Source organism: Patella vulgata, chromosome 5 (assembly GCF_932274485.2).
Source record: "Patella vulgata chromosome 5, xgPatVulg1.2, whole genome shotgun sequence".
Lineage (NCBI taxonomy): Eukaryota > Metazoa > Mollusca > Gastropoda > Patellidae > Patella > Patella vulgata.
In genome coordinates, this window is record NC_065883.2 from 47,581,090 (window position 1) to 47,869,447 (window position 288,358).

The window sequence follows — 288,358 nt, forward strand, 5'->3', positions numbered from 1 at the left end:
AGATGAATCATTACTTGGAGAGACCTAGGAAACCTATATACTACATGTAATTGGGGATCCGATTTATAGGAAGTTATAAGTTGTTTAATTGTTGCTGTTATGTAGGCACTATTTGCTCCTGAAATAAAGTGTTGAAGATCCAGTCCAAGAATCTGTATTCATTTCTGATCCTAACAGAACACACGTCGAAGAGCTACATTCCCTGCTAGTCAAATTGTACATAATATATTGAAGAAGAAGGCATGGATATCAACTTTATTCTTCCTTCAGCAGCAGTAGCAGCAATAAGAAATCTTGATCAACTATCAGTGTCTTGGAGTCTCAAACAGGGGTTTAAATGGGCTTTAAAAGGGACTTCTCAGAAAATTAATTACCCAGTCCGGAAAAGAAATATCTTTCTTTTGTCCAAATACAAAGGGATAGACAGCGACAGCTGGAATTTTTTGCAAAGGGTGCCCAAAAAGTACAGGTTTCTGTGACCTCCAGTAAAAAGGATGCGGGTGTTCAAAATGTTCTGGATACTAACGATGTATCTTTTTTTAATAACCTTGTGTTAATGGTGTCATCCTGCCAATTGCCATGATAAAGGTTGCAGCCATGCGAGATGTTTCAAGTTTTAGTGCCAAATGCACCAGCCGTCAAGACTCAAGATCACAGATTTAGACATGTTAGGCCTTACAGCAGGAATCCTTTGTACAGGAATAGAAATTATTATCGTGAAAATAGTTATAGATTATGTTATTTTGAATAATGGAAAAATAAGGATTTTGATTGTATTAATGATTAAAACATGGGGTCATGTTTTTGTTTGAAATAATTTTAAGGTGGATACACATGACTAATGTATAGGTCATATGTTATTTAATTATTGTTTAATTCTATTTTTAATTTCAAATCTATATTTTAACATTCATTAATGCTTGGTTAGTCATTAGAAGCAGACAACAATTAATTTGTCACTCCATATAAATTATGACAGGCTGGCAACTAGAGTGTTTGATCTCTTCAGTTTCTTTAACTATTGTTTTAAATGGCTTAAGACTTAATTCTTCAATAATTATATGCTTATTTCAACACTTTCATAGTAACTAATTTATATAAAAAGACAAGTGTATGTAGGATGAATTATACAGTAGTTGGAGAGACCAACTTAGTTGCAGGACTGATTTATAGGAAGTTATAAGTTGTTTACTTGTTGCTGTTATTTATTTGCTCCTGAAATAAAGTGTTGAAGATCTATTCAAAGAATCTGTAGTCATTTCCAATACTTAGAGAACACACTCCACGCGATACATTCCCTGAAAGTCGAACTATGTTATGAGCATGAAAGGGCTACTTAATAATATGAAATGAAATGGGAGTTTAACGTCCTACTGTTGGGCTAATGAAGACGGGCATACGCCATACAGTGTGCCATGAGGGAAATTTTGTCTGGACAGTGCACTACAGCCTACTCTTATATCGAATTCCACCTGTCAAGGAATCTTTTACGTTTATTCCAATGTGTACACAGGACCTCGTTTTGTCATCCCATCCGAATGACTACACAGCTAACCTTGTCAGGCCCTCTGTCCTGCATCACTGACAAAGGGGAATCACACCGGACAATCTGGATGAACTCTTTCGGGCAATGCAGGGATCGAACACCTACATGTAACCTCCAGACTAGCGAGCCGGCGTCTTACCCACTTAATCACTCCCGCTACATAATGAAGTGAAATGGGGTTTAACATCCTTCTGTTGTGCACCGACTAGGCTAATGAAGATGGGCATATGCCATACAGTGTGCTACAAGGGAAATTTTGCCCCGACAGTAGCGCTACAGCCTACTCTTATATATTGAATTCCAACTGCCAAGGGATCTTTTACATGCACGCCAATGTGTACATGGGACCTTGGTTTTTCATGCCACCCGAAAGACTAGACAGCTGTAGTTTTTGTCACACCCTCCGTCCTGCCCTACGGACAAGGGGAAACCACCTGGATAAAATCCTGAGGAACTGTCTCCGCCAATACCGAGAACGAACCCGCGACCTCCAGGCTAGCGAACCAGCACCTTACTCACTTAGCCACTGTTGTTCCAGGCTACTTATTGATCTTGGTTCACTTGGTTAGTCATTAGAAGCAGACAGCAATTAATTTGTCAGTCGATTTAAATAACTAAAGTGGGTGGTCTGTTAAGTTTCTTTTACTATTGTTTAAATGACTTAATCCTTCAATAATTATATGTTTTTGTCAATACTTTCATAGTAACTAATTTATATAAAAAGAAAAATGTATGTAAGATGAATTATAGTTGGAGAGACCAGCTGAGGGAACCTATGTACCAGTTGGAGGACCAATTTATAGGAAGATATAAGTTGTTTACTTGTTGCTGTTATTTATTTGCTCTTGAAATAAAGTGTTGAAGATCTATTCGAAAAATCTGTATTCATTTCCGATACTTAGAGAACACACTCGACCAGATACATTCCCTGAAAGTGGAACCGTGTTATGAGCATGAAAGGGCTACTCAATGAAATAAAATGGGCTTTAACGTCCTACTGTTGTGCACCGACTGAGCTAATTAAGTCAGGCATATGCCATACAGGGGATCTTTTACATGCATGCCAATGTGTACATGGGACCTTGGTTTTTCATCCCATCCAAACGACTGCCCCACTGACCGGGGGAAACCACCCGGAAAATCCTGAGGAACTTTTTCGGCCAATACCAGGAACAAACCTCCAGGCTAGCGAGCCAGTGTCTTACTCACTTAGCCACCGTGGCTCCAGGCTACTTATTGTTATCTTAGTTCACTCCAATTAGTGATTCATAAAGTATGGTCCTCCACCATCAAGTCAAGCGACTGCTTTTTTTCGACTGAAATATACACTGAAATATTCGACTTGACAAGGTCACAAAAAAAACCCTGACTCGTCCAATACCCCCAGCCCCTGACTACAGGCCTATGTAGGATTCTATTCACTTAGATGACGGACCAAAAACATTACTCTCCGTTTAGTACATGTATCAACTAAATACCTAGATCATAAGACTTTTGCCCGAAAAATCTGACTTTAAAGTAGTTGGGAGGGGCGGGGGGTGAAGCCCCTGGCTACGACCATGATTGGGCTATTCTATATTACCTTAGCTCACTGCCACCGGTACTTAATATTGACCGACTGGTTTTATCGACTGGGATATTTGACTGTTTTTTCGCCAGGATTATTCAACTGGTTTTGTTGAATAGATTATTTGACTGTTTTTTTTCAACTGGATTATTTGACTGGTTTTGTTGACTGAATTATTCGACTGGTTCTGTCAACTGAATTATTTGACTGATTTTATTGTCGAAAAAAGTCAAATATCCCAGTCAATAAAACTATTTTATTGTGGCCTCATCCAGACGATAAAGCCAGTCAAATATCTCAGTCAATAAAACGAGTCAAATAATTCAGTCGATAAAACCAGTCCGATAAAATAAGTCGAATATCTCAGTCGATAAAATAAGTCAAATACCTCAGTCGATAAAACCATGGACCTTATAATACCATGATAAAACCAGTCGAATATCACAGTCAATAAAACAAGTCGAATATCTCAGTCAATAAAACTAGACGAATATCACTGTCGATAAATCCACATCCCAGATCAAGTTGGGTCTTCATACCAGATCAAGTTGACAAAATGTGCTTTTGACAGTTATATGATGAGAAGTTAAAAACAGCCCTTCAATAATAAGCAGGAATTGCAGTGAACTAAGATAATACCGAGTAATTCAGTCATACCCATAGCCATAGCTGTAAAAGAGCCGGGGGCTTGCACCTCCCTCCCCTGCCAAATAGTTTCAAGTTCAATTTATGGGGCAAAAGTAGTCTGATAAATACGTATTTGGGCCGGGGATAGCCGAAAAAACAGTCAAATAATCCGGTCGAAAAAAAAATCAAGCAGATAATTCAGTCGAATAATCCAGTCGAATAATCCAGTCGCTCAATATGACGAGGAAAAACGTAAAGCTTGACTTTATTAAGCAGTGGTGGCAGTAACTAAGATAACAACATGTAGCCTACTCCTCTATAAATCCCTCCACACGGTTGTTTTTATTCCGAAGCGACTAGATACTATGCTGTCATCAGTTTTATGCATCGGACACAGATTTAATTCAAGTTGTTTATATTAGTACGGCCATTGTTTTCAGTTGATGACGTCAGTCGTTGACCCTTAACCCTAGATGACGACCTTACTCGCAAAGAGAGGTCAACACGTTGTTTAGGGGATTGCTATTGGAAGGAAAATCTCAATAAAGTTGTGACTTCAACTGTCAGATTTGAACTTGGGGGAAAATAATCAAAATAGACAAAAAACGATGTAATCATATTTGAGTTAGTGCGTTTTTTATTTCAGTCAAACAAACTATTCCCAAATTTTAGCCCAACCATCGACCGAGTTTGTTGACTGGAAATTCTAGTGGTACTTAGGGGTAATTGTACCGTCTAATGAATTGTGTCTGGGTAGTTCGAGAAAAAAATGTCACACGGAGAATTCAGTTTTGTTTATAAAATTTTATTCAATATTTTACACACGTTGAAAGTGTTCAGAAAGCTTTCTAGTCTTCAAATGTGGATTATCCTTCTGTCAATATCTAGAAGTGAAAACGACCCACGTGTGAGTGGACTTGGATATCAGAGTAGATCAATAACGTAACGAAAAATAACAATTAAAATGATTGGGGCCTTGGAAGACACTGTTAAGAATTGGATTCAGACATAAGACCTAACTAAATGTCTACATCACATTCACAAACTGTCACAAGTACTTGTGGCAGTGCTAAAAAAATCTAAGAATAGTAAGAATGGAATCTAATCATATTTGTTATGAACTAAAGTAATATCTTGTTTTATGTTGAAACTGAAAAACTGCTAATCAATTTTTAAATTTGCTAATCAAATTTGGCAAAATTGGAATTTTTGATTAGCAGTGCTGCTAATCAACTGTGAAAAATTACCGACAGCCCTGCACACCCTACAGTTTTGCATGACTCTAGTAGGGACCGTGTGAATCGTGAAACTGATAATCGAGATAGTCGTCGTGACACTCAACAAAGTTATCGTGGTAGGACTGAAAAATCAAAATGTGAAAGTAGCCAGCAAGTAACTTCTGGTTGTGTGAAATATACCTTTAATGACTGTGCAGACGTTATTGGTACTAATAATCCTTTAATGGCGATCGTGGCTGTTCGTGTGAAACCAAAATGCAGTGACTAGAGTATTTCCACTTATGCATTTGTAGACAATGGAAGTGGAGCAGTGTTCATTGATGAAGACTTAGTGCATTCCTTAAAGTTGCGCTATAGAGAAACTCTTATTAATTTGAAAACCTTGAATTCTGACGAATTATGGGACACTAAATTTCTTACAGATATCATACAAATTAGTGGTGTTGACAGTGAAAACTTTCTAGACTTGCCTCCTGCGTATGTAAAAGACTCGATGCCAGTCTCATTATGTGATACCCCAGAGCAAGAAGATTTAAATAAATGGTATCATCTAAAGGACATTACAATCCCAACATTCACTGGCCATTGAATTCCAAAGGTAACCATGATGATTGGAATTAATGTTCCAGCTGCTACTACGCCCCTTGAAATCATAACAGGAAACATTGGTGAACCTTAGGCAATTAAGTCACCTATAGGATGGTTGTGTTATGGATTACCTGGAAAATTAAATAAACCTTCTAAAGTAGGTGTTAATTTCTGTGCAGTAGATAATAATTTAGAAGACCAAGTTCATAGATATTTCAATTTAGAATTTGGAGAAAGACTTAGTGATGAAAAACAGCACTTGTCATTAGAAGACAAGAGATTTCTTAGAATAATGAACGATTCAATAACTCTAAAAGATGAACGATTCAATAACTCTAAAAGATAACCATTATGAAACAGAATTGCCTTTCAGAGATCGAACAGTGAATATGCCAAATAATAAATTGCAGGCCGAATTGTTTGCATATAAGCTAAGAAAACGTTTGCTTAGTAATCCTGTGCTGAATAATAATTATTCAGGTTTTATGAACTATTTAGTTGAGAAAAACTATGCTGAAAAAATCCAAGATCATGAAATTGGTAGGAATGATGGACGTGTTTGGTTTATTCCCCATCACAGCGTTATTCATCCGAAAAAACCTGAATAAATTAGGATTGTTTTCAATTGTCCTCTTGAGTTTAATAACCATTCATTAAATGAACAATTATTACCAGGTCCTGATCTGACTAATAGACTTCTAGGTGTTTTGTTAAGGTGGAGACAGCATCAGATATGTTTCATGGCAAACATCCAAGAGATGTTTTATCAGTGTCGAGTTGTAAAATATGATTGCGATATGATGAGATTTTTGTGGTGGCCAGAAGGACAACTAGACAAACCACTGTGTGAATACAGAATGTTAGTACATTTATTTGGTGCTAGTAGTTTACCTAGTTGCTCAAACTTTGCCTTAAAACAAGTAGCCTGTGATAATAAGAACAAGTGTAGCCCAGAAGTTATAAATGCAATTAATAATAACTTTTACGTAGACGATTTTCTAAAATCTATGCCTAATGAAAATGATGCTATTAAGTTAGTCAAAGAAATATGTGTAATTCTTAAATTAGGTGGTTTTAATCTCACCAAATGGTTAAGTAATAGCAGACAATTACTTAGTACTATTCCAGAGAAAGATAGAGTAGAGGAAGTGAAAAAATTAGACTTTGAAACAGATAATTTACCAATTAAAAGGGCACCCAGTGTTCAGTGGTCTGTAGTTAAAGACCGTTTGGAATTTGATATAAACATTGTTAATCCTAAGGCTACCCGTCGCAATATACTCTCTGCGATGAGTTCCGTGTATGACCCTTGTGGTTTTGTTGCTCCATACGTGTTAAAAGCAAAAATGATTTTGCAAGAACTATGTCGTGCCAAATTGTCGTGGGATGAGACTATTCCCGAGACACATAAACTTGAGTGGGAAAAATGGTTAATAGATTTACCTAATTTATCCAAGGTCAAAGTAAACCGTTGTTTGGTGCCAAATAATTTTGGTAAGGTCGTGAATACCGATCTCCATCATTTTGGGGACGCGTGCCAAACAGGGTATGGAACAGTTACATATGTAGGCCTACGATTTGTGAACAGTGAAGGTGACATTCATGTGGCATTTGTTCTTGGAAGGTCAAGAGTTGCTCCTATTAGACCACATACTATAGTAAAGTTAGAACTTTCAGCTGCAACATGTTTAGTTAGAATAAACACTATGTTACTAAGAGAACTTTCAATTCCAGTGAATTCCATTTATTTTTGGACAGATAGCCAAACAATCATTAAGTATATTAGAAATGACAAAATGAGACATCAGATTTTTGTGTCGAACAGGTTAGCTATTATTCATGATGGCTCTGATGTTAGTCAGTGGCATTATGTACCTTCGAAACTTAATTGTGAAGATTATGCATCTCGTGGTTTGTCTGCAAGTGACTTGATGAACTCTGAGTGGTTGTTTGGTCCAGAATTCCTACGGCAACCCAGCAGTGAGTGGCCCAGTTATCCAGTAGCGTAATCAGACTCTGTTAATGTTTCAAATGTGAATGTTATTAAAGTGGAAACAGATGGTGATAAGTCAGTGATGACTCTCTTTGAACATTATTCAGACTGGGTTCGTCTTAAACGTGCGATTGCCTGGTGGTTAAGACTTCGTAAAGTATTAATACTGAAATCTAAAAATCGTGATGAAGACAGACTTGATAATCTAGTTAATAATAAACCCCTTTCCTTTGAAGAAGTTGATAATGCAGAATGTGAAATTATAAGGTTTGTCCAGCAACAAAACTTTTCTGCTGAGATAAAAACTTTTAAGTGATTAGAACCCTGAATTCATGAAGTCTGTAAACTCTAACAGTGTAATTTCAAATCTTGATCCTGTGCTTCAAGATGGTTTACTTCGAGTTGGTGGTAGACTTTGTCATGCCAATATACAATATAACGCGAAACATTAGTTAATACTTCCCAGAGTGAACCATGTATCAAACTTAATAGTGAAATATTGTCATCAAAGGTAGGGTGACCCATGCACTCTACAGAAATACAGTCCACCGCTGATAGTTCGAGACTACCACTGAAGCGTGCACATTCGCCGTGTCGAGACCAACTTTCTGACAGTATGATACTATAAATAGCCATGGCACGTGCAATTCTCTACAAATCTATCAACTATTACAGCCGTAAAAAATTTATTGTTGACGATTTTGAATAGCAGTAAAATTAAGCTTCTTGGTTATTACAGCAGATATAGAAATTACGTTCGTTTCATTTTTTAAATTGCTTTATCATTAATTAGACCGTTAGGAGTGGCATCTTTTGGTTTAGTACAAATAATATCTCTGAATAACGCGGGTTGGGCAGGAAAATGATACTAGCAGTAGTTTCATTTTACTTTTACATGGTTCTTAAAACAATTGTCGTGTCGCCCACCAGGCGTTATTTGTAAATTCAATTTCTTGTTCTAGCTTTCTGTCATGTTTCGTAAAAAAGTAGTCTTGATTATCCCGGCCTGTCAATCAGACGGAGAATGGTCGGTAGACTGGTTAAGTGGGACTAATTTCAAAACAAGGGCACGTAACCTATTTTTTGCTAAAAAGTGTCTGGATGTCATGGACGACACTCCGAACCATTTTTCAGTGTATTATTTATAGATGGTTAAATGGTCATATCTTATTAAGTACAACATGACCGTTTATTTAGTGACTATAATTGTGCGAAACTGATTTTAAGCTTAGTATATATATAAGTATTATGGTGTAATTGTCGAGATATTTGGAGATATTTATTTATGGTGGGGCAGCCTATCAAAGGGTATGTCACCAGGGCAGAAATCATACCTTGGCGGAATTGAGACAGAATTATTGGATCATAGGAGCAAGTGTTTTAATTAAAAGTCATGTGAAAAAATGTTTCATATGTAGAAAACTACAATCTCGTGTAGGTGAACAAAAAATGGCTGATTTACCATATTCAAGATTAAAAGCTGATGAACCAGCATTTACTACTGTTGATATTGACTATTTTGGCCCATTTGAATTGAAAGTAGGGCGAGTGACGCGAAAGAGATATGGAGTTGTGTTTACAAGTTTCTCCTCGCGTGCTATTCACATTGAAGTGACAGACTCTATGGATACAAGTGCATGTATTAGTGCTCTTCGTCATTTCATAGCGAGACACGGATCGTGTAAAGAAATATACTCAGACAATGGAACAAATTTGGTAGGAGCCAATACAGAACTTAAAACTTCATTGCAGGAATTAAATCAAGAAGAAATGCAGAAATTTTCTGTAAAGTATAGCTTTAAGTGGCATTTTAATCCCCCAGCTGCCTCACACCATGGTGGTGTTTGGGAAAGACAAATTCGCATTATACGAAAGATATTGAATGCTATTTTGAACGAACAGTTTATTAAAACTTGCAAAAGTGATGATCAGTTGAGAACTCTTCTTTGTGAAGTTGAATCAATTGTCAACAGTCGACCTTTGACTCGAGTATCAGAGGACCAAAGTGATTATGATGTGATTACTCCTAATAGTTTGCTATTGTTAAAACCAACTGCTAGTTTTCCTCCAGGTGTGTTTTGTGAAAGGACATATATTCTAAACGTAGATGGTGTCAAGTCCAATATTTAGCAGAACTGTTTTGGAAGAGATGGGCTCCTGAGTACCTGCCAATGCTTCAAACAAAACAGAAGTGGCTGAGACCCAAGCGAAACTTCAAAATTGGTGATATGGTGCTTATTGTAGACAATAATGCTCGTGGATCGTGGCTTATGGGTTTGATAATTGAAATCTATCAAAATAAACTAGGGCATGTGAGAAGTGTCAAACTGAAGACCAAAACCTCAACTTTGGTTCGTCCAATAGACAAACTCTGTATTATTAGAGCACGATGAATAAATTCGTATTGTGTAAAATGTTGAATTCTTTATGACCAAATTCTTTATGACCAAATGTATTTGTAAACTGTAATATGAGAATGATTTAATTACCGGAAGTAGTCGAAGTAGTCGAAATAATGCTCGATATTTTGAAAAAAGGCAAAAGATAGGTTGCCAGGCAACAAAACATACGCCCACAGCAGCTAAATCGTCCGAGCAGTCGACAAGGGTTGTCACATATTTATTCTTTTGTAGGTAATTAGGGGAATTTAATAGACAATTTCATACAGATGACATTATAATTTTGAAGGTTCACAAGGTTTTAAAATCTAAAACAAGGGCCGTAACTCTGGAAGCAATCTACAGAAATTGTTCAAATTCGACAGGCTTTTTTTGTTTTAATAATTCAAATAATGCATATGAATTTCATACAGATCGGATGATAACTTTTGTTGTTCGAAAGTTCACAAAGTTCAACAAAGTAAATCAAGGGCCATAACTCTAGACGTAATTGATGGAAATTGCTGACATTCAATAGGCTTGTTCGTCTTCATTTCACTAATTTAGGTGATAACTGAAACTCAATAGGCTTGTTCGTTTTACTAATTTAAATGATACATATAAATTTCATACAGATCGGATAATAACTTTTGTCTTAAGAGCATTTACAAGGTACAACAAAGTGAAACAAGGGCCATAACTCACGGCATAATTAACGGAAATTGCTGAAATTCAATAGGCTACTTCATTTCACTAATTTAAATGATGCATATCAATTTCATACAGATCGGTTGATAACTTTTGTCGTAAGGTGCAACAAAGGGAAACAAGGGCCATAACTCCAGAAGAAATTAACGAAAGTTATTGAAATTAAATAGGCTTCTTCATCTCACTAATGCAAACAACATATACCAATTTCAAAACAATCGGTTGATAAATGTAGTCTGTAGAGTGTTCACAAGAAATTGTGGACGATGGACCGACAGACAGACGGTGGCAACGGCAATATACGACCACATTTCCATGTGGGCGTATAAAAATGGGTGCTTTTGGGAAAAACGGGATTTCTCCGTCCAATTTCAACGGATTAAACAAATTAATGCATCGTTGGGTAGCATGATGATTGGACTGTCGTATGATACCAAATTTATAAGGATACTATGACCAGGCAACAAACTATGGCACGCTGAAAATCAAGTATTTTCTGATTTGGAGTGTTTTTGGACGCCTTTATCTCGAAAACTGCTCCAAGGATTTTTCTTAAACTTTCTCTATCGAGAGTCCTTTCGGTAGTCTTGTGCATGAAATCATCCATTAAGAATTTGAGACGTCTGGAATAGGATAAAAAATGAACTGAAAATTGAAAAAAGTCGAAAAATCGTGAAATTTTGGAAAATTCTCTATTATTTGTTTATTTTAACAGATTTTCAAAAAAAAGTAATAAATTGAAAAACCTGACCTAATAGCGATTCTAACCATGTATAATATGTAGTCAGTTATTGAAATTTAATTTTCGATATTTTGACATTTTTGCAGTTTTGGCACTTTTGAACATAGGATTTCTCAGAGGGATTTTATCTGATCGGTTAATTTAGTATATCATTATAAAGCCCTGTGCCCATTCAAGTTCCAAAACCAGATGTTAAAACTACCCGACTATGATTCGTATACAGGAAGTAGTTTAAAAAACGAAAAAAAAGGTAAAAAAATGAAAAAAAAAAATGGCGCTCTTGTTAAAACCTCGAATTCTCCGTCAGATATTAGCGGACCAAAACAATTAAAGTGTCGTCGGATAGTCCCATGAATAGACTATCTTATGACATCTAAATGATAAGAATTCGATGGTTAGGAAATAAATTATGGTACGCGGAAAATCTAGTATTTTCCGTTTTGGTGCATTCTGAGACGACCTTTTCTTGAAAACGACGCCAACGATTTTTCTTAAACTTTTCTTAATCAGAGTCCTATCGGTGGTTTAGGGTGTGAATCCAAAAATAAAAGCATTGAAATAATATAGGTGGTCCAAAAATGGCCTCAATCTTTGAAAAAAGTTGAAAAATAGTGAAATTAATAAAAATGCTCTTTTATTTATCTTTTTCTCGAAAACTACTAAATGGATGTTTCTAACACTTCTGGCACAGGAAGTTAATTATCTATACAACTTGTTAAAGCTATCCCGACAATGATCCAAAAACCGGAAGTAGTCGAAAAAATATCCGATATTTTGAGAAAAAAATGCAAAAAAGTGAAGATTTTTTGCCAAAAACGTGATTTCACCTTTGAATTTCACCGAATCTAAACAAATAAAGTCTCATTGGATAGCCCGAATAATGGACGTTCTTATGACACCCAAGGGATACAAATTCGATGCGTAAGGCAATAGATTATGGGACGCTGAAAATCTAGAATTTTCCTTTTTAGGGCCTATTCAGACGCTTTTATCACGAAAACTACTCTAAATTTGTTTCTTAAAGGTTCAATACCACTCTTATTGTAACTGAATAATATGTCCCAATCTTTATTCTGGTCAACAAATTGTACTATTTTAGAATATTTCAATTAATTGATGATACAAATTTTATCTTAACACACCTTATTTAAAAATTTTGAAAAATTCAACATAATGGTTTGAAACGTCTAACGTAAACCTTTTCAAATGAAACTTCAATTTAAAAATATTTTCGAACCCTCTGGACAAGTAAAATTGGATGTAATGGATAATTTACACAACAGGTAGGACACTTAAACATCTGGTACTTAGATAGAGATATTATTTATTTTCTGGAGCTTTCAAGCCAGCAAGAGTGTTATTGTCCCTTTAAACTTCGGTTACTTAGGGTCCTAACGGTGGTTTAGGGTGTGAATGCAAATCTAAGAGGGTCAATATAGCATAAACGGTCCAAAAAGGGCCTCACTCTTTGAAAAAAAAGTCGATTGATATTAATGATAACGCTTGTAACGGTATAAGGGAGGTAACCACTCCTAACAAATTGGACCCAGACTAGCAATTATTTGCTCAATATCGTTACATATCCGATATTTTGAGAAAAAAACCCAGTAAAAGATTGGTACTCGGGCGAAAATCGAGATTTCTCCATCGGGTGTCATTGAAACAAAACAAGTAAATTATCGTTTGGTAGCTGATGTGGCTAGATGGATGCAGAACACTATTAATTTTGCATATCTCGTTTCTTTTTTGCCATTTTGATTGCCTATCTGTATTGACATTTGGGTGTAGAATTGATGAAGAGGTATTGAATTTCGTACAATCAGGGGCCATAATCCATGAAGTTACAGTCCGATACATGCCAATATCGAAAGGAACCGAGATCTTTGGGTGATAAACCTATATTTCAAGTTTCATTGAAATCGGATAAAAATTGTGACCTGTAGACTGTTCAGAAACAATTGTGGACGGACGGACAGGGGCGACGACAATATACGTCCACATGAAAATGTGGGCGTATAAAAAGCAACAAATTAAATAGTGACCCCAAAATGGCTAAGTGTCAAGTAAATTCAACCTTTTCTTCTCATTCAATATTCAAATAAATAACAAAACTAAATAATTGTTCTTCTTTTATTTCATTTTGTTTTTGTAAATATTGTTTTAGTGTTTGTGACCAACTGATAAAACCACCGGTATTACCGATCCTGTAACCAGAGCCAATAATTCAATTTTTTTAAAGCCTTTGTGTTCTCTAACAATAATTGTCCCATCTACACTGGTATGAAGTGATTTTCCTGTAGAGATTTCTGGTAAAACATGAACTGTTGCAACATATAAGAAAGTACCAGCACTAAATAACATGGCTATTCCAGTTGTGTGCATGTCGTACAGTGTCTCTTTACTTTGCTGAAAAAAAAAAAAAAAATTATAGCCTACTAATATGGAAAATGTATGTTGATAAAAGTTATTCTTTCCGAAAACTACACTTAACTCTTGTTTTCGGGAAAATCAACAACAGCTTGTTCATCTAAATTGTCTTTGAAATTAGTTACATTCAAAATATTAGTCTTATCAAAATAGATCTCTGGAACATAATGTCCTAGATTGCTAAAAATCAACAGGGTTATCATTTCAAATCCCAATGCTTCACACCCAATTTGAAAATCAAGAGAGTGCATCTCCTCACAGCCCTAACACGTCACAGCAAATTTTTAAACAATCTGTTAAAACTGTAGTCTCTATCACGTTTTCTGAATGGAAGCCTGCAGAATGCTGAATATCTGTCCGATATGCGCGAATATCAAAAAGAACCGATATCACCGTGATATAAACACATGCTTTAAGTTTTATGAAAATCGTATCAAAATTGTGACCGCTAGAGGATCCGCAACATTGGTATTACACAATTGTACAATTTTGTTTGACAACTTTATTATATCGTGATTGTAATTATTATATTCAGTTGTGATTTTGTTAATATTCTTTTGTAAATATTTCTCTTCTATATTCAAACTTTATGGTTAACTTCTATGATAAAGGGCAAAATGTAAGACAAGTCTCCAGGACAAATTTTCAACCCTTTGAAAATAAAATTATCATTAGGCTTTCAGACTTTGTCTGCAAGACTATTGTTTTTACTAAAATTATTATTATTATTAAGCTTTCATATTTCATATGAAAGCTTATTGCTTTTATTAAGATTAATATTATTAAAAATGAAATGAAATGAAATGGAGTTTAACGTCCTACTGTTCTGCTCCTAACCTGGGCTAATGAAGACGGGCATACGCCATACAGTGTGCTATGAGGGAAATTTTGCCCGGGCAGCGGCACTACGGCCTACTCTTATATCGAATTCCAACTGCCAAGGGATCTTTTACGTGCACGCCAATGTGTACACGGGACCTCGGTTTTCCGTCCCATCCGAACGACTAGACAGCTTTCCTTGTCAGCCCCTCCGTCCTGCATCACTGACAAGGGAGAACCACGCCGGAAAATCTGGATGAACTTTCTCGGCCAATGCAGGGATCGAACACCAGACCTCCAGGCTAGCGAGCTAGCGTCTTACCCACTTAGCCACGTGATCCCCTAATGAAAGCTTATTGTTTCTGTTAAGCTTTCATATTTCATATGAAAGCTTATTGTTTCTGTTAAGATTATTAACTTTTCATATTTCATATGAGAGCTTATTGTTTCTGTTGAGATTATTATTATTTTTGTGTGTGTGTATTTTCTGCAAATCGGATTTCTCAGAATCTAACCATAGGTAGGGTGACCCATGTACTCACAGAAATACAGTCCACCGCTGATAGTTCGAGACTACCACTGAAGCGTGCACATTCGCCGTGCCGAGACCAACTTTCTGACAGTATGATACTATAAATAGCAATGGCACGTGTAATTCTCTACAAAACTATCAACTATTACAGCCGTAAAAAATTTATTGTTGACGATTTTGAATAGCAGTAAAATTAAGCTTCTTGGTTATTACAGCAGATTTAGAAATTACATTCGTTTCATTTTTTAAATCGCTTTATCATTAACTGTACCGTTAAGATCGGCATCTTTTGGTTTAGTACAAATAATATCTCTGAAGCACTCGGGTTAGACAGGAACATGATACTAGCAGTAGTTTCATTTTACTTTTACAAGCTTCTTAAAACGATTGTTGAGCTACCTAACGTGCTTATTTCTAAATTCAATTTCTTGTTCTAGCTTTCTGTTATGTTTCGTAAAAAAGTAGTCTTGATTATCCCGACCTGTCAATCAGACGTAGAATGGTCGATAGACTGGTTAAGTGAGACTAATTTCAAAACAAGGGCACGTAACCTATCTTTTACTCAAAAGTGTCTGGATGTTATGGACGACTCTTGGAACCAGTTTTCAGTCTATTATTTATGTATTGTTTAATGGTCGAGAGCGAGACATTAAGTAATATATTGTAACAACATGAGGGCCGTAGGCCCGAATGTTTTTACAATATATTACGCAATGTCGTAAGCTCGAGACCATTAAACATCTTAAAATACTGACACTCCGCACGAGCTTTTACGTCACACTAGTCCAATATCTCACTGGTATGAATAAAGTACTATTGGCAAGTTGCCCGTACGATTATTTGAAATAATGGTACACCAACATCAAAGGGTGACGTCACATCTGTATTTTAAACATGATTAATGGTCATAGCTTATTAAGTACAACATGATCGTTTATTTAGTGACTATAATTGTGTGAAACTGATTTGAGGCTTGGCATATATATAAATATTGTGGCGTAATTGTCGAGATATATGGAGATATTTATTTATGGTGGGTCACCTTACCATAGGATCTTTCTGAAACTTTGACACCCCCCCCCCCCAAAAAAAAAATGGGGTGCGAACGTTGATTAAATATATTTTCAAAACGTTTTACGAACCAAAATTTACGAACCAAAATTTACGAACGCAAAAATTGACAATGCATAGTCGTAACTTTGTGGATTATTTGCACGATTTTGTTGAATTTTGGAATGTAAGTGGATCTTACTGATGCGACGTGAAAGATGTCATTAGAAATTTTCTAACTTATCTTCCCTTGGAGAAATAAAGGATCAAATTTTTCAAAAAATTGACAAAATATAGGTCAGATTACCTTGATTTATTTTTTCTCTACTAGCTATGACACTGCTGATTCTTACACAAAAAATGGAGTTTGTAGGTCAATCCGGAAGTGCCACCATCTTGAAATGTGAAATGTCCTTAAGACTTTTTTGATATTTTACTTACAGACAAGGGAATTATATTTTCTGAATCCTAGAAGGAAAGCCGATAAAATGTAGAGCTTAGAATTTTGATTTCTGGCAAATGATGGAAGCCATTTTGAATTGAAAATGAAAAATAGTGAAAAATACACATTAATGGGCTTGAAAACATACACAATAGGTCGTGCCTTAGAGAATCCGTCTCCTATTACCGAAATTATTACATTTCTGGATAGCCCGGATCAGGCACAAATTTTTGGTATTTCAAAATTTCGACTTTGACGTTTTTCGTGCCGACAAAGTTGTTGACAGAGCAATTTCTTTCTTAAGATTATGTCAAGCTTATATCCAAGAATTTAATCTTTGGATCTTTCTAAATCTTAAACCTGTCTCCCAGAATGGATGCTGACTTTCGAATACATATTTCGAAACGCTTTACAAATCCGAAATCACCAAATGTTAATGACGAAAGAATTAACCTACATAGCTGTAACTTTGGAAATATTTGACCTATTTTACATATTCATATTTCTTTGGGTACTTTGAAACATTTACTTTAAATCTGCTATTTTCGAACTTAAAAAATTACGTCATTGACATATTATTTCGGAAGTAAAAACGAATATGAAAACTTCTTTAATATTAGCACGATTTTCATGAAATTTGGAATAAAAGTAGACCTGATTATTTAACTTAAACAATGTTTTTAGAAAAATCTGCATTAACGGCTTGGAAATACTCGGAATAAGCCGCCGTTTCCTGAATTGGTTTCCTGTTTTCGAAGGTTGATTGCACGACATTTTTTTTTATGTTAATTTTTAAAACTTACAAACTTGATCTAAATATTCGAATAGCTGAGATCAATCCGATTCCAAAAATATAAGATTCATTACAAGTTATCTCAGTTTATTGTTCGATATTTTCAACTATTTTCTAATCATTTTCTGATGCTTCTGGGTTTTAAACGTAGACAGATATCCAGATCATAAAGCGATCGCCGTTAATTATATTGATAATTCACCTTTTAACCTAATTCAAGTGGTCTGGGGATATTAGACTGAACCTTGTAAATGTCGTAACCTGGTAGGGGAAAAGTAAATCTCCGATATAAAGACCAATTCAATATGTTATATTCGAACAGTTTCTGACATTTTGGGGGTTTCATGTTTGCGCAATTTTGTCCATAGCATGGTTTTGATTTTGTCTGATATATGGAAACACCTGATGTCCCAGCCAGGTGACTTTGTTCTAGCTCTTTGAACTACAGAAATATCTTTCAAGTTTTAAAATAAAGTAATAAAATGATCCGTATTTTAAACCTCTGGCACTCCCTGGGGAGTCAATTTGATTACAGCAATATAAGTCTCAGTTATTTCCCTTTATTTTCCTTTTTTTTTTGCCCGGGTGCAATGTTACTCACAATAAATACGCATAAATGTCAGCATTTTCCAGCGTTGTTTCACCTTATAGTGGTATTGAACGGAGACCCTGACAAGAATAGCTGTCTAATCGTTCGGATAGGCCGATCAACTGAGGACCCATCTATAAATTGGTGTCCACATTAAAGATCACTCTTCAGTTGGAATTCGATATAAGAATAAAGGTTGCCAGCGCCAGGCAACGAAACATACGCCCACAGCAGCTAAATCGTCCGGGCAGTCAACAAGTTTTTTCAAAGTGATCAAGGGCCATAACTTTGGCAGTAATTATCGGAAATTGCTGAAAATCAATAGGATTCTTTGTCTCATGACCTCAAATACTGTGTATAAATTTGAAGTCAATCGGATATTAACTTTAGCCTCTAGAGCATCCACAAGATTTTTTGAAGTGATCAAGGGCCATAACATCTGGCAGTAATTATCGGAAATCAAACGCTTCTTCATCTTCTGACTGTAAACACTGTGTATAAATTTAAAGTCAATCGGATATTAACTTTGGCCTTTAGAGCGGCCACAAGATTTTTTGAGGTGATCAAGGGCCATAACTCTGGCAGGATTATCGAAAATCGCTGAAAATGAATAGACTTCTTCGTCTCACTGTGTATAAATTTAAAGTCAATCGGATATTAACTTTAGCCTATAGAGCATCCACAAGATTTTTCAAAGTGATCAAGGGCCATAACTCTGGCAGTAATTATCGGAAATCGATGAAAATCAATAGGATTCTTCGCCTCATGACCTTAAACACTGTGTATAAATTTAAAGTTAATCGGATATTAACTTTGAACTCTAGAGCGTCCACAAGATTTTTTGAAGTGATCAAGAGCCATAACTCAGGCAGTAATTATCGGAAATTGCTGAAAAATCAATAGGCTTCTTTATCTCGTGACCTTAAACACTGTGTATAAATTTAAAGTCAATCGGATATTAAGTTTGACCTCTAGAGCGTCCACAAGATTGTTTGTAGTGATCAAGGGCCATAACTCTGTCAGTAATTATCTTCGTCTCATAAATATTAAGTCAATCGGATATTAACTTTAGCCTCTAGAGCGTCCACAAGCAATTGTGTACGCCGGCCGGCCGGACAGACGGGGGCGACGACAATATACGACCACAATTCAATTTGGGTGTATAAAAAGGCCTTAGTGCCGCTGCCCGGGCAAAACTTCCCTCATAGCATTCTGTATAGCGTATGCCTGTCTTAATTAGTCCAGTAGAAGCAGAACAGCAGGATGTTAAAGCCTATTTCATTTCATATTAATAACCGTGCAATTTAGGGTTGTATAATTTTCCAAACGATCATTCCACGACACAAGGGGATCACGTTGGCTAAGTGATTAAGATGCTGGCTTGCTAGCCTGGAGGTTGGGTGTTCGATCCATATTTTAAACTTCAGGAACGGGGAGTCAATTCGATTACAGCAATACAAGTCTCAATTATTTACCTTTATTTTCCAGATTTTTTTGCCCGGGTGCACTGTTACTCAATATATATACCTATATAACTTCGAGTTTTGATCGATTTTAATAATTCCTTTTCCTTGAGACTCTTTATATAACCCATGACATGTGACAGGGGGGGGGGGGGCGAACGTTTATTAAATATATTTTCAAAACGTTTTACGAATTCGAAATTTACGAACGAAAAAATTGACAATGCATAGTCGTAATTTTGTGCATTATTGACCTATTTTAATAATTCTTTTTTATTTGAGTACCTTGAAAAAAATCATTTTCATCTGCATTTTCATATTTTAGAATTTCGAAAATTCTTCACTGTGATTTCGACCCAGAAGTTGCGATCAACTTGACAACTCCTTTAACATTTGCACTATTTTGTTGAATTTTGGAATGAAAGTAGATCTTACGGATGCGACGTGAAAGATGTCATTAGAAATTTTCAAAACTTATCTCCCCTTGGAGAAATAATGGATCAAAATTTTCCAAAAAAATCGACGAAATATAGGTTAGATTATCTTGAATTATTTTTCCTGTACTAGCTACGACACTACAGATTTGTACACAAAAATGAAGTTTGTAGCTCAACCCGGAAGTGCCACCATCTTGAAATGTGAAATATCCTTAAGGCTTTTTTCATTTTTTACTTACAGACAAGGGAATTATATTTTCCGAATCCTTGAAGGAATACCCATCAAATGTAGGGCTTAGAATTTTTATTTCTGGCAAATGATGGACGCCATTTTGAATTGAAAATGAAAAATAGTGAAAAATACACATTAATGGGCTTGAAAACATACACAATAGGTCGTGGTTTAAAGACTCCGTCTCCTATTACCGAAATTATTACATTTCTGGATAGCCCGGCTAAGGCATGAATTTTTGGTATTTCTTCAAAATTTCGAATTTTCAATTTGAAGTTTTTCGTGCCGACAAAGTTGTTTACAGGACAATTTCGTTCTTAAGATTCTGACAGGCTTATATCCAAGAATCTAATCTTTGGATCTTTCTAAATCTTTAACCTGTCTCCCAGAATGGATGTTGATTTTGGAATACATATTTTTTCGAAACGCTTTACAAATCCAAAATTCCCAAATGTTAATGACAAAACAACAATTAACCTACATAGCTGAATATTTGACCTATTTTACATATATGTATTTCTTTGGGTACTTTTAAACATTTACTTTAAATCTGCTATTTTCGAACCTCAAGAATTACGTCATTGACATATTATTTTGGAAGTAAAGATAGGTTGCCAGGCAACGAAACATACGCCCACAGCAGCTATATCGTCCGGGCAGTCAACAAGAGTTGTCGCATATTTCACTTTTTTGGTAATGAAAAATTTATAATACATTAAAATCATTAAGTCATGAAAATCAATAGGATTCTTCGCCTCATGACCTTAAACACTGTGTATAAATTTAAAGTTAATCGGATATTAACTTTGAACTCTAGAGCGTCCACAAGATTTTTTGAAGTGATCAAGAGCCATAACTTTGGCAGTAATTATCCGAAATCGTTGAAAATCAATAGGCTTCTTTGTCTCATGACCTTAAACACTGTGCATAAATTTAAAGTCAATCGGATATTAACTTTGACCTCTAGAGCGTCCACAAGATTTTTTTAAAGTGATCAAGGACCATAACTCTGGCAGTAATTATCGAAAATCGCTGAAAATCAAAAGACTTCTTCGTCTCATGAGTCAATCGGATATTAACTTTAGCCTATAGAGGGTCCACAAGCAATTTTCAAAATTTTCTAAAAAATTTATTTCTAGGAATTTTTTAAATTCTGCAGTTTGGTTTTCTCTCGGGAAAATGGTTGGTGGCTAGTGCTTAAATGTAAAACCAAATTTGTACGCGTAGCGGATATGCGTCAAATCTTTAACGTGGACGCAAATTGAAAATCGGCCATAATTCTGCTAATTCTCAACAGATGTTTCTCTTATTTACATTTTTGGATAGCTGAAGACATTTCTGAACAGATAGCAGTTCAAAAACGTCGAATTTAGAAACTTTGTCGCTTTCATTTTTTTTTCGGTGTAAATTGGAAAATTTTCAAAATTTTCTAAAATTTTTATTTTTAGAAATTTTGTTTAAAATTCTGATTACATTTCAGGAAGTTACGGTCCGTTATGCGCGAATGTCGAAAGGAACAGAGATCTTTGGGTTATAAACTTACATTTCAAGTTTCAACAAAATCGGATAGAAATTGTGACCTCTATAGGGTCCACAACCTTGATATACCATATTTTTACGCTATTTGAGAACGAACGGAATGAAAAATATTGTTTAAGAGACAATTTTTGTTATTTTTCAAAATTTTCAAATTTGACCTACATTTTTGGATACCTGAAGACCATCCGATTCCAGAAATATAAGTTTCATTCCGAGTTATCGCCCTTTATTTTTTGAATTTTCTGCCCATTTCCCAACCCTTATATTTTTTGGAAAGGATATATCGATATTTCTGAAAGCCCTGGAACATAAAGCCATATAGTCAGACCGCTTGATAAAGCCATTTCAACAACGGTCCGGAAACCGGAAGTAGTCGAAATAATGCTCGATATTTTAAAAAAAGGGCAAAAAATGGGGGCTTTTGGGAAAAACGGGATTTCTCCGTCCAATTTCAACTGATTAAACAAATTAATGTATCGTTGGGTAGCACGATGATTGGACTGTCGTATGATACCAAATTTATAAGGATACTATGACAAGGCAGAAAACTATGGCACGCTGAAAATCAAGTATTTTCTGATTTGGTGCGTTTTTGGACGTCTTTATCTCGAAAACTGCTCCAAGGATTTTTCTTAAACTTTCTCTATCGAGAGTTCTTTCGGTAGTCTTGTGCATGAAACCATCCAATAAGAATTTGATACGTCTGGAATAGGATAAAAAAAGGGACTGAAAATTGAAAAAAGTCGAAAAATCGTGAAATTTTGGAAAATTCTCTATCATTTGTTTATTTTAAAAAATTTTCAAAAAAAAGTTATAAATTGAAAAACCTGACCAAATAGCGATTCTAACCATGTATAATATGTAGTCAGTTATTGAAATTTTATTTTCGATATTTTGACATTTTTGCAACTTCTGAACATAAGATTTCTCAGGGGGATTTTATCTGATCGGTTAATTTAGTATATCATTATAAAGCCCTGTGCCCATTCAAGTTCCAAAACCGGATGTTAAAACTACCCGACAACTATTCGCATACCGGAAGTAGTTTAAAAAACAAAAAAAAAAGGTAAATTTTTTTTTTTAAAAATGGCGCTCTTGTTAAAACTCAAAATCTCCGTCAGATATTAGCGGACCAAAACAATTAAAGTGTCGTCGGATAGTCCCATGAATAGACTATCTTATGACATCTAAATGATACGAATTCGATGGTTAGGAAATAAATTATGGTACGCGGAAAATCTAGTATTTTCCGTTTTGGTGCATTCTGGGACGCCTTTTTCTCGAAAACAACGCCAACGATTTTTCTTAAACTTTTCTAGGGTGTGAATCCAAAAATAAAATATAAGTGGTCAAAAATGGCCTCAATCTTTGAAAAAAGTTGAAAAATAGTGAAATTATTGAAAATGCTCTTTTATTTATCTTTTTTTCGAAAACTACTCAATGGATGTTTCTGAAACTTCTGGCACAGGTAGTTAAGTATCTATACAACTTGTTAAAGCTATCCCGACAATGATCCAAAAACCGGAAGTAGTCGAAAAAATATCCGATATTTTGAAAGAAAATGAAGATTTTTGCCAAAAACGTGATTTCACCTTTGGATTTCACCGAATCTAAACAAATAAAGTCTCATTGGATAGCCCGAATAATGAAAGTTCTTATGACATCCAAATGATACAAATTCGATGCGAAAGGCAATAGATTGTGGGACGCTGAAAATCTAGAATTTTCCTTTTTAGAGCCTATTCAGACGCTTTTATCACGAAAACTACTCTAAATTTGTTTCTTAAACTTCGGTTACTTAGTGTCCTAACGGTGGTTTAGGGTGTGAATGCAAATCTAAAAGGGTCAATATAGCATAAACGGTCCAAAAAGGGCCCAAATCTTTGAAAAAAAGTCGAAAAATCGCTATATGATTCATATTAATGATTACGCTTGTAACGGTATAACAGAGGTAACCACTCCTAACAAATTGGACTCAGACTAGCAATTATTTGCTAAATATCGTTACATATCCGATATTTTGAGAGAAAAAACAGTAAAAGATTGGTACTCGGGCGAAAATCGAGATTTCTCCGTCGGGTGTCATTGAATCAAAACAAGTAAATTATCGTTTGGTAACTGATGTGGCTAGATGGATGCAGAACACTATTAATTTTGCATATCTCGATAGTGCCGGTTATTTTTAGATATTTCTCCCTCCTTTTATGGCATATTGTTTGCCTATCTGTATTGACATTTTGGTGTAGAATTGATGAAGAGGTATTGAACATCTATGTTCTGTCTGATTTGGTGTACGTCTCGTTTCTTTTTTGCCATTTTGATTGCCTATCTGTATTGACATTTGGTTGTAGAATTGATGAAGAGGTATTGAATTTCTATTTTCTGCCTGGTTTGAGACTTTTATGGCCTAATAATACACCAAGTCGAGAAGCATTGTTTTGTTTTTGCACTAACACGGTCATGATATTCTGTCCCCAGTCTGCTATGAATATCAGTGAATTGAAATTTTGGTGGTCAACCCTTATACAAATTCAGTACTCTGATGATCCCATAATGTCATACTAGCTGTGCTGTAAAGGGTAGTTCTCGACAAAATTTAGGGAATGGGCTACTGCATGTAGAACACCAGTGATTCAACATCGGAGAAATTAATAGTGGTCTGCCTCTAAATATATTGGATAATCAACCATCTAAAAAAAACAACTCCCGGTTAGGCATGGGCAAGGGAACTTTTCGTGAAATATTGACAACCGTCCAAAACCCCTCCTGTACGTTGAAGATTTGGGGGTTGTGGATGTCGGAGACTACGCGACTTGATGCAATGACAGACCATTGTTATTTCACGTGTTTAACATCTATCGACACAAAATAGGTCATTTTGGGCATAACTTATGGTTAAACTTCATTTCAATAATATGCTTGTGCATTGGGGTCTTTACCAGTGGGGGGGGGGGGGGAACCAGATGACCCTATGCCCTGGTCACGTACAGCAGGGTTTTGGATTTCGCAGCAGTTTGACTTCGTGACAGAAACTTTCGCAGTGGGAGGAAACCCAGGAGATTGGACAGGCACTAGTCCTTGTCATGTATAATCTATGACACATCCACACCAATCGATTCAATGATAAACCTGATGATGGAATACGGACGAGTTAACCATTTGGTCACCCCACCCCTCCTTAAAATATGTGACTGGCACCCCCACAACTGCTTAGGTAGAAAATGACATCAAAGTGGTGCACATTACCAGAAATAGATAATCAATTTAGAAAATTGTGGTATGAACGATTTTTGCCCGGACAGCAGCGCTATAGGGAACTTATTTAGTATTCCAATTGTTTTGGGTTGTGTTTTACGTGCAACAAATGCGTACATAGGACCTAGGTTTCTCATCCCCTCTGACTATATGTTGTCCTTTGTCAGGCCATCCATCATCCTTACACTTTTCACAAGGGAAGAACCAAGCTGGGAAATCTGATAATTTCTCGACTAATATGGGGATTGACTATTGGATCTAGAGGTTAGCGAGTTGTGGTCTAGGGTGTGCATCCAAATGTAAAAGACTTGAAATGATATAAATGGTCCAAAAAGAGCCTCAAACTTTGAAAAAAATTGAAAAATCGTTAAATTACTGAAAATGCTCTTCTATTTTTCTTTTTATTCAAAATTGCTCAATGGATGTTTCTGAATCTTCTGGTACAGGAATTTAAAGGCCAACGCCACGTTTTAAAACTATCCTGAAATTGATACGTAAACCGGAAGTAGTTGATACGATATCCGATATTTTGAAAAAATGCGTAAAAATAAAGATTTATGCCAAAAACGCAATTTCTCCGTTTGATATTACCAGATCAAAAGAGCTAAAGTATCGTTCGATAGCTCAGTGAATGGACTTTCGTATGCTTTCTTCGGGTCTGTTACCTGAAAGCCGATTCAGTACTGCCATGCAGGTCTAGTTCGAAAAATTGTCCGATATTTTGAAGAAAACGCAAAAAATGGGTGCTTTTGGGAAAAACGTGATTTCTCCACCCGATATCAACGGATTAAAGAAATTAAGGTATCGGTGGGTAGCCCGGGGAATTGACTATCATATGATACCAATTTCACATGAATCCTATGAGAGGGTAGCAAAATATGACATGCCGAAAATCAAGTATTTTCTGATTTGGAGCGTTTTTGGACGCCTATATTTTTGATTTTCGATTAATCTTCGAAGATATTAGGCGCTAAATTTTGAAAATTTAAATTTTGACAAAAAACTTTTTTATTTATTAATATTTTTTTATGGCGCTCTACCTATAATTAAAGGGTCATGTAATTTGAGCAAAAACATGAAAAATTTTTGTATCGATAATTCACCTTGGCCGCTATTGGCTAATTCAGTTTATGGGTTCTAGGTTAATTATTTATTGCTCAATTTGTATAAAACAAAGTTCATATGCTCAATGGTGCAAAGTCTCAACTTTTTTATTACCGATAAAGCTTTCTGTCAGCAGCGGAAATGACGTAATTTTGACCAAAACTACAATTTTGGCGGTTAGGTACGTCTTTTCGAAAGCAAATATTATTTTTTTAAAATAAGTAAAAAGTAAGAAGTTGCGCCATGTAAAGGCGCAAAAAAAGTCGGAAGCCGTTTTTTAAATTTTTATTTCATTTTTGCGCCATTTCGGTTTAAAGGTGAAAAACGGTGTAAAATTGAGCTATTTACAACCCATTCAGGCGTTTCATATTTTAAATATTTCTTTTTGACTTTTATAAACTTGTAGCATTAATTCATACGAAGAGAATCTATCTCAAAATTAGTTTGTAATATGAGCAGTTGCCGAGAAATGGTCAATTTTGCAAGTGTCACTTTTTACGCTATTTTGCCTGTAAAAGAGTCAATTATTATTGGATTATCATAAAAGTGATACCATTTGATGCGTAATGTCAATTGTAACTAGGTCAAACCAATTTAATATTTTCAATATCATCGGAAATGACGTAATTTGGGCAAAAACTATATTTATAGCTTTCGAAACAAATAATTTATTCAGGTGAGTCGTATTTGTTATTTGTTTAAAATTTGGATATTTGATTCCAATCAACTAATCGCGGAGAAATAGGCGATTTTCAACAGGTCACTTTTCAAGGTTTTTGGTCCATAAAAGTGTCAATTATTATTCGATTTTCATAAAATTTTCACTGTGTGATACCTAATGCCATTTATGATTTCATACAAGTAATTTAAGATTTTCATTATCACCGGAAGTAACGTCATTTTGGCGAAAACTGTATTTTTAGCCTCCAAAGCAGATATTTTATTCAAATGCGTCTGATTTGTAAAGTATTTAAAATTATGATATTTGATTCCAGTCAATGCATAGATTGATCCCAAACGATCATACAGATACCAAAATATGGTTTCTAACTTGTACGGTTGCAGAGAAATAGACGATTTTCTACAAGTCACTTTTTAAGGTTTTTGGTCTATAAAAGTGGCAATTATTATTCGATTTACATAAAATTTTCACCATGTGATGCCTTATGCCATTTCTGATTTCATAAAACTAATTGAACATTTTCATTATCACCGGAAGTACTGTACACTTACATGTAACTAATTTATAAAACTAATTTAGAATTTTCATTATCACCGCAAGTAATGTAATTTTGTCAGGATCACTTACATGTAACAAATGTATACAATGAATTGACATTGCTGGATTTGGCTGATTCTGCTTCCATTTTATTTGATGCGTGCAAAGTTTGTGCATATCTATTTATCGGTTCAATTGGTACTGGAAGCGATGAGTTCAAGGGTAACATGGCACCAAAAGTGACATAAGTTCAATGGTAACATGGCACCAGTGAAACCCGTCATTACTGCTTCGCAGTTCTAGTTATTATTATTATTATTTATCCCGGGAGCCTATTTCTCCATGATCGAAAACAGATATCGATCTGGAACCAAATATTCTATTGGGAAACCAGGTGGTGGCTACTCCTTAAAACAATTTTGAAACTTCTGCGCATACCGGAAGTGACCGAACTTTGTACTTTTTCGCGATATTGAAAATTGGCCGTGGTTTCGTCAATTCTTTATCTATTTTCAAACAAATGACATTTTCGGAAACCCGGAATCTTTTCCGAGATAATGGCTATCTCACATTTTTCAATTTCGAACATTCATCTATGCCTTTTGTCGTTCGAATTTTGAAAATACGTTGTTTACGAGACAATTTTTGTTATTTTTCAAAATTTTCAAATTTGACCTACATTTTTGGATACCTGAAGACCATCCGATTCCAGAAATATAAGTTTCATTCCGAGTTATCGCACTTTATTTTTCGATTTTTTTCGAATTTTGGGCCCATTCCCGAACTCTTATATTTTTTTGAAAGGATTAATCGATGTTTCTGAAAGTCCTGAAACATAAAGCCATATGGTCATTCTGATTTGTAAAGCAATTTCAAAAACGATCCGTAAACCGGAAGTAGTTGAAATAATGTCGGGAATTTTGAAAAAAATGTTAAAAATGAGTGCTTTTCAGAAAAACGCGATTTCTCCGCCCGATATCAACGGATATAACAAATTAAGGTATCGGTGAGTGGCTCGGGGAATGGACTGTCGTATGATGCCCGATTTATATGGATACTATGAAAAGGCAGCAAAATATGGTATGCTGAAAATCAAGTATTTTCTGATTGGGAGCGTTTTTGAACGCCTGTATCTCGAAAACTTAACCGCACCTTTTTTTTTTAACTTTCTCTATCGAGAGTCCATTCGATAGTCTTGTGAATTATGCCATCCAATAAGACTTTGATATGTCTGGAATACGATAAAAAAGGGACTGAAAATCGAAAAAAGTCGAAAAATCGTGAAATTTTGCAAAATGCTCTATTTACTTTATTATTTAAGCAAATTTTTACAAAAAGATTACAGATTCAGATAGCTGACCTAATTACGATTCTAACGATGTATAATATGTATTGAGTTATTGAAATTTAATTTTCGATATTTTGACATTTTTGCATTTTTGTCACCTTTGAACATAGGATTTCTCAGGGTCATTTTATCTGATCAGATAACGTAATATATCATTACAGAGCCCTGTCGCTATTTAATTGCCCAAACTGGTTATTAAAACTATTCCGACAATAATCTCCATACCGGAAGTATTCAAATAATGAAAAAAAAGGTTAAAAAATTGTCGCTCTTGCGAAAAGCTGGATTTCTCGGTCAGATATTACCGGACCAAAAGAAGTAAAGTGTTTTTGTATAGCCCCATTAATGGACTATTATATGGCATCTCAATGGTACAATTTCGATGGTTAGAAAATAAATTGTGGTACGCCGAAAATCTAGTATTTTCCGTTTTTGGAACCTTTTTAGACGTCTTTTTCTCGAAAACGACAACTCCGATTTTCCTGAAACTTTTTTAACGCAGAGTCCTATGGGTGGGTTATGGCGTGAATCCAACAATAAAAGCATTGAAATAACATAAGTTGTCCAAAAAGAGCCTCAATCTTGGAAAAAAGTTGAAAAATCCTTAGATTACTGAAAATGATCTTCTAATTTTGTTTCTTTGGAAAACAGCTGAATGGATTATTCTGAAACTTCTTGTACAGAAGGTAAGGTAACCAAACAACTTGTTACAGCTATCCCGACAATGATCCAAAAAACGGAAGTAGTCGAAAAAATTTCGGATATTTAGAGAAAAAAAAACGTAAAAAATAAAAAAATGGAGATCTTGCGAAAAAAGTTATTACTACGCCAGATTTCACTGAATCAAAACAACTAAAGTGTCATTGGATAGTTCGAACAATGGACAATCTTATGAGATCTAAATGGAAAAAATTCGCGGGTTAGGCAATATATAATGGAACGCTGAAAATCTATTATTTTCCTTTTTGAAGCCTATTCAGACGCTTTTATTTCGAAAACTGCTCATATTTCCTTTCTTAAACTTCTGTTACTTGCAGTCCTAACGGTGGTCTATGGTGTGAATCCAAATTTAAAAGCCTCAATTTAGTATAAATGGTCCAAAAGGGCCACCATCTTTGAAAAGAAGTCGAAAAATCGTTATATCTGTAAATCTGCTTCTAATGGTACAAGGGAGGTAAAACTGTCCAATGGATCTTTCTGAAACTTCTAGTACAGGAAATTAAGTTCCCATACCACTTGTTAAATCTATCCCGATAATGATCCGTAAACAGGAAGTAGTCAAATAAATATTCGATATTTAAAAAAAAAAAAGACAGTAAAACAAATTGGTGCTCTTGCAACAATCGGGATTTCACCGTCGGGTGAGACCGGATCAAAACATCTAAAGTATCGTTTGGTAGCTCGATAAATGGGCGATTGTATGACACACTTCCTGTCTGATTCCTGAAAGCCGGTTCAGTGCTGCTTGCAGGTCTAGTTATTATTAGGCTTTCAGACTTTTGTCTGAAAGCCTATTGTGATTACTAAAATTATTATTATTTATTAGGCTTTAAGCCTATTGAGATTACTAAAATTATTATTTATATTTTTTTTTTTTCGCGGGAGCCTATTTCTCAGTGCCTGTAACAGATACCGATATGGGACCTAATTTTCTATCGGGAAACCATGTGGTGGCTACTTGATAAACTATTTTTGAAACTTCTGCGCAGACCGGAAGTGGCCGAATTTCGTGCGGTGCATAAAAATTAAAAAACGGCCGTAGCTTCGTCAATTCTGTACCTATTTTCATACAAATGACATTTTCAGAAACCCTGAGTCTTTTCCCGAACGATAGCAGTTAAAAATTTCGAAATTTCGAAACTTCGTCGCTGACTTCTAGCGTTCGAAAAATGAAAAATATTGTTTAAGAGACAATTTTTGTTATTTTTCAAAATTTTCAAATTTGACCTACATTTTTGGATACCTGAAGACCATCCGATTCTAGAAATATAAGTTTCATTCCGAGTTATCACCCTTTATTTTTCGATTTTTTTCGAATTTTCTGCCCATTTCCCAATCCTTATATTTTTTGGAAAGGATAAATCGATATTTCTGGAAGTCCTGGAACATAAAGCTATATAGTCAGACCGCTTGATAAAGCAATTTCAAAAACGGTCCGGAAACTGGAAGTAGTCGAAATAATGTCCGATATTTCGAAAAAACACAAAAAATTGATGTTTTGGGGAAAAACTCGATTTCTGTGTCCAATATCAACGGATTAAACAAAGTAAGCTTTCGTTGAGTGGCCCGGGAAATGGACTGTCGTATGATGCCCAATTTATACAGATAGTATGACCAAGCAGCAAAATATGACATGCTGAAAATCAAGTATTTTCTGATTTGGAGCGTTTTTGGGCGCCTGTTTCTCGAAAACTGTTTCAAGGATTTTTCTTAAACTTTCCCTATTGAGAGTCCCTCCGGTAGTCTTGTGCATGAATCCATCCAATAAGACATTGAAACATCTGGAATAGGTAAAATAACGTACTGAAAATCGAAAAAAGTTGAAAAATCGTGAAAATTCTCTATTACTTTATTATTTAAACAAATTTTTACAAAAAAGTTACACATTCAGATAGCTGACCTAGTTACGATTCTAACGATGTATAATATGTATTGAAATATTTAAATTTAATTTTCGATATATTGACATTTTTGCATTTTTGGCACTATTGAACATAGGATTTCCAAGGGGCATTTTATCTGATCAGACAATGTAATATATCATTACATAGCCCTGTGGCTATTTGATAAGCCAATCCAGTTATCAAAACTATCCCGACAACAATCTCCATACCGGACGTAATCAAAAAATGAAGAAAAAGGTTAAAGAAAATTAGCGCTCTTGCGAAAAACTTGATTTCTCCATCAGATCTTAGCGGACCAAAAGAACTAAAGTGTCGCTGGATAGCCCCATCAATGGCCTTTTTCTCAAACACAACAACTACGGATTTTCTTAAACTTTTTTTACTCAGAGTCCTATGGGTGGACTATGGCGTGAGTCCAAAAATAAAAGCATTGAAATAATATAAGTTGTCGAAAAAGAGCCTAAATCTTGTAAAAAAGTTGAAAAATCCTTAAATTACTGAAAATACTCTACCATTTTTCTTTCTTTGGAAAACAGCTGAATGGATTTTTCTGAAACTTCTTGTACAGAAGGTAAGGTAATCAAACAACTTGTTAAAATTATCCCGACAATGATCCAAAAACCAGAAGTAGTCAAAAAAATATCCGATATCTTGAGAAAAAAAACATAAAAAGTAAAAAAAATGTGATCTTGCGAAAAAAGTGATTACTACGTAAGATTTCAAAACAACTAAAGTGTCATTGGATAGCCCGAACAATGGACGATCGTATGAAATCTAAATGGTAAAAATTCGCTGATTAGGCAATATATACTATTCAAAAAAAGTAGGGGATATTTGATTTTGGGGGCATAATACTAAAATATGCAAATGACTACGAAAAAAGTCACTATAGAACCTAACAGAAGAAACATTTCCAGTTACATGTGACGCCCAAACGCACCAATAGCTACCGCATGGAATGCAGGTGATGCTTGGGATCATCATGGGGGTCCAACCCAAGATTTGCACGACTCTGACTTTGAATGTTACAGTCATTGTGGCATTGAATTCCAGGGTGGAAACATCAGTTTAATTGTTTTAGTGACCAGAAAACAAATTTTGATATGCGTCGGCTTACCCAAAATGAAAGGTTACGTGCCCTTGGCATGCTACAGATCGGCACAACACAGGCGGTTGTGGCGCGGACGATGAATGTTTCTCAGTCTGTCATAAGCAGGCTATGGTCCAGATACCGTGATACACAATCTGTACAGGACAGACCACGCTCAGGTCGACCAAGGGCGACAACTCAAGCCCAGGATCGATTTATCCGTACCTTGGCCTTGAGAAATCGTGTCATCACAGCAAATCAGATCAGCGCTCGTCTTCAAACAGACACTGGTGTGAGAGTGAGTGGCCAGACGATTCGGAATCGACTGCATAGGGGTCACCTTCGCGCCCGACGTTCTCGCGTGATCCCTTGTTTGAGAGATCATCACATTCAGGCAAGACGTCGTTGGTGTAGGGATCGTCAACACTGGGATAATCGATGCTGGAGCAATGTGATGTTTTCAGATGAGTCAAGGTTCACTGTTGATTTTTTGGACAGACGTAGGAGGGTGTGGCGTCGTCGAAACGAGCGCTTCCAAGACGTTAACGTCATCAGACATGATCGATTTGGGGGTGGTTCTGTTATGGTGTGGGGAGGCATCACTGTTGCTGGAAGAACGGCTTTACATGTTGTTGCAGGGCGTGTTACAGGCCAGTACTACCGGGACAACATCTTGGCAGTCCATGTTGTGCCGTTCGCACGACGTCATGGCCGCCGTTTCATCTTCCAGGATGACAACGCAAGATGTCACAGGGCCAGGATCGTTACAGGTTACCTCCAACAACAGAACATCACCACATTACCTTGGCCAGCACTGAGTCCCGACCTCTCCCCCATCGAGCATGTCTGGGACATGCTTGGACAGAGGTTACGTCAACGTCAACAACTTCCTGCCAATGTCCAAGAACTTGCTGCTGCGTTGCAACAGGAATGGGACAATCTGGACCAAAATGACCTTAGACGTCTCATTAGGAGTATGCCACGTCGGATCAATGCTTGTTTGGCAAACAGAGGAGGATTTACCCGTTACTGACTTGGTTGTGATGCTGTGGTAACTTTGCTGTTTGACCCCGGGTATCATTTTACCCTTATAATGGTCAGTCTGTGCCTTACTTAGTCTAACGATCATTTGGAATAAATCGATGAATGTGAACTTCATTTCATTTTGTCATTTGTTTCTTCGTCAGTTTCATTAGGTGACTTTAATAACACTTAAAAATCAAATATCCCCTACTTTTTTTGAATAGTATATATATAATGGGACGCTGAAAATCTAGTATTTTCATTTTTGGGGGCTATTCAGATGTTTTCATCTGAAAACTTCTCTTTTTTCCTTTACCTAGTTTCTGTCGAGTGGACGGTAAACCCCATTTCTATCTCAATATCTCGGTAGTGCCGGTTAATTTGAGATATATTTTGTCTCCCTCCTTTTCAGCCATTTTGCTTGCCTATCTGAATTGTCATTTTGGTGTAGAATTGATGACTAGGTATTGAATTTCTATTTTCTGCCTGGTTAATTTTGGTGGTGAACCCTAATACAGATTGCTGGGAGTTGTTGGTGTTACTTAAGAGTCATAATGGTGGTCTAGGGTGTGAATCCAAATTTAAAAGCCTCAATATAGTATAAATGTTCCAAAAAGGGCCCCAATCTTTGAAAAAAAATTGAAAAATCGTTATATATATTTGTAACTCTACTATAAGAGTATAAGGGAGGTAACTATCTCTAAGAATGGTGGAATCAGGCTACCAATTATTGGCTAAAAATCGTTAAATATCTGGTAATTGATGTTTCTGAAACTTCTTGAACAGGAAGTTAGGTGCCATCGCCATGTGTTAAAACTATCCCGAAAATGATGCTTAAACCGGAAATAGTTGATAAAACATCGGATATTTTGAAAAAAATATAAAAAAAAAGATTTTTGTCAAAAGCGCGATTTCTCCGTTGGATATTACCAGATCAAAAGAGCTAAAGTATCGTTCGATAGCTCAGTGAATGGACTTTCGTATTCGAATGCTTCCTTCGATTCTTTCATATCTCAGTCCAACCTCGTGGGTTTTCTCGAGGTCCTCGGGTTTCCTCCCACTATTAAAGACCCCTACGCGCAAGCGAATTATTGAAATAAAATTAAACCATATGTTAGTCCCGAAATGACCTAGTTTGTGTCGAGTGGACGTTAAATCCCATCTCTCTCTCTCTCTCTGAATATCTCGGTAGTGCCGGTTATTTTGAGATATATTTTGTCTCCCTCCTTTTCAGGCATTTTGCTTGCCTATCTGAATTGTGATTTTGGTGTAGAATTGATGACGAGGTATTGATTTCTATTTTTTGCCTGGTTTGGTGTCCGATTGAGATTGAGACTTTTATGGCTGAAGAATACGAGTAAAGAGGTTTTGTTTTTGCAATAACACTGTCATGATATTCTGATCCCAGTCTGCTATGAATTTCAGTTAATTGAACTTTGGTGGTCAACCCTCATACAGATTGCTGGAGGTTGTGGGTGTCGGAGACAACGCGACTTTATGCAATTACAGACCCTTGTTATATCAGGTGCTTAATAGTACATTGTGAAAATCAATTTCTTATTCTGACTTTGCTGATGAAGAAATGTGGTTTAACATCCTTTGGCATTATGGTTAAATTTTATTTCAATAATATACTTGTGTGTTTGGGTATGTAGCAGTGGGAGGAAACCAGGAAAAAATTACAAGGTCTTTAGCAGTGGGAGGAAACCAGAGGACCTGTAGAAAAACTACAAGGTGGACAGGCAACCCTACGCCCTGAACACTAAAACAGGGGTGTAAACCATAGCAGTTTCACTGTATGACAGAACCTTTTGCAGTGGGAGGAAATCCACAAGGTAGGACAGGCCCTAGTCCTTGTCATTTACAATCAATGACTCGCATCCACAGCGTTAATCATTTGGTCAAACATCATCCTTAAACCTTTCAGAAGAACCAAGCTGGAAAATTTGAATATTTCTTGACTAAGTGGGGATTGAATATTGGACCTACAGGTTAGCAAGTTACAAGAAGGGCTACCAAAAGGAATGCCTACTAAGAATATTTTAATTTTTGGAGCCTATTCAGACGCTTTTATCTCGAAAACCTCTCTTCTTTCCTTTCTTAAACTTCTGTTACTTAGAGTCCTAACGGTGGTCTATGGTGTGAATCCAAATTTAAAAGCCTCAATATATTATAAATGGTCCAAAAGGGCCACAATCTTTGAAAAAAGTCGAAAAATCGTTATATCTGCAGTAAATCTGCTTCTAGTGGTATAAGGGAGGTAAAACTGTCCAATGGATCTTTCTGAAACTTCTGGTACAGGAAGTTAAGTTCCCATACCACTTGTTAAATCTATCCCGATAATGATCCGTAAACAGGAAGTAGTCAAAAAAACATTCGATATTTAAAAAAAAAGACAGTAAAAAAAATCGGTGCTCTTGCAACAATCGGGATTTCACCGTCGGATGTGACCGGATCAAAACATCTAAAGTATCGTTTGGTAGCTCGATAAATGGGCTATTGTATGACACACTTCCTGTCTGATTCCTGACATCTAACGATGTATAATATGTATTGAGTTATTGACATTTAATTTTCGATATTTTGACATTTTTGGCACCTTTGAACATATCTGATCAGATAATGTAATATATCATTACAGAGCCCTGCCGTTATTTAATTGCCCAAACTGGTTATTAAAACTATTCCGACAATAATCTCCATACCGGAAGTATTCAAAAAATGAAAAAAAAAGGTTAAAAAATTGTCGCTCTTGCGAAAAGCTGGATTTCTCGGTCAGATATTACCAGATCAAAAGAGGTAAAGTGTCTTTGGATAGCCCCATTAATGGACTATTATATGGCATCTCAATGGTACGATTTCGATGGTTAGAAAATAAATTGTGGTACGCCGAAAATCTAGTATTTTCCGTTTTTGGAGCCTTTTTAGACGTCTTTTTCTCGAAAACGACAACTCTGATTTTTCTGAAACTTTTTTAACGCAGAGTCCTATGGGTGGGCTATGGCGTGAGTCCAACAATAAAAGCATTGAAATAAGATAAGTTGTCCAAAAAGAGCCTCAATCTTGGAAAAAAGTTGAAAAATCATTAGATTACTGAAAATGATCTTCTAATTTTCTTTCAGACGCTTTTATCTCGAAAACTTCTCTTATTTCCTTTCTTATAGTATAAATGGTCCAAAAGGGCCACAGTAAAAAAATCGGTGCTCTTGCAACAATCGGTATTTAACGGTCGGGAGTGACCGGATCAAAACATCTAAAGTATCGTTTGGTTACTCGATAAATGGGCTATTGTATGACACACTTCCTGTCTGATTCCCATGTACTCACAGAAATACAGTCCACCGCTGACAGTTCGAGACTACCACTGAAGCGTGCACATTCGCCGTGCCGAGACCAACTTTCTGACAGTATGATACTATAAATAGCCATGGCACGTGCAATTCTCTACAAATCTATCAACTATTACAGCCGTAAAAAATTTATTGTTGACGATTTTGAATAGCAGTAAAATTAAGCTTCTTGGTTATTACAGCAGATTTAGAAATTACGTTCGTTTCATTTTTTAAATCGCTTTATCATTAACTGTACCGTTAAGAGCGGCATCTTTTGGTTTAGTACAAATAATATCTCTGAATCACTCGGGTTAGACAGGAACATGATACTAGCAATAGTTTCATTTTACTTTTACAAGCTTCTTAAAACAATTGTTGAGCTACCTTAACGTGCTTATTTCTAAATTCAATTTCTTGTTCTAGCTTTCTGTTATGTTTCGTAAAAAAGTAGTCTTGATTATCCCGACCTGTCAATCAGACGTAGAATGGTCGATAGACTGGTTAAGCGAGACTAATTTCAAAACACGGGCACGTAACCTATCTTTTACTCAAAAGTGTCTGGATGTTATGGACGACTCTTGGAACCAGTTTTCAGTCTATTATTTATAGATAATTAATGGTCATAGCTTATTAAGTACAACATGATCGTTTATTTAGTGACTATAATTGTGTGAAACTGATTTGAGGCTTGGCATATATATAAATATTGTGGCGTAATTGTCGAGATATATGGAGATATTTATTTATGGTGGGTCACCCTACTTTGAGTACCTTGAGACAATTACTTCAAATCTGAAGATTCAGATTTTCGAATTTCGAAAATTCGTCGCTGTGATTTCGAACCCGTATTTATGACCAATTTGACAACTTCTTTAATAGTTGTATGATTTTCATGAAATTTAGCATATAAGTAGATCTTACCGATCCGACTTCAAAAATATGATTAGAAATTTGCTAAATTATCTCCCCTTAATGAAATTAAGGATCAAAATTTTCAAAAAAATCATCGAAATATAGGTCAGAATGACCTAATTTTTTTTTTCGATACTAGACAAGTAATTACTGATTCATATACAAAATATGGAGTTTGTCGATCGAACCGGAAATGCCACCATCTTGAAACGCGAAAAGTCTTAATAACTTTTGCGATATTGCACTTACAGACATGGGAGTTATATTTTCTGAATCCCTGAAGGAATGCCTAAAAAATCGACATTTACGGTCTTCTAAACAAACACAATAAGGCATAGTATGTTCAATACGTCTCCTATTTCTAAAATTAATACATTTGAGGATAGCCGGGATACGGGTCGAATGTTTGGTATTTGAATATTTCAAAAATTCGAATTTCGCCTTTGATGTTTTCCGTGCCGACAAGGTTGTTTTCGAGTCTAGACCCGCGCATGCGCGTCACAACCCTACTATCGTGCACACCAACTTGAAACTCACCGAGTATCTGGCTTATGGTCCCAAGCATAATTCCAAACTAGAAATTTAAGGGCCCGACCCATGGGGAGCGAGCGGTGGCCATTTTCCCGGGGGTACATATGATAAAACAAGATGGAACTAGGTGTTCGATTTCAATCTGGAGACAATTTTTGGATGCGCCGAGGTAGGAAATGGGAGGTTAGCCAAAATTTCAAAGAGATAGGTCCATTTTGTAAAAAAATCCCTTCATAACAAACATATTTAGCTGCTTTTGACTTCGTGCATGCACAACGCTGTAACCAAAGGTACCATGTCTACCAAATTCCGGCGAGAGAACTTTTCACGTTGGTACCTAGGTGCCCTGAAAATTTTAAGGCGTTACCTGCATTCCTTCAAGTCGTTTGTTATTGGCACGGCTCCAGGTCGTTTTTTTTTCTAAGTCAATTTACGGCTTCCGTAAGGGGAAAAAGGGGGAATTTCGCCGCGACACCGGAACGGATTGTCCGAGAATCATGAAATTTGGACACAATACGCCCATTACCACCCCGGACTCTGTGCTTTACCCCCATTTTGATCCCATTAAAAAAAAGAGTTTTAGCAAAAAACGATTTTCGGAATTTAATATTGGTTTTAATTAATTTTGAAATTGCAAATGCAAAGAGATTTTATCACCCCTTCCGTATGTGATAGGTATTAGTACTATACACATTATCCTTAAAAGACAATTTTTTAAAATGACCGCAACGATGTATCGACACTAGAAACCGAAATCGCCTATTTTGACCTTTTTTGACTGCTGAGGCATCCTTCCGGTGGTCCAAATCTCTGGAATTTCTAGCGGTTGGCTGCGCGGCGATGATATTTATCACATATTAAAAGGAGAAAATGCTCAGATATCAAGAACAATAAAAAATCGATAAAATACGGCAATTTTTTAAGCAAAAAAAACATTGATGGGTGGGAGGTGGGCTTCGAATTTATTTTGAACGTTCTCGGAATTCCACACTCTTCTATTTTTAATATGTGATAGCTAGTATCCCAAGGTACATTCCGTGCAAATTTGAAGGCAATCGGACAAACGGAACGTTGCCTAGGCAGAGCAAATCAACCCCGGTCGCGAAAATTTGCTGATTCTTCAACGTTATTATAATATTGTATTATGACCGCCATCTTAGATCCATCTGGGTCCCCGATCCACCGTCACTTATAAAACCACTCCGAAATAGACCCAAAATCCCAAAATCGACCTTAATTTCTTTTGACTTCGCATATGCGCCACGCTGGAACCAAAGGTACCATGACTACCAAATTACGGCGAGGAACTTTTCACGTTGGGACCTAGGTACCCTCAAAAATTCAAGGCGATAACTGCATTCATTCAGGTCGTTTGTTCTTCACACGGTTCCTGTCGTTCGGCTTTTTCCGCCATTTACGGCTTCAGTAAGTGCGAAAAAAGTGGAATTTCGCCACGACACCGATTGTCCGAAAACCATGAAATTTGGACACAATACGCCCATTACCACCCCGGCCTTTGTGCGTTACTCCCATTTTGATCCGATTAAAAAAATTTCGGTCAACTGATGGTCTCCATTTGGAATTGAATATGAAGAACAGTGAAAAATCCACTTGAACAGACGTGAAAATAAACACAATAGACCGTAATATGTTCAATGCGTCTCTTATTTCTGAAATTAATGCATTTCAGGATAACTCGGGATCAAGATCGATTTTTGGGTGTTTGAAAATTTTCAAAATTTCGTATTTCGCCTTTGACCTTTTACGTGCGACAAAGTTGTTTACAGGACAATTTATGCCTTTAATTTTCAAAATTTACAAATTTAACCTAAATATTCGAACAGCTAAGGTCAATCTCATTCAAAAAATATTAGTTCCGTTCAAAGTTATTTCATTTATTTTTTTGATATTTTCCTGACCCTTTTTAGTTCTTTCCCGCCATTTTCGTTTCATGTTCTCATCCGTCCCGTTTTTAAACGGCTTGATCCATTTTTCTGAAACTTTTGGAACGGAAAGTCATTCAGATTACAGCAATCCAAGTCTCAGTTATTTCCCTTTAGTTTTCAGATTATTTTGTTGCCCGGGTGCAATGTTTCTCACTATATTTAGACTTGTAACTTCGCGACTTTTTCACCGATATTGATAATTATTTTTTGTTCTTTTTTCTTTTAAGATACTTGATATAATTCATGTCACGTGACGATGAATATGAAAGCTTTCATATCTGCATGGGACAGTAGCAGATCTAGTTAGCCTTCCAGACTTTCGTCTGAAAGCCTATTGAGATTACTAAAATTACTATTATTATTATTAGGGTTTCACACTGCGTAGCTTGTGTGAAACACTATTGTTTTTGTTAAGATTATTATTCTTCTTATTATTATTCCAAATTATTTTTGATTAGATCTCAGCAACTGCTTGGCGGATCGTTACGATTTCTTCGGTTTTACTGGAAAAGTGGGTGTGACTTAGAGGATAAAGCTATTTTGAACGTTCTGCGACAATGCGAAATGTCCGAAATCACCGAAGCTATCGTTTTTAGAAATATTGCAGTATTTTTAACAATAATCATTGGATTTTAACTTTCGATACATTTTGGCATAGCCGGAGACAGGGCACATAGCTACGCTACTTTTGATTTTTGATTTTCGGCAAATCTTCGCAGATATTAGGCGCCATATTTCGAAAATTTAAATTTTTACAAAAAACTTTTTTATTTATGAATATTTTTTAGTCGTGTTTTACACAAAATTAAAGAGTCATCTGACTTGAGGAAAAATCTGATTTTTTTTTGTCTCAGTAATTTTCCTTGGCCGCCATTGGCTAATTCAGTTTTTTAGTCCTAGATTAATTATTTATTGTTCGATTTGTATAAAACGAAGTTCATATGCTCCGTTGCCTCAATTGCAATTTTTCTTTTGTTACTGATAGCGTTATCTGTCGGCACTGGAAGTGGCGTAATTTTACCAAAAACTACAATTTTGACAGTTAGGTACCACTTTTCGAAAGCAAATATTATTTTTTTTCAAATCTGGTATAACTGAAAGGGTGCGCCCTTTAAAGGCGCACAAAATGTTGTGCCCAGTTTTTTTAATTTCGATTCAGTTTTCGGGCTATTTCGATTAAAAGGTGAAAAAAGGTGTAAAATTAGGCTATTTACAACCCATCCAGCGTTTTTATATTTTAAAATATTACTTCGTAACTTTCATAAACTCGTAGCAATAATCTATACAGAGAGAATGTATGTGAAAATTAATTTGTAATATGTGCAGTTGCCGAGAAATGGTCAATTTTGCATGAGTCACTCTTTACGCTATTGTGCCTGTAAAAGAGTCAATTATTATTGGATTTTCATAAAAGTGACACCATTTGATGCATAATGTCAATTGTGACTAGTTCAACTCAATTTAAAATTTTCAATGTCACCGGAAATGACGAAATTTGAGCAAAAACTGTATTTATAGCCCTCGAAACAAATAATTTATTCAAATGAGTCGTATTAGGTGTTTGTTTAAGATTTTGATATTTGATTCTAATCAACTAAAAGAATGAACCCATACGATCATATAGATATCACAAAATGATTTCTAACTTGTTCAGTTGCGGAGAAATAGGCAATTTTCAACAGATCACTTTTCAAGGTTTTTTGTCCACAAAATCAACGGATTAAAGAAATTAAGGTATCGTTGGGTAGCCCGGGGATTCGACTGTCATATGATACCCATTTCACACGGATCCTATGAGAGGGCAGCAAAATATGACATGCTGAAAATCAGGTATTTTCTGATTTGGAGCGTTTTTGAACGCCTGTATCTCGAAAACTGCTCCAAGGATTTTTTTTAAACTTTCCCTATCGAGACTCCCTCCAGGAGTCTTGTGCATGAATCCATCCAATAAGACATTGAAATTTCTGGAATAGGTAAAATAACGTACTGAAAATCGAAAAAAAGTTGAAAAATCGTGAAATTTTGGAAAACGTTCTATTTCTTTATTATTTAAAAAAAAAATTACAAAAAAGTTACACATTCAGATAGCTGACCTAATTATGATTCTAACGATGTATAATATGTATTGAAATATTTAAATTTGATTTTCGATATATTGACATTTTTGCATTTTTGGCACTATTGAACATAGGATTTCCAAGGGACATTTTATCTGATCAGACAATGTAATATATAATTACATAGCCCTGTGGCTATTTGATAAGCCAATCCGGTTATTAAAACTATCCCGACAATAATCTCCATACCGGAAGTAATCAAAAAATGAAGAAAAAAGGTGTAAGAAAATAGAGCTCTTGCGAAAAACTTGATTTCTCCATCAGATGTTAGCGGACCAAAAGAACTAAAGTATCACTGGATAGCCTCATTAATGGACTATCATATGATATCTGAATGATACGATTTAGATGGCTAGAAAATAAATTATGGTACGCCGAAAATCTTGTATTTTCCGTTTTGGAGCATTTTGAGACGCCATTTTCTCGAAAACGAAAACTACGATTTTTCTTAAGCATAGAAATAATATAAGTGGTCCAAAAAGAGCCTCAATCTTGGAAAAAAATTGAGAAATCCTTAAATTACTGAAAATGCTCTTCTATTTTTCTTCCTTTGGAAAACAGCTGAATGGATTTTTCTGAAACTTCTTGTACAGAAGGTTAGGTAACCAAACAACTTGTTAAAACTATCCCAACAATGATCCAAAAACCGGAAGTAGTCGAAAAAATATCCGATATGACATCTAAATGGTAAAAATTAGCGGGTTAGGCAATATATAAAGAAACGCTGAAAATCTATTATTTTCCTTTTTCGAGCCCATTCCGACGCTTTTATCTGGAAAACTTCTCTTATTTCCTTTCTTATACTTCTTTTACTTAAGAGTCCTAACGGTGGTCTATGGTGTGAATCCAAATTTAAAAGCCTCAATATATTATTATTTTTTTTCCGCGGGAGCCTATTTCTCCATGATCGAAAACAGATATCGATCTGGAACCAAATTTTCTATTGGGAAACCATGTGGTGGCTACTTGATAAAACGATTTTGAAACTTCTGCGCATACGGGAAGTAACCGAATTTTGTACTTTTTTCCGGAATTGAAAATCGGCCGTGGTTTCGTCAATTCTTTACCTATTTTCAAACAAATGACATTTTCGGAAACCCAAATCTTTTCCGAGATAATGGCTATCTCACATTTTTCAATTTCGAACATTCATCTATGGCTTTTGTCGTTCGAATTTTGAAAATACGTTGTTTACGAGACAATTTTTGTCATTTTTCAAAATTGTCAAATTTCACCTACATTTTTGGATACCTGAAGACCATCCGATTCCAGAAATATAAGATTCATTCCGAGTTATCGCCCCTTTTTTCGATTTTTTTCGAATTTTCTGCCCATTTCCCAACCCTTATATTTTTGGGAAAGGATAAATCGATAGTTCTGAAAGTCCTGGAACATAAAGCTATATAGTCAGACCGCTGCATAAAGCAATTTCAAAAACGATCCGGAAAGCGGAATTAGTCAAAATAATGATAGATATTTCGAAAAAAAAGCAAAAAATGGGTGTTTTGGAGGAAAAATCAATGGATTAAACGAATTAAGCTTTCGTTGAGTGGCCTGAGGAATTCACTGTCGAATGATGCCCAATTTATACGGATACTATGACCAAGCAGCAAAATATGACAAGTTGAAAATCAAGTACCGGTATTTTCTGATTTGGAGCGTTTTTGGACGCCTTTATCTCAAAAACTTAACCTACAATTTTTTTAAACTTTCTCTATCGAGAGTCCTTTCGGTAGTCTTGTGCATGAAAACATCAAAAAAAGTCTTTGAAATGTCTGGAATAGGATAAAAAAGGGACTGAAAATCAAAAAAAGTCGAAAAATCGTTAAATTTTGGAAAATGCTATATTATTTTATTATTTTTAAATAATAAAATATTATAGCATTTTCCAAAATCAGATTTTTACGAAAAGGTTACACATTCAGATAGCTGACCTAATTACGATTCTAACGATGTATAATATGTATTGAGTTTTTGAAATTTAATTTTCGATATTTTAACATTTTTGAATTTTTGGCACTTTTGAACATAAGATTTCTCAGGGCCATTTTATCTGATCAGATAATGTAATATATCATTACAGAGCCCCGTGGCTATATAATTGCCCAAATTGGTTATTAAAACTATCCCGACAATAATCTCCATACCGGACGTATTCAAAAAATGAAGAAAAAGGTTTAAAAAAATTAGCGCTCGTGCGAAAAACTTCATTTCTCCACCAGATCTTAGCGGACGAAAAGAACTAAAGTGTCGCTGGATAGCCCCATTAATGGACTATCATATGACATCTGAATGATACGATTTAGATGGCTAGAAAATAAATTATGTCACGCTGAAAATCTAGTATTTTCCGTTTTGGAGCATTTTGAGAGGCCTTTTTCTCAAACACAACCACTACGTTTTTTCTTAAACTTTTTTTACTCAGAGTCCTATGGGTGGACTATGGCGTGAGTCCAAAAATAAAAGCATTGAAATAACATAAATTGTCCAAAAAAAGCCTCAATCTTGGAAAAAAGTTGAAAAATCCTCAAATTACTGAAAATGCTCTTCTATTATTCTTTGTTTTGAAAACAGCTCAATGGGTATTTCTGAAACATCTGGTACAGAAAGTTAACTATCCAAACAACATGTTAAAACTATCGCGACAATGATCCAAAAACCGGAAGTAGTCGAAAAAATATCCGATATTATGAAAAAAAAAACTTAAAAAGTAAAAAATGGCGATCTTGCTAAAAAAGTGATTACAACGCCATATTTCAACGAATCAAAAGAACTAAAGTGTCATTGGATAGCCCGAACAATGGACGATCTTATGACATCTTAATGGTAAAAAAATCGCTTGTTCGGTAATATATTATGAGATGCTGAAAATCTAGTATTTTCCTCTTTGGAGCCTATTCACACGCTTTTATCTCGAAAATTACTCTTATTTCCCTTCTTAAACTTCTGTTACTTAGAGTCCTAACGCTGATCTGGGGTGTGAATCCAAATTTAAAAGCCTCAGTATAGTATAAATGGTCCAAAAGGGCCACAATCTTTGAAACAAGTCGAAAAATCGTTATATCTGTAAATCTGCTTCTAGTGGTATAAGGGAGGTAAAACTGTCCAATGGATCTTTCTGAAACTTTTGGTACAGGAAGTTAAGTTCCCATACCACTTGTTAAATCTATCCCGATAAAGACCCGTAAACAGGAAGTAGTCAAAAAAATATTCGATAGCGGACCTAATTACGATTCTAACGATGTATAATATGTATTGAGTTATTGAAATTTAATTTTCGATATTTTGACATTTTTGGCACTTTTGAACATAGGATTTCTCAGGGCCATTTTATCTGATCAGATAATGTAATATATCATTACAGAGCCCTGTGGCTATCTAATTGCCCAAATTGGTTATTAAAACTATCCCGACAATAATCTCCATACCTGACGTATTCAAAAAATGAAGAAAAAGGTTTAAAAAAATTAGCGCTCGTGCGAAAAACTTGATTTCTCCATCAGATCTTAGCGGACCAAAAGAACTAAAGTGTCGCTGGATAGCCCCATTAATGGATTATCATATGACATCTGAATGATACGATTTAGATGGCTAGAAAATAAATTATGGTACATCGAAAATCTAGTATTTTCCGTTTTGGAGCATTTTGAGACGCCATTTTCTCGAAAACGAAAACCAGGATTTTTCTTAAACTTTTTTTACTTAGAGTCCTATCGATGGACTATGGCATGAGTCCAAAAATAAAAGCATTGAAATAATATAAGTGGTCCAAAAAGAACCTCAATCTTTGAAAAAGTTTAAAAATCCTTAAATTACTGAAAATGATCTTCTAATTTTCTTTCTTTGGAAAACAGCTGAATGGATTATTCTGAAACTTCTTGTACAGAAGGTAAGGTAACCAAACAACTTGTTAAAGCTATCCCGACAATGATCCAAAAACCGGAAGTAGTAAAAATTTTTCCGATATTTTGAGAAAAAAACCCGTAAAAAGTTAAAAAAATGGCGATCTTGCGAAAAAAGTGATTACTACGCCAGATTCCACCGAATCAAAAGAACTAAAGTGTCATTGGATAGTTCGAACAATGGACGATCTTATGACATCTAAATGGTAAAAATTCGCGGGTTAGGCAATATATAATGAAAAGCTGAAAATCTATTATTTTCTTTTTTTGAGCCTATTCAGACGCTTTTATTTCGAAAACCTCTCTTATTTCCTTTCTTAAACCTATGTTACTTAGAGTCCTAACGGTGGTCTATGGCGTGAATCCAAATTTGAAAGCCTCAATATAGAATAAATGGTCCAAAAGGGCCACAATCTTTGAGAAAAGTCGAAAAATCGTTATATCTGTAAATCTGCTTCTAATGGTATAATGTCCAATGGATCTTTCTGAAGTTAAGTTCCCATACCACTTGTTAAATCTATCCCGATAATGATCCGTAAACAGGAAGTAATCAAATAAATATTCGATATTTAAAAAAAAAAAGACAGTGAAAAAAATCGGTGCTCTTGCAACAATCGGGATTTCACCGTCGGGTGTGACCGGATCAAAACGTCTAAAGTATCGTTTGGTAGCTCGATAAATGGGCTATTGTATGACACACTTCCTGTCTGATTCCTGAAAGCCGGTTCAGTGTTGCTTGCAGGTCTAGTTATTATTATTATTATTATTTACCGCGGGAGCCTTTTTCTCCATGATCGAAAACAGATATCGATCTGGGGTTCAATTTTCTCTCGGGAAACCATGTGCTGGTTACTCGAAAAAGTATTTTAGGAACTTCTGCGCAGACTGGAAGTGGCCGAATTTTGAACGGTAGCAATATATCAAAAATCGGCCGTGGTTTCGCCAATTCTTTACCTATTTTAAAACAAATCACATTTTTGGAAACCCTGAATCTTTTCCGAGACAATGGCTATCTCACATTTTTTTATTTCGAACATTCATCTATGGCTTTTGTCGTTCGAAATTTGAAAATACGTTGTTTAGGAGACAATTTTTGTAATTTTTCAAAATTTTCAAATTTGACCTACATTTTTGGATACCTGAAGGCAATCCGATTCCAGGAATATAACTTTCATTCAGAGTTATCACCCTTTATTTTTCTAATTTTTTCGAATTTTCTGCCCATTTTGTGTGCCCGAGTTTCGTTTTACGGCCGAATTGACGTTTCTGAAACTTATGGAACATGAAGTTATAGTCCAAAACCAACTGATAAAACTATTTCGACAAGAATCCTTAAACCGGAAGTGGTCGAGAAAATGTCCGATATTTTGAAGAAAACGCAAAAAATGGGTGCTTTTGGGAAAAACATGATTTCTTCACCCGATATCAACAGATTAAAGAAATTAAGGTATCGTTGGGTGGCCCGGGTATTCGACTGTCATATGATACCCATTTCACGCGGATCCTATGAGAGGGCAGCAAAATATGACATTCTGAAAATCAGGTATTTTCTGATTTGGATCGTTTTTGGACGCCTGTATCTCGAAAACTGCTCCAAGGATTTTTTTTAAACTTTCCCTATCGAGAGTCCCTTTGGTAGTGTTGTGCATGAATCCTTCCAATAAGACATTAAAATTTCTGGAATAGGTAACATAACGTACTGAAAATCGAAAAAAGTTGAAAAATCGTGAAATTTTGGAAAATGCTCTATTACTTTATTATTTAAAAAATTTTTACAAAAAGGTTACATATTCAGATAGCTGACGTAATTACGATTCTAACAGTGTATAATATGTATTAAAATATTTAATTTTAATTTTCGATATATTGACATTTTTGGCACTATTTAACATAGGATTTCCCAGGGGCATTTTATCTGATCAGACAGTGTAATATATCATTACATAGCCCTGTGGCTATTTGATAAGCCAATCCGGTTATTAAAACTATCCCGACAATAATCTCCATACCGGAAGTATGCAAAAAATGAAGAAAAAAGGTTTAAAAAAATAGCGCACTTGCGAAAAACTTGATTTCTCCATCAGATGTTAGCAGACCAAAAGAACTAAAGTATCGCTGGATAGCCCCATTAATCGACTATCATATGACATCTGAATGATACGATTTAGATGGCTAGAAAATAAATTATGGTACACCAAAAATCTAGTGTTTTCCGTTTTGGAGCATTTTGAGACGCCATTTTCTCGAAAACGAAAACTACGATTTTTCTTAAACTTCTTTTACTTAGAGTCCTATCGGTGGACTATGGCGTGAGTCCAAAAATAAAAGCATTGAAATAATATAAGTGGTCCAAAAAGAGCCTCAATCTTGGAAAAAAGTTTAAAAATCCTTAAATTACTGAAAATGCTTTTCTATTTTTCTTTCTTTCTTTGTACAGAAGGTTAGGTAAACAAACAACTTGTTAAAACTATCCCGACAATGATCCAAAAACCGGAAGTAGTCGAAAAAATATCCGATATTTTGAGAAAAAAAAACCCATAAAAAGTGAAAAAAATGGTGATCTTGCGAAAAAAGTTATTACTACGTAAGATTTCACCGAATCAAAACAACTAAAGTGTCACTGGAGAGCCCTAACAATGGACAATCGTATGACATCTAAATGGTAAAAATTCGCAGGTTAGGCAATATATAATGAAACGCTGAAAATCTATTATTTTCCTTTTTGGACCCTATTCAGACGCTTTTATCTCGAAAACTTCTCTTATTTCCTTTCTTATACTTCTGTTACTTAGTCCTAACGGTGGTCTATGGTGTGATTCCAAATATAAAAGCCTCAATATAGTATAAATGGCCCAAAAGGGCCACAGTCTTTGAAAAAGCCGAAAATTCGTTATATCTGTAAATCTGCTTCTAATGGTATAATGTCCAATGGATCTTTCTGAAACTTCTGGTACAGGAAGTTAAGTTCCCCCCATACCACTTGTTAAATCTATCCCGATAATGATCCGTAAACAGGAAGTACCCTAGTACAGGAAATTAAGTTCCCATACCACTTGTTAAATCTATCCCGATAATGATCCGTAAACAGGAAGTAGTCAAATAAATATTCGATATTTTAAAAAAAAAAAAGACAGTAAAAAAATCGGTGCTATTGCAAAAATCGGGATTTCACCGTCGGGTGTGACCGGATCAAAACATCTAAAGTATTGTTTGGTAGCTCGATAAATGGGCTATTGTATGACACACTTCCTGTCTGATTCCTGAAAGCCCGTTCAGTGCTGTTTGCAGGTCTAGTTATTATTTTTTTTTTTTCGCCGGAGCCTATTTCTCAGTGCCTGTAACAGATACCGATATGGGACCTAATTTTCTATCGGGAAACCATGTGGTGGCTACTTGATAAACTATTTTTGAAACTTCTGCGCAGACCGGAAGTGGCCGAATTTCGTGCGGTGCATAAAAATTAAACAAGCGGTTGCCATGCAAGATACGCCCACATTTTGCAAGAGATGGACAGAGAACAAGCTCAAAAAAAGAAGTGATTTTTTCGTACAATCAAGGGCCATAATTCAGGAAGTTATGATCCAATATGTACGAATATCGAAAGGAACCAAGATCTTTGGGTTATAAATATGTATTTCAAGTCTCATCAAAATCGGATCAAAAGTGTGACCTCTATAGGGTCCACAACCTTGATATACAATATTTTTACGCTATTTGAGATCGAACGGCGTCCATTTTGTCTGTCAATTTTGGGCCAATTTTCATGAAATTCGAACTCCGTCGTCCTTAGGGTGTAACGGTGACATAATAATACGTTTTTTTAAATCTGATAAAAATTATGACCTATATAGGGTCCACAAGCTAAAAACGCGATTTTTCCTACAATAAGGGACCATAATTCAGGAAGTTAAGATCCGATATGCGCGAATATCGAAAGGAACCGAGATCTTTGGGTTATAAAATTACATTTCAAGTTTCAACAAAATCGGATAAAAATTATGACCTCTATAGGGTCCACAACCTTGATATACCATATTTTTACGCTATTTGAAAACGAACAGCCGGCATTTTGTCTGTCAATTTTGGGACGATTTTCATGAAATTCGACCTCAGCTGTTTTTGGGGTGTTACGGTGATATAATAATATCACAAAAAATTGTGACCTCTATAGGGTCCACAACCTTGATATACCATATTCTTACGCTATTTGAGAACGAACGGCAGCCATTTTGTCTGTCAATTTTGGGCCGATTTTCACAAAATTCGAACTCAGTCGACCCTAGAGTGTAACGGTGATATAATAATACGTTTTTTTATATCGGATAAAAATTATGACCTCTATAGGGTCCACAAGCTAAAAACGCGATTTTTCGTACAATCAGGGGCCATAATTCAGGAAGTTACGGGCCGATATGCGCGAATATCGAAAGGATCCAAGATCTTTGGGTTATAAACTTACATTTCAAGTTTCAACAAAATCGGATAAAAATTGTGACCTCTTTAGGGTCCACAACCTTGATATACCATATTGTTACGCTATTTGAGAACGAGTGGCGGCCATTTTGTCTGTCAATTTTGGGCCGATTGTCACAAAATTCGAACTCAGTCGACCCTAGGGTGTAATGGTGATATAATAATACGTTTTTTTATATCGTATAAAAATTATGACCTCTATAGGGTCCACAAGCTAAAAACGCGATTTTTCGTACAATCAGGGGCCATAATTCAGGAAATTACGGGCCGATATGCGCGAATATCGAAAGGATCCAAGATCTTTGGGTTATAAACTTACATTTCAAGTTTCAACAAAATCGGATAAAAATTGTGACCTCTTTAGGGTCCACAACCTTGATATACCATATTGTTACACTATTTGAGAACGAACGGCGGCCATTTTGTCTGTCAATTTTGGGCCGATTTTCACGAAATTCGAACTTAGTCGTCCATAGGGTCGTCCTTAGGGTGTAACGGTGATATAATAATACGTATTTTTAAATCAGATAAAAATTATGATCTCTATCGGGTCCACAAGCTAAAAATGCAATTTTTCATACAATCAGGGACCATAATTCGGGAGGTTACGGTCCGATATGCGCGAATATCGAAAGGAACCAAGATCTTTGGGTTATAAACTTACATTTCAAGTTTCAACAAAATCGGATAAAAATTGTGACCTCTATAGGGTCCACAACCTTGATATACCATATTTTTACGCTATTTGAGAACAAACGGCGGCCATTTTGTCTGTCAATTTTGGGCCGATTTTCACGAAATTCGAACTCAGTTGTCCTTAGAGTGTAACGGTGATATAATAATATGTTTTTTTTAAATCGGATAAAAATTATGACGTCTATAGGGTCCACAAGCTAAAAACGCGATTTTTCGTACAAACAGGGGCCATAATTCAGGAAGTTACAGTCCGATATGCGCGAATATCGAAAGGAACTGCGATTTTTGGGTTATAAACTTACATTTCAAGTTTCAACAAAATCGGATAAAAATTGTGACCTCTATAGGGTCCACAAGCTAAAAACGTGATTTTTCGTACAAACAGGGGCCATAATCCATGAAGTTTCGATCCGATACATGCCAATATCGAAAGCAGCCGAGATTTTTTTTGGATAAAGCTATATTTCAAGTTTCGTCAAAATCGGACAAGAATTGTGACCTGTAGAGAGTCCACAAACAAATTGTGGACGGACGTCCGGACGGACAGGGGCGACGACAATATACGTCCACATGAAAATGTGGGCGTATAAAAACGGCCGTAGATTCGCCAATTCTGTACCTATTATCATACAAATGACATTTTCGGAAACCCTGAGTCTTTTCTCGGACGATAGCAGTTGAAAATGTCGAAATTTCGTCGCTGACTTCTAGCGTTCGAAAATTGAAAAATGTTGTTTAAGAGACAATTTTTGTTATTTTTCAAAATTTTCAAATTTGACCTACATTTTTAGATACCTGAAGACAATCCGATTCCAGAAATATATATTTCATTCCGAGTTATCGCCCTTTATTTTTCGATTTTTTTTCGAATTTTCTGCCCATTTCCCAACCCTTATATTTTTGGGAAAGGATACATCAATATTTCTGAAAGTCCTGGAACATAAAGCTATATAGTCAGACCGCTTGATAAAGCAATATCAACAACGGTCCGGAAACCGGAAGTAGTTGAAATAATGTCCGATATTTCGAAAATAACGCAAAAAATGGGTGTTTTGGGGAAAAACTCGATTTCTGTGTCCAATATCAATGGATTAAACAAATTAAGCTTTCGGTGGGTGGCCCGGGGATTAGACTGTCGTATGATGCCCAATTTATACGGAAAGTATGACCAAGCAGCAAAATATGACATGCTGAAAATCAAGTTTTTTCTGATTTGGAGCGTTTTTAGACGCCTGTTTCTCGAAAACTGCTCCAAGGATTTTTCTTAAACTTTCCCTATCTAGAGTCCCTCCGGTAGTCTTGTGCATAAATCCATCCAATATAAGACATTGAAATGTCTGGAATAGGTAAAATAACGTACTGAAAATCGAAAAAAAGTCGAAAAATCGTGAAATTTTGGAAAATGCTCTATTACTTTATTATTTAAACAAATTTTTACAAAAAAGTTACACATTCAGATAGCTGACCTAATTACGATTCTAACGATGTATAATATGTATTGAAATATTTAAATTTGATTTTCGATATATTGACATTTTTGCATTTTTGGCACTATTGAACATAGGATTTCCAAGGGACATTTTATCTGATCAGACAATGTAATATATCATTACATAGCCCTGTGGCTATTTGATAAGCCAATCCGGTTATTAAAACTATCCCGACAATAATCTCCATACCGGAAGTAATCAAAAAATGAAGAAAAAAGGTGTAAGAAAATAGAGCTCTTGCGAAAAACTTGATTTCTCCATCAGATGTTAGCAGACCAAAAGAACTAAAGTATAGCTGGATAGCCTCATTAATGGACTATCATATGACATCTGAATGATACGACTTAGATGGCTAGAAAATAAATTATGGTGCGCCGAAAATCTAGTATTTTCCGTTTTTAGCATTTTGAGACGCCATTTTCTCGAAAAGGAAAACTAAGTTTTTTTCTTAAACTTCTTTTACTCAGAGTCCTAACAGTGGACTATGGCGTGAGTCCAAAAATAAAAGCATTGAAATCAATCTGGTTTAAACACAGATCCTATTTCGGGATAGCCCGAACAATGGACGATCGTATGACATCTAAATGGTAAAAATTCGCTGGTTTGGCAATATATAATGGAACGCTGAAAATCTAGTTTTTCATTTTTGGTGGCTATTCAGATGCTTTTATCCCGAAAACTTCTCTTTTTTCCTTTCTTAAACTTCTGTTACTTAGAGTCCTAACGGTGGTCTAGGGTGTGAATCCAAATTTAAAAGCCTCAATATAGTATAAATGGTCCAAAAAGGGCCACAATCTTTGAAAAAAGTTAAAAATCGTTATATCCCTAATGGTATAAGGGAGATAACTCATTGGTATCAGACTACCAATTATTTGCTAAATATTGTTAAATATCTTCTAATTTTCCTTTCTTTTAATAGGGTGCCCCGAGTTTAAAAAAAAATCTCGAAAACTATTTACAGTTATGACACTATATCTATATAAACAACAACCCTAGATAATCATTTATTATAAACTGCCAAGAAACTATACCTGCATGCTATATTTCACAAGATAATATCTTGTGAAATATAGCACGCAGGTATTATATCCATTCGATTGTAATTTAAAATACACCGTTTTTGTGTACTACGGGCGGAAATATTTATTTTGAGGTTTCAATGTTAACAGAGTTATGTTTTCTTGGTCATTTAAAATTATTGATTTCTTTTCCGAAATGAATGAACCACCACTACCATTCGGGTCTATTAGTTTAAATCGTAATTTGCTATCTGAGGAAATCTACTTCATGATTCAATAGAATTTCAGATCTCAGAGCATGCGCAACGCAGCTCAGTTTTTGGATCGGTCATTCCCGTGTACTTAATGTGTGCAGTCCAATTTAAATGTATTTACGTTTTTGTAGATATATTAGAACAATCTATTTATATTTTCTGTATACCCATAGACACATAGGTCTATTTATATTGGTATTTATATGTTAATATGCCTTTGTAAATTTATATTTGATGTCCCATTTACGAAAGAATGTTCGGAAGTATGTTTATTGAAGAAATGTTTCATGGAATAATAACATGTAGAGTATAAAATAAATAATGACAAAGATAAATAGGTTAAAAATCAAGGTAATCAGTGCAGGTGTATTCACTTTATCAAACAAAGCCTAACTCAAATCTTTCCCAAAAACACGATCTGTTACAACATTTCACAAATTGATTATTTACCAAACACAGATATGTAATTTAGAACTAATCTGTAATAAACATATATTCTCAATTGTTCCCCTTGGGACATTATTAGAGTATGTCAAAGGCAACTTTTCAAACACGATATCAAAGTAGATCTACAGTAGTAGGCATATTTTGTAAAATAAATTGCTACCCGATTTGTTAAAATACTCTGCAAAGTGTTGGAATGACAGTCTGCTGGGATGTCTGGATTGACAAATAAATTAGAAGCGGAGAATGAAGAAATTGTATGTTTTTATAACCGCTAAAAAAGGGCATTGAAAGTTTGGTAGGATCAACCAGGTCAATTAATTTTTGTAAATTTTCTTTTAAAACTGGAATCGAGTGATCCTTACCGGCGACAGAAAAATAAAATATAGACTTATTGGAAAGTTGCTGATTTAAAACATGCCTATGAAACCGGAGCTGTGCCTTCAGTGCCTCTTTCATTTCCCTATCTGTTAGTTGTAAAAGCCCATTTTCCATACCCTCTTTACTTTTCCAAAGACTCACCCCGATAATTTCTGTTGTTAGGCGCTCTTTTTTCCTAATCCCACGTTTCCCCTTTTCTATTAATTTATTCTTTTTTGCAAAAAGAACCGCTAGCTTTTTTCTTACGATTTCTTCCCGTCTTTGCCGAAATTTAGAAAGTTGGTTTTTAGTTATCGTTTCAGCATCCATTAAGACCAAATTACGTTGATCAGGTGAAAGATTTTTTAGCCATTCATCAGATTTATTCATTTCATATAAAATGGACGCTTCCTTGCCAAAAATATTAGACGAGTGCGCGATCGAGATGACTGAACACGGTTTCTGGTAATTTGTTGGCAGAACTCGAACACGAAAGATTAAAGTCATCTCGATTCTCAAGTAAACTTTTTGCAATGTACTTTCTGACCAAATTATGGCATTCTGAAGTGTATCTTTGATTTTCGACAACATACAAAATTACTTCTTCCCCACGAAGTTGGGGCTTACAACCAGTTTTTTTTATTTGTCAAAACTTTATTATTATTAGCCTTCGCACGAATCAATTCTTTTGAGGTCTTCCTTAGTCGATTTTTTAAACGCAAAATTGTTTATGTATACCTATTGATCCTTCTTAATAAATTCTTATTTTTCCTATTTAACTTGGTCAAAGTCACCGCATCGACAGATGTCTGCGTCCCTCTATTTATTAAATGTATCGTGCTGGTATCTGCCGATGGTGTCTTATCCACTATCACCACTATCCCGGGGAAAAAGAGGCTGTCGAGATAATCGTCATATAATTTTAAAGATTTATTACAACTTTTCTTCAGTCTGACCAGCTACTTCGAATACCGATGTCATCAAACGGCACGCTGTCGTCATGTAAAGCAGTAATTATAGACTGGTGCTCTGTATTTGTCGGAAATTTATTAATGATGCCTACCTAGTACCAGCCTATTTTTAATTTTTGCAAAGGAAAGTTTAGTTATTGTACCAAGATCATAGTGATCGCCCAAACCAATGCCGGATAGTAATTCATCTTTGGATGTCATGCCTGCTAATTGAATTAATTGACAACAAATTAAAAAGAGTCCGTCAGTCAATTCCTGAACAAAATAAAAAGAATTGTTTACCCTAAACCCTAAAAGCCAATAGGGGCATTCCATGTCAAGTGTACACACCTCATTGACACCATGGTAACAGATTCTCTTCAATTTTTCTCCAAAAGTTAGCCCCACCGAGAGAACAATTTATGTGAAGTTTCAGGTTTGAAAACCTAATGGGTCAGTTTTTTGGGCCGACCAAATTTTGAGCCAATCTGGTGGATCAAAAACCTTGCAACAGCTATAATTTTCCTCCTAATTGTCTGATTTTCATAAAGTTGAACAGAAGGTGTCGTGACCCTGTGTAGGTTCTGCAGCTCCTTCACGCACACTTAGTGTCCTCTTGCTCATCAATGGCACAGTATCCTCACTGTTCGCCTGTTCGTCGTCCGATGCCGACACTACACTCGCCTCAGGCGGCAGTTGCGACATTCTTTTCCTACATGCGGAACATACACGGTCACCTTCTTTTACCATCGACAGGTATTTCTCAATCATTACTTTAGACACATCCCTCAAGTCCTTCAGCTTCAGTTTGTCATGGCATTTGAAAGGATTTATACAAAACTTACGAAACTCCCCCTTTTTACAAGTAAAATCCATTATTTCATTCAAAATTTTACTTTTTTTGAAATAACAGAAAATATTCACTTTCGTTTCTCAGAAAATGCTGGATACCAGTCAAACATACACTGGACCCCAGGCTCAACCATGCAGACTCAACCCAGGTGGCATTTTCAAAAGCATTTTTGGGCATGATCCCATTTTCATATTTGGCATACAGGTGGATGATATATAGAACATGATTTTGAGAAAAAATTGGGGTCATCGGATTTTCTGCCCGTACAGGGTCAAAAGTCAAGGTCAAAGAAATAAAAAGAAAATTTGAAAACATTATCTGATAACATCGTGTAATACATCAAATAAAAGGTCTTGATTTTCTGATCATTTTGGTACCAACTTTATGAAAATCGGACGATTAGGAGGAAAATTATACATTATAGCTGTTGCAAGGTTTTTGGCCCACCGGATTGACCCAAAATTTGGTCGGCCCAAAAAACGTCATTTTTGGGTCGGTTAGCCTGAAGTTTGGTTTTTACACTTTTTTCATCCCACCTCACCATTAGACATCAAATGAACGAAATCTGAGATGACTTGTCATTTTTCGGTCGGAAAGTGTGTACACTTGATGTGGAATGCCCCAATAGTCTCGAACAGTATATCTGGTCAATCGAGGCTACCCTTCGTTTCGATTAATTCCTGGTAGCAAATTTAAAATACGAAACAATTTGTTAAATTTCTTAACTTGGCAAAACTCGTCTTGGGCAATTTAACGACTATTTCACGAACCTCTGTAAAAAAATACCGAATTGAAAAATAAAGATAGGTTGCTAGGCAACGAAACATACGCCCACAACAGCTAAATCGTCCGGGCAGACAACAAGAGTTGTTGCATATTTTTACTTTTTTCAGTAATGAAACATTTATAATACACTAAAATCTGATTAAGAGCAAAAACTCATGAAGTAATTATCAGAAAACCATTAGAATTTGTTTTTTTTATAAAGTTCTGCCCCATGCTAACGTTTTGTATACAAAACTTTTAATATCATGGATTTAGTGTTCAAGACATAAAAATTCATTGAAAATCAATATACTTGTTGGTCTCAAGATCTTAAACTCTGTGTATCAATCTGAAGTCAATCGGATGATAACTTTAGCCTTTAGAGCGTCACAAAGTGATCAAGGACCATAACTTTGGCAGTAATTATCGGAAATCATTGAAAATCAATAGGATTCTTTGTCTCATGACCTTAAACACTGTGTATAAATTTAAAGTCAATCGGATATTAACTTAGGCCTCTAGAGCGTCGACAAGATTTTTCAAAGTGATCAAGGGCCATAACTCTGGCAGTAATAATCGGAAATCATTGAAAATCAATAGGATTCTTTGTCTCATGACCTTAAACACTGTGTATAAATTTAATGTCAATCGGATATTAACTTTGGCCTCTAGAGCGTCCACAAGATTTTTCAAAGTGATCAAGGGCCATAACTCTGGCAATAATTATCGGAAATCGCTGAAAATCGATAGGCTTCTTCGTCTCATGACCTTAAACACTGTGTATAAATTTAAAGTCAATCGGATATTAACTTAGGCCTCTAGAGCGTCCACAAGATTTTTCAAAGTGATCAAGGGCCATAACTCTGGCAGTAATAATCGGAAATCGCTGAAAATCAATAGGCTTCTTCGTCTCAAGATCTTAAACACTGTGTATAAATCTAAACTCAATCGGATATTAACTTTGGCCTTTAGAGTGTCCACAAGAATTTTTGAAGTGATCAAGGGCCATAACTCTGGCAGTAATTATCGGAAATCGCTGAAAATCAATAGGCTTCTTCGTCTCATGTCTTTAAACACTGTGTATAAATTTAATGTCAATCGGATATTAACTTTGGCCTCTAGAGCGTCCACAAGATTTTTCAAAGAGATCAAGGGCCATAACTCTGGCAATAATTATCGGAAATCGTTGAAAATCGATAAGCTTCTTCGTCTCATGACCTTAAACACTGTGTATAAATTTAAAGTCAATCGGATATTAACTTAGGCCTCTAGAGCGTCCACAAGATTTTTCAAAGTGATCAAGGGCCATAACTCTGGCAGTAATAATCGGAAATCGCTGAAAATCAATAGGCTTCTTCGTCTCAAGATCTTAAACACTGTGTATAAATCTAAACTCAATCGGATATTAACTTTGGCCTTTAGAGTGTCCACAAGATTTTTTGAAGTGATCAAGGGCCATAACTCTGGCAGTAATTATCGGAAATCGCTGAAAATGAATAGGCTTCTTCGTCTCAAGACCTTAAACACTGTGTATAAATTTAAAGTCAATCAGTTATTAACTTTAGCTTCTAGAGCGTCCACAAGCAATTGTGGATGCCGGACGGACGGACGGGGGCGACGACAATATACAACATTTCAATGTGGGCGTATAAAAATAGATAATGCAAAATGAACTATTGAAATTTTCATTAAATTACTTTATTCTGAGCGACGATATCAGCCTTTGAAGGTTTGACAGAATGTCATCACCGTACTGGTTGTTCGAGGCTGAACCTCGCTTTACCATTTTTCAATTAAAACATTAAATGACCGAACTGTTCTAACCTACTTAAATATGTTAATAAATGTCTAATGAATAGTTTATATAACATATAAGGCCTAAAGAAAGACCTGCAATAGTTCCTTCTACTGACGGTAACACTAGAAATAGAAAAGAACTTAGGTATCAAATGACATTATCTTTACTTAAAACACCTGTTAGGATCACAATTTATGCATGTCCCTTCCACGCTTCTGTACAATCGAAATCTTAATTTGTTCAAATGAGATAATTAATTCGTTTCAATGAGATAATTAATTCGTTTCAATGAGATAATTAATTCGTTTCAACGAGATACTAACTCGTTTCAACGAGATACTAACCTTTTAAACGAGATAATTAATTTGTTCAAACAAGATACTAATTCCTTCAAACAAGATACTAATTCCTTCAAACGAGATACTAATTCCTTCAAACGAGATTATTAATTCGTTCAAACGAGATAATTAATTCGTTCAAACGAGATACCAATTCGTTCAAACGAGATACTAATTCGTTCAAACGAGATACTAACTCGTTCAATTGGATTAATATTATTTTTTTTTCTTTGGCACTAATGGGCCTTCGTACTCTTGGGAATGATATTGTAATCAACATGTAAGATAATCTCAACTATATTCATTAATGATACTGCATATAGATACAGTGTATTCATGATTGGATAAGAGGCGTGACCCAATTTTATTACTTCGTGTTTGATTCCTGAGGTAAAATAGTACCATGTATTTCCGGACTAACAATGACATATATCTACATAGATTATCATGCCATTTGAGGCATTTTAATGTATCTGTATCAACCGATATATACTCTTCAAAAAAATTAGGGGATATTCAGAAACAATACAAAACTGCGGAAATGCACTGCTGTTTTTATTAGAGGTAACCAGTGTATGTTAATAACAGGCCTTTACGTCAGATTTCTACAAGCATATATTAAGTACATTTATATCTTAAATGATAAAATACATTATTCTATATAAATGGTGAGTCGCAGGGTTCCTACTATACACAGATCTAAGTACATAAATCCATCAATGGGGAATCGTTATGGAGGCAATCTGTTAATTCTTAAAAAGATATTTCCATTTATTTGTGTATAATTCTGGAGATATCTCAATCTCCATTTTAGCATGCTCTACTAAAAAGCTTTCATACTTATTAATGTTGAGCATTTCGTTTCGTAGTTTAGCCCGATATATATAGAATTTAGTTAAAATAATTACATGATTAATGAAAATCCATTCAGTATTACTTATATAATTTGATTTGTTAGTTAGACCAAGGTGTATTATATGTGTTTTTATATTTATCTTTATATTACCACGATCTAGGATAGTATGAAGATGATTCCATATTATTTGTGAAAATGGGCAAAGGACAAAGAGATGTTCTACATTTTCTATATTAGATTCACAGAAAGTGCAGAGTGTGTTATCAACTTTTCTAATTTTGAATAATTTATCATTTGTGAATATAATCCTATGGAGATATTTGTATTCAAAACTCCTCAGTTTTGTTCTAAGACATACAGTGTTTATTATTTTGAATATATTTTCTACGTCTAAATCACTTAACAGGCCTATTGCCTACACATGAACATAAACAGTTCATATGGGCGGCTTATCTGACGGCCCCATTTCACTGGCAAAGAGATACACCGTCAAAAGTGAAAATGGACGTTTTTGATTTTTGTCTTAATAATGAGTAATATTGCTCCACCAATCCTCAGACATTCAGCAATTATCGTGGCATGCTCCTAATCAACCGTCCAATCACGATTTGTGCAATCTAACCCACTCCTCTTGCAGTGCCACGGCCAATTCTTGCAGTGTTGTCGGTTGACGTCGATGAACACATCTCCCAATCAAATTAAACGTAACACACTAAAGCAAAGATACACTAAACAGTAAATCTTATGCAAGAACCGATAGTTCTTCATCTGTGAACATATTCTCAAAGCATGTCAAGTGTCCATGACTATTTATCATATCAAAACCTGCATAGGTGTTTGGATTTCAATATCCCATACTTTTTTTGACGAGTATATTTCACTGTGGATATCTGATATCGGTAAAACTGATAGGTGCCATATTGGACCATCACTATTTTTTTTTTAATACTTACCTTACTGAGACAGAGATATGTGACAAATGAAAGAAGAGGGGCAGCTAAAGAAAAGATCAATAAATGCTTTCTTATTCTAGATCTCTCAAATCCTGCATGAAGCAAAAATGACACTAAACCAAATGCTGCAGGTGACTGAAAAAAAAAAAAAAAAAAAAAGAAAGGGAAAAAAAGATCTGTTTCCAGGCAACAAAACATACACCAACAGCAGATACCTCGTCTGGGCAAAATCTTTTCACGGTATAATATCGTTAATGAAATTCTGTAGACTTATGGGCGGTACAACATTGCTTTTTATGATTTATCTCCAATATTTCACCCTGTGGTATTATTTGAACCAATAGCTGTCTGGACATACAATGTCTGACGTAAATAACTGTTTAATCAGCTTCTCACACTGTAACTGAAGCCGCTATCTTGCTAATAACACGATTTTATAACAAATGGAAATAATTCATTTTTGTAAGCTTGACAACCATAGCAGGATTAAGAGGCGTGTACAGGTACATTAATAGTTGTGTCTTTACTGCACGCTAAAGCAATTCTATGTAAAGTCAACTTCAATGTTCAACTGTACCAAATTGTTCAGTCCCTCCTACGTCATATAGTTGATTTTGTCATATAGTTGAATTTATTCAGAAAGTTATAATTCGATATGTACGAAAATAGAAAGGAACCAAGATATTTGGGTTATAAACATGCATTTCAAGTTTCATCAAAATCAGATAAAAATTGTGACCTCCAGAGGGTCCACAACCCTGATACATTTGCGAACGAGGGGCGGCCATTTTGTCCGTCAGTTTCAGTCTCATTTTTACAAAATTCGAACTCAACCATCCTTAGAGTGAAACGGTGCTATGTTCAAACGGTTTTTTAAATCGGATAAAAATTGTGACCTCTATGGGGTCCACAAGCTAACCAGCAGCTGCCAGGCAGGATACGCCCACATTTTCGAGAGATGGATAGAGAACAAGCTAACAAGAAAGTGATTTTTCCTACAATCATGGGCCATAATTCAGGAAATTACAATTCGATATGCGTGAATATTGAAAGGAACCGAGATCTTTGGGTTATAAACTTACATTTCAAGTTTCAACAAAATCAGATAAAAATTGTGACCTCTATAGTGTCCACAACCTTGATATACCATACTTTTACACTATTTGAAAACGAACGGCGGCCATTTTGTCTGTCAATTTTGGGCCGATTTTCACGAAATTCGAACTCAGTCGTCTTTAGGGTGTAATGGTGATATAATAATACGTTTTTTTAAATCGGATAAAAATTATAACCTCTGTAGGGTCCACAAGCTAAAAACGCGATTTTTCGTACAATCAGGGGCCATAATTCAGGAAGTTACGGTCCGGTATGCGCGAATATCGAAAGGAACCGAAATCTTTGGGTTATAAACTTACATTTCAAGTTTCAACAAAATCGGATAAAAATTGTGACCTCTATAGTGTCCACAACCTTGATATACCATATTTTTACGCTATTTGAGAACAAACGGCGGCCATTTTGTCTGTCAATTTTGGGCCGATTTTCACGAAATTCAAACTCAGTCGTCCTTAGGGTGTAACGGTGATATAATAATACGTTTTTTTTAAATCGGATAAAAATTATGACCTCTATAGGGTCCACAAGCTAAAAACGTGATTTTTCGTACAATCAGGGGCCATAATTCAGGAAGTTAAAGTCCGATATGCACGAATATCGAAAGGAACCAAGATCTTTGGGTTATAAACTTACATTTCAAGTTTAAACAAAATCGGACAAAAATTGTGACCTCTATAGTGTCCACAACCTTGATATACCATACTTTTACACTATTTGAGAGCTAACGGCGGCCATTTTGTCTGTCAATTTTGGGCCGATTTTCACGAAATTCGAACTCAGCCATCCTTAGGGTGTAACGGTGATATAATAATACGTTTTTTTAAATCGGATAAAAATCATGACCTCTATAGGGTCCACAAGCTAAAAACGCGATTTTTGGTACAATCAGGGGCCATAAATCAAGGAGTTACGGTCCAATATGCTCGAATATCGAAAGGAACCAAGATCTTTGGGTTATAAATTTACATTTCAAGTTTCAACAAAATCGGATAAAAATTGTGACCTCTATAGTGTCCACAACCTTGATATACCATACTTTTACGCTATTTGAGAACGAATGGCGGCCAGTTTGTCTGTCAATTTGGGCCGATTTTCACGAAATTCGAATTCAGCCATCCTTAGGGTGTAACGGTGATATAATAATACGTTTTTTTAAATTGGATAAAAATTATGACCTCTATAGGGTCCACAAGCTAAAAATGTGATTTTTGGTACAATCAGGGGCCATAATTCAGGAAGTTACGGTCCGATATGCGCGAATATCGAAAGGAACCGAGATCTTTGTATTATCAACTTAGATTTCAAGTTTCAACAAAATCGGATAAAAATTGTGACCTCTATAGTGTTCACAAGCTAAAAACGTGATTTTTCGTACAGACAGGGGCCATAATCCATGAAGTTTCGATCCGATACATGCCAATATCGAAAGGAACCAAGATCTTTTGGAGATAAACCTATATTTCAAGTTTCGTCAAAATCGGATAAGAATTGTGACCTGTAGAGTGTCCACAAACAAATTGTGGACAGACGGACAGGGGCGACGACAATATACGTCCACATGAAAATGTGGGCGTATAAAAACGCGATTTTTCATACAATCAGGGGCCGTAATTCAGGAAGTTAGGGTCCGATATGCGCGAATATCGAAATGAACCGAGATCTGTGGGTTATAAATATGCATTTCAAGTTTCTTCAAAATCAGATGAAAATTGTGACCTCCAGAGAGTCCACAACCCTGATACACAATATTTTGACACTATTTGCGAACGAGGGGCGGCCATGAAAATGTAGGCGTATAAAAATAATTCATTTCATTTCTTCACAAAATGGGATGGGTTATATGTAACAGGCATTGCCTGAGAAGAGCGAAGCTGATGTGATTATTGTCAAATATAAAACCTTCATAAATAAGTTTCTCAAGTGATACAAAGAATTTTAAATAATAGATTTTAAGTTAGACCTAAATTGTATGATTAATTTAGTTTGAACAAAAAAGTGTGAGAATTATTTTTATTGACGTCAAAAAAATATGACGTCATTGATTAGACGTGTAAAAGAAATATTTCTATGAGACGCGTAATCTCGCCTGGGCGATATTTCGGAGATTGGCCTGCGCATTGCCAACTTTCTTCGAACATTGACAAATTGGAGAATCCGTTTCCGGTCTGAATTTTTTTATTAATCAACAGTCTGTGGGTGACAGTTTTAGTTACCCTCCTGTCTTATGGGAAAAGAGCTTTGCTCAAGCACCACGCTTCACGTGATGCTGGAGAGCTTCGCTTTATATTATGGAATATATAACAAAGGTATTTATGCAGGTACTAAATGACGTGTTTACAGAATTTTTTAGGCAGTGGATATTTAACCGTATACAGCAAAGTATCTACTTCCGCTATTTTACCGTACATCGTTTCTGATTGGCTAATTTGTATGATGATGTCATACCTTATTCAAAATGGCGGAAAGTACAGATGTTCTGAAAATAGGAGATAAATTTGAACCCTAACCCTAACCCATTTTTCTAATCCATCAAAATGGGAAATTAAATTAAAATAATTACAATAGTGTGTTCTTAATTTATTTTCAAATTTTGGGATTAATACTGATTTTTAAGATAGCCGTATACGGTTAAATTCATCTCATGTACAGTCAAATAATCCAGGAACTGACACTTGATGACATCACTATATTCCAGCCAATCAGAAACAATGTACGGTAAAATAGCGGAAGTAGAAACTTTGCCGGATACGGTTAAATATCCACTCCGAATTTATTACAGAGATTTGCAGCATGGAATTATCGATCGACAACAGCGATGTTCTTTTGTTCGATCCCTGCATTGGCCGAGAAAGTTCATCTGGATTTTGCGACGTGGTTTCTCCTTGTCAGTGGTGCAGAACTGAGGGCCTAACAAGGACAGCTGTCTAGTCCTTCGGATGAGACGAAAAACTGGTCCTGTGTATACATTGGAATGCACGTAAAAGATCCCTTGGCAGTTGGAATTCGATATAAGAGTAGGCGATAGTGCCGCTGCCCATGCAAAATTTCCCTCATAGCACCCTGTATGGTGTATGCCCGTCTTCATTAGACCAGTATAGGAGCAGAACAGAAGGACGTTAAACCCCATTTCATTTCATTTCATTTTCTTTTTAGGCTAATATGAGTAATATGTCTGTCAAATTTACTGATGGTCCGACGTATCATCGATGCATTGTAAGTATCTATGTTAGCTCCCCATGCATCAACGAGTAAAATATTATTTGATTGATATTAGCACAGACGAGTGAATGGCTGTTTCGTCAACAAATGACATGGTTGTGATTATTGAATGTTCAAAAGACGAAATGAAATGAAATGGGGTTTAACGTCCTACTGTTCTGCTCCGAACTGGGCTAATGAGGGAATTTTGCCTGAACAGCGGCACTACAGCCTACACTTATATCAAATTCCAACTGTCAAGGGATCTTTTATATGCACGCCAATGTGTACACGGGACCTCGGTTTTTAGTTCCATCCGAACGACTAGACATCTATCTGTCCTTCTCGGGCCCTCCGTCCTGCATCACTGACAAGTGAGAACCACGCCGGAAAATCTGGGTGAACTTTCTCGGCCAATGCAGGTATCGAACACCCGACCTCCAGGCTAGCGAGCCAACATCTTACCCACTTAGCCACTGTGATCCCTTTCAAAAGACGAATCAACACAGAAATGTCATTGAAATTATTCCAATAGGTCTATTACATTTCTTACAGATAACCATATGTCATGAGAGAGTATAAAGAGCAATATTTATAACAATAATTTTGAACTAGATCTGCTACTGTCCCATGCAGATATGAAAGCTTTCATATTCATCGTCACGTGTCATGGATTATATCTTAAAAGAAAAAAGAACAAGAAAAAATAATTATCAAAATCGGTCAAAAACTTGCAGAGTTACAAGTCTAAATATAATGAGAAACATTGCTCCTGGGCAAAATATAATCTGAAAACTAAAGGGAAATTACTGAAACTTGTATTGCTGTAATCAAATAACTTCCCATTCCAGAAGTTTCAGAAAGATAGGTTGCCAGCTAAATCGTCCGAGCAGTCGACAAGGGTTGTCACATATTTATTCTTTTGTAGGTAATTAGGGGAATTTAATAGACGATTTCATACAGATGACATTATAATTTTCGTTGTTTGAAGGTTCACAAGGTTCTAAAAACTAAAACAAGGGCATAACTCTGAAAGTAATTTACAGAAATTGTTCAAATTCGACAGGCTTTTTTTGTTTTACTAATTCAAATAATGCATATAAATTTCATACAGATCGGATGATAACTTTTGTTGTTCCAAAGTTTAACAAAGTAAATCAAGGGTCATAACTCTAGACGTAATTGACGTAAATTGCTGACATTCAATAGGCTTGTTCGTCTTCATTTCACTAATTTAGGTGATAACTGAAACTCAATAGGCGTGTTCTTTTTACTAATTTAAATGATACATATAAATTTCATACAGATCGGATAGTAACTTTTGTCGTTAGAGCATTTACAAAGTGAAACAAGGGCCATAACTCACAGCGTAATAAACGGAAATTGCTGAAATTCAATAGGCTTCTTCATTTCACTACTTTAAATGATGCATATCAATTTCATACAGATCGGTTGATAACTTTTGTCATTAGAGCGTTCACAAGATTCAACAAAGTGAAGCAAGGGCCATAACTCTAGATGTAATTAACGGAAATTGCTGAAATTCAATAGGATTCTTTGTTTTCCTAATTTAAATGATGCATATAAATTTCATACAGATCGGTTGATAACTTTTGTCGCTAGTGCGTTCACAAGGTGCAAAAAAGTGAAACAAGGGCCATAACTCCAGAAGAAATTAACAAAAGTTATTGAAATTAAATAGGCTTCTTCATCTCACTAATGCAAACAACATATATCAATTTCAAAACAATCGGTTGATAAATGTAGTCTGTGGAGTGTTCACAAGAAATTGTGGACGATGGACCGGCGAACGGGGGCGAGGGCAATATACGACCACATTTCCATGTGGGCGTATAAAAATGAATCAAGCCGTTTAAAAACGGAACCGGGCAGAAAATAAAATGAAAATGCCAGAAAAGAACTCAAAATTAAGGAAATAAATTGTCCTGTAACAACTTTGTCAAAGGCGAAATTCAAAATTTTGAAATTTTCAAACACCCAAAATTCGACCCTGATCCTGGCTATCCTGAAATGTATTAATTTCAGAAATAGGAGACACATTGAACATACTACAGCCTGTTGTGTTTATTTTCACGTCCGTTGAAGTGGATTTTTCCCTGTTTTTCATATTCAATTCAAAATGGTGACCATCAGTTGACCGAAATCAAAAATCTGCTCTGAACGTTTTTTAGGCATTCCTTCAAGGATTCAGAAAATGTAACTCCCATGTCTGTAAGTAAAATATCGAAAAAGCCTTAGGGATTTTTCACATTTCAAGATGGTGGCACTTCCGGTTCAATCGATAGGCTTCAGATTTTGTGTACAGATCAGTAATGTCTTAGCTAGTACAGAAAAAAAATTTTCAAGGCAATCAAACTTATATTTTGTCGATTTTTTTGAAAACTTTGATCCTTATTTTCTCCAAGGGGAGATAACTTAGAAAATTTCAAATTACATCGATGAAGTTGGATCAACCAGATCTACCAACATTCCTAATTTCATGAAAAACGTACTAATATTCAAGAAGTTGTCATGTTCGTTTTATTTGAATTTCGAAAATCGGAAATAGCAGATTTGAAGTAAATGTTTTAAGGTACTCAAAGCAAAAAGAATAAGTAAAATAAATCAAAAGGCCAACATCTGTTTGTGTGCACTAACTTGCAAAGGTTATTGTAAGTGGATGGGAAATCTTCCTTTGTTCTTTTTGTTGAATAAGCAGATTGTTTGTTGATGTGACCTCATGACCTGTGACGTTTAGATAACGTCATATGGATATCATGGCTATTCACTGTGTCAGAGTTACTTCTCTGCAGGCAGGGTGAGTCTGTCGTTCAGATTGTAACTAGACATGTTCAATGTTATTGCACACTTTTGCTGGTTTACACTAGTTTTAGTAGAAATCATATAGAGAAGTGGGGTGGGTTTTCTGTGCAATAACAATAAGCATGTTGAGCAGTTGTCAATGTTACAAGTCATTTATAGCACGCTTCATTCGTTAACAGGTTTAATCTCTCAGCCTTCGGCCTCTGCTTAAACCTGTTAACTCATGAAAGCCATGCTATAAATATAACTTATTTATTTATATTTTTACAGACTTTTTTTTTGCCACAGGCACTTGAAGGGATTAAAATAAAACTTCTTACTACTGTTTGACTAGTATTACTAATATCAGTAATACTAGTCAAACAGTAGTAAGAAGTTTTATTTTAATCCCTTCAAGTGCCTGTGTTTTTTTGCCTTCTGTTATTTTTCTTTTTTTCAAACAAAATACAAGACCTGCACTCGACCATTTGCATCATAATTTTTCTTATGTACCGGTAGGCCTCATCTTATAGGCTAATAACTGTGCCTGTTTTATAATGTGACATTAAAATGTCAGTATTTTCTCTCAAACATTATATAAATTTATACCGTTATTGCACCAGGGCAGAAGTAACAGCCAGTGGAAACAATCTTTTTCATAATATAATTAATATAGTTGATCTTATTTTACTGTAACTCGTATACGTACAGAACAGGTCTGCAGGCTAAATAGTTCAGACATGGGCCTTAATTCCTTAATTTCAAGTTTGAATAAGAAGTTAACAAAAAAAAAAAGAGAAGGCAGAAGGCAGACAAAGTAAATCAAGTTGCCAATTAAAAACTTGATAGTAATTATCTACGAGAATAAAATTGTCATGTAACCTTACTTATATTATGTATCATAATAATAATATTAATATTCATATTATTTTTTTTCATTTTTCAGAACTTTGTAAATGGTCAGCCAGATCCCATCGCTGCACTGCATTATGAATATGATCATATTGCTCAACCAAGACCACCTCCCAAACCTAGTTCAATTAATTTTTTTGAGAAACCTGCAGTAGTTGAATCAAAGGTTTTAAGGTAACAATGGGTTTACCAGCTTTAGAATGATTATTTCCTGTCACATGTGCTCACAGTATTAGTCATATAGAGGCTTAGAATCACTGTCTTGTAGATGGTGTCTTCTGACCTATACTGGGGGTTTGGGTTGTTGAATGGTTAACACATGCATTTTAGATCATAAGGGCTGTCAGTGAGTCAAGTGAGGTGGTTTTGAACTATTGAACCAATACTTGTATGTGGCAAGGCTCGTCTGTCCAACCTCATGGGGTTTCTCTGGGTCCTACTACGCGGTAGGGAATTATTGAAATAAAATAGGACAATTTGTCAGTCCAAAAATGACATATCTAGTTTGTGTCGACTGGAGTTAAACTCCATTTCTCTCTCTCTGACACTACAAACTGTTCTATATCATGTTAGATATATTTCATTTAGATCCTGGTATAAAGTACACACATTCTTTATGCGTCTGTAACTGTAAGTTATGGTAATAGCATGAAATGAAAATTGTGTTAATACTGTATTTTTTGTTATTAATGGCTAGTCTAATTATTATATTTATTAAAATTAGACACCAGGTTTTAGCAGCAAACAATTAAAATATTTTACTGTCTCTGGTATAAAAATTTTGAATATAATTATTTATGTACACATTTTATATAATTATGAATTTCTTACAGAGTTTCTATAAAGTCAAATCAGATTGAGTATGAAAACTGTGAAGAAAATGCTTTGATTAATAAAATGGTACAAGTTGATGCTACCGTAGGTTAGTTAAACTCATTTTATAGATATGTAGAATTTTTAATAAGATATGGCTTTAAATGTTTAACATAAAAACATGATAATTTTGAAACAAGTTTCTGCATGGTTTCTTTTTCAGGATATATTCTCTCATTGCAGAAATCCTGTCTTGTAAAAGTGACAAAGTCGCAAAATTGTGCCCCAGTTATGAGAAGTTGTCCTGAATCTGAAACCAGTGAATATGGTTTCTAGACAATTTTTTGTTCATCATCATTTTGGATTAAAAAGAAATCTTTCAATTTATTACATGGTTCTGTAAGTGTCATATCTCAAGCTAAAAAAGGACATTTAATTTCAATGAACCCAGTCTTGCCTTTATCACAAACAATTGCATCTGGTGTAGCACCTAAAAATGGAAAAGTTGGATTTATTACAAGTCCAATGTCATGAAAATGATTCCCGGTCTGTTTGATATACATTTGTTTAGCAGTGGTTTCATTTGCTTGCTCATAAGAAGTGGGAACAGAATAAAATTTACTTTTGTCAAATGTGTTTTTTAAAGATAGGTTGCCAGACAACTAAACATACGCCCACAGCAGCTAAATCGTCTGAGCGGTCGACAAGAGTTGTCGTATATTTGTTCTTTTGTAGGTAATTAGGGGGCATTTAATAGACAATTTCATACAGATGATATTATAATTTTCGTCGTTTGAGGGTTCACAAGGTTCTAAAAACTAAAACAAGGGCTGTAACTCGAAGTAATCTACAGAAATTGTTGAAATTCGACAGACTTTTTCGTTTTACTAATTCAAATAATACATATCAATTTCATACAGATCAGATGATAACTTTTGTCGTTCGAAAGTTCACAAGGTTCAACAAAGTAAAACAAGGGTCATAACTCTAGAAGTAATTGACAGAAATTGCTGACATTCAATAGGCTTCTTCATTTCACTAATTTAAATGATGCATATGAATTTCATACAGATTGTCGTTCAAGCATTCACAAGATTCAACAATGTGAAACAAGGGCCATAACTCTAGATGTAATTAACGGAAATTTGCTGAAACTCGATAGGCTTGTTCGTTTTTCTAATTTAAATGATACCTATAAATTTCATACAGATAGGATAATAACTTTTGTCGTTAGAGCATTCACAAGGTACACAAAAGTGAAAAAAGGGCCATTACTCACGGTGTAATGAACGGAAATTGTTGAAATTCAATAGGCATCTTCGTTGCATTAATTTAAATGATGCATATCAATTTCAAACAGATCGGATGATAACTGTTGTCATAAGAGCGTTCAAAAGATTCAACAAAGTGAAACAAGGGCTATAACTCTAGATGTAATTAACGGAAATTGCTGAAATTCAATAAGCTTCTGTTTTACTAATGTAAATGATGCATATAAATTTCATACAGATCAGATAATAACTTTTGTCTTTAGAGCATAAACAAGGTACAACAAAGTGAAACAAGGGCCATAACTCAAGGCGTTATTAAAGGAAATTGCTGAAATTCAATAGGGTTCTTCGTTTCACTAATTTAAATGATGCATGTCAATTTCAAACAGATCGGATGATAACTGTTGTCATTAGAGCGTTCACAAGATTCAACAAAGTGAAACAAGGGCCATAACTCTAGATGTAATTAACGGAAAGTGCTGAAATTCAATAGGCTTCTTTTTTTAACTAATCTAAATGATGCATATAAATTTCATACAGATCGGTTGATAACTTTTGTTGTTAGAGTGTTCACAAGAAGCAACAAAGTGAAACAAGGGCCATAACTCTAGATGTAATTAACGGAAATTGCTGAAATTCAATAAGCTTCTTTGTTTTACTAATCTAAATGATGCATATAAATTTCATACAGATTGGATAATAACTTTTGTCGTTAGAGCATTCACAAGGTACAAAAAAAGTGAAACAAGGGCCATAACCCCCGGCGTAATCAACGTAAATTGCTCAAATTCAATAGGCTTCTTCATTTCACTAATTTAAATGATGCATATCAATTTCAAACAGATCGGATGATAACGGTTGTCATTAGAGCGTTAACAAGATTCAACAAAGTGAAACAAGGGCCATAACTCTAGATGTAATTAACGAAAATTGCTGAAATTCAATAGGCTTCTTTGTTTTACTAATTTAAATGATGCATATAAATTTCATACAGATCGGTTGATAACTTTTGTCCTTAGAGCGTTCACAAGGTGTAACAAAGTGAAACAAGGGCCATAACTCCAGACGAAATTAACGGAAGTTATTGAAATTAAATAGGCTTCTCGATCTCACTAATGCAAACAACATATATCAATTTCAAAACAATCAGATGATAAATGTAGTCTGTAGAGTATTCACAAGAAATTGTGGACGGCGGATGGACGGACAGACGGGGGCGACGGCAATATACGACCACATTTCCATGTGGGCGTATAAAAATGAATAGCTCATTTCTTTCTTTCTTTTCATAACAGCTCCAAAATTTGAGGCAGTAACACCACACTATCTTTTTTTCATCCAGGTGTTATTATTATTTCTTGTGGATCTCACTATTTTTATGGCTTCATTTTGCTTTTTTACATCTATTTATTTCCACTCAACTTTCATCTTTTCTATCTGATTTAAATCTAAATGTACATCAACTGGTTTTGGAAAAACTATTTCACCACATTTATCAGAGTTCTCTGTTGTCAGTTGAGTTGTCACTTGCATAAGGGGTGCCTGAAATACATATTATAATCTATTTACTGTATATATTTTTCAGGATTTAAACCGATGGACATCTTGGCCCTTGTTGCAGAAAATATGAATTACATCACCTTTGTATTACATACTTGTACATAATTTGCATACAAAGAGCGGCCATTTTGTCTTACAGTTTCATTTCGATTTTCCCAAAATTCGAATTCAACCTTCTTTATGGTGGAATGGTGATATATCTAAACGGTTTTAAAAATCGGAAAAAAAAAATTGTGACTTAGAGAATCCACAAGCTAAATATGCAATTTTTCGACCAAAGTTACGTTAGAATATGTGTGATTATCAAAAGGAACCAAAAGCTTTATGATAAAAACATACATACATGTAAGATAGGTTGCCTGGCAACGAAACATTCGCCCACAGTGGCTAAATCGTCCGAGCGGTCAACAAGGCTTGTCGCATATTTATTCCTTTGTAGGTAATTGGGGGCCTTTACAAGATAGTTCCATACAGATCAGATTATAATTTTTGCCGTTTGAGGGTTCACAAGGTTCTACAAATTGAAACAAGGGTCTCAACTCTGGAAGTAATCTACAGAAATTGTTGAAATTTGACAGGCTTTTTCATTTCACAAATTTAAATGATGCATAGAAATTTCATACATATCGGATGATAACTTTCATCAATCGAGCATTAACAAGGTTGAACAAAGTTAAACAAGGGCAATAACTCTAGAAGTAATAAACAGAAATTGCTGAAATTCAATAGGATTCTTCTCTTTACTAATTTAAATGACACATGTAAATTTCATACAGATCGGCAGATAACCTTTGATGTTAGAGCATTCACAAAGTTCAATAAAGTGAAACAAGGGCCATAACTCTAGACATAATAAACAGAAATTGCTGAAATTCAAAAAGCTTCTTCGTTTCACTAATTTAAATAATGCATATCAATTTCAAAAAGATAGGATGATAATTTTTGGGGTTAGAGAGTTCACAAGTTTAAACAAAGTGAAACAAGGGCCATAACTCTAAAAGTAATAAACATAAATTGCTGAAATTCAATAGGCTTCTTCGTTTCCCCAATTTAAATATTGCACATAAATTTCACAAAGATCGGATGTTAACATTTGGCATAAGAGCATTCACAAGGTTCAACAAAGTGAAACAAGGGCCATAACACTAGACGTTGTAAACGGGAATTATTGAAATTCAATAGGATTCTTCGTTTCACTAATTTAAATAATGCATATAAATTTCAAAAAGATAGGATGATAATTTTGGGGGTTAGAGCGTTCACAAGTTTAAACAAAGTGAAACAAGGGCCATAACTCTAAAAGTAATAAACAGAAATTGCTGAAATTCACTAGGCTTCTTTGTTTCCCCAATTTAAATATTGCACATAAATTTCACAAAGATCAGATGTTAACTTTTGGCATAAGAGCGTTCACAAGGTTCAACAAAGTGAAACAAGGGCCATAACTCTAGACGTTATAAACGGAAATTGTTGAAATTAAATAGGCTTCTTCGTTTCACTAATTTAAATAATGCATATAAATTTCAGAAAGATAGGATAATAACTTTTTGGGGTTAGAGCGTTCAAAAGGTTAAACAAAGTGAAACAAGGGCCATAACTCTAGAAGTAATAAACGGAAATTGCTGAAATTCAATAGGCTTCTTCGTTTCCCTAATTTAAATATTGCATATAAATTTCATAAAGATTGGATGTTAACTTTTGGGGTTAGAGCGTTCAAAAGGTTAAACAAAGTGAAACAAGGGCCATAACTCTAGAAGTAATAAACGGAAATTGCTGAAATTCAATAGGCTTCTTCGTTTCCCTAATTTAAATATTGCATATAAATTTCACAAAGATTGGATGTTAACTTTTGGCATTCGAGCATTCACAAGGTTCAACAAAGTGAAACAAGGGCCATAACTCTAGACATTACAAATGGAAATTATTGAAATTAAATAGGCTTCTTCATCTCACTAATGTAAACAACATATATCAATTTTAAAACAATTGAATTATAACTTTTGGCGTATAAAAAACATACCTGTGACCTGTAGAGTGTCCACAAACAAAATGTGGACAGAGGGACAGGGGCGACGACAATATACGTCCACATGAAAATGTGGCCGTATAAAAATGGAATATAAAATACTGCATTATGTCTTTTTTATTGAAAATACAGGGGGATAACTAATGATATTGTTTTTATTTCGGTTTTATATCTGCAGTTTTGCTGAAAAACCTATACAGGCCCAAATCAATTACATTATTACGTACATGATATGCAAATAAACTGAGGGCCAATGGATGTTGTTAAGAAGTCTGCTGTGCTGCTCACCAAGTATGAGATTGGACAGTCCTCCAAGGTTTGATACTTGATTTTTTCTGAAAAAGAAAATATTACGCTACAAAGCAGGCATACCGGTATTTAAAGAAATTGCATGTGACACTCCTTGTGTATTATCATACTTTTTGGATCATCACAATATATTACATCACAATAAGAACATTTTCTTATGTGGTGGTTGCCCGTGTCATCTGAACACTTACATTCCCAGGTCTTGAAATTATAATCTGTGAAACAGGGTCTGGTTAAATTTTCGCCACCCTTGGCTTATCTCACTGCTGTGGTAAACTTGTCGATGATGGTTGAGAAGGGACATTTTTCTATCCTGCTATCTTCCATTTCAATCACTATTATTATTGCCAACACATGAGCACACTATCCTCTCATTCTAAAAAAACAATGATTTTGCAAGGTTAAAGATAGGTTGCCAGGCAACGCAACATACACCCACAGCAGCTAAATCGTCCGATCGGTCGACAAGGGTTGCCGCATATTTATTCTTTTGTAGGTAAATGGGGGCATTTACAAGACAATTTCATACAGATCAGATTATAATTTTTGTTGTTTGAGGGTTCACAAGGTTCTACAAACTGAAACAAGGGCCTTAACTCTGGAAGTAATTTACAGAAAATTTTGAAATTTGACAGATTTTTTGTTTAATTTATATTTTTTGTTTAATGCATATAAATTTCATACAGATCGAATGATTAACTTTTGTCATTTGAACGTTCACAAGGTTCACAAAGTAAAACAAGGGCCATTTTAACTCTAGAAATAATTGATGGAAACTGTTGAAATTCAATAGAACTCTGTTGCACAAATTTAAATGATGCATATAAATTTCATACATATTGGATGATAACTTTCATCAATCGAGCATTAACAAGGTTGAACAAAGTGAAACAAGGGCCATAACTCTAGAAGTAATTATTGTAAATTGTTGAAATTCAATATGCTTTGTGGTTTCACTAATCTAAATGATGCATATAAATTTCATACAGATCAGATGATAACTTTTGGAGTTAGAGCATTCACAATGTTTAACAAAGTGAAACAAGGGCCATAACTCTAGACATAATAAATGGAAATTGCTGAAATTCAATAGGATTCTTCTTTTTACTAATTTGAATGACGCATATCAATTTCATACAGATCTACAGATAACTTTAGATGTTAGAGCGTTCACAAGGCGCAACAAAGTGAAACAAGGGCCATAACTCTAGAAGTAATTAAGGGAAATTGCTGAAATTCAACAGGCTTCTTCATTTCAGTAATTCAAATAATGCATATAAATTTCACAAAGATCAAATGATAACTTTTGGCGTTAGAGCGTTCACAAGGTCCAACAAAGTGAAACAAGGGCCATAACTCTAGACATAATAAACAGAAATTATTGAAATTAAATAAGATTCTTCATCACTAATGTCAACAACATATATCAATTTTAAAACAATTGTAGCATAACATTTGGATAAATCTGAATGTGAGGATAAAAAATAGGGCCTAATAGTCTATTCGTTGTCACTAATATCAGACATATTTTAGCCAGGTGATTTAAAAGTTAATCTTTTGATCTTTCAATCTGATTGGTTTCATTCAGGTAATTTAACGTGCCAAAAATAACATAAGCAAGCACTAATCTGCTATTATGAGTATGAGATTAAAATGCAATTTTTGGCTATTCCTTCTGAGTTTATTACTAATAAGTAATATTACTATTATTAGTGCAAGAAATAATGGATTACGGTACTAATACTATAGTCTAGACTAGTTAGATGATACAAGATCTCTGTCCTATTATTGTATCAAAATGATTAAAAATCTGTTGCAAGACACGATAGCTCACCTAATATTAAGGGCAGAAATTGTCTATGGAAAAATCACAAATTTCAAAAGCCCACTTGTACTAGGTAGAATAAAACTGAGTTCCAGAAATTAATGCCATATCAGTAATCAGTTTCCCTGGAGTGAATGAATGAAAATACTGGAATATCTACTATTCAATAATTCAGTCGATTCCAGGCATTTTAATTTACCTTCTTCTTTCACGTCAGAAACGAACAGTGAAAAGATAAAATAGATTCGTAACTTGGTAATCTTACCTTTTCTTTGGTACTTGTAGGTTCACAGAGTATGTCATGTAGACCTATCGACGGAAACTGCTTTATAACTCAAAGCCCTTCTCTTTCACCCACCAAATAAACCATTTAAGAGTTCTCGCTACCACTTCTTCTTCTCAGGTAGTCAACTATGCGGTCATACTTTTCTTTCCGTGTAACAAAATTCAATAAAATGACTAATACTAACGAAGTGCTCCATGGTGAATACCTAGTAACATTAGGCGTACTATCATTGTGGTAATCCATTAAATAGCCCGGACAAAGTTTACTTCGCGCGAGCATCTTTCAGTCTGATTGGTTTCATTCGGGTAATTTAACATGCCAATAATAACATAAGCAAGCCCTAATCTGCCATTATGAATATGAGATTAAAATGCAATTTTTGGCTATTCCTTATGAGTTTATTACTAATAAGTAATATTACTATTATTATTAGTGCAAGACTAAATGGATTACGGTACTAATACTTTAGCCTAGACTAGTTAGATGACACAAGACCTGGGCCCTATTATTGTATCAAAATGAATAAAAATCTGTTGCAAGACACGATAGCTCACCCAATATTAATGGCAGAAATTGTCTACGGAAAAATCACAAATTCAATAGACCTCTGTATCACAAATTTAAATGATGCATATAAATTTCATACTTATCGGATATTAACTTTCATCAATCGAGCATTAACAAGGTTGAACAAAGTGAAACAAGGGACATAACTCTAGAAGTAATTATTGTAAATTTCTGAAATTCAATAGATTTCGTGGTTTCAGCAATCTAAATGATGTAGAGATGGGCGATTTCACCAGTTATCCCTTATAGCAGTGACTAGTTTCATTCTAATTGAACTCTTCAGACTGATTTATCTCACATAGTGAGTGAGGTTCTATATATACTGTATGGAAACCCCGGTGAGATTTCACCGGGGTTTCGGATTTTTACCGGGGTTTTAGTTTTGGCAGGGTTTACCGGGGTTTCTAATACCGGGGTTAGGTATTTTACTGGGGTTTCAGGTTTTACCGGGGTTTTGAAAAGTTACCGGGGTTTTAGGATATGACCGGGGTCTGCAAAATTGCTGAAATTCAATAGGCTTTTTTGTTTTACTAATTTAAAAAATGCTAATAAATTTCACAAAGACAAGATAATAACTTTTGGCATTAGAACGTTCACAAGTGCCAATAAAGTGAAACAAGGGTCATAACTCTAGACGAAATTCAACAGGATTCTTCGTTTCACTAATTTAAATAAAGCATATAAATTTCACAAAGATCGGATGATAACTTTCAGCGTTAAAGAGTTCACAAGGTTCAACAAAGTGACACAAGGGCCATAACTCTAGACATAATAAATGGAAATTGCTGAAATTCAATAGGCTTCTTTGTTTCACTAATTTAAATACTGCATGTAAATTTCACAAAGATCGGATAATAACTTTTGGCATTAGAGCGTTCACAAGGTTCAACAAAGTGAAACAAGTGATATAACTCTTAAGTAATTAACATAAATTATTGAAATTAAATAGGCTTCTTCATCTCACTAATGTAAACAACATATATCAATTTTAAAACAAGCAGATGATAACTTTTTGCATTAGAGCGTTTACAAGAAATTGTGGACGACGGACGGACAGACAGGAGCAACGGCAATATACGTCCACATTTCCATGTGGGCGTATAAAAACTGTTAGGTCTGGATTTATCCCCTCTGATACCTCTTTTAAGTAAAAATATTGACCCTGAGGTCAAGTCCCCTACTGTAGATTCTATCATAACCTAAGGCAATGCCCATTTAGCATTGCCTCTGAAGCATAGATTATTTCTTAGGAAATATCTCAACAAAAGATACCACCCAATATATTCAACGACAAGGCCTGTTGGTGATACTTTGTTTGGCCCTGATGTAGCTAACCGGATCAAAGAGATCCATCAATCAAATAGAATTTATAACTCCTTTTCTAATGGCATAGTTTTTAAAGATCTTATTTAGTTCAAAGCTTCAAGCGCTAGCTACAATCTCTGTATCGTTCCGGCAGGCCCTCCTTTCTCCAACCGGGTCAGGTTCCCTCACTAAAACTATCACTAGACGTTGAAAGTAATAATACATTATTTTACGCTTGACAAATTTCTGTATTACTGGGCCACTATTACCTCAGATCAGTGAGTGTTGAATATCGTTAGTGGTTATAAAATTGACTTTATTTTAACTCCTATGTTCAGAAGGCTATTCCAAATAGCCCGCCTTTTAATCTTGAACAGATATCTTTAATAGATCAGGAAGTAGATAAAATTTTAAATTTTACCAAAATCTTTTTTATTTATGAATACTTTTATATGGTATTTTACCCAGGATTAAAGAGTCATCTGATTTGAGTAAAAATGTCAACATTTTTTGTCTCCGTAACTTTCCATGGCTAATTCAGCTTTTCAGTCCTAGATTAATTATTTATTATTCGATTTGCATAAGACAAAGTTCATATGCTGCGTGGTCCAAAATGTCACTTTTTTAGTCACCAGTCAAGTTCCCTGTTGACGTAAATTTTCAAAAAAAAATATCAATGTTTACAAATCTAAAAGATCAAGATGAATGCTCCTACTAAATACACAAAATGTTTCGGGCTTATTTTTGTTTATTTCGGTTTTGTATTTGCCCTATTTTAATTAAAATGTGAAGAAAAGGTGTGAAAATGAGCTATTTACATTGCATTCAGACTTTTTATATTTCAAAATATTTCTTGACAACTTTCATAAACCTGTAGCAATAATCCTAACAAAGACCATGTATGTCAAAATTAATTTGTAATATATGAGCAGTTGTCGAGAAATAGACAATTTTTCATGGGTCATTTTTCACGTTATTTTGCATGTAAAGGAGTTAATTATAGTCAGATTTTCGATCTGTTTTCATCAAATGATGCCTAATGACACTTTTGACTGAGCGGAACCAATTTCACATTTTCAATATCACCGAAAATGGCCTAATTACCACATAAACTCTATTTTTAGCCTTCAAAACAAATATTTTATTCTTCTAAGTCACATTAGTAATTTTTTTAAAATTAAGATATTTGCTTACAATGAACAAATAGAATGAACTGATGTGAACATACAGATATCACAAAATGGTTTCTAACTTGTACGGTTGCAGAGAAATAGACGATTTACTACAAGTCACTTTTCAAGGTTTTTAGTCTATAAAATTTTCACCATGTGATGCCTTATGCCATTTCTGATTTCATATAACTTATTTAACATTTTGATTATCACCGAAAGTAATGTCCTTTTGGCAAAAACTGTATTTTTATCCTTCAAAACAAATGTGCGTTATATTTATTATTCGTTTAAAATTATGATATTTAATTCCAATGGAAATGAAATGAAATGAAATGGGGTTTAACGTCCTACTGTTCTGCTCCTATACTGGGCTAATGAAGACGGGCATATGCCATACAGTGTGCTATGAGGGAAATTTTGCCCAGGCAGCAGCACTATCGCCTACTCTTATATCGAATTCCAACTGCCAAGGGATCTTTTACTTGCATTCAAATGGACATATAGATTGGATCAATACAATCATATAGATGTTCACAAATTGTTTCTAGCATCTAACTTAGTAGTAAGTTAGTAACAAATTTTGTCAGGATCACTTTTTTGACATATGTAACGCAGGGTAATCAAATGTATAAATGGAACTGATATTGCTGGATTTGGTTCATTCTGCATCCAATTTATAACATGTGCGCAATGCTTATGTGGAAATCTGTTTAACGGTTACATTTGTACCAGATGTGACTTAAGTTCAAGTGTAACGTGGTACCGGAAGTAACATAAGTTCAAGGGTAACGTGGCACCAGTGGAATCCCTCATTACTACATTGCAGTTCTAGTGATGATTGTTTTTACCAAAACAAAGATAGGTTGCCAGGCAACGAAACATACACCCACAGCAGCTAAGTCGTCCGAGCTGTCAACAAGAGCTGTCGCATATTTATTCTATTGTCGGTAATGAAACATTTATAATACACTAAAATCTGATTACGAGTAACAACTCGTTAAGTAATTATCCGAAAATCATTAGAAATTGTTTGGCTTTTAGTTCTGTGCCATGCTAATGTTTATTATACAAAACATTTAATATCACTGATTTAGCTGTTCAAGTAACCAAAATTCATTGAAAATCAATATACTTGTTCGTCTCAAGACATCAAACTCTGTTTATCAATCTAAAGTCAATCGGATGATAACTTTGGTCTTTGGTCTCTAGAGCGCCCACAAGATATTTCAAAGTGATCAAGGGTCATAACTCTAGCAGTAATTATCGGAAATCGTTGAAAATCTATAGACATCTCAAGAGCGCCCACAAGATATTTCAAAGTGATCAAGGGTCATAACTCTAGCAGTAATTATCGGAAATCGTTGAAAATCTATAGACATCTCAAGAGCGTCCACTAGATATTTCAAAGTGATCAAGGGTCATAACTCTAGCAGTAATTATCGGAAATCGTTGAAAATCTATAGACATCTCTAGAGCGTCCACTAGATATTTCAAAGTGATCAAGGGTCATAACTCTAGCAGTAATTATCGGAAATTGATGAAAATCTATAGACGTCTTCGTCTCATGACCTTAAACACTGTATAAATTTCAAATCAATCGGATATTTACTTTAGCCTCTAGAGTGTCCACAAGATTTTTCAAAGTGATCAAGGGCAATAACGCTGGCAGTCATCATCGCAAATCATTGAAAATCAATAGACTTCTTCGTCTCATGACCTTAAACACTGTGTATAAATTTAAAGTCAATCAGATATTAACTTTAGCCTCTAGAGCGTCCACAAGATTTTTCAAAGTGATCAAGGGCCATAACTCTGGCAGTAATTATCGCAAATCGTTGAAAATCAATAAGCTTCTTCGTCTCATGACCTTAAACACTGTGTATAAATCTAAAGTCAATCGGATATTAACTTTAGCCTCTAGAGCGTCCACAAAATTTTCAAAGTGATCAAGGGCCATAACTCTGGCAATAATTATCCCAAATCATTGAAAATTAATAGGCTTCTTCGTCTCATGACCTTAAATGCTGTGTATAAATCTAAAGTCAATCGGATATTAACTTTAGCCTCTAGAGTGACCACAAGCAATTGTGGATGCCGGAGTACGGAAGGAGGGGGCGACGAAAATATATGCCCACATTGATATCATCAAACACTTTGACTGTTTTATTTTCTACTTAAGCATATCTCAGAAACTACTTGACACATCGATCCGATATCTTTGGTTTTACTGGGAAAGTTGGCATGACTTATAGATTAATTCTATTTATAACATTCTGCTACAATGCAAAATGTCCGAAATTACTGAAGTTGTCTTTTTTCTAAATATTGCCATAATAATACTGAAAATAATAGATGGAGTTTAACATTTGATACATTTTGACATAGCAGGAGACAGGGTAAATAGCTATGGTACTTTAGATTTTTCATTTTCAACGAATCTTCGCTGATATTAGGCGTGAAATTTTGAAAATTAAAATTTTTACAAAAAACTTTTTTTTAATTAATGAATATTTTTTGATGTTTTTTTTACACAGGAATAAAGGGTCATATGACTTGAGCAAAAATGTGAACAATTTTTGTCTCAATAATTTGCGTTAGCAGCCACTGTCTAATTCGGTCCTAGATTAATTATTTATTGTTCGCTTTTGTATAAAACTAAACTCTTGTGCTCCGTTTTCCGAAATGTCTTTTTGTTTGTTACCGTTAATGTTTCCTATCGACACCGAAAGTGACATAATATTACTAAAAACTACAATTTTGACAGTTCGATACCACTATTTGAAAGCAAATATTATTTTTTTCAAATCTGGAACAACTGAAAGGGCGTGCCCTTTAAAGGCACACAAAACATTGGGCTCAGTTTTTTTTAATTTCGAATTCGTTTTCAGGTTATTTCGTTTAAAAGGTGAAAGATAGGTTGCCACGCAACAAAACATACGCCCACAGCAGCTAAATCGTCCGGTCGACAAGGGTTGTCGCAAATTTATTCCTTTGTAGGTAATTGGGGGCCTTTACAAGACAGTTCCATACAGATCAGATTATAAATTTTGTCGTTTGAGGGTTTACAAGGTTCTACAAACTGAAACAAGGGTCTCATATATATCCCTTATGAAAAAGTCCTATAGAAAAAGTACAGGTTTCTATAGAAGTTTGTGGGATTCTATAGAATGCTGCAGGAAAACGAATTCATTCTGTATTTTTTTTTACATGACTATAGATTCAAAAACATGTACTATAGTTTTGTGTAGGATTGGTAGATGAATATTTTCCAAGTGTAATTTCCTATAGAATTCTATAGAATACTGTAAGAAACTATTTGAAAAAAAATAAACCTACAGATTCATTGGTGCTGCTATAGTTTTCTATAGAACTAACTTGTATCTTCGAGTCAGTTGAGTAATCCTTCAGTTTTCAACAGCCTTTGTGCTAAAAACTATAGTTTGCTATAGAACTAACTTGTATTCTCATGTCAGCTGTGATTCCTATAGATTTGGTGGTAAAAACTACAGTTTTCTATAGAACTAACTTATTGTCTCAAGTCAGTAGTATTTTCCTATAGTTGTCTATGGCATTCTGTTGAAAACTAAGAATTTATATGTATACTGTACTTAAACCATTTTAACAAATAGCCTACTATAGTTTCCTACATAATATTGTAGAAACAATGTTCTATACTACAGATTTCATAAATTGGCGATGTCATTTATTCATACTATAGTTTACAATAGAATTTAGTGATGCACTTGTGTGAATTATGTAAACTTTTCCAACATAATTTTCCTGGATGCAGTATTCCTTAATTTATTGTGATAACAAATGACAAACTAAAACTGCGATGCAGTAATGACGGGTTTCACCTGTGCCACTTTACCCTAAACATATGTCACTTCCGGTTCCAATGAAACCATTAAACAGGTTTCCACATAAGCATTGCACACATCAAATAAAATGGACGCCGAATCAACCAAATCCAACAATATCAATTCATTTTATACATTTGTTACATGTAAGCGTACAATACTTCCGGTGATAATGAAAATGTTCAATTAGTTTTATGAAATCAGAAATGGCATAAGGCATCACATGGTGAAAATTTTCTGTAAATCGAATAATAATTGCCACTTTTATAGACCAAAAACCTTGAAAATTGACTTGTAAAAGTTGTCTATTTCTCTGCAACCGTACAAGTTAGAAACCATTTGTTGGTATCTGTATGATCGTATGGGTTCAATCTATTTGCTGATTGGAATCAAATATCATAATTTTAAAAACATTACAAATCAGACTCATTTGAATAAAATATCTGTTTTCAAGGCTAAAAATACAGTTTTTGCCAAAATGACGTTACTTCCGGTGATAATGAAAATCTTAAATTACTAGTATGAAATCGTAAATGGCATTAGGTATCACACAGTGAAAATTTCATGAAAATCGAATAATAATTGACACTTTTATGGACAAAAAACCTTGAAAAGTGACCTGTTGAAAATTGCCTATTTCTCCGCAACTGAACAAGTTAGAAACCATTTTGTGATATCTATATGATCGTATGGGTTCATTCTTTTAGTTGATTAGAATCAAATATCAAAATCTTAAACAAACAACAAATACGACTCATTTGAATACATTATTTGTTTCGAAGGCTATAAATACAGTTTTTGCCCAAATTACGTCATTTCCGGTGACATTGAAAATGTTAAATTGAGTTGAACTAGTCACAATTGACATTATGCATCAAATGGTGTCACTTTTATGAAAATCCAATAATAATTGACTCTTTTACAGGCACAATAGCGTAAAGAGTGACCCATGCAAAATTGCCCATTTCTCGGCAACTGCGCATATTACAAATTAATTTTCACATACATTCTCTTTGTATAGATTATTGCTACGAGTTTATGAAAGTTACGAAGTAATATTTTAAAATATGAAAACGCTGGATGGGTTGTAAATAGCTTAATTTTATACCTTTTTATCGAAATGGCCCGAAAACGGAATCGAAATTAAAAAAACTGGTCACAACATTTTGTGCGCCTTTAAAGGGCGCACAATTTCAGTTATACCAGATTTGAAAAAAATAATATTTGTTTTCGAAAAATGGTACCTAACTGTCAAAATTGTAGTTTTTTGTAAAATTACGCCACTTCCGGTGCCGACAGATAACACTATTGGTAACAAAAAAAATGACAATTGAGACAACGGAGCATATGAACTTTGTTTTATACAAATCGAACAATGAATAATTAATCTAGGACTGAAAAACTGAATTAGCCAAGGAAAATTACCGAGTCAAAAACTTTTCACATATTTGCCCAAGTAAGAGGACTCGTTATATTTGTGTAACACAGCTCCATTGCCCGCGTTGGAAGAAAGTCATTTTTTCCCGATTTGTAACCCTTTTTCAACTTAATGTCATACGGTGGCTATTTAATATTTTGTAATAATTTTAAAATATTTTGGAAGCCGATATCTTGTTCTTTTGTTTGATATAATTTTTATATATGTGTTCATTTTATTAATTTCATAAACGTAAGTTGAAAAACGTTAATTTCCCGTGTTTTGACGTTACGCTGAAAAATTTTGTCACGTTTTTAAACGAGGGTACCCCACTTCAAGTGCTCGGCGGGCGCACTTATTATTAATATTATTTTTTCATTCTAATATCATTAGAAAGATAAATGAACGATCTTTCAATTGGTCGGGGGTGCTTTGTTGGCATTTCGAAATACCATGCATTTTTTGCAAGTTGAACGCTTCAATTCACGCAATCTTTTTTTTAGGCGATTTGTCAATATAGCACCCCCGACCGATTGAAAGTTTGTTTTATTGTCGTTTTGATGCTATTAAAATCAACAAAATCGGAGCATGGTAAGTGCGCCCGCCAAGCAATTGAAAATGGTATACAATGAGAAATTTTGTCAAAAATAAATCGCGTAGTTTTGCCTTGTTATGACGTCATTTCAACACCAAAACTAAAATGTATTCCATGTTCCTTAGACTCATATTCGCGGTAAATTACGTCGAAAGGCAACTCCGATGTTTTTTTATGAAGTAAGCGTTACGTTATATGAATAAAGGACTTGCCTGAAAATAAATAAGGATAGTTAATTCCATTTTTTTTCACGCCTTTTGGCTTTGCTGGGTTGACTGTGTTTACATCACGTGACTCATATTCGCGCGCTTTTATAACCATGTGACAGGATATAAAAATAAAATCGAATGGAAATTTCCTCTCGGCGACCACACGTCTTTACTTTTAACACCAAACATTTTTCAAGAATTGAAAAATTACATAAAATTGACGAATGTTTCAATGCTCTGAAATCATAAATTCATAGATTATGAATTAGGTCAGTCATGTCAATAAATACTAATTAAGGTACTAAATAGTAAATACTATCATCACTCATAGCATAGTATTGATACGGATACTCAATTTTAGCAAAACGTTTTACTAAATAATTTAGCATTATATAACAGTTGTCATACTAATTATTATAATTTTAATTCTTTTTTTTTAGGAAACTATATTTAACACCTCGAGTATCACATATTTGTTGCCTTAATTGGGCCTTGATGATTCGATATTTATTTACATTGATTAAAATATACAAAAAAGGAAGCTGCTCAATGGGCTACATACCAATTTGAAGGAATAATAGAAATATTCAAAAGTGAAGTAAAAACATAACAATTCTTTGAGTTAAATTGTAGCTTTTAGGCCTAGGCCTTTATAACAATGACTAGGCCTACCATAGCCTATCAATAACTGAGTAACCTACTTTTACTCTTTAGTCTTTAGAGAATAATTTTTTATTGGTCAATGTTATCTTCTGAGTAGAAAATAATATGTAAAAGCAGAATTCTAACAATAATGTAAGCAAGGAATGCTGAGAACAATGATAATGAAACAAGAGTTGTCCGTTTTTTAAAATTATGTGGTTGCTATGACAACCATCCAAAATCCTTAATAATTTACTAAAAATATACAATTCTTAATATTTTATATTACATGGGCTATAAATATATGCTAAAATGCTTTCTGCTACTGTACTTAAAATGTGGCGATCAATTGGTTTGTCATGGTAAACATCATTGAAAATGGAATAACATTGCCTTTTTTGGGGTGTTTGTTTTCGTTTTGATTGCTATAAAAACCAAATATTAAGTAATATAGAAGAGTAAAGATAAGTAATTTTAAAAATTCACAAACATATTTACTTGTAAACAAAATTTCTCTTCAAGATCTTAATTCCTTTTATATTTTATTTATGTCTTAATAATGGCCAAAATGGACAACTAGCTACTGCAGAATGTTCTTCAAAAGGGAACCCCTTTCCAGCTCTTGGGAGAAGACATATAAATATTTTCATTTTATTTATTTTTTAAAATCTTGTCCAATAGCTTCTGTTTTTAAAATAATACAATTATCAATATTGATGTCATGATTATTGGAAAATAATGCTTTTCGGAAAAAAATAAATGTGGTTGCTATGGTAACAGCCCAAACTCCTCCATATTTTTCTCAAACTTACACAATCCATATCATTTGATATTACATGGGTTACAAATATTTTAAACTGCTTACTTTAAAATGTGGTGATGACCTTTTGGGTTATGGTAAATAGCGTTGAAAATGGTCAAAAATTGCATTTTTTCCATTTTGGTTGCCATGACAACCAAAATCGATAATATATGGCGGATTGGAAATAAGTGATTTTTAAAATTCACAAACTTTTTGACATATTCCCATAATTTCACATGTGTATCTCCATTCCTTCTTATTTTATTAACGTCCCAAAAACGCCCCAAAATTAGGCAATTGTGTGCCGTGGAAAATTGTTCAAAAATGAACATATATTCAGCTCTTGAGAGAAGGCATATATATATTTTTACTCTTTTTTTTTTTGTTAATCATACTTAATGGCTACTGATTTTAAAATGCATAACAAGCAGGTTCAATATTTCAGATATAACATGCACAAGACCATTTTTGATGAAAAAATTGACCAAAATCGCTCCGACAAAATGGAATTTTTGAGAAAACCTATGTATTTTGCAGTTACTGTGGAAATCGGTGTAATTATTACAAAAATGTGAAAATTGAAGCAAAATTTCATGAATTTACATCTTCATTTTTAATAGGTTTGATATGAAATGAAATATGGCATCACAAAAAAAACACCAAAAATGGCTTTTTCAAAGTGTTGAAAAACCTTTCTTCCGCGAAAAGTCAAAAATCGCAACTTTGAGCCTCAATAAAAAAAAAAGTTTTCATCCGATTTTGAATCTATAAAAAGTTTTGTGAGAAGAATTATGAGATCTACTTGAAAAGCTAATAAAATCAAATGTATAATCATAATCTCAAAATCACCTTTTCCACCTAGAAAACACGACTAAAAAATATTCATAAATAAAAAAGTTTTTTGTAAAAATTTAAATTTTCTAAATTTGGCACCTAATATTTGCGAAGATTTGCCGAAAATCAAAAATCAAAAGTAGCGTAGCTATGTGCCCTGTCTCCGACTATGCCAAAATGGATCGAAAGTTAAAATCCAACGATTATTTTTAAAATTACTGCAATATTTTTAAAATCGATAGCTTCGGTGATTTCCGACATTTCGCATTGTCGCAGAACGTTCAAAATAGCTTTATCCTGTAAGTCACACCCACTTTCCCAGTAAAACCGAAGAAATCGAAACGATGCGACAAGCAGTTGCTGAGATCTAATCAAAATGGAATTTGAATAATAATAATAAGAATAATAATTTTAACAAAAACAATAGTGTTTCACACAAGCTACGCAGTGTGAAACCCTAATAAGCTTACCACAAAAAATAAAATATAAAGTATAAAATAGTGTATATAATATGAATGAAATAGTGATACATGTTGACACTCAAAGGAATTCCCCACCCTCCAAAAAATGCCAGTATATGTAATGTTCACAACAAAAATATCAGATAATAAATTATTCTTCAGATATATAAGTCAATGAAATAAAGATAAAGTTTATTTGAACACAGTCCAGATTCTGTACTCAAATTATATAATTTGTTAAAGCCACTACGTCAACCAAACTATAATTAACAGCCAATGTACTCTCTTGAAATCTGTTTGGCCATTGGCTGAATTTAAAATTTAAAAATTCAGTGTATAATAACAACTTAATATGTTAGTATTAACAAGAAACTAAAGAGAATGGTGGTGTTTTTTCACAGATTCGATTAAAGATAGAAAGATAAGTATACTTTATTACTTTCTTAACAATAATATTAAATTACTTTAATTAGCTAAGATTTATGTGATTTTGTTATTTATTTAACTTTGTTACCTATTCTTTTCCCTATATTTCAGTTTTACCAAGAGAGAGAGAGAGAGAGAAATGGGTATTTTTAGCCTTCAAAACAGATATTTTATTCAAATGAGTCTGATTTGTAATGTTTTTAAATTGAGGATATTTTAATCAATTTAAATCTGCACTAAAGACTTTCCTGTTTCGACAGTTTTACCAGTAGAGCCATTACTAAAAGCGTTTTCAGCATGTGTCAACATGGAGAAGACGCTATATAAAACCTCATTCTTCTTCTTTTTATTATTTGATTCCAATCAACAAATAGAATGAACCCATAGGATCATACAGATATCACAAAATAGTTTCTAACTTGTACGGTTGCAGAGAAATAGACGATTTTCTACAGGTCACTTTTCAAGGTTTTTGGTCCACAAAAGTGTCAATTATTATATTATTCGATAGAAATAGGCAATTTTGCATAAGTCACTGTTTTTGTTAATTAGCCTGTAAAATAGTCAATTATTATTGGATTTTCATAAAAGTGACACCATTTGATTCAAAAAGCAAATATGCGTCATATCAAATTGATTACAACTTAAAATTAAAACCGGAAGTGACGCCATTTTGTCAAAAACTGCATTTTTAACTTTTAAAATCAATATTTTTTTTCAACCAAGAATTATTTAATTTGTATTAATAATTTTAACTTTTGGTTTAAAATTCACATATTAATAAAATTCATCCGGTCATATAGATATCACAAAATTGTTTCTAACTTGTTTGGTTGCTGAGAAATAGACGTTTTTTCTACAAGTCACTTTTCTAGGTTTTTGGTCCCTAAAAGTGTCAATTTCGATTTCCATAAAAATTTCACCATGTGATGCCTAATGTCATTGATGATGTCATAAAACTAATTTAACATTTTTATTATCACTGGGAGTAATTCAATTTTGGCAAAATTATATCAAATAATTGTTTCTAACATCTTCCCTTGCCGAGAAATAACCAATTTTGTTAGCATCACTTATTACGATTTTTTGCATTTTAATTTCAGTACATGGGCTCTGGGTTAATTAATCATTGCCTGATTTGTATAAAACAAACGCTCATATGCGTTGTAGTGCAAATTCTCAACTTTTTTCTACAGATAAACTTTTCTGTCGGCACCCGGAAGTGATATAATTTTGCCCAAAACTTCAATTTTGACATGTCGAAAGTTCTTCTCAAAGGAAAATATTAATTTTTACAATTTTGAAAGATCAAAATGAATGCTCCTACTAAAGACGCAAAATATGTCGGGCTTATTTTATTTTTTTTTTGGTTTTGTACTTGCGCCATTTTGATTTAAGGATGATAAAATAGGTGTAAAAATGAGCTATTTACAATGCATTCAGGCTTTTCATATTTTAAAATATTTCTTGACAACTTTCATAAACCTGTAGCATTAATCCATACAAAGATAATGTATGTCAAAATAAGTTTGTTATATATAAGCAGTTGCCGAGAAATAGGCCATTTTGCATCAGCCACTTTTCACATTATTTTGCCTGTAAACGAGTTAATTATAGTCCGATTATCGATTTTTCTTTACCATGTGATACCTCATGCCACTTTTGATTGGGCGGAACTAATTTCACATTTTCAATGTCACCAGACATGGTGCCATGTACTTTTAGGCTTCAAAACAGATATTTCATTCACATGAGTCAGATTTTAATGTTTTTAAAATTATGATATTTGATTCCAATTAACAAATAGAATGAACCCATACGATCATACAGATTTGTAATGTTTTTAAAATTATGATATTTGATTCCAATTAACCAATTGAATGAACCAATACGATCATACTGATATCACGAATGGTTTCTAACTTGTACGGTTGCAGAGAAATAGACAATTTTCTACAAGTCACTTTTCAAGGTTTTTGGTCTATAAAAGTGTTAATTATTATTCGATTTTCAACATGTGATGCCTTACGCCATTTATGATTTCATTATCACCCGAAGTAATGTCATTTTGGCAAAAACTGTATTTTTATCCTTTAAAACAAATGTTTTTTTTAAGTGAGTTTGAAGTGACTCCAATTGACACATAGACTGGATCAATACGATCATATAGATGTCCAAAAATTGCTTCTAGCATCATCCCTTGCCGACAAATTCCCATTCGAAAGTCAGCTAACTTAGCGTAAAGTTAGTAACACATGGTAACAGAGGTATCAATGGAATTGATATTGCTGGATTTGGTTGATTCTGCGTCTATTTTATAACACATGTGCAATGCTTATGTGGAAATCTGATTCATTGGTACCGGATGTGACATGTTCAAGGGTGACGTGGCACCGGAAGTGACATATGTTGAAGGGTAACGTGGCACCAGTGAAATCCGTCATTTTTCCCCACTAAAAAAACAATTATCAAACACGTTGGCCGTTTTTTTTTCCACTTGAGCATATCTAAGAAACTACTTGTCAGATCAATCCGATATCTTTGGTTTTACTGGGAAAGTTGGCGTGACTTAAGAGACTAAATCTATTTCGAACATTCTGCGACAATGCGAAATATCCAAAATGACCGAAGTTGTCGTTGTTTACAATATTGTAGTAATATTTATAATAATCGATGGATTTCAACATTTGATACATTTTGACATAGCTGGAGACAGGGGATATAGCTACAGTACTTTAGATTTTTCATTTTCGACAAAACATCGGAGACATTAGGTGCCAAATTTTGAACATTTAAATTTTTACAAAACACTTTTTTATTTATGCATATTTTTATGTGGTATTTTACCCAGGGTTAAGAAGTCATCTGATTTGACAGAAAATGGCAACTTTTTTTTGTCATCGTAACTTTCCTTGGCCGCCATTGGCTAATTTAGTTTTTCAGTCCTGGATTAATTATTTGTGACCGCATATATCGGAATACGCAAAATCTAATTTTGGACTAGAGACAAAATAAGTGAAAATATTGATTTTCATCGAAATTGAGATTTTCACAAAAATGAGTCTATAAATATACTATCTATCGAGACAAGAGATCAAAATAGCAATAAAAGATTTTAGAACACCTTTATTTGAACGTTTTGTAAGAGTACCGTATTCTTAAATCTGTCCTATTTCTTAAAATTCTTGGCAAAATTAGTTAGTTTTCTTCGCTCCCTGCGTGACGACCGGTCATTCCTCTTGCATAATAATTGGCATCCTTGTAAAGCAGAGAATCTCTAGTTTACAAATATGATCAAATTAATGTTGATGAATTGATTTTGAACGGATACAATCAGTTTTAAAACCCCTTAAAAAATATAAACCACCTCTACTTGTTGCTATACTGTCTACACAACTCGTTTACATTATGGCTATGTGGCTGACTCGAGCGGGCGATAAATATTTGGTTTTGGCGATAATGTTTTTGGGTACCTACATGCGATTCACTCTGATAGGTGGCAGAAAAAAATTAATTCTGATCGTATATAGATTGCCGTTGAGTGTTAATCCAAACCACGTAGCTGATTATGTAAATTAATCGTCATGCGGGTGGGTGTCATTGAGTAATACTAATGAACTGTCACGGGTCAATGATAAAGCTGTCGACAACTCCTTATTTACTCCGAAAAATTAATCCAAGCGGTGATTATTTGATATTTCATATCATCTTTAAAAAAACGGGGGATGTAGTAGTAATGTATAATACCGTCCTTCACCTTGCCATGTCTGTAACCTTGACATTAATAAAGTGGTCTTGAACATGCATCCTTCGTCATATCACAGACTCTTGACACCCACAGAAAATAATGTCTCACAGTACAATGTGTATCCATAAATTTGACAAGATTTGGATGATTCTTGAGATAACACTTCTGTAATTTTGTTACATCCACATTTGTATCCAAGTCAATTATTGTTTTAATAGTTTTCTTAATGCTGTCCTCAGTAGCAGCTTTGGTTACCTGAACAGGCTGTGAATTATAACTCAGTCTCTGAAATACAGAATTTAACAAATAAATGGGTGCTAGTACACTTTTCTCCATTTTTTCCTTTATAACTCCTGACTGTTCAGCTACCTGTCGGAGAGCTTTCAATGAATTGGCTTTTGCAATTTGCTTTTCACCTTCCTCTTCCATTTTTTCACGGCAAATGCTTACAGCCTTAAAGATCACATAAGACGAAAAATCTAAACTTCATGTCGTATAGCCAATGGTTACTATATCCACTTTACGCCAAGTTCACAACAATCTGATTAAAATTAATTCGGCTGTTAAAGTTTAAGCATCCGACCAGGGGTCTCGATAACTTTTCGAACTTGATTAGCAGAACTGCTAATCAAGTTAGATAAATTCAGGCAAATTGATTAGCAATGTCCAGTTTTGATTAGCAGTGTGTGAATATCCATTGACTACAATTTCGGAAAACTGTGAAGTAAAATCTATCTGTTGAATTTTGCAATATTATGCAAAGGTTTATTCAGTCCCACTATTTCAAAATTATTGTTGTAAATATTTTAATGTCTGCTCATTGCTGTGTATCCTCTCTCATGACACGTAGTAGGCCTATCGGAATAATTTCGATGACATTTCTGGGTTGATTCGTCTTTTGAACATTTGTTGTATTTTTGCTGATGACCGTGACACATATGGTGTCTATTGAACGGGGCCCGTTCAATAACTGAGACTATAACAGACCAAACCTTACCAAGTAGTACAATATAGTTCCCGTATTACTACGCTGGGCTATAAATAGATTGACCGTCTGCTCAGCGGGTCTGCTTGAAGTTAGCTTTTTAGTAGTCACACAGAGTGAACGACAGATTATCACAGTTAATTAAAGTTAATTGGATTACTTCTAATTACGGACATTACTCGGCAGTCAAGTTGACTGGAAATTCAATACATTCAATATTCATAACCATGTCATTTGTTGACGTAACAGCCATTCACTCGTCAGTGCTGATATCAATCAAATAATATTTTACGTGTCGATGCATCAGGATCTAACATCGATACTTGCGATGCATCGGTCATACATCGAAAAAATTGACAGACATTTACATTAGCCTACAACTACGAAGATCGCTGTTGTCGATCGAAAATTCCCTGCTGCAAATATCCATTACAAATTCGTCATTTAGTATCTGCAGTAATACTGGTGCCTATCTTTGTTATATATTCCATAATATCTATCCCATTTTGTGAAGAAAATCAATGGATCATTTTTATTTTATCCAAAAAAAAAACGCCTGTCATTAAAAAAAAAACAACGCATAACTCCGCGCATATAGGGGGCGCTAAAACTTTGCTTTTACCAGTAATAGATATTAGATTCTAGATGATCGTGACTAAACTTGCGAAGAAATGTTGAAAAATCGTTATAGAAACTGTCCACAACTCTTTACAGTTAAAAAGGGGACATAAAATTGTCCATGTGAGAAATAAAAGAATCAATATTTATGATTAGCATTTGTGCGAATCAAGTTAGCTATTTTGTGGCAAATTGATTAGCAATGGGCAAGAATTGATTCGCAAAGTGCGATGCGAACCCGGTTATCGAGACCCCTGCATCCAACACGCAAAAACGCTTTTCAATTGTTCAATTACGACCTTAATCATGTTGATTGGCTGGTGACGTCACAGCACTACACATAGGATATACATTATCTATATAATATCTCAATGTGTGTACAATATAGCACTATCAATACACACCACCAGTTGACAAGTGTCTATTGACGGTCCAATTATCACGTGATTGGAATATTTTAGAGTGAATTTAAAATGCTGTATCATGCCGCAGACCCATTTAAGCTGCCTTTGTTTAAATAGGCCACGTGTCAAATGAAGACGCCTCAAGCAATTAGCGAATTTACCAGTAATTTGGATAAGTACAGAAATACAAAAGGTGCCAGTCATTTGTCGATATATTCATTATTAGCTATATATAATTATAATAACCATTTCTATACATAAAGAACAACTTTTATCGTAACTCTATTTGAAATTTACAGTGAATATGTTATTTATTGATGACTTTGCAAAACAATAGATTACCCTCATTTCTCAGCCATGCACTACGGGCATAGTAAATCAAGTTAAACTTTGGCGTGAAAATTGAACGGGATTCATGGACATGAATATCAAATACACTTAATCATACGTGGAGTGCCTGATGCCGTTTGGTGAGAGATTAAACTGTCAATGTAATTGTAAAATACCTTTATTATAAAAATGTTAAACGTTATTAGACATTATTACCTTAACTTATCACAATTGTTTATCCATCGAATAATTTATATTCAGATTTCATATCAAGTCAATTAAATGTTGTTTAAACGCCAATCAATAAATAATACAAGGCTACTTTATTACAGAAACATCGGCAAGCAAAACTTATTGATTAATGAGTAAAAAATATTTATAAACAACTGATGAGTAAACTTAATTATTTTATACAATTAACCTGTGTACGATTCTACGATTAGTTGGTTCGTGGGGTATTACGCACACGTTCCACCTAGAGTGATGTCTTTGATCTGGCCGGCGTAAAAAAAGATAATTACCTAATCACCATTCTTGATTAATTTATGACCCCATCTCCATGGAACTTTAGTCGGATTGATTAAACATACATTATGCAAGAGCTAAATCTGTCTATTGCAGGTCTTTCTTTAGGCCTGAAATGTTATCTAAATTATTAATTAGACATTAATTAACCTATCCAGGCCATAATCAACTCTAGATGGCAGCGCTAGCCTGCGATCTTTAGTGGATTGTAAGCTGATTTACTGCATAACTTTCCTTCTCGATTAAATGTATAATCGAGAATATGCTGTTTATCGTACTGACTTTAGTAATGATGACCGAGGCTTATGGGAATTTCAGTCGCTTAGTTCTCGGTTCATCGTGGATCAATTTGAATGAAATTTTCACCAAATTGCCTTTACATTATCTAGTTTTTAACTATTATAGTGAGAACTGCCAACTTGTTACCGAATCTCTCATAATGTATCTTTAATGACAGATATAAACGACACTTACCATATTATTATCAATACACAAAGATAGATGACCCTTCTCAATCTGTTAATCCATTTACCAACAAAATTTATTTGTACTGTTAATTCTAACGTATATTGAGATATTTTTTCGTATTTCATTTTTACGGTCTATTTCAGAGTAATGAAGTCAAATTCACATGCAGAAAGAAAGGCCCCGTACGATGGCTACAGGTAAATGAGATACAGTTGGCTACTCTGATAACGGATCGTCATTTACAAATCGCGTTTCACTCATGTTTGACGTTTATGATACATTTTGCATGACCACATCTTTTTACTCAGGAAATTAGAGCCACAATACTCTTTTTGACGAAATTATATCTCGAATCGTTTGGACTGCACATGATGGAAGAGGGACTCCATCAAAAAGTCACATTAAAACACAGTATTAATATCGCTGTCATGAGAAGAGAGGGCGTGACATTATAAAACATTCTAAATTATAAAACAAATTATTTGGTAGTCAATTGTTTGATTTAATTAGGGGATTAAGGAATCAGTCAGGCGTTAACAAAAAAACACACGCCGGCTGTATATAGGTAATTAAGGAATAAACATTCCGAATATGCATTTGGTCACTGTAACGTCACTGGCGTCTGAGGTGATTAAGAGTGTTTTCGATAATTGGCAAAGTCGTTTTTACGGGAGGTCTATTTTTGCGACTTTGAGTGAAGATAGCTGCATTAATTTCGATGAGATTGGTGTGAACTTGCCGTAAAGTGGATATAGTAACCATTGGCTACACGTACCGAAAAATTTCCATGTCCATCTTATGTGCACTTTAAGACCCAAATTTAATGTTGCCATACATCTTTCAACTGGATTCCGGAATGACTGAAGAGGGCTGTCCTGGCTGCCACAAGCATATCTAAATTAAGTGAAATAAATAATGCAATGAGTGAAACTTGTACGGATAAATAAGTGATTCTATGATCTGGTCCACCATCAGAATATATTCCGAGTATTGGTTTAACATTTCCAGTAGTTTGAAGTAGGTGTAGGCCTATCAATTCAGTTGAGTGACGGAAAGGAGTACTTGTTTGAAAAACTTGATCCTTAACACCAACAAACAATGTTCCATTATAAAAGGAGCCACCAATATCTTTGGGTATATCTGTTAGCAGAACAGTGGACGGAATCAATTTAAACTTGGTAAAATCGTGATCCGATACACTGAATGTTTGACCATCTCCTTCAACAATATTTGGTCGCCCTCTCTGGGAACATATGACTGGTAAACCTGGTTCTCCTACTTTTACGTGGCACTTGTCATCAATAGAAATGAAAGAACTAAAATCACGAAATTTAATTAAAAATTCGCATAAATGTCTAAATACCATATTAGAATAATGAGCATCCTCATGTTCCCCTCGGAGTTGACAAGTTTGGTTCCTATATCTTAAATTAAATCTACCCGTATAGTGAATTGATGAATGGAAGTGTTTGTTCTTCCAACAAAATTGAAGTCTCAAATATGATTTAGATGGTATAGGAATATTTGGATAAAGATCTTTTGACACTGGTTTATTAAATCTCTGACGGAAATCGCAACAGCAAGTCTTCCAATAGCTTTGTGTTATTTATGTAACTGTCAAGAGCTTCAAAAAAAGGGTCATACTTCCTGATTTGTCCAGAATTAAGTTCATGAAGATCAACAGCCATATCTGGATTTTCGCAATCAAGATATAATTTTAGTCTATTCTTGACTTCGCTAGTGATTTTGGTTTGGTTTTCAAATGCTTTTCTTCAATTGTTTTGCAAAGAGCAACAGATTTAGACGTATCACTGTTAGCGGCAGTGTTAGGCATATGAACCAATTTTTTTGATTCCCTTGTGTACACAAGAGTATTTCATTTGTTAAAGTTGCAATTTCATATTTTTAAGTTATATTTTTAAAATTTATTAAAATAAAGCCTTAAAATAGATGGTATCTATAAACAGTCCTACCTTGTTAAAGAATAATCCTATTAATCCTATAATTCAGTATTGCCAGTTGAGAAATTGGCAAAAATATAATTTTCATCTTCAAATTCCAACGTTTGAAGATAATTACTCCATGGTGGAGAAAAGAAAACAAGGGAGGTAATTGTGTTGTTATTTCCGGTGTAAATGAGTTTTAAGTGTGAGAATGACACCTATGATCGTATAATAGTTAGTTGACAACCTATTGAGCAAAATACATAGAAATAACTATGTTTTGACTTTCTTAGAAAATATGAAATTGTAACTTTAACGGTAATGTTAAATCACTTAAATATTTAAGTACCAGCAGCCAAAATTCATTTCTTATTATTTCTGATATTTGATAGTTTATCATGAAAGTAGCCACCAATAGAAGCCCAGCAAAAAAAAATTAACAAAATATCTTGATAAGTTCCGGAGATATTCATGTTTAAAGGTCTCATTTTTAACTAATTGCATAAATTAGCTAAAATGGGCCATTTTGATATGCAATTAACAGTTGCATAAATATGCAAATAGGTATTGTTTTCAACTTAATGAAATATAGGTATTATTTTCAACTTAATGAAATACATTGAGTACATTCTATACAAAAATTAAATGTATTAAGACTATTTCAAGCAACTTTTCTTGAAATATGCTTTTAAAAATTAAAATAATGACAAAATTACATAGTACGAATAAGTCTGAAGTCCAACTTCGGTATGCAATAAGTTTTTATGCAAATATAAATTTATGGGTTTTTCAGCATTTTTCTATATACAAAGTTCTATATTTTAACGCTAATTTTTTCAAGCTTTCTTGCTATGCAAATTAAGATGTTATTCACAATTAAAAATGATCAGAAGTGCAATTTTGACCACGGAAAAATGCCACATTTGTGAATAATTGAGTCACAACTTCAAAATGTCATAACTTCAAGACTAATTAAGCGATTTGATTGAAATTTGGACCATAGCTTCATAACGTCTTATTGTACCATATGCCACTGTGAGTAAAGTTATATTTACAACACTACAATTGTTTTTGGAACCTTTATTTTGCATATAAATTAGTTGAATTATACACTTGAAACAGTGTATTTTAAACAAAAATCATCACCGACATCAGATGTATATTTACTCTGGATAGCAGAGCTTTATGGACACTTTCAATACCACCAAAAACTTTAGAAGACATGAAAAAGTCTCATAACCAACAGGATCTCTACTACAGTTCCGACTTTTCTTCTTTGCTATAGCCATAATAATTCTTTAAAAATGTTTTTGACAAAGCTGATTTGAATAATCACCAGATATATATATATATATACACAACACAGCCTGGGTTATCCATGATAATAGCAAGTCTGTCTTCCTTCTTTTGAAACTGAATTGAATGAAGAATAATACGTTTGTTACAGCTACTGGCACTATTTTTTTTATTTGATATGTCACCCAAAAGTTCACGCCTGGTTATATTTAACCTCAACAAATGTTACTTCATTTGTAAGATATGAGATATGATCTTCTTTCACTGTTAGGCCTACTAAGTTAGAATTTCTTTGTACCGGTACACTTTCAGCAAAAGACCCCTTAATCGAGATTTCTGAATATCTATATAATATACCGCGAATATCTATATAATATACCGCAAAATCTACAACTACGTTCCACGACCTTTCAGAAAATACAACTGCAGTAGTTCATTATTCAAGCATAAGTTCGGCATGGATCAGGATGGTCTTCGGCCTCTTCCACTTGCAGTGAATATAGATTTTAAAATCTTGAAATCAACATGATCTGAAATAATATAACATAATAATTTATTTCCATAAATTTTATTTCGAGCTTGTTTAATGCCTAAAATATCACCAAATAAATTGATAATATAAAAATGTGAACTTCTTTTAGGCCTAAACTCTAAACCTAAAAAAAAAATCCATGGCACAAGACTCACAAGTGATTCACATTTTGTAAGGAGAAAACCCTAACATAAAAACAATATTATAATTTATATAAAAGTCTACTTCAAACAACATATCAATAGAGGATGTGAAAATGTAACATAAATTTGAACAAACAATGAGGTATCATCAAAAGAAAATCGTCATTATTTTGTGAAATGAGCGACATCGAATCGATGTCCGCCATATTGGATTTTACCGATTCATTGTCAACATCTTCGGTGGATTAAAACGAAGAAATATCATATAAATACCCAATAAACATTCTTGATAATAAATTACATGATAGATTAATATATAATAATTCAATATTGAGATTCATTTTCATTAAAATACTTTTAGTTAATTTTCATTTTCACGACAACTAAGTGTGCTAGCTATCGGAATGCCGATCAAGCACTTGACCTGCATACCGGGAGAAAAAACAAAAAATAATTTAACCCATCGGTTGATAAAAAAATAAAACGTATAAAGATTAATATCTCAGTAACATTCTATATTGAAAAAATATAAACAAAATTACCTATTTTGCTGAATATCGACGCTGATAAACACTCTATGGGGTCAGGAATTACCGTCATGGTGCATGTGTAGTAGGACTGGTTTGTTTACGTTATTGTATTTTACCACTGTATTTCGCGCGCTTTGCGGACTGTTACCAGCAATGATAGCCACAGTTTCGTGTTATTTTTAGAAAGAAAATTGAATGAGGATTAATTTGGTATAAGGTTTGCCATATCTATATGTCGTACTAAGACACTAAAATTAGCTTTGAAATCGGAACAAATTTTTAAATAATAATTAAAGTGATTTAATACAAGAAAATTAACACGTATTTAATATCATACGAAAGGTCATTCTTTGCTGCTTTTGTTACTATTTATAGAAAATATATTTCGTTTTTGGCAAGCGAACGCAAGAGATTTGAATACACCTACTGAGATGAGGTCGGGACTGAAAGTCGGCATGATGCCGACCCGCGGCCCTAATTAACAAGATAAATTCGTGTTATACTAATTACTCTGTTTCATAAAATATTGTTTGGAAGTCAATAAAATTAACACCATTTGAAAGCCAGAAATTTCACCATATTTCCAGTATAATTTTTAACAATATATACAAATAAATAAAAAAACTATAAGCTGTTGAAAAGATGCTACATTTGGGCAATTTTGAGATTTTCCACTCAGATAACTGGGTGGCTGCTGGTACCTATAATTTGATTTGAGTTTTATATCATAAGGAGCAAATTCATCAATGCACACTGGTTCATAGTCTGTTTTACTAGAAGTTTATTTTCAAGTTCTCTGTATCTTTGAATTAAAGAATTGGGCCTAAGAAAGTTCACTTTACCACATATTAATGTGTTTTTTCCGGACACAGTTTCTCGTGAATGTTGGTGTTGAGTTGTTGTAATAAAACTTCAAAATCTTTTATGTTGGAAAGCAGTGCGGCCGAAAATAGACCTCCTGATCCTAAGCGCGCGGGTGACAAGAAACATAGTTCCAATTCAACACCGCCTAACGAAGACGGGCATACGCCATACAATATGCTATGAGGGAAACTTTGCCTGGACAGCGGCTCTATGGCCTACTCTTATATTGAATTCCAACTGTCAAGGGATCTTTTACGTGCAAGCCAATGTCAGGCCTCGATATAGTAGGTGATCGATCGGTCGATCGCCTGGACGAGATTTCAGGAGAACGATAATTTGATCTCCCCGGTTATGTCGGGTAATCGGTAAAAAGTTTATGGGGAACACCAATTTAAATCCACGTTTTAGTTGGCTCAGCAAAACTGTGGCCAACTCACGGAGAATAGTGTTGACTAGTTTGATGGTTTCTATAGCCAAATAAAAGACGTCCTGATGTCTGAATCTGTGTATTCCAATTCTTCAAAGCGTCATGCGCAGAGTTGGTGGTTTCTGGGGAATTCCATAGTTTGTGACGTTGAACACAATGGTCAAATTGACAAGCTTGTGTCCAAATAAGGAAATCGGCGACTTCGTCTGTTTACGATCTTTCACGAAGTGACATCTCATAGCATACGATTGGACTTTGTGATTTCGTAAATTGCATATTCAGCGGTGACGTGGGACAGGACCAATAGACTGACTCTTTCGCTGACAGCTATGCAAATTAATCTGGGAGTCCCTGTTGTTATGCAAGAATGCCCCAACTGTCACAATTTTCTCAACACGTGGTTGTGTGGATTTGACAAGATTTTGGTCGAGTTGCCAAAATGGCCACGCAAGTGAAGAAAAAAGAGACAGTCAATATAAGAACATTCAAAAAATGGGAATTCAAGGACGAATTTGAGATTTTGAGAAAGGACGACGACGGAAACCTAACAAAATTGCGTTGTAAAATTTGTGCAGATCATTTGTCTGACGTGCTGAACGAAGCAAGGAGACGAAATATGAAAGGAGTGGTCGTGAACAGTATCATGCACCTCGCAGATGGCGTGGAGTGCGTGCACAAAGGAAATTTGTTCAGGCACACCAGGTCTGGTGGATTACACGACTGGGCAAAACGAAAGTACGGCACACCGGACGGCATCACCTCCCCTAGCCCGTCAACATCTTCAGGTAGGTACCCGTTCGTACCGCGTCGTGGTTAGGTTTAACTTTCTGCTGTATGCTAATTTGTGTTCTTGTAGTTCCTATCCTCGACGTTTTGGTCAGAATATACTTTTCGTGGACCAGTGAAACTCATTGGTGCATCAAAATGACCAATTTTGCATAACTTGTCACCTTGTCAGTCACAGTTTCGAATTCACCCAGAAATAAAGACACAGATCTGTCAATACCGCCCAGGTTTTTTTTTTACCCCTGTCGTTAGGCGGCCACGTTGTTGTTGTTGTTGCTGATCGGGATGTTCCTCCTTCCAGACTAGGACAGGAGCACCCTCAGAGAGGTAAAAGTTTTGAGATGTAAAAGTTCAGCGATGTTAATGTTAAAATATACTATGTATATGCAATGCGACTTGCTCTCTCTCCCGCCCTCCCCCCCCCCACTCTCCCTCCCCCACTCTCCCTCCCTCTCTCTGGTTGATGGTTATATTTTTTATATTTTATACCTCCATGGTTAGGAGAAGCGAGGCCCTTTCTGCAGATTTCTTTTTAAGTTTCCGTAGATTCTGTTGAAAAATTGGCAGAGAAATATATAAAAGAGCTCAAGATGATTTCAATCAATATTTTGACCAAACCATTGCAGATAGGAATTACGTTACACATAATAATCATCTGCAGTGCAGGTATACAAATATAACATATTCAGTAGATCTGAATATCTATGTACACCGCTATGTTATTTTGTTATTTGGCTTTGGCGCGGTTAAACCATCATTGAAAGCCTGAATAAAAGGAAACGGAATAGAAACGGGCCCACAGAAAAATCTCGTGAACTTGTACTTATGCACATGCCTCTTATTATAAAATGGTATATTAGGCTTGCTTACAGTTCGGCGAATCAAGGGAATTTGAATATTACGCAAAAAAGTGAGCCAACTCATTGAACCAATGTATAAAACATTCTGTTCTATATTTTCTTAAACAAGTTTGAAGTGTTTCTGACAATAATTGTTTTTAAATTAATTAATATTTCAGGAGCTAGTGGATCCTCCAAGACTCTTGATAGTGGAGGGTTACCCACCCAGCCGAGAATTGATTTACTGATCAACTCAACAACTTGTAGCGGATACAAAAACCTCTTCAACACAGCACTGTTCATTGCAAGAGAAGAGAAGCCTTTTTTTGAATTTCCAGCACTGATTGATCTTCAGAGAAGAAATGGGGTGCACTTTTTAGCTGGGAAAGACAGTGATAAGTGTTGTCGAGAGTTTGTCTCTTGCCTTGCGACTGTTTTACGTAATGATATTTTGATGATGATGCAGAGAGCAAATTTCTTCTCGGGTTTGATGGATGGCTCACAGGCACGCACGCAAAACTGGTTCGGAAAAAGAACTTGTTTATGGCAAAATAGTTGTGAATGGATGTCCAACTGAACTGCTCTTGAAATGCCAGGACATGTGTGAAATCGGAGGGGAAGATGCTCAGTCTGTTAAGAGTGCTTACGATAAAACGTTTGTAGATGTGTGTAAGATGCCAGAAGACAGATACGCAAAGTTAATGGTCAGCGTCTGTACCGATGGCGCGAGCGTGAACATGGGGGTGTATAACGGTGCCTGCACACAGTTGAAGGCAGACCATGATCGCAACTGGCTGTTAATTATCCATTGCTCAAACCATCGCCTGGAATTGGCGATCAAGGACGCCTTCATGGCCGATGCAGCTTTCCGGGATATTGATGATATCATGATGCAAATGTATTACCATTTTCGGAATAGCGGAAAGGCGAAGAGAATTTTCTTTCAAGTTGCTCTTGCTCTTGGAGTAACCTGTGTGAGTTTGGCCAAGGCCCATGGTACTCGCTTCCAGAATCACAAGTATCGCGCCTGCAAATCCATGGTTGTGAACTATCTGCCCCTCTGTCTGTATTGCGAAAATATGATTGAAACACCTGGGGCATGCAAGGCTGACACAGCAGCAAAACTGAAAGGATTCCTAAACAGATTCCTGGCATATACTTACCTGTCTGCCTTGCACTTCTACCGCCAAGTACTGCAGATCACAGCTCACTTGGCGTATGTAATGCAGAGGAGCTCTGTACTGCTGACAGACATCATAGATGCCATTGCAGAAGCCAAGCAAAACCTGAATGAACTTGCTGAATCAGATGTTGACTTACCATTTGAAGCAAGTGAATGAAGATGATTCGGTCTCAATAGATGCAACAGCAACAAACTTACCAGTAACTCTGTCATTCAGAGAAAAGCACCAGCTCACAGACAAACAGAAGAGAAGAGTTGAAAAACTAACAAAAGTTACAAAATAAGAATACACTCTCAAAAATGTAAAACAGGGACAAGCTTCTGTGAAACGGATCAAAGAAAAATTGCTTCCAGCAATCACTGATGCCATTGATCGACGTTTTGCTCCTTTTTTGTCCAAAGAAGAGATCTACAGTTCAATCCAACTTGCAGACCATTCCAGTTGGGACTATGATGACAAGGAGTTTGGCATGGACAAAATCAGGAAGCTTAGTGATCATTTCCGTGTTCCTCTTGAATTCCATGGCTATAGTGTTACCAAAGCTATGGTTGAATTCAAACAGCTGAAGGCTCTTGTTGGTCAGAAATTCCGCAACCATACTAACAAACTGCAGGTGTGGAAATCCATATTTTGTCATCATGGAAAGAAATGTCCACACATACTGCTTCTTATTGAACTCTGTCTGTCTCTAGCATGGTCATCATCGACTGTAGAGAGGTGATTCAGTGTGTGTGCACGTACCTTAACAGACAGCAGAACATCAATCAAGAAAGACACCTTGGATGATCTTTTGATGTTACGAATCAACATACCATCATTGGAGGCCCTGGATTCTGGATACACCTATGATTTGGTTGACAAGGCTGTCAGCCATTACCTTTTGAAACCAGAACGAAACAGTTCAACGAAGAGGTCACACAAGCATGTGACAGTGCATGCGCCAGACCAGAGCAGGGACACGCACAGCACTGCATTTCTACCCACGCCATTCAATACTCCACTGAATGAGCTCCTGGAGGACGAGGAGTTCCTGCATGTGAGCGACAGTTCCGAAAGTGCTGACGAGGAAAGTGACCAGGATGATGATGGCATGGACTCTGACATTCACATCTCTGATGATGACACCATGGATGCTAATGTCCCATCCTCAGATGATGACTCACATGTTACTGAAATCGATATTGCAGTAGATTCAGACATATCTGTAGTAGACACGGAGTGATACTGACAGAGTCGAAAAATCAATCGGTTGTGGGACAGTTAACATGAAGAACAATTACTTGATAATCAACAGTGAATTTTTTTCTTCAATTTGTTCATGAGAGAATATTTTAAAGCTGAATGTATCTCACGAAATGTCATGATAGTCGGTTGTGAGACGGTTAACATAAAAACCATTACTTGATAATCAACAGTGATTTTTTTTTTAATTTATTCATGAGAGACACCATTTTTCAACATCAGTCACATTACTAGGACTTATATAATCTTGGCGCCATTTTGTGAGATATATTCAGCTTCAAAATATTCTGAAGCTTTTGAAGCTGAATATATCTCACAAAATGGCGCCAAGATTATATAAGTCCTAGTAATGTGACTGATGTTGAAAAATGGTGTTTCACCTCCGAAGAACATTTGATCATGGGAATTTGACCATCAGCATCAATAAGACTAGAGCACTGTGAAGGTCAGCTTTTTGCTGAGCATTATTCTTTCACTTGTTAATTATTATGGAAATGAGTGTGAAAGAACACAAAGATCTTTGTTTATTTGGAAATGCCGCTCATAATTCAATGGTGGGAAGCAAAGCAAAAAAGCTAATTTCAATAGTGTGCTTGTTTTTCTTATGGATAGGCACTTTCACTTCCTGTGATTGAATTATTGGCAATACCATATATTTTATTGCATATTAAAATGACTGTCAAGGAGTAAAACAGTTCTTCAAATTGTATCTTGGATATATTCCCTGAAATGAATTAAGTAAATGGTCACGCAATTTAAGTTACTCAAGAAACAACATTCAAACAACATCATGCAATCTCTAGTTTTAGGTGATCGATTCAGGCGATCGATTGGTCACCTGGTTGATACCTCAGGTGATCAAAAAATCAATCACCTGGACCAAAAATCAGGGGATCGATTTATTGATCACCCTGTGCCGTCTTATTTCGAGGCCTGAATGTGTACACGGGACGTCGTTTTTTCATCCCATTCAAACGACTACACAGCAAGATGCATAGTGTGTAGAACTGGTGTCAGAGCTTTTAATAACTGGCTTCTGCGTTAGAATATCCATCAGTTAAGTAGAAAAGCTTAATTGTCGTTACTATTCATGGAAACTCGTGAGAAATATACGTGTTGTCAGTAGACGCTTACTTGCACCGTACATCAGTATTCGTATAAATGGTCAGCAATAATCATAAGGTGAGTATTTAAGTTAATTGGTTAGTATTCCTTACTTGTGTCAGTATGCAAAAATAACACGAGTAATTAAACAAACGTGAGTTAATCCAAACATATCATCGGTCAGACGTTTGTGGGAGAAATTGGGAAAAGTGTGACTAATTAAGAAAGCGTCAGTATTTGGGCTACCGTTCACTACCTGGGTGAAACCGCCAGTTATCTTTGATCTGCGTTAGTAACTGGAACCGACGTCAGTTGAGCTTGGAATCATTAACTATATAAATTTCTGTTGAGTTTTTCGTTTTAAATGAGTGATTAGTATCGGTTGAATTGTGACTTATCCGTTAAATCGTCTAAATGATTAATTATTTATTAATATACTCGATTTGAAAATTTTTAAAATTAGAAGCCAGGAAACGCCATTTCAATGGATTAGAGACAATAAAGTTATGATTGAAAAATGGTCGTTTTTTTTTAATGACAATTGTAATTTATCAATTGAAAATTGAATTATATTTTATTCATCTCAACTTCGATTTAATTATTGAATGGACATTTCGAACAACTTCATGCAAAACCCCATTCCTTCCTCCATCCCAACTTCTGCCAGGGTAATGGTCAAATACTTATTTAGAAATTTGTATTTTAATTAGAAAATACTTTCAGTCCAATACTTTCAGTCTTTATTTTTGACACCGTATATGGATATTTTATCAAATACAACATACAATCATAAATAGGGATTTTCTAGCTACAGCAAACTCTAACTTTCTTAATATTATGTAGATAAAGATTTTTTTATCATTTATCAGAGTGTGTTTAACGGAGGTATTTATATTTGTTGTATATTTGATCAATGGTAATCGGAAAAATTTGTGTTGTATTTGTATTTGGAAAACTAATGAAATGTATTTGACCCCAACCCTGCCCCCTGCACATCCAATTGTTTCTTCATTTCTGGAGAATTGTCAAAAAAACTGGGTTATCTTTTTATATTAATTTAAGTAAAATAATCATTGAATTTGAGTTAGTGGCATTTATTAATACATATATACATTATTCTCTGACACAGTTTATTTAACTTCAACGGCGGTTCACTAGATTCCAAAATTTATCAAGGGCGACAGATATGGTATTTCCAACTATCCTGCGGGGATGTGTGGCAAGAATCATCAGATCACTGAGTTGTGTCTGTGTCATTCGAGGCCGCTGTTGAGCGAGGCCTTAACAAATGACATCTAAACTAAAGTGCAATAAACTAAACACAGATAATGACAAATTATACAATTCCTGGAGGGCGTGTGATGACTAAAATAGACCGACAGGTCTTATGTATTAATAATATCAATAAAAATATGTACGAATGCATACATACAAGCTGAAATTCTGTGCACTGAAGAATCGTGTGAATATCTATTTACATTAGTATTTGTAAATTTGTACCATATTTATTATAATCCTTGTCTTTGTGGCTTCTTCTACATTTTTATACTTAAATGCTTACTCCCAGGTTTTTGTATCATATTATTGTTTACCCTATGGAGCGGAATTTCCCCCATAATTCTAACTTCTAACCTAGTAATGCGTATGCTAATATGCTTACTTCTATACATGTAAGTTCTTACTAACACATGTTAAATTGGCTATTTACACATGTAAAAATGCTCATTTATTTAACCCATTTTTTAAATATTGCAGTTAGAATTTGTATTTTGTTATATTTCCATTATTAGGCTACATTTAATTTATTGTAGTCTGTATAGTTTCGTTAACATTTTGACATTTCACAAATGTTTCGCGGTAATGCCGTCATAATTCTAAGCTCATTTTGGTAACAGATGGCACTATTTATTGTATGGAGGCTGATTAGGGACATGTAAAATCTCGCCTTTTTCATAACCAGACAGATAAAAATCATAAAATATTTTATGTACAAAAGCAAACTGTTGTAGATATTTTTAAAATATATAAATAGGCTTCCCTGTCATGCATTTTCCAATATACTGCTATATCGATTGATTTGGCATATTTTGTTTCTAAAAGAACAATAAAATATATAGAAAGAACTCATTACGTCATGCAGTGAATAAATAAATATATAGTTAATGATAAGTTTAGCGTATCTTTTCCCCTCAAATTTATGAAATATTTTTCGCACACCAGTAAAGTATTTTCAATATTATTTTAGCTTTCTATCGGATCAAGCCTCCAAATCATTGTGAGCCGCGATGGCTCGGTTAGTATGTACCTGACTCGGTCTCAGGTTCGCTCCCAGTGTTGGAAGAGAAAGTGATTTCCCCTTTCCAGTGATGGGGTTCCTGACAAGAAACACTGTCTAGTCGTTCTAATAGCATGCATGTAAAAAAAACCTGGACGCTGGGATTTGAAATAAGAGTAGGCCGTAGCACCGCTGTCCGTGCAAAATCACCTCGCCCTGCACACTTCATGGCATATTCCCGTCTTGATTAGCACAGTTGATGCTGAACGACGGGACGTTAAACTCGATTTCATTTAATTTAAAGATAAATTATGGGAGAATAGATAGACCCAAAGAGCTGACTAATGTAAAGAGAATTTGCTGAAAATTTCAGTTCCCCTCTGAACCGAGAATTTGGCAATTGAATATGGGCCTAGCTTCGATCATCATTACTAAAGTTGGTAATCTTGATTATCCATTTTTTGATTTAATCATGAATGAGCGTTGAGCAGCAGATCAGATCCTAATCCAGTAAACATCGCAGGCTAGCGATGACATCGACAGTTGATTATGGTCTGGATAAGTTAATTAATGTCTAATTAATAATTTAAATAACATTTCAGGCCTAAAGAAAGACCTGCAATAGGCAGATTCAGCTCTTGAATAATGTATGTTAAATTTCCAAATCATCGGATTAGCCGCTTGAATTGATCTTATTAATCTCATTCCAAAGTTTGGTGTCATAACTAATTGGATAAAGGCCAAACGAATTGGGGTTGGTGTGAGGGGGGGGGGGCTTTGCTTTAATTTTATATCTAAATTATCCTTTCCTGTTTCTCAATTCAATCTAAAATAAAATAAGATATTGTTTATAAACCAAAACAAACACACAAAATAACTTTGTTCTACTGGTGTATTTCTATATTACTTAAATATTATCAGAATAATTTACTTTTGTACGTTATATTGCCAAAAAAGAGAGGCTAAATCAATTGATAAGGCTGTATTAGGGAAAATGCACGAAAAAGTAGCCTATTTATTCATATGAAAAATATCTAGAATAATTTGCTTTTGTACGTAAAATATTTTAGTATTTTTGACAGAAAAATGTCGTCATGTCTGACGGGTAATGAAAAGGGCGAGAATTTACATGTCCCCAATGAGCCACCATATAATAAACAGCGCCATCTGTTAGCATAATGTGCGTTAAAATTATGACTCCCTTTTAACCCGTTATGATAAGTCATAATTCTAACTCTCATTATGGTAACAGGTGGTGCTGTTTATTATATGGTGGTCCATTGAGAACATGTGAAGTTGTGCCTTTTTATATAACCCAAAAACACGACATTTTTGCTTTCAGACATAGGTACAAAAGTAAGTCATTCTCAACAATTTTTTTAAAAGAATTATGCTATTTTTTTCTCTAAAAGAAAAAATAAAGTATTTTTCGTGCAAAAGTAAATTATTCAAAGTTTTTATTGTGTTTGTTTTTGTTTATAAACAATATTTTATATTTTACAGAAGGTTGAATATTGAAGGGGTTTTGGGCTAAGGGGCCATAACCTAATTTGATAAAAAAAATAAAAAAATCTATTAAAAACTATAGCCTGTATCGCATTCACAATGTTTTCGGAAAAGAATCAAAATTATGATCTCTTCGGGGCTAAAATCCAGGAAATTACAGTCCAATATGTGCCAAAATTGAACCTATTCGAGTTCTTTCTGATATAACATACAATTTTAGTTTTAAAATAAATCTAATAAAAATTGTGACCCACAAGCTATGTGTGCGATTTTCGTACGATCAGGAGCTATAATCCAAAATGTTATCGTGAAATAAGTGCCAAAATCGGACCCATATTTGTCTATACTACCCTATGGAAACATTAATGGGGGATCACGGTGGCTAAGTAGGTATGACGCTGGCTCGCTAGCCTGGAGATCGGGTGTTCGATCTCTGCATTGGCCGAGAAAGTTCATCCAGATTTTCCGGCATGATCCCCCCCTTGTCAGTGATGCAGGACCAAGGGCCTGACAAGGACAGCTGTATAGTCGTTCGGATGGAACAAAAAAAACCCGAGGTCCCGTGTACACATTGGAGTGCACGTAAAAGATCCCTTGACAGTTGAAATTCGATATAAGAGTAGTCTGTAGTGCCGCTGTCCGAGCAAAATTTCCCTCATAGCACGTCTTCGTTAACCCAGTTTGGAGCAGAACAGTAGGATATTAAACTCCATTTCATTTGGAAACATTAAAATATAAGAGGGGAGGGGTGGTGACAATTACCCCGGAACCCCTCAACGGGGGCACAATATGGGACTTTGATGAGAAAGTGTAAACAATGTACAACTATACCAACTGTAAATTTGGTTAGTTATGACCCTATAGAATGGGGCCAATAAGGGCGGTGAATCGTTTGCCCAATCGCCAAAAGTCTTTCTACATCCTAACACAAAACAGGTGATTTAGAAATGAAATAAAGTTTAATGTCCTGTTGTTACGCACCGACTGTGCTAATGAAGACGGGCATACGTCATGAAGTGTGCAATTTCTGAGGATTTTGTACGGTCGGGGGCACGATGGCCAAGCACTTGTGGCAGACCTCGGATTTCGGAGTATCATTACCAATTTGATGAATAAATTCAACCATGATTTTCAGTTAGCCTGGTGCCCGAAGTGTTCAAATTTGGCTGATGTACTTCCGGGTCACTTTGCTAAATGCCATTTTGGCGGCCATCTTTAAAAATGGCCGCCGTTTTTCATTGCAATTGAGCGCATCACGGAAACCTTCATAACTCTTTCAAAGATTGACCTATTGATATGGAATATGGCTCAAAATGTTCGCAATAATATTCTACAGCTGCTTTTATATGACAGATGTTGGTGAATAAATCATATATTTTCCAAATCAACAGATTATTCTGAAAAAAGCAACGTTTTGGCATTTTTTTTTCAAGATTTATTTTATAAGTTTACTACCAAATCATGTTTAGGGTAAATTTAGCCAAATTTTGTGTGTGGTCTTCATAAGTTATTCATTTGGCATAAATAAATACGCTCAGTGACCCAGTCTGTACAGCTGCGGTGGTCGGAAACTCAACAAAAGTCTTGAGTAGACTGTCAATTTTCAAATGTTGAGCCGCGGCGAGATAGGGTACTAACCACGTGAACGTCTATTTAGGGTTGTTGCAATCGCAACGATATTTGGGGACCGGTTGTTTCTGAAGAAAAATTTGTCACTGAAGACGATTTTGATATTATGTCACTTCTGTGACGTCATTTTCGGTTGAATCCGTCCGATTTCCCAAATGGCCGCCAAAATTTCAGGAAAAATGAATTTCTTGTTAGGATGGATGAGTATCACGCAAAGCAAGACGTGATATATCATATATAGGGTTTCCGTCTATAAAATTAGTTTCCCAAAATCTAAGATGGCGAAAATTCAAAATGGCAGTCAAAATTTGCCTAAAATGATTGATGCCTCGGATGATCGTTATTTTACAGTTTGATATGTCCTGTAGTATGCCGCTTAAGGGGTTTTCGATGTCACAGAACTTAAATACAACCTCTAAAAAAAGGGTTTCCAAAATCCAAGATGGCTAAAATCCAAGATGGCGGCAAGAGTTTCCCTAAAATGAATGATTTTTCAGATAATCGTCATTTTCCTGTTTTGTACGGTTTGTAATATGTCCTTTATGGGGTTTTCAGGATCACTAAACTTAAATATTACCTCAAAAATAGATTTTGGATATCGTAGATGATTGCCTCAAAAATAGATTTTGGATATCGTAGATGATTGCTTAAGAACAAAACGGGACAATTGTCAGTCTTTCTCTTGGCTTGGCTTATTATAAAAATTTGTAGTAGTTTTTTTATGGGAGGATGGAATTAATTATACTAGATCTCGTAAATCAGAAAACAAGATTTCATATTATTCCAGCAAAACTGTATGGAATTTTAATACATCTTTGCAAATATATCTAGTTGTTAAGAATTACCTTTTCTGTTTGTTCAGAAATGGGCCGAAATAGTGGCTCAGTGGATAAGGCTCAACAAGGTCCGGAATTCGATCCCTGTGTCTGGGCAAATTTTTCCTCATTTCACACTGTATGACGAATAGCCATCTTCATTGACCAAGTTAGAACAGTAGGACGTTAACCAACATTGCATTTCATTTCTGGTCCACAAATCGTAATGTGATAGATTTGTACTTTGAAGAGTCTGGCAACCTATTGTGGTATCATCTAGAATCTAGACAGATGGTATCATGGATTCATATTTGTCAATTGTGAAAGTGTAAAGTGTAAAATGTATTTCACAACAAGTTCTAAGTTTAAAAATGATAATTACAGAGATAATTTGAATTACATTTACGACTAGGTATCCCAAAAGCCATGGCTCACGATTTCCTCTTCGTTAATGTCACAACCATCCAATTCATTAGAATTACTGTGACAATCGCAACTACTGTTTTTCTTCTTCAATGGACACTAGCCAAAGTACAAGGAGAAACAGGAAATCTTGGCAGCGACAATGATGATATCATTTTAATATCATAGGCCTGCCTAAAGCGAAAGAGAAAATTGGTCGACATTACTTTTGTGATGCCTAGTCGTAAATACATTTCAAATTATCTTCGCAACAAATGCACATAGACAGGTATAAACTGTAATTGGTATAGATAAGCACAAGAATAAAAGATCAAACAATTATTTAAGCGGTATAATGAACCACGAGCAATAGGCCATAACAGTAAAAACATGATAACAACTTGTGAAATCTTGTTGAAACGTCGCAGTGAAATAAACTATTGTAATTGTTATCCATAAATAGTCTGTTATTTGCTTATAAAAGACATATTACAAGCTACATCAAACAGAAAATCGATCATTTTACGGAAATTCTGGCCACCATTCTGAATATTCACCATCTTGGATTTTTTTAAACACTCTGTGTTTTGGTTAATTTTAAGTTCAGTAATCACTTTCAATTGGATATTACATGTAATATCAAACTGTGAAATAACTATTATCTGACAAATTGGCCATTTGAGCAACTTTTGGCCGCCATTTTGAATTTCTGCCATCTTGGATTTGGGACACTCATATTAGAGATTATTTTTTATGATCAATGTTTCTGATATCTAGTAAATCACTTGAGTTGACCAAATAGATAATTTGGCTTTTTAGTAAACTTATGAACAGACATCATGGACCCCCCCCTCCCCCGAAAATATTGCTGTTTTCAGATTAATCTTTTATTTAGAAACCGAAAGCATTGATTAAACAACATGTATCATATACCAGCAGATTTAGAATTGTATTATGAACATTTTGAGCTATATAACATATCCATTGATGAACCTGTTGAGGAGTTGTGGAGGTTTCCCTTGCTTGCACTATTTCAAATAAAAAAATGGCGGCCGTCAAACCCACATTTGGCAAAGTGACCCAGATGTCCATCAACCAATTTTGGACACTTTAGACCTAAGGCTAACTGAAAATCATGGTTAAATTTATTCATCAAACTGGTAATGAAAATCTGTGTGTCACATGGACTATGACAGGTGGAAAGCACGCCGGAAAACCTGAGGAACTTTCTCTTCCAACTCCGGGAGCGAACCCGGGACCTTCTGGTAACCGAGCCAGTGACTTACGCACCGAGACACCGCAGCTCCCAATGAAATTACTTACCTCTGTTTAACCTTAGCTTGAAATGTTAATCATTGAAATCCGTCAAGACATTCCTCTAATGAACATCTACATAGATGTTTAAACATTCTACCTCAATTAAAAGCAGACTTGTTATGTTCCAAAGTCTTGACCAAACAAATTGCTTATCGAACCTTAGCCTAAGCAGAAAATTCTCATCATCAAACTTAGTCATGGTAATGATATAATGAATCTATACTCGGAGCTTCGTCACTCTCACTTAAGAAAACCAAAGTTATTGGCCCCAAAGCATCAACCAATCAGATTGCTTATCTCTTCTCACCGTAAGCAGACAGTGTTTATCATCTAACTCCATCAAGGCATTCACCTAATAAACAACTACACCAAGTTTGAACATTCTACCTCAACTAGAAGGAGAGTTATTGTGTTTCAAAGTCTCGACCAATCAAATTGCTTATCGCTCTGCTTACCCTAAGCAGAAAATGCTTATTATGGAACTTCGAACTTCATCAAGGCATTCACCTAATGAACACATACACCAAATTTGAACATTCTAGTCAAGGTAATAATATAATGAATCTTTATATTCGGAGTTTCATCGCTCTCACTTTATTACAACAAAGTTATCGTGCCCCAAAGCATCAACCCATCAGATTGCTTACCTCTGCTTACCATAAGCAGACAATAATAATAATAATCCATCTTGTATAGCGCTGGTACATTCAGTAAAACTGCTCAAATTAATGTTTAAAATCAGTTAAAACACTCCTTAAAATTTAAAAGTAAAACTGAGTTTAAAAAGTTAATGATTAATAACACTATATACTATGGTGTTCTATTTCGGCCACTTCCCGCGTCGCCCTTGGAAAAAGGCGATGCGCGACACAAAATCCGCATTGCACGTCGCTTGTTAAGCTATAGAGAAAAAATAGCGACGCCGACTTTTTAATAAAACGTCGCCCTTTAAAAGGCGACGCGTCGCGCATCGCGTTGCCCTTTGCATCGCGCGTCGCCTTTTCTAAACGGATATTGTTAACAGTTTTGGTGATGAAATGCGCAGGTACCAGGAGAATTCATTTGCAGTTTATTTGCCGTTTGGTATTTTATGTTCAATACATATTTGACACAAGGAACTGTCATTAATATCCTTTATATAACAATACATTCCTATAATACCCAGATTATGTGTTATGTTTTAAATCTCTATTCTTAACTTAAAATCGTAAACTCTGGCGTGAATGAGTGACCTCGTGCTCTCTGCAGATACAGTCATTTATAGTTAAACACACGATGACAGGGTACTGATAACGTTGTGGGTATGGTTTCAGTTGTTTTATAGGTTTTCAAGTGTTGTATTACTTATAGTATGACACATTCCTTGACATTTTGACACACAGAATTAATACGAGAATATATTTTTTATATCCGAAGACGAATATATTAGCAAGGGGTGGGGTACTGGGTGGGGCATACGCCCGGGGACGGCTCTTCTTGGGGATGGAGGTGTGGGGGGGGGGGGTAAGTAAAGTTATTACCTTGGAAGCTGAGATAACAAATCACCGGCCTTTGCTTCTCCTAAGCATGTGTAAACCAGGACATATTTCAGTAAATTGAGGGCTAGAATTATGATTTTTCCAAGATATATTATAGGGTTTTTCGATCAAACGGAGAGTTGATGGGGAAATAATATAAAAATTTTAATAAATACAATAAATAGTTATTTAGACAAGGTGTTAAAAGTATAAAAGATGATATTTTAAAATGTATTTGATCATCAAAATTCAACTGAGCGAAGACACTAAACAAAGCAATTACAGTATGCAATGGCGAGGTGCTGGGGGGGGGGGCGTCACTGAATTGTTTGCCCTGGGGCGCCACATAGGCTTGTGACGGCCCTGCTAGTAGCATCCTTTCGCTCCCATATCTCATTCAATGATTATAGACTGTGTGACTAGGTTAACTAGTGCAGAAGTGAACCTAATCTTGGATTCTTTCAACATCGATCTTAATCTGATTTCTTTAGGGCTGCTAATATATTCGTCGTAGGATATCCACAATAAAAATATTCTCGTATTAATTCTATCTTGAGAACCTATACAACAACTGATGTAAATAACAGAAACCACACCCACATCGTTATCAGTGCGCTTTCGTAGTTTGTTGAACTACAGTGTATAGTATATAACTGTACCTACAGAGAGCACTAGGTCACTCTTTCACAGTAGAGTTTAAAATTTAAAGTTTAGAACAGAGATTTGAAATATAATCTCTATATTATAGTCTATATATATTAATCTCTATATATTATAGAAATGTCTTGTTATAAAGGATATTATTGACGGTTCCTTGTCCAGCATAAATCAATGTATTGAAGACAAAATACCAAACGGCAAATAAACTGCAAATGAATTCTCCTGGTACATGCGCATTTCATCACCAAAAATGTAAACAATATCTGTTCAGAACACCTACACCAAGTTTGAACATTCTCCCTCAATTAGAAGGAGAGTTATTGTGTTACAAAGTCTTGACCAATCAAATTGCTTATCGCTCTGCTTACCCTCAGCAGAAAATGTTCATTATCAAACTTAGTCAAGGTATTGATGTAATAAAGCTATACACCAAGTGTCCTCCCTCTCACTTAATTAGGGTTTCACACTGTGTAGCTTGTGTGAAACACTATTTTTTTTGTTCGGAATATTATTCTTATTATTCTTATTAGTAGGCTTTCAGACTTTCATCTGAAAGCCTATTGAGATTACTAAAATTATTATTATTAGGCTTTCAGACTTTCGTCTAAAAGCCTATTGAGATTACTAAAATTATTAGGCTTTCAGACTTTTGTCTGAAAGCCTATTGAGATTACTAAAATTATTATTAAGCTTTCATATTACATATGAAAGCTTATTGTTTCTGTTAAGATTATTATTGTTATTTTTTTTTTGTGTTTTGTCCACAAATCGGATTTCTCAGAATCTAACCATAGGATCGTTCTGAAACTTTTACCTATCCCCCCAAAAATGGGTGGTGGCTGTTGATTAAATATATTTTCAAAACGTTTTACGAATCCGAAATCACCGAATTTTACGAAGGAATGCATTTGACCTACAATGCTGTAACTTTGTGACTATTTGACCTATTTTACTAATTCTTTTTTCTTTGAGTATCTTGAAACATTTACTTCAAATCTGCAATTTCGGATTTTGGCATTTCGAAAATTCGTCGCTGTCATTTCGAACCGGAAGTTTTTACCAATTTGACAACTTCTTTAATAGTTGTGCGATTTTCGTGAAATTTAGAATGTTAGTAGATCTTGCCAATGCGACTTCAATGATGTCCTTGGAAATTTTCTAAATTATCTCCCCTTGGTGAAATTAAGGATCAAAGTTTTAAAAAAAATCGTCGAAATATAGGTCAGAATGACCTAAAAAAAAAATTCGATACTAGACAAGTAATTACTGATTCGTACACAAAATATGGAGTTTGTCGATCGAACCGGAAGTGCCACCATCTTTAAACGTGAAAAATCAAAAAGGCTTTTTTGCTATTTTACTTACAGACTCGGGCGTCATATTTTCGGAATCCTGGAAGGAATGCCTAAAAATCTATCGGATCAGAATTTTGATTTCGGTCACGTGATGGTCACCATTTTGAATTGAAAATGAAAAATAGAAGCAATTTGAAGGGCCGGGACTTTGGAACACAAGAACTCTCCTTCTAATTAAGCTAGAATGTTCAAACTTGGTGTAGGCGTTCACTAGGTCAATGTCACGATTGAGTTCAAAGATGAGCATTTTTTGCCTAGGGTAAGCAGAGATAAGCAAGCTGATTTGTTGATTCTTTAGGGCACGATGACATTGGTTATAATGAATGGAGGGCGATGAAACTCTTGTCAATCGAGAGGCTAATAGCTGGCCTGTTGTGTGAAATCATTGTATCATTTTTTGAAAATGTCCGGGGTAGCGGAAAAAAGGAGATCGAAATCCAAAAAGTCGTATTTTTACGATTTGGGGCATTTTTAGAGGTCGTGTAAAGTAAAATAAAGCATGCATATACATATATTATTGATATTAAATATATCATATAAAAAACTAAACAATGAATCAGCTGTCATTGACAGATTTTATATTATAAGCATGGTCAGTGGAAGGTCAGCGTATTGTCTAACTTGAACTCACTGACTCCGTAACATTATTGTGGGTATGGTATAAGCTGAATTTGATGAGATGCACATATCTCGTATGACTATTTGGTACTTACAGTGTTAGACTTTGTCGTAACGTTACGGTCTCCATTCATCAAATCGTCGTTGGGGCTATAATACGATTTTGAATCAAGTTATTTATCACTGAGGGACTCAAAATTAGGTTTGATGTAGCTCTGCTCATTTACAGTGGCGAATTTAACGGGCTCATGGGTTCCAGCTCCCTCCTCTAGAAATTTCACAGCACCCGCATGGATTGTGGCTAATTTTGTGGCAGAATTTTATTTTTCTGGGGGAGGTACTTCTAAATGGCTCCGACACAAGTGCCTGAAATGCCATGAAATCACGTTTTCGGCCTCCAATTAAAATTTCTTAGCGGGAGAACCCCCTGACCCGACCCCCTTGCGGGGCTTCACGGTCGGTATCAGCCCCCCTCCCCACCACCATGGTTAATCCGGCGTTGATGTTCCCTCTTGTGCAGCTGCAAAAGAATGTACAAGTTCATTGCCTCATTGTCAAAGATCCCACTTTTCTACCCCAGTTCGGGTAATGAGGTCGAGCGTATATTGTATAGGGGATATTAAACAAGCAAACAGTATGGCTGATGTTTCCCGCCAAAACCCCAAAGTAAAAGATGACACATTAATTAATCGCACTTTCATATTTTTTTCAAAAGTATCGAGCAATCAAACTATACTGTAAATTTCATCACTCTCTGTCAGATAGAAATCAAGGTTATCTTGTCCCAAAGCATCGACCAATGAAATTGCCAAGCTGTAGCTCAAAATGTTCAGTCAAGACCTGATGAACATCTACACCAAGTTTAAACATTCTAGCTCAATTAAAAGCTGGGTTGTTATGTTCCAGTACTTCATTATAACCAAAGTTATCATACCCCAAAGCATCAACCAATTCAAAGTCCCGGCCAATCAAGTTGCTTTGCTTATCCTGACTAAGAGAATGCTCATTGTCGAACTTGGTCAAGGTAATATGGTCAAGGTACTAATGTAATGAAACTATACACAAAGTTTCATCAAATTGCTTATCTCTGCTTACCCATTTTAATAGTCCCCTGCCAATCGAAAAGCCCCCCGACCCACCCACTCCACTCCCGTGTAATACATTAGGTTATAATTGTGTTACAAACGTATCACAAGGAGCATTTGAATATTCTCTCTGAGGCATCTGATACACCTTGTTAAGCTTTCATATTACATATGAAAGCTTATTGTTTCTGTTAAGATTATTATTGTTATTTTTTTTTTGTGTTTTGTCCACAAATCGGATTTCTCAGAATCTAACCATAGGATCGTTCTGAAACTTTTACCTATCCCCCCAAAAATGGGTGGTGGCTGTTGATTAAATATATTTTCAAAACGTTTTACGAATCCGAAATCACCGAATTTTACGAAGGAATGCATTTGACCTACAATGCTGTAACTTTGTGACTATTTGACCTATTTTACTAATTCTTTTTTCTTTAAGTATCTTGAAACATTTACTTCAAATCTGCAATTTCGGATTTTGGCATTTCGAAAATTCGTCGCTGTCATTTCGAACCGGAAGTTATTACCAATTTGACAACTTCTTTAATAGTTGTGCGATTTTCGTGAAATTTAGAATGTAAGTAGATCTTGCCAATGCGACTTCAATGATGTCCTTGGAAATTTTCTAAATTATCTCCCCTTGGTGAAATTAAGGATCAAAGTTTTCAAAAAAATCGTCGAAATATAGGTCAGAATGACCTAAAAAAAAAATTCGATACTAGACAAGTAATTACTGATTCGTACACAAAATATGGAGTTTGTCGATCGAACCGGAAGTGCCACCATCTTTAAACGTGAAAAATCAAAAAGGCTTTTTTGCTATTTTACTTACAGACTAGGGCGTCATATTTTCGGAATCCTGGAAGGAATGCCTAAAAATCTATCGGATCAGAATTTTGATTTCGGTCACGTGATGGTCACCATTTTGAATTGAAAATGAAAAATAGAAGCAATTTGAAGGGCCGGGACTTTGGAACACAAGAACTCTCCTTCTAATTAAGCTAGAATGTTCAAACTTGGTGTAGGCGTTCACTAGGTCAATGTCATGATTGATTTTAAAGATGAGCATTTTTTGCCTAGGGTAAGCAGAGATAAGCAAGCTGATTTGTTGATTCTTTAGGGCACGATGACATTGGTTATAATGAATGGAGGGCGATGAAACTCTTGTCAATCGAGAGGCTAATAGCTGGCCTGTTGTGTGAAATCATTGTATCATTTTTTGAAAATGTCCGGGGTAGCCGAAAAAAGGAGATCGAAATCCAAAAAGTCGTATTTTTACGATTTGGGGCATTTTTAGAGGTCGTGTAAAGTAAAATAAAGCATGCATATACATATATTATTGATATTAAATATATCATATAAAAAACTAAACAATGAATCAGCTGTCATTGACAGATTTTATATTATAAGCATGGTCAGTGGAAGGTCAGCGTATTGTCTAACTTGAACTCACTGACTCCGTAACATTATTGTGGGTATGGTATAAGCTGAATTTGATGAGATGCACATATCTCGTATGACTATTTGGTACTTACAGTGTTAGACTTTGTCGTAACGTTACGGTCTCCATTCATCAAATCGTCGTTGGGGCTATAATACGATTTTGAATCAAGTTATTTATCACTGAGGGACTCAAAATTAGGTTTGATGTAGCTCTGCTCATTTACAGTGGCGAATTTAACGGGCTCATGGGTTCCAGCTCCCTCCTCTAGAAATTTCACAGCACCCGCATGGATTGTGGCTAATTTTGTGGCAGAATTTTATTTTTCTGGGGGAGGTATTTCTAAATGGCTCCGACACAAGTGCCTGAAATGCCATGAAATCACGTTTTCGGCCTCCAATTAAAATTTCTTAGCGGGAGAACCCCCTGACCCGACCCCCTTGCGGGGCTTCACGGTCGGTATCAGCCCCCCTCCCCACCACCATGGTTAATCCGGCGTTGATGTTCCCTCTTGTGCAGCTGCAAAAGAATGTACAAGTTCATTGCCTCATTGTCAAAGATCCCACTTTTCTACCCCAGTTCGGGTAATGAGGTCGAGCGTATATTGTATAGGGGATATTAAACAAGCAAACAGTATGGCTGATGTCTCCCGCCAAAACCCCAAAGTAAAAGATGACACATTAATTAATCGCACTTTCATATTTTTTTCAAAAGTATCGAGCAATCAAACTATACTGTAAATTTCATCACTCTCTGTCAGATAGAAATCAAGGTTATCTTGTCCCAAAGCATCGACCAATGAAATTGCCAAGCTGTAGCTCAAAATGTTCAGTCAAGACCTGATGAACATCTACACCAAGTTTAAACATTCTAGCTCAATTAAAAGCTGGGTTGTTATGTTCCAGTACTTCATTATAACCAAAGTTATCATACCCCAAAGCATCAACCAATTCAAAGTCCCGGCCAATCAAGTTGCTTTGCTTATCCTGACTAAGAGAATGCTCATTGTCGAACTTGGTCAAGGTAATATGGTCAAGGTACTAATGTAATGAAACTATACACAAAGTTTCATCAAATTGCTTATCTCTGCTTACCCATTTTAATAGTCCCCTGCCAATCGAAAAGCCCCCCGACCCACCCACTCCACTCCCGTGTAATACATTAGGTTATAATTGTGTTACAAACGTATCACAAGGAGCATTTGAATATTCTCTCTAAGGCATCTGATACCACTTGTTCCTATTATTATTATTTTTTTTTTTTTTGTGTCATTTCTACAAATCGGATTTCTCAGAATCTAACCATAGGATCAATCTGAAACTTTGACCTACCCCTCCAAAAAATGGGGTGCGAATGTTGATTAAATATATTTTCAAATCGTTTTTCGAATCCGAAATCACCGAATTTTACGAACAAATTCATTTGACCTACATTACTGTAACTTTGTAACTATTTGACCTATTTTACTAATTCTTTTTTTGAGGGGTGCCTTGAAACATTTACTTAAAATCTGCAATTTCGAATTTTCGAATTTCGAAAATTCGTCGCTGTGATTTTGAACCGGAAGTTGAGATCAATTTGAAAACTTTTTTAATAGTTGCACGATTTTCATGAAATTTAGAATGTAAGTAGATCTTATCAATGCGACTTCAAAAATATCATTAGAAATTTTCTAAATTATCTCCCCTTGATGAAATTAAGGATCAAAGTTTTCAAAAAAAATCGACGAAATATAGGTCAGATTGCCTTGATTTTTTTTTCTTTACTAGCTACGACACTACTGATTCGTACACAAAAAATTGAGTTTGTAGCTCAAACCGGAAATGCCACCATCTTGAAATGTGAAAATTACATAAGGCTTTTTTGATATTTTACTTACAGACAAGGCAATTATATTTTCCGAATCCTTGAAGGAAAGCCGAAAAACGGTAGATAACACAATTTTGATTTCCGGCAAATGATGGACGCCATTTTGAATTGAAAATGACAATTAGTGAAAAATCCACATTTATGGGCTTGAAAACATATACAATTGGTCGTGACCTAGAGAATATGTCTCCAGGATAGCCTGGATCATGGTCGAACGTTTGGGATTTGAATATTTCAAAAATTCGAATTTCTCTTTTGATGTTTTCCGTGCCGACAAGGTTGTTTTCGAGTTTAGCTGGATTTGACTTCGCGCATGCGCTACGCTAGAACCAAAGGTACCATGAGTACTAAATTCCGGCGAGCAACTTTTCACGTTGGTACCTAGGTACCCTGAAAATTTCAAGGTGATACCTGCATTCGTTCAAGTCGTTTGTTCTTGTCACCTGCCTTTCGTCGTTTTTTTTCTAAGTCAATTTACGGCTTCCATGATTGTCCGAAAACCATGAAATTTGGACACAATACGCCCATTACCACCCCGGACTCTGTGCCTTACCCCCATTTCGATCCCATTAAAAAAAAAAGAGTTTTAGCAAAAAAACGATTTTCGGAATTTAATATTGGTTTTAACCCTGTACCCAGACAAGATATACATATTATTATAATCCCTATGAAATATTTTAATTATTTACTGCTATAATATGAATTATCACTTATTCCCCGTTAAATAAATATCGGTCACCGGGTGCAGCTGTACAACTTCAAGGACCCTGGCTTCAAGTCAATTTACGGCTTCCATGAGGGGAAAAAAGTGGAATTTCGCCGTGACACCCGCACCGATTGTCCGAAAACCATGAAATTTGGACACAATACGCCCATTACCACCCCGGACTCTGTGCCTTACTCCCATTTTGATCCGATTAAAAAAAAAGAGTTTTAGCAAAAAACCTATTTTCGGAATTTAATATTGGTTTTAATTAATTTTGAAATTGCAAATGCAAAGAGATTTTATCGCCTCTTCCTTATGTGATAGGTATTGGTACTATACACATTATCCTTAAAAGACAATTTTTTAAAATGACCGTAACGATGTATCAACACTAGAAACCGAAATCGCCTATTTTGACCTTTTTTGACTGCTGAGGCATCCTTCCGGTGGTCCAAATCTCTGGAATTTCTAGCGGTTGGCTGCGCCGCGATGATATTTATCACATATTAAATTGAGAAAATCCTCAGATATCAAGAACAATAAAAATTCGATAAAATACGGCAATTTTTTAAGCAAAAAACCTTTGATTGTTGGGGGTGGGTTTTGAATTTATTTTGAACGTTCTCGGAATCCAACACTCTTCTATTTTTAATATGTGATAGCTAGAATCCCATCGGAATCCAACACTCTTCTATTTTTAATATGTGATAGCTAGAATCCCAAGGTACATTCTGTGCAAATTTGAAGGCAATCGGAGCACAGGAACGTTGCCTGGGTAGAGCAAAACAACCCGGTCGCGAAAATTTACCTATACTTCAAAGTGATTATCATGTTGTGTTATGATCGCCATTTTAGATCAATCTGAGTCCCTGATCCACCGTCATCTACCAAACCACTCCGAAATATAGCCAAAATCCCAAAATCGACCGTAATTTCTTTTTGCTTCGCGCATGTGCCACGCTGGAACCAAAGGTACGTTGACTACCAAATTCCGGCGAGGAACTTTTCACGTTGGTACCTAGGTGCACTGAAAACTTCAAGGCGATACCTGCATTCGTTCAGATCGTTTGTTCTTGACACGGTTCCTGCCGTTCGTTTTTTTCCGCCATTTACGGCTTCTGTAAGGGCGAAAAAAGTGGAATTTCGCCACGAAACCGGCACCGATTGTCCCAAAACCATGAAATTTGGACACAATATGCCAATTACCACTCTGTGACTTACTCCCATTTTGATCAGATTAAAAAAAGGAGTTTCAGCAAAAAATAAACAACCGATTTTCGGAATTTAAATTTGGTTTTAATTAATTTTGAAATTCCATATGCAAAGGGATCTTATCGCCTCTTCCGTATGTGATTGCTATTAGTACTATACACATTATCCGTAAAAGACATTTTTTTTTAAAATGAGCGCAACACCAAAAACCGAAATCGACTATTTTGTCTTTATCATACATTAAATATTATATGCCATCGGTTAATTTTTATACGCCCACATTGAAATTGAATTTCAGCGATTTCCGATAATTACTGTCAGAGTTATGGCCCTTCATCACTTAAAAAAATTCTTGTGGATGCTCTAGAGGCCAAAGTTAATGTCCGATTGACTTTAAATTTATACACAGTGGTTAAGGTCATGAGACGAAGTAGGCGATTGATTTTCAGCGATATCTGATATTTACTGCCAGAGTTGTGGCCCCTGATCACTTCAAAATATCTTGTGGACGCTCTAGAGGCCAAAGTTAATATCCGATTGACTTTAAATTTATGCGCAGTGTTGTGGCCCCTGATCACTTCAAAATATCTTGTGGACGCTCTAGAGGCCAAAGTTAATATCCGATTGACTCTAAATTTATGGTCATGACACGAAGATGCCTACAGTATTGATTTTCAGCGATATCTGATATTTACTGCCATTTCCGATAATTACCGTGAGAGTTATTGCCCTTGATCACTTTAAAAAATCTTGTGGACGCTCTAGAAGCTAAATTCAATATCCGATTGACCTTAAATTTATACAGTGTTTAAGGTCATGAGATGAAGAAGCCAATTGATTTTCAGCGATTTCCGATTGAATCTTTTGAAAATCACACCTAACTCTAAAACTAAAGGCGAGAAACGGGCCGGTTTACATTGAAGCACAACTAATTCCTGTCCTGCGTACTCTATAAATATAATATACGGTTTTCTAAATATGCCTTGGATGGTAGCCACAAGTCGACAATTTTTGTTTTGTATTTTTCCCATTTTGTTCATAAGGTAAATGTAATTTTTCAGATACCTGATGACATTTATACTTATTGTTTCAATAGATTCTAATAACCCCCTTTGCAGTTAATATGAAAGCTTTCATATCTGCTATGCAGATCTAGTTATTTATTATTATTATTTTTTTTTTTTTGGTAGAGCCTATTTCTCAGTGCCTGTAACAGATACCGATATGGGACCTAATTTTCTATTGGAAAACCATGTGGTGGCTACTTGATAAAGTATTTTTGAAACTTTTGCGCAGACCGGAAGTGGTCGAATTTCGTGCGGTGCATAAAAATTAAAAAACGGCCGTAGCTTCGTCAATTCTGTACCTATTTTCATACAAATGACATTTTCAGAAACCCTGAGTCTTTTCTCGGACGATAGCAGTTGAAAATTTTGAAATTTCAAAACTTCTTTGCTGACTTCTAGCCTTCGAAAAATGAAAAAAATTGTTTAAAAGACAATTTTTCTTATTTTTCAAAATTTTCAAATTTGACCTACATTTTTGGATACCTGAAGACCATCCGATTCCAGAAATATAATTTTCATTCTGAGTTATCGCCCTTTATTTTTCGATTTTTTTCGAATTTTCTGCCCATTGACCAACCCTTATATTTTTGGGAAAGAATAAATCGATAGTTCAGAAAGTCCTGGAACATAAAGCTATATAGTCAGACCGCTGGATAAAGCAATTTCAACAACGATCCGAAAACCGGAAGTAGTCGAAATAATGATAGATATTTCGAAAAAAAGGCAAAAAATGGGTGTTTTGATGAAAAACTCGATTTCTCCGTCCATTATCAATGGATTAAACGAATTAAGCTTTCCTTGAGTGGCCCGAGGAATGGACTGTCGAATGATGCCCAATTTATACGAATACTATGACCAAGCAGCAAAATATGACAAGCTGAAAATCAAGTATTTTCTGATTTTGAGCGTTTTTGGACGCCTTTATCTCCAAAACTTAAACTACAATTTTTTTTTTAACTTTCTCTATCGAGAGTCCTTTAGTTAGTCTTGTGCATGAAAACATCCAAGAAGTCTTTGAAATGTCTGGAATAGGATAAAAAAGGGACTGAAAATCGAAAAAATTCGAAAAATCGTGAAATTTTGGAAAATGCTATATTATTTTATTATTTAATCAGATTTTTACGAAAAGGTTACACATTCAGATAGCTGACCTAATTACGATTCTAACGATGTATAATATGTATTGAGTTATTGAAATTTAATTTTCAAGATTTTGACATTTTTGAATTTTTGGCACATTTGAACATAGGATTTCTCAGGGCCATTTTATCTGATCAGATAATGTAATATATCATTACAGAGCCCTGTGGCTATCTAATTGCCCAAATTGGTTATTAAAACTACCCCGACAATAATCTCCATACCGGACGTATTCAAAAAATGAAGAAAAAGGTTAAAAAAAAATAGCGCTCGTGCGAAAAACTTGATTTCTCCATCAGATCTTAGCGGACCAAAAGAACTAAAATGTCGCTGGATAGCCCCATTAATGGACTATCATATGACATCTGAATGATACGATTTAGATGGCTAGAAAATAAAATATGGTACGCCGAAAATCTAGTATTTTCCGTTTTGGAGCATTTTGAGACACCATTTTCTCGAAAACGAAAACTACGATTTTTCTTAAACTTCTTTTACTTAGAGTCCTATTGGTGGACTATGGCCTGAGTCCAAAAATAAAAGCATTGAAATAATGTAAGTGGTCCAAAAAGGTTCCTTAAACAGTAATTTTCCTTGGCCGCCATTGGCTAATTCAGTTTTTCAGTCCTAGATTAATTATTTATTGCTCGATTTGTATAAAACTAAGTTCATATACTCCGTTGTCTCAATTGTCATTTTTTTTGTTACCGCGAGAGTTATGTGTCGGAACCGGAAGTGGCTTAATTTTACCAAAAACTAAATATTCGATATTAAAAAAAAAAACAGTAAAAATCGGTGCTCTTGCAAAAATCGTGATTTCACGGTCAGGTGTGACCGGATCAAAACACCTAAAGTATCGTTTGGTAGCTCGATGAATGGGCTATTGTATGACACACTTCCTGTCTGATTCCTGAAAGCCAGTTCAGTGCTGCTTGCAGGTCTAATTATTATTATTATTATCATTTACCACGGGAGCCTATTTCTCCATGATCGAAAACAGATATCGATCTGGGGTTCAATTTTCTATCGGGAAACCATGCACGGTGGTTACTTGATAAAGTATTTTTGAAACTTTTGCGCAGACCGGAAGTGGCCGAATTTTGAACGGTAGCAATAAATCAAAAAGCGGCCGTGGTTTCGCCAATTCTTTACCTATTTTAAAGAGAGAGAGAGAGAGATGGGGTTTAACGTCCACTCGACACAAACTAGGTCATTTTGGGACCAACATATGGTTTAATTTTATTTCAATAATTCGCTTGCGCATAGGGGTCTTTAGCAGTGGGAGGAAACCAGAGGACCCGGAGAAAACCCACGAGGTTGGACAGGCGACCCTACTCCTTGTCACGTACAACCTGGGATTCGAAACCACGCCAGTCGACTCAATGACAGACTTTATGATACAGCGTGCGCACGCTAACCATTCAGCCATCCACCCCCCCCCCCCACCTATTTAAAAACAATTCACATTTTTGGAAACCCTGAATCTTTTCCGAAACAATGGCTATCTCACATTTTTCAATTTCGAACATTCATCTATGGCTTTTGCCGTTCGAAATCTGAAAATTTAAACTTTTACAAAAAACTTTTTTATTCATGAATATTTTTTAGTCGTGTTTTCCACAAAATTAACGAGTCATCTAACGTGGGCAAAAATGTGAAATTTTTTTGTCTCAGTAATTATTTATTGCTCGATTTGTATAAAACAAAGTTCATATACTCCGTTGTCTCAATTGTCATTTTTTTTGTTACCGCGAGAGTTATGTGTCGGAACCGGAAGTGGCTTAATTTTACCAAAAACTACAATTTTGACAGTTAGGTACCATTTTTCGAAAGCAAATATTATTTTTTTTAAAAAAACTGATATAACTAAAAGAGTGTGCCCTTTAAAGGCTCACAAAATTTTGGGCTCGTTTTTTTTTAATTTTGATTTTGTTTTCGAGCAAATTCGATTAAGAGGTGAAAAAAGGTGTAAAATTGACCTATTTACAACCGATTCAGGCTTTTCAGATTTTAAAATATTTCTACGTAACTTTTATAAACTTGTAGCTATAATCCATACGAAGAAAATGTATATTAAAATTAGTTTGTAATATAAGCAGTTACCTAGAAGTGGGCAATTTTGCATAAGTCACTGTTTTCGTTATTTTGCCTGTAAAATAGTCAATTATTATTGGATTATCACAAAAGCAAGTATGCGTGGTATCAAATTGATTACAATTTAAAATTGACACCGAAAGTGACGCCATTTTGTCAAAAAATGCATTTTTAACTTTTAAAATCAAAACAGATATTTTATTCAAATGAGTCTGAGTTGTTATGTTTTCAAGGTTTTTGGTCCATAAAACTGTCAATTATTATTCGATTTTCATAAAATTTCCAGTGTGTGATACCTAAACCCATTTACGATTTCAAACAAGTCATTTAACATTTTCACTATCAACGGAAATGACGTCATTTGGGCAAAAACTGTATTTTTAGCCTTCAAAACAGGTATTTTATTCAAATGAGTCTGGTTTGTAATGTTTATAAAATGATGATATTTGATTCCAATCAACAAATAGAATGAACCCTTACGATCATACAGATACCACAAAGTGGCCATTATTTTTCGATTTTCATAGATTTTCACCATGTGATGCCTTATGCTATTTATGATTTCATGGAACTAATTCAACATTTTCATTATCACCGGAAGTAATATCATTGTGGCAAAAACTGTATTTTTAGCCTTCAAAACAGATATTTTATTCAAATGAGTCTGAGATACCATACGTTCATACAGATACCACAATATGGTTTCTAACTTGTACGGTTGCAGAGAAATAGACAATTTTCTACAAGTCACTTTTCAAGGTTTTTGGTCTATAAAAGTGGCAATTATTATTCGATTTTCATAAAATTTTAACCATGTGATGCCTTCTGCCTTTTATGATTTCATAGAACTAATTTCAAATTTTCATTATCTCCAGAAGCAATGTTATTTTTGCAAAAACTGTATTTTTACCCACCCAAACGAACATTTTTTTGAAGTGAGTTATATTTATTATTCGTTTAACATTATGATATTTGACTCCAATGGATATATAGATTGAATCAATAAGATCATATAGATGTCCAAAAATAGCTTGTTGCGAAATAACAATTTTGCCAGGATCACTTTTTTGACATATGTAACACATGGTAACAAATGTATGAATGAAATTGATATTGCTGGGTTTGATTGATTCTGCGTCCATTTTATAACACGTCTGCAATGTTTATGTGGAAATCTGTTTATCAGTTCCATTGGTACTGAAAATGATATGAGTTCAAGGGTAAAGTGGCACCAAAAATGACATAAGTTCAAGGGGAAACATGGCACCAGTGAAACCCATCATTACTGCTTCACAGTTCTAGTTAGAACTAAAGTTATCGTGTCCCAAAGCATCAACCAATCAAATTGCTTATCTCTGCTTACCCTAAGCAGAAAATGCTCATCTTCATACTCCAATCAAGGCATTGACTTATAAACACCTACACCAAGTTTGAATATTCTAGCTCAATTAGAAGGAGAGTTATTGTGTTCCAAAGTCTCGGCCAATCAAATTGCTTATCGCTCGGCTTACCCTGAACAGAAAATGCTCATGCTCATTTAATTAGAACTAAAGTTATCAGGTTCCAAAGCATCAACCAATCAAATTGATTATCTTGGCTTATCCTAAGCAGAAAATGCTAATCTTCAAACTCCATCAAGGCATTGACCTAATAAACACCTACACCAAGTTTGAACATTCTAGCTCAATTAGAAAGAGAGTTATTGTGTCCCAAAAAGTGTGACGGACAGACAGACACATGGACAAACCCATTTTAATAGCCCCCGGCTTTCTACGAAAGGCGGGGGACAATTAACTGGTAGAGGATATTTGTATGTCAATTTCTCTACCTCAACCTTTTTATTCGTAGCTTGGGTAATCAAGCTCAGAACGGACTCATTCACAGGATCATTAAAGACGTTGTATATTGGTGGGGAATGCCAATTTTCCCTCATTGTTGGGGATCTGAGAAGGTGTGTGTGTTATACGTGGGTGTTTATGGTATATGGCAATTAGGCAAAATATTTTCATACACACACAATTATTATTCCTACCTTATGTAACATAATAGCTATGAAGACAATCATTGTAATATGATTTTCAGCTAATGTAATAGCAGCTCCCAATGCTACACCGTCAGCTGAAATTGATATAAAATACATTATTATTATTATTATTACAGCATATTTATAGTGCACCCTTTCATATAACATGTTCAGGGGCACTTTACAAAGTGACAATGTAAATCACACATAAACAACAAGATTATGGGCATGTTAAAGATTGTATACAGAGTCAGTTAAAAGCCTGATTAAATAAATGTGTTTTAAGTTGTTTTTTAAAAGAATACAGAGATGTACAACATCTTAAACTAAATGGTAGATTATTCCATAAAACAGGTGCTTGATAACTAAAAGAGCGCTGACCATAGGAGACTAGTTGAACAGTTTTGGGCTTTAAAAGTAGTTTATCTGATGTACGTAATGTTCGGCCAGGTGTATAAAGTTCTAAAAGATCTGAGAGGTAAACAGGAGCTAAATTATTTAAACATTTAAAAGTAAGTAATAAAATCTTAAAATCAATTCGATATTTAACAGGTAACCAGTGTAAATTATATAAAACAGGAGTTATGTGGTCACATTTCTTAGTTAAAGTAACAAGTCTAGCCGCAGTATTCTGTACTTTTTGTAATTTATCTATAAGCTTTAAAGGTAAACCAACTAAAAGTGAATTAAAGTTATCTAATCGAGAAGTGACCAGAGAATTAACAAGTGACTTAGTGGCCTCTACAGTTACACATTTACATATTTTACCTATATTTCTAATATTAAAATAGCACAATTTACAAATATTATTTACTTGAGCTCCCATAAGCATAAAACTATCAAAGATAGCGCCAATATTACGAGCAGAATAAGATGAAAATATATCACAATTACAGAATACAGAATAATTATTTATGTTCAATTTCAGAGTTTAGTACAGAATTTGTTTTCTTAATATAATTTTTGTTGTGGTCTGGGTGGTCGATTGTGTGAGCTATAGATCACAAGATCTGTCATTGAGTCAAGTGACATGGTCTTGATCAAAAGGATCATCAATGTCAACTAATGGTCAATGGGATATAAAATGAAATGAAATGGGATTTAATGTCCTACTGTTCTGATCCGAACTGTGTTTTGTCCCATCCAATTCACTAGACAGCTGTCCTTGTCAGGCCCTCCGTCCTGCATCACTGATAAGGGGAAACCATGCCGGAAAATCTGGATTAACTTTCTCGGCTAATGCTTAGCCACTTAGCCACCGTGACCCCCCTTTGGGATATAAAGATATTCTTTTAAGTTTCATCAAAATCAGATAAAAATTGTTACCTCTAAGAGGGTCCACAACCTACGTATTACATACTTTTACCCAATTTGCGTACAAAGAGCGACCATTTTGTTGGGCAGTTTCATTTCGATTTTCCCGAAATTCGAATTCAACCTTCATTAAGATGGAATGGGGATCCAATATGCGCGAATATCGAAAGGAACCAAGATCTTTGGATTATAAACATGTACTTCAAGTTTCATCAAAATCGGATCAAAACTGTGACAGCTCTAGAGTGTCCACAAACTAAAAACGTAATTTTTCGTACAATCTGGGGCCATAATCCAGGAAGTTACAGTCGGATATGTGCAAATATTGACAGCAACCAAGATCTTTGTGAGATAGACCTATACTTCAAGTTTTGTCAAAATCGGATAAAAATTGTGACCTGTAGAGTGTCCACAAACAAATTGTGGACGAATGGACCGGGGCGATGGCATAATACGTCACATGAAAATGTGGGCATATAAATAACGCTTGTTGAAAACGCTTGTTTACTTGTCGAATCCAAGTAACATTTTGAAATGACAAGTAGAACAAGCCAACAGTGAGGCTGATGTCCCCCGCCGAAATAGGAAAATAATTAGAGGACACATATAAATTTATCACAAATTATCTTTTACAAAGTATTGAACAATCAAACAGTATATCTTTACTTATCGTCTAAGCATACAATGTTTTTGATGGAATAATTATAGCATATTAAGGGGAAAACATGCTCTATGCCTACAGATCTAGAGTTTGGTTGTATCAACGGGTCTATTTTCCATCTTGCTGCAAGTTGTGCAAAGTTCACTGTTTTCTTTCTGTCATTAAATGTCAATTCATTATTGCATACTACATATTTAATTAATTTATAATAGTTTCTTTTTCAATTTGTTTTTTCCATTTATTTGTTTATTTACCTTGCCTATATTCATTGTATTGGATTGTATTGGAATTGCTCAATTGATGCTTTTATCAATACCTGGTTATAATAATTTTGAACATTTTAACTCAATTCGAAGGAGTGTGACGGACAGACAGACAAACAGACGACGGACGAACCCATTTTAATAGTCCCCTGCTTTCTTCGAAAGGCGGGGGACAATAAGCATACACACCAATTTTGAACATTTTAACTCAATTCGAAGGAGAGTTATTGTGTTCCAAAGTCTCAGCAAATCAAATTGCTTATCACTCTGCTTAATCTGAGCAGAAAATGCTCATTATCGATCTTAGTCAAGGTATTACTGTAATGAAACTATACACCAAGTTTCATCACTCTCACTTAATTAGAACTAAAGTTATAGTGTCCCAAAGCATCAACCAATCAAATTGTTTATCTACTTAATTAGAACTAAAGTTATAGTGTCCCAAAGCATCAACCAATCAAATTGTTTATCTCTGCTTACCCTAAGCGGAACGGACAGACAAACAGACAGACGGACGAACCCATTTTAATAGTTCCCTGCTTTCTTCGAAAGGCGGGGGACAATAAGCATGAACATTTACTCAATTCGAAGATCAACCAATCAAATTGTTTATCTCTGCTTACCATAAGCGGAACGGACAAACAGACAAACAGACAGACGGACGAACCCATTTTAATAGTTCCCTGCTTTCTTCGAAAGGCGGGGGACAATCAAAGTAGGAGAGTTATTGTTTTCCAAAGTCTCGACCAATCAAATTGCGTATCGCTCTGCTTACCCTGAGCAGAAAATGCTCATTATCAAACTTAGTCAAGGTATTACTGTAATGAAACTATACACCAAGTTTCATCAATCTCACTTAATTAGAACTAAAGTTATCGTGTCCCAAAGCATCAACCAATCAAATTGCTTATCTCTGCTTACCCTAAGCGGAAAATGCTCATCTTCGAACTCCATCAAGGCATTGACCTAATCAACACATACACCAAGTTTGAACATTCTAGCTCAATTAGGAAGAGAGTTATCGTGCCCCAAAGTATCAACCAATCAAATTGCTTATCTCTGCTTACCCTAAGCGGAAAATGCTCATCTTCGAACTCCATCAAGGCATTGACCTAATAAACACATACACCAAGTTTGAACATTCTAGCTCAATTAAAAGTTATCGTGTCCCAAAGCATCAACCAATCAAATTGCTTATCTCTGCTTACCCTAAGCGGAAAATGCTCATCTTCGAACTCCATCAAGGCATTGACCTAATCAACACATACACCAAGTTTGAACATTCTAGCCCAATTAGGAAGAGAGTTATCGTGTCCCAAAGCATCAACCAATCAAATTGCTTATCTCTACTTACCCTAAGCGGAAAATGCTCATCTTCGAACTCCATCAAGGCATTGACCTAATAAACACATACACCAAGTTTGAACATTCTAGCTCAATTAGGAAGAGAGTTATTGTGTCCCAAAAAGTGTGACGGACGGACGGACGGACGGACGGACGGAGGGAGGGAGGGAGGGAGGGAGGGAGGGAGGGACGGACGGACGGAGGGAGGGAGGGAGGGAGGGAGGGAGGGAGGGAGGGACGGACGGACGGACGGACGGACGGAGGGAGGGAGGGAGGGAGGGAGGGAGGGACGGACGGACGGACGGACGGACGGACGGACGGACGGACGGACGGACGGACGGACGGACGGACGGACGGACGGACGGACGGACGGACGGACGGACGGACAGACAGACAGACAGACAGACAGACAGACAGACAGACAGACAGACAGACAGACAGACAGACCCATTTTAATTCTTCGAAAGGCGGGGGACAACTAGAACTGCAAAGCAGTAATGATGGGTTTCACCTGTGCCACGTTACCCATGAACTTATGTGACTTCCAGTGCCACGTTACACTTGAACTTATCACTTCCGGTACCAATGGAACCGATGAACAGATTTCCACATAAACATTGCAGATGTGTTATAAAATGGACGCAGAATCAACCAAATCCAGCAATATCAATTCTAGTTATACATTTGTTACCATGTGTTACATATGTCAAAAAAGTGATCCTGACAAAATTGTTATTTCTCGACAAAATATTTTTGGATATTTTTATGATTGTATTGATTCAATCTATATGTCTATTGAAGTCAAATATCATATTGTTAAACAAATGATAAACATAACCCACTTTAAAAAAATATTTGTTTTGAAAGCTAAAAATACAGTTTTTGCCCAAATGACATTACTTCCGATGATAATGAAAATGTTAAATTACTTCTATGAAATCATAAATAGCATAAGACATCACATGGTGAACATTTTATGAAAATCGAATAATAAGTGCCACTTTTATGAACATTGAATATTAATTTGCAGTTTTATAGATCAAAAACCTTGAAAAGTGACTTGAAGAAAATCGTCTATTTCCCTGCAACCGTATAAGTTAGAAACGTTTTTGTGGTATCTGTATGATCGTATGGGTTTATTCTATTTGTGATTTGAATCAAATGTCATAATTTTAAAATGATTACAAATAAGAATCATTTGAATAAAATATTTCTTTTAAAGGCTAAAAATACAGTTTTTGCCCAAATGATGTCATTTCCGCTGACAGTGAAAATGTTAAATTTGTTTGACCTAGTCAAAATTAGCATAAGACATCAAATGGTAAAAGAAAATGAAAATCGAATAATAATTGACTCCTTTACAAGCAAAATAACGGGAAAAGTGACGCATGCAAAAATTGCCTATTTCTCCGCAAACGCTCATATTACAAACTAATTTTCACATACATTCTCTTCGTATGGATTATTGCTACGAGTTAATGAAAGTTACGAAGAAATATTTTAAAATATGAAGACGCTGAATGGGTTGTAAATAGCTTAATTTTACACCGTTTTTCACCTTTTAATCGAAATAGCCCTAAATCGAAATCGAAATCGAAATTAAGAAAACTGAGTCCGATGTTTTGTGCACATTTCCATGGCGCATCCTTTTGGTAACATCAAATTTTGAAAAAATAATATTTTCTTTCAAAAAGTGGTACAGAACTGTCAAAAGTATAGTTTTGTTAAAATTATGTCACTTCCGATGCCGACAGATAACTCTATCGGTAACAAAAAAAATGATATTTTGGAAAAGGAAGCATATGAACTTTCTTTTAAACAAATCGAACAATAAATAATCAATCTAGGACCGAAAAACTGAATTAGCCAATGGCGGCTAACGCAAATTACAGAGACAAAAATTGTTCACATTTTTGCTCAAATCAGACGACCCTTTAGCCCTTGATAAAATATCATAAAGAAATATTCATTAATAAAAAAAAATTGTAAAAATTTAAATTTTCAAAATTTGGCGCCTAATATCTCAGAAAATTCACCGAAAATCAAAAATCTAAAGACCCGTAGCTATGTGCCTTGTCTCTGGCTATGTCAAAATGTATCAAATGTTAAAATCCGGCATTTATTGTTAATATTACGGCAATATTTAGAGAAAAAAAACCAACTTCGGTGATTTCGGACATTTTGCATTGTCGCAGAATGTTCGAAATAGATTTAATCTTTAAGTCATGCCATCTTCCCTGCAAAACCAAAGATATCGGATTGATCCGACAAGTAGTTTCTGAGATATACTTAAGTGGAAAATAAAACGGCCAATGTGTTGGATGATTGTTTTTTTGGTAAATTTGGTTCCAGATCGATATCTGTTTTCGATCATGGAGAAATAGGCTCCCGCGGAAAAAAATAATAATAATAATAATTTTAGTAAAAACAATAGTCTTTTTTAAAATTTCGGTTGTAACTTAGTTTAAGTTTTCGTGAATAAGGGCCCTGTTAAATTAAACAACGGATAACTCCTACCTCTTAAATGATTTATATAATTAGTAAATAATTATTATTATCTAATGATTGTTGTTTTGTGACATATATAGTAATAGTATAACCAATATATACATTATACTTTTATAATCAATATGATACTGTGCATTAGTCGTGTTTATGTTCTTATGATTTGAATTTCTTCATGCAATATTTGTAAATCGCCAGTAGGAATAAATGTCTCTTATACGTTATGCTGGCTGGAATTTGCACGGTAGGCTATAGCCTTTGGTTTCCTCCAACTGCTAAAGACACCTACGCGCAAGCGAATTATTGAAATAAAAACAAAATAAATGATATGTTAGTCCCGAAATGATCTCTAAACATGCTCGTACAGCGGCTCTAGTCTTCTTTTATATAGAATTCCAACCGCCAAGGGATCTTTTACGGTTACACCAACGTGTACACGGGACTTCGGAATCGCGTTCATGTCAGCTACTCAAAAATGTAACTGGTTCAAAAAGTGATTGAATACAATTTTCTGGTTTCGTGCACGTTAAAGATTTGACGTCACTAATAAAAATCTAATTTTAATTAGAGATAGAGTCCATGCTCAAACAACGTCATGCCTTTTATCACAGGTGCAATATTCGATACCACTGTACGATACCACTGCAAACGATTAATAAATTGGACTTTCTTATAAACAGCGCGAGCCGTCGATTTCTGTCCAGATGATTACCGGTATAAGATAATTTTGACACAGAAGCAACAATATTAATTCAAAGGCTAATTATTACACACAGCAATCAACTATTTCTGTTACAGGGTCACTAAACCCATATTTTGGAAAGAAGAAAACACTCATAGTTGAAATAATTTCAGTTCAAATATCATCACTGATAAAAGCACTCTTGAATAGACTCTATACGTTGACAAAACGTACAGATTGTACCCCCACTTATGTTTCGCTTAACAATGAAAGGTGCCGTGTTCAATTTTCGATCCCTTTGTTCTGCTACTCCTGAAATTTGGGACTATTGTACAATCGTTTTATGTATAACACTACCGATAGACCTCTCTGTAGAAGAAGTTCAAAAAAAGAATTATGTTGACTTTTCGAGAAATAGGCCTCTAAAAATGCTCCAAATCGTAAAAATACGACGTTTTCGATTTTCGATCTCTTTTTTTGGCTATCCATGACATTTCAAAAAATGATACAGTGGTTTCACACAACAGGCAATCCATTAGTCTCTAAATTGAGAAAGTTTTTAAAAAATCATTGGGTGCGTTTCCGAGAAACATGCGTCTAAAGTTGCTCGAAATCGCAAAATACCTTACTTTTCAAAGTCATATAACTTTTTTATTTTTTGATAGAAACTTGTCGCTGAAGTACCATCTGATAGACAATTCAATAAGCTATTAAACGATATAATACTTTTACTAATCAGCAAAAACACAATGTTCAAAAAAAGAATTATGTTGACTTTTCGAGAAATAGGCCTCTAAAAATGCTCCAAATCGTAAAAATACGACGTTTTCGATTTTCGATCTCTTTTTTTGGCTATCCATGACATTTCAAAAAATGATACAGTGGTTTCACACAACAGGCAATCCATTAGTCTCTAAATTGAGAAAGTTTTTAAAAAATCATTGGGTGCGTTTCCGAGAAACATGCGTCTAAAGTTGCTCGAAATCGCAAAATACCTTACTTTTCAAAGTCATATAACTTTTTTATTTTTTGATAGAAACTTGTCGCTGAAGTACCATCTGATAGACAATTCAATAAGCTATTAAACGATATAATACTTTTACTAATCAGCAAAAACACAATTGATACATCGCAATTTCCGCATAGGCACCCATTTTTCAAAATTTTGTCAAAGTTCGGATACATTTCGTGACTACTTCCGGGATTTCAATTGTTTTCATTTATAGTTTAAGGACTGGATTAGACCTTCGACTTCATATTCCTGAGGTTTCAGAAAAATCGTTGGAGCTGTTTTAAAAAAATAAGAATTCTACGATTTGACCAAAATGCGAAAAAAAGTGAAAAATCAAAGTTAACATTTCAGATATTTTTTTTATATCGTTGGAATCGGATCGACGCTAGCTATCTAAAAATGTAATCATAATGTAAAAATTCCCAAAAATAAAAATTTTACCAAAATTTAGAAAATTTTCCAATTTTCACCAAAAAAATGAAAGCGACAAAGTTTCTAAATTCATCGGTTTTGAACTACTATCTGCCCAGCTATACAAAAATGTAAATATCGGTTGAGAATTCCCAGTTATGACCAGTTTTCGTTTTTCGTATTTAACGTCACTTCCGGTATGCGAACAAATTTCAAAATAGCTTTAAGCAGTAGCTCCACCCCACTTTTCCCACAGAAAATCAAATTTCAAACCTCTATCTCTTAAAGTTGCTGAGATCTAGCTTCCCCCAATAAAAAAAAATAATATTAATCTTAGTAATAACAATAGTCTTTCACCGAAGGTGAAAGCCTAACTAGAACTGCGAAGCAGTAATGACGGGTTTCACCGGTGGCACGTTACCCTTAACATATGTCACTTCCGGTACGGCAATGAAACCATTAAACAGGTTTCCACATAAGCATTGCACACATCAAATAAAATGGACGCCGAATCAACCAAATCCAGCAATATCAATTCATTTTATACATTTGTTACATGTAAGTGTACAGTACTTCCGGTGATAATGAAAATGTTCAATTAGTTTTATGAAATCAGAAATGGCATAAGGCATCACATGGTGAACATTTTATGTAAATCGAATAATAATTGCCACTTTTATAGACCAAAAACCTTTAAAAGTGACTTGTAGAAAATCGTCTATTTCTCCGCAACCGTACAAGTTAGAAACCATTTTGTGGTATCTGTATGATCATATGGGTTCATTCTATTTGTTGATTGGAATCAAATATCATAATTTTAAAAACATTACAAATCAGACTCATTTGAATAAAATATCTGTTTTGAAGTCTAAAAATACAATTTTTGACAAAATGACATTACTTCCGGTGATACTAAAAATGTTAAATTAGTTTTATGACATCATCTATGACATTGGGTATCACCTGGTGAAAATTTTATGAAAATCGAATAATAATTGACACTTTTATGGACCAAAAACCGTCAAAAGTGACTTGCAGAAAACCGTCTATTTCTCCGCAACCGAACAAGTTAGAAACAATTTTATGATATCTATATGACCGTATGAATTTTATTAATATTTTAATTTAATTCAAAAGTTAAAAATATTAATACATATCAAATAATTCTTGGTTGAAAAAAATATTGATTTTAAAAGTTAAAAATGCAGTTTTTGACAAAATGGCGTCACTTCCGGTGTCAATTTTAAATTGTAATCAATTTGATATGACGCATACTTGCTTTTTGAATCAAATGGTGTCAAAATCCAATAATTATTGACTATTCTACAGGCAAAATAACGAAAACAGGCAACTGTTTATATTACAAACTAATTTTAACATACATTTACTTCGTATGGATTATAGCTACAAGTTTATAAAAGTTACGTAGAAATATTTTAAAATCTGAAAAGCCTGAATGGGTTGTAAATAGGTCAATTTTACACCTTTTTTCACCTCTTAATCGAATTTGCTCGAAAATGAAATTGAAATTAAAAAAACTGAGCCAAAACTTTTTTGCGCCTTTAAAGGGCACACTCTTTTAGTTATATCAGTTTTTTAAAAAATAATATTTGCTTTCGAAAAATGGTACCTAACTGTCAAAATTGTAGTTTTTGGTAAAATTACACCACTTCCGGTGCCGACAGATAACTCTATCGGTAACAAAAAAAATGACAATTGAGACAACGGAGCATATGAACTTTGTTTTATACAAATCGAACAATAAATAATTAATCTAGGACTGAAAAACTGAATTAGCCAATGGCGGCCAAGGAAAATTACGGAGATAAAATTTTTTCACATTTTTGCTCAAGTCAGATGACTCTTTAATTCTGTGTGTAAAACATGACTAAAAAATATTCATAAATAAAAAAGTTTTTTGGAAAAATTTAAATTTTCTAAATTTGACGCCTAATATAGATCTGCGAAGATTTGCCGAAAATCAAAAATCTAAAGTAGCGTAGCTATTTGCCCTGTCTCCGGCTATGCCAAAATGTATCGAAAGTTAAAATCCAACGATTATTGTTAAAATTACTGCAATATTTTTAAAAAACGATAGCTTCGGTGATTTCGGACATTTCGCATTGTCGCAGAACGTTCAAAATAGTTTTATCACACACCCACTTTCCCAGTAAAACCGAAGAAATCGAAACGATGCGACAAGCAGTTGCTGAAATTTTATCAAAATGGAATTTGAATAATAATAATAAGAACTAGATCTGCATAGCAGATATCAAAGCTTTCATATAAACTTCAAAAGGGGTTATTAGAATCTATGAATCATCAACCACTCTGACGGATGTAGAAAGGAATATATTGTTACTAAATCTGTTGTACTGTTTCTTGTTATGGTAAAGAAAACATGAATACAACTATGAGATTTGTATAGAATTGGCATTAATCAATATATTTATTGTTTAATACTACATGTATATTATAGATACAAAGTGAATTAAATGAACCCACTTACATGTACTTTATATAAGCAATGTTTTTTTATTCATCGTTACTTTGAAATCACATTATTTTCATTGATGATAAAAAGGTTGTATTTGTACCGAATCAAAAAAGTATGTTGTATGACATTGCATTATCTGTACCAATTATTTATTTGCAAACCAATATACAATGTTTATTTCTACTCCAATATATTTGTTTCAACCCATGATAGTTTATTCACTCTTCTCACTTAAATACAAGAATAACACACGATTAAATTACTGAAACAAGTAATGCTGGTAGATTATAATTTGATATTGTATACCATTTACTCTCTGTTAGATAAGGCGACGTGGTAATTTGTTAGCTAAACATACATGGAAGTATATGTTAGATAACTACAATTTATGATATATTTTAAACCAAGGAAGTGGCCTTTCTAAAAATAAAAAAAAATAAAGGAAAATATATTTCATACAATTGTTATACTGTTACTGTTATCGTGAAGAAACATGATTGTTTATTTAATGTTGTTTATGACAAACATGTAATCATGTACATTTTTTAAATAAGAACAATTATGCTACATGTATGAATAACTCTCAAAAATTATGTTTTCATCAATCCAAGTATTTTTTTATTTGTATTACTTGATTTATACTGAATAAAGATTACACAAACATACAAAATGGTGTTGGCTGTGTGACTGAATTCCTCGTTGAGAAGTGGTATCGGGTGTCCCATAGAGAAGAAGCAAACCCTCCTTGTGATACACTTGTGAACATTTTAAAAGACCCATTTCGCTGTGTTCCAGAAAAATCCCCATTATAGCTAGTGCATTACATGGTTGTTGTTGGGGGAAAGGTGGGTCTTTTCTATTGGCAATGATTTACTTTTTATAGGCCCACATTGAAATGTGGTCGTATATTGTCGTCGCCCCCTTTTGCTGTTAATATCCGATTGACTTTAAATTTATACGCAGTGTTTAAGGTCATAAGACGAAGAAGCCTTTGATTTGCTCTGCCCAGGCAACGTTCCTGTGCTCCGATTGCCTTCAAATATGCACAGAATGTACCTTGGGATTCTAGCTATCACATATTAAAAATAGAAGAGTGTTGGATTCCGAGAACGTTCAAAATAAATTCAAAACCCGCCCCCAACAATCAAAGGTTTTTTGCTTAAAAAATTGCCGTATTTTATCGAATTTTTATTGTTCTTGATATCTGAGGATTTTTCTCAATTTAGTATGTGATAAATATCATCGCGGCGCAGCCAACCGCTAGAAATTCCAGAGATTTGGACCACCGGAATGATGCCTCAGCAGTCAAAAAAGGTCAAAATAGGCGATTTCGGTTTCTAGTGTCGATACATCGTTACGGTCATTTTAAAAAATTGTCTTTTAAGGATAATGTGTATAGTACCAGTACCTATCACATACGGAAGAGGCGATAAAATCTCTTTGCATTTGCAATTTCAAAATTAATTAAAACCAATATTAAATTCCGAAAATCGTTTTTTTGCTAAAACTTTTTTTTTTTTAATCGGTCAAAATGGGAGTAAGGCACAGAGTCCGGGGTGGTAATGGGCGTATTGTGTCCAAATTTCATGGTTTTCGGACAATCGGTGCCGGTGTCACGGCGAAATTCCACTTTTTTCCCCTCATGGAAGCCGTAAATTGACTTGAAGCCAGGGTCCTTGAAGTTGTACAGCTGCACCCGGTGACCGATATTTATTTAACGGGGAATAAGTGATAATTCATATTATAGCAGTAAATAATTAAAATATTTCATAGGGATTATAATAATATCTATATCTTGTCTGGGTACAGGGTTAAAACCAATATTAAATTCCGAAAATCGTTTTTTTGCTAAAACTCTTTTTTTTTAATGGGATCAAAATGGGGGTAAGGCACAGAGTCCGGGGTGGTAATGGACGTATTGTGTCCAAATTTCATGGTTTTCGGACAATCGGTGCCGGTGTCACGGCGAAATTCCACTTTTTTCCCCTCATGGAAGCCGTAAATTGACTTAGAAAAAAAACGACGAAAGGCAGGTGACAAGAACAAACGACTTGAACGAATGCAGGTATCACCTTGAAATTTTCAGGGTACCTAGGTACCAACGTGAAAAGTTGCTCGCCGGAATTTAGTACTCATGGTACCTTTGGTTCCAGCGTAGCGCATGCGCGAAGTCAAATCCAGCTAAACTCGAAAACAACCTTGTCGGCACCGTAAACATCAAAGGAGAAATTCGAATAAAAAATGATACAATGATTTCACACAACAGGCCAGCTATTAGCCTCTCGATTGACAAGAGTTTCATCGCCCTCCATTCATTATAACCAATGTCATCGTGCCCTAAAGAATCAACAAATCAGCTTGCTTATCTCTGCTTACCCTAGGCAAAAAATGCTCATCTTTGAACTCAATCATGACATTGACCTAGTGAACGCCTACACCAAGTTTGAACATTCTAGCTTAATTAGAAGGAGAGTTCTTGTGTTCCAAAGTCCCGGCCCTTCAAATTGCTTCTATTTTTCATTTTCAATTCAAAATGGTGACCATCACGTGACCGAAATCAAAATTCTGATCCGATAGATTTTTAGGTATTCCTTCCAGGATTCCGAAAATATGACGACCGAGTCTGTAAGTAAAATAGCAAAAAAGCCTTTTTGATTTTTCACGTTTAAAGATGGTGGCACTTCCGGTTCGATCGACAAACTCCATATTTTGTGTACGAATCAGTAATTACTTGTCTAGTATCGAATTTTTTTTTTAGGTCATTCTGACCTATATTTCGACGATTTTTTTGAAAACTTTGATCCTTAATTTCACCAAGGGGAGATAATTTAGAAAATTTCCAAGGACATCATTGAAGTCGCATTGGCAAGATCTACTAACATTCTAAATTTCACGAAAATCGCACAACTATTAAAGAAGTTGTCAAATTGGTAATAACTTCCGGTTCGAAATGACAGCGACGAATTTTCGAAATGCCAAAATCCGAAATTGCAGATTTGAAGTAAATGTTTCAAGATACTCAAAGAAAAAAGAATTAGTAAAATAGGTCAAATAGTCACAGAGTTACAGCATTGTAGGTCAAATGCATTCCTTCGTAAAATTCGGTGATTTCGGATTCGTAAAACGTTTTGAAAATATATTTAATCAACAGCCACCACCCATTTTTGGGGGGATAGGTAAAAGTTTCAGAACGATCCTATGGTTAGATTCTGAGAAATCCGATTTGTGGACAAAACACAAAAAAAAAATAACAATAATAATCTTAACAGAAACAATAAGCTTTCATATGTAATATGAAAGCTTAACTAGACCTGCAAGCAGCACTGAACCGGCTTTCAGGAATCAGACAGGAAGTGTGTCATACAATAGCCCATTTATCGAGCTACCAAACGATACTTTAGATGTTTTGATCCGGTCACACCCGGCGGCGAAATCCCGATTGTTCCAAGAGCACCGATTTTTTTACTGTCTTTTTTTTTAAAATATCAAATATTTTTTTGACTACTTCCTGTTTACGGATCATTATCGGGATAGATTTAACAAATGGTATGGGAACTTAACGTCCTGTACGAGATGTTTCAGAAAGATCCATTGGACAGTTTTACCTCCCTTATACCACTAGAAGCAGATTTACAGATATAACGATTTTTTGACTTTTTTCAAAGATTGTGGCCCTTTTGGACAATTTATACTATATTGAGGATTTTAAATTTGGATTCACACCCCAGATCAGCGTTAGGACTGTTAGTAACAGAAGTTTAAGAAAGGAAATAAGAGTAATTTTCGAGATAAAAGCGTCTGAATAGGCTCCAAAGAGGAAAATACTAGATTTTCAGCATCTCATGATATATTACCTAACCAGCAATTTTTTACCATTGAGATGTCATAGGATCGTCCATTGTTCGGGCCATCTAATGACACTTTAGTTGTTTTGAAATCTTACGTAGTAATCACTTTTTTCGCAAGATCACCATTTTTTTACTTTTTTTTGTTTTTTTCAAAATATTGGATATTTTTTCGACTACTTCCGGTTTTTGGATCATTGTCGGGATAGTTTTAACATGTTGTTTGGAAAGTTAACTTTCTGTACCAGAAGTTTCAGAAACACCCATTGAGCTGTTTTCAAAACAAAGAATAATAGAAGAGCATTTTCAGTAATTTGAGGATTTTTCAACTTTTTTCCAAGATTGAGGCTCTTTTTGGACAACTTATGTTATTTCAATGCTTTTATTTTTGGACTCACGCCACAGTCCACCCATAGGACTCTGAGTAAAACAAGTTTAAGAAAAAACGTAGTTGTTGTGTTTGAGAAAAAGACCTCTCAAAATGCTCCAAAACGGAAAATACTAGATTTTCGGCGTAACATAATTTATTTTCTAGCCATCTAAATCGTATCATTCAGATGTCATATGATAGTCCATTAATGGAGCTATCCAGCAACACTTTAGTTATTTTGGTCCGCTAAGATCTGGTGGAGAAATCAAGTTTTTCGCACGAGCGCTAATTTTTTTTTTAAACCTTTTTCTTCATTTTTTTAATACGTCCGGTATGGAGATTATTGTCGGAATAGTTTTAATAACCAATTTGGGCAATTAGATAGCCACAGGGCTCTGTAATGATATATTACATTATCTGATCAGATAAAATGGCCCTGAGAAATCCTATGTTAAAAAGTGCAAAAAATTCAAAAATGTAAAAAAAATCGAAAATTAAATTTCAATAACTCAATACATATTATACATCGTTAGAATCGTAATTAGGTCAGCTATCTGAATGTGTAACCTTTACGTAAAAATCTGATTAAATAATAAAATAATATAGCATTTTCCAAAATTTAACGATTTTTCGACTTTTTTCGATTTTCAGTCCCTTTTTTATCCTATTCCAGACATTTCAAAGACTTATTGGATGTTTTCATGGACAAGACTACCGAAAGGACTCTCGATAGAGAAAGTTAAAAAAAAATTGTAGGTTAAGTTTTTGAGATAAAGGCGTCCAAAAACGCTCCAAATAAGAAAATACTTGATTACCAGCTTGTCATATTTTGCTGCTTGGTCATAGTATCCGTATAAATTGGGCATCGTTTGACAGTCCATTCCTCGGGCCACTCAACGAAAGCTTAATTCGTGTAATCCATTGATACTGGACGGAGAAATCAAGTTTTTCCCAAAAACACCCATTTTTTGCTTTTTTTTCGAAATATCTATCATTATTTCGACTACTTCCGGTTTCCGGATCGTTTTTGAAATTGCTTTATCCAGCGGTCTGACTATATAGCTTTATGTTCCAGGACTTTCAGAACTATCGATTTATCCTTTCTAAAAAATATAAGGGTTGGGAAACGGGCAGAAAATTCGAAAAATATCGAAAAATAAAGGGCGATAACTCGGAATGAAACTTAAATTTCTGGAATCGGATGGTCTTCAGGTATCCAAAAATGTAGGTCAAATTTGAAAATTATGAAAAATAACAAAAATTGTCTTTTAAACAAAATTTTTCATTTTTCGAACGCTAGACGTTAGCGACGAAGTTTCGAAATTTTCAACTGCTATCGTCCGAGAAAAGACTGAGGGTTTCTGAAAATGTCATTTGTATGAAAATGGGTACAGAATTGTCGAAGCTACGGCCGTTTTTTAATTTTTATGCACCGCACAAAATTCGGCCACTTCCGGTCTGCGCAGAAGTTTCAAAATTGTTTTCCCGATAGAAAATTTGGTTCCAGATCGATATCTTTTTTCGATCATGGAGAAATAGGCTTCCGCGGAAAATAATAATAATAATAATAATTTTAGTAAAAACAATAGTCTTTCAGACAAAGTCTGAAAGCCTAATAATAATCTTAACAAAAACAGTGTGAAACCCAAATAACTAGAACTGCGACGCAGTAATGACGGGTTTCACCGGTGCGCCGATACCCTTGAACAAATGTCACTTCCGGTACCGATCAAACCATTAAACAGGTTTCCATATAAGCATTGCACACATCAAATAAAATCTACGCAGAATCAACCAAATCCAGCAATATCAATTCATTGTATACATTTGTTACGTCTAAGTGATCCTGACAAAATTACATTACTTCCGGGGATAATGAAAATATTAAATTAGTTCCATGAAATCATAAATGGCATCAGACATCATATGGTTATGAAAATCGAATAATAATTGACACTTTTATAGACCAAAAACCTTGAAAAGTGACTAGTAGAAAATCGTCTATTTCTCTGCAATCGTATAAGTCAGGAACCATTTTGTGGTATCTGTATGATCATATTGGTTCATTCTATTTGTTGATTGCAATTAAATGTTATAATTTGAAAAACATTACAAATCAGACACATTTGAATAAAATATCTGTTTTAAAGGCTAAAAATACAGTTTTTGCCAAAATGACGTTACTTCCGGTGATAATGAAAATCTTAAATTACTTGAATGAAGTCTTAAATGGCATTAGGTATCACACGATGAAAATTTTATGAAAATTTTATGAAAATCGAATAATAATTGACACTTTTATGGGCAAAAAACCTTGAAAAGTTGCCTGTTGAAAATCGTCTATTTCTCCGCAACTGAACAAGGTAGAAACCATTTTGTGATATCTATATGATCGTATTGGTTCATTCTATAAGTTGATTTGAATCAAATATCAAAATTTTAAACAAATACGACTCATTTGAATAAATTATTTGTTTCGAAGGCTATAAATACAATTTTTGCCCAAATTACGTCATTTCCGGTGACATTGAGAATTTTAAATTGGCTTGACCTAGTTAATACTGACATTACGCATCAAATGATGTCACTTTTATGGAAATCCAATAATAATTGACTCTTTTACAGGCAAACTAGCGTAAAAAGTCACTCACGCAAAATTGCCCATTTCTCGGCAACTGCTCATATTACAAACAAATTTTCACATACATTCTCTTCGTATGGATTGTTGCTACTAGTTTATGAAAGTTACGAAGAAATATTTTACCAGCGGCTGCCAGGCAGGATACGCCCACATTTTCGAGAGATGGATAGAAAAGAAGCTAAAACGAAAGTGATTTTTCCTACAATCAAGGGCCACAATTCAGGATATTACAATTCGATATGCGCAAGTTTCAACAAAATCGGATAAAAATTGTGACCTCTATAGGGTCCACAACCTTGATATACCATATTTTTACGCAATTTGAGAACGAGGGGCGGTCATTTTGTCTGTCAGTTTTGGGCAGATTTTCACGAAATTCGAACTCAGTCATCCTTGGGGTGTAACGGGGATATAATAATACATTTTTTTAAATCGGATAAAAATTATGACCTCTATAGGGTCCACAAGCTAAAAACGCGATTTTTCGTACAATCAGGGGCCATAATTCAGTAAGTTACGGTCCGATCTACGCGAATATCGAAAAGAACCAAGATCTTTAGGTTATAAACTTACATTTCAAGTTTCAACAAAATCGGATAAAAATTGTAACCTCTATAGGGTCCACAACCTTGATATACCATATTTTTACGCTATTTGAGAACGAAGGGCAGCCATTTTATCTGTCAGTTTTTGGCCGATTTTCACGAAATTCGAAATCAGTCGTCCTTAGGGTGTAACGGTGACATAATAATATGATTTTTTAGACCTCTATAGGGTCCACAAGCTAAAAACCTGATTTTTCGTACAATCAGAGGCCATAATTCAGGAAGTTACGGTCCGATATGCGCGAATATCGAAAGGAACCGAGATCTTTGGGTTATAAACTTACATTTCAAGTTTCAACAAAATCGGATAAATATTGTGACCTCTATAGGGTCCACCATCTTGATATATCATATTTTTACGCTAATTGAGAACGAACGGCGGCCATTTTGTCTGTCAGTTTTGGACCGATTTTCACGAAATTCGAACTCAGCCGTCCTTATGGTTTAACGGTGATATACTAACACGTTTTTTTAAATCGGATAAAAATTATGACCTCTATAGGGTCCACAAGCCAAAAAACGCGATTTTGCGTACAATCAGGGGCCATAATTCATGAAGTTACGGTCGGATATGCGCGAATATAGAAAGGAACCTAGGTCTTTGTGTTATAAACTTACATTTCAAGTTTCAACAAAATCGGATAAAAATTGTGACCTCTATAGGGTCCACAACCTTGATATACCATATTTTTATACTATTTGAGAACGAATGGCGGCCATTTTGTCTGTCAGTTTTGGGCCGATTTTCACGAAATTCGAACTCAACCGTCCTTAGGGTTTAACGGTGATATAATAATACGGTTTTTTAAATCGTATTATTTTTATAGGGTCCACAAGCCAAAAAACGCGTTTTTACGTACAATCAGGGGCCATAATTCAGGAAGCTATGGTCCGATATGCGCAAATATCGCAAGGAACCGAGATCTTTCGGTTATAAACTTACATTTCAAGTTTCAACAAAATCGGATAAAAATTGTGACCTCTACAGTGTTCACAAGTCAAAAACGTGATTTTTCGTACAATCAGGGGCCATAATCCATGAAGTTACGATCCAATAGATGCCAATATCGAAAGGAGCCGAGATCTTAGGGTGATAAACCTATATTTCAAGTTTCATTGAAATCGGATAAAAATTGTGACCTGTAGACTGTTCACAAACAATTGTGGACGGATGGACGGACGGACGGCCAGGGGCGACAATATACGTCCACATGAAAATGTGGGCGTATAAAAATATTAAGACGTTGAATGGGTTGTAAATAGCTTAATTTTACACCTTTTTTCACCTTTTAATCGAAATAGCCCGAAAACGAAATAGAAATTAAAAAAACTGAGTCCGATGTTTTGTGAGCCTTTGCATTGCGCATCGATTTGGTAATAACAAATTTTGAAAAAATAATATTTGCTTTCAAAAAGTGGTACCGAACTGTCAAAATTATAGTTTTTGTTGAAATTATACCACTTCCGGTGTCGACAGGAAACTTTATCGGTAACAAAAAAAGTGACATTTTGGAAAACGAAGCATATGAACTTTGTTTCAAACAAATCGAACGATCATTAATGAATCTAGGAGCGTAAAACTGAATTAGCCAATAGCGGCCAAGGAAAATTATTTAGACAAAAATTGTTGACATTTTCGCTCAAATCAGACGACCCTTTAGTCATCAAAAAATATTCATTATTAAAAAAGTTTTTGTAAAAATTTAAATTTTCAAAATTTGGCGCCTAATCGAAAATCAACAATCTAAAGAACCGTAGCTACGTGCCTTGTCTCTGCCTATGTCAAAATGTATCAAATGTTAAAATCCGGCAATTATTGTAAATGTTACGACAAAATTTCAAAAATTAACCACTTCGGTGATTTCGGACATTTCGCATTGTCACAGAACGTTCAAAATAGCTTTAATCTCTTAGTCACACCCACTTTCAAAGTGAAACCGAAGAAATTGGATCAATACGACTAGTTTCTGAGATGTGATGAAAATGGAAAAAAAAATAATAAGAAGAATAACTAGAACTGCGATGCAGTAATGACGGGTTTCACTGGTGCCACGTTACCCGAAACATTTCACTTCCAGTACCAATGGAACCGATAAACAAATATTCACAAACTTTACACACATCAAATAAAATGGACGCCGAATCAACCAAATCCAACAATATCAATTCATTTTATACATTTGTTACATGTAAGTCTACAGTACTTCCGGTGATAATGAAAATATTCAATTAGTTTTATGAAATTAGAAATGACATAAGGCATCACATGGTGAAAATTTTATGTAAATCGAATAATAATTGCCACTTTTATAGACCAAAAACCTTGAAAAGTGACTTGTAGAAAATCGTCTATTTCTCTGCAACCGTACAAGTTAGAAACCATTTTCTGGGTTCAATCTATTTGCTGATTGGAATCAAATATCATAATTTTAAAAACATTACAAATCAGACTCATTTGAATAAAATATCTGTTTTGAAGGCTAAAAATACAGTTTTTGCCAAAATGACGTTATTTCCGGTGATAATGAAAATCTTAAATTACTTGTATGAAATCGTAAATGGCATTAGGTATCACACAGTGAAAATTTCATGAAAATCGAATAATAATTGACACCTTTGTGGACAAAAAACCTTGAAAAGTGACCTGTTGAAAATTGCCTATTTCTCTGCAACTGAACAAGTTAGAAACCATTTTGTGATATCTATATGATCGTATGGGTTCATTCTTTTAGTTGATTAGAATCAAATATCAAAATCTTAAACAAACACTAAATACGACTCATTTGAATAAGTTATTTGTTTCGAAGTCTTTAAATACAGTTTTTGCCCAAATTTCGTCATTTCAGGTGACATTGAAAATGTTAAATCGAGTTGATCTAGTCACAATTGACATTATGCATCAAATGGTGACACTTTTATGAAAATCCAATAATAATTGACTCCTTTACAGGCCCAATAGCGTAAAGAGTGACTCATGCAAAATTGACCATTTCTCGGCAACTGCGCATATTACAAATTAATTTTCACATACATTCTCTCCGTATAGATTATTGCTACGAGTTTATGAAAGTTACGAAGTAATATTTTAAAATATGAAAACGCTGGATGGGTTGTAAATAGTCGAATTTTACACCTTTTTTCACCTTTTAATCGAAATAGCCCGAAAACGGAATCGAAATTAAAAAAACTCGGCACAACATTTTGTGCGCCTTTAAAGGGCGAACCCTTTCAGTTATACCAGATTTGAAAAAAATAATATTTGCTTTCTAAAAGTGGTACCTAACTGTCAAAATTGTAGTTTTTGGTAAAATTACGCCACTTTCGGTGCCGACAGATAAATCTATCGATAACAAAAAAATGGTAATTGGGACAATGGAGCATATGAACTTTGTTTTATACAAATCGAACAATAAATAATTAATCTAGGACTGAAAAACTGAATTAGCCAATGGCGGCCATAGAAAATTACTGAGACAAAACAAAATCAGATTTTTCCTCAAGTCAGATGACTCGTTACTTTGGTGTAACACACGACTAAAAAATATTCATAAATAAAAAAGTTTTTTGTAAAAATTTCAATTTTCGAAATTTGGCGCCTAATATCTGCGAAGATTTGCCGAAAATCAAAAATCAAAAGTAGCGTAGCTATGTGCCCTGTCTTCGGCTATGCCAAAATGTATCGAAAGTTAAAATCCAATGATTATTGTTAAAATTACTGCAATATTTCTAAAAACGATAGCTTCGGTGATTTCGGACAATTCGCATTGTCGCAGAACGTTCAAAATAGCTTTATCCTCTAAGTCACACCCACTTTTCCAGTAAAACCGAAGAAATCGTAACGATCCGACAAGCAGTTGCTGAGATCTAATCAAAAATAATTTGGAATAATAATAATAACTAGACCTGCAAGCAGCACTGAACCGGCTTTCAGGAATAAGACAGAAAGTGTGTCATACAATAGCCCATTTATCGAGCTACCAAACGATACTTTAGATGTTTGATCCGGTCACACCCGACGGTGAAATCCCGATTGTTCCAGGAGCACCGATTTTTTTACTGTCTTTTTTTTTTAAATATCGAATATTTTTTTGACTACTTCCTGTTTAAGGATCATTATCGTGATAGATTTAACAAGTGGTATGGGAACTTAACTTCCTGTACCAGAAGTTTCAGAAAGATCCATTGGACAGTCTTACGTCCCTTATACCACTAGAAGCAGATTTACAGATATAACGATTTTTCGACTTTTTTCAAAGATTGTGGCCCTTTTGGACCATTTATACTATATTGAGGCTTTTAAATTTGGATTCACACCCCAGACCAGCGTTAGGACTCTAAGTAACATAAGTTTAAGAAAGGAAATACGAGAAGTTTTCGAAATAAAAGCGTCTGAATAGGCACAAAAAAGGAAAATAATAGATTTTCAGCGTTCCATTATTTATTGCCTAACTCGCGAATTTTGATCATTTACATGTCATAAGATCGTCCATTGTTCGTACTATCCAATGACACTTTAGTTGTTTTGATTCGGTGGAATCTGGCGTCGTAATCACTTTTTTCGCAAGATCACCATTTTTTACTTTTTAAGGGTTTTTTTTTTCAAAATATCGGATATTTTTTCGACTACTTCCGGTTTTTGGATCATTGTCGGGATAGTTTTAACATTCTGTTTGGATAGTTAACTTTCTGTACCAGTTTCAGAAACACCCATTGAGATATTTTCAAAACAAAGAATAATAGAAGAGCATTTTCAGTAATTTGAGGATTTTTCAATTTTTTTCCAAGATTGAGGCTCTTTTTGGACAACTTATGTTATTTCAATGCTTTTATTTTTTGACTCACGCCATAGTCCACCCATAGGACTCTGAGTAAAAAAAGTTTAAGAAAAAACGTAGTTGATGTGTTTGAGAAAAAGGCCTCTCAAAATGCTCCAAAACGGAAAATACTAAATTTTCGGCTTACCATAATTTATTTTCTAGCCATCTAAATCGTATCATTCAGATGTCATATGATAGTCCATTAATGGGGCTATCCAGCGACATTTTAGTTCTTTTGGTCCGCTAAGATCTGATGGAGAAATCAAGTTTTTCGAACGAGCGCTAATTTTTTTAAACGTTTTTCTTCATTTTTTGAATACGTCCGGTATGGAGATTATTGTCGGGATAGTTTTAATAACCAATTTGGGCAATTAGATAGCCTCAGGGCTCTGCAAAGATATATTACATTATCTGATCAGATAAAATGGCCCTGAGAAATCCTATGTTCAAAACTGCCAAAAATTCAAAAATGTCAAAATCTCGAAAATTAAATTTCAATAACTCAATACATATTATACATCGTTAGAATCGTAATTAGGTCAGCTATCTGAATGTGTAACCTTTTCGTAAAAATCTGATTAAATAATATAGCATTTTCCAAAATTTAACGATTTTTCGACTTCTTTCGATTTTCAGTCCCTTTTTTATCCTATTCCAGACATTTCAAAGACTTATTGGATGTTTTCATGCACAAGACTACCGAAAGGACTCTCGATAGAGAAAGTTAAAAAACAATTGTAGTTTAAGTTTTTGAGATAAAGGCGTCCAAAAACGCTCCAAAATCAGAAAATACTTGATTTTCTGCTTGTCATATTTTGCTGCTTGGTCATAGTATCCGTATAAATTGGGCATCATTCGACAGTCCATTCCTCGGGCCACTCAACGAAAGCTTAATTCGTTTAATCCATTGATACTGGACTGAGAAATCAAGTTTTTCCCCAAAACACCCATTTTTTGCGCTTTTTTTCGAAATATCTATCATTATTTCGATTACTTCCGGTTTCCGGATCGTTTTTGAAATTGCTTTATGCAGCGGTCTGACTATTTAGCTTTATGTTCCAGGACTTTCAGAACTATCGATTTATCCTTTCCAAAAAATATAAGGGTTGGGAAATGGGCAGAAAATTCGAAAAATAAAGGCCGATAACTCGGAGTGAAACTTATATTTCTGGTATCGGATGGTCTTCAGGTATCCAAAAATGTAGATTAAATTTGAAAATTTTGAAAAATAACAAAAATTGTCTCTTAAAATTTTTTTTCATTTTTCGAACGCTAGAAGTCAGCAACTAAGTTTCGAAATTTCGAAATTTTCAATTGCTATCGTCCGAGAAAAGACTCAGGGTTTCTGAAAATTTCATATCGATGAAAATAGGTACAGAATTGACGAAGCTACAGCCGTTTTTTAATTTTTATGCACCGCACGAAATTCGGCCACTTCCGGTCTGCGCAGAAGTTTCAAAATTGTTTTATCAAGTAGCCACCACATGGTTTCCCGATAGAAAATTTGGTTCCAGATCGATATCTGTTTCCGATCATGGAGAAATAGGCTCCCGCGGAAAAAAATAATAATAACTAGACCTGCAAGCAGCACTGAACCGGCTTTCAGGAATCAGACAGGAAGTGTGTCATACAATAGCCCATTTATCGACCTACCAAAGGATACTTTAGATGTTTTGATCTGGTCACACCCGATGGTGAAATCCCGATTGTTGCAAGAGCACCGATTTTTTTTACTGTCTTTTTTTTTTTTAAATATCGAATATTTATTTGACTACTTCCTGTTTACGGATCATTATCGGGATAGATTTAACAAGTGGTATGGGAACTTAATTTCCTGTACCAGAAGTTTCAGAAAGATCCATTGGACACTTTTACCTCCCTTATACCATTAGAAGCAGATTTACAGATACATGTATAACTATTTTTCGACTTCTTTTCAAAGACTGTGGCCCCTTTTGGACCATTTATACTATATTGAGGCTTTTAAATTTGGATTCACACCATAGACCATTGTTAGGACTCTAAGTAACAGAAGTTTAAGAAAGGAAATAAGAGAAGTTTTCGAAATAAAAGCGTCTGAATAGGCTCCAAAAAGGAAAATAATAGGATTTTCAGCGTTCCATTATATATTGCCTAACCCGCGAATTTTTAAAATTTAGATCTCATAAGATTGTCCATTTTTTGAACTATCCAATGACACTTTAGTTGTTTTGATTCGGTGAAATCTGGCGTAGTAATCACTTTTTTTCGCAAGATCTCCATTTTTTTAATTTTTACGTTATTTTTTTCTCAAAATATCGGAAATTTTTTCGACTACTTCCGTTTTTTGGGTCATTGTCGGGATAGCTTTAACAAGTTGTTTGGTTACCTTACCTTCTCTACCACAAGTTTCAGAATAATCCATTCAGCTGTTTTCCAAAGAAAGAAAATTAGAAGATCATTTTCAGTAATCTAAGGATTTTTCAACTTGTTTCCAAGATTGAGGCTCTTTTTGGACAACTTATGTTATTTCAATGCTTTTATTGTTGGACTTACGCCATAGCCCACCCATAGGACTCTGCGTTAAAAAAGTTTCAGAAAAATCGGAGTTGTCGTTTTCGAGAAAAAGACGTCTAAAAAGGCTCCAAAAACGGAAAATACTAGATTTTCGGCGTACCACAATTTATTTTCTAACCATCCAAATCGTACCATTGAGATGCCATATAATAGTCCATTAATGGGGCTATCCAAAGATACTTTACTTCTTTTGGTCCGGTAATATCTGACTGAGAAATCCAGCTTTTCGCAAGAGCGACAATTTTTTTCACCTTTTTTTCATTTTTTGAATACTTCCGGTATGGAGATTATTGTCGGAATAGTTTTAATAACCAGTTTGGGCAATTAAATAGCGGCAGGGCTCTGTAATGATATATTACATTATCTGATCAGATAAAATGACCCTGAGAAATCCTATGTTCAAAGGTGCCAAAAATGCAAAAATGTCAAAATATCGAAAATTAAATTTCAATAACTCAATACATATTATACATCGTTAGAATCATAATTAGGTCAGCTATCCGAATCTGTAATCTTTTTGTAAAAATTTGTTTAAATAATAAAGTAATAGAGCATTTTGCAAAATTTCACGATTTTTCGATTTTCAGTCCCTTTTTTATCGTATTCCAGATATTTCAAAGTCTTATTGGATGGAATAATTCACAAGACTATCGAATGGACTCTCGATAGAGAAAGTTAAAAAAAAAGTTGCGGTTAAGATTTCGAGATACAGGCGTACAAAAACGCCCAAAATCAGAAAATACTTATTTTTCAGCTTGTCATATTTTGCTGCTTGGTCATAGTATCCGTATAAATTGAGCATCATACGACAGTCCATTCCTCGGGCCACTCAACGAAAGCTTAATTCGTTTAATCCATTGATATCGAGAAACACCCATTTTTTGCTTTTTTTTCGAAATATCTATCATTATTTCGACTACTTCCAGTTTCCGGATCGTTTTTGAAATTGCTTTATGCAGCGGTCTGACTATATAGCTTTATGTTCCAGGACTTTCTGAACTATCGATTTATTCTTTCCCAAAAATATAAGGGTTGGGCAATGGGCAGAAAATTCGAAAAAAATCGAAAATTAAAGGGCGTAAACTCGGAATGAAACTTATATTTCTGGAATCGGATGGTCTTCAGGTATCCAAAAATGTAGGTCAAATTTGAAAATTTTGAAAAATAACAAAAATTGTCTCATAAACAAAATTTTTCATTTTTCGAACGCTAGAAGTCAGCGACGAAGTTTCGAAATTTCAAAATTTTCAACTGCTATCGTCCGAGAAAAGATTCAGGGTTTCTGAAAATGTCATTTGTATAAAAATAGGTACAGAATTGCCGAAGCTACGGCCGTTTTTTAATTTTTATGCACCGCACAAAATTCGGCAACTTCCGGTCGGCGCAGAAGTTTCAAAAATAGTTTATCAAGTAGCCACCACATGGTTTCCGATAGGAAATTAGGTCCCATATCGGTATCTGTTACAGGCACTGAGAAATAGGCTATGGCGAAAAAAAAAAAAATAATAACTAGACCTGCAAGCAGCACTGAACCGGCTTTCAGGAATCAGACAGAAAGTGTGTCATACAATAGCCCATTCATCGAGCTACCAAACGATACTTTAGGTGTTTTGATCCGGTCACACCCGACGGTGAAATCACGATTTTTGCAAGAGCACCGATTTTTACTGGGTTTTTTTTACTTTTTTTTAAATATCGAATATTTTTATGATTACGGTTTCACCGGTGCCACGTTACCCTAAACATATGTCACTTCCGGTACCAATGAAACCATTAAACAGGTTTCCATACAAGCATTGCACACATCAAATAAAATGGACGCCGAATCAACCAAATCCATTAATATCAATTCATTTTATACATTTGTTACATGTAAGTGTACAGTACTTCCGGTGATAATGAAAATGTTCAATTAGTTTTATGAAATCAGAAATGGCATAAGGCATCACATGGTGAAAATTTTTATGTAAATCGAATAATAATTGCCACTTTTATAGACCAAAAACCTTGAAAAGTGACTGTAGAAAACCGTCTATTTCTCTGCAACCGTACAATTTAGAAATCATTTTCTGGTATCTGTATGATCGTATGGGTTCAATCTATTTGTTGATTGGAATCAAATATCATAATTTTAAAAACAATACAAATCAGACTCATTTGAATAAAATATCTGTTTTGAAGGCTAAAAATACAGTTTTTGCCGAAATGACGTTACTTCCGGCGATAATGAAAATCTTAAATTACTTGTATGAAATTGTAAATGGCATTAGGTATCACACAGTGAAAATTTTATGAAAAAAGAATAATATTGACACTTTTATGGACCAAAAACCTTGAAAAGTGACCTGTTGAAAATCGCCTATTTCCCGCAACTGAACAAGTTAGAAACAATTTTGTGAAATCTATATGACCTTATGAATTTTATTAATATGTGAATATAAACCAAAAGTTACAATTATTAATACATATTAAAGAATTCTTGGTTGAAAAAAATATTGATTTTAAAAGTTAAAAATGCATTTTTTGACAAAATGGCGTCACTTCCGGTGTCAATTTTAAATTCTAATCAATTTGATACGACGCATACTTGCTTTCTGAATCAAATGGTGTCATTTTTGTGAAAATCTAATAATAATTGACTATTTTACAGGCAAAATAACGAAAACAGTGACTTATGCAAAATTGCCCATTTCTAGGTAACTGCTTATATTACAAATTAATTTTAACATACATTTTCTTCGTATGGTTTATAGCTACAAGTTTATAAAAGTTACGTAGAAATATTTTAAAATCTGAAAAGCCTGAATTGGTTGTAAATAGGTCAATTTTACACCTTTTTTCACCTCTTAATCGAATTGGCTCGAAAATGAAATCGAAATGGACGCGGGAATCAGCCAAATCCATCAATATCAATTAATTTTATACATTTGTTACATGTAAGTGTACAGTACTTCCGGTGATAATGAAAATGTTCAATTAGTTTTATGAAATCAGAAATGGCATAAGGCATCACATGGTGAAAATTTTTATGTAAATCAAATAATAATTGCCACTTTTATAGACCAAAAACCTTGAAAAGTGACTTGTAGAAAACCGTCTATTTCTCTGCAACCGCACAATTTAGAAATCATTTTCTGGTATCTGTATGATCGTATGGGTTCAATCTATTTGTTGATTGGAATCAAATATCATAATTTTAAAAACAATACAAATCAGACTCATTTGAATAAAATATCTGTTTTGAAGGCTAAAAATACAGTTTTTGCCGAAATGACGTTACTTCCGGTGATAATGAAAATCTTAAATTACTTGTATGAAATTGTAAATGGCATTAGGTATCACACAGTGAAAATTTTATGAAAAAAGAATAATATTGACACTTTTATGGACCAAAAAACTTGAAAAGTGACCTGTTGAAAATCGCCTATTTCTCCGCAACTGAACAAGTTAGAAACAATTTTGTGAAATCTATATGACCTTATGAATTTTATTAATATGTGAATATAAACCAAAAAAGTTAAAATTATTAATACATATTAAAGAATTCTTGGTTGAAAAAAATATTGATTTTAAAAGTTAAAAATGCATTTTTTGACAAAATGGCGTCACCTCCGGTGTCAATTTTAAATTGTAATCAATTCGATACGACGCATACTTGCTTTTTTAATCAAATGGTGTCATTTTTGTGAAAATCTAATAATAATTGACTATTTTACAGGCAAAATAACGAAAACAGTGACTTATGCAAAATTGCCCATTTCTAGGTAACTGCTTATATTACAAATTAATTTTAACATACATTTTCTTCGTATGGTTTATAGCTACAAGTTTATAAAAGTTACGTAGAAATATTTTAAAATCTGAAAAGCCTGAATTGGTTGTAAATAGGTCAATTTTACACCTTTTTTCACCTCTTAATCGAATTTGCTCGAAAATGAAATCGAAATGGACGCGGGAATCAGCCAAATCCATCAATATCAATTCATTTTATACATTTGTTACATGTAAGTGTACAGTACTTCCGGTGATAATGAAAATGTTCAATTAGTTTTATGAAATCAGAAATGGCATAAGGCATCACATGGTGAAAATTTTTATGTAAATCGAATAATAATTGCCACTTTTATAGACCAAAAACCTTGAAAAGTGACTTGTAGAAAACCGTCTATTTCTCTGCAACCGTACAATTTAGAAATCATTTTCTGGTATCTGTATGATCGTATGGGTTCAATCTATTTGTTGATTGGAATCAAATATCATAATTTTAAAAACATTACAAATCAGACTCATTTGAATAAAATATCTGTTTTGAAGGCTAAAAATACAGTTTTTGCCGAAATGACGTTACTTCCGGCGATAATGAAAATCTTAAATTACTTGTATGAAATTGTAAATGCCATTAGGTATCACACAGTGAAAATTTTATGAAAATCGAATAATATTGACACTTTTATGGACCAAAAACCTTGAAAAGTGACCTGTTGAAAATCGCCTATTTCTCAGCAACTGAACAAGTTAGAAACAATTTTGTGAAATCTATATGACCTTATGAATTTTATTTATATGTGAATATAAACCAAAAGTTAAAATTATTAATACATATTAAAGAATTCTTGGTTGAAAAAAATATTGAATTTAAAAGTTAAAAATGCATTTTTTGACAAAATGGCGTCACTTCCGGTGTCAATTTTAAATTGTAATCAATTTGATACGACGCATACTTGCTTTTTGAATCAAATGGTGTCATTTTTGTGAAAATCTAATAATAATTGACTATTTTACAGGCAAAATAACGAAAACAGTGACTTATGCAAAATTGCCCATTTCTAGGTAACTGCTTATATTACAAACTAATTTTAACATACATTTTCTTCGTATGGTTTATAGCTACAAGTTTATAAAAGTTACGTAGAAATATTTTAAAATCTGAAAAGCCTGAATGGGTTGTAAATAGGTCAATTTTACACCTTTTTTCACCTCTTAATCGAATTTGCTCGAAAATGAAATCGAAATTAAAAAAATCGATCCCAACATTTTGTGCGTCTTTAAAGGGCACACTCTTTTAGTTATATCAATTTTTAAAAAAAAAATAATATTTGCTTTCGAAAAATGGTACCTAACTGTCGAAATTGTAGTTTTTGGTAAAAATAAACCACTTCCGGTGCCGACAGATATCTCTATTGGTAACAAAAAAAATGACAATTGAGACAACGGAGTATATGAACTTTGTTTTATACAAATCGAGCAATAAATAATTAATCTAGGACTGAAAAACTGAATTAGCCAATGGTGGCCAAGGAAAATTACTGAGACAAAAAAAAAATCACATTTTTGCCCAAGTCAGATAACTCGTTAATTTTGTGTAAAACACGACTAAAAAATATTTATAAATAAAACAGTTTTTTGTAAAAATTTGAATTTTCAAATTTCGAACGACAAAAGCCATAGATAAATGTTCCAAATTAAAAAATGTGAGATAGCCATTGTCTCGGAAAAGATTCAGGGTTTCCAAAAATGTGAATTGTTTTAAAATAGGTAAAGAATAAGCGAAACCACGGCCGATTTAGCCAAAGTCAACTAAGAGTTGCGCCCCTTCCCACAATAAATCCCATAATTCTTGCAAAGATATAAACAAACATGAATCGTGAAGACGAATTAGGATTAATTTTAAAAGCATAGATATGGCCCATGAAGAGAGAACTTTTACAAAAAAAATGTTAGATATTGAACTGGCATGCAATCAAATGGATTTTTGAAATGACATTCTTAAATTAATTTCGTGGGCGTAAACATCTGGTTTTAAGAGGAGTTACCTCCCTTGGATAATGTAAAAGACCGGATTATCTAGCCGTAGAATATTTTTCTGGATGATGGAGACTTAGTAGCCGGATTCCACCGTGCTTAGAGATAGTTACCTCCCTAATACCCTATAGTACAGATACAAATATAACGATTTTTCGACTTTTCTTTCAAAGATTGGGGCCCTTTTTGGAACATTTATACTATACTGATGTCCAAAAGAAAGTATACACACTAAAAATATGTCTAAGTTTTGTTTAGATTAAAAACAATTGATAAAACATTACTGAGCTTGTCTCTTGCATCCAAACTCAACATATCTAAGCAACAAAAGGTGAAACAAATTGAAATTGTACCCAAATACCGCATAGAATGGAAAAACGACTTTGGTTGATGCAGTATGAAATGCACAGCGTATACTTTCTTTTGGACATGGGTATATATTGAGGCTAGACCACCCTAGGACTCCAAGTAACAGAAGTTTATGAAATGAATTAAGAGTAGTTTGCGAAATAAAAGCGTCTGAATAGGCTCCAAAAAGGAAAATACAAGATTTTCAGCGTCCCATAATGTATTGCCTAACCAGCAAATTTTTAACATTTAGATGTCATAAAATCGTCCATTGATCAGGATATACAATGATACTTTAGTTGTTTTGATTCGGTGAAATCTGGCATAGTAATCACTTTTTCACAAGATCACCACTTATTTTACTTTTTACGTTTTTTTTTTTCAAAAATATCGGATATTTTTTCGACTACTTCCGGTTTTTGCATCATTGTCGAGATAGTTTTAACAATTTGTTTAGATACTTAACTTTCTGTCACAGAAGTGTCAGAAACATCTATTCAGTAGTTTTTTGTAAAAAAGATAAATAAAAGAACATTTTCAATAATTTAATGATTTTTCAACTTTTTTCAAAGATTGAGGCCATTTTTGGACCCCTTATATTATTTCAAACCTTTTCCTTTTGGATTGACGCCACAGACTACCGATAGGACTCTGCGTTAAAAAAGTTTCAGAAAAATCGGAGTTGTCGTTTTCGAGAAAAAGACGTCTAAAAAGGCTCCAAAAACGGAAAATACTAGATTTTCGGCGTACCACAATTTTTTTTCTAACCATCCAAATCGTGACATTGAAATGCCATATAATAGTCCATTAATGGGGCTATCCAAAGATACTTTACTTCTTTTGGTCCGGTAATATCTGACCGAGAAATCCAGCTTTTCGCAAGAGCGACAATTTTTTAACCTTTTTTTTTTTATTTTTTGAATACTTCCGGTGTGGAGATTATTGTCGGAATAGTTTTAATAACCAGTTTGGGCAATTAAATAGCGACAGGGCTCTGTAATGATATATTACATTATCTGATCAGATAAAATGACCCTGAGAAATCCTATGTTCAAAGGTGCCAAAAATGCAAAAATGTCAAAATATCGAAAATTAAATTTCAATAACTCAATACATATTATACATCGTTAGAATCGTAATTAGGTCAGCTATCCGAATCTGTAATCTTTTTGTAAAAATTTGTTTAAATAATAAAGTAATAGAGCATTTTGCAAAAATTCACGATTTTTCGACATTTTTCGATTTTCAGTCCCTTTTTTATCGTATTCCAGACATTTCAAAGTCTTATTGGATGGCATAATTCACAAGACTATCGAATGGACTCTCGATAGAGAAAGTTAAAAAAAAAAGTTGCGGTTAAGATTTCGAGATACAGGCGTCCAAAAACGCTCCAAATCAGAAAATACTTGATTTTCAGCTTGTCATATTTTGCTGCTTGGTCATAGTATCCGTATAAATTGGGCATCATACGACAGTCCATTCCTCGGGCCACTCAACGAAAGCTTAATTCGTTTAATCCATTAATACTGGACGGAGAAATCAAGTTTTTCCCCAAAACACCCATTTTTTGCATTTTTTTCAAAATATCTATCATTATTTCGACTACTTCCGGTTTCCGGATCGTTTTTGAAATTGCTTTATGCAGCGGTCTGACTATATAGCTTTATGTTCCAGGAATTTCAGAACTATCGATTTATCCTTTCCGAAAAATATACTATTCAAAAAAAGTCACCTAATGAAACTGATGAAGAAACAAATGACAAAATGAAATGAAGTTCACATTCATCGATTTATTCCAAATGATCGTTAGACTAAGTAAGGCACAGACTGACCATTATAAGGGTAAAATGATACCCGGGGTCAAACAGCAAAGTTACCACAGCATCACAACCAAGTCAGTAACGGGTAAATCCTCCTCTGTTTGCCAAACAAGCATTGATCCGACGTAGCATACTCCTAATGAGACGTCTAAGGTCATTTTGGTCCAGATTGTCCCATTCCTGTTGCAACGCAGCAGCAAGTTCTTGGACATTGGCAGGACGTTGTTGACGTTGACGTAACCTCTGTCCAAGCATGTCCCAGACATGCTCGATGGGGGAGAGGTCGGGACTCAGTGCTGGCCAAGGTAATGTGGTGATGTTCTGTTGTTGGAGGTAACCTGTAACGATCCTGGCCCTGTGACATCTTGCGTTGTCATCCTGGAAGATGAAACGGCGGCCATGCGAACGGCACAACATGGACTGCCAAGATGTTGTCCCGGTAGTACTGGCCTGTAACACGCCCTGCAACAACATGTAAAGCCGTTCTTCCAGCAACAGTGATGCCTCCCCACACCATAACAGAACCACCCCCAAATCGATCATGTCTGATGACGTTAACGTCTTGGAAGCGCTCGTTTCGACGACGCCACACCCTCCTACGTCTGTCCAAAAAATCAACAGTGAACCTTGACTCATCTGAAAACATCACATTGCTCCAGCGTCGATTATCCCAGTGTTGACGATCCCTACACTAACGACGTCTTGCCTGAATGTGATGATCTCTCAAACAAGGGATCACGCGAGGACGTCGGGCGCGAAGGTGACCCCTATGCAGTCGATTCCGAATCGTCTGGCCACTCACTCTCACACCAGTGTCTGTTTGAAGACGAGCGCTGATCTGATTTGCTGTGATGACACGATTTCTCAAGGCCAAGGTACGGATAAATCGATCCTGGGCTTGAGTTGTCGCCCTTGGTCGACCTGAGCGTGGTCTGTCCTGTACAGATTGTGTATCACGGTATCTGGACCATAGCCTGCTTATGACAGACTGAGAAACATTCATCGTCCGCGCCACAACCGCCTGTGTTGTGCCGATCTGTAGCATGCAAAGGGCATGTAAACCTTTCATTTTGGGTAAGCCGACGCATATCAAAATTTGTTTTCTGGTCACTAAAACAATTAAACTGATGTTTCCACCCTGGAATTCAATGCCACAATGACTGTAACATTCAAAGTCAGAGTCGTGCAAATCTTGGGTTGGACCCCCATGATGATCCCAAGCATCACCTGCATTCCATGCGGTAGCTATTGGTGCGTTTGGGCGTCACATGTAACTGGAAATGTTTCTTCTGATAGGTTCTATAGTGACTTTTTTCGTAGTCATTTGCATATTTTAGTATTATGCCCCCAAAATCAAATATCCCCTACTTTTTTTGATTAGTATATAAGGGTTGGGAATGGGCAGAAAATTCGAAAAAAAACGAAAAATAAAGGGCGATAACTCGGAATGAAACTTATATTTCTGGTATCGGATGGTATTCAGGTATCCAAAAATGTAGATCAAATTTGAAAATTTTGAAAAATAACAAAAACAGTGTGAAACCCTAACTAGAACTGCGAAGCAGTAATGACGGGTTGCACCTGTGCCAAATTAACCTAAACATATGTCACTTCCGGTACCAATGAAACCATTAAACAAGTTTCCACATGAACTCATCATTTCCAGTACCAATGGAATCGATAAACAAATATTCACAAACTTTGCACACATCAAATAAAATGGACACCGAATCAACTAAATCCCGCAATATCAATTCATTTTATACATTTTTTACATGTAAGTGTACAGTACTTCCGGTGATGATGAAAATGTTCAATTAGTTTTATGAAATCAGAAATGGCATAAGGCATCACATGGTGAAAATTTTATGTAAATCGAATAATAATTGCCACTTTTATAGACCAAAAACCTTGAAAAGTGGTATCTGTATGATCGTATGGGTTCAATCTATTTGCTGATTGGAATCAAATATCATAATTTTAAAAACATTACAAATCAGACTCATTTGAATAAAATATCTGTTTTGAAGGCTAAAAATACAGTTTTTGCCAAAATGATCGTAAATGGCATTAGGTATCACACATGAAAATTTTATGAAAATCGAATAATAATTGACACTTTTATGGACAAAAAACCTTGAGAAGTGACCTGTTGAAAATCGCCTATTTCTCCGCAACTGAACAAGTTAGAAACCATTTTGTGATATCTATATGATCCTATGGGTTCATTCTATTAGTTGATTGGAATCAACTATCTACATATTAAACAAATAACAAATAGGACTCATCTGAATAAATTATTTGTTTCGAAAGCTATAAATATAGTTTTTGCCCAAATTATGTCATTTCCGGTGACATTGAAAATGTTAAATTGGTTTGACCTAGTTACAATTGACATTACACATCAAATGGTATCATTTTAATGAAAATCCAATAATAATTGACTCTTTTACAGGCAAAATAGCGTAAAAAGTGACACCTGCAAAATTGACCATTTCTCAGCAACTGCTCATATTACAAACTAATTTTGAGATAGATTTTCTTCGTATGAATTAATGCTACAAGTTTATGAAAGTCACAGAGAAATATTTTGAAATATGAAACGCCTGAATGGGTTGTAAATAGTTCAATTTTACACTGTTTTTCACCTTTAAATCGAAATGGCGCAAAAATGAAATCGAAATTAAAAAAACTGCTTCCGACTTTTTTTGCGCCTTTACATGGCGCATCTTCTTACTTATTTTAAAAAAAATAATATTTGCTTGTGAAAAGACGTACCTAACCGCCAAAATTGTAGTTTTGGTCAAAATTACGTCATTTCCGCTGCTGACAGAAAGCTTTATCGGTAATAAAAAAAGTTGAGACTTTGCACCATTGAGCATATGAACTTTGTTTTATACAAATCGAGCAATAAATAACTAACCTAGAACCCATAAACTGAATTAGCCAATAGCGGCCAAGTTGAATTATCGATACAAAATTTTTTCATATTTTTGCTCAAATCACATGATTCTATAATTATGGGTAAAGCGTCATAAAAAAATATTCATAAATAAAAAAGTTTTTTGTCAAAATTTAAATTTTCAAAATTTGGCGCCTAATATCTTCGAAGATTAATGGTAAATCAAAAATCTAAACAATCGTAGCTATTTGCCGTGTCTCAGGCTATGTCAAAATGTATCAAATGTTAAAATCCGACAATTATTGTTAATATTACAGCAATTTTTAATAAAACGACAACTTCGGTGATTTCGGACATTTCGCATTATCACAGAAAGTTCGAAATAGCTTTAATCTCTAAGTCACACCCACTTTCCCAGTAAAACCGAAGACATCGAGTAGATTCGATAAATAGTTTCTGAGATATGCTCAAGTGGAAAAAAAAAATAATAAGAAGAACTAGAACTGCGATGCAGTAATGACGGGTTTCACTGGTGCCACGTTACCCTTGAACTTATATCACTTCCGGTGCCTCGTTACTCTTGAACGGTTCCAATGAAACCGTTAAACAGATTTCCACATAAGCATTGCACACGTGTTATGAAATGGATGCAGAATCAACCAAATCCAGCAATTTCAATTCCATTTATACATTTGAATAAAATATCTGTTTTGAAGGCTATAAATACAGTTTTTGCCCATATGACCCCATTTCCGGTGACACTGAAAGTGTAAAACTGGATCCGCCCAGTCAAAAATGGCGTTAGGCATCATATGGTGAAAAAATAAAGAAAATTGGATTATAATTAACTCTTTTACAGGCAAAATAAAGTGAAAAGTGACTCATGCAAAATTGCCTATTTCTCGGCAACTGCTATTATTACAAACTAATTTTGACATAAATTGTCATCGTATGGATTAATGCTACAGGTTCGTAAAAGTTGTCAAGAAATATTTTAAAATATGAAAAATCTGAATGCTTTGTAAATAGCTCATTTTTACACCTTTTTTCAGCTTTAAATCAAAATGATGCAAATGCAAAACCGAAAAAAAACAAAAAAACAAAGCAAGACATATTTTGCGTCTTTCGTATGAGCATTCATCTTGATCTATTAGATTTGTAAACATTAATATTTGCTTTTTAAAAGACCATTCGACACGTCAAAATTGAAGTTTTGGGCAAAATTACGTCACTTCCGGTGCCGACAGAAACTTTTATATGTAGAAGTAAGTTGAGAACATGCACAGGTGGGCTTTTCTTTTATACAAATCAGGCAATAAATAATTTACCCAGAACCCATACACTGAAATTAAAATGCGAAAAATCATAAAAAGTGATCCTGACAAAATTGGTTATTTCTCGGCAAGGGAAGATGTTAGAAACAATTTTGTGATATCAATATGATCGTATTGATTGATACTATTTGTCCATAGCAATCAAATATCATAATTTTACACCCATAATGAATATCGCTTACTTCAAACAATTACTTGTTTAAGAGGCTAAAAATACACTTTTTGCCAAAGTGATGGTACTTCCGGTGATAATGAAAATACTAAATTACTTGTATGAAATCGTAAATGGCATTAGGTATCACAGAGTGAAATTTTTATGAAAATCAAATAATAATTGACACTTTTATGGACCAAAAACCTTGAAAAGTAACCTGCGGAAAATCGCCTATTTCCCCGCAACTGAACAAGTTAGAAAACATTTTTTGATATCTATATGATCGTATGGGTTCATTCTATTAGTTGATTGGAATTAAATATCATAATTTTGAAAACATTACAAATCATTTGAATAAAATATCTGTTTTGAAGGCTATAAATACATTTTTTGCCCAAATGGCGCCATTTCCGGTGACATTGAAAATGTTAAATTGGTTTGAACTAGTCAAAATTGACTTTACGCATCAAATGGTGTTATTTTTATGAAAATCCAATAATAATTCGCTCTTTTACAGGCAAAATAGTGTCACCACAGTCTGTCAAGATGATCCTACAATTCCCTTTCTATAGTTGAGTTAATTATGGGTTACCTTAACATTGATATGACATCTTAGAGCATAGTCCTCTTAACTAGTAGTCTAATAAGAATGAAACTGAATGGAATAATGTGTCCTAATGGTAATATTTTAATACATGTATATAATTAATATTATAAGCCTATTTTCTATGCCTATAATCTTCTTTGTATTCTTTTAATATTTTAATCTGTGTTTAAATTGTTGTGTTTATGTTAATTGTAATATAGGTATCTAGGGGTTACATCTTCATAGATATAAATATGGAGATGGACCCATGAAGGAGTGAAGTTAGGTAGGAGACACAGGTAACAGGCTACATTTAACTTAAGCCAACTCTCGAAATTATACCTCTTAGTTGTGCATAAATCTGTCTAGTTATAATTTAGTTCTGTGTAATGTCTGTTATAATTGTTATTACTGTATCTACATAAAGTTCTACAACTAACTGAATCAAGTGTTATGATCTATGATGAATAGCCAAAAGTACTAAGAACCAAGCTGGTTACATGGGGAGATTGCCATCTGATTCCTGGAAAAACCTTCTCAACGCCATACGCAGTGCTCAACCTTTGCTACACCCCCATCAAACAAAGGTTAAGACCTGAAGGATTCTGAGAAGTGATTTCTGTGAAGATACTGTTAAACAAAATAGCAACGATAACACCATTTAATGGAGGAAGACATGAAAGGCCTCACTATTGGATTAAAGATTTTGAAGCATATTGTAAATTCCACAATATAAGCAGTGACAGAATGGTACCATTGTTCGCATTGTCAACTGAAGGATGTGCAAAAGATTGGTATTATGGAATACAAAGAACAGGTGTGGAGACATATGAAGAAATAAAAAAGGAATTTATGGAGAATTATTGTAAACTTGAAGGAGATGAAATCCTAACCAAACAAAAAGAGACAGAAACTGTCGAGGAATACATCGCAAACAAAAAATACTGGGCAAGTGAGGTACACCAATTAAATGAACATACAACCATGTCAGCCATGTTAAACGGGTTACTTCCAGAAATAAAGAAACATGTCCGATTATTCGGAAAACCAACAAATTTGAAAGAACTGGAAAAATCTTCGCTTTATATGGAATATGTGCTAAACAAAGACATAAATAAAGAAGAATCCTCTTCAAGAAAAAAATTAGATGATGTAACAAGTGCTTTAAATTCTCTTACCATCCAACTGGGTAACAATTCAAACAATGTGAAAGAATGGGACAATGAGAATTATAATTGCAATTACGATACAACTTATGATAGTGCTAAATTATTCAATTGTAATGCTGAACTTTTTATGGATGGAAATTTTCAAGACCCCACAAATTTTCATCATTATTCTAGAAGTGTACACCAAGGTAAGCCTGATAAGTTATATAATACCTTAGATACCCAATATGACCGTCAGTATCAAATTTGTGCTACAAAAAAAATGAATTCCTTTAAGTCGAAAAGCAAAAAAACTAAGTATAAAGAACCCTTATTAAACAATAACTATGCAGGGCAAGGAGTTTCAAAATTATCCCCAGAAGAAGACAAACCATTTAAAAGTTCCTTAATTAATGTCATAATAAACAGAAAGATGATAAAAGGCTTAGTAGATAGTGGGGCGAATATTTCCGTGATATCTCATTTATTGTACAAACAAAATGATCTGTCCAAATTAAGCTCAATACAAGAGACAGAGACAAGACATGTATCAGGTGTTGGTGGTGACTTTATTAAGGTCACAGGAAAAATTAATCTCCCTATCCTAATAGGACGTTTAACACTGCACCAAGATTTCCTTGTTTTAGAAAGAACGACTCACTCACTATTATTAGGTATTGACTTTTTACAAACACAAAAAGTGGTTGCGAATTTTGAATTGAAGACCCTGTCGCTTCAAAGTGGGACAACAGTTGTGCCCCTAGGAGATAATCAACTGAATGAAACATACAGTTCCTCCCAAATTATCACGGCTACAATTGGTAAACTATTCGAGGGAAGTAAAATTAAGTTCAATTGCAAAATAATCACAGTTTGCATGGAAATAAGTAATGTTACAAAAAATGAAGAGTGGAACACTGAAACTTAATCTTATCTTATCTTACCAAACAATTATTCTGTATTTTCGAGCAAAACGGAAGACATCAGTAGTGGACTACTCAAACCAATAATAAAGTGTTTGTTTTAATATGCCTCTGTTTTCTTTGAAATAATAAAGTGTTATGTACTTACCCGTGGTATTTTTTCATCATGAAGCCCATCAAAGAAAAACTATTAAATTGTTGATGTAATAACTATAAATATTTGCTAATATGTACTTACCGACAGCGGACATTGTTAAGTTATGTATATACTCACCTATAAATTATTCGCCTCTTTGTATTGTAATTTATTTATAAATAACATATTGTCTGTATTATATTTTTAAAATGAATAAGTCAAGCCTCATAATATAATATAATTCAGAAAGTGTACTCAGAATAAGTAAATTATAACGGAGTGAAGGAGAGAATTAACACATTCGTGGCCATTGTATAAATATATGACATGTGCATGTAATGTACACGTCTGTGTGTGTGAAATGGCTTTATTCAATATCCGCTTCCACCGAAATGAATTGGGCGATATAAAGTAGATGTGTATTGTCACAACACGGCGGAGATTTTTCTACGGCTTCGCAAAATCCTGTAAGAATATTCCTTGGTTGAATGCATGTAAATGTACAATATTATATGTATACATAATTTGTAAAATAACAAATACATGGGGCTGTCACTTTTGTGACCTTCACAGTGTACCCCCTCCCACCCATATCATTTTAATGCGTCATAATACATTATTATCATATACATTGTACCGGTGACGGGAGCGGGCGGTTTCATCCCAAATTTACACAGGTCCTTTCATCCCACTTATATCATCGTTTCATCCCACAAATTTAAAAACCGGTATTGCATGAATTTTTAATATTTTATTTATATATTAATACAAATAACAACATGCCAATGCAATTTTATTTTCCGAATATTTTATTTATACGATGTCAATGCAATTTTAATAGGAATAGTGTCCAACTTCTTTCTTTGTATACGTTCTAGTTTATTTTCCGAATCCACACCAATTCTCGACACCAATTTCACTAAAATTATATTGCTTACAATCGAGCGATACTCATAGCAAAACATTCAACTTGTAATACACTGTATAGTCATTTGCATGCATGTTGGTTTCACTATAACAGGATTGCCAGTGATAGAACAGATCAAAGGATAAAATTGCACGTAGCCACTATTTCGACACGTGTTATCTTTAGATGTTCAGACTACCTGGCGTCTCAAATTACCCAACGTGAAAAGAAAGCATTAGTATTACATGTTTAGCTTAATTTCGATTTTTCAATAAAAATCATGACAATGGAACGAAAATAATAAAATGCTACTCAAAACATCTCTTTGTTTATGGATTCTTATTGATTATGGATTTATTATGCAATATCGATGCAGGTTCAATCACGAAACTTGCGTTTACAGCGTCTAGTATAACTTTCGAGCTGCTGATATCTATACGCTTATAGATTGCAGTTACACAGAGTACATGTACACATGTATATGCAGTAGAAAATCGGAAAGTTGAATGTACAAAGGAATGGAATCATTCAAAGGTGTACTCAAAATAAGTAAATTATAACGGGGTGAAGGCGAGAATTAACACATGTGTGGCCATTGTATAAATATATGACATGCGCATGTATTGTACACGTCTGTGTGTGTGTGTGAAATGGCTTTATTTAAATATCCGCTTCCACCAAAATGAAATGAGCGGCACACAGTAGATGTATATTGTCACAGTGGATATTTGTCGTAAGAATATCCCTTGGTTGAATGCATGTAAATGTACAGTATTATATGTAAACACAATTTGTAAAATAACAAATACATGGCGCTGTCACTTTTGTGACTTTCACAGTGTACCCCCTCCCACCCATATTATTTTAATACGTCATAATACATTATTATCATATACCGGTGACAGTCAAGACTTGCTAAACACTTTTCGCTAAGTAACACAGAGTAAGAATATATAGTCCCCGTGTCGAACCCAAGATCTCATGTTTTCGCGCGTTTCTGACCACGTGACTTACGGTTAACCGCATTGCGGAGTGATTTACATGTATGGCACTGTGATTTATGAATGGTTGAATTAGATTAACTGAAGCTGCGAGTAATGAAGTTATGTGTAAAATCTCATCGAATATAATTTAAAGTTTGGATTTGATAGCAGCCAATAAGATGAAATGAGACGATGTGTGACAATGTTGCAAGTTTAGTTGCCAAAAAGAATTTGAGACATGGTCAGAAAACAAAACAACCCCACAATTCACCTAGAGGTCAGAAAAAAACAGGGGATAAACTGATGTCAACTGCCGAAGTTTTTGTTGCTGCTGAAAATCAATATCTGCAACAGGATCCAGTAAGCACATTTCAAGAAGTTCTGGCTATTTCCTTGCCTCAATTACAAGAAGCACAATTGTTTCAGTACATCAAGTTTCTTCAGGATGACATCTTACCAGATGACCAGAGAATGGCTAATAGGATTCTTAGTGAGCAGAGCTTTTACCAAATCACTGATGGCATCCTATATCATTTATTCTCACCCCGAGGCAAAGGGACAAGAATCGAGAGAGAGGTAAAACAATTATGTATTCCGCAACACATGCGAGACGACATCCTGAAAGCCTACCATGATTCCCTCGGACATTAAGGACAAGACAGAACACAGAGGGCAATCCAGTTAAAATACTTCTGGCCATGGATGTACTCTGAAATTGAATATTATGTCAAATCATGTGGAGTGTGTCAACAATCAAAACCATATTACCACAAGAAACCAGAAACGCTAATACCCCTCCCTGTAGGATTTACCTTCAGCAGAATTCACATGGATATCATTGGCCCATTCAAAAAGTCAACAGAAGGATATACATCAATTCTGTTAGTCGTCTGTCCCTTGAAGTCAACAGGAGCATCTGTAATTGCCAAGATCCTGTTTACAGAAATAATTTGCCGCTACGGGACACCAAAAGAAATCTTGACAGATAGAAGACAAAACTTCATGAGTAAACTTTTGGTAGAATTGTGCAAACTACATCACATTAAGAAGCTTACTACTGCAAGCTATAGGCCTCAAACCAATGCAGCATGTGAACGTATGAACCAAACCATATACAACACACTACAAGCCTATATCAAACCAGACCAGTCTGATTGGCCAGATGTTCTTCCAGCCGTCCTCATGGCTTACAGAGCAACTCCAGCAACAGAATCTACCAACCTAAGTCCATTTCAAATGTTGTTTGGCAAGGAACATACTCTCCCAATAGATATCGAACTGCTACCAGTCGAAACATTAGGCAGCAAGGATGCCAAACAACATTATGAAAGGATAACACAAAACTTAGAGATTGTAAAAGATATTGCAAGGAAAAACATAACTACTGCTCATAAAAAGTACACACATCAGCGTGACCAGAAAGCTGAAAAGCCCAAATTTAAAGAAGAACAAATGGTATGGTTATATTGTTCTAAGACTGAAACAGGATTCAGTAAGAAACTTCAAAGAAAATGGGTTGGACCTTATTACATCTGCATTGACCTAGGCAATAACACCTACAAACTTCGTCGAAATGCAGATCACCAACTTGTAAAGTCACCAATCCATGCCGACCGTTTACATCCTTACATTGATCCTTCTAAAAGGCCAACAAACCCAATTGAAAGTGATGAAATTTTCAACCCTGAGGAAATCAATTCAGATATTTCTCAAACTACAGATGCACACCCATCTACTAACAACCATAATGTGCCAAACAAAACTGGTAGTCAAAACCCAAATAACTCCACAAAGTCTAATACACAAGATGATACCAATATTCCTAACACACCAGATAAAGACATGACAATGACCCAAACACAGACCAAATTTGAGGAAGATCATATTGTTAAAATTTTACAATCTTCAAAATATCGTGGGCAGTTTTGGTACAAAACTAGATTAAAGAACGTTAAAGGGCCACAATGGATTATTCGCGACTTATTGCCCCAAGATCTGGTAAGACAATTCCATGCCACATAAACACAAAAAGGCTTTGTAAAAAAGAGCAGAGTTTCCGATAACCGGTATTTTCCGGTTTTATACCGGTAAATTTTAACGTGTACCGGTAAATTATCTTCCCGGCGGTCCATGGGACCGGTAAACAATGATACGGAAAATCATAAACGTCAACAAAATTAAATGCAACTTTATCTTTCTATTCATAGCTCATGTCAAAAATCTCGTGCTGACCGTGGGTGTCGAAAAGTGGTGCTATTTATAGTAACTTCGGTATGATGGTTTCTTCTGTCTTGAAGATCGCTGCTCAATGTCTGCATGATCTTCACAAAATGGCGCCAAAGTAGACGAATCTTTCGTCCTTTAACGGAGCTGGTGATACATGTATCAAACGCAAAAGAAATATCGTTATATCTTTGGTAGTTCCAGCAGAGAAAAAACGGGTTTACGTCGGCAAAATTTAATATACGTCTCTGTGTAATCGTTTATCTTAGCACCATAGTTTTTGTCTGTCACCTTTTTAGTTTTTATTCATTCGACGATGATAGACAAACGACACAATGATCACGTGACAACCACAATTGAAATTTCTTTAAAATCATTTTTGTCTATGTCATAGCCTTTAATAATATCGACAACATTTATAAAACAAAGCTTCTGTCAGCATGTAGTATAAAGTAAAAAATCATAACGTTAAACAGTATTTAAAACTAAAGCTAACTTCGCCGATTCATTGACCTAATTCCAGCGATGTCACGTGTCATCGGTATTCCGAGATTTTATCCTAAAAATATGTTATTAATGACTGTTTCTCAGAATATTCGGTGTTCTATCAGTGGATTATATTCAATGAAGATTTAAATTGAACTAACAACTGGTCTGTGAAACCATCACATCTATGATCCAATTATTATTTTAATATCTACCTGGAATTCATATGGAGCGTCAAAGACGCGCGATTCTCGAGATTCACAATACAGCATGTTTCAATGAAGGGTTTATTTATTTGAATACATTTACAAGAATGATTAGAGGTAAAATTTTGTTTTCATCAGACTGGTAAAATTACGAGTGGACCGGTATTTTTGACCTCTACCGGAAAGATGTACCGGTAATTTTTTTAAGCTAGCGGAAACACTGAAAGAGGCGTGTTTAAAACAAGTAGCGTTTTATTTTATTTTTTGATATATATGGTTATAGTTAGATATATGGGTATCTAAGACTGATCACACTTCCACTTTGCATTAGTGTTTAAACTTAGACTATTACTCGGTCATATGACTATGAGTAAATCCGTTATTAATATTATCATTGAATGTTTTTATTTGACCACATTTTTTACCCTATACTTACTACATTATTTTGGTTAGTAATTTTATTTTACTAAGTGACCATGACTTTATCTGAGTCAATTGTTTTATTAATTCTCCATCTAAGTATGTATCATTGTCAGTATGGCTTTAATTATATATACACGATTTAGTTAGAATCTTGATTGGTTTGACTAATTATTTGGCTACCATGCTAAATTAAGTGTAATACTACGTTTTATTGTATGTATATTACCTGTAACTTATGAATGATGATGTTTAATTGGCAGTATATAGCCTTAGTCATATACATTTGGGTATTTCAAGATTAAGACCTTGACTTATCTATTACATACGTGATAAATACAAATATTGGGCGAAGCTCTGTCCCTGGGGGTTGGATTTGGAACAATATAAATGATCGATATGCTGAATTTAAACAAAATCTGTTAATTATAGCAGTCTGTAGAGTATTTACAGACAATAAAAGTGGGTGTGGTGCCACACCCCTGGGGGTCAGGACATGTATCAAAATAAATAGCTGCTATCCTTACAGGAATAAATATGCCAAGTTCCAAGAAGATTCATTCTGAATTTCAGCCTGTAGACAAAAAACAAAAAAATTGGGCGTGGCTCTGCCACTGGGGGTTAAACATGGATCAATATAAATAGGTACAACCCTATGATGGATCAATCCAAATCTGTTAATAATTGTGGCCTTCGGGCGCTAAACACAAAAATTGGGCATCGCTCTGGTTTGCCCCTGGGAGTCGGGACATGCACTAAAATCAATAGTTGCCATCCTTAGGCTATAAGTATAAGGAATATATACTCTTCAAAAAAAGTAGGGGATATTCAGAAACAATACAAAACTGCGGAAATGCACTGCTGTTTTCATTAGAGGTATCCAGTGTATGTTAATAACAGGCCCATTGCCTACACATGAACATAAACAGTTCATATGGGTGGCTTATCTGACAGCCCCATTTCACTCGCAAAGAGATACACCGTCAAAAGTGAAAATGCACGTTTTTGATTTTTGTCTTAATGAGTAATTGCTCTACCAATCCTCGGACATTCAACAATTCATCGTGGCATGCTCCTAATCAACCGTCCAATCACAATTTGGGGCAATCTGACCCACTCGTCTTGCAGTGCCACAGACAATTCTTGCAGTGTTGTCGGTTGTCGTTGACGTCGACGAACACGTCTCCTGATCAAATTAAACGTAACACACTAAAGCAAAGATACGCTAAACAGTAAACCTTATGCAAGAATCGATAGGAAAAGAAATGAAATGAAATGGGGTTTAGCGTCCTACTGTTCTGCTCCTAACCTGGGCTAATGAAGACGGGCATATGCCATACTGTGTGCTATGAGGGAAATTTTGCCCGGGCAGCGGCGCTACGGCCTACTCTTATTTCAAATTCCAATTGCCAAGGGATCTTTAACGTGCACGCCAATGTGTACACGGGACCTCGGTTTTTCGTACCATCCGAACGACTAGACAGCTTTCCTTGTCAGGCCCTCCGTCCTGCATCAGTAACAAGGGAAAACTTTCTCGACCAATGTAGGGATCGAACACCTGACCTCCAGGCTAGCGAGCCAGCCTCTTACCCACTTAGCCATGCGATTCCCAGAATCGATAGGAATGCAAACATATATAGATAAACCAGCACGCGGCAGTTTTCATCAACCTGTCCTTGAAGTGTAAAATTTGACAATGAACCCCTCTCAAATGTATGGCGCTATTGCTTGTCGCATGTGCAGCTCTGTGGTTCTGTTGGGGTGATAAGTTCTTCATCTGTGAACATACACTCAAAGCATTCCAAGTGTCCATGACTATTTATCATATCACAACCTGCATAGGTATTTGCATTTCAATATCCTCTACTTTTTTTGAAAAGTATATATATATGCCAGGTTTCAATACGATCCATTAAGAATTGTGGCCTGTAGGCAATACACAGACACACAAAGAAAATATGGGCTTGGCTCTGTCCCTGGGGGTCAGGTATTCACCAAAAAGCAATAGGGATCATCCTTAGGGTATAAGGAATAGGTATGCACAGTTTCGAAAGGTTCAGTTAAGAATTGCGGCCTGTAGGAGAAACACAGACACACACAAAAATTGGGCGTGACTCTGTTCCAGGGGGTCGGGCATGCACCAAAAATAATAGAGGTCATCCTTAGGAGATAAGGAATAACAAAAAGAAAATGGGCGTGGCTGTGCCCCTGGGGGTTAGGCATGCACCACAAACAATAAGGATCATCCTTAGGGTATAAGGAATAAGTATGTAAAGTTTCAAGATGAGCAGTTAAGAATTGCAGTCTGCAGGTGAACCACAAACACACATACACACCCACACACATACATGATATGGTGTAAATTTATATATTTTATGCATTTGACTTTTTACGAAAGAAATGCGGACACACAGGAGTTTGCAAATAATTGGGGAAATACGACCGACCGAGTCCCTATGCTAGTTACACTTAATCGAGGACATGCATGGTGTAAGTTGGGAACGCCTCCAAATGAGTGTAATACTATAGGACTTCTTCTTGTTGTGTTTACTTTCTGGTGATCTTTAATAAGACTACAGCATAAAATAGTTTCACAACTTTATTTCTAAGTTGTACAGGCTTTGCAGGTTCCTCGTTCTGAATGATAATGGCTGGTAGGAATTTCTGGGTGAGCTCTAATCCAGCTCGCCTCTACACCCTAATTTATACCCCCTAATTTCTGCAGGTCTTCGATAACCTTGACGTTGATTTCCACGCCATATAAGGAATAAAACTCTTTATTTCCCACAAATAAGATAGGAAACATTACCTATTTTTGGTCTATCAACCATAGGTCAATTAACAGCCAGAATTTGATGACTATTTTGACAATGATTATAATTTGACCAAAATATCACTGTTTTTAGGAATAACTATACCCACGTTCATTAAGTACATGAGATTTGACTTTATAGACAAAATTGAAGAGACAATTTTATAAAGACCCAAAATTGTCTCAAGGGCCAAAGTGTTACACAAGGTCATTTGCTCTATACTACCATACTGTGGACTTGACACTTATTGTGGTCTTTAGCCTGTAAATAACTACGTTTTTGTCCCCCCCTTTGACCACACATGAGAAATAAAAAACAATATAACTGTTTAAAATTGATGTATGGCACAATATCGCGATATGATCAACCGAGGACGCATATTATGTTTTAATACCGACAATTGGGGACTTTGTGTATGGTGAACACCGACAACCGAGTACACAAACACACTCACATCCGAAGACATTACATTACAAGTGTATATCAATATTATAAATTGAGTGGGTTCAACACTCTATATCAGAGAACAGGTCCCCTTTGACCACAGGAGCAGCCCACTGAAAGAACATTTTTTATTGATTCAGCCACTGAAAACTTTTAATTTTCTAAATCAATCGGAGGTCGTACAGACTGTATGTGAACAATCAAGGACTTGTGGACTTGAGTGTAGGTGGGGGAGATAGCAGGAAATTTCAAGTTAATATATATCTGTTTAAGATATTAACTTGAGCTTTTAAACTACTAACATTCTCAAATTTCAACTTGAATTTAATCTTTCAAGATATTAACTTAAATTTTTAAGATATGAAAGATATATTCTGACGAAAGTATTTATAGGGTAGTTATTTCCAATAAAAGTATGGCAAATTTGGTACATATGGAAAGTATAGACGCCCAATCTTACTAGAAAAATACTTGATGGGGCAGGCACTGGGCAGGGATGTCAGGGTATTACTGTACTAACTGTCAGCCCGACGGCTTATTGTCTGCCAGATTGACTTAGGAAGCTGCTATTATTTCTTAATCAAACAGTTAATTGGTTTTGGGAACATTGAGGTGTTTAAACGTACAATAGACTCTGCAATCAAACGGTAGAAAAATAATTTGGCAGAGGATAATGAAAGAATTTACTTAGGCTTCAATATATACGGTAAATGGACAGTAAGTAACGACAAATACATTCTGAAATGGACCCTCCCTCAATCAAGTAATGTGACAAACATGGATTTTTACATCTTGGGGTTCTTCCTTCCGAATACAATCTCTTGAGAAGGATTTGAAGCCAATTTTTGATAGATTAATTAGTTTGAAAATGTTTTAGCCCAAATATATCATCACAATATACAGTTTGGCCTCTGTAACTTAAACATTTAAGATTTTAACTTCATTTTGAAGTTATCAACTTAAACATACATTATGCAAGAGCTAAATCTGATTATTGCAAGTCTTTATTTAGGCTTCAGATGTCATAGAAATTATAAATTAGATCTTTATTTACACAACAAGCACAAAATCAACTCTGTAGACCCACGGATGGCTTGGATTCAGCTTGGATTTAAACGGGATTTCATTGACTGATTTAATTTTAAATGGCGTTGTGAGCGGAGATTAACCGTTACGTTGACGTCATACTCCCGGATCGAGGCTAATTGATAGAGTGTACGAAGCGAGGCCGCTGTTGAGCCATGCCTTAACAAATGACATCTAAACTATTTAAAGTGCAATAAACTAAACACAGATAATGACAAATTATACAATTCCTGGAGACCGTGTGATGACTAATACAGACGGACAGGTCTTCTGTCTTAATAATTTCAATAAAAATATTTTTATTTCCCCAATTAGGCACGACTCCACTGGTGTCTACCTATAGATTTATCATAATTGTATTATAATATTATGTCCTATATTCAATTGATTTAATGCATGCCCAAAATACAAGTAAGAACGAAAATTTACCCCCTCACTCATTTTGTCCAATTGTTATAAAAATCCAAAAAGGTAAAACACAAATTCGGATATCATGACAGCAGACAAAAGACAGCAGAGATTATGTAGGTGGAGTTAACGCCTGTCAATCAAACGATTGGTGAAGATGGAATTCAATCCCATTTCTAGTCAAAAATTACACTGGTGATAACTATGTTCAGAATAAAGTAATTTGACTGAAATTTTCAATATATTCTTCTTTCATCATCTATTTTTGAACTGTTATAGCAAGAATGGCTAACTCCTTATAAAAATCTCCCATAATGTATCTTTAAAGATACATTCCCGCGTACAAACTGGGTGATTTAATGGTATATATGGACTAAAAACATATTCAAACTAATTAATTTGTCATAATTTTGCTTCAAATCCTTCTCAAACATTGTACTTGTGAAGGAATGCCCTGCTATAAAAATTTGATCAAACCAGGTCATGTTTACGTCATGTGACTTACCTCTCTTGGAAGTCAGAGGAGAATTCATTGCATACATTGTACGTCTAACTCTTCATAAAGTTTATCAACTTATACATCAAGCGCTCAATGTTCGCGTGTGACCATATACAAACGCACACACACACACACACACACAGGGACGACAGCAATATACATGTACTTCCACATTATGAATGTGGATGTATAAAGATAGGTTGCCAGGCAACGAAACATACGCTCACAGCAGCTAAATCGTCCGGGCAGTCAACAAGAGTTGTCGCATATTTTTACTTTTTTCGGTAATGAAACATTTATAATACACTAAAATCTGATTAAGAGCAACAACTCAGAAAACCATTAGAATTTGTTTGGTTTTTATAAACTTCTGCCCCATGCTAACATTTTGTATACAAAACTTTTAATACTGTATCATGGATTTAGTTGTTCCAAGTCATAAAAATTCATTGAAAATCAATATACTTGTTCGTCTCAATATCTTAAACTCTGTGTATCAATCTGAAGTCAATCGGATATTAACTTTGGCCTCTAGAGCGTCCACAAGATTTTTCAAAGTGATCAAGGGCCATAACTTTGGCAGTAATTATCAGAAATCTTAGAAAATCAATAGGATTCTTCGCCTCATGACCTCAAACACTGTTTATAAATTTAAAGTCAATCAGATATTAACTTTTGCCTCTAGAGCATCCACAAGGTTTTTTGAAGTGATCAAGGGCCATAACTCTGGCAGTAATTATCGGAAATCTCTGAAAATCAATAGGCTTATTCGTCTCATGTCCTTAAACACTGTGTATAAATTAAAGTCAATCGGATATTAACTTTCGCCTCTAGAGCGTCCACAAGATTTTTTGAAGTGATCAAGGGCCATAACTCTGGCAGTAATTATTGGAAATTGCTGAAAATGAATAGGCTTCTTCGTCTCATGACCTTAAACACTGTGTATAAATTTAAAGTCAATCGGATATTAACTTTGGCCTGTAGAGCGTCCACAAGATTTTTTGAAGTGATCAAGGGCCATAACTCTGGCAGTAATTATCGGAAATCGCTGAAAATCAATAGGCTTCTTCGTCTCATGGCCTTAAACACTGTATATAAAGTTAAAGTCAATCGGATATTAACTTTAGCCTCTAGAGCATCCACAAGCAATTGTGGACGCCGGACGGACGGATGGGGGTGACGACAATATACGACCACATTTCAATGTGGGCGTATAAAAATAGTGAAAAATCTAAATTGACGGGCTTGTGAATAAACACAATAAGCCGTAGTTTGTTGAAATGTCTCCTATTTCTGAAATTAATACATTTGCTCATGGTCGAATATTTGGTACCGACAAAGTTGTTTACGAGTGAAAAATCTGCATTAACAGCTTAGAAATACTCAGAATAGGCGGTCGTTTCGTAAATTTGTCTCCTATTTCCGAAATTAATATATTTCTGGTTAGCCTCCTTCCACGAATGGGTGATGGCTTTGGAATAGATATATTTTGAAAACGTTTTACGAATCCAAAATCACCGAACTTTACTTACAAAAACATTTACATTAAATCTGCTATTTCCGATTTTCAAATTTCGAAAAAGATATCATGGACATCTCTACTCCAGAGTGCCTCGAGGTTTCGTTCACACGTAACTTCTCGGTTCTTTAAGCCATCCTTTCTTAGAGCAATGAGCCACCGAATTGTTGGCGCATCAAATAGCCACGAGCTGAAAGGCGTCAGTCGATAAATTCTAAATGCATGTCCTACCTTATTGTGTTATCCACCTCTGAACAACAATAACACTTACTGACAAACAAACGTTGTTCAGTGAAACCGGTTTATCCAATATCACATACACCAGCATTTCTTTCAGTCGACATGTTGGGATAGTTTGACCTTTTTTTGACGTCATATCCTCTGTTTTACGCGAAACGAAATGCATTTTTGTACCATATTTTTATGGATTGCGTATATGTACTGTTTTTGTAGAGGTTTTATATCGGGATAGAAGATGATGTTTGTTGAAAAAAAATTAAAAAGGCGTACAGGCTCGATGATATTTAGGGGGGCAGAACCCGAAATGCCCGAAAAAATTTCGGGTGTACAGACAGCGGCGCCGATATTCCCCCCCCCCCCCCCCCGCAAAAATTTTTTGGAATATTTGACGGCTGCAAACATAATTTCCTGCTATTTCAACCCATGAACAAAGCAACTTCAAAGTGGTCTAATATAGCCTAATTAAGATGGCTGACTCGAATTCCAATCAAAAGATCAATCGTTTTACAGTCCACGGAGACGGGACCGTTTGGAGAAAATTTTGAAAATTTAACAGCCGCATACACAATTTCCTGCTATTCCAGTCTGTGAATACAGCAACTTCAATTTGGTCCAATATAGCCTACCTGGCTGACCCGAATTCCAAACAACCAATCAATCGTCGTGGGGTATGAGGGGCCTCACCCTCGGGGCCTCACCCTCCCCGAGAAAATTTTGAAAATCTAACCACCGCAAATGCGTTTTCTGCTATTCTAGCCCGTGTAAGAAAACTCCAAAAGTATCCAATGGTTTTGTAACCGAAATCCCATTCTGAATTCCAACCATCCAATCAGACCGTTGCAGCTGCATTCATAAATAATAATCGATGCTCGAAAAATGTCGCACAAAGTAGAGTGGCTCCAGACAAAATGTTTTAATCTATAGTCAACTCAGTACAAATTTGTGGTATTCAAGTAAAAGAAAAGTAAAATTAGTGTTTTATTAGGGCTCAATGACAGTTAGGGAAGAAAAACTAAAAATGCCCGAAAGAATTTTAGGTTTACAGACAGCGGCGCCGGTTTTCTTCGAGGGGTGAAGAGGCAGAACTGACCCCCGAAGAAAATTTTGGAATATTTGATGGCCGCAAACGCGTTTTACTGCTATTCCAGCCAGTAAATTTAGTGTTTTATTAGATTTCGGGCACTTTATTTTGCCAAGTAGATGAAATAAAAAAATTTTTTTTTCACTTTACCCTTCTGCCCGAAAAGTGAGCTTGCCCCCCTGGCTCGTACGCCTATGAATAATTAGGTCGCTCTTCACACGTAGTTGAAAATACACAACGTCTATTGAGAACTTAATAATTATTTGTTGCATGATTAATTAGTAGTAGTATGCCTAGATCATGACCAGTGCTTGAAATGAGGATTCTTCTATAACGGCACCAAAAATTTATAAATGCTGTAACAAAAATTAACCGACAATTATAAGGCACGGCTGTCTTTCTTCATATTTAACAAATTATGTCCTGTTGTCATTTTCCGTCACTGAACGTGCAATTTTTATATTTGTAGATAGACAAACGGCCCCGTGCAATGATTTTCCGTGTCAATTAATCTGGTTCTAATTGCGTTTGGTGGTAATGTCATAAGTATAAAATTTACAGATTCCTTTTGGAGTAATAAAGTCATCGAAATTTTTTTTCCTTTCGATCCTTTAGTTATTCGTGTTCCCAATGGTTGCCATCATGTCATAACCTTCTATAATAAGGGCACTATTTTAGAAAGTGAGCATTCTTATGAAAAAATGAACTATTAAGGGTATGCTTGGGACATTTCTGAATTATTGACCTAATCCCACCCCAGCCGCCCCTGAACGACTGTATGATATATTGAAAAGTTATTACCTATGCATTTCATACGTCTACATGTATATATAAAAGGCATAACTTTTTGATACGTGTACACGTGGACAACGACGCAATTTGAGCTATTTTTATTACCGTGGCAGTCCGTGTTTGCTTCAGCTTTTACTTTTTACGACATTTTTGCCGTTATGCCGTGGTAAATTCTAGCATAGGTGGTATGCTTGAGATTATTATTTATAAAATGTTATTAAATGTTCATTACAATATAAATCCTTAAATTTGTCTGTGTTTGTAGAATGTTTCATCGCTACCGGTTGATTATGATTGCTTCTGTCTTGTCAATGTCATGTGACATTTTCCCGCTTTTTCTATCGTTGAAAATATCTATAATAAAGCATCGAGTCTTGTATCACACACACACGGCAACTAAAATAAAAGGGCCGAGTGCCATTTTAAGTAAGAGACTAAAAAGAATGCTTTGTTCACAATTTGAATAATATTCTATGAAAAGATTTATTGGCTGCCGAGTCATATTGAACAGATATCGGCTACGCAAATATCGGTAAAATATCTTCTGATAGGCCACTCATCGGACAATTAGGCTACTGAATAGTGAAACCGATAATCGGACCATCACTAAAAATAAATTTAAAATGATCACCTTCAAATTATAGTCTCATGATTTCATTTCATTTAAAGAATTATGTTCGTAATATGCACCATGCCAGATTTCAACTTTGACCAATGTAGGTCATTTCCTGTTTCACCGTGTTTTGTTGTGTGTAGGCGAAGATTTTTGTGAAATCTCTTAAAATAGACAGCAAAAAATATTTTTCGGAACATAGATGGATATGATATGTAAGTTTAATGTGTTAGCAGTGCAGATAACTGAAAATTGTTAATTTTTCCGTCCGCTAGAAGAAGTAAACTAGTTATCAACTTTTGCGACAAGGTTTTGACCGTTCGGATGTTAGATGTTACGTCCTCAGAATATCAAAGAGTAACATCTAACTTGTTGGATTAGGACATCTCATACCGGAGGTAAAACACATCTTGACAACTTTTTTTAATATTAGCACGATTTACATGATACTTGGCATGCAAGTAGACCTGGCTGATTCAACTTCAACCATGTCGTTAGAAATTTTCTAACTTATCGCCCCATGGAGAAATTAAGGGTCAAAGTTTTAAAAAAATTGAAAAAAAATGTAGGTCAGATTGCCTTGAAAATTTATTTATGTACTAGCTAAGACACTACTGATGTGTACACATAATATGGAGTTTGTCGATCGAGCCATCATCTTGAAAAATGAAAAATCATTAAGATTTTTGCGATATTTCACTTACAGACATGGGAGTTACATTTTTTTAATCCTTAAGAGAATGCCTAAATAACGGGCGGACCAGAATTTTGATTTCAGTCAACTGACCGTCACCATTTTAAATGGAATATGAAAAAAAAGTGAAAATTCTACCTTAACGGCCATTAAAATAAACACAATAGGCCGTAGTTTGGAGAATTAGTCTCTTATTTCCATAATGAATACATTTCTAGATAGTCGAGATCAGGGTCAAATTTTGGGTATTTGAAAATTTCAAAGTTTCGAATTTGACACTTTTCGTGCCGACAAAGTTCTTTACAGGACATTTCATTTCCTTAATTTTCAAAATTAACATATTCGAATAGCTGAGGTCAATCTGATTCCAAAAATTTCAACTCCATTTAAGGTTGTCTAACTGAACTCTTCCATATTTTCCTACCATTTTTAGTTCTTTTCCACCATTTTCATTTCATTTTCTAATCCGTCCCATTTATAAACGGCTTGATCCATTTTTCTGAAACTTCTGGAACAGGAAGTCAATCCGATTACAGCAATACTAGTCTGAGTTATTTCCCTATATTTATCAGATTATTTTTTGCCTGGTGCAATATTTCTAACTATATTTAGGCTTATAACTTTGCAGGTTTTTGTCTGATTTTTATAACAAGAAAATAGTTGAGATTCCTTATATAACCCATGACATGTTGCAGAAAGTAGTGTTGAAACTACTATTCGGATATTCGTTAACAGATACAAAATAAGGGTTATCGGAATCATTTTACTGTCCGTTTACTATTCGTTACAATATATTCTGACATTCCGTATGGCGTATACGTATAGCCATTTTTACATCTGATTACTTTGAAATTTTCCCCAATGCAATTGATCACGTATGCAGCTCTGAGAATAAATGTCAACATTATGCGTATTATTTAGTGATAGTAACTTATTAATGCAGTGCAACGAAAACAGTAGTCTAAACAAAAAAAAATATTCATTCATTCCCTGCGCTAGTTTACGGCATACAAGTTTAGACCGTGTTTTGACTTCCCGCAGTGAAATTTATTCATAATGACCTAGGTCACATATATTCCCATTCACTGATTGGTTCAATAGTAGTAGGTTATCAGAATGAGGCAAACGGCCTTGGCGGAATAAATGGCACATGTTTTTATTTTACTTTTTTCATTCGCGTTGATTGAGCAAAATGATAAGTGGGAGGGCTGTGGATTACAGGAGTAGTTATACTATACAAATTTCTTCACCTCATTGATTTTTTGGGATATCATAGATAGTCTCAATAATTACGGCTAAAGGTAGGCACGTTGTTTTTCTTTGCGGCTCAAACAATTTGCAAATCGAAAGTACGATTTCATACTCATACTCGGCATACACAGACACTCATAAACATTGAAACAAGTGAGAAATTATGAGTATATGAACTTTTGTTGTAATTTTGTTCACGAATTTCACGTCTCCGAATTATCCGAATAGTATTCGGATAGCCAACAAAAGTATTCGGATCACAAATCTTGGTCCGATTTTCAACACTAGCAGAAAGTGAACGTGAATTTGAAAGCTTTCACATCTGCCTGGCAGTTCTTTTTTTTTTGTTATCAAAAACAAGAATCAGTGGTGACAACTTGAAATGACCAAGTGACAAGTAAAAAAATTTTCTACTTGTCACCCGAGACAAGCAAAATTTTACAAACATTTCAACCCCTGCTCCATATACACCATATACAAACGCACCCACACACAGAGGATAGAAATCATAAGTTCCACATTATGAATGTGGATGTATGAAAATTACCTGGTTATTACAAAATACTTTCATGTTAAATAATGGCATATAAAAATCCTGTTGAATTTGTTTATTGATTACCATCACTATGATTAACATTACTTACCAGCAGCATGTACTACTAAACCCACAGTTGCTGTAATTTTATTTCTATTATGTGCTAAAGCTTCACTTCCAGATTCTAAATCTGAAATAAAAAAACATGAAATCTTGAATGACATGCAATGAGCATGTAACCATCAACAAATGGCATGCATGAGAAACATATTGTTGCACGTTGGGACGGTGACTATATCTTGTCATGAGTCATATGTGACCGGCCGCATCTAAATGAGTCGGAATGCGCGAGAATCAATAATGAGATAAAGACAAAATAAGTGAAAATATTGATTTTGAACGAAATTGAGATTTTCGCAAAATTAGTTATTTGTCTTCGCTCGAAGCGGGACGACCAGTCATTCCTCTTGCATAACAATTGGCATCGTTGTAAAGCGGAGCATCTCTAGTTTATAAATATGATCAAAATATTGTCGATGAATTGATTTTGAACGGATACAATCGAGAATTTAAAATCCTCCAAAAATATAAATAAACTCCGCCTGTTGCCATGCTGTCCACACAACTCCTTTGCTGATTGGCCCAGACACCGTGTGCAAGACATTATCAATAAATATTTGGTTTTGGTGATAATGTTTTAGGGTACCTACATGCGATTCACTCTGATAAGTGGCAGAAATGTTAATCGAAACCACGTGGCTGATGATGTAAACTAATCGACAAGCGGGTGTGTGTCATTGAGTAAAACTATTACTAATCAACTGTCACGGGTCAATGATAAAGCCGTCGACAACTCATTATTTACTCCGAATAATTAATCCAAGTGGTGATTATTTGATATCTCATATTATCTTTAAAAAAATAATCTATAGGCCTTAAATGGAAATAAAACAAAATGGCCAATAATTTTCTTTTCAAAGAGAATTTTATTGATAGCTGAATTCCGTTTACCGTCGCTTCTTCATACGGCATGCAAAGTAAGGAATGCATCTGGGATATTATTGTTTAAAATTCTCTTATCACAATGGGTAGAAAAAATGAGAACGACCAACGAGCCGAAATGCGACGATTCTCGAGTCTGCCATTGAGTATCCTCTGAATAATGTTGATATTTACATCAAAGCCAAAATGCACGAAAGTGAACGTAAGCATTTCTTGACTATGAAATTGACATTTCTTTAGGGACTCATATTTTGATAACGTCACGGTACCTGAAAATAATAATAGACCTATCGTACACGCAAAATCTTATTTTAATTCACGTGTTAAATGAACACCCGTACAGCTGTGGCGGTTCTTTGATGATTATCCAATCAACAATCTTAATCTCCTGACCACTAGCTGGCACTAAGGTGCTAATTAATTGATGAGATTAACTGAATCTCATTAAAGTTATGTTATACACAACAGACTACTAATGTATAGATTGTTCTTCAGTATAACACTATCATGTGAATATTATGCTGTATGTGTTGTGGATGTTTCGTTACAAAAGGAGTGCATTTATTACGATTTTCGTCGTCAGCACCCTTGAAATCCTAAATAAAAAGCATATTAAACGACAAAATATAGCAAATAAATTGCGGAAATTTTTACTACGATTTTTGTGTTCAGCACCCCTGAAAACCCATGGAAAGATATATTCAACGACAAAACAGCAGATAAATGGCCTGGTTGCTATGGGTTTTGTTTTGGAACATACCAAATCTTTGACTTGCTTTTTCTCAAAACTTACTTTTGTGAGTTGGGTAGCTTCTAATGGACACAGCTCAGTCAATTTTTGCCCAATTCAAACAAACTATACATCAAATTGAAAATAACAATAACTCAATTTTCAAAATTTCCTCATTGTGACTCAGTATGCTGTAGAGGGTCACATATTATTAACAATCAGTTGCTAGGCAAGATATACCTCTTCCTTTCATTGACCCAATGCTTAAAAAAAATCGTTTGACAGAAAACGATAACAAGCGGCTGTTATGCAAGATACGCCCACATTTTGCAATAGATGGACAAAGAACAGGTTTTCACAAAAGGGGTGTACCCAGTATATTCGGAACGGAATGTCAAGGATCATTGACAATCGATATGGTTCGTCCTCTCATGCTACACACAAAATTTGAAATAACTCTGTTACAAACTCTAGGCTCTCATTCAGACGGTTTTCAGCAAAGGGGAGTAACTTCGAAACCCCCGAATATCGATAGGGTTCAAAATCTCATGAACCCAATGCTAGGGGGGACTATAAATTATTTATTTACGTCCAATTGCAGGAGTGTTCACTGGACCAATACAAAATTATTGGTACCAAATTTATTGACCTACCCTCAAAATAAGGCCCGCCCCCTGCCACTTCAAAGTTTTGTGTACAAAATACTGCAAATAACTGATTTTTTTTTATCAAATTTCAGGAAACAGACCACTGCCTGGAAACTGAAACATTTAGCTTGATGATGTATAATCCGCTTTGAATAGTTGTAGTTGAGAGACAGTAGACGGTATCATGAAAGTATTTTGCATACACCAGTTTTGCCACCTCTCTAAATGCTGATTGTTCAGTGGCAACTCCCTTTCCATCCATCAACACATAACGTGATCCTGGCCTATTCATCCCAAGAGCATACGACAGTCTCATCAAGTAATACACTATTCAGTTCATTCCATCTTGATAGCTTTTTTGATATTTATGAATGCTCTTTATACAATTTTCCTATAAATGTTCTATAAATATTCTATAATTCTACAATGTTTTCAATATAAGTTTTACGTGTCTTTCATATAATTCTGTTTAAATAAGTTAACCTCCTTACACCTTTTTAAAAAAATTTTTACATCTAATATATTTTGTGTTATCTAAATATCTTTACATTTCTCATAGGGCTTATATTTTCATCTCTATTTATCAATTATTTTTTAAATTCTTAAATGTGTTATAAATCTGAGTTTTTAGGGTTTTTTAGGATGGTTATTTATATTCATTTTACAAACATGATTATCTTTTTAATGCCTCATTAGTTTATAAACATTTTTTAGGATGGTTATTTATATTCATTTTACAAACATGATTATCTTTTTAATGCCTCATTAGTTTAAACATATTTTATTGACAAATATGAAAAGGATTGAGCACAAGTTTCAAAAACTTAGAAAAGCCCTTTCCATACATACAAATAAAAGACAAAATTTAATACCAACAAGATGTTATCCACCAAAAAAGCTATTGCTAATAATATATACTAAGATGTAACTAATATCATTAACTTTTATTTAAATGGTTTTGAAAGTTTGATATATTTGTGAACTTCAAGGAAAAGGTTTGTATTCATCTCAATTGACAATTCTGAATTGCCGCATAATAGGATATCTATATTTATCACAGAATAATTTGACAATGTATTTAATAGCTCAGCACGAATTACATCATATAAGTGACATTGCAGAAAATAGTGTTCAGCATTTTCTATAAATTTGCCACAAGAACATGTGGGATCATCTACAACGTTTATTTCATACAAATCATTTTGCAACGAACTACACCCATGCCATATTTTAGTGTGAATAATATTTTCATGTCTATTACCTTTACAGTAGTAGATTGGCGCTTTATGTATTAAGGAATGTAATTTTTGTTTGTATAGATATTTGAAGGATTTAATGTTGGTTGATTGCTTTATGCGGTCCTCTAATAATTCCCAATCTCGAATTGTTGTGGGGAAGTACGAAGTTTGGTGTAATGTTGTTCTACAATAAGGGTAAAACTCCAGGAACAAACGAACGAACGAATGGGATGTGATTTACGGCTTTCCAAATGTATAATTACCTCGGACGTGATTTACCGATTTTTGATGTATTTGTCAATAGCGGAATTACTATGTTGAATGGATAATGGATAATAATACTACGACCATGGTAAGGCGAGCATCTATGGGTGTGCTTTTTTTTTATATTCACCAAATGTATAATTACCTCGGACGTGATTTACCAATTTTTGATGTATTTGTCAATAGCGGAATTACTATTTTGAATGGATAATGGATAATAATACTACGACCACGGTAAGGCGAGTATCTACGGGTGTGCTTTTTTTTTATATTCACCATTTTTATTCGCACTTCATATGCAAATAATCGTAATCAAAATTAACCATTTTCGCGGGAAAATAAACGATTCATCTAATAGTTAAACATAGTAGATAAATTAACAGGTGTTGATTTTTAAACGCCTCTCGGGAAATTGAACTGCTCGTCTAATAAATAAACGCATTAGATAAGTCAACGCTTCGGCCATTTCTAAACACCTCTTGGAGAAATTAAACGGTGTACCATTAAATTAAACTATAGTACTAATTCAACGATTTTTGTAATTTCCAAACGATGTTTATCGATATCAAACAATGTTTTTAAATTAAACTATATGCATAGTTTTTAGCGCTAAAAACCCCTTATTAAACGATACAAGTTTTACAGTGCAGGCAGGATACACCCACATTTTCGAGAGATGGATAGAGAACAAGCTAACAAGAAAGTGATTTTTTGTACAATCAGGGGCCATAATTCAGGAAGTTACAGTCCGATATGCGCGAATATCGAAAGGAACCGAAATCTTTGGGTTATAAACTTAAATTTCAAGTTTCAACAAAATAGGATAAAAATTGTGACCTCTATACCATATTTTCACGCTATTTGAGAACGAAGGGCGGCCATTTTTTCTGTCAGTTTTGGGCCAATTTTCACGAAATTCAAACTCAACCGTCCTTAGGGTGTAACAGTGATATAATAATACGGTTTTTTAAATCGGATAAAAAAATATGACTTCTATAGGGTCCACAAGCTAAAAACGCGATTTTTCGTACAATCAGGGGCCATAATTCAGGAAGTTACGGTCCGATATGCGCGAATATCAAAAGGAAAAAAAGGAACCGAGATCTTTGGGTTATAAATTTACATTTAAAGTTTCAACAAGATCGGATAAAAATTGTGACCTCTATAGGGTCCACAAGCTAAAAACGTGATTTTTCGTACAATCAGGGGCCATAATCCATGAAGTTTCGATCCGATACATGCCAATATCGAAAGCAGCCGAGATAATTTGGGGATAAATCTATATTTCAAGTTTCATCAAAATCGGATAAGAATTGTGACCTGTAGAGAGTCCACAAACAATTGTGGACGGGCGTACGTCCAGACGGACAGGGGCGACGGCATAATACGTCCACATGAAAATGTGGGCGTATAAAAACGCGATTTTTCGTACAATCAGGGGCCATAATTCAGGAAGTTAAGGTCTGATATGCGCGAATATCAAAAGGAGCCGAGATCTTTGGGTTATCAATTTACATTTCAAGTTTCAACAAAATCGGATAAAAATTGTGACCTCTATAGTGTCAACAAGCTAAAAACGTGATTTTTCGTAGAAACAGGGGCTATAATCCATGAAGTTTCGATCCGATACATGCCAATATCGAAAGCAGCCGAGATCTTTTGGAGATAAACCTATATTTCAAGTTTCATCAAAATCGGATAAGAATTGTGACCTGTAGAGTGTCCACAAACAAATTGTGGACGGACGGACAGGGGCGACGACAATATACGTCCACATGAAAATGTGGGCGTATAAAAATTGTGACCACTATTGGGTCCACAAGCTAAGATTTTACATACAATCAGGGGCCATAATCCATGAAGTTACGGTCCAATACATGCCAATATCGAAAGGAACCAAGATCTTAGGGAGATAAACCTATATTTCAAGTTTCGTTGAAATCGGATAAAAATTGTGACCTGTAGGGTGTCCACAAACAATTGTGGACGTCCAGACGGACAGGGGCGACGACAATATACATCCACATGAAAATGTGGGTGTATAAAAATTGAAAAGCGTTTTGGCGTGTTAGATACTTAAAGTAGCTAAGTCTCTAACTCAATATCATCAAAAATCTTCTACATTGAAAACACAAATTATTTGTCAATTCAAATCAACATTGGTCTTGTGATCTTACAGGGAAAAGATGGGCTTCTGATATCCAATATTCAAGACAAAATAAACATTTTACCATTGGTACACGAATCGTGTACCATAATGCGTTTCAGCGCCATTTGGAACAAGGGACTCAAAGAACGCGGCTAGACATATTCCACAAGTCATGTCAAATGGTGACGCTATATTCTTATCTGGAGAGCATGCGCAATAAATATCATCGGTGTAGAATGGAATAACCAGACGCTAAAGATTGTCATTCAATTGAGACTTTTGTCGCATTTCGACGAACATAACTGATTAGAAATTACAGTAAAAACAGAAACGGTTGAATATAAAGCAGTTTATATACATTCACATTACATTATTATATGCATTGTGACCCATATGTGTCAATTTCTAGGTCTCAAATATTAGCGATTTAGCTCCTTTAGACGTTAATAGCCGAATTAATTTTAATCAGATTGGTGTGAATTTGCCGTAAAGTGGATACAGTAACCATTGGCTATACGTACATGAAATTTAGATTTTTCTGTCAACAAATGCCTTGTGAACGTAATAGTGGCTACAGTTTTTTGCGGATCTATTGCATTCACTGAACGACGGATCCATAGGGAAGACAATATAAAAGATAGGTTGCCAGGCAACGAAACATACACCCACAGCAGCTATATCATCAGGGCAGTCAACAAGAGTTGTCGCATATTTTTACTTTTTTCGGTAATGAAACATTTATAATACATTAAAATCTGATTAAGAGTAACAACTCATTAAGTAATTATCAGAAAAACAATTAGAATTTGTTTGGTTTTTATAAAGTTCTGCCCCATGCTAACATTTAGTATACGAATCTTTTAACATCATGGATTTAGCTGTTCAAGTCATAAAGATTGATTGAAAATCAATATACTTGTTCGTCTCAAGACCTTAAACACTGTGTATCAATTTAAAGTCAATCAGATATTAACTTTAGCCTCTAGAGCGTCCACAAGATTTTTCAAAGTGATCAAGGGCCATAACTCTGGCAGTAATTATCGGAAATCGCTGAAAATCAATTGGCTTCTGTGTATAATGTATAAATTTAAAGTCAATCGGATATTAACTTTAGCCTCTAGAGCGTCCACAAGATATTTCAAAGTGATCAAGGGCCATAACTCTGGCAGTAATTATCGGAAATCACTGAAAATCAATAGGCTTCTTCGTCTCATGACCTTAAACACTGTATACATTTAAAGTCAATTGCATATTAACTTTGACCTATAGAGCGTCCACAAGATTTTTTGAAGTGATCAAGGGCCATAACTCTGGCAGTAATTTTCGGCAATTGTTGAAAATCAATAGGCTTCTTCATCTCATGGCCTCAAACACTGTGTATAAATTTAATGTCAATCAGATATTAACTTTAGCCTATAGAGCATCCACAAGCAATTGTGGACGCCGGACAGACGGACCGACGGACGGGGGCGACAACAACATACGACCACATTTTATGTCTGTAATTTTATTTTTCTGGACACTACTTTCAGATTACACAACATTAGAAGTCACCAGAGTACAAGGACAGAAGACCGAAAACATGCAGAGTGCTCAACTCAAAAAGTGGACGGACTAGCTACTGATAGACAATGGTGAAGACAATTTAAATGTGAAACGTTAGTTTCTGTTGATTTACCTGAAGCAGCATGAAAATGTGAACCACCTAACTGGTCAACTAATAACATAAATATAAAACCAGCCACCAAGCTAATGCCAATACGACTGTGCTCTTCAGACATATCATGATGGGAATCTTCAAGACCATCTTCTTTAACATTGGAATGTATTAATTTGATGTTTGCATTCCTCCTAATAGTCTCAGGCGCTAATTTTTCAACATGATGATAACTAGCGCCATGTCTTCCTACAAAATAAAAATTATAAATTTAATCGTTCAAAACAAAATGAAATGAAATGAAATGGGGTTTAACGTCACTGTTCTGCTCCGTCTGGACTAATTAAGACGAGCATACGCCATACAGTGTGTTATGAGGGAAATTTTGCTCCAACTGTCATGGGATCTTTTACGTGCACGCCAATGTGTACACGGGACCTCGGTTTTTCATCCCATCCGAACGACTAGACAGCTGTCCTTGTCAGGCCCTCCGTCCTGCATCACTGACAAGGGGGAACCACACCGGAAAATCTGGATAAACTTTCTCGGCCAATGCAGGGATCGAAAACCCGACCTCCAGGCTAGCGAGCGAGCGTCTTACCGACTTAGCCACCCATTCTCGGTTACCCAGTGTAGTCATTCTGTTCTACTCTACTATACCCTGGGTTAATCTATGCAGGAGACACGTTTTCAAGTTATCCGCCCTTGATGATTGTGCTATTTTTATCGACCAATCCCATAAATTGTTATTTGAAAAGGAAGTTGGCAAAGGTAAGTAACTCTCATCGGACAATGTTAGAAGTTGGCCTATTCTTAATGCGTAATTATTAACAACCAATTATATATTATGTTAATTAAGACCAGACGTTCATATAATAATGTAGGGTCATTAGTTTTATTTAGAATCGTTCGTTCGTTCGTTCCCGGAATTTTATGTCCAAGTGATATTGTACACAAGTTATTGTGAATCAAATTGCCAAGTATCAGTTCAATAATAATAAACATAACAGAATGACATATTTCAGACAAAGAACGAATAGTAATAATAACAAAAGTCAAACTTATAGATGTTTACATATTTGAAATCAACAACACATACTACAGATTTTGATAATACAATTAAATATAAATAAATTATAAATATATACATTATTTACATAAATCATTCAGTAAATGGACATGAATATGGTTATCTACCCTTATAAAAACGAAGGTGAAACGATTGGTTTGTAAACTGTTTTTAGTTGTTTTTAGCTTGTTCTCTATCCATCTCTTGCAAAATGTGGGCGTATCTTGCCTGCCAACCGCTGGTTCTTACGACCCGTACATTGTTATTGAGGATTTACGTAATTTCTATGCTGTTTTTATTTAATTTAAAACTTGGTTGGATTCGAAGAGCAGTACTTGATATCCGATTGCCCTTTTTTCGAAGATCATAATAATCTTTTGTTCTAGAAAATTCCTATGACACCTGGACAATACTTGGGTGTTCAAATAGTTAATGACTAACATAACAATGGACCACTTCACCGCCATTGATAAGATTCCCACATATCAATTAACTTTTATTGTTCTACTACCAGACACTCATCATTAATTATCACCCAATAATACATTCTACAGTAGATATCGCTTTTGTGATATATTTCATAATCTACTGCGATATCGCTTTACATGAATTTGATTGGTCAGTTGAAAAGGAACTACTTTTTTTATTTTCAAAGAACAGTTTATTTCTTATTAAAAGTAACTTTTCTTTTGTCGTTCAAGCGTTCACAAGATTCAACAAAATGACACAAGGCACAAGGGCCATAACTCTAGCTGTAATTAGGGGGATCACGTGGCTAAGTGGGTAAGACGTTGGCTCATTAGCCTGGAGGTCGGGTGTTCGATCCCTGCATTGGCCAAGAAAGTTCATCCAGATTTTCCAGCGTGGTTTCCCCTTGTCAGTGATGCAAGACGGAGGGCCTGACAAGGACTGCTTTCTAGTCGTTCGGATGGGACGAAAAACCGAGGTCACATGTGCACATTGGCGTGCACGTAAATGATCCCTTGGCAGTTGGAATTCGATATAAGAGTAGGCCGTAGTACCGCTGCCCTGGCAAAATTTCCCTCATAGCACACTGTATGGTGTATGCCCGTCTTCATTAGCCCAGTTTACGGCACAATATTTATATATATATATCAAGCCTTAAATCAGTTTCACACAATTATAGTCACTAAATAAACGATCATGTTGTACTTAATAAGCTATGACCATTTAATCATCTATAAATAATATACTGAAACTGGTTCCAAGTTTCGTCCATAACATCCAGATACTTTTGACAAAAAGATAGGTTACGTGCTCTTGTTTTGAAATTAGTCTCGCTTAACCAGTGTACCAACCATTCTACGTCTGATTGACAGGTCGGGATAATCAAGACTACCTTTTTACGAAACATAACAGAAAGCTGGAACAAGAAATTGAATTTAGAAAAAAGCACGTTAGCCAGCTCAACAATTGTTTTAAGAAGCTTGTAAAAGTAAAATGAAACTACTGCTAGTATCATGTTCCTGCTAATGAAAGTGATTCAGAGATATTATTTGTACAAAACCAAAAGATGCCGCTCTTAACGGTACAGTTAATGATAAAGCAATATACGTCCACATTCCAGCATTGATTGATATGGTACTTTTTAAAATGAAGAGAATGAAAAATGAAATGGTTGTAATATGATAAAAGGCAAAGACGGCTAGGTTTGTTTTGCCAAATTTACAGACAAAATACTAACCAAAAAGTGGGTGTGACACTGTCCCAGGAGGTCGGAGCAAGCACCAAAATAAATAGTTGCTGTCTTTACGGTATAAGGAATAAATATGCAAAATTCCAAGATGATCCATTCAGAATTGCAGCCTGTAGACGATAAATACAAAAAATGGGTGTGGCTCTGCCCCTGGCCGTTGGATATGGAACAATATAAATAGGTGCCGTCCTTAGCGTATAAGAAATAAGTGTTCCAAGTTCCAAGATAATCCATTCAGAATTGTGGCCTTCGGGCTCTAAAGGCAAAAATTGGGCTTTGATCTGCCCCTGGGGGTCGGGGCATTCACCAAAATCAATAGTTGACACCCTTAGGCTATAAGGAATACATATGTCAAGTACAAAGTTGATCCATTCAGAACTCCGGCCTGTAAACGATAAACACAAAAATTGGGCGTGGCTCTGCCCCTGGGGGGCGGGACAAGCAGTTGTCGTCCTTAGGCTATAAGGAATACATATCCCTAGTTCAAAGACGATTAGGAATTGTGGCCTGTAGGCAACTCACAGAGACACAAAGAACAAATGGGTGTGGCTCTGTCCCTGGGGGTTGGGCAATCACCAAAAAACAATAGGGAGCATCCTTGGGGTATAAGGAATAGGTATGCAAAGTTTCAAAATGATCTGTTAAGAATTACGGCCTGTAGATGACAAACAAATACAAGAATTGGGCGTGGCTCTGTCCAAGGGAGTCGGGCATGCACCAAAAACAATAGGGATCATCCATAGGGTTAAAGGAATAAGTGTGTAAAGTTTCAAGATGATCACTTAAGAATTGTGGCCTGTAGGCGACACACAGACACACAAAAAGAAAATGGGCATGGCTCTGACCCTGGGGGTAGGGCATGGCACCCAAAACGACAGGGATGTTCCTTAGGGTACAAAGAATAAGTATGCAAAGTTTCAGTATAATACGTTAAGAAATGCAGTCTGTAGACGACAAACAAACAAATACAAGAAATGGGCGTAACTCCGTCCCTGGGGGTTGGGCATGCACCCCAAACGATAGGAATTTCCTTAGGGTACAAAGAATAAGTATGCAAAGATTCAAGATGATACGTTAAGAAATGCGGCCTGTAGACGACAAACAAACAAATACAAGAAATTGGCGTTGCTCTGCCCATGGGGATCGAGCATGCACCAAAAAAATAGGGATCATCCATAGGGTATAACGAATTCATACGAAATTTTTTCAAGATGATCCATTAAGAATTGTGGCCTGTAGGCGGCACGCAGACACACAAAAAGGAAATGGGTGTGTCTCTGCCCCTGGGGGTTGGGCATGCACCCCAAAAGATAGAGATGTTCCTTAGGGTACAAAGAATAAGTATGCAAAGTTTCAAGATGATACGTTAATAAATGCGGCCTGTAGACGACAAACAAACAAATACAAGAAATGGGCGTGGCTCTGCCCCTGGGGATCGGGCATGCACCAAAAACAATAGGGATCATCCATAGGGTATTAGGAATAAGTGTGTAAAGTTTCAAGACGATCACTTAAGAATTGTGGCCTTTAGGCGACACACAAAAAGAAAATGAGCGTGGCTCTGCCCCTGGGGGTAGGGCATGCAACCCAAACGATAGGAATGTTCCTTAGGGTACAAAGAATAAGTATGCAAAGTTTCATTATGATACGTTAAGTAATGCGGCCTGTAGATGAAAAACAAAGAAATACAACAAATGGGCGTGGCTCTGCCCCTGGGGGTCGGGCATGCACCAAAAACAATAGGGATCATCCTTAGGGTATAAGGAATAAGTATGTAAAGTTTGAAGATGATCACTTAAGAATTGTGGCCTGTAGGCGACACACAGACACACACACACACACACACACACACAGGGGTGACGGCAATATACGTCCACATTATGAATGTGGACGTATAAAAATAAAACGAACGTAATTTCTAAAGCTGCTGTAATAACCAAGACGCTAAATTTTACTGCTATTCAAATTTAAATGATACATATCAATTTAATTTCAAACAGATCGGATGATCTAACTGTAGGTATTAGAGCATTCACAAGATTCAACAAAGTGAAACAAGGGCCATAACTCTAGATGTAATTAACAGAAATTTGCTGAAACTCAATAGGCTTGTTCGTTTTACTAATTTAAACGATATATATAAATTTCATACAGATTGGATAATAACTTTTGTCGTTAGTGCATTCACAAGGTACAACAAAGTGAAACAAGGGCCATAACTCACGGTGTAATTAACGGAAATTGCTGAATTTTAATAGGCTTCTTCGTTGCACTAATTTAAATGATACATATCAATTTCAAACAGATTGGATGATAACTGTTGTCATTAGAGAACGTCCACAAGATTCAACAAAGTGAAACAAGGGCCATAACTCTAGATGTAATTAAAGGAAATAGCTGAAATTCAATAGGATTCTTTGTTTTACTAATTTAAATGATGCATATAAATTTCATACAGTTTGGATAATAACTTTTTCACAAGGTGCAACAAAGTGAAACAAGGGCCATAACTTCAGAAGAAATTAAATAGGCTTTTTCATCTCACTAATGCAAACGACATATATCAATTTCAAAACAATCAGATGATAAATGTAGTCTGTAGAGTGTTCACAAGAAATTGTGGATGATGGACGGACGGACGGACGGACAGGGGTGACGGCAATATATGACCACATTTCCATGTGGGCGTATAATAGAAGTATTTATATTATCATGATGCCATGGGCCGATGATGGGTTCAAAGTTGACGACAATAACATATACAGGCTATTGCCATGGCATTGGTACTATCTTCCCTCACGGATAGAGAAACGACCATGTGTGTAGTAAATTCTATGACTGACTTGTTAAATAATTTAACTTATTTTGTATTTAAAAATCCAAAAGGTATGTTTTTAATTATTTATGTCAGAACAAATCATCAACCAGTTTGGAATAGGTCGTTTCGTTACCTGTCAAATTAGGGACGGATAAAGAAATGAAATGCCAAGAATGAATGAATTAACGAACCGTTAACTTAGAAGCATATCACTAAAGAATCTGGTCCGAATGAGCTAATTAATGCCAGACAGGGCGACGACATAATATGGCCACATGAAAATGTGGACGTATAAAAATAATTTATGACTGAAATTTTGTAGGATAATAAATGAAATGAAATGAGGTTTAACGTCCTACTGTTCAGGATAATAAAAGTAGTGGGTGCTAAATGATATACTCACTTCCACTTGAATACATAGCATGAACACCTTCTGGAATGATAACCGATAATGCTGTACCAACAAGTAAGCCTGCCCCCAATACTGTAACTAACTTTAATTTTTCCTTAAAGTAAATTAAAACATAGGTTTTGAGAATTAAAAATTTATTGTAAGGTAATAAAACATTCACCTACTAACAGACTTCACACTACAATCGTGGTGAAAAATTTAAGACCACCCTGTACAATTAATGTGTTTATTAGGTCAACGCTTGGATGGAGTTCGAAGATGAGCACTTTCTGCTTAGGGTAAGCAGAGGTAAGCAATTTGATAGGTTAATGCTTTGGGACACGATAACTTCAGTTCCAATTAAGTGAGAGTGATCAAACGTGGTGTATAGTTTCATCACATCAGTACCTTAACTAAGTTTGATAATAACCATTTTCTGCTGAGGGTAAGCAATTTGATTGGTCGAGACTTTGAAACACAATAACTCTCCTTCTAATTGAGGTAGAATGCCTTGATGGAGTTCGATGATAAACCTTGTCTGCTTACGGTAAGCATAGATAAGCAATCTGATTGGTTGATGCTTTTGGACACAATAACTTTGTTATAATTAAGTGAGAGCTGGGAAACTCTGAGTATAGATTCATTATATCATTACCATGACTAAGTTTGATGAGAATTTTCTGCTAAGGCTAAGGAGCGATAAGCAGTTTGAGTGGTCAAGACTTTGGAACATAACAACTCTGCTTTTAATTGAGGTAGAATGTTTAAACTTGATGTTGATGTTCATTAAAGCTAAGTAGAGCTAAGCAATTTCTTTGACTTTGATTCTATCTGATAGAGAGTGATGAAACTTAGTGTTATAGTTGATAATCAGTTTGATCGCTGGATGCTTTTGAAAAAGATAAACATGCAATTAATTAATATGCGTCATCTATTTATTTCGGGATTTCGGTGGGGGACATCAGCCTCACTGTTGGCTTGTTTTTTTTTCCCCAATTGCATCTAAAACTTTAATGATTCCATCAGCAATCGTTTGTTTGCACCAGTCATTTATTCGAGACAATTACAGAGACAATTATAGAAGGAGTACAGTTAATTACCCGTCTATAAAATCGATTTTAAATTGAGTTTTGACTTTCTGGAATAACCATTAAAGTGGCAAAAAAATCACCTCTGCCGAAGTTAAACAAGTCAATCAGATGATAACTTTCGGGATAGATTTAACAAGTGGTATGGGAACTTAACTTCCTGTACCAGAAGTTTCAGAAAGATCCATTGAACAGTTTTACCTCCCTTATACTATTAGAAGCAGATTTACAGATATAACGATTTTTCGACTTTTTTCAAAGATTGTGGCCCTTGTAAAAGTTGAATCTCTAATATGAATATCAGTCCAAAAATGGTTCAGTTTCTTTCAATATGTACAAAAATGTGACAAATTTTAACAAGACAGTTACCGTCTATGAACTAAATTGACTGGCCTGTTTTAAATTCGATTGAATCCAAGCCAGGAAATTATCTAGCGTTGGTATTTTGATTTTGTTTTCTTAATTAAATGTTAAATCAATCTGAGTACATATTACATTAGTGTTACTTTGCTCTTATTTTTTGAAAAGATTTTCACAAGTTGTTTTCGTTTATTTTGTTAATGTAGAATGGTAATGAACTGCTCTTTTCATTTTCTTTGTTTTGTTTAAATTTGATTTATCTGTTTACTTTTTGATTGTTTCATTTTTGTTAATGAAGTTGATTCTTTTAAACTTCGTTTTTTATTTTTGAACTCTACTTGGTGTAGGTGTTCATCAGGTAATACCTCGACTGAGTTCAATATAGAGATTAGCCGGTTGATTTGTTGGATATAAACCTTTGAATAATAGCGCCTAACAGGCAGCTGTGTTAAATTATGTTCTCCTGATTTTGATTGTTTCTGTGTGTTTGAAGTATATGTTTGTGAAATGTGCTTAGAAACACTTCACATGTAATGAAGCGCTATATAAATCGTACAATAATAATAATAACTTTGGTCTCTAGAATATCCAGAGGGGCCATAACTCCGGCAGTAATTATCGGAAATAGGCTTCATCGTCTCATGATCTTAAACACTGTGTATAAATTTAAAGTCAATCCGATATTAACAAGATTTTTCAAAGTGATCAAGGGCCATAACTCTGGCAGTAATTATTGGAAATTGTTGAAAATTAATTGGCTTCCTTGTGTCATGATCATAAACACTGTGTATAAATATAACGGCAATCGAATATTAAATTTAGCCTCCAGAGCGTCCACAAGATTTTTCAACATGATCAAGGGCCATATGTATGGCAGTAATTATTGGAAATCGTTTGAAAGCCACAGGCTTCTTTGTCTCATGAGCATAAACACATTGCATAAATTTAAAGGCAATTGGATATTAACTTTAGCCTCCATCCACAAGATTTTTCAAAGAGGTTAAGGGCTATAGCTCTGGCAGTAATTATCAGAAATCGTTGAAAATCAATAGGAGTCTTTGTCTCATGACCTTAAACACTGTGTATAATTCACGCACTCATTGATTGGTAAGAAATGCAACACAAAGCTACCAGCATTTGAAAATTCTAAAGACGTGGCCGATTCATTAAACAAATTTTTCAAAGATCTAAAAGATTTGATCTGAATTACAAATTTCTACTCCCATCACATTCAATAATACTACTACTTTCTGTGGTGAACCACTTTTTGAAATTACTTCCTTCATCGAAAAGGTGATCTCTGAAATAATTATTTCCTCCAAGCCTACAACTTGTATCTATAACATACGTAGCAGGGATACTGAGGAACAAGTTCTTTTGTGTGCTCATCAACAAAAGTGCTAATAGAGGCCTGGCTAGTCTTTCGCACAATGAATCGTGATGATTTGACAGAATCAAATCTCAGTAAAGAAAACTGGGTATTTTTACAACGTTTCAATCGAGAAACGCAAAAACAACTTTGTGAGCTCCTTGTAGAATTCAAGAAAGATTTCCCACAAGCCACTTTTCAAAGTATGTGAAATAGCAGCATAATGAAAATCGGGATGAGTTCCAAACTTATTTAGCTGTGGTACCCCCACCGCAAAAACTAATAAGCCAACAGTGAGGCTGATGTCCCCCGCGAAATCCCGAAATAAATAGTGACACCTATTAATTAATTGCATGTTTATCTCTTTCAAAAGTATCGAGCAATTAAACCGATTATCAGCTATACACTAAGTTTCATCAGTCTCTATCAGATAGAATCAAATTCAAAGAAATTGCTTAGCTCTACTTAGCTTTAGCGGGAAATGTTAATCATTGAACTCAGTCAAGACATTCACTTAATGAACATCAACATCAAGTTTAAACATTCTACATTATACAACAAATTTCATCACTCTCGTTTAATTAGGGTTATTCAAAAGCTTTCATATTTGTGACCGTCCGCATCTAAATGAGTTGGAATGCGCGAGAATCAATAATGAGATAAAGACAAAATAAGTGAAAATATTGATTTTGAACGAAATTGAGATTTTCACAAAAATGAGTCTATCAATATACTATCTATCGACACAGAAGATCAAAATAGCAATAAAACATTTTAAAACACTTGTATTCTTAAATCTGTCCTATTTCTTAAAATTCTCGGCGAAATTAGTTATTTGTCTTCGCTCGCAGCGGGACGACCGGTCATTCCTCTTGCATAACAATTGGCATCGTTGTAAAGCGGAGCATCTCTAGTTTATAAATATGATCAAAATATTGTCGATGAATTGATTTTGAACGGATACAATCGAGTTTTAAAACCCTCCAAAAATATAAATAAACTCCGCCTGTTGCCATGCTGTCCACACAACTCCTTTGCTGATTGGCCCAGACACCATGTGCAAGACATTATCCATAAATATTTGGTTTTGGCGATAATGTTTTGGGGTACTTACATGCGATTCACTCTGATAAGTGGCAGAAAAAAATTAATTCTGATCATAGAGATTGCCGTTGAGTGTTAAACGAAACCATGTGGCTGATAATGTAAATTAATCGACAAGCGGGTGTGTGTCATTGATTGAGTAATACTATTACTAATCAACTGTCACGGGTCAATGATAAAGCCGTCGACAACTCATTTACTCCGAATAATTAATCCAAGTGGGGATTATTTGATATCTCATATCATCTTTAAAAAAAATAATCTATAGGCCTTAAATGGAAATAAACAAAATGGCCAATAATTTTCTTTTCAAAGAGAATTTTATTGATAGCTGAATTCCGTTTACCGACGCTTCTTCATACGGCATGCAAAGTAAGGAATGCATCTGGGATATTATTGTTTAAAATTCTCTTATCACAATGGGTCGAAAAAATGAGAACGACCAACGAGCCGAAATGCGACGATTCTCAGTCTGCCATTGAGTATCCTCTGAATAATGTTGATATTTACATCAAAGCCAAAATGCACGAAAGTGAACGTAAGCATTTCTTGACTATGAAATTGACATTTCTATAGGGACTCATATTTTGATAACGTCACGGTACCTGAAAATAAAAATAGACCTATCGTACACGCAAAATCTTATTTTTATTCACGTTTTAAATGAACACGCGTACAGCTGTGGCGGCTTCTTTGATGATTATCCAATCAACAATCTTAATCTCCTGACCACTAGCTGGCACTAAGTTGCTAATTAATTGACTGCGTTAATCTCACTAAAGTTATATTATACACAACAGACTACTAATGTATAGATTGTTCTTCAGTATAACACTATCATGTGAATATTATGCCGTATGTGTTGTGGATGTTTCGTTACGAAAGGAGTGCATTTATTACGATTTTCGTCATCAGCACCCTTGAAATTCTAAATAAAAAACATATTAAACGACAAAATATAGCAAATAAATTGCGAAAATAGTCGGATCAAATTTTAACTACGATTTTCATCTTCAGCACCCCTGAAAACCCATGGAAAGATATATTCAACAACAAAACAGCAGATAAATGGCCTGGTTGCTATGGGATTTTGTTTTGGAACATACCAAATCTTTGACTTGCTTTTTCTCAAAACTTACTTTTGTGAGTTGGGTAGCTTCTAATGGACACGGCTCAGTCAATTTTTGCCCAATTCAAACAAACTATACACCAAATTGAAGGTAATGAGTTAGAGAATGTGAAAATAACAATAACTCAATTTTCAAAATTTTCTCATTGTGACTCAGTATGCTGTGGGGGGTCACAGCTTATTGTTCTGTTAAGATTATTATTATATATTTTGTTTGTGTTTTCTACAAATCAGATTTCTAGGAATCTAACCATGGGATCTTTATGAAACTTTGACCTACCCCCAACCCCCCAAAAACTGGGTGGTCATTTTTGATTTAATTTATATTTTCAAAGCGTTTTACGTACGAAAAAATTGACCTACTTTTCTGTGACTTTGGGACTATTTGACCTATTTTACTAATTCTTTTTTCTTTGAGTACCTTGAAGAAATTCATTTTCACTTGCAATTTCAGATTTTCGAATTTCGAAAATTCGTCGGTGTGATTTCGTCCCAGAATTTCAGACCAACTTGACAGCTTCTTTAATATTTACATTATTTTCATGAAATTTCAAATGTAATTAGATCTTACTGATGCGACTTGAAAGATGTCATTAGAAATTTCCATGGAAAAATTAAGGATCAAAATTTTTTTAAAAAATCGACAAAATATAGGTCTAGTCTGAAGGCTCAGTGTGGAGGGGAGTCCATCAAATGGACACAAAACTGAAGTCCAACCATGAAACTATTCAATTGTTTTTCGGACTAGTTTCATTATATATAACAATTGTTGTTAATTAAGTTGGGGAGATTTCGATTTGACAGTTTTTATGTATTTTTGAAACAGGTTTCGAAGTGTGTTGATTATGTTATGCAAGAACTTTTTTGACTTTCCAAAGTAAATGTACAGTGCTAAGACCACCTAAAGATAAGTTTTAAATGTTCCTACTAAAAATTAGAACATGTTTCGCTTTAGTTTTTCTACGCCCACATGGAAATGTGGTCGTACATTGCCGTCGCCCCCCGTCCATCTGTCGGTCCGCCGGTCGTCCACAATTTCTTGTGAACACTCTACAGACTACATTTATCATCTGATTGTTTTGAAATTGATATATGTTGTTTGCATTAGTGAGATGAAGAAGCCTATTTAATTTCAATAACTTCTGTTAATTTCTTCTGGAGTTATGGCTCTTGTTTCACTTTGTTGTACCTTGTGAACCGATATGTATGAAATTTATATGCATTATTTAAATTTGTAAAACAAAGAATCCTATTGAATTTCAACAATTTCCGTTAATTATATCTAGAGTTATGGCCCTTGTTTCACGTTGTTGAATCTTGTGAACGCCCTAATGACAACAGTTATCATCCGATCTGTTTAAAATTTATATGCATCATTTAAATTAGTGAAACGAAGAAGCCTATTGAATTTCAGCAATTTCCGTTAATTACGCCGTGAGTTAAGGCTCTTGATTCACTTTGTTGTACCTTGTAAATGCTCTGACGACAAAAGTTTTTATCCGATCTGTATGAAATTTATATGTATTGTTTAAATTAGTAAAACGAACAAGCCTATTGAGTTTCAGCAAATTTCTGTTAATTACATCTAGAGTTATGGCCCTTGTTTCACTTTGTTGAATCTTGAGAACGCTCGAACGACAAAAGTTATCACCCAATCTGTATGAAATTCATATGCATCATTTAAATTAGTGAAATGAAGCCTACTGAATGTCAGCAATTTCTGTAAATTATTTCTAGAGTTATGGCAACGAAACATACGCCCACAGCAGCTAAATCGTCCGGGCAGTCAACAAGAGTTGTCACATATTTTTACTTTTTTCCGTAATGAAACATTTATAATACATTAAAATCTGATTAAGAGTAACAACCCATTAGGTAATTATCAGAAAACCATTAGAATTTGTTTGGTTTTTATAAAGTTTTGCCCCATGCTAACGTTTAGTATAGGAAACTTTTAACATCATGGATTTAGCTTTCCAAGTCATAAAAATTCATTGAAAATCATTATACTTGTTCGTGTTAAGACCTTAAACACTGTGTATGAATCTGAAGTCAATCGGATGACAACTTTAGCTTCTAGAGGGTCACAAGATTTTTCAAAGTGATCAAGGGCCATAACTTTGGTAGTAATTATTGGAAATCATTGAAAATCAATATGATTCTTCGTCTCATGACCTCAAACACTCTGTATCAATTTAAAGTCAATCGGATATTAACTTTAGCCTCTAGAGCATTTACAAGATTTTTTGAAGTGATCTGGCAGTAATTATCGAAAATCGCTGAAAATGAATAAACTTCTTTGTCTCATGACCATAAACACTGTTTATAAATTTAAAGTCAATCGGATATTCACTTTGGCCTCTAGAGCGCCCACAAGATTTTTTGGAGTGATCATGGGCCATAACTCTGGCAGTAATAATCGAAAATTGCTGAAAATCAATAGGCTTCTTCGTCTCATGACCTTAAACACTGTGTATAAATTTGAATATTAACTTTGTCCTCTACAGCGTCCACAAGATTTTTTGAAGCAATCAAGGGCCATAACTCTGGCAGTAATTATCGGAAATTGCTGAAAATCAATAGGCTTTTTCGTCCCATGACCTTAAACACTGTGTATAAATTTAAAATCAATCGGATATTAACTTTGACCTCTAAAGCGTCCACAAGCCATTGTGGATGCCGGACCGCCATGTGGGCGTACAAAAATGGATATAAGGCTACAGTGTTATTAAAATGAGGTTTTCTCGGCTACATAATCTATTTTTCAACTATTATAACGAGAAATGCAAGCTCTAATGTCGTTTTAAGTGACACAGGAATATCTGATGACCAGAATATTTTTTATATGTATGGTCGTATTATTTCATACAAATATCTGCCATGTTTGGTCTTTACATGGAATAAAACAGACTGTATGACAGTGCCATGGTGGCTCAGTGAGTAAGGTGCTAGGCCACTAAAACCAGTTGGTCATGGGTTTAATCTTTGTGTTCACAGAGAAACATTGTCAGCAGGATTTCCAGCACTGATTCTTCTGGTCACGAGTGCAGGACCGAATGGTCTGGCAAAGAAAGGTGTCTTATTCTTCAGGGGGGATGAATAAAAAATGGTGTCCTGTGTATACCACTGGCCCATTGAAAAATCCTGTGATGGTTTCAAATGGGAATGAAGTGCCACTTTCTGGGCAAAATTCCCCAATATCATACTGCAAAGGGTATGCTCGTCTTCATTATCCCAGTTGGAGCAGAACATAGGATGTTAAAATATGCTTCATTTCATTTTTATATGCCCACATTGAAATGTGGTCGTATATTGTCGTCGCCCCCGTCTGTCCGGCGTTCACAATTGCTTGTGGACGCTCTGGAGGCTAAAGTTAATATCCGATTGATTTTAAATTTCTACACAGTGTTTAAGGTCATGAGACAAAGAAGTTTATTGATTTTCAGCGATTTCCAATTACTGCCAGAGTTATGGCCCTTGATCACTTCAAAAAATCTTGTGGACGCTCTAAGAGGTCAAAGTTAAAATCCAGTTGACTTTAATTTTATACACAGTGTTTAAGGTCATGAGACGAAAAAGCATATTGATTTTCAGCGATTTTCGATAATTACTGCCAGAGTTATGGCCCTTGATCACTTTGAAAAATCTTGTAGACACTCTAGAGGCTAAAGTTAATATCCGATTAACTTTAAATTTACACACAGTGTTAATGGTCATGAGACGAAGAAGTCTATTTATTTCCAGCGAATTTCGATAATTAATGCCAGAGTTATGGCCCTTGATCACTTCAAAAAATCTTGTAAATGCTAAAGAGGCTAAAGTTAATATCCGATTGACTTTAAATTTATACACAGTGTTTGAGGTCATGAGACGAAGAATCATATTGATTTTCAACGATTTCCGATAATTACTGCCAAAGTTATGGCCCTTGATCACTTTGAAAAATCTTGTGACGCTCTAGAGGCTAAAGTTATCATCTGATTGAATTTAGATTGATACACAGAGTTTAAGGTCTTGAGACAAACAAGTATATTGATTTTTAATGAATTTTTAAGACGTGAACAGCAAAATCCATGATGTTAAAAGTTTCGTATATTAAATGTTAGCATGGGGCAGAACTTTATAAAAACCAAACAAATTCTAATGGATTTTCTGATAATTACTTAATGAGTTGTTACTCTTAATCAGATTTTAATGTATTATAAATATTTCATTACCGAAAAAAGTAAAAATATGCGACAACTCTTGAAGACTGCCCGGATGATTTAGCTGCTGTGGGTGTATGTTTCGTTGCCTGGCAACCTATCTTTATATTTTACGCTGACATATTATTGCTTTAAATCTTCCTAGCGCAAAAACAGAAAATTTCACCTTTTGACCTCTGGGGTCACTAAGACTAAAGGTGAATTTAGCAAGTTTACATTTTTTTTGAATTCACTTTCAGTGCAAATGAACTCATTTGAACTTTAACCCTGAATATATCGAAAACGCCCCAATTGCGGACTAATTACCACCTAGCATCGTATTCTTCTATGCAACATTTTACTATAGAAAAGTTGGGTCTGGTTTTGTGCCCATTTGATGGACACCCCTGCACACCGAGCCTCCAGGTTAGACCTATATTTTGTTGATTTTTTTGAAAATTTTGATCCTTAATTTCCCCAAGGGGAGATAAATAAGTTAGGAAATTTCTAATGACATCTTTCAAGTTTAACGTCCACTCAACCACCAATTACTGATGAAAAAATTGACCTACATAGCTGTAAGTTTGTGACTATTTGACCTATTTTCCTAATTCTTTTTTCTTTATCTACCTTGAAACATTTACTTTCAAACTGCTATTTCTGATTTTCAAAAATTACATCATTGACCTCTCATCCCAGAAGTAAAATCCAACTTGACAACTTCTTTAATATTAGTACGAAACTTGGCATGCATGTAGATCTGGCTGATCCAACTTCAAGGATATGATTAGAAATGTTCTAACTTATCTCCCCTTGAATAAATTAAGGATCAAAGTTTTCAACAAGTGGTTGCCATGCATGATACACCCACATTTTGCAAGAGATGAACAGAGAACAAGCTAAAAAAATGATGTGATTTTTTGTACAATCAGGGCCATAATCCAGGAAGATATGGTCCGATAACTCTAGTCGTAATTATTGGAAATTGCTGAGGAGTCTTAGTGTCACTAATTTAAAGGGCCAATAACACTCTTGCTGTAACTGAATAATATGTCCAAATCTTCATTCTGGTCAACAAATTGTACTGTTATACAATATCCCAATTCATTAGTGGTATATACATGATCTTATCAACGGTATTTAAAAAAAATGGAAAAATTTCGTTGGGTGGATGGTGTTCTCACCAATTTCACTAACTGAGAGACTGGTAAAACATTCCACAAAGCGGAAAAGGGGGAATCCCATTGTGGCGCATGCGCAAAGCGTCAAATACGCTTCGCTCTGTAATGTTTATATACATATATATAACTGGCGGTAGTTTTTTCTTTGATGTCCATAGCAGTTATATCTCATAAAAACCTGTCATGACGTCATCATAGGTTGATATATTCGTTCATGACGTCATTTCATATCAACCGTTAATGACGTCATCCCAGGTCTATATATTCGGCTCATATCAACCGCTGATGACATAGATGATCGAAATAAAACAAAAAACACAGAAATAAATTTTTATTCTTTTGACAATTAAAAATTGTTATGGTACAGTTTGTATCATTCCGGGCCGAAATAGACGGCGTACTTATCGATATACATGTATTTAGAGCGGTTATCCATGTCTAAGACATGTCAGAATTTTCTTTCCGTCCACATTGCGATTATTTCTCCACACACTACAAGACTTGAAAGTATTTATTGCCCAAGAGTTCCTTTGTAAAGTATTTTTGGGTACAGTCCACTTAAAACAGTCGGTCAAATCCTTCTCTGAACATACCGAAAAACTTCAATCATGGTTTACTGTCAGAATTCTTGGAAAAGAATGCCTTTTGGTCCAAATTTTCTGCTGGTTTTGGATAGATCCTCATCGATATTTGCATTCACATCTATTCCATCGTCAATATGTTGGCTAAAAAGGATTGATTATTCGTCTGACTTCGTATTACTATCCATTTTGTTTTTGATTTCAAATCAATAGTCCAAATTGGCGATGTATAAACAAAAACATGCACGTAATTACACGTGATTACTTCGGTAATTTTCGCTATTTGGCGGAAACTATCGAGCAATTATCCAATCATTGTTGCCTTTTAATGGAAGAGCCCATTAAATTTAAGAGTGAAATGGCGTTGTATATGTCGGATATAAACCTACTCTCCCTCGGATTGATATGGTAAAGAACGCTTGGATTCGCCCGCGCGTTCTCTACCATATCAACCTCGGGAAGGTTAATATCCTATACGTAGCTGACGGTTTTAGAAGGATATAGGATTTAAACTGCTACGATTCATGCCAGACAATGAATCCATTTTTACCGTTAAGTTTATATTCATTACGATTATTTACTTATGCTCTCATAGCTTCAAAGTCAGGAACGATTTGCGAAGTGAATGATCTTAATTTAGATTGAATGATTGTCATTTGGTAATGGTAGGCCTACTTCGACTAAATTATTATCAATCACTCAACTTATTGAATGGCTTCATTTGGTTTGGTTACCGGTACCTAATTGATGGATCAAACAGACAGATTATCTTTAAAATTTGATGATTGGGTTCATTCTTAGCTTTGATTAGATCTAAGACCGATATGGTTTCATCCACCTGCATTTTTTAAATTGATAATGAGTGATCATAGAAGCTGATTATTTTGAACTTCTTGAAGTTGCAACATGGTTTCATCTTCAAAATATATAAATAATATCAAATTAAATAAATCATTCATCAAATTTATTTCTGCACTTTTGAACTTGATAATAATTATGACTGACAGTGTCCTTATATGTGTAATAAATTCATTGGTGCCAATGAAGAAGCAGTTACTTGTGATTCCTGCGGTAAATGGACACATAGGACATGTAGAACAGGTCTGACAAATTTCTTGTGTGCAATTAGGCTATCAATTTGGTTTATTCGCTCGAATTTTCTATGAGTTATGAAAACCCTTTTTTTATTCACTATGCATTTTGGTATTACAGGTATTTCGAAAATTGTCTATTTGAGGTCAGTCAAAACTGGGAGTGATCTACCATTCTTGTGTCGGGCATGCCAGGTGGAATCTTTAATTCATTACCAGGTGTTCCCCCCCCCCCCAACCGTCTCTACTTTACCAACTACGCCAGAAACAACTTATGCTGCCCAACCTTCAACATCAACAGCATTATCTACATCAAGGACAAAAGAGGGAAAAGACAAAAAGAGAAAACTGAGTCAACAAGGGAGAGGGTCGAAAGACTCAAAAAGAAAAAACTAAGGGTTGTCGCATATTTTTACTTTTTTCATAATGAAACATTTATAATACACTAAAATCTGATTAAGAGCAACAACTCACGAAGTAATTATCAGAAAACTATTAGAATTTGTTTGGTTTTTATAAAGTTTTTCCCCATGCTAAAGTTTTGTATGCAAAGCTTTTAATATCATGGATTTAACTGTTCAAGTCATAAAAATTCATTGAAAATCAATATACTTGTTCATCTCAAGATCTTAAACTCTGTGTATCAATCTGAAGTCAATCGGATGATAACTTTAGCCTTTAGAGCGTCACAAGATTTTGCAAAGTGATCAAGGGCCATAACTTTGGCAGTAATTATCGGAAATTGTTGAAAATCAATAGGAATCTTTGTCTCATGACCTCAAACACTGTGTATAAATTTAAACTCAATCGGATATTAACTTTAGCCTCTAGAGCGCCCACAGCAAATATTGGAAATTGCTGAAAATCAATAGGCTTCTTTGTCTCATTACCTTAAACACTGTGTATAAATTTAAAGTCAATCGAATATTAACTTTGGCTTCTAGAGCATCCACAAGATTTTTTGAAGTGATCAAGGGCCATAACTCTGGCAGTAATTTTCAAAAATCGCTGAAAACCAATAGGCTTCATCATCTAATGACCTTAAACACTGTGTATAAATTTAATGTCAATCGGATATTAACTTTAGTCTCATGACCTTAAACATTATGTATAAATTTAAAGTCAATCGGATATTAACTTTGGCCTTTAGAGCATCCACAAGATTTTTTGAAGTGATCAAACGCCATAACTCTGGCAGTAATTATCAGAAATCGCTGAAAATCAATAGGCTTCTTCGTCTCATGACCTTAAACATTGTGTATAAATTTAAAGTCAATCAGATATTAACATTGGCCTTTAGAGCATCCACAAGATTTTTTTAAGTGATCAAGGGCCATAACTCTGGCAGTAATTATCGGAAATCGTTGAAAATCAATAGGCTTCTTCATCTCATGACCTCAAACACTGTGTATAAATTTAAGGTCAATTGGATATAAACTTTGGCCTCCACAAAGTTTTTCAAGGTTTTTCAAAGTGATCAAGGGCCATAACTCTGGCAGTAATTATCGGAAATCGCTGAAAATCAATAGGCTTCTTCGTCTCAAGACCTTAAACACTGTGTATAAATTTAAAGTCAATCAGATATTAACTTTAGCCTCTAGAGCGTCCACAAGCAATTGTGGACGCAGGACCGCCCGCCGGACGGGGCCGACGACAATATACGACCACATTTCAATGTGGGCGTGTAAAAAAAATCATTTTTTATTAGTTGTAAAATATATACACAGAAACAGCAAGCAATAATATTTATGAAAACAAAATTTTAAGATATAAAGAAATATTTTGTAAGCTCACAATGGATTACTATTCATGCACTTTCTTGTAATTATATAACAAATATATATATGGTCATTTCTGGTAATAATTATATAAAATATTTACACAGTATATGAGCCCAGAGATAATTATTTACAAATTGCAAACATAATTTTCAAACAATTTCAGAAAATGGTAAATGAACTAGACGTGGATGGATGTAGGATACTTTTGTTGTCTGTGGCTGAAAAAATGCCTGCAGTTTTATTTGACATTTCTGAAGAACTAAGAAACCAACAGCCAATCCAACCCCCATATCCAACCTCAACTGCACCAGATTGGTGTTCCTATGACAGATGTGGAGATATGCCAACAGAAATTGAGAAGTTATGTTGCGGTACCAGACCAGAAAATTGTATTTCATTACGACCAGTCAGTGATTTTTTTCTGTAATAATATCCTTTGATATATTTCATCCACAAAAATGAATATCATTGGCCTGGGTAGTACTGGCAGCAGGAGGTTCTGCAGCCTTCATTTCAGTCACTTCAAATTGGCTGGTTTACTGAAAATAGATTTTAAAAATAGTTAAACATACATTATGCAAGAGCTAAATATTCCTATTGAAGTTCTTTCTTTAGGCCTGAAATGTTATACAAACTATTAATTAGACATTAATTAACGTATCCAAATCATAATCAAGTCTCGATGTCAATGCTAGCCTGCGATATTTGTTGGATTATGATCCGATTTGCTGCATAACTTTCCTTCTCGATTTAACGATTAAATGGATAATCGAGACTATGATTTTTGTTGTACCGACTTTAGTAATGATGACCGAGGCTATGCGGAACTTTCAATCACTTATTTCTCGGTACATAGTGGACCAATCTGACTGAAATTTTCAGCAAATTGCCTTTACATTATCTAGTTTTTAACTATTATAGTGAGAACTGCCAACTTGTTATCTAATCTCGCATAATGTATCTTTGATTTAATTTTTTCAGGAGTTTGAACAGTATTGTTTAGAGCCAATTTATATAGAATGGTGTACTAGCAATTGATATGGACGTAGACATTAATCGAAGGAGAAGACATGCAGTCTACAGACAATTTCTTATGTGGTGCCACGGACGTCTTGGTACAGGGAATAGAGTAGTAGTACCCTCCTGTTGTGTTTTGAAAATAGTATTATCGTTTCAAGACAGAAATAAACAGTACATGGGTTTTAATCCAAGGCGATTATTATGAAAATACTTACATTAAAATCTTGTTTTCTGCTTCGTTCTGTCTCTGAAGTTGGTTCTGGCTGGGGTTTTGCAACTGTGTCTGCAATCTTTCGAGGGCCATCCTGGTCTAGTGGTCATTTTCACCTCGTTTTGCCTTTATCATCGAGCCTGGCCCTATAAAGATAATAAATTCAAGACATCAGAATAGTTCCAGGATGGTTTGGCAATTAATACAAATTCTTGTTTCGTGCCAGACATTTTAAATTTTTACAACACTTTATTTGATTCTATAGTAAAAGATAGGTTGCCAGGCAACAAAACATACGCCCACAGCAGCCAAATCGTCCGAGCCGTCGTCAAGGGTTGTCGCATATTTATTCCTTTGTAGGTAATTGGGAGCCTTTACAAGACAGTTCCATACAGATTAGATTATAAATTTTGTCGTTTGAGGGTTTACAAGGTTCTACAAACTGAAACAAGGGTCTTAACTCTGGAAGTAATCTACAGAAATTATTGAAATTTGACAGGCTTTTTCGTTTTATTAATTTAAATAATGCATATAAATTTCATACAGATCACATTTGTCATTCAAATGTTCACAATCGCCATAACTCTAGAAATTATTGACGGAAATTGCTGAAACTCAATAGACCTGTTTCACAAATTTAAATGATGCATATGATAACTATTATCAATCGAGCATAAACAAGGTTTAACAAAGTGAAACAAGAGCAATAACTCTAGAAGTAATTATTGTAAATTGCTGAAATTCAATAGGCTTTTTCGTTTCACTAATTTAAATCATGCCTATAAATTTCACAAAGATCGGGTGATAACTTTTTGCGTTAGAGCGTTCACAAGGATCCATTAAGTGAAACAAGGGCCATAACTCTAGATGTAATAAACGGAAATTGCTGAAATTCGATAGGCTTCTCCGTTTCACTAATCTAAATAATGCATATAAATTTCACAAAGATCGAATGATAACTTTTGGCGTTGGAGCGTTCACAAGGCTCAATAAAGTGAAACAAGGGCCATAACTCTAGACGTAATAAACGGAAATTGCTGAAATTCAATAGGCTTCTTCGTTTTAGTAACCTAAGTAATGCATATAAATTTCAGAAAGATCGGATAATAACTTTTGACGTTAGAGCGTTCACAAGGATCAATAAAGTGAAACAAGGGCCATAACTCTAGACGTAATAAACAGGAATTGCTGAAATTCAATAGGCTTCTTCGTTTCAGCAATCTAAATAATGCATATAAATTTCAGAAAGATTGGATGATAACTTTTGACGTGAGAGCGTTCACAAGGATCAATAACGTGAAACAAGGGCCATAACTCTAGACGTAATAAATGGAAATTGCTGAAATTCAATAGGCTTCTTCGTTTCAGCAATCTAAATAATGCATATAAATTTCAGAAAGATTGGATGATAACTTTTGACGTGAGAGCGTTCACAAGGATCAATAACGTGAAACAAGGGCCATAACTCTAGACGTAATAAATGGGAATTGCTGAAATTCAATAGGCTTCTTCGTTTCAGCAATCTAAATAATGCATATAAATTTCAGAAAGATCGGATAATAACTTTTGACGTTAGAGCGTTCACAAGGATCAATAAAGTGAAACAAGGGCCATAACTCTAGACGTAATTAACAGGAATTGCTGAAATTCAATAGGCTTCTTCGTTTCAGCAATCTAAATAATGCATATAAATTTCAGAAAGATTGGATGATAACTTTTGACGTGAGAGCGTTCACAAGGATCAATAACGTGAAACAAGGGCCATAACTCTAGACGTAATAAATGGAAATTGCTGAAATTCAATAGGCTTCTTCGTTTCAGCAATCTAAATAATGCATATAAATTTCAGAAAGATTGGATGATAACTTTTGACGTGAGAGCGTTCACAAGGATCAATAAAGTGAAACAAGGGCCATAACTCTAGACGTAATAAACGGAAATTGCTGAAATTCAATAGGCTACTTCGTTTCAGTAACCTAAATAATGCATATAAATTTCAGAAAGATCAGATGATAACTTTTGATGTTAGAGCGTTCACAAGGATCAATAAAGTGAAACAAGGACCATAACTCTAGACGTAATAAACGGGAATTGCTGAAATTCAATAGGCTTCTTCGTTTCAGCAATCTAAATAATGCATATAATTTTCAGAAAGATCGGATGATAACGTTTGACGTGAGAGCGTTCACAAGGATCAATAAAGTGAAACAAGGGCCATAACTCTAGACGTAATAAACGGAAATTGCCGAAATTCAATAGGCTTCTTCGTTTCAGTAATCTTAAAAATGCATATAAATTTCACAAAGATTGAATGATAACTTTTGGCGTTGGAGCGTTCACAAGTGAAACAAGGGCCATAACTCTAGACGTAATAAATGGAAATTGCTGAAATTCAATAGGCTTCTTCGTTTCACTAATTTAAATAATGCATGTAAATTTCAGAAAGATCGGATGATAACTTTTGGCGTTAGAGCGTTCACAAGAACGGAGCGACAGACGGACGGACGGGGGCGACGGCAATATACGTCCACATTTCAATGTGGGCGTATAAAAATGCTACTTAACATGCTTCAAATTTTTCCACATTTTAGGGTAAGGTTTCTGGTATTTTTCAGAAAAGGAGTATGTCAGAATAAATCTGCGCATCTTGACAATGCTCTAATTTATAGAGAGATAAATTAGCCTACATATAAGTCGAAGGAATTTATGTACTATGTATACTACTGTAAAGTTGTAATTCAACTCATCTATCCAATCAAACTTACTATGGTACTTACTTTTCTTGAGTTATATCGTCTTGAAAGGGGCTAATTCCTACAGAGGTTGTAGACATTTCAGGAGGCCTGTTCTTTCCCTTGTCTGTACTACAAAAACAAAATTAGTTGTAATAATTGGTACTATCATGTATAAAAGTGACGATATCATTACCACTATGTTAATGATGAAAGTGTCTGGTAGCTTACCAACAACTAAGATTTTCACAGCGTTGGAAAAATATTGTGACAAAAAATGAGGTGTAGTAATAACGGATATAATGCAAAGTGAATGAAACAATAATGTCACTGAGACAATAATGTCATTGAATAATTCGAAACAGTGATAAAATTGTTATTGTTTTTACTATATAAATAAAATATTAAAAATTCATATAAAAGTTGTGTTCGTGTTTTTTCATATAATCCTCGTTTTTAAATTTATGGGATGAAACGACCCTATATAAGTGAGATGAACTGAGTCAACGACCCTATATAAGTGAGATGAAACCACCCTATATAAGTGGAATGAAATGACCCATGTAATTTTGGGATGAAACAGCCCAGGGTGATCTACATGTACCGGTACCACAATTTTGAAAAAACAATTAATTAGTTGCTGTACAAATATTACATGCCATGATTGGATGATAGTTCTTAAACATACAGTGCTCCAGCATTTGAAGGCACACAAATTCCGCTATAGCTGAAAAAATAAATACATTCACCTGTCATTCATCAGAAAACTGTCTGGTAATATTAGTAATTATACAAGATAGTAAAAGAAAATCTTACAATAATTAAATTTAAATTCAGGTTACTAATAAACCATAGCTCATATGAGATATTCAACCATCTAGATTTAAGTACAGTAGATTAAACTACAGTAGCTAAGTCTCTAACCCAATATCATCCAAAGTCTGACACAAATTATTTGTCAATTTAAATCGACATTGATTTTGTGATTTTACCGGGAAAAGATGGGCTTCTGACATCCAATATTTAAGACAAAATGAACATTTTACATGTGTACACAAACTATTTGTCAATTTAAATCGACATTGATTTTGTGATTTTACCGGGAAAAGATGGGCTTCTGACATCCAATATTTAAGACAAAATGAACATTTTACATGTGTACCATTTGTAACAAGGGACTCGAATAACAGGGCTAGACATATTCCACAAGTCAGGACGGTGACATTCTTAGATGGAGAGCCTGCCTAATAAATACGATTGGTGTAGACTGGAATAACCAGACGCTACATAGATTGCCGTCCCATTGATACTTCTGGCGCAATTCGTCGAACATAACTGATTAGAATTTACAGTAAAAACAGAAATGATTGAATGTAAATTGTAAATCAGTTTATATACATGTACACATATATTACATTATTATAAATGTTGCGACCCATTTGTGTCAATTTCTAGGTCCCAAATATTAGCCATTTAAAAAATGAAATGAAATGGAGTTTAACGTCCTACTGTTCTGCTCTGAACTGGGCTAATGAAGACATGCATATGCCATACAGTGTACTACATGTATGAGGGAAATTTTGCTTGGACAGCGGTACTACGGCCTACTCTTATATCGAATTCCAACTGTCAAGGGATCTTTTACGTGCACGCCAATGTGTACACGGGACCCCAGTTTTTCGTCCCCTCCAACAAATAGACAGTTCTCCTTGTCAGGCCCTCCGTCCTGCATCACTGACAAGGGGGAACCACGCCGGAAAATCTGGATGAACTTTCTCGGCAAATGCAAGGATCGAGCACCCGACCGCCAGTCTAGCGAGCCAGCGTCTTACCCACTTAGCCACCGTGATCCCCACATGTTTTATAAAGACATTATAATATTTATAAACAGTAATATTTTTCAAAACGAAACGTTTCCCAATGGTGAATGGCCAATAATAAACTGAATATAGATTCTCGTGATAATATTTTTTTTGCAAATTAGGCCTACCTGTCCAATAACAGCTTTGCCATTTCTTGATGAGTCTCTATTTTCAGTTTCTTCTTCAATTCTTTCCACGTTTTTTTAGACTTGTCAATCGAAGGAAAAAATCACTATACAAGGTCCATGATCACATGAACTCGAGAACAATAGATTAGATAGATATCTAGCTGATTGACACCTCTATATACAATTCAGGCAAATTAGACCTCAGACGGACTGTCTAGAATGTTATTAATCAGTTTGAATTAATTGTGTGGTAATCCAACTCATATTAATCCCATTTCCTTTCACATTCCCGCTGACAATACGTATTTATTTATTTGCGACAATAAACAGCGCCACAGAGGATATCCCACTTATGACATCATGGAAAGCTATTTTTAGAACATGAAGTCAATCAAATCTTGAGCTTATTACCTCCCTTGATAGAAATGGCTCTCAGATTGTTTGAAAAGCTTTACGTTAGACGATTCAAATGTGATTTGGACTTAAAAAATACTTTCGAACCCTTTGGACAAGTAAAATAGGATTTAATGGATAATTAACACATCAGGTAAGTCACTAACACATACTGTATCTAGTACTTAGAATAAGGGTATTTTTCTATTTTCTGGCGCTGTCAAGCCAGCCAGAGTGTTATTGTCTCGTTAAATGATATGTGTAATTTTCATACAGATCGGATGATAACTTTTGTCATTAGAACATTTACAAGGCGCAACAAAGTGAAACAAGGGTCATAACTTCAGAAGAAATTAAAAGAAAATGCTGAAATTCAAAGTGATTCTTTGTTTTACTAATCTAAATGATGCATATAGATTTCATACAGATCAGATATTAACTTTTGTTGTTGAAGCGTTCACAAGGTGCAATAAAGTGAAACAGGGACAATAACAAAGTGAAACAATGGCCATAACTCTTGACTTAATTAACGGAAATTGCTGAAATTCAATAGGTGTCTTCGTTTCACTAATTTAAATGATGCATATAAATTCCATACAGATCGGATCATGACTTTTGTTGTTAGTGCGTTCACAAGGTTCAACAAAGTGAAACAAGGGCCATAACCCTAGATGTAACTAAAGGAAATTGCTGAAATTCAATAGGCATTTTCGTTTCACTCATTTAAATGATGCATATAAATTCCATACAGATCGGATGATAACTTTTTGTCGTTGGAGCGTTCACAAGATTCAACAAAGAGAAACAAGGGCTATAACTCTAGTCGCAATTAACGGAAATTGCTGAAATTCAAAAGGCTTTTTCGTGTCACTAATTTAAATGATGCATATAAATTCCATGTTATTAGAGCGTTCACAAGGTTCAACAAAGCGAAACAAGGGCCATAACTCCAGAAGAAATTAATGAAAATTATTGAAATTAAATAGGATTCTTCATCTCACTTAATGTAAACAACATATATCAATTTCAAAACAATCAGATGATAAATTTATTCTGTAGAGTGTTCACAAGAAATTGTGGATGACAGACGGAGGCGATGGCCATATACGACCACATTTCCAATGGGGGCGTATAAAAAGTGAAAAATCCACGAACAAATGGACGTGAAAATGAACACAATAGGCCGTATACCTCTCCTATTTCCGAAATAAATACATTTCTGCATAGCCGGTGATCAGGGTCAAATTTTTGATGTTTGAAAATTCCGAACTTCGCCTTTGATCTTTTTCGTCCCGACAAAGTTGTTTACGAGACAATTCATTTTCCTTAATTTTCAAAATTTACAATTTTGACCGAAATATTTGAACAGCTGAGGTCAATCTGATTAAAAAAATATAAGTTCCATTCAAAGTTATATCATTTCATTTTTCAATATTTTCCCGCCATTTTTATTTCATTTTCTATCAGTCTTGTATTTGAACGGCATGATCGATATTTCTGAAACTTTTTGAACTGGAAGTCAATCGGTTTACAGCAATACAAGTCTCAGTTATTTTCTTTTATTTTCCAGATTATTTCTCGCTATTTTAAGCTTATAACTTTGTCAGTTTTTGAGCGATTTTAATAATTATTTTTTTCGTGTTAAGATTCTTTATATAATCTTCCAAAAAAGTAGGTTATATTGAAATGCAAATACCTATGCAGGTTGTGATATGATAAACAGTCATGGACACTTGACATTCTTTGAGAGTATGTTCACAGATGAAGAACTTACCGCCCCAACAGAACCACTGACAAATGAAATTAAATGGGTTTTAACGTCCTACTTTTCTGCTCCTAAACTGGGCTAATGAAGACGGGCATACGCCATACAGTGAGCTATGAGGGAAATTTTGCCCGGGCAGCGGCGTTACGGCCTACTCTTATATTGAATTCCAACTGCCAAGGGTTCTTTTACGTGCACGCCAATATGTACACGGGACCTCTGTTTTTCGTCCCATCTGAACGACTAGACAGCTGTCCTTGTCAGGCCCTCCGTCCTGCATCACTGACAATGGGAAACCACGCCGGAAAATCTGGATGAACTTTCTCGGCCAATGCAGGGATCGAACACCAGACCTCCAGGCTAGCAAGCCAGCGTCTTACCCACTTAGCCAGGTGATCCCCCAGAACCACTGCAAGTGCGACACGCAATAGTGCCATACACGTGGGAGGGGTTCATTGTCAAATTTGACACTTCAAGGAAGGGTTGATGAAAACTGCCGCATGCTGGTTTATTCTATCCATCTTTGCTTTCCTATCGGTTCTTGCATAAGATTTACTGTTTAGCGTATCTTTGCTTTAGTGTATTACGTTTAATGATTTTTCAAATAAAAGTGCATGTTTCTGAATTCACGCTACTTCTTCCTTTAAGGTAATCAACTGTGCGATGATACATTTCTTTCAGTATCGCCTTACTGGTACTTGCAGTTGTACCAGTATAGTGCCAGTAAAGTTACGGTCACAAAATTCATTAAAACGAATAAAACTAAGGCAATGATCCATGGTGAATACCAAGAAGGATTAGGCGGATTATCATCGCGGTAATCCATTAAATACCCTGGACAGACTTAACTCTGCACACGCAGATTAGTCCGATCCTTAATGTAAATCCGTCTGCTTTTCGGATAGAAATCTGGGAATAAGCTTTATTTGGAAGGTTTCAATGTTTAATGACAAAAAAACAATGTTGACATTTTTTCTGAGTAGGTCTTGATGGTATGGGAGGCCATTATCTGAGGGTAGCCATTTTCGATAATATTCCATTACTAAAATTATTAATATTATTATTTTTTTTTTTTGTGTATTTTCTGCAAATCGGATTTCTCAGAATCTAACCATAGGATCTTTCTGAAACTTTGACTTACCCCCCAAAAAATGGGGTGCGAACGTTGATTAAATATATTTTCAAATCGTTTTTCGAATCCGAAATCACCGAATTTTACGAATGAATGCATTTGACCTACATTGCTGTAACTTTGTAAATATTTGTCCTATTTTACTAATTCTTTTTTCTTTGGGTACCTTGAAAGATTTACTTCAAATCTGCAATTTCAGATTTTCGAATTTCGAAAATTCGTCGCTGTGATTTTGAACCGGAAGTTGAGATCAACTTGACAACTTCTTTAATAATTGCACGATTTTCATGAAATTTAGTATGTAAGTAGATCTTACAGATGCGACTTGAAAAATGTCATTAGAAATTTTCTAAATTATCTCCTCTTGATGAAATTAAGGATCAAACTTTTAAAAAAAATCGACGAAATATAGGTGAGATTGCCTTTAAAAAAAATTTCTGTACTAGCTACGACACTACTGATTCGTGCCACCATCTTGAAATGTGAAATATCGCTAAGGCTTACAGACAAGGGAATTATATTTTCCGAATCCTTGAAGGAAAGCCCATAAAATGTAGGAATTAGAATGGACGCCATTTTGAATTGAAAATGAAAATTAGTGAAAAATCCACATTAATGGGTTTGAAAACATACACTATTGGTCGTGGCTTATAGAATCTGTCTCCTATTACCGAAATTAATACATTTCAGGATAGCCCGGCTCATGGTCGAATGTTTGGTATTTGAATATTTCAAAAATTCTAATTTCGCCTCTGATGTTTTCCGTGCCGACAAAGATGTTTTCAAGTGTACGCATGCGCGTCACATCCCTACTTTCGTGCACACCAACTTGACACTCACCAGGTACCTGGCCTATGGTCCCAAGCACAATGCCAAAAAATAAATTTTAGGGCCCGACCCATGGGGGGCAAGTGGTGGCCATTTTCCCGGGGGTACATAAAGTTAAACAAAAAATAGAGATGGAACTAGGTGTTCGATTTTAATTTTGAGACCATTTTTGGATGCCCCGAGGTTGGAAATGGGGGTGGGGGGGTAGGCCGAAGTTTCGAGGAGATAGGACTATTTTTTTTTTAAAAATCCACAATAACAACATATTTAGCTGCTTTTGACTTTGCGCATGCGCTACGCTGGAACCAAAGGTAGCATGAGTACCAAATTCCGGCGAGGAACTTTTCACGTTGGTACCTAGGTGCCCTGAAAATTTCAAGGCGATACCTGCATTCCTTCAAGTCGTTTGTTCTTGGCACGGCTCCAGGTTACTTTTTTTTTTTTCTAAGTTTAATTACGGCTTCTATAAGGGGAAAAAAGTCGAATTTCGCCATGTCACCGGAATCGATTGTCTGAAAACCATGAAATTTTTACACAATACGCCCATTACCACCCCGGACTCTGTGCTTTACTCCCATTTTGATCCGATTGAAAAAAGAAGAGTTTCAGCAAAAAATAAAAAAGATTTTCGGAATTTAATATTAGGTTAAATTAATTTTGAAATTGCAAATGCAAAGGGATTTTATCGCCTCTTCCGTATGTGATAGGTATTAGTACTATACACATTATCCTTAAAAGACAATTTTTTAAAATGAACGGAACGATGTTTGCGACACTAAAATCTGAAATCGCCTATTTTGACCTTTTTTGACTGCTGAGGCATCCTTCCGGTGGTCAAAATCTCTGGAATTTCTAGCGGTTGGCTGCGCCGCGATGATATTTATCATATATTAAAAGGAGAAAATGCTCAGATATCAAGAAAAAAAATCTATAAAATACGGAAATTTTTTAAGCAAAAAAACATTGATGGGTGGGGGTGGGCTTCGAATTTATTTTCAACGTTCTCGGAATTCCACTCTTCTATTTTTAATATATGATAGTTAGAATCCCAAGGTACATGCTGTGCAATTTGAAGGCAATCGGACCACCAGAACAATGCATGTGCAGTGAAAATCAACCCCGGTTGCAAAAATTCTTCAACACTTGTTATTGTATTATGGCCGCCATTTTACATCCACCCGCCCTCACGGATCCACCCGAAACCACCAAACCACTCCGAAATCCACCGCGCCACACTGGAACCAAAGGTACCATGACTACCAAATTCCGGCGAGGAACTTTTCACATTGGTACCTAGGTGCCCTGAAAATTTCAAAGCGATACCTGCATTCGTTCAGGTCGTTGGTTCTTGACACAGTTCCTGCCGTTCATCAATTTACGGCTAGACATGGGAGTTACATTTTCTGAATCCTTGAAGGAATGCCTAAAAATCTATTGGATTAGAATTTTGATTTAGGTCAATTGATGGTCACCATTTTGAACTGAATATGAGAAAAAGTGAAAAATCGACGATAACGGACATGAAAATGAAAACAATAGGCCGTAGTTTGGAGAATACGTCTCCTATTTCGAAAATGAATACATTTCTGAATAGCTGGGATCAGGGTCCAATTTATGGTATTTGAAAATGTCACAATTTCGAATTTTGCCTTTGACATTTTTCGTGCCGACAGAGTTGTTTACGAGTGAAAAATCGGATTAACATCGCGAGTTTTTGACCGATTTTAATTGGTTTTTTTTTTTATCTTGTTGAGATTCTTTATATGACCCTTGACATGTGACAGGAAGTGATTGTGAATATGAAAGCTTTCATATCTGCTTAGCAGATCTAGTTAGCCTATTGAGATTACTAAAATTATTATTAGGCTTTCAGACTTTTGTCTGAAAGCCTATTGAGATTACTAAAATTATTATTAGGCTTTCAGACTTTCATCTGAAACCCTATTGAGATTACTAAAATTATTATTATTATTATTATTTACTGCGAGAGCCGATTTCTCCATGATCGAAAACAAATATCGATCTGGGTTCACTTTTCTATCGGGAAACCATGTGGTGTTTTTTTTTTATCTTGTTGAGATTCTTTATATGACCCTTGATATAATTAAAAGTGTGCCCTTTAAAGGCGCACAAAATGTTCGGCTCGGTTTTTTTAATTTCGATTTCATTTTGGAGCAAATTCGATTAATAGGTGAAAAAAGGTGTAAAATTGATCTATTTACAACCCATTCAGGCTTTTCAGATTTTAAAATATTTCTACGTAACTTTTATAAACAAGTAGCTATAATCCATACGAAGAAAATGTATGTTAAAATTAGTTTGTAATATAAGCAGTTACCTACAAATGGGCAATTTTGCATAAGTCACTGTTTTCGTTATTTTGCCTGTAAAATAGTCAATTATTATTGGATTTTCACAAAAGTGACACCATTTGATTAAAAAAGCTAGTATGCGTCGTATCAAATTGATTACAATTTAAAATTGACACCAGAAGTGAAGCCATTTTGTCCAAAAAATGCATTTTTAACTTTTAAAATCAATATTTTTTTCAAACAAGAATTATTTAATATGTATTAATAATTGTAACTTTTGGTTTACATTCACATATTAATAAAATTCATACGGTCATATATATTTCACAAAATTGTTTCTAACTTGTTCAGTTGCGGAGAAATAGGCGATTTTCAACAGGTCACTTTTCAAGGTTTTTGGTCCATAAAAGTGTCAATTATTATTCGATTTTCATAAAATTTTCACTGTGTGATACCTAATGCCATTTACAATTTTATTACAAGTAATTTAAGATTTTCATTATCACCGGAAGTAACGTCATTTTGGCAAAAACTGTATTTTTAGCCTTCAAAACAGATATTTTATTCAAATGAGTCTGATTTGTAATGTTTTTAAAATTATGATATTTGATTCCAATCAACAAATAGATTGAACCCATACGATCACACGATACCAGAAAATGGTTTCTAACTTGTACGGTTGCAGAGAAATAGACGGTGTTCTACAAGTCACTTTTCAAGGTTTTTGGTCTATAAAAGTGGCAATTATTATTTGATTTACATAAAATTTTCACCATGTGATGCCTTATGCCATTTCTGATTTCATAAAACTAATTGAACATTTAAATTATTACCGGAAGTACTGTACACTTACATGTAACAAATGTATAAAATGACGATCCTAACGATGTATAATATGTATTGAGTAATTGAAATTTAATTTTCGATATTTTGACATTTTTGAATTTTTGGCACTTTTGAACATAGGATTTCTCAGGGCCATTTTATCTGATCAGATAATGTAATATATCATTACAGAGCCCTGTGGCTATCTAATTGCCCAAATTGGTTATTAAAACTATCCCGACAATAACCTCCATACCGGACGTATTCAAAAAATGAAGAAAAAGGTTAAAAGAAATTAGCGCTCGTGCGAAAAACTTGATTTCTCCATCAGATCTTAGCGGACCAAAAGAACCAAAGTGTCGCTGGATAGCTATTATATGACATCTGAATGATACGATTTAGATGGCTAGAAAATAAATTATGGTACGCCGAAAATCTAGTATTTTCCGTTTTGGAGCATTTTGAGACGCCATTTTCTCGAAAACGAAAACTACGGCGGAGTCCAAAAATAAAAGCATTGAAATAATATAAGTGGTCCAAAAAGAACCTCAATCTTGGAAAAAAGTTGAAATATCCTTAGATTAAACCATAGCTATGATGTCATCCTTTGTTCTTTTAATCCATTATAAGGAGGAATAGATTGTTGTCTAAACAAACAGTCCATTATTAATGAAGACAATCCATTATTAATGGAAATAGTCCATTATTTTTAGACATTGTCCATTATTAGTGAAAAATACATTAATAATAAAGTGTAGTCATTATATATTAGGCAACTGAAAATAAATCAAAACAACCTGTCCATTTATTACTAATTTCCCTTTCAACATTTACAAAATTTTAAATAAATTTAAATTTCCGAAGAATGGATGTTAATTTCCCTGGAATCACTGGACACTTTTGAATTATTTTGTCTTGGACTTGATAGTTGACACAATTTTGGACACTTTTCAGCTACAAAAATGTTACGCAAGTCCGATAGTTGAATGTTGCGTGTCCGTTTATATGCACTTGAACGATGTCCAGTGTTTTTCCACAATGAGCTGTTCATCTACTCCTGCAGCAAACAAACGTGTAGACATTAAAATCTGATTAAGAATAACAACTCATTAAGTAATTATCAGAAAACCATTAGAATTTGCTTGGTTTTTATAAAGTTCTGCCCCATGCTAACGTTTAGTATAGGAAACTTTTAACATCATGGATTTAGCTGTTCAAGTCATAAAAATTAATTGAAAATCAATATACTTGTTCGTCTCAAGACATTACACTCTGTGTATGAATCTAAAGTCAATCGGATCATAACTTTAGCTTCTAGAGGGTCACAAGATTGTTCAAAGTGATTAAGGGCCATAACTCTTACAGTAATTATCAGAAATCGCTGAAAATCAATAGGCTTCTTCGTCTAATGACCTTAAACACCGTGTATAAATTTAAAGTCAATTTGATATTAACTTTAGCCTCTAGAGCCTTTACAAGATTTTTTGAAGTGATCAAGGGCCATACCTCTGGCAGTAATTATCGAAAACCGCTGAAAATGAATAAACTTCTTCGTCTCATGACCTTAAACACTGTGTATAAATTTAAACTCAATCGGATATTAACTTTAGCCTCTAGAGCGTCCACAAGATTTTTCAAAGTGATCAAGGGCCATAACTCTGGCAGTAATTACCGAAAATCGCTGAAAATGAATAAACTTCTTCGTATCATGACCTTAAACACTGTGTATAAATTTAAACTCAATCGGATATTAACTTTAGCCTCTAGAGCGTCCACAAGATTTTTCAAAGTGATCAAGGGCCATAACTCTGGCAGTAATTATCGGAAATCGCTGAAAATCAATAGGCTTCTTCGTCTAATGACCTTAAACACTGTGTATAAATTTAAAGTCAATCGGATATTAACTTTGGCCTCTAGAGAGTCCAAAAGATTTTTTGAAGTGATCAAGGGCCATAACACTGGAAGTATTTATCGGAAATCGATGAAAATCAATAGGCTTCTTCGTCTCATGACCTTAAACACTGTGTATAAATTTAAAGTCAATCGGATATTAACTCTGACCTCTAGAGCGTCCACAAGATTTTCTGAAGCGATCAAGGGCCATAACTCTGGCAGTTAATATCAGAAATCGCTGAAAATCAATAGGCTTCTTTGTCTCATGACCTTAAACACTGTGTATAAATTTAAAGTCAATCGGATATTAACTTTAGCCTCTAGAGCGTCCACAAGCAGCGACAGACGGACGGGGGCGACGACAAATCACTTGTCAAAAGAGGTATCGCAGATTGCATGTATTATTGGGACTTGTGTGTTAATTATGCAGACCGTGGGAAAAACTTGTGCAAGTTTCGCGCTAAATTTAAAGGAGCTAAATCGCTAACATTTGGGACCTAGAAATTGACAGAAGTGGGTCGCAACGCATATAATATGAATGTATATAACCTGATTTACATTCAAAGGTTTCCGTTTTTACTCTAATTTCAAATCAGTTATGTTCAACGAAATAAGCCAGCAGTCTCAATCGAATTCAAATTTCTAGCGTCTGGTTATTTCAGTCTACATACGCCGTTTGATTTGGTGCAAGTGTCTAGCCTCGTTCCGCGAGTCTCTTGCTAGAACTGGGGCTGAAACGCATTATGGTACACGATTCGTGTACCAATGGTAAAATGTTTATTTTGTCTTAAATATTGGATATCAGAAGCCCATCTTTTTCCGGTAAGATCACAGCATCAATGTTGATTTAAATTGACAAATAATTTGTGTTTTCAAAGTTGAAGATTTTGGATGATATTGAGTTAGAGACTTAGCTACTTTAACCATTTTCACTGCATCAGTGTAGTATACAATAACTTATATGGCATGGTACCTTTTACGGTAATAGAATTCAAAGCGTTGATTGGCTGAGGCATGATCGTGATCTACAATATGCCATCCGAAAATTCCATTCTCTGTGGATTTCAAAATGAAGTAGTACTTATGATTAATATAGGCCTATAGTTAATAAATGAGAGTACAATCGTATGGATACATTGCCCTGTGAATTTCAAAACGACGCCAGGATTTTTGGAAATTAATTGTGTTACGGAGACGCAAAATTCTGAACAGCTTTTGCAAAACGGAAATAATATTCGAAGAGAAATAAAAAGACACAAAACTATCTGCCGATAATTAAACCGATGTGTGCTATGATTTGTTGTTGATAATAATTTTTAGTACTTATATAAAAAAAATAATAACATTATACCTATTCAATGATTTAATGGCCTCTCCTGAGGCAAATGTATTGCGGCTACAGCCAATTGCCAAGGTTAATTGACAGGACTGCTTAAAGAAGCTAAATCGCTAATATTTGGGACCTAGAAATTGACACAAATGGGCCGCAACGCATATAATAATGTAATATGATGTTTATAAACTGATTTACATTCAATCGTTTCTGTTTTTACTGTAATTTTTAATCAGTTATGTTCGGCTAAATATGCCACAAGTCTCATGTGAATGGCAATCTTTAGCGTCTGGTTTTTCCAGTATAAAACAATGGTAATTTTTGCGCATGCACTCCAGATAAGAATATAGCGTCACCATTTGACATGACTTGTGGAATATGTCTAGCCGCGTTCTTTGAGTCCCTTGTTCCAAATGGCGCTGAAACTCAATATCATCAAAAATCTTCTACATTGAAAACACAAATTATTTGTCAATTCAAATCAATATTGGTCTTGTGATCTTACAGGGAAAAAAAGATGGGCTTCTGATATCCAATATTCAAGACAAATTAAACATTTTACCATTGGTACACGGATCGTGTACCATAATGCGTTTCAGCGCCATTTGGAACAAGAGACTCAAAGAACAGGGCTAGACATATTCCACAAGTCATGTCAAATGGTAACGCTATATTCTTATCTGGAGAGCATGCGCAATAAATACCATCGGTGTAGACTGGAAAAACCTAGTTCAGCTCTGAACGTAGGTCTCATTTTACACTCGACCTCTACGTTCAGGGACTGTCCTATTAAATCCTTGTCGAAAATCTAATCGCTTCCCAGTCAATTTTACTGGGCAACTTTTTACTGCTAACCGGTCGCGTGTCAGTCCCTGTGAACGCCTGAACAATATAAATGAACATCTTAGGGAGAAAATAAGACCTTGCTTACCTGGGTGTAACGGTGATATAATAATACGTTTTTTTAAATCGGATAAAAACTTTGACTTCTATAGGGTCCACAAGCTGAAAACTCGATTTTTCGTACAATCAGGGGCCATAATTCAGGAAGTTATGGTCCGATATGCGCGAATATTGAAAGAAACCGAACTCTTTGGGTTATAAACTTACATTTCAAGTTTCAACAAAATTGGATAAAAATTGTGATCTCTATAGGGTCCACAACCTTGATATACATATTCTTACGCTATTTGAGAACGAACGGCGGCCATTTTGTCTGTCAATTTGGGGCCGATTTTCACGAAATTCGAACTCAGTCGTCCTTAGGGTGTAACGGTGATATAATAATACGGGTTTTTATATCGGATAAAAATTGTGACTTCTATAGGGTCCACAAGCTAAAAACGTGATTTTTCGTAACAATCAGGGGCCATAATCCAGGAATTCACGGTCCGATATGCACGAATATCGAAAGGAACCGAGATCTTTGGGTTATAAACTTACATTTCAAGTTTTAACAAAATCGGATAAAAATTGTGACCTCTATAGGGTCCACAACCTTGATATACCATATTTTTACGCTATTTGAGAACGAACGGCGGCCATTTTGTCTGTCAATTTTGGGCCGATTTTCACGAAATTCGATCTCAGCCGTCCTTAGGGTGTAACGGTGAAATAATAATACGTTTTTTTAAATCGGATAAAAATTATGACCTCTATAGGGTCCACAAGCTAAAAACGCGATTTTTCGTACAATCAGGGGCCATAATTCAGGAAGTTACGGTCCGATATGCGCGAATATCGAAAGGAACCAAGATCTTTGGGTTATAAACTTACATTGCAAGTTTCAACAAAATCTGAAAAAAATTGTGACCTCTATAATATACCATACTTTTACGCTATTTGAGAACGAACGGCGGCCATTTTGCCTGTCAATTTTGGGCCGATTTTCACGAAATTCGAACTCAGTCATCCTTAGGGTGTAACGGTGATATAATAATACGTTTTTTTAAATCGGATAAAAATTAGGTCAACAAGCTAAAAACGCGATTTTTGGTACAATCAGGGGCCATAATTCAGGAAGTTATGGTCCGATATGCGCGAATATCGAAAGGAACCGAGATCTTTGGATTATCAACTTAGATTTCAAGTTTCAACAAAATCGGATAACAATTGTGACCTCTATAGTGTCCACAACATTGATATACCATATTTTTACGCTATTTGAGAACTAACGGCGGCAATTTTGTCTGTCAATTCGGGCCGATTTTCACGAAATTCAAACTCAGCCATCCTTAGGGTGTAACGGTGATATAATTGAACGTTTTTTTAAATCGGATAAAAATTATGACCTCTATAGGGTCCACAAGCTAAAAACACGATTTTTGGTACAATCAGGGGCCATAATTCAAGAAGTTACGGTCCGATGTGCACGAATATCGAAATGAACCGAGATCTTTGGATTATCAACTTAGATTTCAAGTTTCAACAAAATTGGATAAAAATTGTGACCTCTATAGTGTCCACAAGCTAAAAACGTGATTTTTCGTACAAACAGAGGCCATAATCCATGAAGTTTCGATCCGATACATGACAATATCGAAAGGAACCGAGATCTTTTGGAGATAAACCTATATTTCAAGTTTCGTCAAAATCGGATAAGAATTGTGACCTGTAGAGTGTCCACAAACAAATTGTGGACGGACGGACAGGGGCGACCGCATAATACGTCCACATGAAAATGTGGGCGTATAAAAATACGTCTCCGTCTTCTAACCGACTTGGCGGACATCACTGAAAGGGTAACGCACAAATTCAAGAACTCGGCCATATAAGAGTAAACGAAATTTAGGTAAGCCTGGGAGAAAAAAAAATGAAATCTTTGAAAAGTTGAGAATCTTCAGTGATTTATTGCTTTGCCTAGCTAAATTACAATAATTTACAATCAAATTCTTTCAAAAATCCCAATTTTTTCGCACCAGGCCGAGTTCTTAAATTTGTGCGTTACCCTTTCAATGATGTCCGCCAAGTCACATGAGACTTGTGGCGTATTTAGCCGAACATAACTGATTAGAAATTACAGTAAAAACAGAAACGACTGAATGTAAATCAGTTTATAAACATTCATATTATATGCGTTGGGACCCATTTTTGTCTATTGTCTATTTCTAGGTTGCAAATATTAGCAATTTAGCTCCTTTAAAAGAAATGTCGCTTTGAAAATATAGAACGCATAATTACCACAAAGAAAAACTGTTCAATAACTATTTTAGTGGTTCAGTCTTCACTATTTGTGCCAGAATTACTTATTTCAATACAAACTGTAATGATATATGTTGACAATTGTGCTTTGAACCTATTTGTATTTTGCGTAAGGAGTCTTAGAATGTATCAATTGTAGCGTTAAACACAGTTTAACGGTACGACATTTGTAGCTAGGTCGAGAGGATATGAGGTTTCTTAATAATCTAACCGTGGTCCCCTAGTACCAGGCAGTAGGCCCAGGCCTACTCCCCCTAGTAGTAGGCCTACACATTGTATTGGCTTACCTCTGAAAGCGTGAAAGCTAATGGAATCAAACCAGAAAGGTAACATCCAATCGACATTCCAAGAGACAGCAAAACCAATGTCGTGATATCATCCATTTCCGCTTAGCAGTATGTCTAACGTCGAAAAATAATACCAACTTAACTTCCACCAGGTATGATGATCTTCGTTTCCACGAATGCAAATTTGGATATCATGGCAGAGTTCTGGTGTGCAATGAAGAGCGCATGACACTGATAGCAATATATTTTTTTTATGAATTTCCCCATACGGCTATTTATAGCGATACCGACGCGCGTCGATGTAGGGTCATAGATTTATACACAATGACGTATATATATATATACGTCATTGGTTATACATTCCAAACTTAGGCATCCCAAACTTCGGCTGCCTATCTACAGCTAGCTCCGGCGTATGACGTAGATGGGTCGCTGCGTGCAGTATGAAACTTAGGCTGCCTGTCTACAGCTAGCTCCGCCTGAGATCATTATGACGTATGACGCAGATGGATCGCTGCGTGCAGTTTGAGAGTTATAAACTAGAGCGGTAAAAGTTTATTAACTGCTATTCTAATAACAAGGGGGTGAAACAGCCCGGGGTGAAACAGCCCGATAAAAAAATAGGTTGGGATGAAACAGCCCGGGGTGAAACGGTCGTGGGATGAACTGACCCGCATCCAGAGAGATGGTGACTGGTGGCCACGAAGCATAGAACTAGAAGTTAGAACAGAACAAAGTTTCTTAGCACGGGATTTAGTCATAACTACATAAAATCTGGTCAACAAAATGTACTATTTTACAATATTCCAATTAATTGATGATATAAATTTCGTCTTAACACACCTAACTAAAAAATTTGGAAAAATTCAACTAGGCCTTGAGCGTTTTCACAATTTCACTATCAATGAGACTGGTAAATCTTGTCTACAAACAGGAAAAGGGAGAATCTCATTGCCGCGCATGCGTAAGATGTCACCTCACCACTGATGCAAATGACAGCAGGCGACCTCATAGGTCTTTATAGGATATCTATGGGCGGTATCACGTCATTTGGGACTCACGACATTTGGGACTCAACATAAACGACATTTGGGACTCAGTTGACAACGTTTGGGACTTGATTGGCGTCAATTGGGACTCAATATAAACGACAGTTGGGACTATTTATATATGAGAGATATAGTAGGTAGTAACAGCTGTCTTAGTTGTCTTTCGTTTTATCATAGATAATATTTTGTTGATCGGCGATTGTTGAGACCGCGATTAACACTGCTAGTTCTCCTTTGTTTTGTTTTATCTGCGAGTATAAAACTTGACAATAATATATTGTTGAAAATTTGTGTTTTTCTTTTATCAAATAGTAAACGAGCTTGATTGACCGACCACTGCTAATGTTTTTTCGTGAAACGGTATAACTGCAATCAACACACGGCCGCCATTCTCGATGATTGACAACTCACGTTTTTCCTCATCCACCAAAGAACCGTTAGGTTTCTTTGAACATACTGTAATAACATTGGGATTATCAGTTAATCAGCTTTAATTATCCCGCTTTGATCGTTGCCATTTCTTATATTTTCCACAAAAAAACTTTGCCTTGTACGCACTATTATCAATTGGTATTGCCATCTACGACAAGCATGTCAACGTGCAGCTCACGGATTATCGTTAACAATTTCTAGGGGCTTGTAAAAAAAAGATTGCATGTCGTGTAAATATTTATTTTGTTTTTTGTGTAGGTCATTTTCAAATAAATTCATCAGCATATTATTCGTTTTAAATAAATATATAACTTTTATGAGAAACGATGATTATCAAAGAACCGTAAGTGCAACTAATGTTTTATCGTTTGGTTGAGCCTTTTACTAACCACGTGTTTCATGATAATAAACATTTTCTTTCATGTTTTGAATTGGCCTATTTCTAATAAATTATCCCGAGTCCCAAACGTCATTAACCCGAGTCCCAAACGACGTATACCAAAGTCCCAAACGTTGTATACCCGAGTCCCAAATGTCGTGGTCATATTTTTTTGAGTCCCAAATGACGTGAGTCCCAAATGACATGTAATCCTATGGGCGACCTATTCGGCTAGCTACCTATTCGACCGATCCAGCTGGCAACCTGTTCGTTGGCAACCTATTCAGAATTATGCCAACAGTCGCCCAAACTCATCTATTTTTATCAACCAATAAAATCCAACGTTACGTCTATCAAATGAAAGTAGAATATATTATTTTTTTATCCATTCCTTTAGCTCAGAATAGAAGTACTTTGTTCGAAGTCCAAAATCGGATCATTGTACAAAATTCTGAGCATCCAGCTATATATACTATTCAAAAAAAGTAGGGGATATTTGATTTTGGGGGCATAATACTAAAATATGCAAATGACTACGAAAAAAGTCACTATAGAACCTAACAGAAGAAACATTTCCAGTTACATGTGACGCCCAAACGCACCAATAGCTACCGCATGGAATGCAGGTGATGCTTGGGATCATCATGGGGGTCCAACCCAAGATTTGCACGACTCTGACTTTGAATGTTACAGTCATTGTGGCATTGAATTCCAGGGTGGAAACATCAGTTTAATTGTTTTAGTGACCAGAAAACAAATTTTGATATGCGTCGGCTTACCCAAAATAAAAGGTTACGTGCCCTTGGCATGCTACAGATCGGCACAACACAGGCGGTTGTGGCGCGGACGATGAATGTTTCTCAGTCTGTCATAAGCAGGCTATGGTCCAGATACCGTGATACACAATCTGTACAGGACAGACCACGCTCAGGTCGACCAAGGGCGACAACTCAAGCCCAGGATCGATTTATCCGTACCTTGGCCTTGAGAAATCGTGTCATCACAGCAAATCAGATCAGCGCTCGTCTTCAAACAGACACTGGTGTGAGAGTGAGTGGCCAGACGATTCGGAATCGACTGCATAGGGGTCACCTTCGCGCCCGACGTCCTCGCGTGATCCCTTGTTTGAGAGATCATCACATTCAGGCAAGACGTCGTTGGTGTAGGGATCGTCAACACTGGGATAATCGACGCTGGAGCAATGTGATGTTTTCAGATGAGTCAAGGTTCACTGTTGATTTTTTGGACAGACGTAGGAGGGTGTGGCGTCGTCGAAACGAGCGCTTCCAAGACGTTAACGTCATCAGACATGATCGATTTGGGGGTGGTTCTGTTATGGTGTGGGGAGGCATCACTGTTGCTGGAAGAACGGCTTTACATGTTGTTGCAGGGCGTGTTACAGGCCAGTACTACCGGGACAACATCTTGGCAGTCCATGTTGTGCCGTTCGCACGACGTCATGGCCGCCGTTTCATCTTCCAGGATGACAACGCAAGATGTCACAGGGCCAGGATCGTTACAGGTTACCTCCAACAACAGAACATCACCACATTACCTTGGCCAGCACTGAGTCCCGACCTCTCCCCCATCGAGCATGTCTGGGACATGCTTGGACAGGGGTTACGTCAACGTCAACAACGTCCTGCCAATGTCCAAGAACTTGCTGCTGCGTTGCAACAGGAATGGGACAATCTGGACCAAAATGACCTTAGACGTCTCATTAGGAGTATGCCACGTCGGATCAATGCTTTTTTGGCAAACAGAGGAGGATTTACCCGTTACTGACTTGGTTGTGATGCTGTGGTAACTTTGCTGTTTGACCCCGGGTATCATTTTACCCTTATAATGGTCAGTCTGTGCCTTACTTAGTCTAACGATCATTTGGAATAAATCGATGAATGTGAACTTCATTTCATTTTGTCATTTGTTTCTTCGTCAGTTTCATTAGGTGACTTTAATAACACTTAAAAATCAAATATCCCCTACTTTTTTTGAATAGTATATATTCTGAAAGGTGATTGAATAAGCTTTCTAAATATTATCAGTGAAAGTTGGCACAATCAATTTAAAGGGTTGCGCTCTCATCCTAACCGTCGCCAACTTTTAAATATTTTAAAGTGAAAGAACGGTAATATTCCGAGTCAAAATTTGGACTATCGTTCAAAATTCTGAGCATCCAGCTATATATATTCTGAAAGGTAATTGAATAAGCTTTTCAAATATTATTAGTAAAAGTTGGCACAATCATAATTCATATTAAAGCGGTTGGCTCTTAACCCGAACATAGCCAATTTTTCATTTTTCTAAATGTAAAGTTAATCCGGTATTTTGTTCGAAGTCCAAATTCGGATCATCGTACAAAATTCCGAGCATCCAGCTATGTATATTCTGAAAGGTAATTAAAAAAGCTTTCCAAATATTATTAGTAAAAGTTGGCACAATCATTTTAAAGGGGTGCGCTCTCATCCTAAACGTCTCCAATTTTTCAATATTCTAAATGTGAAGATAGACCGTTAGTTTTTTCGAAGTCCAAATTCAGATCATCGTTCAAAATTCTGAGCATCCAGCTATATATATTCTGAAAGGTAATTGAATAAGCTTTCCAAATATACTTATTAAACGTTGGCACAATCATATTAAATGGGTGCGCTCTCATCCTAAACCTCGCCAATTTTTCAATATTTTAAAGTGAAAAAATGGCAATATTCCAAGTCAAAATTCGGACCATCGTACAAAATTCTGAGCATACAGCTATATATATTCTGAACGGTAATTGAATAAACTTTCCAAATATTATTAGTAAAAGTTGGCACAATCATATTTAAGGGGTGCGCTCTCATCCTAAACGTCGCCATTGCCATGTTTTTTGGACAGGGTGTAGGTGATATGGTCCCGGTTGGGGAACATAAGTTGTTTTGTAAATAGAACAAACTTCATTCCTATATAGGACACAGGAATGTAGTTCTGATCAAAAAATAGCCTAATTTTCCCTTATTTTTTTTCTCCCTTTTTCAGGCGTTTTTGGTTTTTTGTTTAGATGTATAATTGTTGGGAAGGTTTTGAATTTTGAATATCTTACCAGTTTTGGTGGGAAAAGAGGATATTTGTGCGGAAGAATAACATAGGTAAAAGGGCTTGAAAGATGTCTCACATTGAACCGGAAGTAAAGAAATGATTTGAGATTTTCATGGAGAACCTCATACATGCTTCGAAGGAGATGACTGCCAGGTGTTGTACTTTATGCCTTGTGAAGGAATTAGCTCAACGAATATTGTGGAAAGAGTTACAGCTTGTGACATGAGCGTGAAATAAGATTGAAGTCAATGGGACAATAATTGGTGATCTGTGGCCTGTCTGTAGTGAATGGAACAAATTTTACATTTTACATCAAAGTTTTGAAGATTTTTACTTGAAATTTTCAGAGCAGGTACAGTTGACATTGTAGTTATTATAAACATCTTTATTTCGTGTGCATTAAGTGTAAATTAAAATTTCAGGCACTTGGATTAAATTTTCGGTTTGTTTACACTTGTATTTTCATGAAACTCACTAATAATATGGAATGCAACAGTGTAGCACAATGGGTTTTTTTTGTTTAATATTTTATATCTCACAGTTTTTGAAAGCACATGTTGCAAAATGGCAGCCAAATTTGCATTTTATGCCGAAAAAAATCAATTTTTCCAGTGAAATGTCTCCAATGTCGAATTTGGCAGGGGTCGAAGACTATCAATGACAGATATGGCATTCTTCGTTTCAAATGCCCTGATGGTATTTGGCGAACTAAGAAGGCCCATAGATTATCATTTATGGTGTTAAATGCACTAGATTTCAATTTACCAGTTGACTTGGATTGCTCACATCTGTGTCATAACAACCTGTGCGTCAATTCAAGTCATCTGAGTTTAGAGCCCCATCATGTCAACAATAATAGACAACGACACAAATCCCTTGGGTTTTGCACAGGGCATGGCCAATATTCCATGTGCTTCTTGAATTTGATGCATATGTAGGTGAGTATTGGCCCATTTGATTGCAGGATTTGTTTGGGGTGGGGGGGGGGAAGGAATGTTCTTTGGAAATACTTTATTAATACATGTACTTCCATTACCGGTTGAAACCACGGGGAGGTCTTCCTTCTTATTCAACCATGTGGGCTTTTTTTTGGGTTTTTTATTTGAGTTTTTAATGTCACTATTTTATGGTAATTTTCTTCACTTCAGTTCTCTGTTCAGGCTCCACTCTGCAGCTCAGATGGCATAGAAATTTTAGTTCACAGTTCAAGACTGCGTGTATGAATGATCCTGCAGGGCTTCCTCTTGTGTTTCCATCATCATGCCTTCCGGTAAGTTTATATCCAATTGCCCTTTCTTATAGCCGGAAACGGCAGAATGTGTCTGTTTGTATTTAGCAAAGTCATACATTTTTTTTCCCCTAGACCACAGTGCATGCCTTTTGACGCCCGATCTGCTTTTGTAGTTTTTCTGGTAAATTCGTTCATTCTCCATTTGATTTAAGGCCTTTTTTGTTTTGAGGGAAAGGGAAGCACCAGTATTTATGGCCTTTTTTTCCGAAGATTCCCTAATGCCAATATTGTTTTGTAAAACTGTCGATGATAGTCTGTCCATGGCATTTCTTCCAAAATTTACATTTTTGGGTAGGGATACACTTAGAGACCGGTTTAGGGCCTCATATTTTTGTGTATTTGTTTGGAATCGGGTTTTTGAAATGGCTTCCTCGCTAAGTCTGATTTTCAGGATCTCATTTAATATTAATTTATCATTTTCATTCATTTGCAGAACAGTTATATTGTTAGAAGCTAGGAACATGGAGCGTAGCCACCACGAATTGTGAAAACCACCCCCACAGACAATTGAACAGCTGCGACATTTCGAACAGTCACCATCATAGCACATGACAGTTGCCTCTAGGATTTTAGGTAGGCGTTTCTTGATTTCTTTTAGGTCTCCACAGTGGTTGTGAAACAGATCTTTTACAATGAGACTACATCTGGCCTTGACATCCTGACTGAAAATTTTCTTCATGTGCAATTTTTCTAATCTTGTTTTTCCCAGAAACATGGCATCACTAAACTTTGCTCTGCTGCACTGTCTAAAGTGGGAGGCAGCCAGGTGTGTGGGATCCGCTAGCCTCTCCACTTTCCACATGGGATGTAAAGTTTTTAAACTCTCCTCTATTCCCTCTGCAGATCTTCCATCTCCGTCTGTTATCACACATTTGACAAGGACGTCCTGTAGAGCCAACTCCTTGCCTAAATTTTTACCCGTGTCCAGCTCGGAAAGTGGAGCCTCAGCTAATAAGTTGGCCGTGCATCCTTCGTGGCCCCCTGGACAATCTACAGAAAGCCCTTTCCCCTTCAACCAGGCCCCAGTCCAACAGAGTTTGTTTTGCATGACTGCCCCTAAGATATACTGATTTTTTGTGGTGGTTTCACATGCGAGAGCTATTGCCTGTGAAGCCCCCTGGCCTGGCTTTTTGCTGTGCCCAATTGTGATGCAGTTGTATCTGCCATCAACAGCAACATTTATTATATTTGGTTCCCTGGCTCCCCCTTTTGCATTGATGGCTTTAACTTCGTCAACTTTTTCCTTCATGTACCGGTCATTTAACTCAACTGTTTTTTCACTGACAGTCTTTGATAATTTCTGCATACTGGTCCGAGATGGTGGCAGAATATCTAAGGCAGCCAACATAGGCCTGGCCTTGGTGTTTCCAATAGGCATATCCAACAAGCCAGACTGTAGTGTTAAGTTTATAGCAGCAGCCTTCCGTCCCTTTCTGCCTGTTTCTACCTCCACATATAATTTGTAAACAGGAGAGGTGAATCCGCATTTGGTGCATCGCATCGAATATTTCCAGCCTGCTCCCCATTTCTCCTCGGTTGCGACTTCAAAATTTGGCATTACGCAAGCTTCTTCCTCCAATTGGAAGTGAAGTTTGATCACCGAAATCCACATGTCAACCATTTTTTCAATGTTGATGATTCTATTTCCCTCTATAGCATCCATGTTGTTACTGTCATCATCTTGTGTTTTTTTAGGTTTAGACCTCAATTATCTCCTGCTGCCAGAGCCCATGTCATCATAAGAAGGAAAAAGAATATCTGTATCAGATATATTTCCAGGAGCAGCTGTAGATGTAGATGGAAAGTCATAATCGGTTTGTGTACCTGTTGTTGACTCTAGCAACTTTTCCTGGTATTTTACATGGCCAGGCTGAAAAAAGGTGTGCGTTCGTTTCCTCAACCCTCTCATTTCTTAGAATAGACCTAACTAAATATTTTTGCTTGCTTGTGTGCTGTTGTAAATATCATTGTCAGTCTGCAAGAGTTGTAAGGTGTGGCTTGGAAGGGAGGATTATGGTTGGTCAAGCATCTATTGGATTTCATTCCAAGGGGGGTGGGATCATAAACATGTTGTCTTGTTATGTAATTAGATTATTTTAAACTAATTGGCCTGTGTTGTTGCAGTCAACTGGAAGATGTATCAGAAAAAATTACCATTATTGGTTTCAATAATTTAAAAATTTCAGAATTTTGACTTTTGTCAGCTAATATTGACAAAAAAGAGTACCAATTTTTCGTCCAAAAAAAAAAAAAAAATCTGAATGAACAATACACATTTTTTATGTTCTTCAAGCTCAATTTGAATTCAATTGTTAAAATCATTTTACTAAACGTAATTATTTTGATAAACAGCCAAGTTATAAAGGAATGAAAATTGTAGATTTGGAAATCTTCTGACTTCAAATGGCATAAATAGTGGAAATGTGTACACATAAGGAAGTAATCCATTATCTGTCTAAAAATGCATATATTGCCATGTTTTTGGACAGGGTGTAGGTGATATGGTCCCGGTTGGGGAACATAAGTTGTTTTGTAAATAGAACAAACTTCATTCCTATATAGGACACAGGTCACCAAAAAATTCCTACTTTCGTCACCCACAAATGTAGTTCTGATCTAAAAATAGCCTAATTTTCCCTTATTTTTTTTTCTTCCTTTCTCAGGCATTTTTGTTTTTTTGTTTAGATGTGTAATTGTTGGGAAGGTTTTGAATTTTGAATATTTTGCTAGTTTGGTTGGAAAAGAGGATATTTATGTGGAAGAATAACATAGGTAAAGGGCTTGAAAGACGTCTCACATAGAACCGGAAGTGAAGAATTGACCCCAGTCTACTTTAACTTTTACTGATTTGAGATTTTCATAATGAACCTCATACATGCTTCGGAGGAGATGACTGCCAGGTGTTGTACTTTATGCCTTGTGAAGGAATTAGCTCAACGAATATTGTGGAAAGAGTTACAGCTTGTGACATGAGCGTGAAATAACATTGAAGTCAATGGGACAATAATTGGTGATCTGTGGCCGTATAGGAGCTTTTACGCGTGACGTATTTCCGGTTTCTATTTTTAGTCTGGCCTTTTTCAACACCGGTCTTAACATGGTAAATGCTAGGGAAAATGGTTTTTTTCCTCTTTTTCTCTTTATTCAAAAAGTATTCTTGAATGCCACTCTTGTCGTAAGTTGCGTGTAGCATTCGTAATAAATTACCAATTTCAAATCGTGTCTAAATTATTTTTGTTTCGTTTTATTGACGAAATACTGCGTTGTAGCAGACGATATATGTCAAGCCCGCACACAGTCCAGTCGACCGCTGTATGTAAAGCATAAACCACTATACATTACTGTATTAAGCCGATTTATATGTTGTGTGTTAATTTTACTGCAAACAATTAATATATAACATCTGTTTGGTTGTAAAATGCCACGAAATAGAGCATAGGAGTAAATAATAGAATGGGTTAGAGCGGTGACGCTGCGGTTCCACGAAAGAATAATTCAAGACGATATTAAAATTTAAGCACGACCCGTAGCACATCTAAAAAAGAGAGAACAAATAATAATCACGCTGTAAAAAAAATAATTCTGAACCAAATACTGAATTAGAAATTGATAAAATGGACACAATTGTATCGTTCTTCTTCTTGGTTGCGGCAAGAGAAACTGATTGGATTAAAATTTCACTTAGTGCCAAAAAGACGATTTATGTGGTTACAATTAACAGAAATAACCGGGTTTAAAAAATATTCTTTTTGTTATTCGTATCCCATCAAGAGGAAAATTTATAAAAATGGCTGAAGTTTTACCCCGTGCAACAAACGACTATTTTATCATTGGTTAGAGCCGTCTAATCGCGGAGAAATTTACAGTAGCTATTGGCTAACAGTACGCATAAACAATCTTATTTGCATATTGCATACTATTTATAGTATTATTAGCTGGAATTATTTTCAAGTCGACAGCCTAAAATACCAACATAGTACCGTGTTTTGTGTCGAGTAGGGTAGCATGCAGTGCTATAGCAGACGATATATCAACCTTGCAAAGAACTGTCCAGTCGGCAGTTGAATGTAAATAGGATAGACCATTTATATCTTTTGTGTTAATAGTCCCGTAATTAATATATAACATCTGTTTTTTGACCGTAAAATGCGTTATAAACTTGACTTAATTCTAGTTCGGGCCATGAGCACGGATCAGTCATCCACTTCCTCAATTGCAAATGGCCAATTACGGGTCTGGTAAACTTGCCGTATCTTTCCTATATCGAAGTTTTTGTAAATATCGCTTTCTGGCATCGGTCGGTAAACCTTACACGTATATAGAAATGGCGTTCAGTTCCATTTTATGTAAAAAAAGCTTACTGTACGACGTTATTTTCACAAAAAAAACACACACTGGCCTATGGGTTTCAGTCTATGAATAAGGCCAGGGTCTGCGCATGACCGAAAATGACGTCAAAAGGGAAACCCGTAAAAGCTCCTATACTTTCGTTGCAATTCGTTGTAATGTATTGTAATTAGAGATTGATTAATAGTTTATTAAAACAGTCATTATATGCATGAAACATATTATGGTATATATAGTGCAATAAACAATTTAATATTATAGCTATATTTTTTTATTTATACTTGCAAATTGTGTCGATTGTCACTTTCTGTCATGGACATCTTAACTTGTTTTGAAATAAATAAATGAAATCAATTTAAATAAGTTCCGCTGACAATTAATTGTCTTTGTTCAGAGTATTCTCATGTTATGATAGTTTATTATGTTGTGATTGTATGTGATTTGTCACTTTATACAATGACAATATTTACATTTAATATGATTTGTAAATCCGATATTTTGACCATTAAAGGGAGATTACTCTAAATGTGTGGAGAAAGTCTCGTAAATCTTCAAATTTGAGATGATTTAAGACAATTATGTATAGAACCTATTTGTAATTCATCAAAAAGCCTCTTTTATCAGCATTTCAGTCCTAATTTAACTTACAATATTATTTGACCAAATCCATACACCGGAATTCACTTTGGAGATATCAGAATTCGCCCGTACAATCTTCCTATTTACTTTTATTTTCCATTATTATTAATATTGAATTACTTTAAAACACATAAAATCACCGGAATTCACATTGAAGAAACATAAACACCTGAATTCACATTGAAAACATAAACACCGGAATTCACTTTCAACATATCTGAATTCGCACTGAAGACCTTCGTATTTACTAATATTTTACATTAATAATAATTAATGTATTTACTTATATTTTACATTAATAATAGATTACTTTAAATCACTGGGATTCACTTTGAAAACATATAAACATCGGAATTCACTTTCAACATATCGGAAAGACCTTCCTTCGTATTTACTAATATTTTACATTAATAATAAATTACTTTTAAACACCGAAAATCACCGGAATTCACATTGAAAACATATAAACACCGGAATTCACTTTCAAATATCGGAATTTGCACTTCAGACCTTCGTACTCGATCACAAATATTTTACAATAATAATAAATTACTTTAAAACACCGGAATTCACTTACAAAATATCTGAATTCGCACATTAGACCTTCGTATTTACTAATATTTTACATTAATAAAAAAATAATTTAAAACAACGGAATTCACTTTGAGAAAATCGGAATTCGCCCCAAGACAATTGTATTTACTTATATTTTGCATTAATATTAATACTAGAATGTATCTGCTGTAAAACGATATTTCCAGATGGTCAACTCGGGGAAACACAATAAAAACACAGCAGTAATCCATGTAAAATGTCAAACCGAACATTTCTCGAATGAAGATGAGCTAAGTTTATTCGAAAATTAACTTAGTAATAATAAGCCAACCAAATGATTATAGAGTCTCATCAATAATGGTTTGGATGTTTTCATAGATAATCCGTTGTAGCATGAAGCAGTCCAGATTAAATGAAGTGTAATTTTAATAATATGCCAATAGTAGGCATATAGAATGTTCACCAGTTAATTGTCATTGTAAAAGGTGACAAATCACATACAATCACACCTCCAAAAAACATAACAAACTATGATAACATGATGAGAATGAGAATTTATTTATTTCTAAACAAGTTACGATGTCGATGACCGAAAGTGACAATCGGCGCAATTTGCAATTATAAATAAATAACTAGACTTGCTTGCAAGACTGAAGGCTTTCACCGTGCCAAGGCGTCACACGATCGCCAGATGCATGACAAAAGACTTTCCTCACCACTCGCCCACACCCCACCCCCCAAAAAAACAACCCAATACACTAACATAACTCAGATATTGACACGTTCTTTGTATTCGCATTGCGATAGAGAAGGTAATTGAAAAATAGAGTTGAACAATTCACATCATGATAATTCTAGATCGGTAGAATCGAACAGACGCAGCCAATCCAAATATGTAAGCGAAAACTCAAAATTCCAAGAAATAACAATTTTAGTAAATTTTCAAATTTAGAAGAAAAAATGAGAACGACATGGTATTTCAATTTGGCCGTTATCGCATCCGCAATATCCCAAGCTGTACAAAAATATAACTTTTTCGAAAATCGGTTGGGAATTCACATAATTAGGGCCGGTTTTCAATTTTCGTGCACGTTAAAGATTTACACAACTTACGGTCTGTCCACAACTTTCGCAATAGTTATAAGTAATAATTGTTAAAAACAAGGGAAAAATCAATATTCAGAACACTATCTGTTAGTTTCAGAGATCTAAACGAATTGTAAGTGGAATAAAAAAAACAACAAAAAACAGTTTTCCGAATGGGACAAAAGCAGTCTTATAGTCTCAGATAACAAATAAAACCCGAAATCATAATTATCAACCTCAACTTTCCTTTATACTAAGAAAGGGGCGACTTTCTTATAAATAGCTGCAGCAGGGAGCTTTATTTTAAATGGTATAAAGAGATGACGTCATGTACACAAAAAAACTGGGATATTAATTTCAGGAGCAACTGTTTTTTACTGATATGAAATATTTTCACTCTAGAAGCACCAGTGCCAGATATTGGTTAACAGTAGAACACCCTTAGTTCAAATATTTCCACTTAGAAAAATAGCTCTCCATATTATACGTATGCAGAACGTTCCGATTATGACCCTATCAGACTTTTATCGATATACAGTGCCATTTGTTTGGCCACTCTTGATACTTTTGACCGTTGTACGGTGGTTTCATACGGGGGGGGGGGGGGGGGGTAACACACGCGCGCCGTATCATAAAGTCTGTCATTGAGTCGACTGGCGTGGTTTCGAATCCCCGGTTGTACGTGACAAGGAGTAGTGTCGCCTGTCCAACCTCGTGGGTTTTCTCCGGTTTCCTCCCACCAACAAAGACCCCTACGCGCAAGATAATTATTGAAATAAAATTAAACCATATGTTAGTCCCGAAATGACCTAGTTTATGTCGAGTGGACGTTAAACCCCATTTCTCTCTATCTCTCTCTAACCAGGGTAATTATATAACTGTTAAATTAAGCAATGGATAAATCCTACCTCTTAAATGATTTATATAATTAGTAAATAATTATTATTATCTAATGATTGTTGTTTTGTGACATATATAGTATAACCAATATATTCATTATACTTTTATAATCAATATATTGTCTGCGATATCACCTCGGTGGAAGCGGACGTAAAATACAACTAACCCATCATAATCAATATGATACTGTGCATTAGTCATGTTTATGTTCTTATGATTTGAATTTCTTCATGCAATATTTGTAAATCGCCAGTAGGAATAAATGTTTCTTATATAGATACATTATGCTGGCTGGAATTTGCACGGTAGGCTACAGCCTTTGGGACTGCGCTGTATCATACGGTCTGTCATTGAGTCAACTGGCTAGGTTTTGATTCCCCGGTTGAACGTGATGAGCCTGTCCAACCCTGTGGGTTATCTCCGGTTTCCTCCAACTGCTAAAGACCCCTACGCGCAAGCGAATTATTGAAATAAAAAAAGTAATCCATATGTTAGTCCCGAAATGATCTATAAACATGCTCGTACAGCGGCACTAGTCTTCTTTTATATAGAATTCCAACCGCCAAGGGATCTTTTACGGTCACACCAATGTGTACACGAGACTTCGGAATCGCGTTCATGTCAGCTACTCAAATATGTAACTGGTTCAAAAATTGATTGAATATTCAATGAAATATCGCCAATTTTCTGGTTTCGTGCACGTTAAAGATTTGACGTCACTAATTAAAATCTAATATTAATTACAGATAGAGTCCATGCTCAAACAACGTCATGCCTTTTATCACAGGTGCAATATTCGATACCACTGTACGATACTACTGCAAACGCTTAATAAATTGGACTTTCTTATAAACAGTGCGAGCCGTCGATTTCTGTCCAGATGATTACCGGTATAAGATAATTTTGACACAGAAGCAACAATATTAATTCAAAGGCTAATTATTACACACAACAATCAACTATTTCTGTTACAGGGTCACTAAACCCATATTTTGGAAAGAAGAAAACACTCATAGTTGAAATAATTTCAGTTCAAATATCATCACTCTTGAAAAGGCTCTATACGTTGACAAAACGTACAGATTGTATCCCCCACTTATGTTTCGCTTAACAATGAAAGGTGCCGTGTTCAATTTTCGGTGCCTTTGTTCTGCTACTCCTGAAATTTGGGACTATGGTACAATCGTTTTATGTATAACACTACCGATAGGCCTCTCTGTAGAAGACGTTCCAAAAAAGAATTATGTTGACTTTTCGAGAAATAGGCCTCTAAAAATGCTCCAAATCGTAAAAATACGTTTTCGATTTTCGATCTCTTTTTTCGGCTACCCCTGACATTTTAAAAAATGATACAATGGTTTCACAAAACAGAGTACCCATTAGCCTCTCAATTGAGAAAGTTTTTAAAAAATCGTTGGGAGGCTTTCCGAGAAACATGCGTCTAAAATTGCTCGAAATCGTAAAAAACGTTACATTTCAAAGTCACATAACTTTTTAAATTTTTGATAGAAACATGCCGCTTTAGTACCATCCGATAGACAATTCAATTGGCTCTTAAACGATATAAAACTTTAACTAATCGACAAGAACACAATTGATACATCGCATTTTCCGCACAGGCACCCATTTTTCACAATTTTGTCAAAGTTTTGATACCTTTCTTGACTACTTCCGGTGATTAGAGGATTTTCATTTATAGTTCATGGACTGGTTTGGTCCTTCGACTTCATATTCCTGAAGTTTCAGAAAAATCTTTGGAGCCGTTTTAAAAAAATAAGAACTCTACGATTTGACCAAAATCAAAGTCAACATTTCAAAACAAAACTTATATTGTTGGAATCGGACTGATGTCAGCTATCCAAAAATATAACTGAAATTTCAAAATTCCCAAAAATAAAAATTTTAGAAAATTTTGTAAATTTTCCATTTTTCACCAAAAAAATGAGAGCGACAAAGTTTCTAAATTCCACAGTTTTGAACTGCTATCTGCTTGGAAATGTCTCCAGCTATCCAAAAATGTACATATCTGAGGAATCGATTGAGAATTAAGAGAATAATGGCCGATTTTCTATTTTCGTGCATGTTAAAGATTTCACGCATTTCCGCTATGCGCACAAATTTCATTTTACCTCTATGCACTAACCACCACCCATTTTCAAGGGAGAAAACCAAACTTCAGACCTCTGTCTCTTATAGTTGCTGAGATCTAGCTCCCCCCAATAAAAAAGAAAATAATAATAAGAATAATCTTAGTAATAACAATAGTCTTTCACCGAAGGTGAAAGCCTAAATATAGCTATAATATTAAATTGTTTATTTTAATAAACTATTAATCAATCTTTTATTACAACGAATTGCAACGAAAGTATACATTAGTTTCTTGTCAACAAAAATCACATACACGAGTTATCTCCTGTGAACCTCCAATTTGGGCACAAATCAGCGAGGCTTCTTAAATTCAACTAAATTGTTATATTGTGTTTCCATAGTCAACATTTTGGGGGTTATTGGCTGTTATTTTGGAGTTATTGTGTAATTCGACGCAAATTGTTATTATTTGTTATTTTGGAGTTCGGCCTATTGGGTAATATGACGCGCCCTACGTTATCATAATCATGATGCATATATTTGAAATGAATTCCGGTAGTCTTTCAAATAAATTCACCTACAGCGCCTTTATCTGGCCTGTGGAGAGATCAAAATGTATTATGCAATTAAAATAAGTGAGTTTTGTGGGAGGAATCGGGGATTTTAGAAGTGAATTCCGGTGATTGTAAATGAATTCCGGTGATTGTAAATGAATTCCGGTGATTGTAAATGAATTCCTGTTGAATTCCGGTGATTAGTCTACCCGTCGACGGCGATCAGTGGACAGAATTGATCGCGTGATTAGAGCAGATCAGTCCATTGTGCAAAGAGGTGAATAATAATATTTTGAACTATATTTATTCTTGTCTGCTAGTTTTTGGTTACTTCTAGCAGACATTGTCTGTTGTCTGCCGGTTATAGGTTGGGCTTCATTCATGTGATATAGTGCATAGAATTCCGCTATTTCTGTGATATATAAGATGCTATTCTTAATTTATATAATGCAATCACTCAAATATTATTTTTCTATGAATATTAATTGATTCATAGAAATACTTTATAATCTTTCAAATTTACAAAAAAGTCCCACTGCTAATCGAGGCCGATTGGGTTCAAAGTGTGCTGACTGCATACTCATAGCTACTAAGCTAGGCTGATTAGACTCTATACTATATACTAATAGTATATATACGCGGTATTGGTTGATGCATTTCAGTGTTTCTGGCACATATAGTATAATGTCCTTAATATACATAAAACACTCAAAAATCAATCGAAAAAATATCCCCAAGTCTCTTAAACATAAGAAAAAAGCGGACTGCTAATATAAGTGAGGTCAATTTATATACTTTATGTGGTATAGTGCGATGAATTCCGCTATTTCTGTGATATATCAGATACTATTCTTAGTTTATATAATACAATCACACAAATATTATATTTCGATGAAAAGTAATTCATAGAAATACTTTAAAATCTTTCAAAATTAAGAAACTGTCTCACTGCTAAGCGAGGCCGATTGTATACTTCATGTGGTATAATGCGATGAATTCCGCTATTTTTGTGATACATAAGGTACTATTCTTAAAAATATTTAAAACTAGATAATGTAAAGGCAATTTGCTGAAAATTTCAGTCAAATTGATCCACTATGAACCGAGAAATAAGCGGTAAGTGATCGAAAGTTCCGCATAGCCTCGGTCATTATTAATAAAGTCGGCTCGACAAAAATCATAGTCTCGATTATCCACTTAATCGTTAAATCGAGAAGGAAAGTTATGCAGCAAATCGGATAATAATCCAACAAATATCGCAGGCTAGCGTAGACATGGAGAGTTGATTATACATTAATCAATGTCTTAATTAATAGTTTATATAACATTTCAGGCCCATATAAAGACCTAGAATAGGCAGATTTACCTCTTGCATAATGCATGTTTAATTTATATAATACAATCACTCAAATATTTTTTTTTTTTATGAAAATTAATTCATAGAAATATTTTATAATCTTTCAAGATTAAGAAAAAGTCCCACTACTAAGCGGGGCCGTTTGTTTCAAAGTGTGCTGATTGCAGAGCGAGGCCGATTAGACTCTATACGTAGGGGTGATGATTTTCCGTGATCGCGGAAAAAACGCGGAAATCGCGGAATTGTCCACTCAAAACGGAATTTGAAATCTCACACGGAAAAAGACGGAAAAGCCGATATTTGCTGATACTAAACACAAACTCAAAATAATTTTGCAGTTATCCAAGTATTTTATCTTTTTATTCATAAAAATCGGAAATATTGAATGATATCGCGTGGTTTTGTTACTGTCTATTTTAGTATTTCGCTACTTTCATTTCATCATTTAGGAATCATAATTTTAATCGAAACGAAAACCCGTCTTTCATGTATCCCATTATAAAATTACTCTGTAGTTTAACTTGAATTAAACATTGTAATGTATATATATGTCTTTAAAAAAACTTCTGTCACTTCATAAAAGTAAAAATCGTTTCATTTACTTCTTATTTTACTGCCGGGCTCGTGACTCGTGTTTATCCGCATTAACCACGTGACATCAGAAATATACCGTAGCCTTGTGAATCCAGCCCTTATTCTCGAAGAAACGGTAGTAACTACGAAGATGTCTGGATAAATCGCGACTACACCTAGCAGCTGAGAAACATGACTTCGTCTGCTAAAAAGATGAAACGAGCTCACAAGATGTAATTTTCTGTTATTTAATTCGGGAAACAGGTTTAAAGAATAACTAGTCATTGAACATTACAAGTCATTCACAATTCAACATTTGTTATCATTGGTTTAAAATGATCCGTTTTGTAATAAAAGGCATTTTAAGATGTTTTATTCATTTATTCATAAAATAACATTTTATCTCGAAAAAACGGAATATGGTCAGCTCTGAAACGGAAAATAACGGAATTAAAAATACTTAAAACGGAATTTGCTATTTTCTGAAACGGAAAATCATCACCCCTATATACGCGGTATTGGATGATAATAATCCAACAAATATCGCAGGCTAGTGTAGACATGGAGAGTTGATTATAGTCTGGATACGTTAATCAATGTCTAATTAATAGACCTGAAGAAAGTCCTAGAATAGGCAGATTTAGCTCTTGCATAATGCATGTTTAATTTATATCATACATAGAAATATTTTATAACCTTTCAAAATTAAGGAAAAGTCCCAGCGAGGCCGATTAGGCTCTATTCGCGATATTGGATGATGCATTCCGTTTTTCTGAGATATATAAGATAGTGTGCTTAATATACGTAACACATTAGAAAGAAATATCATTATTTTATGGAAATCAATTGAAAAATATCCCCAAATCTTTTAAACGTAAGAAAAGGGCTGACTGCTAAGCGAGGTCGGTTGTATACTTCATGTGGACATATATTATCGTCGCCCCTGTCCGTCCGTCCACAATTGTTTGTGAACACTCTACAGGTCACAATTTTTATCCGCTTTTTCAACGAAACTTGAAATATAGGTTTATCTCCCTAAGATCTCGGTTCCTTTCGATATTGGCATGTATCGTACTGTAACTACATGGATTATGGCACCTGATTGTACGAAAAATCACGTCTTTAGCTTGTGAACACTGTAGAGGTCACAATTTTTATCCGATTTGGTTTAAACTTGAAATGTATGTTTATAACTTTCTGAATTATGGCCCCTGATTGTACGAAAAATCGCGTTTTTAGCTTGTGGAACCCATAGAGGTCACAATTTTTATCCGATTTTAAAAAAAACCGTTACAATATATCACCGTTACACCCTAAGGATGGTTGAGTTCGAATTTCTAAAAATCGGACCGAAACTGACAGACAAAATGGCCGCCCCTCGTTCGCAAATAGTGTCACAATATTGTGTATCAGGGTTGTGGAACCTCTGGATGTCACAATTTTCATCTGATTTTGATGAAACTTGAAATGCATGTTTATAACCCTCAATAATCGCGCATATCGGATCGTAACTTCCTGAATTATGGCCTCTGATTGTACGCAAAACCGCGTTTTTAGCTTGTGGTCCCTCTAGAGGTCACAATTATTATCCAATTTAAAAAAAGTTCGAATATATCACCATTACTCCCTAAGGGTGGTAGAGTTTGAATTTCATGAAAATGAGACCAAAAATGTTGGACAAAAAGGCCGCCCCATGTATGCAAATACATGTAGTGTAAACATCTGGTATATCAAAGTGGTGGACCCTCTAGAGGCCACAATTTTGATCCGATTTTGATGAAACTTAAAATGCAAGTTTATAACCCAAAGATCTCGGTCCCTTTCATTATTTGCGCATATCAGACCGTAACTTCCTGAATTATGGCCTCTGATTGTACGCAAAATCGGGTTTTTAGCTTGTGGTCCCTCTAGAGGTCACAATTATTATCCGATTTAAAAAAACGTTCAAATATATCACTGTTACACCCTAAGGGTGGTTGAGTTTGAATTTCATGAAAATGAGACCAAAACTGTTGGACAAAAAGGCCGCCCCATGTACTCAAATAGTGTAAACATCTGGTATATCAAAGTGGTGGACCCTCTAAGAGGCCACAATTTTGATCCAATTTTGATGAAACTTGAAATGCAAGTTTATAACCCAAAGATCTCGGTCCCTTTCATTATTCGCGCATATCGGACCGTAACTTCCTGAATTATGGCCTCTGATTGTAAGCAAAATCGCGTTTTCAACTTGTGATTCGCGCATATCGGACCGTAACTTCCTGAATTATGGCCTCTGATTGTAAGCAAAATCGCGTTTTCAGCTTGTGGTCCCGCTAGAGGTCACAATTTTTATTCGATTTAAAAAAAAACGTTTGAATATATCACCGTTACACCGTAATGTTTGTAGAGTTCGAATTTCGTGAAAATCGGGCCAAAACTGTCGGACCAAATGGCCACCCCTCGTACGCAAATAGTTTAAACATCTGGTAAAAATCAATGTAGTGGACCCTCTAAAGGTCACAATTTTGATCCGATTTCGATGAAACTTGAAATACATGTTTATAACCCAAAGATATTGGTTCCTTTCGATATTCGCGCATATCGGATCATAACTTCCTGAATTATGGCCATGGATTGAATAAAAAATACATCACCATTCCACCATAATGAAGGTTGAATTCGTATTTCGGGAAAATCAAAATGAAAGTACCCGACAAAATGGCCGCTCTTTGTACGCAAATTGTGTAGAAGTGTGTAATACGATGGTTGTGGACCCTCTAGAGGTCAAAATTTTATATCCGATTTTGATGAAACTTAAAACATATCTTTATATCCCAAAGATCTCTGTCCCTTTTTATATTTGCACTTTTCAGGCCATAACTTTCTGGATTATTGCCCCTGACTATACAAAAAATCACGTTTATTTTTAGCTTGTTCGCTATCCATCTCTTGCAAAATGTGGGCCTATCCTGCCTGGCAGCTGCTGGATGTGATATATAAGATACTATTCTTAGTTTATATAATACAACCACTCAGATATTATTTTTCTATGAAAATTAATTCATAGCAATACTTTATAATCTTTCAAAATTAAGAAACAATCTCACTGCTAAGCGAGACCGATTGTATACTTCATGCATAGTGAGGCCGATTGGGTTCAAAGTGTGCTGACTGCATAGCAAGGCCGATTAGACTCTATACGCGGTATTGGATGATGCATTTTCGTATTTCTGGGATATATAAGATGTGTGCTTAATACACGTAACACATTAGAAAGAAATATCATTATTTTATGAAAATCAATTTAAAAAATATCCCCAAATCTTTTAAGTGCACATAAGATGGGCTTGGGAACTTTTCGATACGTGTAGCCAATGGTTACTATATCAACTTTACGGCAAGTTCACATCAATCTGATTGAAATTAATTCAGTTATCTTCACTCAAAGTCTTAAAAATAGACCTCCCGTAAAAACGACTTTGCCAATTATTGAAAACACTATAGTCTTAATCCCCCCAGACGCCAGTGACATTACAGTGACCGAATGCATATTCGAAATGTTTATTCCTTAATTACATATATACCGCCTGACTGATTCCTTAATCCCCCTATTAAATAAAACAATTGACTACGGAATAATTTGTTTTGTAATTCATTTTTATGAATTTAGTTCTTCATCCCTGAAGAAGTTAGTATTTTTTTGGACGAAACGTTGGATAAAACGATGGTTTTTTGATATTGTATTCTATTAATTATTTTATATCACATGTAAATGTGGTCGTATATTGCCGTCGGTCTGTCCGTCCATCGTCCACAATTTCTTGTGAACACTCTACAGACTACATTTATCATCTGTTTTAAAATTGATATATGTTGTTTGCATTAGTGAGAACCCTATTTAATTTCAATAACTTCCGTTAATTTCTTCTGGAGTTATGGCCCTCGTTTCACTTTCTTGCACCTTGTGAACGCTCTAACAACAAAAATTATCATCCGATCTGTATGAAATTTATATGCATCATTTAAATTAGTAAAACAAAGAAGCGTATTGAATTTCAGCAATTTCTGTTAATTACATCTAAAGTTATGGCCCTTGTTTCACTTTGTTGAATGTTGTGAACGCTTTAATGACAACAGTTATCATCCGATCTGTTTGAAATTGATATGCATCATTTAAATTAGTGAAACGAAGAAGCCTATTGAATTTCAACAATTTCCGTTAATTACGCTGTGAGTTATGGCCCTTGTTTCACTTTGTTGTACCTTGTAAATGCTCTAACGACAAAAGTTATTATCCGATCTGTATGAAATTTATATGCATCATTTAAATTAGCCAAACAAAGAAGCCTATTGAATTTCAGCAATTTCTGTTAATTACATCTAGAGTTATGGTTCTTGTTTCACTTTGTTGAATCTTGTGAACGCTCTAATGACAACAGTTATCATCCGATCTGCTTGAAATTGATATGCATCATTTAAATTAGTGAAAAGAAGACGGCTAATGAATTTCAGCAATTTCCGTTAATTACGCCAGGAGTTATGGCCCTTGTTTCACTTTGTTGTACCTTGTGAATGCTCTAGCAACAAAAGTTATTACCCGATCAGTATGAAATTTATATGCATCATTTAAATTAGTAAAACAAAGAAGCGTATTGAATTTCAGCAATTTCCAATAATTACATCAAGAGTTATGGCCCTTGTTTCACTTTGTTGAATCTTGTGAATACTCTAATGACAACAGTTATCGTTCGATCTGTTTGAATTTGATATGCATCATTTAAATTAGTGCAACGAAGAAGCCCTTGTTTTGTTGCCTGGCAACCTATCTTAATTTTTAAGTTCCTGGATTCATGGCCCCTGACTACAAAAAATCCCATTATTTTTTTTTAGCTCATTCTCTGTCCATGTCTTGCAAAATGTGGTTGTATCTTGTATGGCAACCGATTGTTTCAATTATGGTTCCTAAATTGGGAGTTTAGGGGTTGTCACATAATATGTTGCCACCATGCAGCTCTGGGTGGCGGTAGACATAGGCGTACGGTGGTTGTTGGTGCCCAAAAAATGTAGTTAGGTTCTTAGTATGTTACATAATAATAATAATAATAATAACTAGACCATCCAGCACCACTGAACCGGCTTTCAGGAATCAGACAGGAAGTTTGTCATACAATAGCTCATTCATCGAGCTACCAAACGATACTTTAGATGTTTTGATGTGGTCACACCCGACGGTGAAATCACGATTTTTGCAAGAGCACTGATTTTTACTGGTTTTTTTTTAAAATATCGAATATTTTTTCGACTACTTACGGATCATTGTCGGGATAGATTTAACACGTTGTATGGGAATTTAACTTCCTGTACCAGAAGTTTCAGAAAGATCCATTGGAAAAGAAAGGAAAGTCAGAAGATTTTTAACGATATTTAGCAATGGCGTCTCAAAATGCTCCAAAACGGAAAATACTAGATTTTCGGCGTATTATAATTGATTTTCTAGCCATCTAAATCGTATCATTCAGATGTCATATGATAGTCCATTAATGGGGCTATCCAGCGATACTTTAGTTCTTTTGGTCTGCTAACATCTGATGGAGAAATCAAGTTTTTCGCAAGAGCGCTATTTTCTTAAACCTTTTTTTGCATTCTTCCGGTATGGAGATTATTGTCGGGATAGTTTTAATAACCATATTGGCTTATCAAATAGCCACAGGGCTATGTAATGATATATTACATTGTATGATCAGATAAAATGCCCCTGGGAAATCCCATGTTCAATAGTGCCAAAGATGCAAAAATGTCAATATATCGAAAATTAAATTTAAATATTTCAATACATATTATACATCGTTAGAATCGTAATTACGTCAGCTATCTGAATATGTAACTTTTTTGTAAAATTTTTCTAAAATTTGACGATTTTTCAACTTTTTTCGATTTTCAGTACGTTATTTTACCTATTCCAGAAATTTCAATGTCTTATTGGATGGATTCATGCATACGACAACCGGAGGGACTCTCGATGGGAAAAGTTTTAAAAAAAATCCTTGGAGCAGTTTTCCAGATACAGGCGTCCAAAAACGGTCCAAATCAGAAAATACCTGATTTTCAGCATGTCATATTTTGCTGCCCTCTCATAGGATTCGTGTGAAATGGGTATCATATGACAGTCGAATCCCCGGGCCACCCAACGATACCTTAATTTCTTTAATCCCTTGATATCGGGTGAAGAAATCACGTTTTTACCAAAAGCACCCATTTTTTGCGTTTTCTTCAAAATATCGGACAATTTTTCGACCACTTCCGGTTTAAGGATCCTTGTCGAAATAGCTTTATCAGTTGGATTTGGACAATAACTTCATCGTCCAGAAGTTTCAGAAACGTCGATTCGGCCGTAAAACGAAACTCGGGCTCACAAAATTGGCAGAAAATTCGAAAAAAATCGAAAAATAAAGTGTGATAACTCTGAATGAAAGTTATATTACTGAAACCAGTAGGTCAAATTTAAAAATTTTGAAAAATAACAAAAATTGTCTCTTAAATTTTTTTTTTCATTTTTCGAACGCTAGAAGTCAGTGACGAAGTTTCGAAATTTTCAACTGCTATCGTCCGAGAAAAGACTCAAGTACCCAAAAATGTAGGTCAAATTTGAAAATTTTGAAAAATAACAAAAATTGTCTCTTAAACAACATTTTTCATTTTTCGAACGCTAGAAGTCAGCGACGAAGTTTTGAAATTTCAAAATTTTCAACTGCTATCGTCCAAGAAAAGACTCAGGGTTTCTGAAAATGTCATTTGTATGACAAAAGGTACAGAATTGACGAAGCTACGGCCGTTTTTTAATTTTTATGCCGAAAATCTAGTATTTTCCGTTTTGGAGCATTTTGAGACGCCATTTTCTCGAAAACGAAAACTACGATTTTTCTTAAACTTCTTTTCGCAACATCGCCATTTTTTTTTTATTTTTTAGGTTTTTTTTCTCAAAATGTCGGATAATTTTTCGACTACTTCCGGTTTTTGGATCATTGTCGGGATTTTTCTTAAACTTTTTTTCGCAACATCGCCATTTTTTTTACTTTTTACGTTTTTTTTCTCAAAATATCGGAAATATTTTCGACTACTTCCGGTTTTTGGATCATTGTCGGGATAGCTTTAACAAGTTGTTTGGTTACCTTACCTTCTGTACAAGAAGTTCCAGGATAATCCATTCAGCTGGTTTCCAAAGAAAGAAAATTAGAAGATCATTTTCATTAATTTAAGGATTTTTCAACTTTTTTCCAAGATTCAGGTTCATTTTGGACCACTTATATTATTTCAATGCTTTTATTTTTGGACTCACGCCATAGTCCACTGAGTAAAAAAAGTTTAAGAAAAACTAAGTTTTCGTTTTCGAGAAAATGGCGTCTCAAAATGCTCCAAAACGGAAAATACTAGATTTTCGGCGTACCATAATTTATTTTCTAGCCATCTAAATCGTATCATTAAGATGTCATATGATAGTCCATTAATGGGGCTATCCAGCGACACTTTAGTTCTTTGGGTCCGCTAAGATCTGATGGAGAAATCAAGTTTTTCGCACGAGCGCAATTTTTTTTAACCTTTTTCTTCATTTTTTGAATACGTCCAGTATGGAGATTATTGTCAAGATAGTTTTAATAGCCAATTTGGGCAAATAGATAGCCACAGGGCTCTGTAATGATATATTATATTATCTGATCAGATAAAATGGCCCTGAGAAATCCTATGTTCAAAAGTGCCAAAAATTCAAAAATGTCAAAATATCGAAAATTAAATTTCAATAACTCAATACATATTATACATCTTTAGAATCTGAATGTGTAACCTTTCGTAAAAATCTGATTAAATAATAAAATAATATAGCATTTTCCAAAATTTTACGATTTTTTGACTTTTTTCGATTTTCAGTCCCTTTTTTTTTTTATCCTATTCCAGACATTTCAAAGCCTTATTTGATGTTTTCATGCACAAGACTACCGAAAGGACTCTCGATAGAGAAATTAAAAAAAAAATTGTATGTTAAGGTTTTGAAGTAAAGGCGTCTAAAAACGCTCCAAATCAGAAAATACTTGATTTTCAGCTTGTCATATTTTGCTGCTTGGTCATAGTATCCGTATAAATTGGGCATCATACGACAGCCCATTCCTCGGGCCACTCAACGAAAGCTTAATTCGTTTAATCCATTGATACTGGACGGAGAAATCGAGTTTTTCCCCAAAACACCCATTTTTGCGTTTTTTTCGAAATATCTATCATTATTTCGACTACTTCCGCTTTCCGGATCGTTTTTAAAATTGCTTTATGCAGCGGTCTGACTATATAGCTTTATGTTCCAGGAATTTCAGAACTATCGATTTATCCTTTCCAAAAAATATAAGGGTTGGGAAATGGGCAGAAAATTCGAAAAAAATCGAAAAATAAAGGGCGATAACTCAGAATGAAACTTACATTTCTGGTATCGGATTGTCTTCAGGTATCCAAAAATGTAGGTCAAATTTGAAAATTTTGAAAAATAAAAAAAATAGTCTCTTAAACAAAATTTTTCAATTTTCGAACGCTAGAAGTCAGCGACGAAGTTTCGAAATTTCGAAATTTTCAACTGCTATCGTCCGAGAAAAGACTCAGGGTTTCTGAAAATGTCATTTGTATGAAAATAGGTACAGAATTGACGAAGCTACGGCCGTTTTTTTAATTTTTATGCACCGCACGAAATTCGGCCACTTCCGGTCTGCGCAGAAGTTTTAAAATTGTTTTTAGGAGTAGCCACCACCTTGTTTCCCAATAGAAAGTTGGTTCCAGATCGATATCTGTTTCCGATCATGGAGAAATAGGCTCCCCCGGAAAAAAAAAATAATAATAACTAGACCTGCAAGCAGCACTAAACCGGCTTTCAGGAATCAGACAGGAAGTTTGTCATACAATAGCCCATTCATCGAGCTACCAAACGATACTTTAGATGTTTTGATGCGGTCACACCCGACGGTGAAATCACGATTTTTGCAAGAGCACCGATTTTTACTGGGTTTTTTTAAATATCGAATATTTTTTCGACTACTTCCGGTTTATGGATCATTGTCGGAATAGATTTCACACATTGTATGGGAACTTAATTTCCTGTACCAGAAGTTTCAGAAAGATCCATTGGACAGTTTTTAAAAGAAAGGAAAATTAGAAGATATTTAACAATATTTAGCAAATAATTGGTAGTCTGATGCCAATGTCTTATCTCCCTTATACCATTAGACCAGTAGAAAAAGATACAACGATTTTTAAACTTTTTTCAAAGATTGTGGCCTTCTTTGGACCATTCATACTATATTGAGGCTTTTAAATTTGGATTCACACCCTAAACCACCGTTAGGACTCTATGTAACAGAAGTTTAAGAAAAGAAATAAGAGAAGTTTTCGAGATGAAAGCATCTGAATAGCCCCAAGACCGGGACAAGACCGAGATATGGAAGAAACGATTCATTTATACTATATTGAGGCTTTTAAATTTGGATTCACACACTAGACCACCGTTAGGACTGTAATAAACAGAAGTTTAAGAAAGGAAAAAAGAGAAGTTTTCGGGATGAAAGTATCTGAATAGCCCCCAAAAATGAAAATACTAGATTCGCAGCGTCCCATTATATATTGGCTAACCGGCGAATTTTTACCATTTAGATGTCATACGATCATCCATTGTTCGGGCTATTAAATGACACTTTAGTTGTTTTGAAATCTTACGTAGTAATCACTTTTTTTGCAAGATCAACATTTTTTTCCTTCTTTTTTTTTCTCAAAATATCGGATATTTTTTCGACTACTTCCGGTTTTTGGATCATTGTCGGGATAATTTTAACAAGTTGTTTGGTTACCTAACCTTCTGTACAAGAAGTTTCAGAAAAATCCATACAACTGTTTTCCAAAGAAAGAAAAATGGTAGAGTATTTTCAGTAATTTAAGGATTTTTCAACTTTTTTCCAAGATTGAGGCTCTTTTTGGACACCTTATATTATTTCAATGCTTTTATTTTTGGACTCACGCCATAATCCACCGATAGTACTCTGAGTAAAAAAAGTTTAAGAAAAATCGTAGTTTTCGTTTTCGAGAAAATGGCGTCTTAAAATGCTCCAAAACGGAAAATACTAGGTTTTCGGCGTACCATATTTTATTTTCTAGCCATCTAAATCGTATCATTCAGATGTCATATGATAGTCCATTAATGGGGCTATCCAGCGACACTTTAGTTGTTTTGATCCGCTAACATCTGATGGAGAAATCAAGTTTTTCGCAAGAGTGCTATTTTTTTTAACCCTTTTTCTTCATTTTTTTAATACTTCCGGTATGGAGATTATTGTCGGGATAGTTTTAATAACCGGATTGGCTTATCAAATAGCCACAGGGCTATGTAATGATATATTACATTGTCTGGTCAGATAAAATGCCCCTGGAAAATCCTATGTTCAATAGGGGCAAAAATGTCAATATATCGAAAATTAAATTTAAATATTTCAATAAATATTATACATCGTTAGAATTGTAATTAGGTCAGCTATCTGAATGTGTAACTTATTTGTAAAAATTTGTTTAAATAATAAAGTAATAGAGCATTTTCCAAAATTTCACGATTTTTCAACTTTTTTCGATTTTCAGTACGTTATTTTACCTATTCCAGAAATTTCAATGTCTTATTGGATGGATTCATGCACAAGACTACCGGAGGGACTCTCGATGGGAAAAGTTTAAAAAAAATCTTTGGAGCAGTTTTCCAGATACAGGCGTCCAAAAACGGTCCAAATCAGAAAATACCTGATTTTCAGCATATGTCATATTTTGCTGCCCTATTTTACCTATTCCAGACATTTCAATGTCTTATTGGATGGATTCATGCACAAGACTACCGGAGGGACTCTCGATAGGGAAAGTTTTAGAAAAATCCTTGGAGCAGTTTTCGAGATACAGACGTCCAAAAACGCTCCAAATCAGAAAATACTTGATTTTCAGCATGCCATATTTTGCTGCCTGTTCATAGTATTCGTATAAATCGGGCATCATACAACAGTCCATTCCCGGAGCCACTCATCGATACCTTAATTTGTTATATCCGTTGATATCGGACGGAGAAATCGCGTTTTTCTGAAAAGCACTCATTTTTTTACGTTTTTTTTCAAAATTCCCGACATTATTTCGACTACTTCCTGTTTACGGATCGTTGTTGAAATTGTTTTACAAAACAGAATGGCCATATGGCTTTATGTTTGAGGACTTTCAGAAACATCAATTATTCCTTTCAAAAAAAATATAAGAGTTTGGGAATGGGCCCAAAATTCGAAAAATAAAAGGCGATAACTCGGAATGAAACTTATAACTGGGATTGGATGGTCTTCAGGTATCCAAAAATGTAGGTCAAATTTGAAAAAAAAATTTCGGAATCGGAAAGACTTCAGGTATCCAAAAATGTAGGTCAAATTTGAAAAATAACAAAAATGTCTCGTAAACTACGTTTTTTCAATTTTCGAACGACAGAAGTCCAGGACGAATTTTCGAAATTGAAAAATGTGAGATAGCCATTGTCTCGGAAAAAAATCAGGGTTTCTGAAAATGTCATTTGTTTGAAAATAGGTAAAGAATTGACGAAACCACGGCCAATTTTCAATATCGCGAAAAAGTACTAAGTTCGGTCACTTCCGGTATGCGCAGAAGTTTCAAAATTGTTTTAAGGAGTAGCCACCACCTGGTTTTCCAATAGAATATTTGGTTCCAGATCGATATCTGTTTTCGATCATGGAGAAATAGGCTCCCGGGATAAATAATAATAATAACTAGACCTGCAAGCAGCACTGAACCGGCTTTCAGTGGAAGAGCACCGATTTTTTTTACTTTTTTTTTTTTTTTAAATATCGAATATTTATTTGACTACTTCCTGTTTACGGATCATTATCGGGATAGATTTAACAAGTGGTATGGGAACTTAATTTCCTTTACCAGAAGTTTCAGAAAGATCCATTGGACAGTTTTACCTCCCTTATACCATTAGAAGCAGATTTACAGATATAACGATTTTTCGACTTCTTTTCAAAGATTGTGGCCCTTTTGGACCATTTATACTATATTGAGGCTTTTAAATTTGGATTCACACCATAGACCACCGTTAGGACTGTAAGTAACAGAAGTTTAAGAAAGGAAATAAGAGAAGTTTTCGAAATAAAAGCGTCTGAATAGGCTCTAAAAAGGAAAATAATAGATTTTCAGCGTTCCATTATATATTGCCTAACCCGCGAATTTTTAAAATTTAGATCTCATAACATTGTCCATTGTTCGAACTATCCAATGACACTTTAGTTGTTTTGATTCGGTGAAATCTGGCGTAGTAATCACTTTTTTCGCAAGATCTCCATTTTTTTAATTTTTACGGTTTTTTTTCTCAAAAAATCCGAATTTTTTTCGACTACTTCCGTTTTTTTGATCATTGTCTTGATAGCTTTAACAAGTTGTTTGGTTACCTTATCTTCTGTACAAGAAGTTTCAGAATAATCCATTCAGCTGTTTTCCAAAGAAAGAAAATTAGAAGATCATTTTCAGTAATCTAAGGATTTTTCAACTTTTTTCCAAGATTGAGGCTCTTTTTGGACAACTTATGTTATTTCAATGTTTTTATTGTTGGACTCACGCCATAGCCCACCCATAGGACTCTGCGTTAAAAAAGTTTCAGAAAAATCGGAGTTGTCGTTTTCGAGAAAAAGACGTCTAAAAAGGCTCCAAAAACGGAAAATACTAGATTTTCGGCGTACCACAATTTATTTTCTAACCATCGAAATCGTACCATTGAGATGCCATATAATAGTCCATTAATGGGGCTATCCAAAGACACTTTACTTCTTTTGGTCCGGTAATATCTGACCGAGAAATCCAGCTTTTCGCAAGAGCGACAATTTTTTAACCTTTTTTTTTCATTTTTTGAATACTTCTGGTATGGAGATTATTGTCGGAATAGTTTTAATAACCAGTTTGGGCAATTAAATAGCGACAGGGCTCTGTAATGATATATTACATTATCTGATCAGATAAAATGACCCTGAGAAATCCTATGTTCAAAGGTGCCAAAAATTCAAAAATGTCAAAATATCGAAAATTAAATTTCAATAACTCAATACATATTATACATCGTTTACTATGGTAATTAGATCAGCTATCCGAATCTGTAATCTTTTTGTAAAAATTTGTTTAAATAATAAAGTAATAGAGCATTTTGCAAAATTTCACGATTTTTCGACTTTTTTCGATTTTCAGTCCCTTTTTTATCGTATTCTAGACATTTCAAAGTCTTATTGGATGGCATAATTCACAAGACTATCGAATGGACTCTCGATAGAGAAAGTTAAAAAAAAAAGTTGCGGTTAAGATTTCGAGATACAGGCGTCCAAAAACGCTCCAAATCAGAAAATACTTGATTTTCAGCTTGTCATATTTTGCTGCTTGGTTATAGTATCCGTATAAATTGGGCATCATACGACAGTCCATTCCTCGGGCCACTCAACGAAAGCTTAATTCGTTTAATCCATTGATATTGGACGGAGAAATCGAGTTTTTCCCCCCAAACACCCATTTTTTGCTTTTTTTCCGAAATATCTATCATTTTTTCGACTACTTCCGGTTTCCGGATTGTTTTTGAAATTGCTTTATGCAGCGGTCTGACTATATAGCTTTATGTTCCAGGACTTTCAGAACTATCGATTTATCCTTTCCAAAAAATATAAGGGTTGGGAAATGGGCAGAAAATTCGAAAAAAATCGAAAAATAAAGGGCGATAACTCGGAATGAAACTTATATTTCTGGAATCGGATGGTCTTCAGGTATCCAAAAATGTAGGTCAAATTTGAAAATTTTGAAAAATAACAAAAATTGTCTTTAAAACAAAATTTTTCATTTTTCGAACGCTAGAAGTCAGCGACGAAGTTTCGAAATTTCAAAATTTTCAACTGCTATCGTCCGAGAAAAGACTCAGGGTTTCTGAAAATGTCATTTGTATGAAAATAGGTACAGAATTGACGAAGCTACGGCCGTTTTTTAATTTTTATACACCGCACGAAATTCGGCCACTTCCGGTCGACGCACAAGTTTCAAAAATAGTTTATCAAGTAGCCACCACATGGTTTCCGATAGGAAATTAGGTCCCATATCGGTATCTGTTACAGGCACTGAGAAATAGGCTATGGCGAAAAAAAAAAATAATAACTAGACCGGCAAGCAGCACTGAACCGGCTTTCAGGAATCAGACAGGAAGTGTGTCATACAATAGCTCATTTATCGAGCTACCAAACGATACTTTAGATGTTTTGATCCGGTCACACCCGACGGTGAAATCCCGATTGTTGCAAGAGCACCGATTTTTTTTACCGTCTTTTTTTAAAAATATTTATTTGACTACTTCCTGTTTACGGATCATTATCGGGATAGATTTAACAAGTGGTGTGGGAACTTAATTTACTGTACCAGAAGTTTCAGAAAGATCCATTGGACAGTTTTACCTCCCTTATACCATTAGAAGCAGATTTACAGATATAACGATTTTTCGACTTCTTTTCAAAGATTGTGGCCCTTTTGGACGATTTATACTATATTGAGGCCTTTAAATTTGGTTTCACACCATAGACCACCGTTAGGACTCTAAGTAACAGAAGTTTAAGAAAGGAAATAAGAGAAGTTTTTGAAATAAAAGCGTCTGAATAGGCTCCAAAAAGGAAAATAATAGATTTTCAGCGTTCCATTATATATTGCCTAACCCGCGAATTTTTTTTTTTAAATATCGAATATTTATTTGACTACTTCCTGTTTACGGATCATTATCGGGATAGATTTAACAAGTGGTGTGGGTACTTAATTTCCTGTACCAGAAGTTTCAGAAAGATCCATTGGACAGTTTTACCTCCCTTATACCATTAGAAGCAGATTTACAGATATAACGATTTTTCGACTTCTTTTCAAAGATTGTGGCCCTTTTGGACCATTTATAATATATTGAGGCTTTTAAATTTGGATTCACACCATAGACCACCGTTAGAACTCTAATTAACAGAAGTTTAAGAAAGGAAATAAGAGAAGTTTTCGAAATAAAAGCGTCTGAATAGGCTCTGAACAGGAAAATAATAGATTTTCAGCCTTCCATTATATATTGCCTAACCCGCGAATTTTTACCATTTAGATCTCATAAAATTGTCCATTGTTCGAACTATCCTATGACACTTTAGTTGTTTTGATTCGGTGAAATCTGGCGTAGTAATCACTTTTTTCGCAAGATCTCCATTTTTTAAATATTTACGAGTTTTTTTTCTCAAAATATCCGAAACTTTTTCGACTACTTCCGTTTTTGGGATCATTGTCTGGATAGCTGTAACAAGTTGTTTGGTTACCTTACCTTCTGTACAAGAAGTTTCAGAATAATCCATTCAGCTGTTTTCCAAAGAAAGAAAATTAGAAGATCATTTTCAGTAATCTAAGGATTTTTCAACTTTTTTCCAAGATTGAGGCTCTTTTTGGACAACTTATGTTATTTCAATGCTTTTATTGTTGGGCTCACGCCATAGCCCACCCATAGGACTCTGCGTTAAAAAAGTTTCAGAAATATCAAAGTTGTCTTTTTTGAGAAAAAGACATCTAAAAAGGCTCCAAAAACGGAAAATACTAGATTTTCGGCGTACCACAATTTATTGTCTAACCATCGAAATCGTATAATTGAGATGCCATATAATAGTCCATTAATGGGGCTATCCAACAACACTTTACTTCTTTTGGTCCGGTAATATCTGACCGAGAAATCCAGCTTTTCGCAAGAGCGACAATTTTTTAACCTTTTTTTTTTCATTTTTTGAATACTTCCGGTATGGAGATTATTGTCGGAATAGTTTTAATAACCAGTTTCGGCAATTAAATAGCGGCAGGGCTCTGTAATGATATATTACATTATCTGATCAGATAAAATGACCCTGAGAAATCCTATGTTCAAAGGTGCCAAAAATGCAAAAATGTCAAAATATCGAAAATTAAATTTCAATAACTCAATACATATTATACATCGTTAGAATCCTAATTAGGTCAGCTATCCGAATCTGTAATCTTTTTGTAAAAAATTGTTTAAATAATAAAGTAATAGAGCATTTTGCAAAATTTCACGATTTTTCGACTTTTTTCGATTTTCAGTCCCTTTTTTATCATATTTCAGACATTTCAAAGTCTTATTGGATGGCATAATTCACAAGACTATCGAATGGACTCTCGATAGAGAAAGTTAAAAAAAAAGTTGCGGTTAAGATTTCGAGATACAGGCGTCCCAAAACGCCCCAAATCAGAAAATACTTGATTTTCAGCTTGTCATATTTTGCTGTTTGGTCATAGTATTCGTATAAATTGGGCATCATACGACAGTCCATTCCTTGGGCCACTCAACGAAAGCTTAATTCGTTTAATCCATTAATACTGGACAGAGAAATCGATTTTTTCCCCCAAAACACCCATTTTTTGCGTTTTTTTCGAAATATCTATCATTATTTCGACTACTTCCGGTTTACGGATCGTTGTTGAAATTGCTTTATGCAGCGGTCTGACAATATAGCTTTATGTTCCAGGACATTCAGAACCATCGATTTATTCTTTCCCAAAAATATAAGGGTTGGGCAATGGGCAGAAAATTCGAAAAATAAAGGGCGATAACTCGGAATGAAAATTATATTTCTGGAATCGGATGGTCTTCAGGTATCCAAAAATGTAGGTCAAATTTGAAAATTTTGAAAAATAACAAAAATTGTCTTTTAAACAAAATTTTTCATTTTTCGAACGCTAGAAGTCAGCGACGAAGTTTCGAAATTTCGAAATTTTCAACTGCTATCGTCCGAGAAAAGACCCAGGGTTTCTGAAAATGTCATTTGTATGAAAATAGGTACAGAATTGACGAAGTTACGGCCGTTTTTTAATTTTTATGCACCGCACGAAATTCGGCCACTTCGGTCTGCGCAGAAGTTTCGAAAATACTTTATCAAGTAGCCACCACCCAGTTTCCCGAGAGAAAATTGAACCCCAGATCGATATCTGTTTTCGGTCATGGAGAATTAGGCTCCCGCGGTAAATAATAATAATAATAACTAGACCTGCAAGCAGCACTGAACCGGCTTTCAGGAATCAGGCATGAAGTTTTTCATACAATAGCCCATTTATCGAGCTACCAAACGATACTTTAGATGTTTTGATCCGGTCACACCCGACGGTGAAATCCCGATTGTTGCAAGAGCACCGATTTTTTACTGTCTTTTTTTTAAAAAAAAAATATCGAATAATTTTTTGACTACCTACTGTTTACGGATCATTATCGGGATAGATTTAACAAGTGGTATGAGAACTTAACTTCCTGTACCAGAAGTTTCAGAAAGATCCATTGGACAGTTTTACCTCCCTTATACCATTAGAAGCAGATTTACAGATATAACAATTTTTATACTATATTGAGGCTTTTATATTTGGAATCACACCATAAACCACACCATAAACAGAAGTATAAGAAAGGAAATAAGAGAAGTTTTCGAGATAAAAGCGCCTGAATAGGGTCCAAAAAGGAAAATAATAGATTTTCAGCGTTTCATTATATATTGCCCAACCCGTGTGATAGAATACATAACTCTTATTTATTAAAAAGATATTTTAATACTGGACAACATATTTACAGGTACATAATAACATCATTTGGTTGGGTGAAGTTACGTCTAGCTATAGCTGCTTCCCCTCGGCCTCACAGGACCCCTCTGCCCGGTGTCGAGGGCAGACCCTCTCCCGAGGTCCGGGAGACCTCTCAGCCTCTCAGGCCTCTCTCTTCCCTGCCTGCTTGTAAACTAGGCTTTTTATATCGGTTAAGGCACGCCATAGTTAATACCATTAGTAATCAGAACAATGAAAAGTAATTATTAAGATTCACACATCTTAGCTCAAGACAAAAGGTGTCAATACGTGTTAAGCCTGAATCTTATATCATATAGACACTCCGAGTATACATGTTTGTACAATCCATTAAATCTTACATAATACTATTTCAACAACCTACACCTGATATAAATTAAATCTTACATATAATCTGTCACTTAATATATGTCTAAAATTGAGTTACAAATAAAATATGAATTAATAGTTCTGTTATGAATTAAGAATACAATATTGAAATTTAGATCCAATATGATATTGTATTACATTCCTCCCTTAACCACAATTTTAAAATAGTGGAATATATAAAATAATATATGAAACGATTTTAAAACAATAATAGATTAAAGCATAATACAATATTGAAATTTAGATCACAATAAAAGCAGATATTTTCAATGGTTAAAAAAAATGTTCAGTAGTCTACGGAGTAACGCCGGGGTAAATATAGTGTCGCAAAAGTTATATACAAGAAGCACAACATCGAAACTAAAGTATAAGTGTCACTGGTCCTAGATCCTAGATCAGTATATTCTATGAATAAAGGCACATCTACGTGGGAACACAGTACGCGGAAAAATCGCACACAAATGAATGTCATATAAATGATAAATGAAATACACGAACATTATCAAATTCACACGCGATCCAAATTAGGGAATCCACCATTTAAACATATATTTTCTACCATGTATGCATTAATAGTTCTGTTATGAATTAAGAATACAATATTGAAATTTAGATCCAATATGATATTGTATTACATTCCTCCCTTAACCACAATTTTAAAATAGTGGAATATATAAAATATATGAAACGATTTTAAAACAATAACAGATTAAAGCATAATACAATATTGAAATTTAGATCACAATAAAAGCAGATATTTTCAATGGTTAAAAAAAATGTTCAGTAGTCTACGGAGTAACGCCGGGGAAAAAGAGTGTCGCAAAAGTTATATACAAGAAGCACAACATCGAAACTAAAAATATTCACAAAAGTATAAGTGTCACTGGTCCTAGATCCTAGATCAATATATTCTATGAATAAAGGCACATCTACGTGGGAACACAGTACGCGGAAAAATCGTCACCCAAATGAATGTCATATAAATGATAAATGAAATACACGAACATTATCAAATTCACACGCGATCCAAATTAGGGAATCCACCATTTAAACATATATTTTCTACCATGTATGCATCACCATGTATGCACCTATTCTCCTCTATGTCAGCATAATTATATTTTCCACCATGTATGCATCACCATGGATGCATATTCTTCTTCATGTCGGCATAATTATATTTTCCACCATGTATGCATCACCATGTATGCATATATTCTTCATCATGTCAGCATATATTTCGTATGCTCTGCTTTGTTGAGGTATGGTGAATGGATAATTTCTCCATTCTCAAGCTCACTGCGGCTTGTGGCTTTTAGCCGTCACCATATTTATTGGCCGCTATTATTCTTCTCGGTTAGTCTTTTTCCTTTCCATACCGCCTGGCCAACGGTGCTTAATGACATGTCGTGTCATGAGAAATACTTTAACTGCCATCCGTGCCCAAGTTTTATCATCTGCTTATTATATTACGGAGTGAACTCAATTAACTTTTAATCAAATTAGTAAGTGGAACAGACTATTTTCAAATATTTACATGAGAATTGACATAAACCAAATTGAAAGTAGGAGGTCACATTTAACTAATCTTAAATAAGACATTTTGGAGAGAACCTATCAAAATTAACGGTGGTTTTATCTCTATAATTCTTAAACAAAAACACAAAACAATACATCACATTCGCTCTTAATTCCGAGCAAGACCCGCCTGGGGTGAAACCAATTCTGCCGTATAGGAATTTCACTTAAAAACTCTCCCGTAACATCTCGGGCTTCCCAATCGCATATTATTGGGGTTAACACAAATAAAATTTCTCTCTCACGTAACATATCGTGACATCCCGTAAATCCCGGGGTTAAACCAATCCCACCTTATAGGAATTGCACATAAACTCTTCCCGTAACACATCGGGCATTATTGGGGTTAACACAATTAAAATCTCTCCCGTAAAACTCGGGGCAAAATAAATATATAGACAAAACAACAACAACGAAAAAATAAGAGATTAAATCGTTTATACCGTGTGAATATTAATGAGTTATATTTCTCAATTAGGATACTCATAACTCGATTCCAGTTAATTAAACAATCATAAAACATTTCACTTCGAATTATAGGCATTTAATAGTTACTACTAATTTTAAGCCAAAATATGTGTTCAAAACAATTATAATTTACATATTATTTAAAAAAAAATCAACATAACTCATTGTAAAACAAAATAGATGTTTGTTTTAGTAATTTTCATACAAATAGTTGAGTACTGTTCCACTAATAGCAATATATCTAATTTTTGAATAAGATACAACAGATGAACGGTCATATTTCTTAATACTAGAAAATGGTTGAGTTACTACATAATGTTTAAGCGTTGAAGACAAACCGCTTATTTCGCCAGTTAAATTATTAAACATAACACTAATCATTACCCGTGGCCAAAGTTTGGATCAGAAAAAGACTTACCTCTTAATAAAATTCTTTTATCTTCTAGTGGTTAGGACTTCGAAAACGTTGATCTGGTCTACGGCGCCACTTAAGAGTATGTGATACAACCACAGGTTCAGGAATCACGGCACCACTTAAGAGTATGTGATATATCATAACCTCAGGTTCGTCAGTCACGGCACCACTTAAGAGTATGTGATAGAATACATAACTCTTATTTATTAAAAAGATATTTTAATACTGGACAACATATTTACAGGTACATAATAACATCATTTGGTTGGGTGAAGTTACGTCTAGCTATAGCTGCTTCCCCTCGGCCTCACAGGACCCCTCTGCCCGGTGTCGAGGGCAGACCCTCTCCCGAGGTCCGGGAGACCTCTCAGCCTCTACGGGCCTCTCTTGTCCCTCCTTTGTACCCTTCCCTGCCTGCTTGTAAACTAGGCTTTTTATATCGGTTAAGGCACGCCATAGTTAATACCATTAGTAATCAGAACAATGAAAAGTAATTATCAAGATTCACACATCTTGGCTCAAGACAAAAGGTGTCAATACGTGTTAAGCCTGAATCTTATATCATATATACACTCCGAGTATACATGTTTGTACAATCCATTAAATCTTACATAATACTATTTCAACAACCTACACCTGATATAAATTAAATCTTACAATTAATCTGTCACTTAATATATGTCTAAAATTGAGTTACAAATAAAATATGAATTAAGAATACAATATTGAAATTTAGATCCAATATGATATTGTATTACACCCGCGAATTTTTACCATTTAGATGTCATACGATTGTCCATTGTTCGGGCTCTCCAATGACACTTTAGTTGTTTTGATTCGGTGAAATCTTACGTAGTAATAACTTTTTTCGCAAGATCACCATTTTTTTCACTTTTTATGGGTTTTTTTTCTCAAAATATCGGATATTTTTTCGACTACTTCCGGTTTTTGGATCATTGTCGGGATAGTTTTAACAAGTTGTTTGGTTACCTAACCTTTTGTACAAGAAAGATCCATTCAGCTGTTCTCCAAAGAAAGAAAAATAGAAGAGCATTTTCAGTAATTTAAGGATTTTTCAACTTTTTTCCAAGATTGAGGCTCTTTTTGGACCACTTAAATTATTTTAATGTTTTTATTTTTGGACTCTCGCCATAGTCCACCGATAGGACTCTAAGTAAAAGAAGTTTAAGAAAAATCGTAGTTTTCGTTTTCGAGAAAATGGCGTCTCAAAATGCTCCAAAACGGAAAACACTAGATTTTTGGCGTACCATAATTTATTTTCTAGCCATCTAAATCGTATCATTCAGATGTCACATGATAGTCCATTAATGGGCTATCCAGCGATACTTTAGTTCTTTTGGTCTGCTAACATCTGATGGAGAAATCAAGTTTTTCGCAAGTGCGCTATTTTTTTAAACCTTTTTTCTTCATTATTTGCATACTTCCGGTATGGAGATTATTGTCGGGATAGTTTTAATAACCGGATTGGCTTATCAAATAGCCACAGGGCTATGTAATGATATATTACATTGTCTGATCAGATAAAATGCCCCTGGGAAATCTTATGTTAAATAGTGCCAAAAATGCAAAAATGTCAATATATCGAAAATTAAATTTAAATATACTATTCAAAAAAAGTAGGGGATATTTGATTTTTAAGTGTTATTAAAGTCACCTAATGAAACTGACGAAGAAACAAATGACAAAATGAAATGAAGTTCACATTCATCGATTTATTCCAAATGATCGTTAGACTAAGTAAGGCACAGACTGACCATTATAAGGGTAAAATGATACCCGGAGTCAAACAGAAAAGTTACCACAGCATCACAACCAAGTCAGTAACGGGTAAATCCTCCTCTGTTTGCCAAACAAGCATTGATCCGACGTGGCATACTCCTAATGAGACGTCTAAGGTCATTTTGGTCCAGATTGTCCCATTCCTGTTGCAACGCAGCAGCAAGTTCTTGGACATTGGCAGGACGTTGTTGACGTTGACGTAACCTCTGTCCAAGCATGTCCCAGACATGCTCGATGGTGGAGAGGTCGGGACTCAGTGCTGGCCAAGGTAATGTGGTGATGTTCTGTTGTTGGAGGTAACCTGTAACGATCCTGGCCCTGTGACATCTTGCGTTGTCATCCTGGAAGATGAAACGGCGGCCATGACGTCGTGCGAACGGCACAACATGGACTGCCAAGATGTTGTCCCGGTAGTACTGGCCTGTAACACGCCCTGCAACAACATGTAAAGCCGTTCTTCCAGCAACAGTGATGCCTCCCCACACCATAACAGAACCATCCCCAAATCGATCATGTCTTATGACGTTAACGTCTTGGAAGCGCTCGTTTCGACGACGCCACACCCTCCTACGTCTTTCCAAAAATTAACAGTGAACCTTGACTCATCTGAAAACATCACATTGCTCCAGCGTCGATTATCCCAGTGTTGACGATCCCTACACCAACGACGTCTTGCCTGAATGTGATGATCTCTCAAACAAGGGATCACGCGAGGACGTCGGGCGCGAAGGTGACCCCTATGCAGTCGATTCCGAATCGTCTGGCCACTCACTCTCACACCAGTGTTTGTTTGAAGACGAGCGCTGATCTGATTTGCAGTGATGACACGATCTCTCAAGGCCAAGGTACGGATAAATCGATCCTGGGCTTGAGTTGTCGCCCTTGGTCGACCTGAGCGTGGTCTGTCCTGTACAGATTGTGTATCACGGTATCTGGACCATAGCCTGCTTATGACAGACTGAGAAACATTCATCGTCCGCGCCACAACCGCCTGTGTTGTGCCGATCTGTAGCATGCCAAGGGCACGTAACCTTTCAATTTGTTTTCTGGTCACTAAAACAATTAAACTGATGTTTCCACCCTGGAATTCAATGCCACAATGACTGTAACATTCAAAGTCAGAGTCGTGCAAATCTTGGGTTGGACCCCCATGATGATCCCAAGCATCATCTGAATTCCATGCGGTAGCTATTGGTGCGTTTGGGCGTCACATGTAACTGGAAATGTTTCTTCTGTTAGGTTCTATAGTGACTTTTTTCGTAGTCATTTGCATATTTTAGTATTATGCCCCCAAAATCAAATATCCCCTACTTTTTTTGAATAGTATATTTCAATACATATAACAGTCAAATCCGCGGGCCACCCAACAATACCTTAATTTCTTTAATCCGTTGATATCGCGTGGAGAAGTCACGTTTTTCCCAAAAGCACCCATTTTTTGCGTTTTCTTCAAAATATCGGACAATTTTTCGACCACTTCCGGTTTAAGGATTCTTGTCAAAATAGTTTTATCAGTTGGTTTTGGACTATAACTTCAGTCTGAAAGCCTAATAATAATTTTAGTAATCTCAATAGGCTTTCAGACGAAAGTCGGAAAGCCTAATAATAATAATAATTTTAGTAATCTCAATAGACTTTCAGACGAAAGTCTGAAAGCCTAATAATAATAATAATAATTTTAGTAATCTCAATAGGCTTTCAGACGAAAGTCTGAAAGCTTAATAATAATTTTAGTAATCTCAATAGGCTGAAAGCCTAATAATAATCTTAACAGAAACAATAAGCTTTCATACGTAATACATATCAAAGCTTAATAACTAGATCTGCATAGCAGATATCAAAGCTTTCATATAAACTGCAAAGGGGGTTATTAGAATCTATGAATCAACAATCACTTTGACGGAAGATATTCTCTCGGCTAAAAAATCTTTCTTCTCTCAGCTACGAGAGACACGTAGAATTAAACCGGCCCAGAGCCGATCGTGTTGATAAGAAGTCGCTTATTTGACATTGACACATAACCGAAGGTGAATAGGCCTACCCGTCCAGTTAATACAATGGGCAATCTCACATCGGTCCACTAAAGATAGGCACATACTAGTCGCATCCTACTTCCCCAAGAGATTATAGTCCAAACCTTGACTCTCATACATATAAACCATTTTGTACTACATGTACATGTATTTCGTACTTATATCATATTAAACCCATCGGCCGCCATGCTGAATCACACAGTATTTAACGTTCTACATGTATATCCTAACATCTTTATGAAATCAACGACAAATCTAAACTTGGGCACTCCAACCATTTTTATTTTTATATCATTCAGTTTTTTTTTTAAATAAGTAATTCTATCACAAATTATAGTGAAGACTGGACCGGATAATGTGTATAGTACTAAAAGCAAACACATAAGGAAGAGGCGATAAGATCCCTTTGCATTTGGAATTTCAGAATTAATTAAAACCAAATTTAAATTCCGATAATCGGTTGGGTTTTTTTTTGCTGAAACTCCTTTTTTAAATCTGATCAAAATGGGAGTAAGTCACAGAGTCCGGGATGGTAATGGGCGTATTGTGTCCAAATTTCATGGTTTTCGGACAATCGGTGCCGGTGTCGTGGTGAAATTCCACTTTTTTCGCCCTTACAGAAGCCGTAAATGGCGGAAAAAAACGAACGGCAGGAACCGTGTGAAGAAAAAACGACCTGAACGAATGCAGGTATCGCCTTGAATTTCTCAGGGCACCTAGGTACCAGCGTGAAAAGTTCCTCTCCGGAATTTGGTAGTCATCGTACCTTTGGTTCCAGCGTGGCGCATGCGCGAAGTCAAAAGAAATTACTGTCGATTTTGGGATTTTGGGTATATTTCGGAGTGGTTTGGTATGTGACGGTGGATCGGGGACCCGGATTGATCTATTATAATAAGCGTTTAAGAATGAGCAAATTTTCGCTACCGGGGTTGATTTGCTCTGCCCAGGCAACGTTCCGTTGGGCCGATGGCCTTCAAATTTGCACGGGATGTACCTTGGGATTCAAGCTATCACATATTAAAAATAGAAGAGTCTGGAATTCCGAGAACGTTGAAAATAAATTCGAAAACCACCCCCACCGGTCAAAGTTTTTTTGCTTAAAAAATTGCCGTATTTTATCGAATTTTTATTGTTCTTGATATCTGAGCATTTTCTCCTTTTAATATGTGATAAATATCATCGCGGCGCAGCTAACCGCTAGAAATTCCAGAGATTTGGACCACCGGAAGGATGCCTCAGCAGTCAAAAAAGGTCAAAATAGGCAATTTCGTTTTCTAGTGTCGATACATCGTTGCGGTCATTTTAAAAAATTGTCTTTTAAGGATAATGTGTATAGTACTAATACCTATCACATATGGGAGAGGCGATAAAATCTCTTTGCATTTGCAATTTCAAAATTAATTAAAACCAATATTAAATTTTCGAAAATCGGTTTTTTGCTAAAACTCTTTTTTTTTAATGGTATCAAAATGGGAGTAAAGCACAGAGTCCGGGGTGGTAATGGGCGTATTGTGTCCAAATTTCATGGTTTTCGGACAATCGGTGCCGGTGTCACGGCGAAATTCCACTTTTTTACCCTCATGGACGCTTTACAGGCTAAATTTAGTATCCGATTGACTTTAAATTTATACACAGTGTTTAAGGTCATGAGATGAAGAAGCCAATTGATTTTCGGCGGTTTCCGATAATTACTGTCAGAGTTATGGCCCTTCATCACTTGTGGATGCTCTAGAGGCCAAAGTTAATGTCCGATTGACTTTAAATTTATACACAGTGGTTAAGGTCATGAGACGAAGATGCCTACAGTATTGATTTTCAGCGATATCTGATATTTACTGCCAGAGTTGTGGCCCCTGATCACTTCAAAATATCTTGTGGACGCTCTAGAGGCCAAAGTTAATATCCGATTGACTTTAAATTTATGCGCAGTGTTTAAGGTCATGACACGAAGATGCCTACAGTATTGATTTTCAGCGATATCTGATATTTATTGCCATTTCCGATAATTACCGTCAGAGTTATTGCCCTTGATCACTTTAAAAAATCTTGTGGGCGCTCTAGAGGCTAAATTCAATATCCGATTGACTTTAAATTTATACAGTGTATAAGGTCATGAGATGAAGAAGCCAATTGATTTTCAGCGATTTCCGATTGAATCCTTTGAAAATCACACCTAACTCTAAAACTAAAGGCGAGAAACGGGCCGGTTTACATTGAAGCACAACTAATTCCTGTCCTGCGTACTCTGTATATAATATACGGTTTTCTAAATATGCCTTGGATGGTACCCACAAGTCGACAATTTTTGTTTTGTATTTTTCCCATTTTGTTCATAAGGTAAATGTAATTTTTCAGATACCTGATGACATTTATACTTATTGTTTCAATAGATTCTAATAACCCCCTTTGTAGTTAATATCAAAGCTTTCATATCTGCTATGCAGATCTAGTAAAGTCTGAAAGCCTATTGAGATTACTAAAATTATTATTAGGCTTTCAGACTTTGAGATTACTAAAATTATTATTTCGTCTGAAAGCCTATTGAGATTACTAAAATTATTATTAGGGTTTCACACTGCGTAGCTTGTGTGAAACACTATTGTTTTTGTTAAGATTATTATTCTTCTTCTTCTTATTATTATTATTATTATTCCAAATTATTTTTGATTAGATCTCAGCAACTCCTTGTCGGATCGTTACGATTTCTTCGGTTTTACTGGAAAAGTGGGTGTGACTTAGAGGATAAAGCTATTTTGATCGTTCTGCGACAATGCGAAATGTCCGAAATCACCGAAGCTATCGTTTTTAGAAATATCGCAGTAATTTTAACAATAATCATTGGATTTTAACTTTCGATACAATTTGGCATAGCCGGACACAGGGCACATAGCTATGCTACTTTTGATTTTTGATTTTCGGCAAATCTTCACAGATATTAGGCGCCAAATTTCGAAAATTTAAATATTTACAAAAAACTTTTTTATTTATGAATATTTTTTAGTCGTGTTTTACACAAAATTAACGAGTCATCTGACTTGAGCAAAAATCTAAAAAAAATTTGTCTCCGTAATATTCCTTGGCCGCCATTGGCTAATTCAGTTTTTCAGTCCTAGATTAATTATTTATTGTTCGATTTGTATAAAACAAAGTTCATATACCCCGTTGTCTCAATTCCCATTTTTTTTGATCCCGATAGCGTTATCTGTCGGCACAGGAAGTGGCGTAATTTTGCCAAAAACTAATATTTTGACAGTTAGGTACCACTTTTCGAAAGCAAATATTATTTTTTTCAAATCTGGTATAACTGAAAGGGTGCGCCCTTTAAAGGCACAAAAAATGTTGTGCCCAGTTTTTTTAATTTCGATTCCGTTTTCGGGCTATTTCGATTAAAAGGTGAAAAAAGGTGTAAAATTAAGCTATTTACAACCCATCCAGCGTTTTCATATTTTAAAATATTACTTCGTAACTTTCATAAACTCGTTGCAATAATCTATATTGAGAGAATGGATGTGAAAATTAATTTGTAATATGCGCAGTTGCCGAGAAATGGTCAATTTTGCATGAGTCACTCTTTACGCTATTCTGCCTGTAAAAGAGTCAATTATTATTGGATTTTCATAAAAGTGACACCATTTGATGCATAATGTCAATTGTGACTAGTTCAACTCCATTTTACATTTTCAATGTCACCGGAAATGACGAAATTTGGACAAAAACTGTATTTATAGCCTTCGAAACAAATAATTCATTCAAATGAGTCGTATTTAGTGTTTGTTTAAGATTTTGATATTTGATTCTAATCAACTAAAAGAATGAACCCATACGATCATATAGATATCACAAAATGGTTTCTAACTTATTCAGTTGCGGAGAAATAGGCGATTTTCAACAGGTCACTTTTCAAGGTTTTTTGTCCACAAAAGTGTCAATTATTATTCGATTTTCATAAAATTTTCACTGTGTGATACCTAATGCCATTTACGATTTCATACAAGTAATTTAAGATTTTCACCGTAAGTAACGTCATTTTGGCAAAAACTGTATTTTTAGCCTTCAAAACAGATATTTTATTCAAATGAGTCTTATTTGTATTGTTTTTAAAATTATGATATTTGATTCCAATCAGCAAATAGATTGAACCCATACGATCATACAGATACCAGAAAATGGTTTCTAACTTGTACGGTTGCAGAGAAATAGGCGATTTTCTACAAGTCACTTTTCAAGGTTTTTGGTCTATAAAAGTGGCAATTGCTATTCGATTTACATAAAATTTTCACCATGTGATGCCTTATGTCATTTCTGATTTCATAAAACTAATTGAACATTTTCATTATCACCGGAAGTACAGTACACTTTCATGTAACAAATGTATAAAATGAATTGATATTGCTGGATTTTGTTGATTCGGCGTCCATTTTATTTGATGTGTGCAATGCTTATGTGGAAACCTGTTTAATGGTTTCATTGGTACCGGAAGTAACATGTTTAGGGTAAAGTGGCACAGGTGAAACCCGTCATTACTGCATCGCAGTTCTAGTTATTATTATTATTATTATCATTTACCGCGGGAGACTTTTTCTCCATGATCGAAAACAGATATCGACCTGGGGTTAAATTTTCTCTCGGGAAACCATGTGGTGGTTACTCGAAAAAGTATTTTTGGAACTTCTGCGCAGATCGGAGTGGCCGAATTTTGAATGGTAGCAATAAATCAAAAATCGGCCGTGGTTTCGCCAATTCTTTACCTATTTTAAAACAATTCACATTTTTGGAAACCCTGATTCTTTTCCGAGACAATGGCTATCTCACATTTTTCAATTTCGAACATTCATCTATGGCTTTTGTCGTTCGAAATTTGAAAATACGTTGTTTAGAAGACAATTTTTGTAATTTTTCAAAATTTTCAAATTTGACCTACATTTTTGGATATCTGAAGGCAATCAGATTCCAGGAATATAACTTTCATTCAGAGTTATCACCCTTTATTTTTCGAATTTTCTGCCCATTTTGTGTGCCCGAGTTTCGTTTTACGGCCGAATTGACGTTTCTGAAACTTATGGAACATGAAGTTATAGTCCAAAATCAACTGATAAACCGGAAGTGGTCGAAAAAATGTCCGATATTTTGAAGAAAACGCAAAAATTGGGTGCTTGTGGTAAAAACATGATTTCTTCACCCGATATCAACGGATTAAAGAAATTAAGGTATAGTTCATATGATACCCATTTCACGCGGATCCTATGAGAGGGCAGCAAAATATGACATTCTGAAAATCAGGTATTTTCTGATTTGGAGCGTTTTTGGACGCCTGTATCTCGAAAACTGCTCCAAGGATTTTTTAAAACTTTCCCTATCGAGAGTCCCTCCGGTAGTCTTGTGCATGAATCCTTCCAATAAGACATTAAAATTTCTGGAATAGGTAACATAACGTACTGAAAATCGAAAAAAGTTGAAAAATCGTGAAATTTTGGAAAATGCTCTATTACTTTATTATTTAAAAAAAATTTTACAAAAAAGTTACATATTATTATTCAGATAGCTGACGTAATTACGATTCTAACGATGTATAATATGTATTTAAATTTAATTTTCGATATATTGACATTTTTGCATTTTTGGCACTATTTAACATAGGATTTCCCAGGGGCATTTTATCTGATCAGACAATGTAATATATCATTACATAGCCCTGTGGCTATTTGATAAGCCAATCCGGTTATTAAAACTATCCCGACAATAATCTCCATACCGGAAGTATGCAAAAAATGAAGACAAAAGGTTTAAAAAAATAGCGCACTTGATTTCTCCATCAGATGTTAGCAGACCAAAAGAACTAAAGTATCGCTGGATAGCCCCATTAATGGACTATCATATGACATCTGAATGATACGATTTAGATGGCTAGAAAATAAATTATGGTACACCAAAAATCTAGTGTTTTCCGTTTTGGAGCATTTTGAAACGCCATTTTCTCGAGAACGAAATCTACGATTTTTCTTAAACTTCATTTACTTAGAGTCCTATCGGTGGACTATGGCGAGAGTCCAAAAATAAAAGCATTGAAATAATATAAGTGGTCCAAAAAGAGCCTCAATCTTGGAAAAAAGTTGAAAAATCCTTAAATTACTGAAAATGCTCTTCTATTTTTCTTTCTTTGGAGAACAGCTGAATGGATTTTTCTGAAACTTCTTGTACAGAAGGTTAGGTAACCAAACAACTTGTTAAAACTATCCCGAAAATGATCCAAAAACCGGAAGTAGTCGAAAAAATATCCGATATTTTGAGGAAAAAAACCCCATAAAAAGTGAAAAAAATGGTGATCTTGCGAAAAAAGTTATTACTACGTAAGATTTCACCAAATCAAAACAACTAAAGTGTCTTTGGAGAGCCCGAACAATGGACAATCGTATGAAATCTAAATGGTAAAAATTCGCGGGTTAGGCAATATATAATGAAACGCTGAAAATCTATTATTTTCCTTTTTGGACCCTATTCAGACGCTTTTATCTCGAAAACTTCTCTTTCCTTCTTATTTCCTTTCTTATACTTCTGTTACTTAGAGTCCTAACGGTGGTCTATGGTGTGATTCCAAATATAAAAGCCTCAATATAGTATAAATGGTCCAAAAGCGCCACAGTCTTTTAAAAAGTCGAAAAATCGTTATATCTGTAAATCTGCTTCTAATGGTATAATGTCCAATGGATCTTTCTGAAACTTCTGGTACAGGAAGTTAAGTTCCCATACCACTTGTTAAATCTATCCGGATAATGATCCGTAAACAGTGGGTAGTCAAAAAATTATTCGATATTTTTTTTTTTAAAAAAAGACAGTAAAAAATCGGTGCTCTTGCAACAATCGGGATATCACCGTCGGGTGTGACCGGATCAAAACATCTAAAGTATCGTTTGGTGGCTCGATAAATGGGCTATTGTATGACACACTTCCTGTCTGATTCCTGAAAGCCGGTTCAGTGCTGCTTGCAGGTCTAGTTATTATTATTATTATTATTTACCTCGGGAGCCTATTTCTCCATGATCGGAAATAGATATCGATCTGGAACCAAATTTTCTATCGGGAAACCATGTGGTGGCTACTTGATAAAGTATTTTTGAAACTTCTGCGCAGACCGGAAGTGGCCGAATTTTGAACGGTAGCAATTAATCAAAAAGCGGCCGTGGTTTCGCCAATTCTTTACCTATTTTAAAACAATTCACATTTTTGAAAACCCTAAATCTTTTCCGAGACAATGGCTATCTCACATTTTTGAATTTCAAACATTCATCTATGGCTTTTGTCGTTCGAAATCTGAAAATTTAAATTTTTACAAAAAACTTTTTTATTTATAAATATTTTTTAGTCGTGTTTTACACAAAATTAACAAGTCATCTGACTTGGGCAAAAATATGAAATTTTTTTGTCTCAGTAATTTTCCTTGGCCGCCATTGGCTAATTCAGTTTTTCAGTCCTAGATTAATTATTTATTGCTCGATTTGTATAAAACAAAGTTCATATACTCCGTTGTCTCAATTGTCATATTTTTTTGTTACCGATAGAGATATCTGTCGGCACCGGAAGTGGCTTAATTTTACCAAATACTACAATTTTGACAGGTACCATTTTTCGAAAGCAAATATTATTTTTTTTAAAAAAAACCCGATATAACTAAAAGAGTGTGGCCTTTAAAGGCGCACAAAATGTTGGGATCGTTTTTTTTAATTTCGATTTCATTTTCGAGCAAATTCGATTAAGAGGTGAAAAAAGGTGTAAAATTAACCTAATCACAACCCATTCAGGCTTTTCAGATTTTAAAATATTTCTACGTAACTTTTATAAACTTGTAGCTATAA

General features: G+C 35.1%; 1 protein-coding gene and 1 long non-coding RNA gene across 2 annotated transcripts; both read right to left on the minus strand.

The window, feature by feature from the left end:
- Positions 1–13,503: 13,503 nt before the first annotated feature.
- LOC126821189 (zinc transporter ZIP9-B) lies at positions 13,504–238,202 on the minus strand. Its single transcript, XM_050549598.2, has 7 exons — positions 237,818–238,202; positions 204,040–204,142; positions 198,054–198,281; positions 190,455–190,535; positions 132,479–132,564; positions 61,363–61,497; positions 13,504–13,793 (listed from the first exon to the last, which is right to left on the minus strand). The coding sequence occupies exons 1-7, from the start codon at positions 237,911–237,913 to the stop codon at positions 13,548–13,550; spliced, it is 975 nt and encodes a 324-aa protein (XP_050405555.1). The 5' UTR covers positions 237,914–238,202; the 3' UTR covers positions 13,504–13,547.
- Positions 72,884–78,992, minus strand: LOC126821218 (uncharacterized). The gene is made up of 4 exons (XR_007680358.2): positions 77,460–78,992; positions 75,561–75,745; positions 75,288–75,395; positions 72,884–73,016 (listed from the first exon to the last, which is right to left on the minus strand). It is a non-coding gene; the product is annotated as an uncharacterized LOC126821218 (long non-coding RNA).
- Positions 238,203–288,358: the final 50,156 nt, after the last annotated feature.

Bases quoted from the DNA above. Each gene is read 5' to 3' on its own strand.
- LOC126821189 (XM_050549598.2), bottom strand. From the start codon at position 237,913: ATGGATGATATCACGACATTGGTTTTGCTGTCTCTTGGAATGTCGATT. The intron at 204,143-237,817 runs GTAAGCCAATAC...ATTTACTTTAAG, and splicing joins TAGCTTTCACGCTTTCAGAG to GAAAAATTAAAGTTAGTTAC. The intron at 190,536-198,053 runs GTAAATCAACAG...TTTTTATTTCAG, and splicing joins ACATTTTCATGCTGCTTCAG to ATTTAGAATCTGGAAGTGAA.